Genomic DNA, 288,358 nt, shown 5'->3' with positions numbered 1-288,358 from the left:
TCCTGACCTGTGTTGCTCAAATACTTCTCACACTTCCCACCACATCCAGGTTAACATGGCATTCAAGGGTCTTCCTGGTCTGATTTGCCCCCACAGTGAGGCAGATTCTAGCTTCACACGAACAGGTTACTTACCAGGTCACTGGAGGTTGGCTGCCCCCCAGCACAGGGGTGGGTGGAAAGGGAAGTGGGGTGTTGGTCCCATCTTCCCACAGCTGGGGTGCCTTGAATCCTGGTGAAGGAGCCATGGAAATCCTAGAGGTGACCTCCCGGTCAGAGCAGGTGAAGAACACATGGGCAAATGCTAATAACACAAAGTATCTGATGGGAGGGTGGTCAGGATGGGAGCCCGAGGAGAGAATGAAAGTTGATGTCTATGGAGAGCTGACTGTCAGGTGCTATGTGTATGTGTGTGTTTCACATTATAAATTCCTTCGGTGCTCACACACTCCTGTGAGTGAGGGCCATTTGTGGTTTTGCTTCATAGGGGAGGAAGAGGAGGTATGGTCAATGTCCCATGAGGTGTGCACTCTCATCCTCACTATTGTAACTCCTGGGCAAACCAAGGCACAGAGAGATTTAGTGCCTTGCCTGGGAGGAAAACCTGGACTTGAATCCACAAGTCCGGCATTCTGGGCCCCTAACTGCTGCCCTGTAACTTCCCTGGGTGTCCAGGGGTCTTGTCAAGGGATCCCCTCCAAGGGTTATGCCATAACTGAGATGCCCTCATTCCTATCCTCCACATCCACTGTCTTGATTGCCCTCAGTCTCTCCAGAATGACCTCTTTCCTCTCCTGCCCAGCTCAAGCCTTACTGTTTTGCGCATCTCTTCACAGGTGTCCCCTAATCTATCAGTGCTTCTTGTTGGTAAGTGCTAGAACACAGCCTGAGCAAAGTACTCCCTAGCTGTCCCTTGTCCACAACAGCATCTCCCAAACCGCAGTCATTTCTCTAGTCAAAGTTATGATTTTTTGGTGTGTACTTGAACCACCTATGTATTTAACCTTATTTTTCAAATCAACTCCTTACTTAAATAAATATATTTATGTAAAAAGGAAATGCCATTTGCTCTCCCATAAATAGAAAAGGAATGTTTTTCTTTTTTAAGAAGCTTGTTTGTTTGTTTATTGAGAGAGAGAGAGAGAGAGAGAGAGAGCACGTGTGCGCATGTGCATTTGAGAGAGAGAGTGCGCGTGCACACATGCAGGAGAGCAAGCAGAAGGACAGAGAGAGGAGGAAAGACAGAATCCCATGCCCAGTGAGGAGCATGACGCTGGGCTCGATCTCATGACTGTGAGATCATGACCTGAGCTGAAATCAAGAGTTGGATGCTTAACTGACTGAGCCACCCAGGTGCCCCCCAAAACCAGTGTTTTTCTAATAGAATAAAATTAATAGAAAACTATTAAAACTCAGAAGACTCATCTAAGGACCACCTGTAATCAGGAACTTTTCTTCCCAGCACCATTTGAAATCCTACATAATTATTTATGTGACACACTGAACACAGCCTTTCCAGGTTGAGTAGAGACAAGAGAAAATGGGCATGTGATGATGAGAAAAATAGTGAACAGGGAAAAAGAAATGCACAAACACAAAGGAAGAAGATCCCTCTGAAAACGATCTGCTTCAGGACCAGATGAAGACATCAGAGGTCTTCTTATGAGCTGCAGCTTGGATAGGGATCCTCCAGTCCATGGCCTCCTGCCCAATTACCAGCAGCTTCTCCAAGAACTTGTTAATTTGAATTTCGATCCTAGTTTTCAATGGGCAGTCTTTTTATTTGCTTCCTTCTTAGTTGGTTCTCATTTTAGATGTCAATGCCATTCTAGCAGGGGTCTCTTCCGTTTTTATTTTTCATAGCTACTAAATGCATATTCACTGTCTGGGTGAATGCAGTGAGCTTCATTTTTTCCAATGTTGGTGAAAATTTGGAAGGGTTTCAGTTGAAGCTGCTAGACAGAGTCCATTTCTAAAGAAAAGATCTGTTTGCGTTTATTGACACAGAAGTTAAAATTTGTTTTCAAATCCATTTACCTTTCCCCTTATTGTTTTAATCTTTGGTTTCATGTGTATTAAGTTCTCCCTTACCCCTAAGATTACATAAATATTCACTGAAATATGCTTCTAGTGTTTTTATGGTTTCATTTTACATTTCAATCTGTAATCCATCTAGAACAAGAAACAGGAATCTAACTTTATTTAATTTCAAGGGGTTGGCCATTTGCCCACACTGTTTATTGAAAAAAAATCCAAGCTTTTCCACTGATTTGAAAGGTCGCATGTATTTCATGTTTATATAACTTCAGGCTGATTCTACTCTTTTCCATTCCGTTCTTGCATCAGGAATCCAATGTTAAAAGATTTTATCTTTCATATCTGTTAATCCCATTCCTCCGCTAGCTTGTTTTCCTTTTCAAATGTTTCTTGCTGGAAAACGGACCTTTTCTATAAAACAGTGTTATGCTTTTCTATCCAGGGACACGTCATATCTCTCCATTGACTAAATAAGTTGTATTTCTCAGGAAAGAGTTGGAGTCTCCTGTCCTGTGTCTGTTTCCTTGTTTATCTTATTCCTAAGATCCCTAATTTCTCGTTGAATTGTGAATGGGATCTTTTTTCAATATATTTTGTTACAGTTATTTTGGGGACTTTGGTAAGCCACAAGGTTTTGTATATTTGTTTTGTAACTGGCCACTGAACTAAATTCTCTTTTCAGTTGGAATAGCATTTTCCCCCCTATGGCTTCTTTGCACATTTTTGCTTCTGGATCCTTCTGCAGCAGTAGCCCAAGGCAATAAACGTGACTCCTGCGCCACTCTGGGGGGACGGTTGGCCCTCCCACCTGGCCCTCAGCTCCAGCTCAGGGAAGAGGCACTTTAACCCTCCACGAGCACCCAGGGATTCCGTCTCCAAGCAAAATATTTTTTTCCATAAAGGAGCTTCTTTTACGTCAGTTGGTATTTTGGTCAGGAATTACAGAATGTACTTCGCAACGAGTTCAAAACACACTGCTTTTTAAAACCAGGCCTTTTCCAACAAGATCAACAACAAATGTGTTACTTTTCTCACACCTTGGACATGTAGGAAAATGTGTGCTCAGGGAGCTGGCCAGGAGCCCGCCTGGGGAAAGTGCCAGGCTGGATGAATGCTATGGGGCAGGGGCTTGGCTTGTCCTTGTTTGCCGGACTCTGAATAGCTGCTAAGAGTCCCTCCAAATCCTGTTGGGCACCCTAGTCCTTAGTGTGCAAGCCAGGGAGCTGGCAGCTGTCCCCTGGAGGCCAGGCCTCGGCAGTACAGAGCTGTGTGGGTTTACTGACTGAATGCACCACTGTGTCTGGTTCCCAGCATCTCCCATCCACCTCAGCAACAAGAGAAAGGTGCCACTCTCCCCTTTTGAGGAAGAGGAACTGTGGCTTCATGTCACACGTTGAAAGTAACTCGCTCCAGGACTCACGGATGTTCAGGGGCAGAACCCGGATTTGAACACAGTTTAAATCAGCACTTCTCAAATGTTTTGGTCTCGGGACTCCCTTAACGCAATTAATCCACGAAAAATTACTGGAGACCTTGAAGAGCATTTTTTAGAAAAGGTGAGTTATACCTGTGGTTATTTAATATCTCTGAAATTCGAACTGAGAGACTTGGAAAGCAGCAGAATATACAGCACGCATCTATCTCACTGGCTGTCAGAGCTATAGGACGGCATTTCACCTCATGCCCGAAGACACTGCTGTGCGCTCAGGGGAGGACAAGAGAGGGGAATGTCTTAGTCTTATCATAAGTATGGCTGTTGTGTGGAAGACCCCTTGAAGCGTCTCAGGGCCCCAAGGCTCTCTGCACCACGCTCTGTACTGCTGAGAATTGGGCGCTACATCAGGGTGACTGGAAATTTTGCTCTGGAAGGATGGGTCTCAATGAACTCATTATGATAAGGAATGGGGCGAGGGAGGATGAAGAAGGCAGTAGGGAGCAGAGGAGCTAACATAGCTTCGTCGAGGGATTCCTGTCACTGCCTCCAGTGACCCCATGACGGAGACACCAGGGCCACCATTGTTTCCTGAGGCTGAGTGAAGTAAAGTCACATAGCAAATGGATGGGTGTAGGCACAATAAGACTGATCAGACAGAGGGACCTGCTAGAATGGCTTTCGGTGATCAGCCCAGGCCTTGCTAGCCCAGGAGAGGCCCTCACCTGGTACTTTGGCCTGATCCGTGGTTGACTGAGCACAACTGTTGGGCCCAGCCTTCCTCCACCAATCATCAAACTCAGTGCTATGCAGGCTAATCCCCAGGGGCAGTAAGAACTGATGACTGAACAGATACAGAACAGTGGACTGAATGAAGGACCGTAGTGGACAAGTGGTCACTCTGTTCTCTGGCTTCGGAAGGTAGGCTTCTGCCATCTACCATCCATCTGGTGGCCGGATGACTGTGGCCCACCCAGTGGCCCCAACCCATACAGATGCTGTTCCCTCTGCCAGACCTGCCTGACTAGAAAATCCCTCAACTACCCTGGTCCCCCAGCTCCTCACACTGTCCCCAGAGACACAGAGCAAAGCCTGTACCCTCTCTGGCCCCAACTGTGGCCAGGACCAGCAGGATCTCGAATTAACTCCTCTTTCCTCTGTGTCATCCCTGCTCAGCTCTGGGACACAGCCATAGCTGTCCCGGCAGCATCGTGGCACCACCTATCCAAGGTTGTGTTGGTTGGTGTATGTTGGTTGACCCCTCAAGACCCCCTCCCTTTCTCCACCCTACCTGCCTCCCTGCTCATCCGGGAGCCAAATCAGATTCTGTTCCTCCTGTTCTGTCCTCATTGCTACTGCCTCAAGTGGGCCAAGGACTAATCTTCCCACAGGTCAGAATGCCCCACCAGCTGGACCCTAGTCTGGCCTAGCACAGGTGGGACTTGGGCTCCTGTCCTTAGGGAAGGCACGGCTCAGTGGGGGAGGCGACATCCTCCTGGGAGCAGCAAACAGGACAGCACTGCAGGGCTAAGAGGAGGGGCAGGGGCACAGGGCGCTTTGGAGGAGGGCAGGATTCAGCTGAGGGAGACATACATGCGTGTCAAGTGAGCGAGAGCGCACTGTGAATGGGCAAGGTCTCTTGCGAAGGCAATTGCTACTGTTGTAAGAGGGCAGGAGAGGTCCTGGGCAGGGGAAAATGAACAGCACATGCCCTTTCATCTCTCTGAGCCTCAGTTTCCACATCTGTAAAATGGAAGTGACAATAAAGCCTACCCATTAGGGGACCCGAGGTGGGGGCGGGTAGGGGGTGCTTCCTGTACTTCTGCAGCCCAAGGGTAGTCTGACCATCTCTGACCCTCATTGGCCGTGGGGGCCTGCTGCATCAAGGAGCCTTTTCTGGCCACAACCATAAAGGCCGCCTGTGAGAGGGAGCGAGGGAGCGGCTTCAGGCTTCCTGAGTGCTCTGACCGCACCCCAGGCCTCTGCAGAGGGGAAACACAGGCTGCCTGGCGGGCTGCTCAGTAAACAGCTCACGTGCGCCCTGCGTCTCAGGGCCCGGCCTAGGCCAGGGCGAGGAAACTCACAGCCCCCAGCGGCAAGAAGCTCTATTTCTTCTTCCTTTTTAATCACTAACCCTCCGCCTTTGTCCTCCCTCCTCTCGCTTGCTTGCGGGAATGTTATGAATGGAATGTACGAATTCCAGCCTGTGCGCTGCGCGCCCAGGAATGCGGTCACAGCGACCTACCCCCAACCCCCAACGGGGGGCGGGGCGCTTGGCCCAGAATCTGGCTCAGCCCGGATCGTCCCCAGCGGACCCAACATTGTCACCAACCCTCAGAGCCACACGGCAGGACTTGCGGACCTGCTCTCTGCAGTTGAGTCCGAACGGTGGCCCAGGGAAAGGCCAGAGGGGCCTGGAGCACACTCACCCCACCAGGACACCATGCAGGCACAGTGACGCCTCCACCCAGAGAACGTGTGCCCCGGCACTCACAGCAGAATGTGTGTGTGTGTGTGTGTGTGTGTGTGTGTGTGTGTGTGTTCGCGCATGTGCACTCACAGCAGAATGTGCATACACACCAGAGTGCACGCTTGCTGAGGGGTATGCGTGGCCTTTATGCGCATGCACGGAAATGCTTCAGATGGAGACTACACATGGTGGCACACACGCCCACCTGTGCTCCTCACAGGCAGCTATACACAGCAGAAGACGTACCTACGTGCACTCACATGCCAGATACTTGCACACACGTGCATTCCCCCTGCACATACACACTGAAGTGGTGCACATGCAGAACCTAACAGGTCGTACACACACATCCAAGGGGCACATGCATCCATAGCACAGCATGCACACGCCGCAGAACATGTACACACTGAGACCTCCACACTTGGAGGAAGGACCCCAGCTCAGCAGTCTCAGCAGACAGGCAGAGGGCCCTGAGGTCCTGGATGCAGCCCCCTGATCTGGAGAGACACCTTGATTTTTCTCTCTGGCTCAGTCCCCTCCCTGCTTGGCCTGGCCTCTTGGCACCGAAGCCTCCTGGGAAAAGCTACACAAGGTGGGTATGGAGGGCAAGGGGCAGGTGCTGCGTTCTCAGGGGATACGCTCACTCAGGCCCTTGTGTTTGTGCCTTTGTGTTTATGTTAAGCCAGATGTGAGGGCCTAAGGAGTGGAAGCTGTTGGCTGGAAGACTGGATTGCTAGTAGGGGACCGTAAGTCTGGCCCTTCCCACCACAGCTCCTTGCTATGGTGGCTGACAGTCAACCCCCATGTCAGAGCCAGCACATCAGCAGGCATGTCCCTGCTGGACACCGTGTTCTCCCACAAGATATCAGGTAAACAAATTTTCCAGCCCCTGGGAACTGGGCATCCTGCCACACTTTTCATCCATCCATCCATCCATCCATCCATTCAGGAATCATTTGCCTAAGTGCCTATGACATGCCAGTGGGCATGGGACACCAGTCAATCAGGACACCCTAGTCCCTGTCCCCCATCCTTTGCAGACTTCCAGCTCACGGATACTCTTTGTTTGGTCTTGTTATAATCTTAAAACTTTTGAATTCCTATACAAATCCAGATTTCTGTCTTTTTTGGGAAAATGGGAATCTCTGAGGTTAGCTGCCGAGCTGTCCCCTTCCGACAGGCCTGGGTGATGCAACTTGTCCCTCCTTCCGCCCCAGCCCACCTCTGCCTCTTGCCAGCCTGTGATTCATCTGGGGCTGCTGCTTGACCAACAGGCTTTAGTGCTGGGCCCACAGGGTATTTGTGGCAGGGGTCCAGCCCAGGCAGGGACAACCCCAGCTGGAGGGACAGGATGAACTCCTCTAATTCAGAATTCTGGGCATGTGTGTTTTAAGTGTGAAGGAGGCAATGTATGTGAGTGTTTGGAGAAAGGCCAATGGGAATCGAGACTGCATAAACTGTGTGGATTCTTCATAAATGAACGTAGCTTAAAATATCTCAAATGCTGACTTCAAGTGAAGCCAAGGGAAGAAAGTGCTCAATTCTATTCACAATGCATGCCCCCCACCCCAAAGAAGACATTGCAAACTGTCTGATAGGCTCCAATATTATGTCTGTGTGTGGGGGGGGTGGGGGGTGGGAGACGTCCATTCCTAGAGAGCTCACCCAGGACGGAACCCGGAAGCCACTTCCCTGTTTTGATAGCACATTCCAGCATTTCTGAATTGCATTTTCACATCATCTTTTGCTTTCATATGTGGACAGGTAGTTGCAGGCTAAGCTCCGAGACCAAGGGAGTGTGATTGCAGACACTCGTTCCTCAGGCCCCAAGCCATTTGCAGCCACGAGAAAGCTAGACTTCTCACCACCAGTATCTGCACTGGCATCCCTGAATGCCATTCTTCATTTGTTTTAATAACGAGGACCAAGTACAACAAGACCTTTGGATAATTGCACAACTGTGGTGCCGACAGGGGACGCTGCTGGATGGGCCGCTGGGATCCTGCTTTCCAAAGACGGTTGAGCTTTTCTCTCAACGCTCAGGGTCTGGATCCTCACACTCTGGGATGACAGGGACCCCCTTGGAAGGAGGACTCCCTTGTGAAGTATGGCATGTCCTGCATCCCCAACTCTCTATGGGTTCATTTCCCCTCCCCGCCCATCCCATGAGATTGGCCACCTGCCCCCCCTTCCTGAAGGTGCTGGGTAGCCAGGTTGAGGCCTGAGTCATCCCCATACACATTCCAGGCTCCTGGTGTTCTTGACCCTAGAGCCGGTGGGGGGGGGGGGGGCGGGATGAACACAGGTGTAACCAGGATCCTGCCAACTTTTTCTAGACACACACGGAGATGGACAGACACCCAGGAAAGGATCAGGGGTTCCCTGAACTGACTGCGATTTTGGGGTTACCTTAAAAATGAGAAATGAGAGAGATTAATTAGAGCAATGACTTCTGTTTAAAATGGCCTGTGCACCTTTATGGCTTGAAATTCATTCTGACCACATGGAGTTTAAGTCTCTAGTTTTTAAAGAACTCGTCTCACTGTTGAATAGGATCATCTGGCTTTTGTTATCTTGCTGATTTTGCTTTCCTCCATTATTTCACTTCTCGTTTAGGCCTGGGAAGACCTCAGCGCCTCCCCCGAGGAACCCTCGTGTGGCTCTGAGGCTGAAGTAGCAGGTCCTGGATTTGGGGGAGTTCAGCTTCGGGGCCACAGAGCACGTGCTGCCCAGGTGGGACAGTGCACATGCTGGTCCTGCAGACCTTTGGTGACATGGGCAGTGGGGGGCAGGGAGGGGGGATGGCTAGATGGAAGCCAGGAGGATGAGGCAGCCAAGTGATTGATGGAGGCCCAAGAGAGGGCTCGGGCATTTCAGGTCTTGCTCTTGGCAGAAGGGTCTCCACGGATCCCCCCACCACCCACCCCGCCATGCCTCCCATCAAAGGTGAGTTACTCAAGAGGCAGCAGAGGCCCCCGGACATGCTGAATTGTGTGTTGGCCGGACCTCTGAGCTGATGTAACCCCACTCTCTGTTGTGCAATGGATGAAAGGGCCATCAGGGAGGGGAAGGCACACAGGGGCTTTGCATCATGACACGTGGAACTGGGTCAAAATCAATGATACACACTTGAAAGGAGAGTCTGGGATGGAGAGAAAAGGAGACAGAAAGGCCGGTTTGCTGTGCAAGCCGTGCACATCTGGCAACCCAGGAGGAGAGAACAGGAATGAGGAGGGTGTGAAGCACCTGCTAAGTGCTGAAGCACCTACTAAGTGCCCTGCTCTTGTCAACAGCCCTGCAGCAGCACCAGCACAGAAACCTGGCACCCCTGTTCACGTAGTAGGTGTCCGGTCCCAGGGACCTCTGTGTCCCTCCTGGAGGCTGACTCTAGCGTGTAAAAATAGGTATGGCTCATACCAGGTCCTGAAATCCCTGACTGAGCTAGATAAACAGCGATCTGATCCGGTGGCAGAGGGACACGGGACTGTGTTGACTTGGCCAGGCCAGTTGCTCTCAAGTGTGGTGCCTTAGTTAGGTGTTTTCCATGGGACTTTAGATCAGTCTTGAGTTCGGCTCTGCCTGATCTTAGAAGTGACCCCTGGGGGCACCACTGCCGTCCCCTGGAGACGTTTCCGGCAGAACCTGGATTCCACACTCGTCTGCTGCACTCCACTGCCCTCCTCTGGTCAGGCTGTGAAGCCCATGTGCAGGTCCTGAGCACGGGTCTGTGGGACAGGACACCAGGGGAAAGAGGTGTCAAACACCCCTGTCCCCAGAATGCCCTGGGAATGGGCCTTTGATCTGTCTTGGAAAAAAGCTCTTTATCCCTCAGGGGCTGGTGCCCGGAGGTGCCCCTTACAGAACCATCTGTCGTAATTGCTACAAGATCCTTTAGGGGCCTCACAGATGCTTACCTACATTAAGTCAGATGGGGAAGCATCCTTCCCTGGGGCGGGAAGGCCCACCTCCGTCCCAGCCTTGCACCTGCTGAGCACAAGCACGGCTCAATGCCCCCACCTCCTTTCCTTTGTTCTTGTTCTGTCTTTCTCCTTCCTGAGAGGTGAAAGATCTGGATACTGGTCCCTGCTTTGCCACACCCTGTGAGACCCCAGCCAGATGGTGTGTCACTCCCAGGGCCTCGGTTTCGCCATCCATGAAATGGAGTGCTTGGCCTGGGACGTCTTTCTGCTCCCCCAGATCTGACATCATCTGGGATCCTGAGATTCAGAACAGACAGAACGCCTTCCCAGCCCTCAAGAAAGGGTGCACCAGTGGGGGCCCTTTCCCCTGAGTGGAGGCCGGGGTGGGATAACTGGGGATCTGGGTGCTCTGGCCCTCTGCTTCTTTTTGATACTTTGAAATTTCAAGATGTAGATATTTCTGTAGATTTTCCAGGTTCTGAAAGTGATGTGGACACCCGAAACTACCCCCCAGTTTCCCCAATAGTCAGAGAAATAAAAATGTAAATTGTGTCATTCATCATTCATCATAGTGACAAAAATGCAAAGGTCTGTGCATGAGCAGGGCCAGAGGCAATCAGACACCATGGGCCCTGGTCCGGAGAAACTGTGCTTGTGTGAATCTGTCCTGGGAAGGACTTGCATGAGGGATTTTGGCCGATGGTCCAAAATGATCACCTGGCATTCTCTGTAAGAGCAGAAATGGAAGGGGAGCTGTTCCCACGCAGAGAGAGGGATCTGGCTTAGGTGGCAGCTGTGGACGGATGAATCATACCTGCTGTATCTCCAGTCCCCTGTAGCTGGCTGCTTCTTTGCACCTCAAGAGCCGGGACTTTCTCACATGCCACACATTTGTTTACAGAGGTGTCTTCTGGGGAGGGGACAGGAGTGAAAGGAAAGTGTCGGTTGTCACTCTAGGAAGGGCTGCATGGTTTGGATCTGTTAGACTTTGTGGATTTATATATGCTTTCGTGATAATGTTCCTGTTGGGTTGGGAGAGGCCTGGAGGATGTGCACGAGTGTGGGCTACAGAGTGCACGTTTGTTTCAGACCTGGGCTCAAATGCTGTCTGCCACCAACTGCCATGCAACAAGGGAGCTCAGCTCCAGTCCCTGCACCTGCCATGGAGCAGATGATGCCATCCCATGGGCCTGTTATAAGATATCTGTGGATATTTCATAGAAAGGGATCATATGATATGTGACCTTATGTCTGGCTTCCTTCAGTCAGCATAATGCATCGGAGGTTCACCCGTGTTCAAGCAGGTATCGGTGTTTCCTTCCTTTGTTATGACTAGGGTATAATAAACGCTTTGTCTGGTCTTGGTCCCAGAGGATGAGCTTCTAAGACAACTTGGAATTTTCTGATGGATAGGAGCATCTTTGTCATTCTAACAAAGGGACTCATGCCCCTACATAACTGGGGGACAGGGGCTGGTCACCAGAAAGGCCACATGCATGATCAGAGGGTTGGGACTTTCAGCCCAGGGACAAGAGGCACTGGAATTTAGTTGGGTCACATGGTCAATGATTTACTTAACTTCTGGTTGGTGAGTGCATGCATGTGCCAGGAGGGTGACACACCTTCATTCTACTAGAAGCGGGCATGGAAACTCCAGGCTATCTCCCAGAATTGCCTATGCCTCTTCATTAGGCAGGTGTTCCTCATCTGTATCCTTTCTACTAAAGCATATTCAATAATCATCAATACAGATAATAATAAGTCATCTTAAAATATAGGGTTTTCCTGAGTGGGTCATTCTGGGGAATTATGGAAACTGAAAGCGTCAGAGGGAACCCTTGAATCCATAGCCAGTGTATAAGAAATGTGGGTGCTCTGGGGAACCCCTGAGACTTGCAGCTGGCATCTGAGGTAGGGGCAGTCCTGTGGACCGTGTCCTGAACCTGTGGAGTCTGATGCTACCTCTAGGCGTTAGTGTCAGAACTAAACTGTGGTACAGCCAGTTGGGTCTTTACCAGATTAAAATTCCATTGTATATATACCACAATTTGTCTGTCTACCCATCCATTGATGGACAGTTGTGCTGTTTGCATGTTTTGGCTATTGCAAATAGTGCTGCTTGAGTGGATATTTGTTTGAATGGATGATTTTGGGTGTATAACCAGAAGTGGCATTTTTGGTCATGTGGTTATTCTATGTTTAACATTTTGGGGAGCCACTATACATATTTATGCACAGAAGTTGAATTACTTTACACTCCCACCAACAATGGATGAGGCTTCCAATTTATCCACATCCTTACCTTAGTCTGTTGGGACTGATACAACAAAATACCACAGAGTGGCTGACTTATTAACAACAGAAATTTAGCGCACCTGGGCAGCTCAGTCGGTTGAGCGTCGGGTTGCGACTCAGGTCATGCTCTCATGGTTTGTGGATTCAAGCCCTGTGTCGGGCTCTGTGCTGATGGCTCAGAGTCTGAAGTCTGTTTTGGATTCTTTGTCTCCCTCTCTTTCTGCCCCTCCCCTGCTCATGCTCTGTCTCTCTCTCTCTCTCTCTCAAAAATAAACATTAAAAAAAAAAAAACACACAAATTTAATCCTCATTGTTCTGGAGTGTTAAGTCCAGGCCAGCATGATTGGGTGAGAGTCCTCTTCCTGGTCCACAGCTGGTGTCTTCTCTCTGTGTTGTCCCATGTTGGAAGAGCTAGGGATCTCTGTGGGCTCTTTTTTATAGGAACACTAATCCCATTCATGAGGGCTGCACCCTCATGACCTACAAACCTCCCAAAGGTCACGCCTCCTAACATCACCACATTAGTGGTCGGGATTTCAACATATGAATCTGGGGGCAGGACATACACATTCAGACCATAGCACTCACCAACACTTGCCCTTTTCTGTTTGTTTTTTAATTAGAGTCATCCTGTTGGGTGTGAAGTAATGTCTCATTGTGGCTTTGATTTATATTTCCCTCATCGCTAATGATATTGAGCATTGTTTTATGTGCTTATTGGCCATTGTACATCCTCCTTGGGAAAATGTCTATTCAAGTTCTTTGCCTGTTTTAAATTGGTTTGTGCTTTTATTGTTGAATTATAAAAACTTCTCTGTATATTCTTGGTAGTAGTCTCTTAACAGATACCTGATTTGCAGATATTTTCTCCCATTCTCTAGGCTGTTTTTTCTTTCTTGAGAATGTCCTTTGATGCTGCAAATTTTTTAACTTTGACAAAGTCTAATTTATCCATGTTTTTCTTTCATTGCTTGTGTTTTTGGTGTCATATCTAAGAACCTATTGTCCCTGAGTTTTCTTCTAAGAGTTTTTTTGGTTTTAGCTGCTATATTTAGGTTGTTGACAAGATTGTTTTTGATTATTCAGGGCCCCTTGCACTTCCATATGAATTTGAGAGTTGGTGTTTCCGTTTCTGCAAAAAAGGCTGTTGGAATTTGGACAGGGGTTGCATTAAATCTACAGATCACCTGAGTAGTATCGACAGCTTAGCAATGTTAAGTGTTCCCATGCAGTGAAGATCCAGTGAGATCCATGGGCTGCCATAGTGTTTATTTAGGTCATCTTTAATTTTTTTCAGCAATGCTTTCTTGTTTCAGTATACAAGTATTTCACACCCTTGGCTAAATTGATTCCTAGGTATTTTATTATTATATATGCTATTTTAAATGGATTTATTTTCTTAACTTCTTTTTCAGATTGTTCATTGCTGATGTACAGAAACACAACCTAATTTTATTTGTCTATCTTGTATATCTTCCAACTTTGCTAAATTTGCTTATTAGCTCTACTAGCTTTGTTTTTTGTTTTTTGGTTTTTGGTTTTTTTTTGTTTTGTTTTTGTTTTCTGGTGAATTCCTTAGGATTGTTCATATATAGGGTCATGTCATCTGTGAATAGTGATAGTTTTACCTTTTCCTTTACAATCTGGGTGGCTTTTATCCCTTTTTCCTGCTTAATTGCTCTGGATAAAAATTCTGGTACAGTTTTGAATAGCAGTGGTGAAATCAGGCATCTTTGTGTTGTCAGAGGGAAAGTTTCAGCCTTTCACCATTGAGTATGACATTACCTGTGGCTTTTCATAAATTCCCTTTATCATGTTGAGGAAGCTCCCTTTTATTTCTAGTTTTCTGAGTGTGTTTGTTTTATCATTAAAATGTTGGATTTTGTTAAATGCTTTTCCTTCATCTACTGAGATGATTGTGTAGTTAATTTCCCTTCATTCTATTAGCATCGTGTACTACATTGACTGATTTTTAAATCTTGACCCACCTTTGCATTTCTGGGATGTTTTAACTCTTAAATATAGTGAAATCTGTCAATCTTTTAATTTCTGAATTATAAGGTTGATATCATGCTTAGAAAAATCTTCCACTATCCTATGTATCTCAGAATATGCCTTTGCCTTACTGACACCTTCTTCTCAATAGCTGCAGAGTATATCATCACATGGATGGCACACTTTTGTGACCCAACATCCATTTGTTGGGTGCTGAAGGTGGGCATTATTGCTGCTCTGCCCAGATCTCTTTCACCAAGATATAAAATATTGTGCTTTCTAGGGGATAGCTCTGCCAGTCACCTTCTTAACTGAGTGGCCACACTAGGCATCATTCATAGTGGGACAACTTTATACTGGGTGTCTCCACTAGGATGCAATACGAAGAACATGTAATTATAAAGTGTTTTTACCCAAAGTCTTTAACCTGAACTCAATTTAATTTCCACTTTATAAGCGATTCAGCGGGATAAGTTAAATGATCTCATTAAAGAAATATCAGGCAAATCAAAATGTGGGACATTTTACAAGAAATTGACCTGGGATCTTCAAGAAGTCAATGCCATTAAAAAATAAATAAATAAAAGAAGGGCAGGATGGCTGTTCTAGACTAATAGAGACTGAAAAGTCATAACAACCAAATGCAATGAATGAATATAGATGGGCTCCTGCTTTAAGAAAAAGCTATAAAGGATATTCTTAGTATAATTGGAGAAATTTAAATAAAGACAGAATATTAAATGACATGGAATCATTGCTAATTTTATCAGATATCATAATGGCATTATGGTTTACATGACATTTTCTTTATTCTCAGGAGATGTGGACTGAAGTGTTTAGGAGTGAAGCAATGCTGTCTGCAATCTACAATGAAATGGCAGAGCATAGACCAACAGAGAACAAATATGGTAACCTTTAATAGTTGTTATCTAACTGGGAGCTATACAGATAAAGAAGTATTTAATGTAGTATTCTTTCAATCTTTCTGTATGTTTGAAGTTTTTTATAATAAAATGTTAGAAGCATAGATTTTAAATGGAAATATTCTATTCATACTGTGGTGCAACTTGATTAAAAATTTTATCAATATATCATGTAGATCTTTCCTCATCCTCTTTATTCCATTGTGTAAATGTCAACAGAGGGTTTGAATTTCAAAATTCCTAATGGAAGTTTCTAATTGCTTCTGTGCAACAAACTGTTTTGCCCCAAGGTGAGAGAAAAGGGGAGGTCCTCAGGTTGTTTCAAAGACTGACTGTTCTTTCTCCTAGTGGCATTTCAAAGAACAAAAGGGAGGAAAGAAGTAAGGGAAGTGGAAAGACTTCAATAATGTGACAAGTCTGAAGTCCTTCTTGGGTTTGTCTACAGCTAACGAATAAGGGATGAATTCTGAGTTGAGATGTTCTTTGAAGGATTTACCCACCTTGGGAGGGTTTGTGTGAGGCTTTGAGTGTAGTCCCAGCTGTCAGACATAATCTGTGCTGTCATGTCTCCTCCTGTATCACTCTGCCCTCTAGTCCTCTGTCTGGAAAATTGATTTCATTTCCATTTGAAAAAGCATATATTCATGTATTTATAATTTTCCATACATGTGTGATGGCAAGCATATTATGCAAAATATATCCACTTTCTCTATTTTTAAAAAACATTTTTGCTGGATTTCCTCTGCCCCTTCCTCTCCCATCCCCATTTTCACCCATATAGCAACCCTCCAAGAATCCATGATAACAATTTCCATGTGTACTTTCATATTTTTGCTCATGCTCAAATAAGAATCAACTGACCTAGATATAGACATATTTGTATTGTGTGCTCACATAATATGCATATATGCAATCTCCTATGGGACCCATTTTTCAAAAATGGAATCATATTATATATATTTCTTGGCATCTTTCTTCTCACTCAACTTGTGGAAATCCTTCTAAGGCAACTGGTCTACCTCTAATTCAGTATCCCTCCCCCTTTTTTTTGAGAGAGAGAGAGCCCAGGGGAGGGGCAGACAGATCCTAAGCAGGCTCCATGCTGAGCCCCAATGAGGGGCTTGATCCCAGGACCCTGAGACCATGACCTGAACCAAAATCAAGAGCTGGATGCTCACCAACTGAGCCACCCAGGCGTCCCTAATCCATATCCTTTAATGAACACATAATAGACCTTAGTGTGGCAATACTGTATGTTTTCAACTATTCTTCCATGCATAGACATTCAGATTTTTTCCAGGTTTGTTGGTTTGGGCCATTATGAATAATACTTTTTCTTCTATGGTGATCATAGATCATTTATCATATCACTATATTATCATTTATATTTTTCTAGGAAATCATTAATTTCATCTTGATTTTGAAATTTGTGCCACATATGTATATGTGTATATGTGGTTTTCACCTATAATTCTTATTTTTTAATGTTTGTTTATTTATTTTGAGAGAGAGAGAGAGAGAGGTCACAAGGAGGACATGGGAAGGGCAGAGAGAGGAGAGAGAATCCCAAGCAGTATCCACACTGTCAATGCAGAGCCTGATGCAGGGCTTGAATTCACAAACGATGAGATCATGACCTGAACTGAAATCAAGAGTTGGATGCTTAACCAACTGAGTCACTCAGGTGCTCTCACCTATAATTCTTTTAATCTTTCCTGTCTTTTCTTCTCATTTCTATTTTTATTTTGTTTTATGTTTTAATAAATTCCATTTGTTTTTTACATATTTACTTTTGATGAAATACTCATTTCCTTTGATGTCCAAAGTTGAGGACGGAGTATGTGCTAACATCATTTGTGTGCTCTGTTCCCTAAGTCCCAGAGTTGTGTTGTAAAGTGTTCCTCTTCTGATGGCTTTTTAGTCTTCACTCTTCATCCAGACCACCCTGGGTCCAAGATCATCTAGAAGTGTGCTTTCACACTTCTTATATATGTTATATGTTAAATATATTACTCTTGTTCCTCTTTTTATTAGTGGTTTTAATTTTATTTGATCTCCTTTTTTGTACACAAAGGATTCCATGATAAATCCTTATAAATATTTCATGGATATAAAAAAAATACACTAGTCTAGAGATGTAAAATTATGTGTAAACACACGCGCATAAAATCAAATTTTATTCCCCTATTTCCCTTATTTTTTTAAAATTGAAGTGCACCTCATATAACACTAAATTTGCCATTTCCAACTGCTCAATTCAGTAGCATTTATTGTGTTTAGTACGATTCTAAAACATTTTCAACACCCCCAAACAAAACCCTGTACCCACTAGCAGCCAGTTCCATTCCTCCCCCTCCCCCAACGTCCCCACCCCCAGCACTCACCCATTTATTATCTATCTCTATGGATTGACCTATATGGATATTTCATATAAATGGAATTGTATAATATGCAGCCTTTTCTGTGTGGCCTCTCGTGCTCAGCGTACTGTGTTCAAGTTTCCCCCTACGTAGCAGCAGGACACAGCACTCCATTCCTTTCAATGGCTGAGCGATACTCTACCGTGTGGATGTAACGTGATTTGCTCACCCAGTGATGGGCGTTTAAGCTGTTTCTACCTTTTGATTCTAGTGAACGGTGCTGCCATGAATATTTGTGTACAAGTATTTGTTTTGAGCCCCCATTTTCAATTTTTAAAGAATGTACCAAGGGGTGGGACGCCTGGGTGGCTCAGTCGGTTAAGTCAGTCTGACTTTGTTTGGCTCAGGTCATGATCTCACGTTTGGTGGGTTCGAGCCCCACGTTGGGCTCTGTGCTGACAGCTCAGAGCCTGGAGCCTGCTTCAGACTATGTGTCTCCCTCTCTCTCTCTGCCCCTGCCCTGATCATGCTCTCTCTCTCTTTCAAAAATAAACATAAAAAGAAAAGAATGTACCAAGGGGTAAAATTGTGGGATCACATGATAGTTCTGTGTTTAACTTTTTGAGGAACCACTCAATTGTTTTCCACAAGTAGTTGTACCATTTTGCGTTTCCATCTGCAGTTCCTGAGAGTTCCAATTTCCTTACATCCTTTCCAACACTTGTTGTTTTCTGTTTTCTTTTTCTTTTTAGTTTTTAAATTTTATTATAGCTCTCCTAGTGGGTATGAAGTGGCATTTCTTTGTGGTTTTGATTCACATGACTAATAATGAACATCGTTCTATATGCTTGTTGGTAATTTGTACATTTTCTTTGGAGAAATATCTTCTTGTGTCCTTTGTCCCCCTTTTTAAAAATTGTGCTTTTGTTGTTGAGCTAGAAGGTTTCTTTATATATTTTGGATATTAGATTCTTGTCAGATATATAATTTGCAAATACTTCCTCCCATTCTCTAAGTTGTCTTCACTTTCTTGATTATGTACTTTAGTGCATAAAATTTTCACTTACTCTTTTTACTGTAACATCTGTTCCGTTCTTAGAGAAATGTGTTGGGGGTCTTCGATTCCAATCGTGACTTTCCCAAATGAGGTTTTGTTGAGATAGTTTGGTGAGTTCAAGATTTTTATTTTAATTTTCTTTTCATTATGACTTTTTTGCTTTAAGAAGCTTATCTAGCATGTGCACACACGCATATACACATTTTGGACAGTTCATCCATATTCATTTGTATGTAGGCATGTATAAATGTGTGTAGTCAATTATTTACTATTATTTTCTCTTCTGTTCATTTCTGGTCTCTGTTTTGATTAATTCATTGTATGGCAGGAGACTGTTCCTAAGTGTTGTTCCAGATAAGTGACGTACTTCGATATTCTTTCTGAATTCTTGTGTGTGATTCTTTTTGTCTTAGCCTGTCTTCTGTTGTCTCATGTTGCAGATGAGAAGTCAGAAGCAATTTTTATTCCTTTGCATTGGTAAGAAATGGGTTTTTCCTCCTGAAAACTTATTAATATTTTTATTCATTCTTGAAATTTTGTTATCTTTCTGAGATATGCTATCAGTCCATCCTGCAATTTGATAAACACTTTTTTTTAAGTTTATTTATTTATTTCGAGAGCGAGCATGAGCGTGTGTGTCCACGGGCAGGGGAGAGACTGAGAGAGAGGAGGAAAATCCCATGAACCCCGCACTGTCAGTGCAGAGCCTGACAAAGGGCTCAATCTCACCAACTGTGAGATCATGACCTGAGCCAAAATCAAGAGTTGGAAGTTTAACCGACTGAGCCACCCAGGTGCCCTGTTGAGCACTTTTAAATCTGTGAACTCAGCCTATTCATAGCAACAGAAATCTCCCTCTACCACTTGTCACCTGGTGCCTCCTTTTCTTCCGCCCTAATGCCTTCACCCACAGTCTTGCTTTCAGTCAGGCAGAATCCCAATCATTGCTGTGACAGTATACTCGACACTCTGAAGAGATCTTTTCCCTTATATTCTATGTGACAAAATTATTTTCAGTAATAATTATAGGTAATAATCATGATTTTCCTGATCTTTCTTTAGTTTGAAAAAACAAAAAGCAGATAAAATTTCAATTAAAACATATTTCAGATTTAGTAAAATATTCCAAGTAAAACTGGAAATTGCACTTGCCAAATAAAATATTGCCTCTTGACGTTGTACTGTGTTTCATTGTTTTAAATTTTACACACAGGTAAAACTTCTAATTGGTCCCACGAAATGACATTTGAAGTAACTTGGGTTTATGAAAACTGAGTTATGATTGGTGTTTTGAATTATATGGTTTAAACCCAAGAATGCATAGTGCCACAGCAATTGGCGTCAAGAACTGCATACAGCTTGGGGCGCCTGGGTAGCTCAGCTGGTTAAGCGAGTGACTTAGGCTCAGGTCATGATCTCACAGTTTGTGAGTTCAAGCCCCGAGTCCGCTCTGTGCTGACAGCTCAGAGCCTGGAGCCTGCTTCAGATTCTGTGTCTCCCTCTCTCTCTGCCCCTCCCCTGCTTGCGCTCTGTCTCAGAAATAAATAAATATTAAAAAAAAAAAGGACTGCACACAGCTTGATATGGAACACTCCCAACGTGTTACAAACTTATGAAAAGAACGTGTGCCAAAACCAAGTGTGTGGTTGATTCTGAGGGTTTGGGGGTGGGGTCCCCTACATAGCAGAGAGGTCTCCAAGTTAACTTTCATATAAAATTCAATGCTTATTAAAAGATATGTAATAAAAACATACTATTTTGAAGCATACATATATATTATTTTTATTTTTATTTATTTATTTACTTTTTAATGTTTATTTATTTGCAAGAGAGAGACAGAGTGTGAGTGAGGGAAGCACAGAGAGAGAGGGAGACACAGAATCTGAAGCGGGCTCCAGGCTCTAAGCCGTCAGCACAGAGCCCGATGTGGAGCTCAAATTCACGAACCGCGAGATCATGACCTGAGCGTAAGTCGGGCGCTTAACCGACTGAGCTTCCAAGGCGCCCTGTAATTATTTTTAAAAATCAATAACTGGGGCGCCTGGGTGGCGCAGTCGGTTAAGCGTCCGACTTCAGCCAGGTCACGATCTCGCGGTCCGTGAGTTCGAGCCCCGTGTTGGGCTCTGGGCTGATGGCTCAGAGCCTGGAGCCTGTTTCTGATTCTGTGTCTCCCTCTCTCTCTGCCCCTCTCCCGTTCATGCTCTGTCTCTCTCTGTCCCCCCCCCCAAAAAAAATAAATAAACGTTAAAAAAAAAATTAAAAAAAAAATCAATAACTGACTTCCAGTTTCAGCTCCAACATGTAAAGAGCTTGAAAGTCATCACTGACACCCCAAAACAAGAAAAAAATGGAACAAACTGAAAATCATTGAGTTCTTTTTGAGCCATTAGACAACTGAGACTGGAAACCACCCTTTTAAAATCTGGAGAGACAAGGGGTGCCTGGGTGGCTCAGTCAGTTAAGCATCAGGCTTCAGCTCAGGTCATGATCTCATGGTTCTTGAGTTTGAGCCCCTAGTCGGGATCTGTGCTGACAGCTCAGAGCCTGGAGCCTGCTTGGGATTCTGTGTCTCCCTCTCTCTCTGCCCCTTCCCTGCTTGTGCTCTCTCAAAAATGGATAAACATTCAAAAATATTTTTTTTTTACTCTGGAGAGACAGGTGCATACAGAGTGTGATGCTAAATTCTTAACCCCAGTATCTCCGAATATGACTTTATTTGGAAGTAGAGTTATTGTGGATATCATTAAGAAGAGGTCATATTGAAATAGGGTGAGCCTTCTATCTACGATAACTGGTGTCCTTATGAAAACAGAAGAAATACGGAGACACAGACACACAGAGAGAGAAAACACCATGTGACAATGGAGGCGGAGATTGAAGCGCTGTGGCTGCCAGCCAAGGAACGTCCCCCACGAGAAGCTGAAAGGAGGCAGAGTTCTCCCCTGCAAGCAGGACGTGGCCCTGCTAGCACCTCGATATAGGACTTCTGGCCTCCAGAACTGTAACAGAATACATTTCTGTTGTTTTAAGGTGCCCAGTTTATAGTACTTTGCTGTGGCTGCCCTAGCACACTTACACACAGAGAAGCAGGGGCCGGGCCAACTTCCCTAGAGCAGAGACCACTGGAACCATGGGCTGGTATGAATACTTAAGTTAAAAAAAAATTTTTTTTAATGTTTATTTATTATTGAGAGACAGAAAGACAGAGCATGAGCATGGGAGGGGCAGAGAGAGAGGGAGACACAGAATCCAAAGCAGGCTCCAGGCTCTGAGCTGTCAGCACAGAGCCCGATCTGGGGCTCAAACTCATGAACCACGAGATCATGACCTGACTTGAAGTCGGACGCTTAACTGACTGAGCCACCCAGGTGCCCCTGAACACTTAAGTCTTTTATTTTTAAGTAATCCCTACACTCAGTGTGGGGCTTGAACTTACAACCCCGAGATCAAGAGTCACATGGTCAGGGTGCCTGTGTGGCTCAGTCAGTTAACCATGGAACTCTTGATTTAGCTCATGTCATGGTCTCACAGGTCATGAGATCAAGCCCCACATTGGGCTCTGCACTGACAGCACAGAGCCTGCTTAGGATTCTCACTGTCTCTCTCTCTCTCTCTGTCTCTCTCTCTCTCAAAATAAAGAAATAAACATTAAAAAAAAAAGAGTCTTGGGGCACCTGGGTGGCTCAGTCAATTGAGCAACCAACTTCGGCTCAGATTATGATCTTGAGGTTCGTGAGTTCAAGCCCTGCGTGGGGCTCTGTGCTGACAGCTCAGAGCCTGGAACCTGCTTCGGATTCTGTGTCTCCCTCTCTCTCTGCCCCTCCCCCACTAGTGTTCTGTCTCTCTCTCTTTCAAAAATAAAAAAAAGTTTAAAAAATTAAAAAAAAAAAAAGAGAGTCCACACTTTACCAACTGAGCCAGCCAGACGCCCAATGGTATGAACACTTAAATGGTATTCTGTTGAAATGCTGAACGGTGAGTGTGAATTAGGATGAGAATAAGAAGCTATTGGGAGTGGGACATCCTTTTTGGGAAGTCTCTACATTGTCATGAATTTTACCTGCAGGAAATCCACCACATTCTTATGGTGAAAAGCCATGAAAAGAGTCCTAAATCACCTTGAACCTTTGGCAGTGGTGGGGGTGGGGGTGGGCAAAAGTAGTCATTTAGAAACAGGCCCAGTGGATCCTCCATACCATTGGCCAAGTCTCCAGTGGAAAAGACTTTGTCAGATCCTTAACTCATATAGCCTGAAGATGGTGATCTGACTGTGGCCCCCCCTAGGCTCTCTGTGTCATCTAAGCTGGAGAGAAAACAGCACTCTTAGAAGCGTTTGTGAAGGTCATAGCCAGAGACACAGACCCACTAAGACAGCCTTAATCAGAAGATTGCAGAATGCTTTCTCTCTATCACTCCTTACCATCACGCTATCAGGCCTCCAGTATAGTATCAGTGGATTACACCTGAAAAATCTGTAGGGATCAGAGTCTTTTTAAGAAAGAGTTCTTAGGGGTGCCTGTGTGGTTCAGTCGGTTAGGCGTCTGACTTCGGTTCAGGTCATGATCTTGCAGGCCATGAGTTCAAGCCCCACATCAGGCTCTGTGCTGACAGCTCGGAGCCTGGAGCCAGCTTCAGATTCTGTGTCTCCCTCTCTCTCTGCCTCTCCCCCACTTGTGCTCTGTCTCTCAAAAATAAATAAATGTAAAAAAAAATTTTTTAAAGAAATATTAAGAGTTGAAAGAAGGGGGCCAGGGTGGCTCAGTCAGTTAAGCATCTAACTCTTGATTTCAGATCACGATTTCATGGTTTGTGAGATCGAGCCCCGCATTGGGCTCTGCACTAACCATGCAGAGCCTGCTTGGGATTCTCTGTCTCTCCCTCTCTCTGACCCCCTGCTCTTTCTCTCTCTCTTTTTCAATATAAATAAATAAACATTAAAAAAAAAAGTTGAAAAAAACCCCATCATCCTAGACTTTTGTTATCAAGTGAAATTATCTTTCAAACATAGAAAGAAATATAGACTTTGTCAGACAAATAAAAACTGAGGAAATTTATTGCCAGCAGACATGACCTGCAAGAAATGTTAAAAGAAGTTCAGGGAGAGGGTAAATGATTCAGACCAGGAGCTCTGATCTACGTAAGAGAAGGAAAGCATTGGAGAATACTGAATGAAGGTAAAGGAAAATTTGTTATTTTTCTTATTCTTCATTGATCTAAAAAATAAATGCTTGTTCAAAGTAAGACTAGTAACCATCTCTTGGGTGATTAAGGTATATGGGTAAGGAAAAGAAATGACAGTAATTTTATAAAGAGATACTGGGAACACTCTGTTATAAGGTATCTGTACTATCCAGGAAGCAATATACTGTTATTTGAAAGTAGATTTAAATTAGTTGTTAATGTATATTGCAAATTTTAGAACAGCCACTAATATTTTTTAAAGAAGTATATTTGATATGCTGAAAGAGGAGAAAATGCAATCAGATAAAAAGCTGGATTAAAACCACAGAAAGGGGGCACCTGGGTAGTTCAGTTGGTTAAGCGTCCAACTTCAGCTCAGGTCATGATCTCACCGTTTTTTGTTTTTTTTGTTTTTTTTTTTTTTTTCAACGTTTATTTATTTTTTGGGACAGAGAGAGACAGAGCATGAATGGGGGAGGGGCAGAGAGAGAGGGAGACACAGAATCAGAAACAGGGTCCAGGCTCTGAGCCATCAGCCCAGAGCCTGACGCGGGGCTCGAACTCACGGACCGCGAGATCGTGACCTGGCTGAAGTCGGACGCTTAACCGACTGCGCCACCCAGGCGCCCCAAATGATCTCACCGTTTTTGAGTTCGAGCCCTGAGTCGGAATCTGTGAGGCCAGCTCGGAGCCTGGAGCCTGCTTCGAGTTCTGTGTCTCCCTCTTGCTCCACCCCTCCCCCACTCACGCTCTGTGTGTCTGTCTCTCAAAAATGAATACACATTAAAAAAAAAATTTTAACCACAGAAAGCAGAACAAGTGAAAAATAAGAAACAGAACAAATGCAATGAATAGAAAACAGTTACAAACATGGTAGTATCAATCCAACTGTATTAATAATAACTTTAAATTCAAGCTGTTTAAATACACAAAAGGCAGAGATCATGAGTGGGTTAAGAAAACAAGATCTAACTATATGCTGACTACAGGACATTCACTTAAGTGTAAAGACACATGTAGGTTAAAAATAAAGGGTTGGGAAACGTGAAAATAGCTTATTAGGGAAACATGAAAACGTTCCTCCTCAAAAGCAATGAATTAACTGGTAAAAACTGTCAGAAGCAATGATTTAGGAACGCTGGAAACTAGTCAAAGGCTTATAGCAGCCAGGGGAATGCTTAATTGAGAAAAACCAGCTAAATCTCAGTAGAAAAAAAAAAAACCTTTGTGGCATTTTGTCTTATGCTGGTCCCATTCTGGACAAGGTGGTGGCCATGAGACAGCAGACTGCATTCACAGGACAGGTACTTAGTGCTGGATGGGGAACAGACCTTATTCTGAAAGAATCATCATTTGTTTTGCCCTGTCTGAGGACTTTCTGAAGGGGTGGTTTGAAGGGCTGGCCTTTATTTTCCTAACTTAGCTCTACCACAGCTTTCATTATTCTGTCCAAAGCATTTTTTTTAATTAAAAAAACTTCTTTTAATGTTTATTTATTTTTGACAGATAGAGAGAGAGACAGAGCTCAGGCAGGGGAGGGGCAGAGAGAGGGAGACACAGAATCCAAAGCAGGCTCCAGGCTCTGAGCTGTCAGCACAGAGCCTGACACGGGACTCAAGTTGACACCGGGCTCAAACTCAAAGAGCAGTGAGATCATGACCTGAGCTGAGGTTGGATGCCCTACGACTAAGCCACCCAGGCGCCCCTGTCAAAAGCATTTAAAGGCAAATGTCAAATCCACTGCTGTCTGAGCAAGAACAATTGGGGGAAACAATTGCTAGGGAGGAAAAGCCAGGGAATGAGACATGGTAGGGAACAAAGGCTTTGAAAAACTCCCACATATTTTAACTGAGAAGGCCGTGTGCAGGCCCAGGGTCCAGTGCACACTTGAGACCCAAGAAGGCCCTAAGCTCTGACCTCTGGCCCACCTCCAGACTGTGCAAGCCAGAAGGGAAGGCTAAGGCAAAGCTGTAAACTGCATGCTGAGTGTTGAAGGCATGCCCCAGCACACAGAATTCATCTGCAAAGACATAGAGATTTTTGACCCAGACATTTAAGGAAATTTTGTTGAATCACTAGCTATCTACCAAGCATGACCTCCATGGCCACATTAGACAAAGAATACAGACTTTGCAAAATTAGTTCAGATAAGTCAATAAGCATACAAACAACAACTACAAGAAGTAGCAACCCTGGGTATAGGGAAGAATCTGGTTTCCAGAACTGCCACATTATAATATGCAAAATCTCCAATTTTCTACAAATTCTTTAGGGTCAGCAAAATCCTAATACCAAAACCAGAAAAGACATTACAAGAACGGAAAACTACATACCAATATCTATTGTGGGCATACATGCATAAATCCTCAATGAAATATTAGCAAATCATATCCAACAATGTATAAAAAGAGTTGTATACCATGAGCAAGTGGGATTTGTTTCAGGTATGTGAGACTGGTTCAACATTGGAAAATTAATTAATATAATCAATCACATCAACAGGCTAAAGAAAAAAATCATAAAATTGTATTAGTAGATGCAGAAAAAGCACTTGACAAAATTCAATACTTGTTTATGATAAAAAAAAAAACCTCTCAGCAAACTAGGAATACAAGGACTTTATCAACTTGATAAAGAGTATCTGTAAAACCCCTACCACTAACATCATACCTAAAGGTGAGAAACTAGATGATTTACCATATCAAGAACAAGGCAAAAATGTCCCCTCTTACCACTCATATTCAACATCATACTAGAATCTTAGCTAATGTAGAAAATTCCAATGAATCAAATGAAACTCCTAGAATTCATAAGTGATTATAGCAAAGTTTCGGGATACAGGGTTTATATAAAAATTCAGTTGCTTTCCCATGTACTGGCAATGAACATTGGATTTTGAAATTAGAAACACACCATTTATATAAGCACCAAAAGCAATGAGATATTTAGGTAGAAATCTAATAAAATCAAAACAGGCTCTAGAGTTTTGTAGAGGACAACTACAAAGCTCTGATGAAAAAGAATATCTAAGAAGATCTAAATAAGTAGCAAGATATTCCATATCTATCAATAGGAAGACTCAATACTGTTAAAAATGTCAGTCTTGATAGAAGAAGGGAAGATGGCGGCGTAGGAGGACGCTGGGCTCACTGCGCGTCCTGCTGATCACTTAGATTCCACCTACAACTGCCTAAATAACCCAGAAAACCACCAGAGGATTAGCAGAACGGAGTCTCCGGAGCCAAGCGCGGACGAGAGGCCCACGGAACAGGGTAGGAAGGGCGGCCAGGCGGTGCGCGCTCCATGGACTGGCGGGAGGGAGCTGGGGCAGAGGGGTGGCTTGCCAGCCAAGCAGAGCCCCCGAGTCTGGCTGGCAAAAGCGGAGGGGCCTGATGGACTGTGTTCCGACAGCAAGCAGGACTTAGCACCTGGGAGGTCATAAGTTAACAGCTCTGCTCAGAAAGCGGGAAGGCTGGAGGACAAAGGGAGGGAGAGCTGCTGAGCCCCCGGACGACAGAGCTCAGTTTGGTGGGGATCAAAGGCGCTCGCCAGCACCATCTCCCCCGCCCATCCCCCAGCCAAAATCCCAAAGGGAACCAGGTCCTGCCAGGGAACTTGCTCGCTCCGCGCAAACACCCAACTCTGTGCTTCTGCGGAGCCAAACCTCCGGCAGCGGATCTGACTCCCTCCCGCTGCCACAGGGCCCCTCCTGAAGTGGATCACCTAAGGAGAAGCGAGCTAAGCCTGCCCTTCCTGCCCCCGTGCACCTTGCCTACCCACCCCAGCTAATACGCCAGATCCCCAGCATCACAAGCCTGGCAGTGTGCAAGCAGCCCAGACGGGCCACGCCACCCCACAGTGAATCCCGCCCCTAGGAGAGGGGAAGAGAAGGCACACACCAGTCTGACTGTGGCCCCAGCGGTGGGCTGGGGGCAGACATCAGAACTGACTGCGGCCCCGCCCACCAACTCCAGTTATACACCACAGCACAGGGGAAGTGCCCTGCAGGTCCTCACCACTCCAGGGACTATCCAAAATGACCAAGCGGAAGAATTCCCCTCAGAAGAATCTCCAGGAAATAACAACAGCTAATGAGCTGATCAAAAAGGATTTAAATAATATAACAGAAAGTGAATTTAGAATAATAGTCATAAAATTAATCGCTGGGCTTGAAAACAGTATAGAGGACAGCAGAGAATCTCTTGCTACAGAGATCAAGGGACTAAGGAACAGTCACGAGGAGCTGAAAAGCGCTTTAAACCAGATGCAAAACAAAATGGAAATGACGACAGCTCGGATTGAAGAGACAGAGGAGAGAATAGGTGAACTAGAAGATAAAGTTATGGAAAAAGAGGAAGCTGAGAGAAAGAGAGATAAAAAAATCCAGGAGTATGAGGGGAAAATTAGAGAACTAAATGATACACTAAAAAGAAATAATCTACGCATAATTGGTATCCCAGAGGAGGAAGAGAGAGGGAAAGGTGCCGAAGGGGTACTTGAAGAAATTATAGCTGAGAACTTCCCTGAACTGGGGAAGGAAAAACGCATTGAGATCCAAGAGGCACAGAGAACTCCCTTCAGACGTAACTTGAATCGATCTGCACGACGTATCATAGTGAAACTGGCAAAATACAAGGATAAAGAGAAAATTCTGAAAGCAGCAAGGGGTAAACGTGCCCTCACATATAAAGGGACACCTATAAGACTCCTGACTGATCTCTCTTTTGAAACTTGGCAGGCCAGAAAGAATTGGCACGAGATCTTCAGTGTGCTAAACAGAAAAAATATGCAGCCGAGAATCCTTTATCCAGCAAGTCTGTCATTTAGAATAGAAGGAGAGATACAGGTCTTCCCAAACAAACAAAAACTGAAGGAATTTGTCACCACTAAACCAGCCCTACAAGAGATCCTAAGGGGGACCCTGTGAGACAAAGTACCAGAGACATCGCTACAAGCATAAAACATACAGACATCACAATGACTCTAAACCCGTATCTTTCTATAATAACACTGAATGTAAATGGATGAAATGCACCAACCAAAAGACATAGGGTATCAGAATGGATAAAAAAACAAGACCCATCTATTTGCTGTCTACAAGAGACTCATTTTAGACCTGAGGACACCTTCAGATTAAGAGTGAGGGGATGGAGAACTATTTATCATGCTACTGGAAGCCAAAAGAAAGCTGGAGTAGCCATACTTATATCAGACAAACTACACTTTAAATTAAAGGCTGTAACAAGAGATGAAGAAGGGCATTATATAATAATTACAGGGTCTATCCATCAGGAAGAGCTAACAATTATAAATGTCTATGCACCGAATACCGGAGCCCCCAAATATATAAAACAATTACTCATAAACATAAACAACCTTATTGATAAGAATGTGGTAATTGCAGGGGACTTTAACACCCCACTTACAGAAATGGATAGATCATCTAGACACACGGTCAATAAAGAAACAAGGGCCCTGAATGATACATTGGATCAGATGGACTTGACAGATATATTTAGAACTCTGCATCCCAAAGCAACAGAATATACTTTCTTCTCGAGTGCACATGGAACATTCTCCAAGATAGATCATATACTGGGTCACAAAACAGCCCTTCATAAGTTTACAAGAATTGAAATGATACCATGCATACTTTCAGACCACAATGCTATGAAGCTTGAAATCAACCACAGGAAAAAGTCTGGAAAACCTCCAAAAGCATGGAGGTTAAAGAACACCCTACTAACGAATGAGTGGGTCAACCAGGCAATTAGAGAAGAAATTAAAAAATATATGGAAACAAACGAAAATGAAAATACAACAATCCAAATGCTTTGGGATGCAGCAAAGGCAGTCCTGAGAGGAAAATACATTGCAATCCAGGCCTATCTCAAGAAACAAGAAAAATCCCAAATACAAAATCTAACAGCACACCTAAAGGAAATAGAAGCAGAACAGCAAAGGCAGCCTAACCCAGCAGAAGAAGAGAAATAATAAAGATCAGAGCAGAAATAAACAATATAGAATCTAAAAAAAACTGTAGAGCAGATCAACAAAACCAAGAGTTGGTTTTTTGAAAAAATAAACAAAATTGACAAACCTCTAGCCAGGCTTCTCAAAAAGAAAAGGGAGATGACCCAAATAGATAAAATCATGAATGAAAATGGAATTATTACAACCAATCCCTCAGAGATACAAACAATTATCAGGGAATACTAGGAAAAATTATATGCCAACAAACTGGACAACCTGGAAGAAATGGACAAATTCCTAAACACCCACACTCTTCCAAAACTCAATCAGGAGGAAATAGAAAGCTTGAACAGACCCATAACCAGTGAAGAAATTGAATCGGTTATCAAAAATCTCCCAACAAATAAGAGTCCAGGACCAGATGGCTTCCCAGGGGAGTTCTACCAGACGTTTAAAGCAGAGATAATACCTATCCTTCTCAAGCTATTCCAAGAAATAGAAGGGGAAGGAAAACTTCCAGACTCATTCTATGAAGCCAGTATTACTTTGATTCCTAAACCAGACAGAGACCCAGTAAAAAAAGAGAACTACAGGCCAATATCCCTGATGAATATGGATGCAAAAATTCTCAATAAGATACTAGCAAATCGAATTCAACGGCATATAAAAAGAATTATTCACCATGACCAAGTGGGATTCATTCCTGGGCTGCAGGGCTGGTTCAACATTTGCAAATCAATCAACGTGATACCTCACATTAACAAAAAAAAAGAGAAGAACCATATGATCCTGTCAATCGATGCAGACAAGGCCTTTGACAAAATCCAGCACCCTTTCTTAATAAAAACCCTTGAGAAAGTCGGGATAGAAGGAACATACTTAAACATCATCAAAGCCATTTATGAAAAGCCCGCAGCTAACATCATCCTCAATGGGGAAAAACTGAGAGCTTTTTCCCTGACATCAGGAACACGACAGGGATGCCCACTCTCACCGCTGTTGTTTAACATAGTGCTGGAAGTTCTAGCATCAGCAATCAGACAACAAAAGGAAATCAAAGGCATCAAAATTGGCAAAGATGAAGTCAAGCTTTCGCTTTTTGCAGATGACATGATATTATACATGGAAAATCCGATAGACTCCAGCAAAAGTCTGCTAGAACTGATACATGAATTCAGCAAAGTTGCAGGATACAAAATCAATGTACAGAAATCAGTTGCATTCTTATACACTAACAATGAAGCAACAGAAAGACAAATAAAGAAACTGATCCCCCCCAAAAAAAAAACAGAAAAACGGGGCGCCTGGGTGGCGCAGTCGGTTAAGCGTCCGACTTCAGCCAGGTCACGATCTCGCGGTCCGTGAGTTCGAGCCCCGCATCAGGCTCTGGGCTGATGGCTCGGAGCCTGGAGCCTGTTTCCGATTCTGTGTCTCCCTCTCTCTCTGCCCCTCCCCTGTTCATGCTCTGTCTCTCTCTGTCCCAAAAATAAATAAACGTTGAAAAAAAAAAAAAAAAAGAAACTGATCCCATTCACAATTGCACCAAGAAGCATAAAATACCTAGGAATAAATCTAACCAAAGATGTAAAAGATCTGTATGCTGAAAACTATAGAAAGCTTATGAAGGTAATTGAAGAAGATTTAAAGAAATGGAAAGACATTCCCTGCTCATGGATTGGAAGAATAAATATTGTCAAAATGTCAATACTACCCAAAGCTATCTACACATTCAATGCAATCCCAATCCAAATTGCACCAGCATTCTTCTCGAAACTAGAACAAGCAATCCTAAAATTCATATGGAACCACAAAAGGCCCCGAATAGCCAAAGTAATTTTGAAGAAGAAGACCAAAGCAGGAGGCATCACAATCCCAGACTTTAGCCTCTACTACAAAGCTGTCATCATCAAGACAGCCTGGTATTGGCACAAAAACAGACACATAGAGCAATGGAATAGAATCGAAACCCCAGAACTAGACCCACAAACGTATGGCCAACTCATCTTTGACAAAGCAGGAAAGAACATCCAATGGAAAAAAGACAGTCTCTTTAACAAATGGTGCTGGGAGAACTGGACAGCAACATGCAGAAGGGTGAAACTAGACCACTTCCTCACACCATTCACAAAAATAAACTCAAAATGGATAAAGGACCTGAATGTGAGACAGGAAACCATCAAAACCTTAGAGGAGAAAGCAGGAAAAGACCTCTCTGACCTCAGCCGTAGCAATCTCTTACTCGACACATCCCCAAAGGCAAGGGAATTAAAAGCAAAAGTGAATTACTGGGACCTTATGAAGGTAAAAAGCTTCTGCACAGCAAAGGAAACAACCAACAAAACTAAAAGGCAACCAACGGAATGGGAAAAGATATTTGCAAATGACATATCGGACAAAGGGCTAGTATCCAAAGTCTATAAAGAGCTCACCAAACTCCACACCCGAAAAACAAATAACCCAGTGAAGAAATGGGCAGAAAACATGAATAGACACTTCTCTAAAGAAGACATCCAGATGGCCAACAGGCACATGAAAAGATGTTCAACGTCGCTCCTTATCAGGGAAATACAAATCAAAACCACACTCAGATATCACCTCACGCCAGTCAGAGTGGCCAAAATGAACAAATCAGGAGACTATAGATGCTGGCGAGGATGTGGAGAAACGGGAACCCTCTTGCACTGTTGGTGGGAATGCAAATTGGTGCAGCCGCTCTGGAGAGCAGTGTGGAGGTTCCTCAGAAAATTAAAAATAGATCTACCCTATGATCCAGCAATAGTACTGCTAGGAATTTATCCAAGGGATACAGGAGTACTGATGCATAGGGGCACTTGTACCCCAATGTTTATAGCGGCACTCTCAACAATAGCCAAATTATGGAAAGAGCCTAAATGTCCATCAACTGATGAATGGATAAAGAAATTGTGGTTTATATACACAGTGGAATACTACGTGGCAATGAGAAAAAACGAAATATGGCCTTTTGTAGCAACGTGGATGGAACTGGAGAGTGTGATGCTAAGTGAAATAAGCCATACAGAGAAAGACAGATACCATATGGTTTCACTCTTATGTGGATCCTGAGAAACTTAACAGGAACCCATGGGGGAGGGGAAGGAAAAAAAAAAAAAGGTTAGAGTGGGAGAGAGCCAAAGCATAAGAGACTGTTAAAAACTGAGAACAAACTGAGGGTTGATGGGGGGTGGGAGGGAGGGGAGGGTGGGTGATGGGTATTGAGGAGGGCATTTTTTGGGATGAGCACTGGGTGTTGTATGGAAACCAATTTGACAATAAATTTCATATATTAAAAAAAAATGTCAGTCTTTCCCAGAGTGGCTGCACCAGTTTGCATTCCCACCAACAGTGCAAAAGGGTTCCCCTTTCTCCACATCCTCACCAACATCTGTTATTTCCTGAGTTGTTAACTTTAGCTATTGTGACAGGTGTGAGGTGGTATCTCATTGTGGTTTTGATTTGGAGGTTCCTCAAAAAAGTTAAAGTTAGAACTACCCTATGACCCAGCAACTGCAGTACTGGGTATTTATCCAAAGGATACAAAAATGTTGATTCAAAGAGGCATATGCACCCCAGTGTTTATAGCAGCACTATCAATAATAGCCAAATTATGGAAAGAGCCCAAATGTCCATTGACTGATGAATGGAGAAAGAAGATGTGGTGTATACACACACACACACACACACACACACACACACACACACTGGAATACAACTCAGTGATCAACAAGAATGGAATCTTGCCATAAGCAGCAATGTGGGTGGAACTAGAGTGTATTATGCTACATAAAATAAGTCAGAGAAAGATACATATCATATGATTTCACTCATGTGTGGAATTTAAGAAACACAACAGATGATCATAGGGAAAGGGAAGAAAAAATAGGATAAAAACAGAGATGGAGGAAAACTGTAAGAGACTCCTAAATACAGAGAACAAACTGAGGGTTTCTAGAGGGGAGGTGGGTGGGGGCATGGGCTAAAGGGGTGATGGACATTAAGGAAGGCACTTGTTGGGATGAGCACTGGGTTCTACTCCTGAAACCAATACTACACTGTATGCTAACTAACTTGAATCTAAATAAATACATTTTTTAAAATGTTAATTTTCCCAACTTGATAGTATAGAGTCAGTCTTATCAATCAAAATCTCAGTAACTTAGTTTGTGGATATCAATAAGTGGACTTTAAGGTTTATATGGTGAGGCAAAGGCTCAGAATATCCAATTCAATATTGAAGAAGAACAAAGAGAACTGATATCAACCAAATTCAAGGATTCATATAAAGTTACAGTAATCAAGACTGATGTTGACTAAAGCATAGACAAAAAGATCAATGGAACAGAATAAACAACTCACAAATAGACCCACATAAATAGAGTCAACTGATCTTTGACAGAATGGTCAATATCAATAGTCACAAATCATGTTGATAGCATGTAACCTTGATATGATGTAATTAAAATAGTACTCTACCTCTTTGGTCTTCCCATAACCCCTGTCTAATCCTGAGAAAAACATCAGACAAATATCACATGAATTCCAATAAGGGAATATCTTACAAAATTCTCAATCCTCAAAATTGTTAAGATCATTAAAAGTAAGGAAAATACGAGAAACTATCACAACCAAGCCTAAGGAAACACGATGAGTAAATATAATGTAGTCTTCTGGGACAGAAAAAAGATGTTAGGTAAAAACTAAGGAAACCAGAATAAACTATGGACTTTAGTTATTAGTCGTGACTCAATAATGGTTCATAATTGTGACAAATGCACCAGACTAATATAAGATGCTAATTTTAGGGAGAGTCGTATGAGGGAGTGTTGGGAACACTGTGTAAAGTCCTCTCAATCTTTCTGTAAATCTAAACTGTTCTAAAAGAGAAACTTCATTTTTAAAAAATCAGTAACTGCAGCAAGTAAGTCTTGGATTGACAGTAGACTTTTTTTGAGGACTATTATATTGCTAATGTTAAGAATTGCCAGTGCATTGTGATAATAAAATGACTCTCTTTCTTTGAGTACGGTTGACACACAATTTCAGGTGTATAACATAGTGATTGGACAAGTTTATACATTATGTTGTGTTCAATAAATGTAGCTACCATCTTTCTTTTAATAGGTTTTTTTACATTCTCTTCAGAAAAAGCATCTGCTATTGCCTATGCTGAGGATGGAAATATCCCAGTGTCCCACTCTTGGTATGCACTGCCCCAAACCTCTTCTATTTGTTTATGGTGATTTTTGTCTTATTCAATTCCTTACTTGCTATCTTCTTGTGGTCATGTCTCTATTTGTTTAATCTTTTTTATTACTGGCATGTAAGAACTTTTTACACTAAATGCTATTAACTCTCTGTGTTAGTTTCCTTGGGTAACACAGTCCCACACACTGGGGGGCTTAGAACAATAGAAGTTTATTGTCTCAAAGTTCTAGATGCTGGAAGTCCAAGATCAAGGTGCCAGGAGGGCTGTGCTCCCTTTAAAAACTTGTAAGGGAATCCTTCCTTGCCTCTTCCTAGCTTCTAGTGGTTTGCCAGAAATCTTTAACATTCCTTGGCTTGAAGAAGCATCCTTCCATTCCTGTGTCTTCACATGTTCTTCCCTCTGTGTGCATGTCCATGTCTGTCCAAGTTTCCTTTTTAAAGGACACCAATTATACTGGATTGGGTGGGGCTAGCCCTAATGACCTCATTTTAAGTTGATTGCTTCCGTAAAGACCCTATTTCCAAATAAAGTCATATTCTGAGGTGCTGGGGTTAGGACTTCAAAAATCCCTTTTTGGGGGGCTGCACATCATCTCACCCATAACACTCTCTGATGGTCATTTCACCAGGGACTTTTTCCTCTTTTAATATGTGTGGCGCTTTTTAGCATAAAAGATTTCATATTTCCACATGGTTAAATCAGTCATATTTAATCTTTCTGACTTCTGAGAAACAGAAGACTTTCTACTCCAAGTTTTTATAACTATTATTCTATATCCTATTGAAATGATTTTATTGATGTTTTTTATTTAAAATTTAATCCATCTAGAAATTAATATGTGCATGGTACAGCAGTGTCTTTTGAATTAAACACAAACATGCACTTCTTAAGGACAGACATTAATTAGTTCTTGTCCCAATGAGTAAGAAAATGTCTCCTAACTGGCTCTTAATTAGCAAAGAACACTCCCCCTTCCATGGAATCAGTAAATCACACTATTATCCAGAGGGGTATTTAGTCTTTTGTTCTTTTCCACTTCCCTTTCAGGCTTAGCAGAGTAAGAAAGCAGCCACAGACCCCTTTCCTCTAAAGCCTGCTCCCTTAGCAACATGATGAGAGCCTTAGAAATGAACAGTCCAGAAAAGACTGGATTAAATTAGTAGCCAAGGACTGTGACTGTCCTTGGTGTCCATCTGGGAGAAAAGAAAGGATGTTATGCATTCTTACATACATACACAGACATACACCCATGTTTGCACACATATATGTTATATATATGGACAAATACTCAATTAAAAAATGAGCTCCAAAATGTAGCTGTCTTATTGCACTCTTACTGTTTTGAAATGGACAACTAATACAATAACCATTTTATCTCCTTCCTTTTCAATGCTTTTGCCTCATTTCTTTGTCTTATTTTATTGTCTAAAAATTTTTGGACAATGACAGACAGCATGGGTCTTCAATAGCACATCTGCAGTTTCTAGTGCCAAAAGTTCTAAAACCTAAAAGTTCTTTCATTTTTGTGGCAAAGTCATTGGGAAACAAAGCCTGACCTGAACTAATGCAGGTTACTCATATTCTTTATGTGCACATTTGGGCTACTGAGATAGTACTGTGCTTGATGATGGAGTGTTGCCCTGGTCCCCACTGGGCTTATACCCATTATATAGTTTATACTCAATATTGCTTTGAAAAGTATGACAAACTCTGACTGCGAGGTTGAGTCGATCCCAAGGATCTTGGTGAAAGGCTTCTGCACCTTCAGCTCACTGAACATTACTCATGTTTCCTGATTCAAATAAGGACACCTTGGGGCGCCTGGGTGGCTCAGTCGGTTGAGCGTCCGACTTCGGCTCAGGTCACGATCTCACGGTCTGTGAGTTCGAGCCCCGCGTCAGGCTCTGGGCTGATGGCTCAGAGCCTGGAGCCTGCTTCTGATTCTGTGTCTCCCTCTCTCTCTGCCCCTTCCCCGTTCATGCTCTGTCTCTCTCTGTCTCAAAAATAAATAAATGTTAAAAAAAATTAAAAAAAAAAATAAGGACACCTTTACTCATTAAACTTGACTTTGGGTGGGTGTTGGCTTGTGACAGATACTTCTAATTTAAAAGAGTTTTCCATGCCATCCATATTTACCGATCTGTGTTTTCTACCATTTCTTGGTCAATTACATTTTTAATGAAAAGATTGAATTGTATTCATACTTGAAAATGTCTTGGGACTTGTGGCTTCTGTTCTTGAGTGTAAGGAACTTGGAGGTCATCACTCTATCCTCACAAATAAAAAGCTGAACAAACTGAAGATCAACAACTCTTATTAGATCCATCAGAGATTGAGATCACAGAGCAAACTGCTGCCCCCCCAAATCAGAGAGACAGGTGGATACAGAGAATCACAAGTTACCAGAATAGAAACCCAGGTGCCCAGAGAGGAAGACTTGAACTATAATTGATGAATTGCTGGTGCTCAGTGTGGATATGCTTGAGAGTTAAAAGCTTCAGGGAGGGCCAAGTCTTAAGTGGAGGGGTCTGCATGTCTTTGTGAATTTTGCTTCACAAATATTCAGAAATATTATCAGCTTCTTACAGTGAAGATCAGAGAAAAATCTCCTTGTGCTTCTGGCAGGGGAGAAAAAAGCAACCATTTTGAAATACATCCAGAACATTAAATTCTTCTTAGTAAGGCCTGACCTTGAGGAAAACTTTACCAGGGCCTGTCTGTGTTGAAGGAGGGGAACTACTCAGCACCAGCCCTCTCTAGCTTTCCTGTCTCACTGAAGTTTTGGGGGTGGCGGGGGACGCAAAACTGTTGAGAAGTGGTAGTGATGTTCACAGCCCAGGGATGCAGACTCACTAAAAAACTGAGCTGTAATTATAGGCCTCTAAAATGCTTCCCCCCTCCCACACCACACCACCACATCATAGAGCTCCTGCACAACATCAGAGACAAAAATAAGAAGAGTGCAGAGAGTTTTAGTCTCACCTACAGCTACATCAACCAGTAAAACACAGCCTAACTCCCAGCTGGATGAACATAAAACCTTACCATGAAGTCCTGTTTATTCAATTGCTTTTTTTTTAACCCAGTGCATCATGTTTTGCCTTTCAACAAAAAAATTACAAGACATACTAAAAGACTAAAACCCAGTTTGAAGAGATGTACAAGAATCAAAAACAGACTGAGATATGGCACAGATGTTGGAATTTTGAGACCAGGAATTTAACACAACTGTGATCAAGTAGTTCAATGGAAAAAGTGGACAATATGCAAGGACAGATAGGTAATGTAGCAGAGAGATGGAAACTCTAAGAGAATTCTTCTGCCTAAAGCTATACACATTATCCCCGATTAATTGTTCGTTCTATATTATATCTGCGATTGTTTCCTTTTTCACATTACTAATATTGTATATTTGTATTCTTTTCCTCTTGTTTGTCAAACTTGCTAATAACTTTGTTCATTTTACTAATCTTTGTAAAAATAATAATCCTCAATTCTATTTCCCAGTTGTGCCTATTTACTGCTTTCTAATTAATCGGCTTCTGTTCTTATCTTTATTAATTCCCTCTCTGCTATACTTAGTTTATTTTATGGTTATCTTTCCAATTCTGTGTATGTAATTCACATTCATCTTTCTTCAGTATTTTTTACTGGCTAATACAGCACTGAGACCCTGAGTCCTGTGTGACTACCACAGTGTTGAGGCTGTGGTGTTGTAGAAGTTGGGGCTGGCAGGAATTCTCAATGCCAAGGTACAATACAGGAATGGAAAAAACAAGACAGGCAAACCAAAACTTCTGTCTTTCTGGCTCTGGCTGTTGCTTTGCCACATCTATTTTAATGCCTGGAAATATTTCATCGTGGGGATGTACTACAGTATGTTTACACAATCCCTAAATATTGGATTTAGGGTAAATTCACAGATAAATTTATTAAATATTTTTTGGGTACCATACCTTGTGTGAGGAGCTGAAGCTATAGTGATGAACAGGATAGACATATTTTCTGCTCTTATTTTACTGATAAAAACAATGCAATAGATAAATCTTGGCAGCATCCATTATTATACCTTTAGGATATGTTCCTAGATTAGACCTGCTAGGTCAACAGATTTGCCTATTTTCACAGCTTTGTGATATTCAATAAGCCAAAAATAACATATTACATTCATTAGTATTGAACAGTGTATGTCTCCTGAATGACCATTGAATACTGGCATTTTAAGAATTCTTGGCCCGTTTAAGTGATAAATTATATCACAAGGTTATTTTAATTTTGTTTACTACTAGCATTTCTTGTCCATTCTATCTTTCATGGATGGCCCACCCACATCCTGTGATTATTTTTGTATTAGTGTTTTCTCTTCTATTTATTGTTTTATATTATGTATATATATGTATATATACATGTATATACATATATATATGAAGAATACTGTACATATATTCTTTTCTGATAATTATTTTAGTAATTTTCTTTTAATTTTGTTTATGGCACTTTAAGACATATAAATATTGCTAATTTTAAATGGCCAAGTCTGTGAATTGTATATTGATTTTGGCTTTGTATTGATCCATAGAAAGGGATCTGGATCCTTGTGATTAGATAAACATTTGATAATATTTTCCTCATGCTAGTTTATTCTTCCATGCAAGGCTACATTCTTTTCAAAGGTCTTCATCCAAAATGTGGAAGCAGAATACTTATTTGACAAATCTGCTGAGGGCCACCAGTGAGGCAGGCAACAATTCTGTACTACATGGTTTCTGACTTTCCCAAGAAGAAGCCTTGGAGAGCTCGTCTGAACTTTGGTGTTCCTTTGTGGGTGGTTGGTGGTGGGGAGAGAAAGAAAGACTCTTCCAGGGTTCATTTATGATCTGGCTTTTTTCAAAACTATTTATAGCCAATTAGGGGAATCTTTGGTTTCAAGAACCTTGTGGGTGCTGCTGAGAAATAACAAAGTCTTCAGCTTAGGTGCTCACTGGGAGTGGATTTGGGGATGGTCAACTCTGCTTAGTAACTTGGAGGAAAGACTTGTTAAGGCTGGTGTCAAGAGTGAGAATCCCCCCCCCCCCCCCCCCCGGAAAACACAGTGGTGAAAAGTTGCAAACTTTTCCTCTAAGATGAGGAACAAAACAAGGATGTTCACTCTCACCACTTTTATTCATCATAGAAATGGAAGTGTTAGCCACAGCAATTAGGCAACAAAAAAAAGAAAGATATCCAAATTGGAAATGAAGAGTTCAAATTGTTACTATTTCCAGATGATATGATATTAATATAGAGAAAATGCTACAGACTCCATCAAAAAAACCTGTTAGAACCAATAAATGAATTCAGTAAGTTGTGGGATACAAAAATCAATATAAAAGTATGTTGTTTTTCTATATGCTAATAGTGAACTATCAGAAGGATAAAATAAGAAAATAATCCAGGGCACCTGGGTGGCTCAGTCAGTTGAGCATCCGACTTCAGTTCAGGTCGTGATCTTGCGGTTTGTGAGTTCAATCCCTGCATCAGGCTCTGTGCTGAGAGCTCAGAGCCTGGATCCTGCTTCAGATTCTGTGTCTCCCTCTCTCTCTTCCCCTCCCCTGCTCCCTCTCTCTCTCAAAAATAAATAAACATTATTTTTTTTTTAAAAAGAAAATAATCCTATTTAAAATAACACCGAAAAGAATAAAATATCTAATAATAAAATTTAACCAAGAACATGAAAGACCTATATATTGAAAACAAGACATATATGAAAAACATTGAAGAAAAAACAAATAATTGGAAAGATATTCCATGCTCATGGATTGGAAGTATTAATATGGTTAAAATGTCCACAATACCCAAAGCCATCTGCAGATTCAATGTAATCCCTAGCAAAATTCTAGTAGCATTTTTCACAGAAATAAAATAAATAACCCTGAAATTTGTGTGGAACTATAGAAGACTCCAAAGATCCAAAATAATTTTAAATGAACAAAACTAGAGACATCATGCTTCCTGATTTTAAGCTCTACTACATAGCTTTGGTAATCAAGACAGTATGGTACTAGAACAAAAAACAAACACATAGATCAATGGAATGAATAGAGAGCCCAGAAATAAATGGTCAATAAATTTATGACAAAGGAACCAAAAATACACAATGGGAAAGGACAGTTTCTTTGATAAGTGGCATTGAGAATATTGGAGAGTCACATACAAAAAAATAAAACCATATGCAAAAATAAACTCAAATGGATTAAAGACTTGAATGTAAGACCTGGAACCATAAAACTTTTAGAAGAAAACATGTTTTCCTTGATGTAGGTCTTGGCAACAATTTTTTTAATCTGACACCAAAAGCACAAGCAACAAAAGCAAAAATAAAGAAGCGGGACTACATCAAACTAGAAAGTACTGCACAGCAAAGGAAGCCATCAACAAAATGAAAAGTCAACCTACTAAATGGGAAAAAATATTTGAAAATTATGTATCTGACAAGGGGCTAATATCCAAAATATATTTTTAAAAAACCTCACACAATTCATTGGCAACAAAACGAAACAAGACAAAATAATCTGATTGAGTGCCTCTTCAGGCAGAATATCTGAATAAACATTTTTCCAAAGACATACAGATGGCCAACAGGCACATGAAAAGATACTCTAAATCATTAACCATCAGACAAATACAAATCAAAACAATGAGATATCACCTCATACCTGTTAGAATGGCTATTATCCAAAAGACTAGAAACAACAAGTGTCGACAAGGATGTGGAGAAAAGGGAATGCTCGTGCACTGTTAGGAATGTAAATTGGTGCAGCCACTAGAGAAAACAGTATGGAGGTTCTCAAAAGAATGAAAAATAGAACTACCCTATGATCCAGCAATTCAGCTTCTGGGTATTTATCCTAAGAAAATGAAAACACTAATTCAAAAATATACATGCACCCCAAGTTCATTGCGACATTATTTACAATAGCCATGATATGGAAAGAACATGATATGGAAGAACATCAATAGATAAATGAATAAAGAAATTGTGGTACATATACACAGTGGAATATTATTCAGTCATAAAAAAGAATGGCATCTTGTCTTTTGTGATAAAATGGATGGACCTTGAGGACAGTGTGCTAAGTGAAGTAAGTCAGACAGAGAAAGACAAATACCATATGATATCTCTTACATGTGGAATGTAAACAGAAAAAATAAAAAATAAAACCAAGATTATAGATACAGAAGGCAGATTGGTGGTTACCAAAGGTGGAAAGTAGGGAAGGGAGAAGTGTGTGAACTGGTTTTGTTTAAATAAATTTTCAAAAAGAGTGATAATCCTTGTTGATTTCTCTACAGGCCAGAATCCTGGCCCTCTGTATCTGTACCAAAGTACCCAGCGGTACTTTGTCATAGCAACTCTAACAAACTAAGGCACAAAGACTTACATGATACTTTATACCAAATAGTGTATAGTATTAACTCATTAAATCCTCTCTACAACTTTATCAGGTAGTTGCTATGAATACCCCCATCCTAGACTTGGGAAGACTGAATGCAGAGGTTTTAAATAACTTGCCCAAGGTCTCACAGCCAGTAAGTGGCAGAATCACAACCTTGATGTCTGATTCCAGAGTTACCAAACTGCCTCTCTTCCTTTGTGAGCTTGAGAACAATTGAAGAGAATGTTATAGAAATTCATTTGAGAGTCTTGGAGAATCCTGCAGTTCCTTAAACATAAGTCAACCCACATCTAGCTGTATTTTTTTTTTTGCTCTGACGTACTTTCTCAATTAGGGTTTAGTGCATTTGTTTCTGTTGAAACAAAAAATCAAAATCAATTGGCTATCAAAGATGATAGGCATTTTATTATGCTACATACCACCAGCCTTCTCATGTTAAGTAGTATTTCTGATTCATTTTTTAAAGGAATTACCTCACATTTTTTCCAGAAGTGGTCATTAAGTTTTTGCATGAAAAAATGAGAAAGATATGTAAGCTTTGACTAGATTCTTAAGGTTTTTAAAAGGGGCACATGATACAGAAACATTGATATGCAATTCGATACTACTTAAATCTTTTCCATATTTGTATAAAGTTTATCTGTGCATTTAAACTGAGTGATAGCATATTTTGTGTACTAAATTTGAATTGCTAATTATGATGGGTCTGGAGGTGAGGATAGGAAGGAAGCCTGAGGACTGTGCATAATAATAGAAGACTTTCCCTTCATATATTATATATTTATATATAACATATATAATATATATGTTATATGTATTTAATTATAAAAATATATAACATAAAATCCACCGTTTTAACCATTTTAAAGTACACAGTTCAGTGGTGTTAAGTATATCTGCATCATCATGAAATAGATTTCCAGAATTTTTTATATTACAAATCTGAAACTGTATCCATTAAACAAGGGCTGCCCTTTTCCCCAACCCAAGCCCCTGTACCCACCATTCTGCTTTCTGCTTCTATAAATATGACTACTTTAAATGCCTCATATAAGTGGAATCATACAGTATTTGTGACTGGCTTATTTCATTTAGCATAATGTCCTCAAGGTTCATCCATGTTATAGCATGTATGGTCATATTTCCTTCCTTTTTAGGGTTGAATTACATTCTATTATACATATATATCACATTTTGTTTATCCATTCCCATCAGCGGACCTTCTACTTCTTGGCTATTATGAATAGTTTTGCTATGAACATAGGTACACAAATATCTCTTCAAGACTTTGCTTTCAGTTCTTTTGAATATACCCAGAAGTAGGATTACTGGATCATATGCTAGTCTATTAAAGTTTTTTTTAAGGAAATCCCATAATATTTTCCATAACAATCGCTACTACTTTACAATTTTACTAACAGTGCACAAGGGTTCCAATTTCTCCACATCACCAATTCTTGTAATTTTCTGGGTTTTTTTTTAATAGTAACCATATTAATGGGTGTGAGGTGATAACTCATTGTGGTTTATATTTGAATTTATCTGGATTAGTGCTGTTGAGCATCTTATTTATTTATTTATTTATTTATTTATGTGGGTTTAGGGGGAGGGGAGAGAGACAGAGTACAAGCAGGGGACGGGCAGAGAGAGAGGGAGACTCAAAATCCAAAGTAGGCTCCGGGCTCAGAACTGTCAGCCCAGAGCCTGACACGGGGCTCGAACTCATGAACCACGAGATCATGACGTGAGCTGAAGTCAGACACCCAACTAACTGAGCCACCTAGGCGCCCCTGGGCATCTTCTTAAATGCTTTTTGACCATTTTGGGGTGCTTGTGTGGCTCAGTTGGCTGAACATCTGACTTTGGCTCAGGTCATGATCTCACAGTTCATCAGTTCAATCCCCACACCAGGCCCACTGCTGTCAGCCTGTCAGCACAGAGCCCACTTCAGATCCTCTGCCCCTCCTTCCTCTCCCCCACTCGTGCTCTCTCTCTCTCTCTCTCTCTCTCAAAAAAATAAATAAAAAAACATTAAAAATATATGTATTGGCCATTTATATATCATCTTTGGAAAAATATCTATTCAAGTCTTTTGCCCATTCTTACATCTGGTTATTTGATTTTCTTACAGTTATTGATTTGCAGGAGCTCTTCATATATTGTGGCTATTAGCCCTTTATAAAATATATTGAGAATATTTTCTTCCATTATGTAGGTTGCCTTTTCACTCTGTTGATTGCACCTTTGATGCACAAAAGTTTTAAAGTTTGATGTAGTCCCATTTGTCTATTTTTGTTTTTGTTGCCTGTGCTCTTAGTGTCATATCTAAGAAATCATTGCCAAGTCCAATGTCATGAAGATTTTCTATTATGTTTTCTTCTAGGAACTTTATAGTTTTAAGTCTTGCATTTAGGTCTTTAATTCATTCTGGGTTCATTTTTGTATATGGTATAACATAAGGGTTCAACTTCATTTTTTTGCATGTGGATATCCAGTTTTCCCAATTATTGTATCTCGGAGAGACTGTCTTTTCCCTGTTGAGTGGTCTTGGCTCCCTTGTTGAAGATCATTTGACCATATATGTGGGGGTTTATTTTTGGGCTCTCCGGTGATCTGTTTGTCTTTATACCAGGACCACATTGTTTTTTTGTTACTGTAACTTTGTAGTATATTTGATATCTGTAAGTTTGAGTCCTTTAATTTGTTCTTTTTCAAAATTGTTTTGTATTTTTGGAGTCCCTTGATATTCCACATAAATTTTATATTGAATATTTGTATTTCTACAAAAATGCTGTTGGGATTTTGATGGGGATTGCACTTAATCTATAGATGGCTTTGTGTATATGGACATCTTGATAATATGAAATGTTCCAATCCATAAACAGAGGCTGTCTTCCCATTTATCTGTGTCTTTAATTTATTTCAGCAGTGTTTTATAACTTCCGGTGTACAAGCCTTTCACCTCCTTGTTTAAGTTTATTCCTAAGTACTTTTATTCTTCTTTTTTTTATTTTTTAAATGTTTATTTATTTTTGAAGAGAGACAGAGTATGAGTGGGGCAGGGGCAGAGAGAGAGGGAGACACAGAATCTGAAGCAGGCTCCAGGCTCTGAGCTGTCAGCACAGAGCTGGACACAGGGCTTGAGCTCATGAACCATGAGATCATGACCTAAGCTAAAGTCAGATGCTTAACTGACTAAACTACCTAGGCGTCCCAGTACTTTATTCTTCTTGATGCTAATGGAAATGAAGTTATTTAAAAATTTTTCCTTTTTTGGATAGTTTATTGTTAGTGTATAGAAATCCTACTGATTTGGGGTGTTGACTTTAAATTCTGCAACTTTGCTGAATTCATTTATTAGTTCTAACAGGTCTGTGTGTGTGCATGTGTGTATGTAATCTCTATGGTTTTCTACTTATAAGTTCATGTCATCTGTGAACAGAGATAATTTTACTTCTTCCTTCCCAATTTGGATACCTTTTTTAGCTTTTTCTTGTCTAATTGCTCTAGCACTTGAGGTTCTTACTATGTTTATCCATTCTTATTTCAAGTTCAGTTTGCATCTTGGTGACCATTACATTGAATTCTGTATCAGGTAACTACTTATATCCATTTCATTAAAGTATTTTCTGAGGTTTTATTTCTTTCATTTGGTGTATATTCCTCTGTTTCTTCATTTTGCTTGACTGTGTTGGTTTCTATGCATTAGATGAAATAACCATCTGTCCCAGTCTTGAAAGGTTGGCCTTGTTTAAGTAAGAGATGAAACTTATTGTTTAATCTTTCCCTAGCTCTTGAATGTTTCTCAAAGCTTTGTGATTGTCTAAGGAGTCTATTTTATTTTTAATCCTTTTGTTTTAGGGTGTGCCAAGACCAGTTAGTTCCCAAAGAAGAGGATCTCAGCACCTAGATCGAGGCTGATTGGAAGCAGCAGCTTTTAAGGAGTTGCAAATATACACAGTCCTAAATATAAGGATAAGCCCCTCTGGCCCCTACATCCAGGTGATTTGAAGATGTTCTCTGGGAAACAGTTATAAAAATCAGAGTGTCTGTGTTCCTTTCTGGGAGATACTGTGAGCTGTAACAATGTAGAGGAAGAGTGCACAGATGGCTTCCCATGGATTATGTTCCCTGAGAGTACTTCCATAATTTTAGATGTGTGCCAAACCTGAAGATTGCCCCTGAAGCCAAAGCTCCAGGACTCACAAGTGGGCCACTTTCATAGAAAGACTGAGGGTGTGTTTCAGTCTGCTATCTGTGTGCCCTGATAGTGGTGGTCTGCCAAGAAATGAATTTCTAATTGTTACAGTCCCATGGGACCCAAGAATGCAAACTCTGCTGGCCTCTAGAGCCAAGTCATCAAGGGGTGGCAAGTGATCCCTGGTGGCAACCACAAAAACTGGAGCACCAGACACGTGTAGAAGCTCCTGTTTGAGGATTACTGGTGCTCTGGAGCATGGCAGAAGGATCAGGCAAAGATGGCACCCACTGGTTGGAACAAAACAAAGAGGGAGTGTAAAAATGGTACTCACTGAAAAGGGAGGGGGAAAAAACAGAAAATAAAAGAAAAAAAATTTTTAAATGGAATTAAACAGAAAAGGAAAGTGGGGGAAGATGGTGCCACTGCTTTTAGCAAGCCAGAAAGAGTAGAATGATGGTTCCCACCAGTCTCCATCCCTGGAGATGATCCCAGAAGTCCTTTTCCTCTTAAAGCAGTGATTTAAAATTAGAAAATAAGTCTGTTCACATAATGCCTATGTACTTTTCAAAGGGCTGCTTCTTCAGGGTGCCTGGGTGGCTCAGTCAGTTAAGTGTCTGACTTCGGCTCAGACCACAATCTCTTGGTTCATGAGTTTGAGCCCCACATCCAGCTCTGTGCTGACAGCTCAGTGCCTAGAGCCTGCTTCAGATTCTGTGTCTCCTTCTCTCTCTGCCCCTCCTTCACTCATACTCTGTCTCACTCTGTCTTTCAAAAATAAATAAATGTAAAAAAAAACAAACAAAAACAAAGGGCTGCTCCTGTGATATGCCATGGAGTAGGAGTAGGTGCGTATGCATGTGAGCCCTTTAAAAGCCATTCCTATACTTGAGCCACTTTGGTCCTCAAAGTCAAATGCTTAGGAGGCTTGTATCTCAGGTACTAGTCCTAAAAGTTGGGTTCCCAAAGTGGGTACGAACTCTTTATTCCTCAGGGAGAAGCTCCAGGTTTTAAGTTCTCTCTTGATTGTGGTTCACCATGGTAGTGGTGAGATTTATGACAAGATTGAGTCTCAGCCTTTCCCACCCACTTTTATGTGGTTCCCATCCTGTTTGCCTGATGTAAAGATATTGCCAGCCTTTAGGGATTTTTTTCAGAGGAAACTGTTACATATATAGGTACAGGTTTGATGTATTAGTGGGAAGAGGAGAGTTCAGGATCTTCCTACTTGGCCATCTTGAACCAGAGCCCTGAAGTCACTTTTACTATTTTTTATAGAATATTTTAAAATAATTTGAGGTGAGATTCACAAACAAAAGTTTAAATTAGTCTTTTTAAAGTGATCATTTCAGTGGCATTTAGTACCTTCACAATGCTATGCAACCACCATTTCTATTTAGCTGTAAAACATTCCTGTCCCTCCAAAGTAAAATCCTTAACAGGATTTTACAGTTTGTCCCCACTGTCCTCTTTTCTCCCAGCCCCTGGAAACCACTTATCTGCATTCTCTCTCTATGAATTTACATATTCTGGATATTTCATAAAACTGGAATAATATATTATGTGACCTTTTGTATTGGATTCTTCCACTTAACCATAATATTTTTGAGATTCATCTTTTCTGAGCATGTATCAGTACCTTTTTTTCTTTTTAATGGCTGGATAATGTTCTATTGTATGTATATATCATACTTCATTTATCCATTTATCTGCTGAATGTCATTTGGATTGCATTCCCCTTTTGGCTATTGTAAATAGTGCTGCTATAAACATTTGTGTGCAGGTATTCGTTTGAGTCCCCGCTTTCAGTTATTTTGGTTATATGCCTAGGAGTGGAATTATAGGGTCATATGGTAATTCTCTGTGAAACCTTTTGAGGAACCATCAAACTGTTCAGCATAGTAGCTGAACCTTTTTATATGCTCATTTGTCTTGTATGAAGGTTCTGATTTCTTCACATTCTTGCCAACACTTATTTTCCATTGTTTTGACTATAACTATCTTAATGTGTAAAATAGTACCTCATTGTGGCTTTGATTTGCATTTTCTTAATGATTAATGATGTCGGACATCTTTTCATGTGCTTGTTTGCCATTTGTATATCTTCTTTGGGGAAATTTCTGTGCACATTTTTGTCCATTCTTTTAGTTGGGTTGTCCTTTTGTTGTTGAGTTGTAGGAGTTCCTTATTTATTCTGTATACCAGACCCTTATTAGATATCTGATTTTCACGTATCTCTCATTGTGTAGGTTGCCTTTCTCACTTTGTTGATTTTTCTTTCAAGGCCCAAAAAGTTTTAATTTTGACCAAGTCCAATTTATCTTTTGTTTCTTTAATGGCTCATGTTTTGTTTTGTTTTATTTTCGTGTGTGTGTGTGTGTGTGTGTGTGTGTGTGTGTGTGTGTGATGTCTAAGAATCCATTGCCAAATCCAAGGTCTGAAAATTTACCCTTGTGGTTTTCTCCAAGAGTTTGATAGTTTTAGGTCTTATGTTTTGGTCTTTAATCTTGAGCTAACTTTTGAATATGATGTAAGCCAGATGTCCAACTTTGTTCTTTCACAGGTGGAAATTCAGTTGTTCCAATATTATTTGTCAGAGAGACTACATTCCCCCCAGTGAATGGACTTGGCACCCTTGTTGAAAGTCAATGACCTTAGATGTATGGAATTATTTCTTAATTCTCAATTCCATTGCATTGTATATATCTATCCTTATACTTATATACCTATCCTTATACTGGTTCCCCACTGATCTGATTACTGTTGCTTTGTAGTAAGTTTTGAAATCAGACAGTGCAAGTTCTCCAGTTTTGTTCTTCTTTTAAAAGATTGCTTCTTGTAATTCCATATGAATTTGAAGATCCTTTTTTTCATTTTTTCAAAAAGTACCTTTGGAATTTTTATAGGGATTGCATTGAATCTGCAGAAAGTATTGGGTAGTATCGATATTATAATATCAAGTCTTTTATTCCATGTGTTGGAGAAGTGGATAAAGTACACCAAAGATGGCTGATTGGACTAAGACAAACTCTGGTCTCTAGCTTAGAGACCCCTCTTCCGGTTTCTTCTTCCTTTGTTTGCTGTGTGCGCGAAAACCCCCACAAATATGGAGGTTGTCGGCTATAAATTACCCTCCCCACTTGCATTCCGGGCTCAGACCTTTGGAGAAACAGTCTCCTCTGAGCCCGCCAGTGTAAAATAAATCTCCAATCCACCAAGATCTCCAAGTGCCTCTTGATTTTTCCTCCAGCGTTCCAGCCTGGTTCTGTAACACATGAACACTAGATATTTTCCCACTTATTTAGGTCTTATTTAATTTTTTTCAGCAATGTCTTATAGTTTTTAGTGTACAAGTCTTTCAAGTCCTTTGGTAAATTTACTACTAGGTATTTTGTTCTTTTGGATACTCTGGTAAATTAAATTATTCTCTTAATTTCCTTTGTATATTGTTCATTGCTGGTTTATTGAAACTGTATATTGTTCATTGCTGGTATATCTGGTTTTTTAAATCCTGTAACTTTGCTGAATTTATTAGCTCTCACAGTTTTTTGTTTTTTGTTTTTTTTCTGTGGATTCTTTGGAATTTTCTATATGTAGAATAATGGCATCTGTAAATAGAAACTTCTTCCTTTTCAATATGGATAGCTTTTCTTTTTCTTGCATATTGCTCTGGCTAGAAGTTCCAGTACAATATTGAATAGCAGTGTTGAAAGCAGGCGTATTGGTCGGGTTTATCTGAAGAAATAGATCCATCCATATATATGGAATTGGCAATCTGCTGTCTGTAAATTAGAGACATAAGAAAGTTAGTCGTGTAATTCCAGTCAGGTCCAAGGGTCTGAGAACCTGATGGTGTAAATCCAAGTCCAAGGGCGGGAAGAGACCAAAGTTCTAGTTCAGCAGGCAAGCGGGAGGAAATGAATTCCTTGGTACTCCACTTTTTGTTTTATTTAGCTCCTCAGTGGATTGGGTGATGCCCACCAATACTGGAGAGGGCAATCTACTTTACTGAGCCCACTGATTCAAATGCTAATTTCATCTGAAAACACTCACAGACGTACCCAGAAATGATGTTTAATCTGAGCACCCTGTGGCCTAGTCAAATTGACACATACAATTAACTATCACAGCAGGCATCTTTGTCTTGTTCCTGATTTTAGGGAGGAAGCTAATGGTCTTTCACTTTGAGTATGTTTTTAGCTTTGTTTTTTTCATAAATTTCCTCTATTATGCTGAGGAAGTTCCTTTCTGTTTCCAGTTGTCTTACTATTTTTATAATGAAAGGCTGTTGGATTTTGTCAAATGCATTTTCTGCACCAATTGAGATGTTCATGTGGGATTTTCCTCCTTTATTTAATGTGGTGAATTACATTGACTGATTTTCTTACGTTGAACCATAGTTCAACATAAATCGCTCTTGGTTATGATGTGTAATCTTTTGATTATGTGCTTGGATTTGGTTTACTAGTACTTTTTAAGAAATTTTGCATTTATATTCAGAAAAGACATTGTTCTGTAACTTTCTTTTCTTGTGATGTCTTTATGCACCTTTGATGTCAAAGGAATGTTGGCTACATAGAATGAGCTTAGAGGTGTTACTTCCTCTTCAGTTTTTTGGAAGAGGTTGAGAAGGATTTAAATATTGATAGAATTCACCAGTGAAAGCATTTGGTCCTGGATTTTTCTTTGTTGGGAGGTTTTTGACTCCTGATTCCATCTTTTTACCTGGTATTTATGTTGGTTGATGTAAAATTACATGCCCAAATAAGCTATTCAATAGATCTGTGGAACCAGGAAAGGAAAATTAACACTGTGATTATGTCGTGTTTTTTCATCATCTTGTTGAACGTGAAATGGGGATTCTCTGGAGCAAGGTGTGTGTGTCTTTATCTATCAAGCTTTTGGGTTAAAAAAAATAACAACATAATGTCAACAACCCTTAACAAGGATGAAGCCACAAGGATCCCATAAAAGGAAGCTCACCTGTATATATCAGCACCTCCAATGATGTCCAATAAGCAAGGGAGGCAGCTGGCATGAAGGAGGCCTGACAGAAGCAATATAGGAGAACAGGCACTCAAGAACAGGAGCCAAGAAGGCAAGCGATAAAAATTGGGGTGGATTACCACTCATTGATAAGTGGTAAAAAATTGGGGAGGGTTTTTTGTGAGAAGTAAGTGAGATGATTCATTTTCAGAAATACCAAATAAAAACTGTGTTGTCTAGTTAACAATAGGTTAACAACCTATTGGAAATATGTACGAACCCCCCTCCCCACAGTGGAGTCCCAAACCCTTAGGCACTTCACTTCCTGGTTCTTCTTCCCCTCTTCATTTCGCAGGCTTATTTTTTTTTTTTTTTGTGGGCTTAGCAATGAGCATGCACCAAGAACTGAAGTCTCTGCATCACCTCAAAGAATGTACATTTGTTCCAGTCAGACTAGCTTTTGCATTACATGGGCATAGGCAACTTCCAGGTAAGGTTGTCACCTCTGTAGTACTCAGCCAATGGAAAATCAGGGGAGGGACTTGCATGCTAGGAGACAAATTGCCTGCTGTAACTGCCCCAAGTGTGTCTGTCCATCACACACCCACTCTTGCAAGATCATTAAAGCCTCACTTCACTGTGCTCTGAGTCTCCACATCCCTCCTTTTATTGGGTCAGTGGGCTTATTTCTCACATTTTGGAATAAACCTACCTTGTTACCAGGCTTTGACTCTAACAACTGACTTCCAGTTCTTCTCCAGATAATTCCACCCCCCCAGGGCTTGCATCTTGCCTTTGGAGCTATTTCTGTTGCATTTGTAGATTCCTTACCATTTTCCCTTTTAATTTCTTGTTATAGAAGCATGCCTACATCACTGACTAACATTACAAGTCTTTGTTTCAGATTCTTCTATCGTCAGTCACCTAAAATGTAGGGCTTTTCCCAGCTTGCTGAATTCAAGTCTTTGCTCATCTCCAACCACCTCTTGAACACTTTGACCTACTGTGTTTGACACTTGAAATGAATGTAGTGTGGTTGGTGAATGGATCTGTTACTTCACAGGTGCTGGAGATCTGTCACCAAGATAACTTTTCTAGAAAATAAGAAGAAATAATCTACTCCGTTTGGAAACTTGAAGACCATTTTTGAGGATTGAGGACATATTTTCAAGTCTTTCTATAGCCTATTTTATTTTTTTCAACGTTTATTTATCTTTGGGACAGAGAGAGACAGAGCATGAACGGGGGAGGGGCAGAGAGAGAGGGAGACACAGAATCGGAAACAGGCTCCAGGCTCTGAGCCATCAGCCCAGAGCCCGACGCGGGGCTCGAACTCACGGACCGCGAGATCGTGACCTGGCTGAAGTCGGACGCTCAACCGACTGCGCCACCCAGGCGCCCCTCTATAGCCTATTTTAAAAATTTTATTGCACTTCACAAATATCATTTAGTATGATCACTGTGCCCATTGTATAAATGAGGAAACTGAAGCAATAACTTGACAATATCTCATCATTTGCCAACAAGGGGACTGAGGCTTGAACTTGAGCAGTCTGACTCTTAACCTCTTCATCTCTTGACCACACTGTGTCCAATTATACATTTCATCATAGAGCTGGGTTCAAAAGTATTGGATCATTTTTCCAAATCGTGTCTTCTGGTAGCCCTAAAATTCTGGTCAGATTCTGCTGCCAAGAAACAAGAGTTCAAAGTAGTAAAGGAAGCAGTCCCAGAAACTTGGTAGTCCTAACTACAACCAATGGAGGTTTTCTGGCATGGGCAGTGGGCAAACATTTACACAAAATGTTGGTAACTCAAGGAAGCCTGAGAGGAAACAGCATACCAAGAAGGCTTGCTCCAAAAATGTTGGAGACCAGTGCTTCACTCTGCTGTAATATCACTCCAGGGACTACCACGATGGATTCTGTCAAATCTAGATGAGGCTTTTGGTGGTCGGATGCCAGATGTGCTACCAGGCCAAGATGAAGAAGAAGTTCAGGAGACATGAACAACTATTGTTCCTCTGTCAAGCTTCTAAACATCCTTGTATTAGTTACGATAGGCTAGGTTATGCTGTGGTAACAAACAACCCTGAAATAGCAATGGCTTCGCACAATAAAGCTGTGTTCTCCCCCACCCAGAGCCCACTGCAGGTCCAGACAGCTCTCCATGTAAGGACTGACTATTTAAACCAATTCATTGGTGGGTTTTTTTTTCAAAATTTTATTTAAATTCTAGTTTGTTAACATATAGTTAATGGTGTTTTCAGGAGTAGAATTTAGTGACTCATCACTTACATATAACACCCAGTGCTCAACATGACAAGTTGCCCTCTTTAATATCCATCACTCATTTGGCCCACCCTCCACCCACCTTCCTCCATCAACCTCCAGTTTGTTTTCTATTATAAAGAGTCTCTTATTTATTTCCCTTTATCTTTTTTCCCCTTTCCCATATATTTAACTGTTTTGTTTCTTAAATTTCATACATGAATGAAATCATGTGGTATTTGTCTTTCTCTGCCTGATTTTTTATAATTATTTATGTGCACCTTCTTTTTTTTTTAAGTTTTATTATAAGTAGGATCCACACCCAATGTGGGGCTTGAACTCACAACACTGAGATCAAGAGTTGCATGCCTTACTGACTGAGCCAGTCAGGCACCCCTTTGTCTAAGCCTCTTTCATCTTGGGACTTCATTGGGATTGCTGCAGTAGAGGGGAAGATGGACTGGAGGATCCAGCACTGGCAATGAAAAGTTTCAGCTTAGAACTGATATTCATTTCCCTCACAACCCAAGAACCAGAACTGCTCATATGGCTTCAGTTAACAACAAAGGGGGCAGGAATGGTTATGGCCAGCACCAGAAGTTTCTACCACAACTCTGATACCTGATTGTTTTGAGGAGAAAGGTGAAAGGTAAAGTATGGCATGTTTTTCTTTTCTTTTTCCTGAAGGACAACTTACTACATTAAAGTGCACAAATCTTGGGTGTACAGTGTGATGAATTTTTATATACTTGTGTAATCAACTCCCAGATCAAGAAATACAACCCTCACAGCTCCCCGGAAGGTGTCCTGGTGTCTGTTCCCAGGCAGTTGGCTCCAATCCCTTGTTCTGACCTCTAACTCTATATTGGTTTGGCCTGGTTTTGTATTTTATATAATAGCATCCATAGTTATTTGCACTTTGGTTTTTTAAATTCAATATTATACCCATGAGATTCATCCATGTTATTGCAAGTATCGGTAATGTGTTTTTTGTTGATGTGTAGTATTCCACTGTGTTCTTAAAATACCACCATTTAAGAAATCTTTCTAGAGTTTATTTCTTTTAATTTTTAAAATATTTTAAATTTACATCCAAGTTAGTTAGCATATAGCGCAATAATGATTTCAGAAATAGATTCCAGTGATTCATCCCTTATGTGTAACACCCCGTGCTCATCCCAACAAGTGTCTTCCTTAATGCCACTTACCCATTTAGCCCATCCCCCCGACACCCCCTCCAGCAAAACCTCAGTTTGTTTTCTATATTTAAGAGTCTCTTATGTTTTGTTCCCCTCCTTGTTTTTATATCATTTTTGCTTCCCTTCCCTTTTGTCCATCTGTTTTGTACCTTAAATTCTTCATATGAGTGAAGTCATATGACATTTGTCTTTCTCTAATTTTGCTTAGCATAATACCCTCCAGTTCCATCCACGTTTTTGCAAATGGCAAGATTTCATTCTTTTTAATTGCTGAGTAATACTCCATTGTATATATATATACATCACATCTTCTTTATCCATTCATCTGTCAATGAACATTTGGATTCTTTCTTGGAACTTTGGCTAATGTTGATAGTGCTGTTATAAACATTGGGGTGCATGTGCCCCTTTGAAATAGCATACCTGTATCCCTTGGATAAATACCTAGTAGTGCAATTGCTGGGTCGTAGGATAGTTCTATTTTTGACTTTTTGAGGAACCTCCATATTGTTTTCCAGAGTGGCTGCACCAGTTTGCATTCCCATCAGCAGCACAAAAGAGATCCTCTTTCTCCTCATTCTTGCCAACATCTGTTGTTGCTGAGTTGTTAATGTTAGCCTTTCTGACAGGTGTGAGGTGTTATCTCATTGTGGTTTTGATTTGTATTTCCCTGATGATGAGTGATGTTGAGTAGTTTTTCATGTGTCAGTTGGCCCTCTGGATGTCTTCTTTGGAGAAGTGTCTATTCATGTCTCTTGCCCATTTTTTCACTGGATCATTTGGTTTTTGGGTGTTGAGTTTGATAAATTCTTTATAGATTTTGGATACTAACCCTTTATCTGATACGTTGTTTGAAAATATCTTCTCCCATTCCTTCGGTTGCCTTTTAGTTTTTCTAATTGTTTCCTGTTTTGTTAAAGATTAGTTGGCCATATGTTTGTGGGTCCATTTCTGGGTTCTGTATTCTGTTCCAGTGATCTGTCTGCTTTTGTGCAATTTCCATATTGTCTTGATGATTACAACTTTGTAATACATCTTAAAGTCTGGGATTGTGATGCCTCCAGCTTTGGTTTTCTTTTTCAGGATTGCTTTGGCTATTCAGGGTCTTTTCTGGTTCCATACACATTTTAGGATTGTTTGTTCTAGTTCTGTGAAGAATGCCAGGTTGTTTTTATAGGGATTGCATTGAATATGTAGATTCGTTCGGGTAGTATCAACATTTTAACAATATTTGTTCTTCCAATCCGTGAGCATGGAATATTTTTCCATTTTTTTGTTTCTTCAGTTTCTTTCATAAGATTTCTATAGTTTTCAGTGTATGGAGTTTTCACCTCATTGGTTAGGTTTATTCCTGGGTATTTTATGGTTTTGGGGGCAATTGTAAATGGGATCGGTTCCTTGATTTCACTTTCTGTCGCTTTATTATTGGTGTATAGGAATGCAACCGATTTCTTTGCATTAATTTTATATCTTGCAACTTTGCTGTATTCATGGATCAGTTCTAGCAGTTTTTTGATGGGATCTTTTGGTTTTTCCATATAGAATATCATGTCGTCTGTGAAGAGTGAAAGTTTGACTTCCTCCTTGCTGATTTGGATGCCTTTTATTCCTTTGTGTTGTCTGATTGCTGAGGCTAGGATTTCCAATACTATTTTGAATAACAGTGGTGAGAGTGGACCCCTGACCTTAGGTCGTGTTCCTAACCTTAGGGGGAAAGGTCTCAGTTTTCCTCCATTGAGGATGATATTAGCGGTGGGTCTTTCATATATGGCTTTTATGATCTTGAGGTATGATCTTTCCATCCCTACTTTCTTGAGGGTTTTTTATCGAGAAAGGTGGCTGTATTTTATCAAATGCTTTCTCTGCATCTATTGAGAAGGATCATGTGGTTCTTGTCCTTTCTTTTATTGATGTGATGTATCACATTGATTGTTTTGCAGATGTTGAACCAGCCCTGCATCCCAGGTATAAATCCCACTTGGTCGTGGTGAATAATTTTTTTAATGTATTGTTGGATCCAGTTGGCTAGTATCTTTTTTAGTATGTTGCATTCATGTTTATCAGGGAAATTGGTGTATAGTTCTCCTTTTTAGTGGGGTCTTTGTCTGGTTTTGGAATCATGGTAATGCTGGCTTCATAGAAGGAGTTTGGAAGTTTTCCTTCCATTTCTATTTTTTGGAACAGCTTCAAAAGGATTGGTGTTAACTCTTCTTTATTTTTAAAAAAATTTTTCAAAAACTTATTTACTTTTGAGAGAGAGAGCCAGCGAGCATGGATTGGGGAGGGGAAGAGAAAGAAAGGGAGACACAGAATCTGAGACAGGCTCCAGACTCTGAGCTGTCATCACAGAGCCTGATGCGGGGCTTGAACTCGGGAACAGTGAGATCATGACCTAGGCTGAAGTCAGACTCTTAACCAACTGAGCCACCCAGGTGTCCCTGTTAACTCTTCTTTAAATGTTTGGTAGAATTCCCCTGGAAAGCCATTTGTTTCTGCATTCTTGTTTTTGAGGAGAATTTTGATTACTAATTCAATTTCTTTACTGGTTAGGGGTCTGTTAAATTTTTCTATTTCTTCTTGTTTCAGTTTTGGTAGTTTATATGTTTCTCGGAAATTTGTCCAATTCTTCCAGATTGCCCAATTTATTGGCATATAATTTCTCATAATATTATCTTATTATTGTTTGTACTTCTGCAGTGTTGGTTGTGATCTCTCCTCTTTCATTCTTGATTTTATTTATTTGGGTCCTTTTTGATCAAACTGGTTAGGGGTTTATCAATTTTATTAATTCTTTTTAAAAAATTTTTAATGTTTATTTATTATTGAGGGACAGAGAGAGACAGACCATGAGCAGGGGAAGGGCAGAGAGAAAGGGAGGCAGAATCTGAAGCAGGCTCCAGGCTCTGAGCTGTCAGCACAGAGCCCGATGTGGGGTTTGAACTCATGAACTGCGAGATCATGACCTGAGCTGAAGTTGGATGCTTAACCTACTGAGCCACCCAGGCACCCCCAATTTTATTAATTCTTTCAAAGAACCAGCTTCTGGTTCCATTGATCTGTTGTGTTGTTGTTGTTGTTTTGATAGCATTGATTTCTACTCTAATCTTTATTATTTCCCTTCTTTTGCTGGTTTTGGGTGTTATTTGCTGTTGTTTTTCCAGCTCTTTAAGGTGTAAGGTTATGTTGTGTATCTGAGACCCTTCTTCCTTCTTTAGGAAGGCCTGGATTGCTGTATACTTTCCTCTTATGACCGCCTTTGCTGTGTCCCAGAGGTTTTGGGCTGTGGTATTATTTTCATTGGCTTCCATGTACTTTCTAATTTCCTCTTTAACATCTTGGTTAGCCCATTTATTCTTTAGTAAGATGTTCTTTGGTCTCCAAGTATTTGTTGTTTTTCCAAATTTTTTCTTGTGGTTGATTTTGAGTTTCATAGTGTTGTGGTCTGATAATATGCATGGTATCATCTTGATCTTTTTGTACTTGGTGAGGGCTGATTTTTGTCCCAGTATGTGATCTATTCTGGGACACATACTGTCCCAGTATGTTTCATGTGCACTCAAGAAGAATGTGTATTCTGCTGTTTTAGGATGAAATGTTCTGAATATATCTAAGTTGATCCAGTCCAGTGTGTCATTCAAAGCCATTGTTTATTGATTTTCTGCTTAGATGATCTGTCCATTGTTGTAAGTGGGGTGTTGAAGTCCCCTACTATTATGGTCTTATTGTCAATGAGTTTCTTTATGTTTGTGATTAATTGATTTATATATTTGGGCTATTTCACATTAGGGGCATAAGTGGTTACAATTGTTAGGTCTTCTTGGTGGATAGACCCCTTAATTATGATATAATGCCCTTCTTCATCTCTTGTTACAGTCTTTATTTTAAAATCTAGATTGTCTGATATAAATATGGCCACTCCAGCTTTCTTTTGACGACCATTAGTGTTGCCTGCAGAGTTGGAGTTTCTGGTGGTGTTCTCTGGTCCTTTCTAGTCTTTGTTGCCTTTGGTCTTTTTTGTTTTGTTTAATCTTTCTCCCCTCAGAGAGTTCCCCTTAAAATTTTTTGCAGGGCTGGTTTAGTGGTCATGAATTCCTTTCATTTTTGTTTGTCTGGGAAACTCTTTATTTCTCCTTCTATTTTAAATGACAGACTGCTGGATAAAGAATTCTTGGCTGCTTATTTTTCTGATTTAGCACATTGACTATATCCTGCCACTCCTTTCTGGCCTGCCAAGTTTCTGTGGATAGGTTTGCTGCAAACCTCATCTGTCTTCCCTTGTAGGTTAAGGACTTTTGTCCCTTGCTGCTGTCATGTTCTTTCTTTGTCTGTGTATTTGTGAATTTGATTGTGATATTCCTTGTTGATGGTCAGTTTTTGTTGAATCTAATGGGAGTCCTCTGTTCTTCCTGGATTTTGTTGTCTGTGTCTTTCCCCAGGTTAGGAAAGTTTTCTGCTATAATTTGTCCACATAAGCCTACCTTTTTTTCTCTCTCTCTTCTGGACCCCCCTATGAATCAGGTGTTGTTCCTTTTTAATGAGTCACTGATTTCTCTAACTCTTAAATAGTGCTCTTTTGCCTTAGTCTCCCTCTTTTTTTCTGCTTCATTATTCTCCATAAGTTTGTCTTCTGTATCACTGAATCATGGCTCAAACTCATCCATCCTTGCCACCATGGCATTCTTTCGAGATTGCAGCTCAGTTATAACTTTTTTTTATTTCATCCTGACTAGCTTTTACTTCTTTTATCTCCGCAGAAAGGGATTCTATGCTTTTTTCAATCTCAGCTAATATTCTTATTATTGTGATTCTAAATTTTGGTTCAGACAACTTGCTTGTATCCGTGTTGATTAAGTCCCTGGCTGTCATTTCTTTCTGTCCTTTCTTTTGGGGTGAATTCTTTCATTTTGTCATTTTGGAGGAAGAAAAAGAATTAATAAAATTAAAAATTAAATTAAAAAATTAAAAACAACACGAACAACCAAATAAAGGATGTGAGATCCTAGGTGTGTTTTGGTCTGGTTGTTGAAAGAAGCTTGGTAGAATAGAGAAAAACGGGGAAGAAAAGAAAAAGAAGGGGGAAAAAGTAGGAAAACATTTGAAAATTAAAAAAATGAATACGATAAAATAGAATAAAATGAAATGATGAAAGTAAAATAGAATTTAAAAATTTACAAAAATAAAAAATAGAGTAGAATAAAATTAAAGAAAAATCTTTTTTATAAAAATGGAAAATAAAAATAATTTTTTTCTCTTTCTGTATTCAAGAACAAGAAAAAAAAATTGAATAGATGGACCAGCGAACATAATGAAATACGACTGAAATTACATTGGTTCCCCTAGAAGTCCAACTATGAAGCGCTTTATAGTCCATAAACTACATAGGCCGAGAGACTTATGTTCCTCAAGAGTGCAGTTGGCGCGGTTGGGCAGGGCTTTGAGTAACTGCTCCGTTCTCCACTAGATGGCGCTGCTTAGCTTACTGCGGTGGATTGTGTGTGCGCATGCCTGGGAGGGGTGAAAATGGGGTCACCCAGCTACCTGATCCCTAGGGTCAGAACTCTGTGCTATCACTGACTGGCAATCAAGCACCCCTCCTTTGTCTCCGGGTTACATCCACTCCCTGCTTCTACACTGTCCGTGAGCAAGCCTTCAACTTGCCAGGCGGCAACTCCCTCCCAAATTTTATCTCAGATGGGGCTGTGTTTCCCAACCCCTCACATCTGAGTGCTCTGTGGCTTTGACCCGCTCAGACCCTCTGGGAGAGGAATGGTCAGTGCTGGCCGCACCCAGGAACGTTCGCGGGACTGTGCTGCTGCAGATGCCCAGAGACTGCTGCCGAGTACCAGCCCGCCCCAGGTCACACGATCATGTAGCAGCAGCGTTTCAGGGATTGTGGTAAATCACAACACACATCTGGCACCAAGCTTCAGTACCCTCCGACGTCCTTGTTCCAACATCAGCAAATGTGGCTGTTCTCCAGGGTATTTATGGTATTTAAACCTTCTCCTTTCTCCCTTTCTTATTAAGTCCCTTGTGGGTGATTCCACCTTTTCTTTTTCTCTCCATCTGCTTTTGGGTGGGGGAGTGCTTTTCCTGTACCCTCCCCCTTGTCTCTGTCCTCTCTCCATAAGCAAAACCAGCTTCCTACCCTCCACGTCTTTCTCCCCCAGTTCACCTCGCCGTGCTGATACCTGCCAAGTCCTGTGGCTCAAGTTATGCAGATTATTGTGTTAATCCTCAGATCAATTTTCTAGGTGTGCAAGATGGTTTGGCATTGATCTAGCTGCATTTCAGGGATGAGAGAAGCAGGAAATTTCCATGCTGCTCTGCCATCTCAGCCCCTGGTGAGAAGTCTTTCTAGAGTTTAAAGACATTTATGTGATTTTATGTTTGGGACTAAGAAAACAGATAAAGTTGCTGTGGATATTCTTGACTGTAACTTTTCAGGGACACGAGCACTCATTTTTGTTGGATATATACTAGGAATGGAGTTGTTGGCTCATATGGCAGGTGTTGGTTTACCTTATTAGATGCTTCCACATGACTTACAAAGTAGCTGCACCAACTTATGCTACCATCAGTGGTATATGAGAGCCCCAGTTGTTCTATGTTCTTGGCAACACTTAATATTATTTTAGCCATGTTGGTAGGTGTGCTGCACAGTATCTCATCGGGGCATTAGTTTGTATTTCCTTGATGGGTAATAATACTAAGTAACCTGTTCATATGTATCTTCTTTTGCCAAATATCTATTTCATGTGTATCCTTTTTTTGTGAAATATCTATTCAAGTCTCTTGCTAGGTTTTAATTGAGTTGTCTGTCTTTTTCTTATTTTTACAGGGATTCTTAATATTTTCTGGTCATGAGCCCTTTTTGGATAAAAGGCAGCTTTTTGAAGTTTTTTTGTTTTTTTTTTTTGTTTGTTTGTTTTTTGTTTTTTACTCTTAATGGTGTCTTTTGATGTATAGAAGTTCATTTTAATGAAGTTCAATTTTTTGACATTTTCTTTAATGTTTAGTGGTTTGAGTTATTTTGATAATATTATAGCCCAGCAAACATACTTAGCCAAGGCCTCCTTGTCCATTATCCTCAGCTCTAGGGGACACCCAATGGGACTAGCAGCAAATAGACTTTCATTTCCTTTATTCATAGCTGAGTGTGTGTCAAACTGTCACCACAACAGGGCTCTCTGTTCTCTTGGTGGAGAGGAAATGGAAATGGAAAGGAGGGAGACTGAGACCACCTTGCCTAGAGGACCCAGGTTCTGCTGGGCCTGCTGAGCCCTGTAAAGCAGGAGGCAGGAAATCAATGCAGAGGTAGCATTGGGTCTTGTCTGCAATAATTAAGGGCTGATCAATGGCTCAGGCTTAAATCCATCAAATCAGTAACTCCTTCTCCCACAGGGAGGAGTCAGGAAGGTCCATGTGGACCTTGGGGGCAAGGGGCTAAAAACCCTTTGTTGCCTTCCTTCCTAACCCACTGGGTTTTGTGGCCATACCTGTGGTCAACAAGGGGATGCTTCCCTTTAGGGCACAGTGTCTGGCCTCCATCTCTGTGCGGCTGCTCTTCTGTGCCTTTTCCCATATATACCTGCCTGGGATCATGAATGTGGATAGTCCATCTGCTTCCTTCAGCTTCAGAGTCACAACAAGACTTTTCCCCTAAGTTCCAGAAAGCAGCAATTCCACTCCTAGAAATGCACTCAAGAGAAGTGTGGGAATATATTCACTGAAAAGCAGACACTGGAATGCTTATACCAGTGCTATCCCCAATAGCCCCTGGCAGGTGCCCCTCAATGGTTTAAGTGGGTAAATAAACTGGCTTATTTACCCAGTGGAATACTATACAGTGGTGAGAATGGGCAGCATAGATTGCTCACCTGATGTTGCATGGAAGAAGCCAGACACACAGGATTATCTGCCATGTGATTGCACATGGGACATAGAGTCCCAAAGCAGGCAAAATGAACCTGTAATGCCAGAAATCAGGAAAGGGTTTTTCCTTGGAGGTGGGTGGGAGACCAGGAGGGCTCTGGGAGCTTGTAATGTTTGATTTGTTGATCTGAGTGATGGTTATGTGGGAATGTTCATGTAAGACCCATCCACTTAAGGGATGTTCGTTTTCTGTGTGCATATTGCGTGCCAAAAAGTGAAAAAAAGAAAAAGGTCTGTGCCCGGGGAAGGCCTCAGAGTGGGAGATGGTACCTCACAAAGATAAGCCTGCTAGTCCCTTCATGTCCTCTAATTATGCAAGTACTGGTGGGGGGCCCAGAGCAGATGGAGTCTTTCCAAGAACCACAAAGGCAGTTCTCCCCTCCAGTTGTCCTTAGACCCTGGAGTTACTGGGCAGGAAGGACCACATCCTGGGAGACAGCCCTTTTGAGTTCTGGACAAAATGCTTTTGGCTGCAGTTCTGGAGGCCTCTCTGGAACCATGAGCTGTATTGTCTACAGGCAGACAGGAAAGAGAGGAGAGAGCGAAGCTCAGAGTGAGGACAATGTGGTGAAGAAGTGTGTCCAGCACAGGAAAGACAGGGCTGGGAGAAGACAGGGATGTGGTTGGGAGGAGGGGGCAGCACTCTGGTCCCTCAGGCCACCCTTGACTGATGGGAGAGTGGAGACCTACCCTGGTACAGGGTAATAATCTGGGCTCTGGCAGGCGGGTGGGAGTGGCAACTGGGGGCACTGACTGAACTCCTCCCTGGAGCCAATCCCAGGTTTCCGGGCTTCTGTGTCCCCATTTGCAGCAGGACAAAGCTTGCTGTCCTTTCTTTCTCTGGGAGGGTGGCCATGAGCAGGCCTTTTGCCAAGACAGCAGGATCCTCTTACCATACAAATTAGACAAGGCAACACGGCCAAGTCCTGCTGTAAGGCCTCACAATCTCAGACCAAAGTGTGACTCCATCCTGGAAAGCTGGGGGGCTCTGTGAAGCCCCAGAGGTGTGGAAGGAAAGCTGGGGTCAGGGGTGATGGCAGGTGCCTGTGGATTCAAAGATTCCTGGTCTGTGCTGGGGGTGACTCTGTGCACCCTCGCTTTTTCTGGTTAATTCATTTTGGATCAGATAATATGTTTACATGGTTCAAAAATCTAAATGATAAAAAAAGTTTACTGCTAAAAATTTGCTCTTCTATCTGGGTCTACCCTGCTCTTCTGTGCCCCCTGTAGGCACTTGATGAGCTCTCTGTATATCTAGTGCAAGTTTATGACTATGTGAAATGCAAGCATATAGAATATATAGTTTATTCTGTACCTTTCTCATTGTTCTTTGCCTCACTTAAAAAAAATTTAGTAGCATATTCTAGAAGTCTCCCCCTATGCATGCATGGGGAACTTTTTTTTCTTTCTGAGAGCTTTGCTGTGCTCCAGCATCTTTTTAACCAGAACCCAGTTGATAGGATGTTGGCGTGCATGTGTGACATTTTGCACCAATGCAGACATGTCTGTAGGAGTCTTTCCAGCTTTTATCATCCAGACCTAATCCCACACTGACTCCCAAGGCCCATGTGGCTATGTACCAGCCCCAGCTATCTGGGATGTTGCCAGGACTGTAAGTCATGTGAGCCTGATTTCTAAGTTTTCCTATTCTGTCTGTCTCCACCTGCATAAAACTCCAGTTTAGGGAAGATTTGACATAGCCTGACCCACTTCCATGGATGGCCCCTTTGATAGGACCCAGTGTGAGACTCTGGTTCCCAAGGACCAAGCCATAGAAGGCTCAGAGTGATTCCTCCAGTCCTGTTGACCCCCAGGAGCTGTGAGGATCTTCTGAAAGTCTTAGGCAGTGAGCCCAAAGATGTGATGGGCCCTTGGCCTGGTGTGTTGCCCCCAAAGCCTCATGGATTGGAGTCTGGGAGCTGGGCTGTGAGCCAGAGGCCCAGGCCAGTGTTGAGAGAGGTGGGCTAAATGAGTTCAGGAGGTGGACCTGCCCACAGGACTACAGACCTGGGGCTCTCTGGACATGAAGGAGGATTAGCGCAGAGTACCAGTGAGCCTGAGCAAGGACATGGAAGGGAGACAAAGTGACTTCTGGCTGCCAGGCCTCCATCTGAGAATGGAACCAGAGTAGGCTCCCAGGGTCAGTCAGGATGGGCACTTGGCCTTTCCCAATGGCTTCTGGAAGGTTCGTGGCTTGAGGCAGAGCATCAGAGAAGTCCAGAGCTTACTCAGGGGTCTTCTCCATGGGACAAATGATGACATTAGAGGGACTGTGCCAACAAGAAGGGGGTAATGGACATCAGGAAGATGCATGATCTCAGATTAGTGATGATCACAGAAGTAAGGACGGTCTACTTCCTGCACTGTGCTTTGCCTTAAAGCTGAGACTGAGAATTTTGTCCCAGGCTTGTGTTGAAGCCAGGACTCCAGGCCCACATGACAGGTTAATATCCTAAGCTGGTAGGTAAGCTCTGTGTCCCAAATATGTACCTGCAACCTGAGTGTGAAGCCCATTTTCTAGTTGCACGTGAAATCCGGGTCCTAGACTCATGGTTAAGGCTATTCATTATGTCCACATTCAATAAATATTGATCAAGCCCTGTGGTAGACTGCATTATTTGCACAAAGGAGGGCTATGCTTCCCAGCCCTAATCTTAATCAGTGAGATGCAAGTAGTAGCAGAAGCTTTAATGCCATCATGTAATTTCATTATGGCTTTCTTCTCTGCCATCAGACTGGCATGGCCTGGTAGGGGCTGCCACTTTAGCCTTGATGCTGGAGCCAAGGTGACATAGAACAGAGACCCAGCTAAGCTGAGAATGACATAAATACAATTGAGGAATAAACCTTTGTTGTCCTAAGTTACTAGGATTTGGAGTCACTTGTTACTGCAGCATAACAGCTTCAGCTGGCCAATACAAGAACCGACTCTATGCCAAGCCACGCACTGTGCAGGGGGATATAGCCATGAACAGGACTGTGGGAACATGAGAGTCTGAGGAATAACTCCGGCATGACAGGAAAGATTGGGGAAAAGCAGGTTTATGGAAGAGATAAAGAGTTCTGTTTTCAGTATACTAACTGAAGTGTCTATAAGATATCCAAGTGGAATTGCCAAGTATGTGGTTGGATGTAGGAATCTGCAGCTCAGAAGAGAGCTTTGGGATATAAACTTGGGCCTTGTTGGAACCTAGATTGTCAGGAGCCAGTCACCGTCAAGAAAGCAGGTAGCTCACACAGTCTTGGGAAAACAGAAGTGTTCTGGAGAGCAACAAAAGTATTAGTAAGGGTAAGGCAGAGAGCGTAGGAAGAGTCTTGCCCTAATGCATGGAATGGGGATTCAGGCTGCATGTTTTTTAAATTAATGAAAGAGAGATCCTTGATAATTAGAAGAGTCGGGGACATCCAGGCTGGCGGCATTTAAGGTCATATCACACACACCTTAGAGCAGTATTTCCAAAACCAGGTCTGCATATCACTGGTGCTACCCAAGCTGGTGTTAGGGAAAATTAAATTATATATTATATTACATTTGTTATTTTACAGTTGTGTTATTATTTTCAGGTATCTTCTATTTTTGGTATTTGATAGTGGTTTTATGTTTTCAGTGATGACATACACATACTTTGTGAAAATATATTTAAACAAAGATATAATTTGATTTAAAGAACATTTTTAAGGGGTGCCTGGGTGGCTCAATTGGTTAAGCATCCAACTTCAGCTCAGGTCATGACCTCGAAGTTCTTGACTTTGAGCCCCATGTTGGGTTCTGTGCTGACAGCTCACAGCCTGGAGCCTGCTTCAGATTCTGTGTCTCCCTCTCTCTCTGCCTCTCCCCTGCTTGTGTTCAGTCTTTCTCTCTCAAAAATAAAATAAAAACATAAAAAATTAAAAAAAATAAAGAACATTTTAAATTATTGTACATATAGTATACCAATATGCCACAAAAACCAAGTGAGTTGGGTTAGAGAAACCCATAAAGGTAAATCACCTGACAGATGAGAAAGGATGCTCAGCAAAGTAAAATACAAAGTGAAATAACACGGCAGATCTCCCCACTAGGCAATAGTGCAGCTGGGGCTCAGACCAAGTCTGGCATGATGGGCCGCCCCTCTGAGGCCAGGAGGGGAAGGACTGGGCCCAGATCCCAGGGCTCCCCTCAGTGGCTGGTACTGCTCAGCCTTTCGGTCTCCATTGGGCCCGATCCACTGAGGGGGACATCCTCCTGGCTTGTGCCCTCCTCCTGGGCAGGATAGCCCTTAGAATTCTTCAGCAGCTCATTTTCCAATGTGGCCAACAAGCACTTTGGCCTCTCTTGGAAACGTCTCTGGCCTAACTGACTAATTATTAACAAAGAGCCAAATTGTGTACTTGAGTCCTCTAGTGGGGAGGTGAGCGGGGTGGTGGCTTAAAAGTCTGACTTCTAAGTAGGAAACCATGCCTTGGGAATCTTGACAGTTTAGGAAAGATTACAATCAGAATGGAGAAATGTATGAAAATGAAACCATGGCCAAATTGGTTTTTTTGTCAAAACGCCGAATGATAAAATTATTTCAAAAATAAGACCTGGCCAACATTTTATGAGAACCAGATGCCCGAGGGCCTTCCAAGGCCTCTCTACAGCTCAGACCCTGGACCAGGGTTGGGCAGAGGGGCCCAACAGGGAATGGGGAAGGCCTGAACCAGCAGAGAAAATCTAGTTGGTGAACAAACACCTGCCTTCTCTTGGTGGCCTGGAGATCTGGTGAGCTCGTGGCTCTTGAGTACATGAGGCAGTATCTACAGAACCCTGGCTCAGACCTAGATTGCAGTTTTCTATTTGTCATTCACTCACTGTGACATTGATTAATCATTTTCTTCTCTGCACCTCATTTTTTTCATCTGCAAAACAGGGGCAACAATCCCTGCTTCATAGGGTTGTTGTGTAAAGACAGTGGAATATTTTAGTGTCTCTGGGCCACAAGGCCTGGCATGTGTCACTCCCCAGTTTTCCAGGAGTCTTACCTCGTTGCTACCATTAACAGCTGAAACAGTATTTGGCTGATTGGAGAAAGAGTCAGATAGAAATTTGAGTAGCTCACAGAATCAAAAAATGAAAAATCAATTTCTCAGGACACGAACAAAGGCAGTTCCCACAAAAAAAAAAAAAAAAAAAAAAAAAAAACACTTGATAACACTTTTCTCAGGGAGCAGCAATAGAGACACAGTGGGTCAGTTGTTTTCCATCTTTGCATTACCCTGCTCAAGATTCAGATTCCTTGGTGAGCCTGTTTCGTTGGCTTGTGCCATGGGCCCTTGGCCAAGAAATGTTTTCACTGTTTTCTCACAATAATGGAATGCAATATGCACCTGTGTTTTCCCGAAGCAAAATTGCTGTTATTGGAAGTGAGACTGGATATGGGGAATGCAGGAGAAAGGGGTGGGGTGGAGAGGGAGTGCAACCATAAGGTCCTTCCACCAAATGTTAGACCTCTCAGCCCCATCTCCTCTTCTGACTGAGCCACTCCCTTCATCCTGTGTCTCCTGGTCCCAGGCACTCTCTGAGGAGTGTTAAAGCTAATGCAACTACTTGATAATGTTCAGTGTCAAAGACACATCTTTACATTCCCCAAATCCACTCTCTCTCTGGCTCTTCACAGCACACTTTTAAGCTGACAAGGCAGGGAATCAACCCTCCCCCTCCCCATTTTCAGAAGGCTCTGCAGAGAATCAGAAGGGAGAAGTGAGAGTGGCTGATCCCAGGTCATAAACCTGTATCACTTAATAGTAATAGTTTGTCAGTTTATTCTCTTAGGTGTTCTGTGGATATATCTGAAAATAGTAATAGTTCATTTCTTCTAATAACTAAATATTTTATTTTGTTTTTATTTCTTTACATTATGCCAAAATTTACAATAAAAATGACCACTGAAACTCCTATTTCCTAAATTTAACGAGTATGCTGATCATCTCCATTAAGCATGATGTTGGTTGATGTGTAAAGTACTTAAAATAGTATTTGGCATACAGTAAGTGCTACATAAGTGTTATAGAGTAATCATCATCATTCTTTAATATGATCACTACAAATTCTGTGCCTGTCTGCCTCACAAGCATAGGCAATATCTCCTTTACCCCTTCCTTGCCTTGGACTTGGGTGTAGCTAGAGAGTGCATTGGGTTGTAAGGCCAGATGCTTACATATATAGTATAAATTCAATGAATATGCATGCCTGAATGAATCAGTTGAAGGAGTTCTAGTAACTCTTATCTGGGATATGCTGGGCATGAACACAGTAGAACAACAGGATGGTCCTTAAAGTCTGAGGTACAGATGGCCATCATCAACTCTTTCCCCTCTGCATGCATCCAATGTGCCTTACACCAAGAGGTGGACTCTTACCTTATCCCTAGAATCTGGCCTGGCCTTAATGACTGGAAATAACTTTCTTGAACTACTGAAGCTAGGCCAATGATAGGCCTTGCAGCTTCTCTTAATGCACTAACTCTTGGAATACTCATTCTTAGAATGCTCCCTCATGAAATTGAACTGTTATTCTGTGAGAAGCCCAAGCCATATGAAGATGCCATATGTGAGTGTTCCAGTCAAGAGCCCCAGCTCAGATTCCAGGTGACAGTTAACATTAACTTCTAGCTATGTGACAGAGCCATCTTAGGTGTCCTTCCCAGCTGAACTTTCAGATGACTTGTAGCCTGAGCCAACAACTGACTATGACCACATAAGAAACCCCAAGAAAGAACTACTGAACCCAGACAATCCACAGAGCACACACTGCTCCCCCTCTCAGGATCCAGCAGCAAACCCCCAATTCATTGACCAACACCTGATGTCCACAGGGTGGAGAAGTATAGTCTTCCCTCAAAAAGGGTAGCAAGTGTTCAGGAGCAAAGTAAGAAAATAAAGGAAAGTGGCTGGATACAAGATAAACACAACTATAAGTTGCATTTGTATATACTAGCAAGTAACCCTTTATAAAGTGAGTAAGGAACCCATTCACAGTCATAGCAGCAAAAACAAAATATCTAGAAACAACAGTAATGCCTTGGATACATCTCTTTTTTGGTACAATTCCCCAGGGACACTGCAAGAGGTTTTGTAATGAGCTCATTACCAGAGATTGCATATTGGAAAATTTCCAGTGAATTTGCAAATAGGCATACTGCTTCTGCCAAATGACTAAAAGTGTTCTTCTGAACTGTTAAAATTTTACTGTGTATGTGCTGAGGTTGAGATAAAATGGTAAAGTAGGGAAGCTGGTCCTATTGGACTATAATTGAGAAATACTTTCAAGTATGTGCCAACTATAGAAAAACATGAAGTCAGCTGCAAGTGTGGGACTCATTAGGCCTGTGTGTCAGCTCCCATGAGCACAGCTGACCCTGCTGAGCCCTCTCCCTCTCTGGGTGCTCAGCCTAGATCTGGGTGGATGACCCCCCAAGAAGAGGCTAGCAGCCTTCAGGGCAGAGTTCCTGACACAAGGCTTGGCAAGTGCCTCTGATCATCCCTTCTTCCAGAAAGGGATGTTCTTTAATAAACTGTTAAATATTCTTAGATATTCTTTGATAAACCATTACATTCATAAGCAACATGGAGTAAACACCCTAAGATTCTTAACCTTTGGGGGTGAGACTGTTACTAAAGCTGCAAATCTCTCTAGAAGAAGATCCCACTGTGCATAGTACACACAAAATCCTGCATAGTACTCTAGTGGTTGCTGACTCTATGAATCTTGTCCCATAGCTACATAATGAGAAGAGCCTGTAAATTCTAGTGGTTTGTATGACAAGGGGAAGGAAGACAAAGGTGAAAGAGGAATTGTTGTCATGGAAGAAGCTTAAGCATGCCTTCATGGTGTTGGGCAATAATCAATGGAGGGTGGTGAAGTGGGAAAAAAAGTCAACTATGAAGGAAGGAGGCTCCTGAGGCTTCTGAGAGGATGGGATCTAGAGCCCCGGGAGCTGGGAAGCCCCTGGGAGATGGAGGACATCTCTCCTGTGGAACAAAAAGGAAGGAGAGAAGGAGGGAGTGATGGGGCTTCCTTGGTCTAGCCATAGCTAACCTTGTGTATACACTGGCCCTCACAGGCACAGGTTCTTAGGGATGAGTGTCAGAGTGTAGGATGCCATTGCTTCACATGCCATTTACTGAGCATTTACTGTGTGCTAAGTACTATTCTAAGACATGGTCCCTACTCTCAAGGAGTTTGGATAGGACATATAAGTGAGTAAAGTTATGTCAACAAACAGGACAATTTCAGGCACTGCTCAGTGCTGGAAGGAATGGAAAAAAAGAGGGTGGGGAAATCACTTCTAGTTAGTGCCTGGATGAAGCAAGGAGGTTGCCCAAGAGAAGAGCACCACATGGGGCAGACAGTGAGCACAAAAGCCCTGAAAGTGGTTGGGCTCTATGTCTCCAGAGACTATGAGTTCTCCTTGCTGGGTAACTCCTCCCTGACTACCATGGGCCTCATACAGAGTTGGTGCTAAGAGCCATTAATGAATAAATGAATGAAGAAAGGATGATGTGTGCTCCACGGCCCTCTGTGATCTGGGCCATGGATACACCCTGATTCTCATTTACCCCATGTGCACCCTTGTTCACTCAGAAGCTAATGAGACATACTTCTTCCCCAGAGCCTATGTTCAGTTGGCCCTTCCCATAGATGTGCCCTTCCCCCATGTGTATCTTTCCCCTGGGGCGTCCCCTTTCCCAGAAGCACATTGCTCCCTCACCTGCCTTAGGTCTCTGCTCAGCCATCACTCTATCATGAAGCTTCCCTCCACTCCCACCCTGTTTAAAAGGCAACCTCTCGGGGCACCTGGGTGGCTCAGTTGGTTAAGCGGCCGACTTCAGCTCAGGTCATGATCTCACGGTCTGTGGGTTCGAGCCCCGCGTCAGGCTCTGTGCTGACAGAGCCTGTAGCCTGTTTCAGATTCTGTGTCTCCCTCTCTCTGACCCTCCCCCATTCATGCTCTGTCTCTTTCTGTCTCAAAAATAAATAAACGTTAAAAAAATTAAAAAAAAAATAAAAGGCAACCTCTCAGTGCTCCTCTTCCTCTACATAATTTCCCCCACCTCATATACCCTGTAATCTCCATGTGTTTTTTGTTTGTTTGTTTGTTGTCCATTCCCAATCATCAGGTGTAAGCACCATGAAAGTATGGTATATTTTTAGGAACTGTTCTTTGCTGTATCCCCAGTCTGACTGTCTGACACATAGCTGGTACTCAGTGCATACTTATCAAGAGAAAGAATGGATTTTGACATATCTGTCTCCCTTCCCTGACTTTGAACTTCAGGAATGATGGAAACTTGCCTTTTTATCAGAGTCAACACACAGTGGGCACTTGTTTAAATGTTGTTTGAATTCAGTGGCCCATCTGCTGCAGCGTGGAGATACCAATAATTTCATGAAGCTTCAGAAAAACCCTTACAGGAAACTCCCTGCACCAATCGCAAAGCCTCATTCATGCTCCATTAGCAGCATTTCATTAGATGACCTCACTGGGGCTTACTCACTTTGAGCAACAAAAAATTTCACAAGTACACAGTGTCTTCTATCATGGAACTATCATGGGGAACTTAAAAATACAGGAAATTGGGAGCAGCCCTTCCTTGTCCAAACCCCCAGCAACAGGGAACCAAATGCTTTAATCAAGCTCATCGGTAAACCTAGAAGTGGAGAGATGTCTGTCTGTGATCTTAACCAGACCTGGTCTGACAAGGCAGCTTGCCAGAGGACTTGCGAGACCAGGAACACGGTGCCTATGTTCCTGTTTGTTTGCTGTGGGACTTTGTATGTGCAATACTAGTTGCTCCAACAAAGGCCATTGGGGCCCCCATCTGGAACTGAAACCAGAGCCTGCAATCCCTGTGTCTTCTTCCTTCCCTTCCTGACCCATGTTCCTGTTTCCTGGGCCAGCAGGGCCTGCCACGGGTGGCTCTCCTGGTCCTGCCTGGCCTGGCCCTTCTGCAGCCTATGAATGCCCCTTTCCCCTTCTGGTGTGTGGTTGCTTTCAGGGTCTGGAAATGGGGGCCCAGCCTGGGTGCAGGTGGGGACTCCAATTAAACCACCCAGAAGGTAGGTCCTGAGGGCACAGATTCCTGTGCCCCTAGGGTCCCAGGGAGATATCCAAGGGTCTATTAATTAGTTCACTCTAAAACTTATTGAGCACTTCCTACTGCAGGCACTGTGTTGGGTGCTGGAGATATAACAGTGAGCTGGTGAACATCTATTTCTAGACTGTGTATGGAGACTCTTTAACTGATATGCCCTCAAGTGCATGCTATTGGACAACTGAACACCTGCTCTTGCCTGCATCTCTCCTCAGTCTATTGCCATGCCTCTCCAGGGTAGCTCTCTTGGAAGCAATGGCTCCAGGACCCTACTGCTGTGTTCTGTGACTCCATCACTCCTCTCCTGGGGGACAGGGAGCTAGAGAGTTGCATGCATGCTCTCAAATCCTTCAGTCTCCAAGTGACGTTTCTGTTCCCAGCCATTGGCTAGAAGAGTGGGGCTGACTTGGGGACGTGGGAGTTGCAAATGGGGATCTGGGGGTGGTGGTGCATAGATATTTGGAGAGTAGCAAAATGTCTCAGGCACTACCTCTTCCTACAGAATAAATATTCCATAGCATGGGGGTTTGTGAGGAAGAAGGGTAGAGTTATACTCACCAGAGAAATTCTCAAAGGTGATGGGCTGCTCCCAAACAGTACCTGAGTCATCATGCCTGGGGTGCCCTGAGGAAGAGCCCAAGGAGATAGACTGTCATTAGCCTCTGAGCCATCCACTGGTATGGCCAGCATGCTGTCCACAGACCTTCTAGCCAAGTAACTCCTTTGTGTGGGGTCAGGCCCCCCACCTGACCGCATACAACTGGCTGATTCCTTTCAGCATTCCAAGACCCCATAAATAGCAGTATATGTGGGGGGTGGTGGGGAGCCCTCAGTACCCGAGTAAGGTGAGCTTGTGCTAGACCTACCTGGGGTGAATTACTCTGCCCAGCACAGACTGTGGTGGCAATCAGCTAATGAGTGGGAATTGGGTGCATTGAGACCAGCTCTGCAAAGGGAGGGGACATGGTGCTGTGAAAGGGAGAAGTCAGAGAGGACCACTGTGACCTAAGAGTTTAACAGAAAAAGAGGGCAAAGGTAGTAGGAGAGCACACTCAAGGGACTGAGAGGAACATAAATTAAGGTTGTGTAGGCAACCAGAGCGAGTGAGTTGTTGTCGTGTCCTGGACACAGGCTCATGCAAGAGTCCTTGAATTGGGAATGTGACTGGCATGTGACTGAGAGACAAGCAGGGGACAGAAAGGAGAGAAAGCAGCAGAGCAAGCTTGCTTCTGGTTGCTTGATCCCATGGAACGTTCAGCAATGCATCTCAGATTTGTCTTTCAGGGGAGGGGAATCAAGGGCTTCTTCATGGGACATGGAGAGCCCTCATGTCTGGATTGCCCACCAACCCTTAGCCAACTGTCTGGGAGCCCCCAGGTGGGAGGTGGGAGGTGTTGACAGCCTTTCCTGATTGCAATGCTGCCAGCACTCACAAAGAAACAAGAGGAGGCCACGTCCAAATGGGCAAACATTGTGATGCTTGCTTAACAGAGCACCTTCTATTTCCTACTCTGACAAATATATTTCCAGAATGATCTGGAAGGCCAGGTTTGAGTGCAAGCTCTTAGGCACTCACAGCACCCCATGCCTTCAGGGGCCCTTAGGAGAAGCTTGGAGTTGATCTGCATGGAACTGGGCCAGTTCTGTGTGGACCTTTGTTTTTACTTTCCTTTATTTTAACTTTTAAAAGAAGTTACAGAGGGTCGCCTGGGTGGCTCAGTTCATTAAGTGTCTGACTCGTGACTTCAGGGCAGGTCATGATCTCATGGTTTGTGAGATCAAGCCCAGCATTGGGCTCTGTGCTGAGTGCTGAGGGGGGAGCCTGCTTGAGATTCTCTCTCTCTCCTCTCTGTCCCTCTCCTACTCATATGTGCATGTACATGCACGCTCTCTCTCTCTCTCTCTCAAAATAAATAAACCTAAATAAATAAATAAATAAATAAATAAATAAAAGAAGTTACAGAGAACTTTGGTTGAAAGACATCCTTCAAATCCTTCTTCTCATTGGAGAACCCCTTTCACTGTTTTGGACATTGAACAGCCAGGCACCCACCTGGTGAAGGCATTCTCTGTTACTAGTATTGAACATAATTTGGCCGCTTATATTTGATAATTATGTAAGTTTACTTTGATGCATTCATTACTTTTAATTGCTGTCTCTTTATCCCAACTGTAATTAGTGAACAATACCTTAATTCTCCAATATTTTTAGAATCTTCCTTGATTACACATTGAATTGGAATGTTCTCACCATCTCGTTCCACCCCATTGTTCTGTGTGGGGTTGAATAAGCCTGCCAGAATCTTAGCCCACCTTCACAGTGCCTCCAGCGCTCCAGTGGGCATTGGGGGGCTCACAGGGTCTGTCAGGGGCATGCCCCTTCTAGGCCAGATGGGGTTGATGTGGTCTCGGCCCACTGGGCCTGGGAGAGGCCAGAACCTCTCAGAACTTTTGCATGATGGGGGGTAATGTCTTCTGTGACTGGGAGAAACACCATCTTTTCATCATACCTGTCCACTTTGTTCTGCAAAAACAAAAACTCATCTTCATGCATGTGTGTTACTATAAAGGAAATTTAGTGTAGGGAACCATGCACCCCATATCTTGTGCTGGACTGGGGCAAAACGGGGGACTACTTTGGACTCGAGGAAAGGGGAAAAAGAGGGTCTTGAGGACACCTTCTGCTTAAGGGGCTACCTCTAGGGGGGGTCTCCATTCCTATATGTGGGGTAAGGAAGCACCAAAGTTAGCCTGAATCTGCTTTTGGAGATTTTCTAGTTCCTTGGTAAAAAACAGATTCAGAGTGCCCGCCTGCCTCTCAGCATTCCTGCTGAGGAACTGGCAACCGGCAAGGCTATGAATAATTCCCTTGGTTGCTGTAGCAACAGAGATTTCCCAGAAGCATAATCGGCAAGAGTGAGGTCGGGTTTGCTTTGTTGTCCAAAGCAGGTAACAGAACAGAACAACCTGCTTCTGCTGCACGCTGGATCACATCTACCTGGTGGCCTCACCTCAGTTCCTGCCTGGACTCTGTCCTTGCCTTCCCTTCATCTTCACCTGCATGTGGCATTAGATCATTTGAAAACACTGCAACCAGTGCTTTTAAACCAAGGAGTTTCTCTACTCCAGTCAAGAAAAGGCTGGGCAAATAGCCCAGAGCTCAATGCCGTGGTCAGGGATCCTGCTCTGGCACCCCAGGCAGGCGCCCTGTCCCTCCTGGTGGACAGAGAACAATGGAATTGCAGGCACAAGCTGGGATCAGGGACAGGATGTGGGCGGTCCTTTCCAAGGACATTTGTCACATCCCACCTGACCGTGTCTCACAGACACTTGAATGGCACGGGAGGAGGGAAATCCTGTATTTTACTTTTCTTGTCCCTGTAGAAGAGAGAAGTAAGGAAGAAAGCAAGTAAGAATGAGTGTTAAGTGAGCCAGCCTAGAGTTTCTGACACAATTATTAATGCTTGTTTTTATAGAAACAATACGTGGACAGAATTAAACATTCAAATTGCACTAAAAGCATGTGACTGACAAAAATGACCAGCCCATCACACCACACCTGTCCACTTGCTGGCTCGGCTTTATGGAGGCACTCACATCCCCTTCTTCAGGGGCTAACTTTGCTCACCCTCATGGCCCAGTGCCTAGAACAGTGTCTGCCACATGGTAGGCATTTTACAAACTATGAGTTGAATACTGAGTTGATCAAGATTTCTAAATAATATGCTTATACTATTACTACTCCATGAGACATTTTTGACATGAGCTGTTGAGAGTCTGTATGACAGATAAGGATTTAGTCCTTATCTGTGACCCCCGTTTCACTCTCTGTATTTTCCCTCTCTCTCAACCTCCACCCCCTCCTCATCTCTCCACTTGGGTATAGAAAAATTTGGGTAAAACTAATAGTCTGTTATAAAATTAATAATTTGCTATGGCTATGGCTATGTAATGTTATGCACTGCAGAGGCAATAGCAGTATACTGTGGGTTTTTTTTTTCTGGTCCTACTTTTGTTATTCTTAAAGTTGGCTTTAAAAATTTGCTTCATTGTCCAGGTACAGTAGTCCCCAATTATCTGTGGTGCCACTTTCCACAGTTTCAGTCACCTCCTGCCCCGTCAATTGTGGTTCAAGAAGGTCAGTAGTAGCCTAATGCTACATCACATGTCTATGTCATTCACCTCAGTCCATCTCACCACATGGGTATTTTATCATCTCACTTCATCACAAGAACAAGAAGAGTGAGTATGGTATAGTATAGTAAGGTATTTTGAGAGGGAGAACATATTCACATATCTTTTATTATAGTACATTGTTATAACTGTTTTATTTTATTATTTGTTATTGTCAGTCTCTTGCTGTGTCTAATTTATGAATTAAAGTTAATCATAGGCATGTATGCATAGGAAAAACAAAGTATAAAGAAGATTCGGTAATATCTGTGGTTTCAGGCATCCACTGGGGGTCTTGGAGCATATCTCCCCCTAAGGGGGGAGGACTATACCAATCCTTATTTTTTGTTTTTAAAAAATGCCCTATTAGACCTGTCAAATGCATAAAGACATTCTTTCTAAGGTGCTTCATCCCAGCAGAGAACCTGTCAGTTTCTGTCCTGGCACCTCCAGCTCATGCTTGTCGTCCAGGCTGGCCTGCCCCATTGAGACCACCTTTAACCTATTTCTTGTACTGACCCCCCCCTTCTTCCTTGATGCAAATATTGCTGTTTCTTGGTTTATTCTGTTGTTTTCCTAGCTTACGTACATCAGTGGCTTCTAAAAAAGAATGTGGTGTGTGTGCACACGTGTAAATTCGGTACAGGTCTTCAAAAGTGCTCCTTCCACTCTCTCCATGTGTTTCACTTTGAAGTGGGAATAAAATATGACTGAAAGAAATTTCTCCTCCTTGTTTTGAGCACAATCTTGTTAATCTCGCATTGGGAAGATTACTATATTTGCTCCCCCATGTCTTCATGTCTGACCTGTTTGGAGCTGGTTTTCAGTATGTCCTCTTTTTCCTGGGTTCTGAGGTTGTACAGTGCTTTCCATCTTGATGTCCTGGTCCTTCCATTCCTACATAGCAGTTGACCTTACCTTCTGAGGGTGAGAGGAGGTGCCATGATCTGAGACTTTCTCAAGTGATTTATTCTTCATAGGAATCTTGTTTCAGAACATAAGAGACTTTCTTATTTCTTGGCTGATATTGATTTATTATTTGGAGCTTTTTTGGGTCCTCTTCAATGTCTCTAACTTCTTCAAGGTGTGTGTGTGCATGTGTGCATGTGTAAAAGACACAACGCAGGCAAAAGTTTAACTTTTATACTCAAAGGGCTTCTATAAATTGACAAAAAGAAGACAAAGAGAAAAAAGTAAAATGCAGGCAAATTACAGAAGAGGCATTCAGATCACCCATAAACTGTAAAAGATGATTATTTCCTGTGGTGGCCAGAGAACTGTGATCTCAAAACCACAGTAAGATTCAAGTTTCACAAGTCTGATCGGCAAAAATGAAAAAATCAGATAACATCCAGGGCTGGCAAGTCACTGCTTCCTTACACTGGGCTGTAAGGGTGGGTGAAATGTTATATTTTACAAAGGCAAATTTGGTAATATCTATGAAGGGGTGCCTGGGTGGCTCAGTCAGTTAAGCAATTTAACATTTGGAAGACTAGCCTGGGGGGCGCCTGGGGGGCGCAGTCGGTTAAGCGTCCGACTTCAGCCAGGTCACGATCTCGCGGTCCGGGAGTTCGAGCCCCGCGTCAGGCTCTGGGCTGATGGCTCAGAGCCTGGAGCCTGTTTCCGATTCTGTGTCTCCCTCTCTCTCTGCCCCTCCCCCGTTCATGCTCTGTCTCTCTCTGTCCCAAAAATAAATAAACATTGGAAAAAAAATTAAAAATATGTTATATGGAAGACTAGCCTGGAGAAGAAGTTCCGGCACAGAAGGGTATTTACTACAATGCTGTTGGCTGTTGGGAGTTGGGATTACTGAACTGGGGTGATGTGTGTCAGAATGACTGAATACTCCAGGACACACCCATGTGCATTCCGTAGCAAATGAGCCCATGTCCTTCAGCTGTGAGCTTGTGTATAAATGATGGTGCACAAACTCAGTGAAGTTGTCTGCAGATACACAGAGGAATACTAAAAGAAAACATTAAAAGTATTTCAGTTATCAAATTGTCAGAGGTAGTGTCAGTGCAGTTATTCCTTACATGGTTGTATGGTATTGTGGGATAAAGAAGTGCTCATGACAACGGGTGTCCTTGGGAACAGGATTTTCAACAGAGGAAGAAAGTGATACAGATGTGAGATCAAAGGGGTTCAATAAAGTGTTGCAAACCTAAATTTGAATGGAAAGTTTCCATATAAACTTTTGATAAATTCTATCTTGTTGAAAGTATTTCCTATGACTGTGCATATTGGGCACATATTAATTTTGTAATTTGAGGGGTACAGGTCTCTTGAGAAATAGTTAATTCCTGGTCTGAGGTAAGGGATGTACAGAATGAACCTGTCACATCCTCTCATGTCAGAAAGCAAGGAACTTTCAAACACTCTGGGATGGCACAGTTTCCACTGGCTGAGACAGGACATCTGAACAATAGGAAATAATGAAAAATAGCCAACCACAAGAATAGGAGTACAGAAAATACTCCAATTCTGTGAGGTCATAACAGTGCGTAAGAAAAATTATTGACACTATTAGAGATGCTAGGGAACCTCATAAAATGAAATAACAGATCCTGTCTATCAACTTTGGTGACAACTAACATAAATAGACACAATCAGATATCACACATCTCTTATGAAAGTAGCAACACTACTTAAGAAGTTTTCTCAAAAAAAAAAGTGTTCTCACCAACAAACACATGAACAAATCAAACCTGAGTCTAATAGGGGTGCCTGGTGGCTCAGTCAGTTAGGCGTCTGACTTAGGCTCGGGACATGATCTCGGGTTTGTGAGTTCAAGCCCCGTGTTGGGCTCTGTGCTGACAGCTCAGAACCTGGAACATGCTTCAGGTTCTGTGTCTTCCTCTCACTCTGTCCCTTTCCCACTCTCACTCTGTCTCTTTCTCTCAAAAATAAACATTAAAAATTTTATTTTTTTCAACGTTTATTTATTTTTTGGGGGGACAGAGAGAGACACAGATGAATGGGGGAGGGGCAGAGAGAGGGAGACACAGAATCGGAAACAGGCTCCAGGCTCTGAGCCATCAGCCCAGAGCCCGACGCGGGGCTCGAACCCACGGACCGCGAGATCGTGACCTGGCTGAAGTCGGACGCTTAACCGACTGCGCCACCCAGGCGCCCCAACATTAAAAATTTTAAAAACAAAACAAAACACCTGAGTCTGATAATGCTTCTAGCTCCAGCTACAGATTTACAGCAAAGGAATGCAACCCCCAAGTCCAGCAGAAAACTCTACAGGACAATCCACTCTGTTTCTTCAACAAGTAAATTGCAAAGAATTGACAGAATGGTGTTGGAGGGAGACAGAGAGAGGAAGGGAGGAATAAGGAGAAAGAGGGAGGGAGAGGTTGAAAGGACGAAGGGGGAAGGGAAGAGGGAGAGAGAGGCTGAAAAGGACTTAGAGACATATCAACAAATTGCAGCATGTGAACCTGACTCAGACCTACTAAATGTACTATATGTGACAACTGGGGGAATTTTAATACATACAGGATGTTTGATTATATCAAACAATTATTGTTAAATTTTAGGTGTGATATGATGTGGCTATTTCTTAAAAAGAATTTTATCTTTCAGAGAGACATACTGAAATATTATAAACGGCATGACATGATATCTGGGTTTTGCTTCAAAGTAAGCTAATGTTGGAGAGGAGAAAATGGGCACAAATGCACAAGATTGGCCATGAACTAATAATTTTGAAGTGGGATGATGGGAACATGAGATTTTATTACACTCTTTTCTCTATGTATATGTTTAGAATGTTTCATAATAAAAATTCAACCAAAAGGAGGTAAACACATGTAACATACATTTAATAAAAATTTCTAAAGCCAATACTTTTTTAACTATTGAATCTCCTCAAAACTAAGCCTTTTAAGAGTACTTGAAAAAGCAATACAGTAAGTAGCATTCTACAATATTTTTCTACAAATTCTGAATATATACATGCAAAAGGGTTTTTAAAAACCCATCAATGTGATGTAATGTGTTCTTGTAGCTTAAAAATTTTCTAGCAACATTGCAGATTTTAAAGCTGCTGTATTTCACTCCGATTTGAAGATGATGAGCTCTGGAAGAGCCTGTTAAGGACTAGACAATGGCCCTGTAACGATAATAAAGACACTTACACGGTATCCATAAAATTGTTTCATGGGGCAAAATTCAGTTAGATTCCCTACCTGCTCACTTCTAGGGACATCTGTAATGCATTTTTTTAATGAGAAGAAGCATTGCAGGGGAAAGGAGAACTCTCTTAGGCTGTTGGTAGGAATGCAAACTGGTATAGCCATTCTGGAAAACAGTATGGAGGTCCCTCCAAAAGTTAAAAATAGAAAACTACACTATGTATGATCCCACAATTGCACTACTAGGTATTTGCCCAAAGGATATAAAAATATAGATTTGAAGGGGTACATGCACCTCAATGTTCATAGCAGCATTATCATCAATAGCCAAGCTATGGAAAGAGCCCAAGTGTCCACCAATTGATGAATGGATACAGAAGATGTGGTATGTATGTGGAATATTACTCAGTTATAAATAACAATGAAATCTTGCCATTTGCAATGACATGGAGGGAGCTAGAGTATATTAAGTGAAATAAGTCAGTAAGAGAAAGAAAAATACTATATGATTTCACTCACATGTGGCATTTAAGGTACAAAACAGTTGAGGGAAGAAAAAAATAAAGGTAAAAACAGAGAGGGAGGCAAACCATAAGAGACTCTTAAATACAGAGAACAAACTAGAGGGTTGATGGAGGGAAGTAGGTGGGGGATGGGCTAAATAAGTGATGGGCATTAAGGAGGGCACTTATTGGGATGAGCACTAGGTGTTATATGTTTAAGTGATGAATCACTAAATTCTACTCCTGAAACCAATACTACACTATACATTAACTAACTAGAATTTAAATAAATATTTGGGGGAAAAAGAAAAGGAAGAGGCATTGCAGAGTAACAAACATAGTCACATGACTTCAATGTTGTTAAATAAATGATAGTAACATTAGGTATGTCAGGGAAGTCCAAACGGGGTGGGTGTGTGCATAGGGGGAGGGGGGAATTATTCTTTAACCACCTCCCCCCCCTTTCAAAAAATGTTTATTTTTGAAAGAGAGAGGGAGACAGAGTGTGAGCAGGGGATAGGCAGAGAGAGAGGGAGACACAGAATCTGAAGCAGGCTCCAGGCTCTGAGTTGTCAGCACAGAGCCAAATGTGGGGCTCAAACTCATGGACCATGAGATCATGACCTGGGCCAAAGTCAGATGCTTAAACAACTAAGCCACCCAGGTGCCCCTCCTTCCCTTTCATCCATAAGTCACAAACTGCTGTATAAGCCTTTTATAAGTTCCTTAGTATTTTCCCTGTTGATGAACATTTGGGTTGTGTCTTTTTCTAGGCTATCATGAATAAGACTGCTGTGAACACTGTACAAGTCTTTGTGTGGATGTGTGTTTTTCTCCTCTTGGGTAAAATATCTAGGAGTGAAATGGCTGGGTGACAGGGCACGTGATTAATTTTTAATAAAATAATTTAAATAATAAAGCTAGAAAGCTATAGCAATTAAAAAGCTTGGCTGCTGTCCCAGGAACAGGCAAACATCAATTACAGGGAATACAAAAATGGGGCTCTTTCAATTGCCAACCTCAAATGGGCCCTCACTGCCATAACCTAATGATGACACTTCCTTAGAACTATGGTCGCCTAGAACCCCTCCACTTCCAGAACCACTGATTCAAGCATCCCTCTCCTCCCATTCTCTGTCCACATGTTCTCTCACTCAGTCTTTGGCTCAGCTGCTCCAGGATGACTGTTCACTGACATAAATGAGAACTCTAGTTCACTGACATTTTTAATTTCCCCTACCCACCAGCATTTTCCTTGCCCAGCTTAGCTTCTGAAGTTCATTACTGCCCTTTGTTTTTCACTGAAATCATCTGGGCAAATTTCCAGGCTTGCATGAACCCAAAGACCTGTTTCCTTTTCCTTAAGGCCTACTTTTTGAGTAGCCTGGGGCTGCTGGCTGAGTGTCTCAAAACAATACAGATTGGTCCTATTTATGAACACTAACATCAAATAAGCTGTCAGTATTCCCCCATTGCCTGAACCAACCCACTTTCCTGTATCCCATGTCAGCAGATAGTTTCACCTTGTTCTTTACAAAGGGAAGGAAAGCTGTGAGGTGAGATCTACCATCTTATACTAACATGAAAGTCAATTCCACCATCCATCCACCCACCCACCCATCCATTCATCCATCTATCATCTATCCATTACATTTCCCTCCCTGCCTGTCTCCTTCCCTAGATTTCATCTACCATCCATCCATTCATTCATCCATCCATCCTGCCTGCCTGCCTGCCTTGTTTCCCTCTGGTTATAGTGTCATTGAAGGCCACTCCATGAATATGTTTTTGGGTGCCTTCTCTTCCCATCTTTTCAGGAAATTCAGGCACTACAAATTATCTTCTTTCTTTCTTTCTTTCTTTCTTTGTTTCTTTCTTTCTCTTTCTAAAATGTCTATTTATTTTGAGAGAGAGAGAGAATGAAAGAGAGAGAGAGAGAGAGAATGCTATCAGGGCAGGGGCAGAGAGAGAGGAAGAGAAAGAATCCAAAGCAGGATCCACACTCAGTGCAGAGACCAGTGCCGGGCTGGATCCCACGACCGTGAGATCATGACCTGAGCTGACGCCTAACCGGCTGAACTACCCAGTCGCCCCAACTCTTTCTTTCTTTTTATTCAATTTTTCCTTCTCAGCTGAATCCTTCCCCCTGGATTTTTACACTAAGTCTGTCTCATGAAAAACCTTTCCCTTGACTCCAGGTCTTTATCCATCATGCCTTGTCTCATTATCTTTCCCTTCACAGTCAAACACTTAACAAGTGCTTGTCTCCATGTCTTCACTGTACTTTCACTTCTCCTTCCCTCCATGCTGGCTCTGTCCCTGTCACCCACACAGTCCTCACTGAGGTCACCAATGATTTTCATGTTGCCAACCTAATGCATATGCTTTCTTCCTCATCCTAACCTCTCCATAGCAGTCAGTACCCTTGGCCCCCTGTGTCAGCCATGTGCCTGGTTGCTCTCAGGTCTGTTCCTTGTCTCTTTCCCCTCTGCTCCACATTACAGGTGCCCAGGCTCAGCAGCCACATTTCTCAGGCTCCCTTGCCAAGTGAATGGCTTCTGGTTCATTTGGGCATTGGGAAGCCCTTGGTGGGAGATGGGAAGAGAGTGAGCCAAAGCCAGGATATTTTCCCCTTCTCTGCTTCAGGCAACATCTCCAGGAGTAGCTGTGTCTCCTCCTTGATCCAAATCTCCTTGGGCAGCCGTGCCAGTCCCAGTTTCTGAGTGGTCCTCTTTTGTTTTTTTCCTCTGCTGAGAGACTCCAACTTCAGAGGTCTGTTATATAGAGCAGAACAGGACAAGGATTTTGAGCAACCAAGCACATGGACTGACATGGGGCCAGCAGCTTTGACTATAATGGATAGGTCATATGGGGAGAAAGTGTGTGCGTTAAGTTTGGCAACATGAAAGGCATTGGTGACCTCATCTTTCCTTTGTCCATCCATCTGGCTTTAGAGTGGTGTCAGCTTCCTGTCTGTTGCTAACCTCTGAGTTGTCTCATAATTTCTCATTTGCACTCTTAGCCCTTTTAACACTTTTGTAACCATATATTAAGTTCCTTCATTGAACTTGAATGAGCTCTCTCCTAACTGGGTGGTATCGATGAAGTTCTGGGGTGATGGTGGGGGACTTTTTTTCTGAAATTAAGATGAATGTCAGTGGAAACTGACTTAAAAAAATTAATTGTGGGGCGCCTGGGTGGCGCAGTCAGTTAAGCGTCCGACTTCGGCCAGGTCGCGATCTCGCGGTCCATGAGTTCGAGCCCCGCGTCGGGCTCTGGGCTGATGGCTCAGAGCCTGGAGCCTGTTTCCGATTCCGTGTCTCCCTCTCTCTCTGCCCCTCCCCTGTTCATGCTCTGTCTCTCTCTGTCCCAAAAATAAATAAAAGTTGAAAAAAAAAATTAAAAAAAAAATTAATTGTGGTAAAATAACATAAAATTTACCTTTGTAAGCATTTTTAGGTGCCCCCTTCAGTGGCGTTAAGTACACTGATGCTGTGCAATCCCCACCATCCATCTCCAGAACTCTTTATCTTCCCAAACTGAAATTCCATCTCCATTAAACTCTAACTCCTTATTCCCCTCCCCCAGCCCCTGCAATCACTGCCCTACTTGCTGTCTCTAGGAATCTGTTGACTCTAGAGACTTCAGATAAGTGGAATCACACAGTATTTGTCTGTTTATGTCTGGCTTAACTTGCTGCATGGTGAGTTATCTTCCTCCTTGTTCCTTAGAAACTACTCACACTCACACTTCCACCTCCACGACCCCTGCATTCATTCTTACTTTTCTCTCTAGCTGGAATCTTTCTCATCTTTTCCCTTAGTTATTCATCCCAGTCTGCCCTGGCTGTACTATCACATCATTTTCCCCACTTTCATTTCTGCTGGGTCTGCACATTCATGTCCTGTACTAGGCTACAAGCACCTGAAGGAGACTGCACCTGCCTCTCCCCCATTCTCATTCATTCTTGTGCCATGAGCTCCTGGGGCTATCTTCAGGCTAGAGCTGTCCCAGGCACTGGGATACAACTCCAAAACAACCCCAAGGTTTGATTTAACGCAGGAGTCAACAAGTTCTGCTGGAGGCTGGCAAGGTCCTCATAGGAGATGGCTGTGAACCTCCTTACCAATGGCTTAGCTCCACAGAAACATGTTTGTTTGTAATTCTGGGTCCTCAGATGGGCCCTAGTTCAAGACCTGGAGTGGTATTAAAGCTAACTCATATTTTTACCTCTATATGTGATATGGTCTGAATGCTTGTGCCCCCCCCCCATAAATTCATATGTTGATATTCCAACCCCCAAAGGAGGTAGGATTAGAAGGTGGGGCTTTGGAGGTGATCAGGTACTAAAGGTGGAGCCCCCATGGAGGGGATTAGTGCCTTTATGAAAGAGACTCCACAGAGCTCTCTGGCCCTTCCACCAGATTGCTGAGGACACAGCAAGAAGTCCCCCAAAAGAGGGCCATCACCTGATCATGTTGGCATGATCTCAGACTTCCAACCTCCAGAGCTGTGAGAAATAAATTTCTTTTGTTTATAAGCCATTTGGTTTGTGGCATTGTGTTATAGCAGCTGGACCAGACCAAGACAATATGTAGTCACAGGCTGCCCATTTTAAGAGGGAATATTGAGGAAAACCCTCCTGAGTTCTCAGCTCCCACTGGGAAGAGATTCTAAGGGATCAGACATCAAGTGACACTATGAGCAATTAACAAGTTCTAAGAGGAGTGTGGAGTGGTCTTACTTTGCCTCTGAATGGGAGGCCTCAGGAGTTCAGCAAAGGGCAGAACTGGCCCAGATTTGAAAAGAAAGTTCAGGACATACACCCTGCCTGCTTTGATTTCCAAGAGGCCATAGACCTTGGCAAGTTAATGTTTCCTTTGTAACATACACACAACACTCAGTTACTGAGTTCCCAGAAGATAAGCTGAATCATCATTACACAACAGAAAGAGAATCCATGTCTGTATCTATCTGGTCACCTATCCATGTGGCCCTGAGCCAGACTCAGTCATCTTCTAAACTGCCCCTAGATTGGAGCAGTAGCTGTATCCCCTTACACAGCACAGGACTTGCAAGCACCCAGTATCTTTGAGCCACTGGGGGACCTGCAGAAAGCTCAGGCAGAGGATCTCTCTGTTGGGACACACTCACACCCTGGTTCCTTTTCCGAGTGAGGTCCTGTGGAAGGCTTTGGGGTACACAGATGAAGTAGACCCTGTTCCTGCCCTCAAGAGTCTTAACATTTGAAAGACAGAGAGAGAAAGAGAGACAGAGAGACAAACATAAAAGAAATTATATTAGAGTGTGATCTGGGCTATGGGAATTCCCAAGGGAAGAGGGCTGGGGAGGGCTTCCCAAAAAAGATAATGCACAGACCAATCCCCAAGGCATAAGTTGGGGCTCAGAGATGAAGTGAAGGGGCATTCTTGGTACAGTGAACAGAACTGGCAGAGGTGGGCTCAGTATGACTCATTCAGACAGTATCAACCTTCAAGGTTACAGAAGAGCTGGCTTTGCCACTCTGGACTCAGGCCCCACTTCTCTCTCTAGTCTATGAAGGGATAGATATAGAAGTCACATACTGTCACTTCCATACACCTTGGGTATTTCATTTGTTTCATTTGTTAGAAGCAAGTCATTGAGTCCAGCCCAGAGTCCAGGGCTCAAGGAATGGCACTCCTCCTCTTGAATGCAAGGAGTGTCAAGAGCTTTTAAACTATCACAGTCTACCCAGTGGCCACAGGTATGACCTCTTGTATGCAAAACATATTCACCCTTCCAAACATCCCCTACCCAAAGTCCTATCCTACTGCAGAATCAGCTCAGAGCCCAGACTTTTTGTGTCTAAATCAGGCCCTGATGTGGAGGAGGCTCCTGGGGCATATTTCCTTTTAAGGAGCTCCTTGAGTACAGTCACTCTCTATCTGAAGAACTGTGGATTCAAGGGACAAGCTATCTGTGCCCCTTCCCCCCTACGCAACCCAACATACAATGGCGGGACAGGTGCAGTATGACCACCATAGACATCCTGGTTCAAAGGGGGTAGGGATGGGAGGCACACAGGCATCTCCAAGACACACACTTCTGAACCCCAGTTTGGCAAATGTTGGGAGTTCTTTGATTAGTACTCAAGCCAACTTTGGTCTGAACGTGATTCTTCCTGCTCTTGGTTCCACCCTTTGGACTCTTCAGTTTGCTCTCCAAGTTGTCCTTTTCTTCATTTTTTTAATGTTTATTAATTTTTGAGAGAGAGAGAGCATGAGTGGGGGATGGTTAGAGGGAGAGGGACAGAAAATCCGAAGAAGGCTCTGTGCTGACTGCAGTGAGCCCAATGCTCAGACTCAGGAATCACGAGATCACCACCTGAGATCACGGGTATGATGCTCAACTAACTGAGCCATCCAGGCACCCCTCCAAGTTGTCCTTTGGTTTCCCTGAAATATAGCCTATGTTTGCATCTGTGTGTTTTCTCTGGCTGCTTCTCGCCACTAGAATTTGAGAGGAGGGGGTTCCAGAAGTCTTTTTTCATGTAGTACTATCTCTGATCGTTTCAATCCAAGCTGACACTGCTTTGTCAATGTAATTCTTTTGAAAACTTTGTGTATCCTCTGTGAATCTTACTGAGCTTTATTTTTTTAGCCAACTGGCAGCCCCATGGGCATGTCTTCGAGATAAGCCCTTCTCCATCTTGGGCTTCTGCTGAATGGCAATGTCAAGTTTCTTGGAAGGTCCTATTGTTTAATGGAATACTCTGTAGCACCACATTTGACCTTTTTGAAGACTTAACAAAGAATTTTATAGCTACCCTGTGGCTTTGAGACCATCTTTTCCTAGCATGGCCCTGCATTACATCTTTACCTAAACTGTTTGTTAATTTTGGCATCATTTGGCATCTGTAGAAGCTGGAAATTTTCAAATTCAGCAAGCTCTTGTTACTTTTTATTTAACAGTCCTTCTTTTGGCTTATTTCTCTTCCCTCACATTTTCATCTGAGCAGCAAGAAGAAACCAGGAGGCACCTTCAACATTTCACCTGGAAGGCTTAGCCAGACCATCAGTTTCCTCTGGCACATTTTCCATTTCCCATGTTACTGCAGGTGGCAGTGCTGGAAACTTTCTGTGTAAACTTCCCTCCTTTCCAGCTCTGAGAGGCTAAGAGAAAAATTACCAGGTGTACTCACAACTGCAAAGAAAAGATCTTTCCCCTCCCCCCACCGTTCCCAAAACCAGCCAGGGCACGCCCGGTTGCAGTCTGACCTAAAGGCGGGAACCAATCAAGTTCTGCTGAGTGGTTTGAAATAAAGGCGGGAACCAAACAAGTTCTGCTGAGCATTCAAATTTAAATGTCAACCAATAACAGCTCTGTAACCTCAAAAAATCCCTAACTTGTTTGTGCCTGTCTATAAAAGAAGCTGTAAGATCCTTGCTCGGGGCCTCTTAGCGTCACCGGCAACGAGTGCGCGGAGGACCGGGTTCGAACCTGCAATAAACGACCCTTGCCGCTTGGCTTTGACTCTGGACTCTGGTGGTTTGTTTTCGGGGGGTCTCTTGAATTGGGGCATATCATCTGGGGGCTCGTCCGGGATCCCCCCCAAACCCACCAGACCCCAAGTCAACGGGTCGTCCCTGAGACGGATCGGTAAGTGAGCCGGCTCTGTCCGTTTCTGTTTGTCTGTTCCTTTCTGGCTCTCCCGCGCGGGATCTGTATCGGTGACTGACACGGCTCTGGTGGATGCGCTATAGGGCAGTCTGTCAGGTCCAGTAGGAGACGTCCACTGGCACCCATCTGGAGCACCTTTTTGGGCCCATCAGAATTTTTCTGTTCGGGTAGCAGACACCCGAAACACGCTAGCAATCTAAGTGTTGTGTTAAGTGTTGTGTTCTCTATTCTATAACCTTTAAGTGTTAAACTCCTTCTCTTTCACAGGTGACCTGGCCTGGCCCAGCCAGAAATCCTCATAACTTTACTGTTTCTCCTTTTAATCCTTTCCTCCACCTCCAGGATACAGATGGGCCAATCTTAAAGCACTCCTCTTTCTCTCCTCGTTGCTAACTTCAGGGATGTTAGAACCAGAGGACAGAATTTGAGTTTAGACATCCGGTGGGGAAAATTAATAACCCTCTGCCGCTCTGAATGGCCAACCTTCAGCGTTGGATGGCCAACCAAAGGAAATTTCTGCCTCCCTATAATTGCTAAGGTGAAATCAAAGATTTTTCTACCGGGTTGCGAGGGACATCCGGATCAGATTCCCTACATTCTTGTATGGCGGAGTTTAGTGGAAAATCCACCCCCTTGATTGGCTCCCTTCCTATCCTCAGGAACGTGTAAGGTCCTTGCCATGCGGCCTGCAGGTCCCCCAAAATCAAGGACGCCAGCCTCACCCTTGTATCCCATATTGCCCGATAGTCAGGACCTACTTATCCCTAGACCCTCCACCCTATCATCCCCCTCCCCTCGCACCCCAGGCCCTGCCCGCAGCAGCCGCCCCACCAGTCGCCCCGCTAGTTGCCCCCATAGGGGAACCGGGAGGACGGGAAGTGGCAGCTGCGCCAGACCCGGGAAGATGGGAAGCGGCAGCTGCGCCGGAACCAGGAGGACGGGAGGTAGCAGCCGCGCCGAGCCCCATTGAAAATGAAACCAACCGCGAGGGGCCAGCCGGCCGAACCCACGGGCGCACCCAGCGTGAGCCAAACTCTCGCCTCCCTGACTCCACTGTGGCCCTACCCCTGCGGGAAATAGGACCCCCCGATGAAACAGGCAACCCCCGACTCCAGTATTGGCCCTTTTCCACCAGTGACCTTTACAACTGGAAAACGCAGAACGCTCAATTCTCTGATAACCCTAAAGATCTAATAGCTCTTCTAGACAGTGTCATGTTCACCCACCAGCCCACCTGGGAGGACTGTCAGCAGCTCCTCTGCATCCTGTTCACCACAGAGGAGCGAGAGAGGATCCAATTAGAAGCAAGAAAGCTGGTTCCCGGAGATGACGGTCGGCCGACATCTAACCCTGACCTCATTAATGCGGCTTTCCCCTTAACCAGGCCTCCACAGGACGAATGGGACTACAACACGGCAGAAGGTAGGGGAAGGCTACTCATTTATCGCCAGACTCTAATGGCGGGTCTCCGGGATGCAGCTCGCAAGCCCACAAATTTGGCTAAGGTATATTCAGTGGTACAGGGAAAAGCAGAGAGTCCAGCTGCTTACTTAGAGAGATTAATGGAAACCTTTAGGCAGTTTACCTCCATGGATCCAGAAGTCCCTGAGAACCAGGCTGCTGTTGATATGTCCTTTGTAAATCAAGCAGCTCCCGACATTAAAAGGAAACTCCAAAGGCTAGAGGATTTAGAAGGTAAACAGATCCAGGATCTACTCTGTATAGCACAACGGGTCTACAACAACAGGGACGCCCCAGAAGAGAGACAGATCAAAGCCACAGAGAAAATGACTAAAGTCCTGGCCGCTATAGTCCAGAAAGAACAGCCACCCCCAGAAGGCATTCAAACAATGCGCCCTCCAAGGCGACACTTAAAGATCAATGCGCCTATTGTAAAGAGAAAGGCCATTGGATACGAGAATGCCCCAGGAAGAAACAACCCCACCCCAGCCAAAAGCAATGGCAACCTAAAATAGCCCCCATACTGCTTACCCAAGATACAGAAGAGGGAGGACAGGGTTCGGATCATCCCCTCCCCGAACCTAGGGTAACATTGCAAGTGGAGGGGACCCTGGTCCAGTTCCTAGTTGATACCAGGGCACAGCACTCAGTTCTGGTCAAGCCCCATGGAAAAGTATCTGAAAAATCATCCTGGGTACAAGGGGCCACCGGACAAAACACCGGTTAGCAAAACATCGCCCAACCCTATTTATAGAAGTTAAGCCCGGGACGGACCCCGTCCGCATGCGCCAATACCCTATGCCCACGGAAGCCAAAGATGGCATCACACCGCACATCCGCTGCCTCCTTGACTTCGGGGTCCTAGGCACCTGCCACTCAGCATGGACTACCCCCCTGCTGCCCATGCGCAAACCCAATAGCGGGGAATACAGACCAGTGCAGGACCTGAGAGAAGTCAATAAGCGGGTGATGGACATACATCCAACCGTTCCTAACCCCTATACTCTCCTGAGCACCCTCAGCCCAGAAAAACAATGGTATACTGTTCTGGATCTAAAAGATGCTTTTTTCAGCCTACCACTAACGCCTGAAAGTCAAGAGCTATTTGCATTCGAGTGGACAGATCCAGACAGGGGCATAAATGGCCAGCTCACTTGGACCAGACTGCCACAAGGAATCAAGAACTCTCCGACCCTGTTCAACGAGGCTCTACACGAAGATTTAAGTGAGTACAGACAACAACACCCTAATATAACTCTCCTACAGTATGTTGATGATCTTTTAATAGCTGCCGAGACACCCGAAACCTGCATCCAGGGAACCGAAGTTCTCCTGGGAACTCTGGGAACCTTAGGCTACCGCACCTCAGCAAAGAAGGCTCAAATCTGCAAGTCAGAGGTAACTTACCTGGGTTACTTACTGAGAGGGGGGCAACGCTGGCTAACGGATGCCCGGAAGGAGACTGTCCTTCGTATTCCCAGACCGCAGACACCACGACAGGTGAGGGAATTCCTAGGGTCGGCTGGGTTCTGCAGACTATGGATACCAGGGTTTGCTGAATTAGCAAAACCTTTATACCAGGCAACAAAAGATCAACAGCCCTTTAGTTGGATGGAAGAAGCCGAACAGGCCTTCCAACAAATCAAAACTGCCCTGCTATCAGCACCTGCCCTGGGACTCCCCGATGTCTCCAAACCCTTCCACCTATATGTAGATGAAAACCGGGGCATAGCCAAGGCGGTGCTAACCCAGCATTTGGGCCCTTGGCGCAGGCCAGTAGCCTATCTGTCTAAAAAGCTAGATCCAGTGGCCGCCGGATGGCCACCCTGTCTCCGGACGACTGCAGCCACTGCCCTAATGGTAAAGGACGCTGATAAGCTGACCATGGGCCAAGAGCTACAAGTCACCACCCCGCATGCCATCGAGGGCATCCTCAAGCAGCCGCCTGACCGATGGCTAAGCAATGCCCGACTCACTCATTACCAGGGACTGCTGTTGAACCCCCTCAGGGTCGTCTTCACCCCCCCAACGGCCCTGAATCCAGCATCACTGCTGCCAGACCCAGACATGGGAACCCCACTTCATGACTGCGCCGACATACTGGCTCAAGTTTATGGGGTCTGGGAAGACTTGCAGGATCAGCCATTATCGGACGCAGATGCCATCTGGTTTACCGACGGAAGCAGCTTCGTTCACCAAGGACAAAGGTATGCGGGGGCGGCCGTGACTTCAGAGACCGAGGTGGTGTGGGCAGAAGCTCTACCCCCTGGAACCTCAGCCCAGAAGGCTGAGCTAATAGCCTTAACCCAGGCCCTAAAGTTAGGAAGAGACCGCAAGCTAACCGTGTACACTGATAGCCAATATGCCTTCGCCACCGCTCATGTACATGGGGTGATATACAGAGAACGGGGGCTCCTCACAGCTGACGGGAAAGACATCAGAAATAAAGAAGAGATTCTAGCCCTGCTAGCAGTCTTATGGGAACCCAAAAAGCTAGCAATTGTGCATTGCCCAGGACACCAGAAGACAACCGACCCAATTTCCCGGGGCAACAATTTGGCCGATCAGACTGCAAAAAACATAGCTCGGCCCCCAGCGCAATTGCTGACCCTACAGCTGCCAGACCCCGGACCCCAGGAATTGCCCCCCAGCCCTGAGTATTCAGAAAGCGACATTCAATGGATGAGTAAACTTCCTATGACCCGAATCAAAGATGGCTGGTGGAGAGACTCTAAAAGCAGCATTATACTCCCAGATAAACTAGGATGGCAAGTTCTAGAGCGGATCCATCGCAGCACCCACTTAGGTTCCCGGCGAATGTTGGACTTACTGAGACAGACTGGACTAAAAATCAGAAATGTCTCTGATAAGGTCGATCAAGTAGTCACTAAATGTACAGTGTGCCAACTCAACAATGCGAGTAGCAATCCTCAGACAACAGGGGTAAGACAAAGAGGGAGCAGACCGGGGACCTATTGGGAAGTAGATTTCACTGAGGTAAAACCAGGAAAATATGGGTATAAGTATTTGCTAGTTTTTGTAGATACCTTTTCAGGATGGACTGAAGCCTTTCCAACCAAGAATGAAACGGCACAGATTGTAGCCAAAAAGATCCTAGAAGAAATCCTGCCCAGGTATGGTTTTCCAGTAATGATAGGGTCAGACAATGGACCTGCATTCGTCTCTAAGGTAAGTCAGGGACTGGCTTCCATACTTGGGGCTGACTGGAAATTACATTGTGCATACCGACCCCAAAGCTCAGGACAGGTAGAGAGAATGAACAGAACCTTAAAGGAGACCCTAACCAAATTGACCATGGAGACTGGCGCTAATTGGGTGGTCCTTCTTCCCTACGCTCTGTTCAGGGTGCGTAATTCCCCATACAAACTGGGACTCACACCCTATGAGATAATACATGGTGGACCACCCCCCATCATCCCTAACCTAAAAGATAACCTTATCAAAGCTGAGAACGATAATAGTCTTGAATTCTTGTTCTCCCTACAAGCCTTGCAGAGGGTCCATGAAGATGTATGGCCCAAATTAAAAGAACTCTATGAGACTGGACCCCCACCTATTCCACATCAATTCCGGCCAGGGGATTGGGTCCTCGTCAAACGTCATCGACAGGGAACTCTGGAGCCCAGGTGGAAAGGACGCTTCCAGGTCATCCTGACAACGCCTACTGCCATCAAAGTAGATGGAATCGCCACCTGGATCCATTTCGCCCACGCCAAACCAGTGGACCCGTTCTCAGACCTCATCGGACCTTCAAAGACAACCTGGACTGTTGATCGGACTAAGGACAATCCTTTAAAATTGACCCTACGCTGCCAACGGACTGAGCTGTAACTATGGTACTTACCCTTCTCTTGATTGTTCTGCAAATTCTGTCTGTAAATTCAAACTCCCATGACCCCTATGATTTGACATGGGAAATTACTAACTTAGAGACTCATGAAGTCTACAACAAAACCCTAGGAACTGCCCCATTAAATACCTGGTGGCCAGATTTATATTTTAATTTAGAAAAAAATAGTCCATTAAAAGAAATGGAAGGAGGTAAATGGAGGCAACTGCAAAGGAGGGTATCAATAAGTAGAAGTGGATTTTATGCATGTCCGGGATTTAGGACGGGGGTGATAAAGCACACATGTGGAGGGTTTGAGAACCTCTATTGCGCAGCCTGGAGTTGTGTCACCTCCAATGATGGGGAATGGAAGTGGGAAGTAAAACCCCAATTTATTGAAAGGTCCTATGTCCAACCATGTACCTGCACCAGGTATGATGAAAACCGTAACCTTATTCGTGTGAGATTTACAGAGGAGGGAAAAAAGGACAGGCGGTGGGTCTTAGGACTCACTTGGGGACTCTACTTATATCAATATCCCCTCTTTGGGACTGCCATTCAAATAAAATTAAAAGTCTCCCCTCGTGTACAACCGGTAGGGCCAAATCAGGTATTAAAAAAAAAATAAGAAAAAAAAGAGACTAGTCTATCCCAGAAGGTATAGACTCCCTATGGAAATTGCTAACAGCAGCGTATGAGGCCTTAAACCGATCGGACCCTGAGGCAACAAGGGCCTGCTGGCTATGTTATGATATAAAACCCCCCTTATACGAAGCCGTAGGACTAGCTGCCCCTTTTTCACAGTCAGATGAAGATTCGCCAGCAGCTTGCAAGTGGAATCGAAAGGGCCCCCGCCTCACACTACAAGCGGTCACTGGCAATGGGACTTGTATAGGAAAGGTCCCCTCTAGCCATATTCAGCTCTGTGCCCAGACTAGTCGCCCTATAGGTGAATCTAAATGGATGATTCCAGCTCCTGACAGCTGGTGGATTTGTTCTAAGACAGGACTTACCCCATGTGTTAGCAGGGATGTTTTTAATTTGTCACCCGAATATTGTATCATGATATTAATATTTCCAAGGGTTATTTACCACCGAGAAAATGTTATATATGACCTGTGGACAGAAGGGACAGAAGCAAGAGAGTCAATAAGAACAAAATGGGAACCCTTTACGGCCACAACCTTGGCCACCTTATTTGGCCTCGGTGCCATAGGGGCAGGAACAGGGATCTCATCACTAGCCATTCAGCACCGAGGGTTCAATAGCCTAAGGACAGCCATTGATGAGGATATAGCCAGACTTGAGGACTCAATCTCGCACCTCGAAAAATCTCTGACCTCCCTTTCTGAAGTGGTCCTACAGAACCGAAGGGGGCTAGATCTAGTCTTCCTCCAACAGGGAGGTTTATATGCAGCCTTAAGAGAAGAATGTTGTTTTTATGCTGACCACACCGGAGTAGTCCGAGAGTCCATGGCTAAAGTTAGAGAAGGCCTGGCCAAACGGAAGCGTGAACAAGAACAACAACAAGGATGGTTTGAGTCTTGGTTCAATCAGTCCCCATGGCTAGCCACCCTGCTTTCTGCTCTAGCTGGGCCCCTTATACTCCTCCTTCTCCTCCTCACCCTCGGGCCTTATATTATTAATAAACTAGTTGCCTTTATCAAAGACCGAGTTAACACGATCCAACTGATGGTCCTTAGGACCCAATACCAACCCATCATTACCGAAACATTTGAGTCAGACACATAAGATCCAAGATTGGCTCTTGAGGCATGAAAGAGAGGGGGGAATGAGAGGCTAAGAGAAAAATTACCAGGTGTACTCACAACTGCAAAGAAAAGATCTTTCCCCTCCCCCCCGCCGTTCCGAAACCAGCCAGGGCACGCCCGGTTGCAGTCTGACCTAAAGGCGGGAACCAATCAAGTTCTGCTGAGTGGTTTGAAATAAAGGCGGGAACCAAACAAGTTCTGCTGAGCGTTCAAATTTAAATGTCAACCAATAACAGCTCTGTAACCTCAAAAAATCCCTAACTTGTTTGTGCCTGTCTATAAAAGAAGCTGTAAGATCCTTGCTCGGGGCCTCTTAGCGTCACCGGCAACGAGTGCGCGGAGGACCGGGTTCGAACCTGCAATAAACGACCCTTGCCGCTTGGCTTTGACTCTGGACTCTGGTGGTTTGTTTTCGGGGGTCTCTCAAATCGGGGCATGTCAGCTCCATACACTGCTAAAGCTATGGGCTCTTCTCTGATTTCCTGACACTTTTTAGGGTGTCCAATCTCAAAGCCATTTATTCAGGAGTTCCTGTCACCTATGGTCTGTCTTCTCTATTCTAGCCTCAAAGTTCTGCTCATGCTACTTTCCCATTCCAGGCTCCTGACATCCAGTCATTAATTCCACAAATTTTATTAATCCTCTTCTATACACAAGGCACTAGGTGTTGGGGAATTCCTAGTCTTTACCCTCGTGTTCTGTTGGAGAGACATGTCACTCAAATAATCCCAGAAGCCGTGATAAAACTGCAACGGAGGGGGGTGCATGAAGGAAAATCAGTGGCCCTCTGTGGTCACACAGTGAGGGGATCTGTCCTAGTGAGTGCGTGGCTGGGGAAAGCTTCCCTGAGGATGTGACATGTACATAGGGAGTGGGGTTCCCTTGAGAAAGAAGATGAAAAGCACATGGTGAGCTCATTAGTCAAGATGGTCAGTGTATATGAGGGACAGGAAGGAGAACTGGAGGCAGGAGCGGAAAGAACAGGAGGACCCTTCCTGAGAATCGCCTAAGGGGCTCAATAGGGACAGGTCACCTCAATCCTGGGTCTTCATCCAGGCAGGTGAGCATTAAGCCATTTGACAAACATTTAACATCTACTTTGTGCTAGCACTGTGTCCTGGGGATACAACGGTGAATGCATCACACAAGTTTCCTGCCCTCAAAGAGTTGTAGTAGCAGGAGAGACAGATTAATAAGCAAATAATGAACTAGAAAATGTCACATGTACAGTAAGTGTTGTGAAGGAAATAAAACAGGGTGAAGTGATGGGGACTGGCTGAGAGACTTCCTTAGGTTGTGTGACTTGGAAAAGCTTCTCTAAGGCTCTGCATCAGATATTGGATATATCAGGTACTATGTGAAGACAGGAGGAGGGGTGCCTCTGTAGTGTTTGAGAGAGGAATATTGTGGCAGAGGCCCTGAGGCTGGAGCATGCTTGAGGTGTCCAGGCACTGAGTAGAGGTCCAGGTAACTGGAGCTCAGGTAGAGACAGCCTCAGAAGTGAGGCTGGGAAGCAGAGTCCAGCGGCAGGAGTGGAAGGAAGGACATTCTTGGCAGCTTGGTCAGGATACACTGGACATAGGCTCACAGTCAGGAAACAATGTGCAGATTTATCTTCCTCTATTCATTTGTGCAGACTTACTTTGGCCCAGAGTGGAACAGATAACCCTGCCTGAGACAGGCTTGGTCAGGTGGGGAGCTAGAGGAGGGGTCAGCGGCACCCAGACTGGGTGGAAGGGAGCAAGGAGAAGAGGAGTAGCCTAGGCCGAAGCCTGGGGCTGTAGAAGGCAGGAAGGGCACAGGCAGAAACCCCAATATTCATCTGGACACACTGTCACTGTCTCCTGCAGGCGACTGCAAGTTTGCAGAGGGCGAGGATCTTGTTTGGCTCAGCTCGGTGGATGGCACACGGTAGGAACTTGGCACATGATTCTTGGATGAATGAATGAGTGAGCGGGTGAGAGAGTGAAATGATCTGGTTGGCGAGTTTCCTCCTACCAACTCAGCCTTGCAGCAATGCCTAACCAGGAAGAGCCTGCGCCTTTTCAGAGCCCTGTGAATTCTGAAGGGTCTATCACAAGTCTTTTCGCCTATAAATGCAAGCAAGCCCAGAGAGGGTGAGTGACACACCCTGGCCACTGTCACACAGCCATTGAGAGCTCTCCCCACCCCTGCCCAGGGTGACTTTATGCCCGCCCCGCGCCCCCGCCCCTCTCGCCTCCGCCCGGCGCCCCTCCCTTCCCTGGCTCTGGCCTTGCTCGAGGCCCTGGGACTGGCAGAGGCGGGTCCCACCTCTCCGCCGCCCTGGGCCGGCCTGGGCCAGCCCCTTGTCCCCCGACCGACGCTTTCAGAGGTCTCTTCTGGCCCGCGACTCCTGCGCCTCCTCCCGCGCTTGGTGAGTGCCCCTGAGCCCCGACGCTGCGAGGGAGGGAGCCTGTCCCAACTCGCGACTCCAGGGACTCTGAGCTGAGGTCCCTCAACTGGGCTCCCGGTGGACGCAGGAGCCTCGCCGCAGGGACGCCGGGTCTGGAGTCCGGATCCGCGATTCCCCCTGGGGCAGGTGAGCCTCCAGTCTAGCTAGGGGTCCTCAGGCTAAAGGACCATGGTATGGGGGCGGGGCTCGCCGAAGGTGGGGCCGGACCCGGCGAACAGGGTGCTTTACCGAGCCAGCACAGCCCAGTGAGTGGACGTTATCTGACCAGCTCACAGAAGAGAAAACTGAGGCTCCGAGAGAGAAAGGGACAAGCCGAAGGTGACTGGGCCGGTCCGTGGTGGAGGGGCAGTCTGCCTCCGGGGCTAAGTCCCTCACCCCATTATCGGGTGTGGAAAAGATCCCCCCTGATTGGCCAAATCTGGGGGCCGTGCACAAGGACCTCTTGTGATTGGAGAGCTCCCCTGGTGTAGCGGGGCACTGACCCCTGGGCCCCAGCTTGACCCCAACCCCGGGTTCCCAGGGTCGCGCTACTTGGAACCCAGCGCCCCCCCCCCCCGCCCCCCGCACCTGTGCAGTCCCCTCATTTGTCACCTTCCTAGAAAAGGCACCTTTTCAATCAGGTGCAGATGGAGACAGAATTTAGTATTCTCACACACTGGGTTAAGAGTATGGGCTTGGCGTCAAGTGACTGTTTTCTCCCCACTCCCTCACTTTTCAGTGACCTTGGGCAAGTTTCTGGAACTCTGACTCCGTTTCTTTGGCTAAAATTGGGGTGGGGGGGATAAATACTAACAGTACATTACCTGCTAAGATTGTTTCAGGATGGCATGAGTTTATGCACTAAGGCCCTAGGCCCTCTGTGAATGTTGGCACTCTCCCCCCTGTGAAGATCAACCTTCACGACAATGTTGGGAGACAATCCTGTGACATTTTGGAGACAAGAATTTAAGCCTTAGAGATGCAAATGATTCGCTAAGGTTGAATACAGGTCTACAGGCTCGGGTGGTCTAGGGGGCCTGCCCGTGTGCCCAGGATAGTGAGAAAGACAGCGGATGAAACATGAACCCCCGCGGACCCTGGCTGTGGAACCGACAAGCATCTGCCCTGCCAGTGGCCGAATGGAACAGATTGACTGCAGGAGAGGAATCAGCTCCCCCCCACCCCCGCCGTCATCCCCAAAGGGCAGCTGGTGGAAGAGGATGCCTTGTGGCTGTGCCCTGCAACTTGGCTGAGCCTCTGCCCTCTCCTAGAGCTGCATTCTTTTGTGGGTCCCCAGACCAAAGCAGGAAAACAGATGGCCCAGAGCTGCTGTCCCTGCCCTGGGCTGCCCCTCTTGAGCAGGATCTGATAGCTGGGTCCTGGGGAGCCAGGTCTGGGCTGGGTGCTTGGGGTGGGAGGCCTGGGAGGCCCTGACAGCTCTACAGCTGTACCCACGCACTGCCGGGAACAGGGGCGCATGCCCCTGCCAACTCAGGAAGGAGGTGGAGGCTTGCAGGCTGCCCACTCAGCCAGCCCAGCTGCAGCAGCCCACGTGGGGCTCTGTACTCCCTTCCCCGGCTCCACCCTCCGCCCCCTGTGCTTCCTGATCTTTCTGCTGGCCAAAGGTCAAGATTGGCTGAGGCCCCTCCCAGCGCACCTGTCCCTGCCACACTCAGCTTCCCTGGACTGTGGCCACAGCCTTCCTGGTGGCTACCCTGACCCTGCCTCCCTGCTTCCAAAGGGATCTTGTTTGTATTGCTTTCTTTTCCCACAAGTAATACGTGCTCAGTATAGAAAAAGCCAGAACATTCAGGTAAGAAAAAGATAATTAATGATAATTATTGAAAATACCCTAAATCCAAAAAACTCTTCTCAGTAACTTTTAACATTTCTGTGGGAATCCTCCCAGGTTTTTACACTGCAGGTGCACAAACATACACACACCCACAGCACTTTTAAAAATTACAGTGGTTTGTCACCTGTGGGGGTGTTTTGACCTACATATTCCAGGTAGTGAAACAGCGTGTTGCCACTTCTAACTGCGCTGGGTTTACCCAGTGTGAATGTATCATAATTTTACAACACCCATGCCTCTATCTGCTCATCCAAATAGAATTTAGAAGTGAAAATGCTGAGTCAGAATTTTCTAGGATTTTGGTATTTATTGCCAAATTTTCCTCCAGAGAATTGGTACGAATTTGTTGTCCCATTAGTGCTACAGGAGCGCAGCTGTTTTCTCATAATCTAGACAACAGCTGATATTTATATTGCTTAAGCCCCTTCCAATTTTAAAGGAGAAAAATAGTCCCTTGTTTTATTATGCATGAATTATTTGATTAATTGCAATTTGAACATTTTTATTTATCTATTGGCTCTAATTTTTTTTCTTTTGGCAAATTGCTTTCAGACACATGTAAAATCTTCCTGTATGAAAAGCCATCACATACTTTCTTGTATATTTCTTCTTTAGTGTCAAGTTTCTAAGCCCCATACTTACTGGTATTTTCTTACACTTTGATGTTTTCTTCTTGTATTTGATTTTTTTAATACTTATTTTAATCCAATTGACCTGTATTTTGAAGTAAGATGTGAACGATACACCTAGATTTATTTATTTGTTTGTTTAAATTAGTTTTTAGAACAGTTTTAAGTTTATAGAAAAATTGAGCAGAGTACAAAGAGCTCCCATATAGTCCCTCAGCCCCTGCCCCCTCCACTGTCACTTATTAGTAACACCTTGCATTATTAACATTAGCCTGGTACATTTGTTACTCTTGATGAGTGGATACTGATACAACATTCTTTTTGTTTTTGTTTACTTTTACTTTTTTTATTTTTTTAATGTTTATGTATTTTTGAGAGAGAATCAGAGAGAGACAGAGGTGAGTGGGGGGGGGGGGGGGCAGAGAGAGAGGGAGACACAGAATCCAAAGCAGGCCCCAGGCTCTGAGCTGTCAGCACAGAGCCCATCACGGGGCTCAAACAAATGGACTGTGAGATCATGTTGCACACTTAACTGACCGAACCACCCAGAGACCCCCTGATACAATATTCTTAATTAAAGTCTATAGCTTACATCACTCTTTGTGTTGTATATTTAATGGGTTTTGACAAATGTATAAGGACCTGCATGACATGACAGTAGATAACTGTAAAAAAAAATCTCCTGTGTTCCACCTGTTCATCCCTTTCTCCCCTTCCCCAAACCGTGTCAAACACTGATTCCCCCCAACCCCCACCCCATCTTCTTAGTTTTAAGACTCTCATAGTTAGAATAATACAGTATGTAGCCTTTTAAGACTGGCTTCTTTCACTTAGCAATATGCATTTATATTTCCACTGTATCTTTTCATGGCTTAATGGCTCATTTCTTCTTAGCATGGAATAAAAGCCCATTGTCCAGATGTACCACAGTTTATTTATCCATTCACCTACTGAAGAACATCTTGGTTGCTTCCAAGTTTAGGTAGTTATGAATAATGATGCTATAAACATCTGTGTGCAGGTTTTTGTGTGGACCTAAATTGCCAACTAATTTTGGTAAATACCGTGGAGTATGATTGCTGAATTTTATGGAGAGAATGTGTTTAGTTTTGTAAGAAACTGCAAAACAATTTTTTAAGGTGACTACCATTTTGCATTCCCACCCGCAATGAATGAGAGTTCCTATCGCTCCCCATCTTCGCCAGCATTTTCGTTGGTGGTGTTTTGGATTTTAGTCATTCTAATAGATTTGCAGTGGTATCTCATTATTGTTTTAATTTGCAATCCTTAGTGATATATGATGTCGAGCATCTTTTCAAATACTCATTTCCCGTCAGTATATCTTCTTTGCTGAGGCATCTGCTTAGGTCTTTCCCCCATTTTTTTAGTTGAGTTGCTTTCTTATTGTTGAGTTTTAAGAATTTTTTGTATATTTTGGATACTAGTCCTTTATCAGATGTGTGTTTTGTAAATTTTTCTCCCTATCTGTGGCTTGCCTTTTGAAGAGCAGAAGTTTTCAGTTCTAATAAAGTTCAGTTTATTACTTTTTTTCTTCCATGGTTTTGTTGTATTTAAAAAGACCCAAGGCCATCTGGAATTTCTTCTATGTTATATTCTGTGAGTTTTATAGTTTTATCTAAATGTAGATTTTACATTGGAGCACCTGGGTGGCTTAGTCGGTTGAGTGTCCCACTTTGGCTCAAGTCATGATCTCACAACTGGTGAGTTCGAGCCCCTCATGGAGCTCACTGCTGTCAGCACAGAGCCCACTTCAGATCTGTCCCTCTCTCTCTGCCCCTTCCCCACTTGTGCTTTCTCTCTCTCTCAAAAAAAAATAAATCTTTAAAAGAAAATGTAGATATTACATTTAGGTCTGTGATTGTTTTTTGAGGTTTTTTGTTGTTGTTTTTGTTTGTTTGTTTGTTTTTGCATGTGGAAATAGTTCGAGAATAATGTGTTGAACAGTCTATCCTTTCTCTACTGAATTGCCTTTACTGCTTTGTCAAAGATCAGTTGACTGTTTTTGTGTGAGTCTGTTTCTGGGTTCTCTATTCTGTCTATTGATATATTTGTCTACTCTTTTGCCAGTATCACCCTGTCTTGATTTCTGTAGCTTCATAGTAAATCTTGAGGTTGGATAGTGTCAGTATTTTGACTTTGCTCCTCTCCTTCAATATTGTGTTGGATAATTCAGGTCTTTTGCCTTTAGTATAAATTTTAGAATCAGTTTGTTGATATCTGCAAAATAACTTGCTAGGATTTTCATTGAGATTGTGTTGAATCCAAAGATCAAATTGGAAAGAACTGATATCTTGACAATATTGAGTTTCCTATCCATGTATGTGCAATATCTCCATTTATTTAGGTTTTATTGGATTTCCTTCATTAGTCTTGTGGTTTTCCTTATATTGCTCTTTTACATATTTTGTTATATTTACACATAAATAATTTCAGTTTTGGGTGATAATATAAATGGTATTGTGTTTTTAAAATTTTTTTTAATGTTTGTTTATTTTTGAGAGAGAGAGAGAGAGAGAGAGAGAGAGAGAGCAAGCCTGGGAGGGGCGGAGAGAGAGGGAGACACAGAATCTGAAGCAGGCTCCAGACTCTGAGCCATCAGCACAGAGCCCAACATGGGACTCAAACTCAACAACCATGAGATTCTTTGACCTGAGCTGAAGTCGGATGCTTAACTGACTGAGCCACCCAGGCACCCCTGTTTTTAATTTCAAACCCCAATTGTTTATTGACGGCATATTGACTTTTGCATATTAACATTCTCTCTTGTAATCTTCTGATAATCATTAATTAGTTCCAAGAGTTTTTTGCTGATTTTTGGAGATTTTCTACTTGGACAATTATGTCATCTGTGAACAGTTTATTTCCCCCTTTCCAATCTGTATACCTTTTATCTCCTTTTCTTGTGTTACTGCCTTGCTAGAATTTCCAGTAGGGTGTTGAATAGAAGTAATGAAAGGGAACACCCTTGACTTGTTCCTGATCTTAGTGGGAAAGTTTCTAGTTTCTCACCATTAAGTATGATGTTAGAGGGGCATCTGAGTGGCTCAGTTGGTTAAGCATCTGACTCTTGATCTCAACTCAGGTCTTGTTCCCAGGGTGGTTAATTCAAGCCCCACATTGGGCTCCATGCTGAGTGTGGAGCCTACTTAAAAAAAATGTGATGTTATAATTTTTGAGGTTTTTTTTTGTAAATGTTCTTTATCAAGTTAACTTCCTCTCTATACCTACTTTGCTGAGAATCTTTATCATGAATCGTTGTTGGATTTTGTCAAATTGTTCTTTTAAAAACCTTTTTTGATTGATTTATTGTGTAATTTACATCCAAGTTAGTTACCTTCAGGAGTAGATTCCTTAATGCCCCCTACCCATTTACCCATCCCCCCTCCCACAACCCCTCCAGCAACCCTGTTTGTTCTCTATATTTAAGAGTCTTTTATGTTTTATTCTCCTCCCTGTTTTTATATTTTTTTGCTTCCTTTGCCTTAACTTCATCTCTTTTGTATCTTAAATTCTTCATATGAATGAAGTCATATATTTATCTTTCTCTGACTAATTTTGCTTAGCATAATACCCTCCAGTTCCATCCATGTAGTTGCAAATGGCAAGATTTCATTCTTTTTGATTGCTGAGTAATACTCCATTGTATATATATACCACATCTTCTTTATCCATTCATCCATTGATGGACATTTGGACTCTTTCCATACTTTGCCTATTGTCAAAAGCACTGCTATAAACATTGGGGTGCATATGCCCCTTTGAAACAGCATACCTGTATCCCGTGGATAAATACCTAGTAGTGCAATTGCTGGGTCATAGGATAGTTCTGTTTTTAATTTTTGGAGGAACCTCCATATTGTTTTCCAGAGTGGCTGCACCAGTTTGCATTCCCATCAGCAGTGCAAAAGAAATCCTCTTTCTCTGCATACTTGCCAACATCTGTTGTTGCCTGAGTTGTTAATGTTAGCCTTTCTGACAGGTGTGAGGTGTTATCTCATTGTGGTTTTGATTTGTATTTCCCTGATGATGAGTGATGTTGAGTAGTTTTTCATGTGTCAGTTGGCCATCTGGATGTCTTCTTTGGAGAAGTGTCTATTCATGTCTCTTGCCCATTTTTTCACTGGATCATTTGGTTTTTGGGTGTTGAGTTTGATAAGTTCTTTATAGATTTTGGATACTAACCCTTTATCTGATATGTTGTTTGCAAATATCTTCTCCCATTCCTTCGGTTGCCTTTTAGTTTTGCTGATTGTTTCCTTCACTGTGCAGAAGAGTCCCAATAGTTCATTTTTGCTTTTGTTTCCCTTGCCTCTGGAGACATGTTGAGTAAGAAGTTGCTGTGGCCAAGGTCAAAGAGGTTTTTGCCTGCTTTCTCCCCTATGATTTTGATGGCTTTCTGTCTTATGCTTAGGTCGTTCATCCATTTTGAGTTTATTTTTGTGTATGGTGTAAGAAAGTGGTCCAGGTTCATTTTTCTGCATGTTGCTGTCCAGTTTTCCCAGCACCACTTGTTGAAGAGACTGTCTTTATTCCATTGGATATTCTTTCCTGTTTTGTCAAAGATTAGTTGGCCTTGTGTTTGTGGGTCCATTTCTGGGTTCTTTATTCTGTTCTGGTGATCTGAGTATCTGTTTTGTGCAATATCCAAACTGTTTTGATGATTACAGCTTTGTAATATGTCTTGAAGTCTGGGAGTGTGATGCCTCCAGCTTCGGTTTTCTTTTTCAAGATTTTTTTGACTATTCAGGGTCTTTTCTGGTTCTGTACAAATTTTAGGATTATTTGTTCTAGCTCTGTGAAGAATGCTGGTGTTATTTTGGTAGGCATTGCGTTGAATATGTAGATTGCTTTGGGTAGTATCCACATTTTAACAATATTTGTTCTTCCAATCCAAGAGCATGCAACATTTTCCACTTTTTGTGTCTTCTTCAATTTCTTTCATAAGCTTTCTATAGTTTTCAGTGCATGGATTTTTCATTTCTTTGCTTATGTTTATTCCTAGGTATTTTATAGTTTTTGATGCAACTGTAAATGGGATCGATTCTTTGATTTCTCTTTCTCTGGCTTCATTATTGGTGTATAGTAATGCAACTGATTTCTGTGTGTTGATTTTATATCCTGCAGCTTTGCTGAATTCATGGATCAGTTCTAGCAGTTTTTTGATTGGATCTTTTGGGTTTTCCATATAGAGTATCATGTCATCTGCGAAGAGCGAAAGTTTGACTTCCTTCTGGCTTATTTGGCTGCCTTTTATTCCTTTGTGTTGTCTGATTGCTGAGGCTAACACTTCCAATACTATGTTGGACAACAGTGGCAAGAGTGGACATCCCTGTCATGTTCCTGACCTTAAGGGGGAAAGCTCTCAGTCTTTTCCCATTGCAAATGATATTAGCAGTGGGTCTTTCGTATATGGCTTTTATGATCTTGAGGTATGATCCTTCCATCCCTACTTTCTTGAGGGTTTTTAATCAAGAAAGGATGCTGTATTTTGTCAAATGCTTTCTCTGCATCTATTGAAAGGATCATGTGGTTCTTGTCCTTTCTTTTACTGATGTGATGTATCACATTGATTGTTTTGCAGATGTTGAGCCAGCCCTGCATCCCAGGTATAAATCCAACTTGGTCTTGGTGAATAATTCTTTTATATTGTTAGATCCAGTTGACTAGTATCTTGTTGAGGATTTTTGCATCCATGCTCATCAGGGAAATTGATCTGTAGTTCTTTTTATTGGGGTCTTTGTCTGGTTTTGGAGTCAAGGTGATGCTGGCTTCATAGAAAGAGTTTGGAAGTTTTCCTTCCATTTCTACTTTTTGGAACAGCTGGAAGAGAATAGGTGTTAACTCTTTAAATGTTTGGTAGAATTCCCCCGTAAAGCCATCCAGCCCTGGACTCTTGTTTTTTGGAAGTCAAATTGTTTTTCTGCATCAATTTATGTGTTCCTATGATTTTCCTTTTTTTTTTTTTTTTCCTGTTGGTGTGATCTATTACACTAATTGATTTTTAAATGTTAAACCTGGAATACCACTAGTATAAATCCCACTTGACTGTGATGTATAACTCTTTCTTTACATTGTTAAAGATTTTAATATCTATGTTCATGAAAGATACTGACCTATAGTTTTCCTTTCTTGTAATGTGTTTGTTTTTTGCATTAGGGTAATGTTGGCCTGATACATTGAGTTAGGAAGTATTCCGTTTTTGTTTTCTGAAATTGTAACAGAATTGATAAAATTTCTTTCTTAGATGTTTGGTGGAATTCACCAGTGAATCTGGTGGTTTCTGTTTTGGAAAGGTATTAATTATTGATCCAATGCCTTTAATAAATAGGACTATTTATATTATATCTGTTTTTCCTTGTATAAGTTTGGTAAATTGTGCTTTTCAAGAAGTGTTCCATTTCATCTAGGTTATCACATTTAAGGGTATAGAGATATTCATAATCCTCTATTATTCTTTTAATGACTATGGGATTAGTAGTGATGGCCCTTCTTTCATTTTTGAAACTAGACATTTGGGGGTTTTTTTTCGTTAATCTAACTAGAGGCTTATCAATTTTATTCATCTTTTATAAAAAACTTTTGATTTTGTTATTGTCTCTATTTGTTTTCAATTTTATTGATCTCTGCTCTAAATTTAAATTTTTTTTTTGATGTTTGCTTATTTTTGAGGGATAGAGGGAGAGACAGAGCATGAGTTGGGGAGGGGTAGAGAGAGAGGGAGACACAGAATCTAAAGCAGACTCCAGTCTCTGAGCTGTCAGCACAGAGCCTGACACGGGGCTCAAACTCATGGACCATGAGATCATGACCAGAGCTGAAGTCAGACGCCCAACCTACTGAGCTACCCAGGTGCCCCTGTGTTCTAAATTTTGTTATTTCCTTTCTTTTGCTTATTTTGATTTAATTTTCTCTTCTTTTTCTAGTTTCCTAACTTATTTTATTGATTTTGGATATTTTTCCTTTAATAATATATGTACTTAATGCTATAAATTTTCCTCTATATACTGCTTTAGCTGCACTTCACAAATTTTAGTAAGTTATATTTTAATTTTCATTTCAATTCAAAATATTTTAAAATTTCTCTTGATAGTTTTTCTTCCACCCATGTGTTGTCCAAAGTGTATTATTTATTCTCTACAAATCTTTCTGTTGGCTTTCCCAGATATCTTTCCAGTATTGATTTTTAGTAATTCTACTGTGGTCTGAGAGCATATTTTGCATGATTTGTACTCTTTTAAGTTTGTTATGGTGTGTCTTGGTGATTATTTTATGTAAGCTCGAGGTGAATGTGTATTTTGCTGTTGTTAGATGAAGTATTTTATAAATGCCTGTTAGTTCCAGCTAATTGATGGTGCTGTTCAGTTAACCTATGACCTTACTGATTTCCTACTTGACCAATCTCTCGGTTATTAGGTATTGATAAAGAGGTGTCAAAGTTTCCAACTAAACTAGTGGATTTGTCTATTTATTCTTGCAATTCTATCAGTTTTGCTTCACATATTTTGATTCTCCGTTTTTAGGTACATACACATTGAGAATTATTATATATTCTTAAGGAATTGAGCCCTTTATCATTATGTAGTGCCCCTTTTTCTTCTTAATAATTTTCCTTGCTCTGAAGTCTGCTTTGCCTGAAGTTAACAGATCTATTCCATTTTTTTTTTTTTTTTTGATTAGTGTTAGTAGGGTATATCTTCCTCTATCCCTTTAGTTTTGATCTGTGTTTTTACATTTAAAGTGGGTTTATTGTACACATCATAATTGGGTCCTGATGGCTTATCCACTCTGATAGTCTCTGTGTTTTAATTGGTATACTTAGACCATTGATGTTTAAAGTGATTATTGATATAGTTCATAGATTAGATGAATATAGATATTCTTATATAACACATTTATAACTGTTTTTCCTTGTTCTTTGTGTATTTACTTTTATTTTATAGTCTTCCACTATTTTTCTGACTTGTCAGGTTTTCACTGAGCTTTTTATGATTCCATTTTCTCTTCTCTCTTAATGTATTAATTGTAGCTTTTTTGCTTTTTTTAGTTTGCCCCTAGTGTTTGCAGTATACATTTACAACTATCCAAGGCCACTTGTAGAGAAATATACTGTTTTGTGGGTAGTGCAAGTACTTTATACCAAAGTATTCTTTTTTTTTTAATGTTTTTTAATGTTTATTTATTATTGACAAGGAGAGACAGAGCATGAGTGGGGGAGGGGCAGAGAGAGAGGGAGACACAGCATCTGAAACAGGCTCCAGGCTCTGAGCTGTCAGCACAGAGCCCATCGTGGGGCTTGAACTCACGGACAGCGAGATCATGACCTGAGCCGAAGTCGGACGCTCAACCAACTGAGCCACCCAGGTGCCCCTATACCAAAGTATTCTTGATTCCTCTCTCCCATACCTTATCATCATTGCTGTAATTCATTTCACTTATCCACAAACTATAATCACTGAACACATTGCTGCTATAAATAGAGCAATATACATAGGGTTGCATATATCTTTTTGAGTTGGTGTTTTTGTTTTCTTCAGATAAATACCCAGAAGTGGAACTGCTGAATGATACAGTTGGTCTATTTTTAATTTTTTGAGACACCACCGTACTGTTTTCTATAGTGGACCTATTTACACCTATTTACATTCCTACCAATGGTGTGCAAGGGTTCTCTTTTTTCCTATGTTCTTGCCAGCACTTCCTATGTCTTGTCTTGATAATAACCATTTTAACATGTGTGAGGTGATATCTCATTATGGTTTAGATTTATATTTCCCTGATAATTAGTGATGTTGAGCATCTTTTCAAGTACCTATGGCCTCTGTATGTCTTCTTTGGGAAAATGTCTATTCAGATCTGCCCAATTGTTATTTCTTTTTCTTTTTTCCTTTTAACATTTTTAGTTAGTTGATTTGTAGTTAGTTAATATACCCTGTGATATTGGATTCAGTAGAATTCAGTGATTCATAACTTACATACAACACCCAGTGCTCATCACAAAAACTGCCCTCCTCAATACCCATCACCCATCTAGTGCATCCCCTACCTACCTCCCTCCATCAACCCTCAGTTTATTCTCTATTGTTAAGAGTTTCTTATGGTTTGTTTCTCTCTCTTTTTTTCTTCCCTCCCTTTCCATATATTTTGTTTCTTAATCCCACATATAAATGAAATCGTATGGTATTTGTCTTTCTCTGATTGACTCCTTTTGCTTAGCATAATACACTCTAGCTTCATCCATGTTGTTGCAAATGGCAAGATTTCATCCTTAAACAAAAAAAATTTTTTTACATTTATTTATTTTTGAGACACAGAGTGAGACAGAGCAGGAGAGGGGGAGGGGCGGAGAGAGAGGGAGACACAGAATCTGAAGCAGGCTCCAGGCCATGAGCAAGCATTCAGCACAGAGCCTGACATGGGGCTCCAACCCATGAACCATAAGATCATGACCTGAGTTGAAGTCAGACACTTCATGGACTGAGCCACCCAGGAGCCCCAAGATTTCATTCTTTTTGATGGCTGATCTATATCTGTATCTATATCTATACCTATATCTATACCTATATCTATATCTATATCTATATCTATATCTATCTATATCTATCTATCTATCTATCTATCTATCTATCTATCTCCACCCCCCTCCCACATCTTCTTTTTCTATTAATTAATCATGGACACTTGGGCTCTCTCCATAGTTTCTGTTGTTGATAACGCTGCTATAAACATTGGGGTGCATGTACCTCTTTGAATCTGTATTTTTGTATCTTTGGGGTAAATACCTAGTTGTCCAATTACTGGATCATAGGGTAGTTTTATTTTTAACTTTTTTTTAATTATTTTTTTATTTTTTCAATATATGAAATTTATTGTCAAATTGGTTTCCATACAACACCCAGCGCTCATCCCAAAAGGTGCCCTCCTCAATACCCATCACCCACCCTCCCCTCCCCCCACCCCCCATCAACCCTCAGTTTGTTCTCAGTTTTTAAGAGTCTCTAATGCTTTGGCTCTCTCCTACTCTAACCTCTTTTTTTTTTTCCTTCCCCTCCCCCATGGGTTTCTGTTAAGTTTCTCAGGATCCACATAAGAGTGAAACCATATGATATCTGTCTTTCTCTGTATGGCTTATTTCACTTAGCATAACACTCTCCAGTTCCATCCACATTGCTACAAAGGGCCATATTTCGTTCTTTCTCATTGCCACGTAGTACTCCATTGTGTATATAAACCACAATTTCTTTATCCATTCATCAGTTGATGGACATTTAGGCTCTTTCCATAATTTGGCTATTGTTGAGAGTGCTCTATAAACATTGGGGTACAAGTGCCCCTATGCATCAGTACTCCTGTATCCCTTGGGTAAATTCCTAGCAGTGCTATTGCTGGATCATAGGCTAGGTCTATTTTTAATTTTTTGAGGAAAGTCCACACTGGTTTCCAGAGTGGCTGCACCAATTTGCATTCCCACCAACAGTGCAAGAGGGTTCCCGTTTCTCCACATCCTCTCCAGCATCTATAGTCTCCTGATTTGTTCATTTTGGCCACTCTGACTGGCGTGAGGTGATATCTGAGTGTGGTTTTGATTTGTATTTCCCTGATGAGGAGCGACATTGAGCATCTTTTCATGTGCCTGTTGGCCATCCGGATGTCTTCTTTAGAGAAGTGTCTATTCATGTTTTCTGCCCATTTCTTCACTGGATTATTTGTTTTTTGGGTGTGGAGTTTGGTGAGTTCTTTATAGATTTTGGATACTAGCCCTTTGTCCAATATGTCATTTGCAAATATCTTTTCCCATTCCTCGGTTGGCTTTTAGTTTTGTTGATTGTTTCCTTTGCAGTGCAGAAGCATTTTATCTTCATAGGGTCCCAGTAGTTCATTTTTGCTTTTAATTCCCTTGCCTTTGGGGATGTGTCAAGTAAGAGATTGCTACAGGTGAGGTCAGAGAGGTCTTTTCCTGCTTTCTCCTCTAGGGTTTTTTTTTTTTTTAAATTTTTTTTTCAACGTTTATTTATTTTTGGGACAGAGAGACAGAGCATGAACGGGGGAGGGCCAGAGAGAGAGGGAAACACAGAATCGGAAACAGGCTCCAGGCTCTGAGCCATCAGCCCAGAGCCCGACGCGGGGCTCGAACTCACGGACCGCGAGATCGTGACCTGGCTGAAGTCGGACGCTTAACCGACTGCGCCACCCAGGCGCCCCTGTTGGGAGATTTTTGATAACTGATTCAATTTCTTCGCTAGTTATGGGTCTGTTCAAGCTTTCTATTTCCTCCTGATTTAGTTTTGGAAGGGTGTGGGTGTTTAGGAATTTGTCCATTTCTTCCAGGTTGTCCAGTTTGTTGGCATATAATTTTTCATAGTATTCCCTGATAATTGTTTGTATCTCTGAGGGATTACTTGTCATAATTCCATTTTCATTCATGATTTTATCTATTTGGGTCATCTCCCTTTTCCTTTGAGAAGCGTGGCTAGAGATTTATCAATTTTGTTATGTTTTCAAAAAACCAACTCTTGGTTTCGTTGATCTGCTCTACAGTGTTTTAAATTCTCTGTTGTTTATTTCTGCTCTGATCTTTATTATTTCTCTTCTTCTGCTGGTTTTGGGGTGTCTTTGCTGTTCTGCTTCTGTTCCTTTAGGTGTGCTGTTAGATTTTGTATTTGGGATTTTTCTTGTTTCTTGAGATAGGCCTGGATTGCAATGTATTTTCCTCTCAGGACTGCCTTCGCTGCATCCCAAAGCGGTTGGATTGTTGTCTTTTCATTTTCGTTTGTTTCCATATATTTTTTAATTTCTTCTCTAATTGCCTGGTTGACCCACTCATTCTTTAGTAGGGTGTTCTTTAACCTCCATGCTTTTGGAGGTTTTCCAGACTTTCCTGTGGTTGATTTCAAGCTTCATAGTATTGTGGTCTGAAAGTATACATGGTATGATTTCAATTCTTGTATACTTATGAAGGGCTGTTTGGTGACCCAGTATGTAATCTATCTCAGAGAATGTTCCACGTGCACTCGAGAAGAAAGTATATTCTGTTGCTTTGGGATGCAGAGTTCTAAATATATCTGTCAAGTCCATCTGATCCAATGTATCATTCAGGGCCCTTGTTTCTTTATTGACCATGTGTCTAGATGATCTATCCATTTCTGTAAGTGGAATGTTAAAGTCCCCTGCAATTACCACATTCTTATCAATAAGGTTGCTTATGTTTATGAGTGATTGTTTTATATATTTGGGGGCTCCCGTATTCAGTGCATAGACATTTATAATTGTTAGCTCTTCCTGATGGATAGACCTCGTAATTATTATATAATGCCCTTCTTCATCTCTTGTTACAGCCTTTAATTTAAAGTCTAATTTGTCTGATATAAGTATGGCTACTCCAGCTTTCTTTTGACTTTTAGTAGTATGATAAATAGTTCTCCATCCCCTCACTCTCAATCTGAAGGTGTCCTCAGGTCTAAAATGAGTCTCTTGTAGACAGCAAATAGATGGGTGTTGTTTTTTTACCCATTCTGATACCCTATGTCTTTTGGTTGGTGTATTTAGTCCATTTACATTCAGTGTTATTATAGAAAGATATGGGTTTAGAGTCATTGTGATACCTGTAGGTTTCATGCTTGTAGTTGTGTCTGGTACTTTGTGGTCCTTGCAACATTTCACTTACAGAATCCCCCTTAGGATCTTTTGTAGGGCTGCTTTAGTGGTGACGAATTCCTTCAGTTTTTGTTTGTTTGGGGAAACCTTTATCTCTCTTTGTATTCTGAATGACAGACTTGCTGGATAAAGGATTCTTGGCTGCATATTTTTTTTCTGTTCATCACGTTGATTATTTCCTGGCTTTCCTTTCTGGCCTGCCAAGTTTCAGTAGATTTGTCTGCTACTACACTTATGTGTCTACCTTTGTATGTTAAGGTCCCTTTATCCTATGATATGTCATGCAGAAGATCAATTCAAGTTACCTTCTGAAGGGAGTTCTCTGTGCCACTGGATTTCAATGCCTGTTTCCTCCCCCAAATCAGGGAAGTTCTCAGCTGTGATTTGTTCAAGTACACCTTATCCCCCTTTCTCTCTCTCTTCTTCTTCTGGATTCCTATGACATGGATATTGTTCCGTTTGATTGCATCACTTAGTTCTCTAATTCTCCCCTCATACTCCTGGATCGTTTTATCTCTCTTTTACTCAGCTTCCTCTTTTTCCATAATTTTATCTTCTATTTCACCTATTCTCTCCTCTGCCTCTTAAATCCGTGCTATGGCCACCTCCATTTTATTTTGTACCTCATTTATAGCATTTTTAAAAATTCATCATGACTATTTCTTAGTCCCTTGATCTCTGTAGCAATAGATTCTCTGCTGTCCTGTATGCTTTTTTCAAGCCCAGTGATTAAGTTTATGACTATTATTCTAAATTGTTGTTCTGTTATATTGCTTATATTGGTTTTGATCAATTCGTTAGCTGTCACTACCTCCTAGAGTTTCTTTTGAGGAGAATTCTTCCGTTTTGTCATTTTAGCTAGTTTTCTGCCCCTGATGCATTTTAAAAGCTTGTGTGCTCTGCACTTGTGAGCACTGCTATATTAATGGAGGGTCATACACTGTCTAGGGTGTGGCCCTTCAGGAGGTGTTTTTTCAGGGATCGTCACTTACTGTTATTGTGACTTTGGTTATTTTATTACCCTACTCGTAGTAATATTTTATACACTCGACCAGGTATGCTTTGATTTGTTCCTTGGAGTAGCCCTGTAAAGGAAAACAGATAGACAAATAGGAGACAAAAACATGCAAACACACAAATAACAAAAAACAAACAAATAAACAAAAATAAAAACCTCAAGACTTAAAAAAAAATAAAATCCCCCAAACACCGACTATAAGTAATGAAAGGGTTTAGGCAGTGCTGATGGAAGAACATATACAGAGAAACAAATGCAACTGGAGGGGTGGGGTGAGGAATAAACATTGATTTGGCAGAGAGACAAAAAGGCTGAATTCTGAGAGAGAGAAAGAGAGAGAGAAAGGAAAATAAAGAAGGAGGTGGGGAAAACGAAACAAAGATAAAATTATTCAGAGAAACTATATGGCTTGATTTATTCCAGAGAGAGAGAAAGGAGTATAAAGAAGGAGGTGTAGAACATGTATCAAGACAATTGATTAAATATGCCTGTTCAGACAGACCAGTAACCAGAGTCACCAGCCCAGGGGAGGGAAGAGATAAGGAGGAGAAATGGGGGTGGGGGGAGAGTATATCTATATATCCAGAATGGACCTAGAGTTAATCCAGGCAATGCTGCATCGCTTGTCAGGTGTAGCTGTTTGCAGGATCTGTGCCATTCCGGTAGATATGCAGTTACCCAGTACAAGGGGGTGTGGTTTGGCGTTTTCTGGACCCACCTCCACTATGGGCCCTGGGAGTTATCCCTGAGGCCCCACCTTGGTGGTGGTGATGATGGTGGTGTTGGTGGTGGTGGTGAGCCGGGGGGGGGGGGGGGATGGTGATGTCCCAGTCTCTTTTGCACAGAGCCAGACCCAGTGGACTCTGTTTGAGTCGTCCTCACTATGCCACGGGTGCAGTCAGCGGTGGTCCTTCTTGCTCCACCAACTCCCTTGACGCTGCTCTTGGCTAGGACTCAAAGTCCCACCCCATGTGCTCTGGTGCTGGGGAAGCACCTCTCAGTGCAGCAATATGTGGTCCCAGCTGGCTGTGTCTGTGCCGCCACACTACAGGGAGGACTGACTTCTCCTATTGTGAACTGAGAGCTGCTGCCCCTCGCCGCCAGCCCCCGAGGTGGTGGACGCAGGCAGGCTTTGTCTTTTCCCACAGCACTCCAGGGAAACAGCTGCCTTATCCTCCTGCAGACTGTGCCCAAGGGGGGGGGGGTGGACTCAGGCAGGTTCTGTGGTATCATGCAGCCCTCCAGGGAGGGAACCACTATCTCCAGCTGTGCACTGAGCCTCTGACCTACCACCTCACCCAGGCCTGGCTCCCCACCTCCCCAGGTGTGTGAACAGGGAGCCGGCCCCAGTCCGGAGAAAGCCCAGCAGTTAGAGATTGCATCCTTCTCAGTCTCAGTCTGAGGGCTTTCTCCTGTCCAGCAATGGTCCTACACTTCCCTAGCCACTCTTTCTCTTCCCTTTGTCTCTCCGCAGAAGGGGGTCCCTCCCCTCCATGCCCACATAGCCTTTTATTAATCTCCTCCAGTTCTCAGTTACCCACCTATCTTTTTTCCAGCTTTCCAATTTTCTTCCTAGTAGATTCAGTCTCTTTTCCTCCCAGGCTCTGGTGTTCAAAGTCCTTTGGCTTCTACACTTCTTTGTTTGAGAGACGCAGGACGTATGGATCCCCCTACTTCTCTGCCGTGTTTGGTTTCAGGTCTTACATTCAAATTGTTATAATCCATTTTGAGTTGAATTTTGTGTACGGTGTAAGACAATGGTCTAGCCATCATTTTTTTTGCATGTGGTTGTCCAGTTTTTACCCATATCATTTATTGAAGAGACTGTCCTTTCCCCACTGTATATTCTTGGCTCTTTTGTTGTAAATACATTGACCATATATGTGTGGGTTTATTTCTTGGTTATCTGTTTTCTTCTATTGATCTATGTGACTGTTTTTGTGCAAATACCATGCTCCTTTCACAACTATACCTGTGTAATATAGTTCGATATCAGGGAGTGTGATGCCTCCAGTTTTGTCCTTTTTTCTCAAGATTGCTTGGGCTATTGGGGCATCTGAGTGGCTCCATTGGTACGTGTCTGACTTCAGCTCAGGTCATGATATCATTTGTGAGTTTGAGCCCTACATTTTGCTTTCTGCTATCAGTGCAGAGCCAGCCTCAGATCCTGTCCTCCTCTCTTGCACCAGTTTGCATTCCTACCAGCAGTGCAAAAGAGATCTTCTTTCTCTACATCCTTGCCAACATCTGTCGTTGCCTAAGTTGTTAATGCTAACCATTCTGACAGGGATGAGTTGGCATCTCCTTGTGGTTTTGATATGTATTTCCCTGGTGATAAGTGCTGTTGAGCATATTTTCATGTGTCAGTTGGCCATCTGGATGTCTTCTTGGGTGAAGTGTCTATTCATGTCTTTTGCCCATTTCTTCACTGGATTATTTGTTTTTTGGATGTTGAGTTTGATAAGTTCTCTATAGATTTTGGATACTAACCCTTTATCTGATATGGCACTTGCAAATATCTTCTCCCATTCCTTCGGTTGCCTTTTAGTTTTGCTGATGGTTTCCTTCACTGTGCAGAAGCTTTTTATTTTGATGAGGTCCCAATAGTTTATTTTTGCTTTTGTTTCCCTTGCCTCCAGAGATGTGAGTAAGAAGTTGCTGCAGCTGAAGTCAAAGAGGTTTTTGCCTCTTTTCTCCTCTAGGATTTTGGTGGCTTCCTGTCTTACATTTAAGCCTTTCATTGTTTTAAGTTATTTTTGTGTATGGTGTAAGAAAGTGGTCCAGGTTCATTTTTCTGCATATCGCTGTCCAGGTTTCCCGGCACCATTTGCTGAAAAGACTGCCTTTATTCCACTGGATATTCTTTCCTGCTTTGTGAAAGATTGGTTGGCCATACATTTGTGGGTCCATTTCTGGGTTCTCTATTCTGTCCCATTGATCTGAGTGTCTATTTTTGTGCCAGTACCATACTGTCTTGATGGTTACAGCTTTGTAGTATAGCCTGAAGTCTGGGATTGTCATGCCTCCATCTTCAGTTTTCTTTTTCAAGATTGCTTTGGCTATTTGGGGTCTTTTCTGGTTTCATGCAAATTTTAGGATTGTGTATTCTAGGTCTGTGAAGAATGCTGGTGTTATCATGCTAGGGATTGCAATTTTTTAATTAATTTTTTTTTTGTGGAGTCTTTAGGGCTTTTTATATATAATATTGTGTCAGCTACAGATAGTGAGTTTTAGTTCTTCCATTTCAATTTAGATGGACGTTCTTTTTTTTTTTTTTTTACCATTTATTCAGTTTTGCTATGAAACTGGAAGTCAACCACACGAAAAAATTTACATAAGATAGAAGTAACAATCAACACCACAGAAATACAAACAATTATAAGAGAATATTATGAAAAACTATATGCGGGACACCTGGGTGGCTCAGTCAGTTAAACATCTGACTTTGGCTCAGGTCATGATCTCACGGTTTATGAGTTTGAGCCCTGCGTCGGGCTCTGTGCTGACCGCTCAGAGCCTGGAGCCTGCTTCAGATTCTGTGTCTCCTGTCGCTGCCCCTCCCCTGCTCATGCTCTGTCTCTCTCTGTCTCTCAATAATAAATAAACATTAAAAATTTTTTTTTAATCTTAAAAAAAAAAAGAAAAACTATATGCCAACTAATTGGACAACCTAGAAAAAATAGGTAAGTTTCTAGAAACATAAACTACCAAAACTGAAACAGGAATAAATAGAAAACAACAGACTGATAAACAGCAAAGAAATTAAATCAGTAATAAAAAACTCCCAACAAACTAGAGTCCAGGGCCAGATGGCTTCACAGGTGAACTCTACTAAACATTTAAAGAAAAACTCTACCAAATGTTCTTCTCAAACTATTCCAAAAAATAGCAATGAAAGTAAACTTCCAAACTCGTTCTATGAGGCCAGCATTACCTGAATACCAAAATCAGATAAAGACTCCACTAAAAAAGAGAACTACAGGCCAATATCCCTGGTGAACATAGATGCAAAACTTCTCAACAAAATACTAGCAAATCAAATCCATAAATACATTAAACTCATTCACCACGATCAAGTGGGATTTATTGTTGGGTTGCAAGGGTGGTTCAGAATTCACAAATCAATCAACATGATACACGACAGTAATAAAGGAAAGGATAAAAACCGAAAGATCATTTCAATATAGACAGAAAAAGCATTTGACAGAGTACCACATCCATCCTTGATAAAAACTATCAACAAAGTAGGGATAGATGCAACATACCCCAACATCATAAAAGCCATATAAAAAAAGCCCACAACTAATATCATCCTCAATGGGGAAAAATGGAGAGCTTTTCCTCTAAGAAGAAAACAATGTCCACTCTCACCATGGTTATTTAACATAGTACTAGAAGTCCTAGTCACAGCAATAAGACATCAAAGAGATAAAAGGCATCTGGGGGTGCCTGGGTGGCTCAGTCGGTTAAGCGGCCGACTTCAGCCCAGGTCATGATCTCACAGTCCGTGAGTTCAAGCCCTGCGTCGGGCTCTGTGCTGACGGCTCAGAGCCTGGAGCCTGCTTCGGATTCTGTGTCTCCCTCCCTCTCTGCCCCTCCCCTGCTCCTGCTCTGTCTCTCTCTGTCTCAAAAATAAATTAAAAAAAAAAACATTAAAAAAAAGGCATCTGAATTAGCAGGGAAGAAGTCAAACTTTCACTATTTGCAGACAAGATGATACTCCACATAAAAAAAACCCAAACACTCCACCAAAAGTTGCTATAACTAATTCAAAAATTCAGTAAAGTTGCAGGATACAAAATCAACAGAGAAATCTGTTGCATTTTTTACATCAATAATGAGGCTGCAGAAAGTGAAATTCAGGAATCAATCCCATTCACAATTACACCAAAAACAATAAGACATTTAGGAATAAATCTAACCAAAGAGGTAAAAGATCTGTATTTTGAAAACTATAAAACACTGATGGAAGAAATTGAAGATGATATAAAGAAATGGAAAGACATTCCTTGCTCATGGATTAGAAGAAAAAATATTGTTAACAATATCTATACTACCCAGGGACACCTGGGTGGCTCAGTTGGTTGAGCATCCGACTTCAGCTCTGGTCATGATCACATGGTTTGTGAGTTCGAGCCCCATGTCGGGCTCTGTGCTAACAGCTCAGGGCCTGGAGCCTACTTTGGATTCTGTGTCTCCCTCTCTCTCTGCTCCTCCCTTGCTCACACTCTGTCTCTCTCTTAAAAATAAAGATTAAAAAAAATTAAAAAAAATCTATACTATCCAAAGCAGTCTACACATTTAATGCAACCCCGATCAAAATACCAACGGTATTTTTCATGGAGGTAGAACAAACCATTGTAAAGTTTGTATAGAGCAACAAAAGACCCCAAATAACTAAAAGCAGCCTTGAAGAAGAAGGGAAAGCTGTAGGCATCATAATTCCAGGCTTCAACTTCTATTACAAAGGTATTGTGATGAAGACAGTATGGTACTGGTACAAACATAGGCACATAGATCCATGGAACAGAATAGAAAACACAAAGGGATACATGCACCATGATATTTATAGCAACATTATCAACAGCAGCCAAATTATGGAAGCAGCCCAAATGTCCATTGACTGATGAATGGATAAAGAAGATGTGGTATATATATGTATACACACACACACACACACACACACACACCAGAATATTACTCAGCCATAAAAGAAAATGAAATCTTATATAAAATCAGTGCACAGAAATCGGTTGCATTCTTATACACCAACAATGAAGTCACAGAAAGAGAAATCAAGGAATCGATCCCATTTACAGTTGCACCAAAACCCATAAAATACCTAGGAAGAAATCTAACCAAAGAGGTGAAAAATCTATACACTGAAAACTCTAGAAAGCTTATGAAAGAAATTGAAGAAGACACCAAAAAATGGAAAAAGATTCCATGCTCCTGGATAGGAAGAACAAATATTGTTAAATGTCAATACTACCCAAAGCAATCTACATATTCAATGCAGTCCCTATCAAAATAACACCAGCATTCTTCACAGAGCTAGAGCAAATAATCCCAAAATATGTATGGAACCAGAAAAGACCCCAAATAGCCAAAGCAATCTTGAAAAAGAAAACCAAAGAAGGAGGCATCACAATCCCAGACTTCAGGCTATACCACAAAGTTGTAATCATCAAGACAGTATGGTACTGGCACAAGAACAGACGCTCAGATCAATGGAACAGAATAGAGAACCCAGAAACGGACCCACAAACGTATGGCCAACTAATCTTTGACAAAGCAGGAAAGAATATCCAATGGAATAAAGACAGTCTCTTCAGCAAGTGGTGCTGGGAAAACTGGACAGCGACATGCAGAAGAGTGAACCTGGACCACTTTCTCACACCATACACAAAAACTCAAAATGGTTAAAAGACTTCATTGTAAGAAAGGAAGCCATCAAAATCCTCGAGAAAAAAGCAGGCAAAAACCTCTTTGATCTTGGCCACAGCAACTTCTTACTCAACACGCCTCCAGAGGCAAGGGAAACAAAAGCAAAAATGAACTACTGGGACCTCATCAAAACAAAAAGCTTCTACACAGCAAAGGAAACAATCAACAAAACTAAAATGCAACCGACAGAATGGGAGAAGATATTTGCAAATGACATATCAGATAAAGGGTTAGTATCCAAAATCTACAGAGAACTTATCAAACTCAACACCCAAAAAACAAATAATCCAGTGAAGAAATGGGCAAAAGACATGAATAGACACTTCTCCAAAGAAGACATCCAGATGGCCACTGACACATGAAAAACTACTCAACATCACTCATCATCAGGGAAATACAGATCAAAACCACAATGAGATACCACCTCACACCTGTCAGAATGGCTAACATTAACAACTCAGGCAACAACAGATGTTGGCAAGGATGCAGAGAAAGAGGATCTCTTTTGCATTGTTGGTGGCAATGCATGCTGGTGCAGCCACTCTGGAAAACAGTATGGAGGTTCCTCAAAAAATTAAAAATAGAACGACCCTACGACCCAGCAATTGCACTACTAGGCATTTATCCACGGGATACAGGTGTGCTGTTTTGAAGGGACACATGCACCCTCATGTTTATAGCAGCACTATCAACAATAGCCAAAGTATGGAAAGAGCCCAAATGTCCATCGATGAATGAATGGATAAAGAAGATTTGGTGTATATATACACAATGGAGTATTATTCAGCAATCAAAAAGAATGAAATCTTGCCATTTGCAACTACATGGATGGACCTGGAGGGTATTATGCTAAGTGAAATTATTCTGTCAGAGAAAGACAAATATCATATGACTTCACTCATATGAGCACTTTAAGAGACAAAACAGATGAATATAAGGGAAGGGAAACAAAAATAGTACAAAAACAGGGAGGGGGACAAAACAGAAGAGACTCATAAATATGGAGAACAAACTGCGGGTTACTGGAGGGGTGGTGGGAGGGGTGATGGGCTAAATGGGTAAGGGGCACTAAGGAATCTACTCTGGAAATCATTGTTTCACTATATACTAACTAGTTTGGACGTAAATTTTAAAAAATAAAAAATTGAATTAAATTATATATCCATAAAAAGAGAGAGAGAGAGAGAGAATGAAATCTTGCCATTTGCAGTGACCTGCTTAGAGCTAGAGGGTATTATGCTAAGCAAAATAAGTCAGTATTGTGGTCCAGGTTCATTCTTCTGCGTGTCGCTGTCCAGTTTTCCCAGCACCACTTGCTGAAGAGACTGTCTTTATTCCATTGGATATTCTTTCCTGCTTTGTCAAAGATTAGTTGGCCATACGTTTGTGGGTCCATTTCTGGGTTCTCTATTCTGTTCCATTGATCTGAGTGTCTGTTCTTGTGCCAGTACCATACTGTCTTGATGATTACAACTTTGTGGTATAGCCTGAAGTCTGGGATTGTGATGCCTCCTTCTTTGGTTTTCTTTTTCAAGATTGCTTTGGCTATTTGGGGTCTTTTCTGGTTCCATACATATTTTGGGATTATTTGCTCTAGCTCTGTGAAGAATGCTGGTGTTATTTTGATAGGGACTGCATTGAATATGTAGATTGCTTTGGGTAGTATTGACATTTAACAATATTTGTTCTTCCTATCCAGGAGCATGGAATCTTTTTCCATTTTTTGGTATCTTCTTCAATTTCTTTCATAAGCTTTCTAGAGTTTTCAGTGTATAGATTTTTTACCTCTTTGGTTAGATTTCTTCCTAGGTATTTTATGGGTTTTGGTGCAACTGTAAATGGGATCGATTCCTTGATTTCTCTTTCTGTGACTTCATTGTTGGTATATAGGAATGCAACTGATTTTTGTGCATTGATTTTATATCCTGCAACTTTGCTGAATTCATGAATCAATTCTAGCAGTTTTTTGGTGGAATCTTTTTGGTTTGCCATATAGAGTATTATGTCATTTGTGAAGAGTGAAAATTTGACCTCCTCCTGGCCGATTTGGATGCCTTTTATTCCTTTGTGTTGTCTGATTGCAGAGGCTAAGACTTCCAATACTATGTTGAATAACAGTGTTGAGAGTGGACATCCTTGTCTTGTTCTTGTCCTTAGGGGGAAAGTTGTCAGTGTTTCCCTATTGAGGATGATATTAGTGTTGGGTCGTTCATATGTGGCTTTTATGATCTCGAGGTATGCTCCTTCTATCCCTACTTTCTTGAGGGTTTTTATCAAGAAAGGATGCCGTATTTTGTCAAGTGCTTTCCCAGCATCTATTGAGAGGATCATATGGTTCTTGTCCTTTCTTTTATTGATGTGATGAATCATGTTAATTGTTTTGCAGGTATTCAACCAGCCCTGCATCCCAGGTATAAATTTCACTTGATCGTGGTGAACAATTTTTTTAATGTAATAATTTGGAGCTGTTTGGCTAATATCTTGTTGAGGATTTTTGCATCTATGTTCATCAGGGAACTTGGTCTATAGTTTTCCTTTTTAGTGGGGTCTCTGTCTGGTTTTGGAATCAAGGTAATGCTGGCTTCATAGAATGAGTTTGGAAGTTTTCCTTCCATTTCTATTTTTTGGAGCAGCTTCAAGAGAATAGGTGTTAACTCTTCCTTAAATGTTTGGTAGTATTCCCCTGGAAAGCCATCTGGCCCTGGACTCTTGTTTTTTGGCAGATTTTTGATTACTAATTCTATTTCCTTACTTGTTATGGGTCTGTTCTAATTTTCTATTTCTTTCTGTTTCAGTTTTTGTAGTGTATATGTTTCTAGGAATTTGTCCATTTCTTCCATATTGCCCATTTTATTGGCATATAATTGGTCATAATATTCTTTTATTATTGTCTTTATTTCTGCTGTGTTGATTGTGATCTCTCCTCTTTCATTCTTTATTTTATCTGGGTCCTTTCCTTTTTCTTTTTGATCAGACTGGCTAGTGGTTTATCAATTTTGTTAATTCTTTCAAAGAAGCAACTTCTGGTTTCATTGATCTGTTCTACTGTGGTTTTTTTTTTTTTTTTTTTTTTTTTTTTGGTTTCAATATCATTAATTTCTGCTCTAATCTTTATTATTTCCTGTCTTCTGCTGGTTTTGGGTTTTATTTGCTGTTCTTTTTCCACTTCCTTAAGGTGTAAGGTTAGGTTGTGTATCTGAGATCTTTCTTCCTTCCTTAGAAAGGCCTGGATTGCTATACACTTTCCTGTTATGACTGCCTTTGCTGCGTCCCAGAGGTTTTGGGTTGTGGTGTTATCATTTTCATTGACTTCCATATACTTTTTAATTTCCTTTTTAACTGTTTGGTTAGCCCATTCATTCTTTAGTAGGATGTTCTTCAGTCTGCAAGTATTTGTTACCTTTCCAAATTTTTTCTTGTGGTTGATTTCGAGTTTTGTAGCATTGTGGTCTGAAAATATGCACGGTATGATCTCGATCTTTTTGTACTTAATTAGGGCTGATTTGTGTCCCAGTATATGGTCTATTCTGGAGAATGTTCCATGTGCACTGGAGAAGAATGTATATTCTGCTGCTTTAGGATGAAATGTTCTGAATATATCTGTTAAGTCCATCTGGTCCAGTGTGTCATTCACAGCCATTGTTTCCTTGTTGATTTTTTGATTTGATGATCTATTGCGGTGAATGGGGTGTTGAAGCCTCCTACTATTATGGTATTACTATCGGTGACTTTCTTTATGTTTGTGATTAATTGATGTATATATTTGGATGCTCTCACATTTGGTGCATAAATGTTTACAATTGTTAGGTCTTCTTGGTGGATGGACCCCTTGATTATGATATAATGCCCTTCTGCATCTCTTGATACAGTCTATTTTAAAGTCTAGATTGTCTGATATAAGTATGGCTACTCTGGCTTTCTTTTGTTGACCATTAGCATGATAGATGGTTCTCCATCCCCTTATTTTCAATATGAAGGTGTCTTTAGGTCTAAAGTGGGTCTCTTGTAAACAGCATATAGATGGATCTTGTTCTTATCCATTCTGTTACTCTCTGTCTTTTAATTGGAGCATTGAGTCCATTGACATTTAGAGTGAGTACTGACTCTATGATATGAATTTATTGCCATTATGATGCTTGTAGAGTTGGAGTTTCTGGTGGTGTTCTCTGGTCCTTTTTAATCTTTGTTGCTCTTGAGATACATATATATCTTTTCTCCCCTCAGAGAGTCCCCCTTAAAATTTCTTGCAGGGCTGGTTTAGTGGTCACAAACTCCTTTAATTTTTGTTTGTCTGGGAAACTTTTTATCTCTCCATTTTGAATGACAGCCTTGCTGGATAAAGAATTCTTGGCTGCATATTTTTCTGATTCAGCACACTGAATATATCCCGCCACTCCTTTCTGGCCTGCCAAGTTTCTGTGGATAGGTCTGCTGCAAACCTGATCTGCCTTCCCTTGTAGGTTAGGGACTTTTTTTTCCCTTGCTGCTTTCATGATTCTCTCCTTACCTGAGTATTTTGTGAATTTGACTATGATATGCCTTGTTGATGGTCAGGTTTTGTTGAATCTAATGGGGGTCCTCTGTGCTTCCTGGATTTTGATGTCTGTGTCTTTCCCCAGGTTAGGAAAGTTTTCTGCTATGATTTGCTTACATAACCCTTCTACCCCTATTTCTCTCTCTTCCTCTTCTAGGACCCCTATGATTCTGATGTTGTTCCTTTTTAATGAGTCACTGATTTCTCTAATTCTTAAATCATGCTCTTTTGCCTTAGTCTCCCTCTTTTTTTCTGCTTCACTATTCTCTATAAGTTTGTCCTCTATATCACTGATTCTCTTTTCTGCCTCGTCCATCCTTGCCGCCGCTGCATCCATCCATGATTGCAGCTCAGTTATAGCATTTTTAATTTCATTCTGGCTATTTTTTACATCTTTTATCCCTGCATAAAGGGATTCTAATCTATTTTCAACTCCAGCTAGTATTCTTATTATCATGATTCTAAATTCTGGTTCAGACATCTTGCTTATATATGTGTTGGTTAAATCCCTGGCTGTCGTTTCTTCGTGCTCTTTCTTTTGGGGTGAATTCCTTTGTTTTGTCATTTTGAAGGGAGAAAAGGAATTAATGAGGTAGAAAAATTAAAATTAAAAAAATTAAAATTAAAAAATTAACCCCCCCACACACACACAAATCGAATAAATGATGCTAGATCCTAGGTGTGTTTTGGTCTGGGTGTTGAAAGTGGTTTGACAGATTAGAGAAAAAAGGGGAGGAAAAAGGAAAAAAAAGGAAATCGTTTGAGAATTTCAAAAAATGAATACACTGAAGTAGACTAAAATGAGATGATGGAAGTAAAATAAAATTTGAAAAAATATACACAGAAGTAAAGAATATAGTAGAAAAAATTAAAGAAATATTTTATTAAAAATTAAAAATAAAAATGAATTTTTTCTTTTTCTATATTCAAGAGAAAGAAAAGAAACAAAAAAAAGAAAGAAGAAAAAGGAAAATAAAGGAAAAAAGGAAATCATTTGAAAATTTGAAAAAGTGAATACACTGTAGTAGACTAAAACAAAATGATGGAAGTAAAATAGAATTTGAAAAAATTTACATAAAGGCCAAAAATATAGTAAAAAATTAAAGAAAAATATTTTTAACAGAAATTGAAGGTAAAAATGAAGTTTTTCTCTTTCTGCTTTCAAGAAAAAGAAAAGAAACAAAAAAGAGTAAAAAAGGAAAAAGAAAAAAAGCAATTGTTGGAAAATTTGAAAAGATCAATACACTGAAGTAGACTAAAATAAAATGGAAGTAAAATAGAATTTGAAAAAACTTACACAAAAGTAAAAAATATAGTAATAAAAGTTAAAAAAATATTTTTAATAAAAATTGAAAATTAAAATGAATTTTTTCTCTTTCTGTATCCAAGAAAAAGAAGTGTAAAAGAGAAAAAAAAGAAAGAAAATTGAATAGATGGACCTGCTAACAGATTGACATAGGACTGAAATTACTTTCTTTTCCCCTAAAAGTCAGTCTATGTAGTGCTTTATAGTCCATAAACTAAACCGGCGGTGAGACTTGTGTTCCTGAAGAGTGAAGTTAGCCCAGGTGGGCAGGGCTCAGTGTAACGGCTCCGATTTCCACTAGATGGTGCTGGTAGCCTACTGGGATGGATTGTTGTGGAGCTCGTAGGTGTGTATGCGCATGGGCAGGGGTGGTGAAAATGCCTCCACCCAGCTACCCAGTCTGTTCTCCCAGATCAGCAATCACGCACCTGCCCTCTGTCTTCAGTTTTCATCCACTCCCTGCTTTTTCACTCTTTGTGACCAGGCCCCAGGCACTACCTCTCTCCTGAGTTTTGTCTCAGATGCAGCTGCTTTCCCCAGCCCCTTACTTCCAAAAGACTGCGGCTTTGACCTGTCTTGCCCCTCTGCAGAAGGGTCTCACCAATCAATGGCCAAATGCTGGTTGCACCCAGGAACACCTGCTGGACCCTTCTGCTGCTGGTGCCCCGACACTGCGGCCAGGTGCCAGCCCACCCCAGAAAAAGTTCATGAGATAGTGTAGCAGCAGCATTTCAGGGATTATGGAAGATCACAACACACATCTGGCACTAGGCTTCACTCTTAATGACCTTGTTCCAGCACCAGCGAATGTGGCCATTTTCTGGGGTCTGCTGGGACCAGGTGGCTTCAACAGTCTCTACCAAATGTCTTTCCAGCAGTGGAACTGCTTTTCCCCATGTGGCCCAAGATCCTCCCTGACCCCACTCTGTTCCTGGGGATTTGTCCTTCCCTCCAGAGCACTGCCAGATATCGAGCTGCAGAGTTGCAGACTTTACACTCCCCTTTTTACAGTCTTAATGGAATTTAAACCCTCTCCTTTCTCCTTTCTCCCTTTTTAGTTTAGTCCCTGCAGCTGTTTCCAATTTTCCACTTTATCTCCAGCTGCTTTTGGGGAGGGGTGCTTTTCCCATATTCTCTCCCCACTCCCCAGTCTCCATCCTCTCTCCGCTAGCAAAAGCACCTCCCTTCCTGCACCTCTTGCTCCCCAAGTCCACTTCTCTGTGCCACATACCTGCTGAATTCTGTGGTTCAGGTTGTGCAGATTGTTGTGTTAATCCTCCAGTCAGTTTTCTAAGTGTGTAGGATGGTTTAGTGTTGGTCTGGCTGTATTTCATGGACGCGAGACACACAAAAAACTTCCATGCTGTCTGCCATCTTGGCTCCTCCTCCATCCATAATTTCTTTATCCATTCATCAGTTGATGGACATTTAGGCTCTTTCCATAATTTGGCTATTGTTGAAAGTGCTGCTATAAACAATATGCTTAAACCTTGAAAACATTATGCTAAGTGGAATAAGCCAGGTACATGATTTCACTTACATGTGATACCATGTATGGGCAAATTTACAGAGACAGAAAGTAGATTGGAGGCCAACAGGGGCTACTGGTGGCTAATGGAAAGTTACTGCTTAATGAACATAGAGTTTCTGTTTGGGGTGATGAAATAGTTGTGATACTTACACAATACTGTGAATGTAAAAGAGTTCTGAACTGCACATTTAGAAATTATTAAAATGGCAAATTCTCTATTACATATTTTTTTACCATTATTACAAAACTTTTTAAGGTATAATAAACACAAAGATAGACAAACTGACAATGGAACAGAATACAGGCCCAGAGATAGATTTACTCATATATAGTACTGGAAAAATATCTCTGGACTTCCACTTCCTGCTATACACAAAAAATTCTAGAAGAATTGCATGCAATGAAATATAAAACGTGGGGCGCCTGGGTGGCGCAGTCGGTTAAGCGTCCGACTTCAGCCAGGTCACGATCTCGCGGTCCGTGAGTTCGAGCCCCGCGTCGGGCTCTGGGCTGATGGCTCAGAGCCTGGAGCCTGTTTCCGATTCTGTGTGTCTCTCTCTCTCTGCCCCTCCCCCGTTCATGCTCTGTCTCTCTCTGTCCCAAAAATAAATAAACATTGAAAAAAAAAATTTTTTTTAAATAAAAAAAAAAAAAAGAAATATAAAACGTAAAACAATAAAGTTTTTTCTAATACCTCTCTTTTTAAAATTAACACTTTATTTTTTAGAGCAGTTTAAAGTTTGCAACAAAATTAAAGGGAAGGTACAGAGATTTCTTACATCTCCACTGCCTTCTGCCACACACAACACCCCCCCATCCCAACATCCCCCACCAGAGTGATACATTTGTTACAGTTGATGAACCTATGCTCACACAGTGTCACCCAGAGTCCATAGTGTACATTGGGGTTTACTCTTGGTGTTGCATGTTATATGGGTTTGGACAAAAGCATAATACACGTACTCATCATTATGGGATCACACGGTGTTTCTGCTTCCCTGAACATCCTGTGCTCCACCAGTTCATCCCTTTCCTCTTCTCCAACTCCTGGTAGCCACTGATTTTTATTGTGTCCAATAAAAATTGGGGTTTTGCCTTTTCCAGAATATCATAAAGTTAGAGTCCTACATTATGTGGCCTTTTAAGAGTGACTTTTTTTCATTTGATAATATGCATTTAAGATTCCTCCATGTCTTTTCATGACTTGATAGCTCGTTTCTTTTCAGTCCTATTGTCTGAATGTCCCACAGTTTATTAATCCATTCACCTACAGGAAGACACTTTGGTTGCTTCCAAGTTTTGGAAATCATGAATAAAGTTGCTATACATATCTATGTGCAGGTTTTCGTGTGTATGTAAGTTTACAACTCCTTTTGTAAAGACCAAAGAGTGTGGTTGCTAGATCATATGGTAATGGTATGTTTAGTTTTGTGAGAAACTGCCAAAATGCCTTCCAAAGTGACTGTCATTTTGCATTCCATCAGCAATGTGCAAGAGTGCATCCATTGTTTACTTCACAAATCGTTCCTTCGATGTTGTATCTAAAACTCACTGTATAACCAAGGTGATGAAATTTTCTTCTGTGTTACCTTCTAGGAGTCAGAATTTTGCATTTCACATTTAGGTCTGTGATGTATTTTGAGTTAATATTTGAAAAGGGTGTAAGGTCTGTGCCTGGATTCACATTTTTGCATGTGGATGTCCAGTTGTGCCAGCCACATTTGTTGAAAAGCTCTCTTTCCTCCATTGAGTATACTTTGCTCCTTTGTCAAACAATAAAGATTTTAGAAGACAGAGAGAACTTCCTCATGAACTGGCAGTAGGCAACAATTTCTTAAGTAGAATACAAAACCCACTAATCATAAAGGGAAATTTTGGTAAAGTGTACTATGTGAAGTTTAAGAACCTGTGTTCAGGGACGCCTGGGTGACTCAGTCAGTTAAGCGTCTGACTTCGGCTCTGGTCATGATCTTGCAGTTTGTGGGTTTGAACCCCATGTCAGGCTCCGTGCTGACAGCTCAGAGCCTGGAGCCTGCTTCAGATTCTGTGTCTCCCTATCTCTCTGCCCCTGCCCTGTTCTCTCTCTCTCTTTCTCTCAAAAATGAATACATATTTAAACAATTAAAAAATATATATCTCAGAGGACTCAACTCTCAGTGTTCCATGCCAACTTGGGAAGTTTCGAGGAGGAATCCCTAATTCTCCAATCTCCATGCAACTCACCTACTGTGGCATTAAAATCCATCCCTTGCAGAACTTTCTCCTCTGGTCCCTTTCACAGTAGCGACTCCCTGCAGCGTCCTGATACTCAGGGAGCCCCAGAGATAACCCCAAGTGGTTGAGGAGGGCAGGGTGGCCAAGGTGCTGTGCAGCTGCCCACTTGGACTAGGGTTGGCTCTCCGAGGCCAGTGAGCCCTGTCTAATGCCGCAGTCTTATTCCATCCCCAGAACCTTCTGACAGATCCCTGCTGCCATGAAGATCGCCGTGATTGGGCAGAGCCTGTTTGGCCAGGAAGTTTACTGTCACCTGCGGAAGGAGGGACATGAGGTCGTGGGCGTTTTCACTGTCCCAGACAAGGATGGAAAGGCGGATCCCCTGGGTGAGTGCGTGGCCCAAGAGCAGGGAAAGGGGGTGCCCGGGCAGGCAGCTAGCAATGGGTGGTGGGTGGGAACAGAAGATTGCAGGGTCTTGTGTTGTTTGTGGGCATCCCTGGCTGGAGGCAGCTGTACATACTCCACCTTGAATCCTGCTCAGGCACCAACTGGCTGCTGGGATTTTCTGGAACAAAGTAAAAGTCCCTTCCCCACCTGATCATGGGGTGGGGGTTGTGTCCTGGAGAAGGGCCATGGAGAAGCCTGGCCTGCTCCCAGGGCCCTGCTCTCTGACTATTCCAGGCTTCTCTGACCCCAGCATCAGGCTCTGAAAGGGCTGCTAGGTGTGAGACACTGCAGGACAGTGTTCTCAGATATGAATGTGCACCATATCCCCATCACTGGGAGTGCCTGTTATGCCCAGTCCTGAGCCTTGCCCTGGGAGTTTGTTTAGAGAGAAGGGTGGGGTCTGAGAATCTGCATTTCTAACAAGTTCCCAGGTGAGGCTGAGCCTCTGGCTCTTGGAGGAGCACTGTTTGACAATCACTAGCCTCTGGGCTGGGAACATCAGCAGCACAGCAGGAACCCAGGGGAGGAAGGAGGGGTGCTCAGCTCAAATGAAAAGACCCTCCAGGGACATTCATAAGTCCTTCTTGGGCCAGATGGATGCAGAATATAAAGTGGGGCTTAAAAATGGAAGGCCAGATTGGGAAAGGAGCCTTGTGGGGCTGGCCAGGCACAGAGGTATGGTTCATAGAAATAATCTCTCTAGACTGAAAAGCATAGGCAGACCCCTGGAACCAGCTCCAGAATCATCATGATGCTAGCCAGTGCACACTCTTGGACTTGACCCCAGTGTGATCTGTGATACAACCTGAACTCACCACAAAATGAACCCTGATACCAGCCACTAAGTGACCACTGATACCAGTCTATGAGTCTGGACCCAGATGGAGCCTGGGTGGGGCTGCTTCTTGACCCTGACCTTGGATGTCTTGCAGAAGTATTCCTTGGTCATAGTGTGGACAGCTTTTGCAAGCACAGTCCAGTCGGCTCACTTTGATCCCACATTCCCTCAACGTCCCCAAATGCAGGGCAGAGGCAGAGGGGGCTACAGAGTGGGTCAGGTCTAGTCGGGGACCAGTTATCAGGATGGATGTTCTAATGGAGAACCCAGGATGGGGATGTGTTCATTACGTGCTGAAGAGGGGCAGGCAAAAGGGAACTCCAAGCTATCAGGGTAGTGAATGCAGCTGGCAGCTGCCACCTCCCAGGCTGGGGAAGTAGAAGGAAGCTGTGGCTTCTAAATCTCGGAAGCTTGGGGCTGGAATTCAGACCCATGAGGACTGCATGGTGCTCCTAGGTGCTGGTAACTGGGCAGGTGCAGGTGGGGGTGCTTGCAAGCTGAGACCCAGACTTTGGAAGGCAGACATGATGGGAGGAAAGTGTACATTTGGGTAATTCTGCAGATGTTGGGAAAACGGCAAATTAATCCAGCTGCTCCTCTGGGAAAGCACTGCTGCAGCTGGGGTTAAGAAGTGAGGTGGCATGGTTGGGTGGGGCTCTCAGGACAGGAACCTGACAGAAAGGAGCAAACCCCACCTCCCTCACTTTCCCCTTCCCCTCAACCTTTTAGTGTCCCTCCATTACCCCTTATTGGCAGTGCTTGACAGGGAGTATTTGACGAAGCAGGAATGCAGTTTGTAGGGTCCCAGCTGCCATCCCAGAAAGTGGTTGAAGGGTGGAGGACAGAAGCTTGGGGACAGCATGGTGAGGCTTTGGGAGGGGTGAGGAGAAGAGCTGAGCCTTCAGGGGTCAGACAGGAACCTGGGAGAGCAGGGAGCTCAGATGCCTTGGTGGTCAGCAGAAGTGAGTCCAGGCAGAGCAGCCACTGCAACCTTGCCCTTGGCCAGTGCTGTCCCCTTGGTTGTGTTCCCTCTGTGCTGCCCAGTGGAGTCCCGCTGGGCAATGGGGAAGGGCAGGAGGGACAGGCTGGGAAAGAAGATGTAGGAGTCACTTTGCTGGGAAGGCAGTGGTGGCTGTGGGTGGATGGGTGCAGGGAGGGGCCGGTTTCTCACCTGCTGTTCCACAGGCCTGGAGGCCGAGAAGGATGGAGTGCCAGTGTTCAAGTTCCCCCGCTGGCGGGTGAAAGGACAGGCTCTACCCGACGTGGTGGCGAAATACCAGGCTTTGGGTGCTGAGCTCAACGTCCTGCCCTTCTGCAGCCAGTTCATCCCCATGGAGGTCATCAATGCCCCCTGTCACGGCTCCATCATCTACCACCCAAGTCTGCTCCCCCGGCACCGAGGGGCCTCGGCCATCAACTGGTGAGAAAGAGTGAAAACACCCCCATCTGCCAAAAAGTCATCCTCCCCTAGCCCACAACTTTGCTCTGGGGCCACAAAACAGGCATCATGCAGGGGCCCCTCCTGTGCTGCCAGATGGCATCCACATGGCTGACTGGTGAGATGTTCTCAGGAGTGCCAAGAGTGCCAGAGAGAATCAGGGACAGACCTTGCTAAGTGCTCTGGGTTCCTACAGTCAACTGTGAAGTACACACATCAGTGGTCCCACCCTGGCAGGCAGAGTCACTGGAACAGAATGGGTTAAGGGACTTGCCCAAGGGTACCAACCCAGGCAGTGTGGCCAGAGGCCTGCTTGAACCCACACCCACTGCCAGTACACAGCAGCATCCTACTTGGAAAGGGATAGAGATGGAGTAAAAGGTCATCTGAACAAGATGGTTTGACATGGTAAGTGCTAAGGGGACAAATGGAACCATGTGACTGATGGTGCAGTTTAGCTGGGTGATCAGCAAGGGGAGGCATCTGAGCTGGGAAGAGTGGGGGTTTGTAGCCAGACTGAGATTCAGGCTCACCGACCTCAGGGTCAGGCTCCCTGACCTCCTTGGTTATGTCTCTTCATTTCTTAGACCTTAGTTTCCTTATCTGTAAAAGGGGCATAAAATGCCTGTGATACCTGTTGGGGTATTATGTCACATCAAGCATATAGGGCTTTTACCACAACACCTAGCAGGTGCTAGGTGCTCCCGGATTGCCCCCTAGACTCAGGCTTTAAAACTTGTGCTCTCTAGGACCCTTATTCATGGAGACAAGAAAGGGGGTTTTACCATCTTCTGGGCAGATGACGGTCTGGACACTGGGGACCTTCTTCTCCAGAAGGAGTGTGAGATCCTCCCGGATGACACCGTGAGCACTCTATACAACCGCTTCCTCTTTCCTGAAGGCATCAAAGGGATGGTAAGGGCTGGGAAACAGCCATGCCATATGTGGGCCTCCCCTTACTGGTATCCAGGCCCAGCCTGCCCCCCAGCCTCTTTCCCCAGTTCCAGGATTCTAGAGGGAGAGAGCTCTCAAAGAGGCAGGATTAGGACATACAATGTATTGTTGTTAGGCAAGACTCTTGCTTACAACTGACCGAACCCAATTCGGAAAGCTTATCCACAAAGGGAACATTTTTTGGCTCATTTAATATAGAAGACAAAAGACAAGGATGGTGCCAAGCATGGCTGAGTCCAGAGGTAGAAGCCATGTCTTAGGATTCTGTATCTTTGCCTTCCTTCTGATGCTACTTTTCTCTCTTTGATGAGCTTCATCTTCAGGTGGGCTGCCCTCAAATGAGAGGAAAAGTAGTCACTGATGGCTCGAGGCTTTTGCCTCTGGATTCCAAAGGAAGAAAAACCCTCTTTCTCACAAAATTCCTGAATGAAAAATCAGAGAAGCCCAACTGTAGTCATATAGGTTAAGTTGTCTGCAGGAGACAGGGTTCTGTTATCAGAGCAAGACAGACAAGAAGGACTGATGTCAGACACAATTGTGGTTGGTACAGCAGGCAGGCCCCATGGGACCTGACCCCTTAGGGACAGGTGTGTCTGTGTGGCTGCTGGTGGTGGAGCCAAAGGAAGCCATCCAGAGTTGACCAAAAGGCAGAGACACACACGAACTTCTGGTTGGTTCCAGCAGCAGTCAGGAGTCAAAGAGGAGGCTATCTCAGAGAGGAGAACGTTCCCTGTTTGGGAGTAGCGATAAGCAGAGCAATGACGTGAGAGTGCTCACTGCTGCCCAGATGTCAGCCATCTTTTATTTTTCGTGTATGTCAAACAGATGCCTCTTGTATTCCCTCCCATGGAGTCCACCTGCTCACAAAAATAATGAATAAAGTAGACTTGCTGGAGATTTGATAGGAGAGACAGAGAAGGGGCTTATCTGACATATCCCACAGGAAACAACTTTAGTGGTTTAGAGCTGCGCCATCCAATATGACACCTGCTAGTCACATGCACCTATTAAATTCATTAAATTGAATTCTAATTAAAAATTGAGGTCCTCAGTTCCCATAGCTACCTTTCAAATCCCCAGTACAGGAACTACACTGGCTGATGGCCACTGTATTGGACAGTTCTGACACAGAACATGTCCCTCATCCAGAAAGTTCTTCTGGTCAGTCCTGCTTTAGATGTTTCTGACATTCTCATCACTTCTTGGTTTGGGTATCTCTGGGGGTCCCCCCAGGACCCCCTCAGGATGGGCCTAGGCTCCTTGTCTCTCCTGCCTACTTCCCTGATTCCTTCTTCTACAATCTCCCCTTTTCCTTCACAGAAAAACAGCTTCCTGCTTAATCTCAGACCTCCAAACACTACATGGGGCTCAGAATCCATTCCCCTTAACAGACAGGGAAGGTTTTAGATGAAAATATAGGAATTGTGTTTGTTACATCTGTATAGGGCTTTGTAGTTTATATAATCTAAGTTCTCAGAAGGTATAAGATCTTCTATATAATCTTCTAAAACTGTGTTTGGTAGAGATGGCAGGGTTTTGTATTCCTCCTTCAGAATGGAATTAGATTCAGACTAACTGTACCCATTCCTATCAGGGATATTCCTTGGGTACCCATGGAGTACCTGGCATGGGGCCAGGCAAGTCTGGTCAGTGTGGGGCTGAGTCCAGGTTCATGGTGAACCCAGGGCCTGGGAGTGAGGGGAGGGTTGTAATGCTGGGGATGCTAACTGACCTGGTCTCCCCAGGTGCAGGCTGTGAGGCTGATCGCCGAAGGCAAAGCCCCCAGACTCCCCCAGCCTGAGGAAGGAGCCACCTACGAGGGCATTCAGAAGAAGGAAACAGCCAAGGTGAGTGCAGAGCCCTGCCCACCCCAAAGGCTCCCCATGCATGTGCTGGGGTGCAGAGGGTGTCCCAGGGAAGCTGGGGTTTAGGCTGACTAGCCAAGCTATAATTGTTTAAGGCCTGAAGAGAGAGCAGCCCACGCAGGAGAAGTGTGAGCAAAGTTCCTGTGACACCTGGACAGGCAGGCAACAGGGTGTGTTCTGGGTTGTTCTCTGTTCCCCTTTAGGAAGAATGGACAGGCAGGGTCTCCAGGGAGAAGAGCTGAGGTGGGGCAGTGTGTAAAACATCAGCCACAGTGCTGGAAGTCTCTAAGATGAGATCCGAGAAGTAATTCAGTTTCTCAGAGCTACTGCAGCTTTGGGCATGGGGAAGCTTATGGGCTGTACCTCTGATCAGGGCTTATGGGGTGCATAGGGGTCTATGTGAGCCCTACAAGTGAGGAGAAGCTGTTGGGGGGCCTATGGGATGAGCCTGCACTCTGCTGGGGAGTCTGTGTCAGGCCTTGGCCACCTTAACTGAGTGTTATCTTCCCCAATCATGCTCCTAAAGTTTACACAACCAGTGAAAGGCTGGGGTCAGAGAGCACCCAGAGCTGGGGTACCAGAGATCGGCCTGTTCCAGCTCAGGGACTCAGACCAGTGCCCAACAGGAAGCCAGATGTCCCAGCTCATTCCCCAGGGCTCCACTCAGTCAGGGTTCATCAGGGTGCAGGACAGGTTGGGGAGGGTGGGAAGTGGGAGGTTGGAGAGTGGTGGGGAAGGGAAGGAGAGAACAGGTGTATTGTCTGGATGGCCAAGGAGTGGGGAAGAGACTGGCTGAGCACACACGTCCTGCCCAACAGATCAACTGGGAGCAGTCAGCAGAGGCGATTCATAACTGGATCCGAGGGAACGACAAGGTGCCAGGCGCCTGGACAGAGGCCTGTGGGCAGGTGTGTTTGTACTTGGCTAGGACTGGGTTGGATACACTCGTGTGCCCTGCTATCAAATATGTCTGAACTGGCTGTCAAAGAGTCACTGCCTAGACCCCCAAACCCACCCAAGTGCCCCCAGTCACCTCAGTCCCTCTCCTAGGACCATTAGATCTGTCCACCATCTGGTGGCTAAAGGATAAAGTTCCAGCACAGCTCAAGGCCTCTGGATCCCTGCAACAGCTCTGGGTTCAAGCTATGGTGGTTGTAAAATATTTTGACTCCCACCCATGGGCTTGCAGAGATCCCAAGTCCAGCTGTGACTTTGACTTGGTCCCAGTGGGGCGGAGTACCATGCTCAGGCTAGGGCTTGGGCATTGGGCAGTCCATATACTGCAGATGGTGAGCCCTGGCACTCACAAGCTCTCAAGAGGTATGGGGATTTGGCAGGACCGTCATTGGGAACAATCTGCTCCCCACAGAGGGCAGTCTTGTTCTCCACAAAGCCTCAGACTGTCCAAACCCCTGACTGCTGACCAACTCCCCAGACTCCATCCATGAGTCTCTCTGCTCCCCCCATCACCACAAGATTCTATGCAATGTGACCAGTGCTTAGTGGCATCCCCAGGGTACTCTGTGATGCCTTGGGCAGATTTTCTCCTAGTGTCTCTCCACCTGAGGTCTGAGGCCAGCGGCCAATACATAGGATCCTAGGGGCACATAGAACTTGAGGGCTCCCTGAGGACTCTGAGGCTCTTCCAGGTCTTGTTTGTGCTACTGGAGGCAGAGTCCTAAGGGTTGCCTAGGACTAGTCTTGTGTTGTGGCTGCCCTAGCTGCCTCTCTCCTCCCCCTAGCCATGCCCAGCTCCCTTTCATCCCTTTAGCCCTGTTCGACCTTGCCTGGAATGCCAGCAGTGGGGGCCTCTTTCATCTACCATCTTTTGGTTTTCCTGTCCTCAACAGAAGCTGACTTTCTTCAACTCAACGCTAAACACTGCAGGCCTGGTGCCCGAGGGAGAAGCCTTGCCTATCCCAGGAGCCCATCAGCCGGGGATAGTCACCAAAGCGGGACTCATCCTTTTCGGGAATGATGACAGAATGGTAATGGTTCTGCTATGGGTCACATGTCTGTACTTTAGGCTCCAGGCGACACACACATGTCCAGGTGCTCAGCCCTGGCAGTTAGACCCCAGGCTACTCTGGAGAAATCATGGGAAAGTGAGACTGTAGGCTCCAGGAAAACCCCTGGAAAACCCCTTGCTTGCACCCAACCCACTTCCCTGTTCAGGGAAGGCTGGCCCCTTGCTCTTTGTGACCAGGCCCCCCAGCCAGAGTTGGGTGCCCTGTGAGGGTATCAGAATCAGGGAGAGGCTCTGTGCTGGGAGCCCTGAATTTGCAGCCTCCTTTCAGTCCAGCAGAGTGTCCAGGTGCCACTGGGTGTGGTGACTGAATCTCTGTGCCTCAGTTTCCTTCTTTCTGAACAGGGACATCATCGTGAGAACCCCTGGAACCATTCCAGGCACACAACATGCCCTGACTCATGTTAGCAGACTCCACGACTCTGAGTAACAGCTACTATTTATGCAGTGCCTTCTGTGTGCCTTGACACTATTTTAAAACAATTTAGATCTATTAAATTTGATTTTCCCAACAACTATATGAGATATGTATTATATTATACCCATTTGACAGCAGAGAAAACTGAAGCAAAGAGGTTTAAATAACCCTCCCAACATCACCAAGTTAATTTGTGGCAGAGTGGGGATTCAAGCCTTAAAATTCTGGCTCTGATCCCCAGGTTAATACTCCCTCTGTACAGTGGTTGGGCAGGTCTGGACTTTAAGATACTGGGGGCAGGGAAAGAGTACAAGCAGGGGTCTCCAAACACTGTGGAGATTTCAACAAATCTCATGGATATGGAATCATTGGCTGCATCAGTGTGTATAGACCAGATAGAATGTGGAACAGCTTTGCTGGGGATGGATGCGAGCTCACTCTGGGTGCCTATCTTGCTGTGTCTTGACATTGGAGGGCCTGAGGATGCCTTTAATGTCTGCAATGTATAGTGAGTGGGTGTTTTAGGTATTCATGATGGATACATGCAGTTGAAAGATGCTATCTGTCTTGGGTCAAGTTCCTTTGAAGCAGTGTCTGAGACAGGAGTTCTTGTGCATGTGACTTATTGAGGGAGTACTCTTGGAAAATATCATACAATGTAGGGCTAAACTGGGGCAGAGGACAGTGCTAAGCAAAGATATAAGGGTTCTGGAGTCTGCCATCTTCTGTCTGATCCCAGGCACTGCAGTGTGAATTGCATCTGCTGATTATGCCCCTGCATACTCACATCGCTAAGTCCTCAGTTTCTGCTGCCCCTGGAGAAGGAGGGTGGCAATGAGGCATCAGCCCTGGGCCTCTCTATGCATGGCTGCACTTATCCACCAAAAGCCATGGAGGAGGAAGGTACATGTAGACTGCTAACGACCTATACCGCAGCAGCTGGAGGATGGGAACACGGGCTAGGAGGAGCTCTGGATAGGGGGCAACAACTGTGCCCTCTGTGATGTCCACAGGGACAGCAAAGCAAAGGAAGTAGCCTTGGCAGAACCCTTGGTTGAAGTATCTTTCAGGAACTTTTAGCTGGGTCTAGCTGGGCTTTAGCTCACAGAAAGCTCCAGAATATCTTCAAAAGTCAAGAGGGTGGAGGCCAAGCAGGGAATCTGGCTTCAGTTATGTCAGGGCATATAGAGAGTGTACCGTTCTTACAATTTTTTTTTTAATTTTTAATATTTATTTATTTATTTATTTATTTATTTATTATATATAATTTATTGTCAAATTGGTTTCCATACAACACCCAGTGCTCATCCCAACTAAAAAATTTTTTTAACGTTTATTTATTTTTGAGAGAGAGACAGACAGACAGAGTGTGAGTGGGGGAGAGCAGAGAGAGAAGGAGACACAGAATCTGAAGCAGGCTCCAGGCTCTGAGCTGTCAGCACAGAGCCCGACACAGTGCTCCAGCTCACAAACCATGAGATCATGACCTGAACTGAAGTCGGACGCGTAACATACTGAGCCACCCAGGCGCCCCTACCATTCTTGTAAACCACTCTTGTCAAACACAGACATCCGTGTCTGCTCCTTTTCCCACCTCTGCCCCCTAGGGGGCATCTGATGATCTTCACCAGAGCTTTCCATGGGGTTTCTAGGAGCTGGGCTACTGGGTGATAACTTTTCTTTTTTTTTTTTTAATGTTTGTTTATTTTTGAGAGAGAGAGAGAGAGCGCGCGCACAAGTAGGGAAGGGGCAGAGAGAGAGAGGGGGAGACACAGAATCTGAAGCAGGCTCCAGGCTCCAAGCTGTCAGCTCAGAGTCCAATGTGGGGCCCAAACTCACAAATCATAAGATCATGACCTGAGCTGGAGTTGGATGCTTAACTGACTGAGCCACCCAGGCGCCCCTAGTTGTTTTCTTGATTCATATTCCGAGTAGTGCTTGAATTACTTTTGTCTAATAAGTAGGCATTTTTATGGAAATAATAAAATCATTACACTTAAAAAGAAGTGAGAAGGGGGGTGGGTGACGGAGAAGTGAGCTCTACAGTTTCCTCTGTGTTCCTGGAAGAACAGTGTCTCCACTGTGAACGTCCCTCCTCATTAATCTTGTACCTTTCTTGTGGTGAGGGTTGGAGACGAAGTGTGTGGGGAGCCCAGCACAGTGCTCCGTGTGGAATTGCTCTCTTCCCTGCCATGCAGACAACCACAGGTACTGTGAAGCCTTCTTTTTGCAGCTTCTGGTGAAGAACATCCAGCTGGAGGATGGCAGGATGATCCCAGCCTCACGCTTCTTCAGCGGAGCAGACAGCAGTGTCCTTGAGCTGACAGAGGCAGAACTGGTCATGGCAGAGACTGTGCAGGTAAAAGCCCCCTTCAGGGATTCTGTCTGGTTTTGCAGGTTGTGCACTGCATCTGTGTTTTTTGACTCACACTCCCTGGAGTTGGATGTGCACACCCTCTGTAGATGTATGTGCTGACCCTGGGCACCGTGTTGGTTCTATCATGTCTTGGGACTTTCTGATGCCCCCTTGCTCTTTTCCTCTGTCACTGGGACACTGGGATTTGGCCAACTGGGTCTGACTCTTCTAGGGACTCACTGTCAAGAGTGGACAGATGAAGAAGCCCCTGGAATAGGTGGAAAAGGTTGGTGCCAAATCCATGGCCCTTTGATGAGAATGTGTGCAGTGTAACCTTCCAGAAAAGCTCCCTGAGAGGGAGCCTCTTGCACTGTGACCAGCCCGGGTGTCATAGTCAGGCAGACCTGGACTCCAGTACAGCAGTCATGGATGATGCAGGAGAGCACTTCACTCTCTGAGACTCAGTCCCTTCCACTGCAAGCCCAGTCAGTGGTCACCTCCCAGACTTGTTCCTGGTCCTTCCTGCTCCCTCTGCCCACTTCCTTCTCCCTGGAGGGCATAGTATGGATGGTATTTAACCTTTATGAATGAAGGCTGTGGATGAATTTTCGAGCATTCACTTGTTCAACCATGTAATCAATGACTTAAGAAATACATATGAGCTCCTATCAAATGCTGAGTGCTAAGCCAGCACTTCTCATGAAGTGTCCCTTTCCATGGGGAAAACAGCCAATGAACAGCCCAACAAATGAACAGATAATTTCAGGCCAAGAGTGAAATAACAGGTTGATGGGAACAAGGTCCTTGGAGGCTGGGGGACAACTTTAGAAGGAATAACCAGGGCAGGCTTCCTTGGGCAGGAGAAGGGGAGGGTTTGACCTGAGACCTGAGTGGAGAGAATTCTGGGGGAAGGAGGGCTGGATGAGAGGACATGGGCCAGTCAGCAGCCACAGTGGTGACTGTGGGTGTTGATGACAAGTGCTAAAGACAGTACCCAGCAGGGAAGGGACACGAGAAGCTTACTCTGCTCCAGAGGGCACCAAGCACTTCCTCAGTAGAAAGCTGAACTTTCTGAATGTCTGTAAAGAGAGACAGACAGAGAGAGAGAGAGAGAGAGAGAGAGAGAGAGAGAGAGAAGCCTGTTCATTCAAAAATATTTTGGAGGAGCTGCTCTGGCCCCAGCCCTGTACTTGCCCTGGAGTTACAGGGCCAGCCGGACAAACTAGCCTTCTGGGGCTTACAGCCGAGTGGCCCTTGGGGTGAGGTAAGGTTGTGTGTGTGTAGAGCTAGGCCTGAGTCAAAAGCTGTTGTGACTGTGTCCTTCATCTGTGCACTTGAATAAACTGCATATCCATGGGTGTTGTGAGTGGTAGAGGAGAGAACACACATGGAAACGGGTAGTTTAACAGCACCTATAAGGACCTCAGTAAACATGGGCAGGGAGCCTAAGGGTCATCAAAAGAAGCACGTGCTTGCAGAGTGTGTACACTGTGCAGCAGTGTTCCAATCACTTCAGGAACAGTAGTATGTTTAATTACTGTAACAACTATGAAGTAGGTGTTTCTATTACTTTCAGCTCCCAGCAGAGGAGCCTGAGGCCCAAGGTGGGGTCACAAGAGATGAGCGCAGGCCTAGGCATGGAGCCCAGCTGGTGGGCCTGAATTCCTGGCCTCCACCACTATCATGCTATGCCGCATGGCCTCTTGGTCATCCTTGGCATCATTATTATTACACCTGTTGGTCCTAGCTGGACTGGCTCTTTCAGAATGCATGGTCTGGAGGTGACTGGGGTGGAGCAGAAATGGCTGGGGAGGAGAGGCCAGTGTGGGCCTCTGGTGTTGGTGGAGAGAGCCTAGCAACGGAACAAAATTTGCATTGTTGTGGTCTTTCTGTACATCAGGTACTCTGCCTGCCTCGTGTGAGGAATCCCCCACAGCCATTATCAGATCCTTTCACAGATGAGGAAACAGAGGCACTGAGAGACTCTCTGCATCTCCATGGCTTGTCAGGAGCCAAGCTAGGGTGTGAACAGGCCATGTGGGTTTAGGGTCCACTGCCTTTCAGAGGTTCCACACACATCTGATGAGGGCTGGTGCATCCCATAGGCATCATGCTGGTGTCCACATACCAGCAGGTGACCTGTGGCCCCAGGCCACCTGAGTCTGAAGAGCAGGCAGAGCAGTCAGTGAAGGGTTCAGGGAAGAGGGGCCATGGCAGTTGGTCCTGGAGGATGCTTAGGATTTAAACATGAGCTGGAGGTCCAGAGAAGGACCTCACTGGTAGGCAAGGGCCCAGGCAGAGGTGTGGAGGACAGGCAGTAGTCAAGTGGGGACAGGGAATGGCTTAGCATGGCTGCTGATGGTCACAATGAGGATGGGAAGAGCAAAACCATGACACCTTTCAAAGAACAAAAGAAGGAACCAGGGAGAGGTTGGGCCAGGTCCTAATTGGGCCTGACCACTTCCGTCTGGCCCAGTGACCAGCCAAACACTGTCTGAAGCTCGGGCAGAGTGTGAGGCATCTTGATGCTCCTGTCCTCATAGGCCTGACTGGGAGCTCACCCACAGAACAATTGTCCCATCCTGATCCACTGGACGGCCTTCTTAGAATTCTGGATGGTGTTGCTCATTCACACTGGCCTTTCCACACTCACCCACAAGGCTGGCTGGTGGGCACTGCTGACTTTTGCAGGCTGTGGGACAGATGGGCACAGAACCAGCTAGCCTGTGTGTGAGAAAAAGACCCAGGCCTCCTGAACCCCATCAAAGTACCTTGTTTTCACCCTCAGAACTCCCACCCACTTTTCTTTCCTTTCTACACTGCAACACACCCAAACACCAGGATCACTCTGGGAACCTCACCCGGATGAGAGCACCAAGGTGAGGCTGGGTGTGAAGGGGGCTGGGGAGCAGCTGGTGCACAGCCAAGCCCTGAGCTCTGTATGTATACTCTTCCTGCTGCACTGAAATGGTGTAGGGATCCCAAAGGAGCTGAGGACAGCTGAGCTCCCTGGGCTCCTACTTCCCCAAGGACACAGTCACTCCAGGAGCCTGGGAGCAGCAGCACCATGGAGTGGACAGAGCCCAGTCTGGCAGCAGGTGGGACAAGCCCACAGCAGGGGCTGCTCTCACCCAGAAGACACATGCCCCTGGTTCCCCAGGGAGCCCTGTTCTCACCATGCCTGTTTTTCAGAGTGCCTGGAAACGGATTCTCCCCAGTGTCCTTGAGGTGGAAGACTCCACTGATTTCTTCAAGTCAGGGGCTGCATCAGTGGATGTTGTGAGGTAAGGCTGGGATTGGAGAGGTCTGGCTCTGGGTGTCAATGGCCGTGTCACAAGCAATGCCAAGACTCAGTAGCAGGAAACAACCATCATTTCTTATGCTTTGGATCATTCAGGTCAGGGATTCATAAAAGACCTGCATGTGCAGGCCTCAGGGGATCATCTTGAATGGCAGTGGGTGAGTGGGCTGGTAGCAGCTGGAAGAGACAGGCAGGGATATCTTCCTCCAAGCTAGTCTCTCTCTGTCATGCCTGGTGCATGGGCCTGGAGGGCTGGTGGCTGCTGAGGTGTTACTGCCAACCAGGTACCTATGTGTTGAGGCCCCAAAGTGGCTGCTTTGGGATTTGGACTTGTAAATGGTGGCTTGTGGCTCTGAGAGTGCTGATGCCAGGAAACAAGGTAGATGTGGACCCAGCCTGGGGGACACATGACATCAATGCCACTGACCTGATTGTTTTCAGCAGTCACAGGCCTGACCAGATTTGAGGGCAAGGGCTGGGCACTGAGACCCAGGCCTCAGTGGGAGGAGGATCAAAGACTGTGTGACTCTGTTTTAAAACTGCTACAAGCCCCAACCCCCTCCAGTGAAAGCCAAGGTGTGTAGGGAAAGAAAATGGGCAGCTAGAGATCACCACAGAGTAGGTTACCCATTCTTCAACCTCATATGTATTGTCCTGCTTTCCATTTAACAGCAGTAAGTTCTAATTTGTATAAAGGGACGAATGTGGATATGGTAGAACATCTTTGTTTGCAAGCAACAGTAACTTAGTTCAGTCTGGTTTAAACAAAAAAGAACAACCAAGTCAAATGTTCCATGGTAGCTTTCTTTAGGCAGGGCTGGTTACTCCAAACACTCAAATTACATCGTTAACATTGTCATTGTCTGTTGCTTCATTTCGGGGGAGGATTTCTCCTCATAGTGACACATTGCCTGCACAGTAGTTCTGTTCTAATTTCTTGTGTTATCAGCATTCCCAGTGAAAAGGTGGTTGTTCTCATGGCAGTCTCCACATAAGTCCTAGACTTGAATTTGATAGGAGCTGGTGGAGTCATGTGCCCCAATAAGAACCAATCGCTGGCCAGGAGCAGGCATGCTCTGATTGGCCAAAGCTGGGTCATGTGCCTACCTCCAGCATCAAGGGTTGAAAGGACTACATTCAACCCACATCTCTGGAAAGGGAGGAGAAAGTTGTTTCCTTGGAAAGTGTCAGTGCTATTGGTAGAGGCAGGAGAAGTGGGTGCTGTGAAGGCAGAAGCAGAGATGTATACCACATGTGGGGAGAGGATTCTTGTACTTGAAGAAGGTGCAAAGGAAACTCTGTGGAGCTCACTCAAGTAGAGAAAAATTCACATGGGAAATTAAGCAAAGCTGTGATATTGATAAGGTGTGCAGGAGAATGTCAGAGAAACACTCAACAGCCCTTTGCATTTTGGTTCCCTCGGTAGGGCTGTAGAGTGAGCAGTGCTGATCAGAGGAGGCACTGATAAGGAAAGGGACCCAGGATGAAAAAGGATGTGTGAACTCTAGTCCCCCTGAACACAAGGGAAGACTTACATGTTTCCAAGACCTTTGGAAAAAAACAGGGAGGAGACTAACCTCTGCACTCTGGGGTGAGCCAAGAATGCAGCTGCTGTCTGACCCAATTGAAAAGTCCACCCAAGGCTGAATTGAGTAATGCCCAGTCATCCTGACAACAGGCCTCTCCTTTATTTTAAAATTGTTTTTAAAAAACATCATGTAAATAGTATTTGAGAAGGAGTTGCATGCCATCCACCTAGGGAAGGTTTTGGGGAGGGTTTGATTCAGAAGAGCAACTATGAGATAATGAGAATTAGGGGTACATATTTTACCTGTTAATTTTTGCAGTGTATCAAAGCTTCCCAAAACATAGTGGCTTAAAACACCACTACTTTTTAGGGTCGTGGTTCTGTGGGTCAACAGTTTGGGCTGGGCTCAGTTGATTTGGGCCAGACTGATGTCGGCTGGACTCACGTATTTTCAGTCAGTTACCAGGTCAGCTGGAGGGCTGGCTGGTCCAGGATGGCCAGTGCCATCAGAGGTCCAGTGCAGGTTTGTTCATATGGTCATGGTAGGGGCCTAGGAAGCAGAAGGTTCAAGTGAGCACATCATATCCACTACATGTATCAGCCAAATCAAGTCATGGAGTTGACCCTATTAAGGAAATGGACACCATCTCCCAATGGCAGGTGCTGCAGTCACATCTCAAGGCTGGGACTACAGAAGGGGGGTGGGGAGTCTTGTGGACAGTTTTTCAACCTACCACACATATAAAAGCTGAATTGAGCCTCTGTGCTTGGAAACCTTGGGCACTACAGGTGTCTTATACCTCACTCTGACTTGTGTGGGTGGTGAGTATGAATTATAAAATCAATGGTTTTTATTATGCTCAGAAGAAGAATCAGACATCTGAGAAAATGATGTCCTGAGGACAACCCAGGGCTGTCTAGAGCTTCTGAGCTGAGGTTGATGGAGGATGAAGATAAAGCTGACTTTTTGTTTTGAGAATACTTCAGACCATATATCCTTTTGTTTTTATTATGATAAAAAACATATGAATTCTACATTCTTAACAAATTAAAAAAATTTTTTAAATGCTTATTTATATTTGAAAGAGATTGAGACAGAGACAGAGCTTGGTCAGGGGAGGGGAAGAGAGACAGACACAGAATCCAAATCAGGCTCCAGACTGTGAGCTGTCAGCACAGACCCGATGTGGGGCTCAAACTCACCAGCAGTGAGTTCATGACCTGAACCAAATTCGGACGCTTAACGGACTGAGCCACCTAGGCACCCCACAATTTTTTTTTTGATAAGAGCTGAGGGAGGAGACAGACTGATAATCAGCCAAAGAGTCGTTTTTTTTTAAATATGAAATTTATTGTCACATTGGTTTCCATACAACACCCAGTGCTCATCCCAAAAGGTGCCCTCCTCAGTGCTCATCACCACTTTCACCTCCTTTCCACCCCCGAAAACCCTCAGTTTATTCTAAGTTCTTAAGAGTCTCTGATGGTTTGCCTCCTTCCCTCTCTATAACTTTTTCCCCTTCCCCTCCCCCATGGTCTTCTGTTAAGTTTCTCAGGATCCACATAGGAGTGAAAACATATGGTATCTTTCTCTGTATGACTTACTTCACTTAGCATAACACTCTCCAGTTCCATCCACGTTGCTACAAAAGGCCATATTTCATTCTTTCTCGTTGCCAAGTAGTATTCCATTGTGTATATATGAACCACATTTTCTTTATCCATTCGTCAGTTGGACATTTAGGCTCTTTCCATAATTTGACTATTGTTGAAAGTGCTGCTGTAAACATTGGGGTACAAGTGCCCCTATGCATCAGTGCTACTGCATCCCTTGGGTAAATTCCTAGCAGTGCTATTGCTGGGTCATAGGGTAGATCTATTTTTAATTTTTTGAGGAACTTCCACACTGCTTTCCAGAGTGGCTGCATCAGTTTGCAATCTCACCAACAGTGCAAGAGGGTTCCCGTTTCTCCACATCCTCTCCAGCATCTATAGTCTCCTGATTTGTTCATTTTAGCCACTTTGATTGGGGGGACGTGGTATCTCAGTGTGGTTTTGATTTGTATTTCCCTAATGAGGAGTGACATTGAGCATCTTTTCATGTGCCTGTTGGCCATCTGGATGTCTTCTTTAGAGAAGTGTCTATTCATGTCCTCTGCCCATTTCTTCACTGGATTATTTGTTTTTCGGGTGTGGAGTTTGGTGAGCTCTTTATAGATTTTGGATACTAGCTCTTGTCCGATATGTCATTTGCAAATATCTTTTCCCATTTCTTGGTTGGCTTTTAGTCTTGTTGATTGTTTCCTTTGCAGTGCAGAAGCGTTTTATCTTCATGAGGTCCCAATAGTTCACTTTTGCTTTTAATTCCCTTGCCTTTGGAGATGTGTCGAGTAAGAAATTACCGCAGCTGAGGTCAGAGAGGTTTTTTCCTGCTTTCTCCTCTAGGGTTTTGATGGTTTCCTGTCTCACATTCAGCTCCTTCATCCATTTTGAGTTTATTTTTGTGAATGATGTAAGACAGTAGTCTAGTTTCATTCTTCTGCATGTGGCTGTCCAGTTCTCCCAGTAACACTTGTTAAAGAGACTGTATTTTTTTCCCTTGGATATTCTTTCCTGCTTTGTCAAAGATTAGTTGGCCATACTTTTGTGGGTCCAATTCTGGAGTCTGTCTTCTGTTCCATTGGTCTATGTGTCTGTTTTTGTGCCAATACCATGCTGTCTTGATGATGACAGCTTTGTAGTAGAGGCTAAAGTCTGGGATTGTGATGCTTCCCACTTTGGTCCTCTTCTTCAATATTACTTTGGCTCTTCGGGGCCTTTTGTGGTTCTATACAATTTTTAGGATGGCTTGTTCTAGGTTTGAGAAGAATGCTGGTGCAATTTTGATTGGGATTGCATTGAATGTGTAGATTGCTTTGGGTAGCATTGACATTTTAACAATGTATTCTTCCAATCCATGAGCGCAGAATGTTTTTCCATTTCTTTGTATCTTCTTCAATTTCCTTCATAAGCTTTCTATAGTTTTCAGCATACAGATCTTTTACATCTTTGGTTAGGTTTATTCCTAGGTAGTTTGTGATTCCTGGTGCAGTTGTGAATGGGATAAGTTTCTTTTATTCTCTTTCTGTTGCTTCATTGTTAGTGTATAAGAATGCAACTGATTTCTGTACATTAATTTTGTGTCCTGCGACTTTGCTGAATTCATGTATCAGTTCTAGAAGACTTTTGGTGGAGCCTATTGGGTTTTCCATGTATAATATCATGTCATCTGCAAAAAGTGAAAGCTTGAGTTCATCCATGCCAATTTTGATGCCTTTGATTTCCTTTTGTTGTCTGATTGCTGATGCTAGAACTTCCAACACTATGTTAAACAACAGCAGTGAGAGTGGACATCCCTGTCGTGTTCCTGATCTCAGGGAAAAAGCTCTCAGTTTTTCCCCATTGAGGATGATATTAGCTGTGGGCTTTTCATAAATGGCTTTTATGATGTTTAAGTATGTTCCTTCTAACCTGACTTTCTCGACAGTCTTTATTAAGAAAGGATGCTGAATTTTGTCAAATGCTTTTTTCTGCATCGATTGACAGGATCATATAGTTGTTATCTTTTCTTTTATTAATGTGATGTATCACATTGATTGATTTGCAAATATTGAACCAGCCCTGCAGCCCAGGAATGAATCCCACTTGATCATGGTGAATAATTCTTTTTTTACACTGTTGAATTCGATTTGCTAGTATTTTGTTGAGAATTTTTGCATCCATATTCATCAGGGATATTGACCTGTAGTTCTCTTTTTTTGCTGGGTCTTTGTCTGGTTTGGGAATCAAAGTAATGCTGGCTTCATAGAATGAGTCTGGAAGTTTTCTTTCCCTTTCTATTTTTGGGAACAGCTTGAGAAGGATAGGTATTATTTCTGCTTTAAATGTCTGGCAGAATCCCCCAGAGAAGCCATCTGGTCTTAGACTCTTATTTATTGGGAGATTTGTGATAACTGATTCAATTTCTTCGCTGGTTATGGGTCTGTTCAAATATTCTGTTTCTTCCTGTTTGAGTTTTGGAAGTGTGTGGGTGCTTAGGAATTTGTCCATTTCTTCCAGGTTGTCCAGTTTGTTGGCATATAATTTTTCATAGTATTCCCTGATAATTGCTTGTATTTCTGAGGGATTGGTTGTTATAATTCCATTTTCCTTCATGACTTTATCTATTTGTGTCTTCTCCCTTTTCTTTTTGAGAGGCCTGGCTAGAGGTTTATCAATTTTGTTTATTTTTTCAAAAGCCCGACTCTTGGTTTCATTGATTTGCTCTACAGTTTTTTTAGATTCTCTGTAGTTTGGGGCGCCTGGGTGGCGCAGTCTGTTAAGCGTCCGACTTCAGCTCAGGTCACGATCTCGTGGTCCGTGAGTTCGAGCCCCGCGTCGGGCTCTGGGCTGATGGCTCAGAGCCTGGAGCCTGCTTCTGATTCTGTGTCTCCCTCTCTCTCTGCCCCTCCCCCGTTCACACTCTGTCTCTCCCTGTCTCAAAAATAAATAAACGTTAAAAAAAATAAAAAATAGATTCTCTGTAGTTTATTTCTGTTCTGATCTTTATTATTTCTCTTATTCTGCTGGTTTTGGGGTGTCTATGCTATTCTGCTTCTAGTTCCTTTAGGTATGCTGTTAGATTTTGTATTTGGGATTTTTCTTGTTTGTTGAGATAGGCCTGGATTGCAATGTATTTTCCTCTCCAGACTGCTTTCGCTGCATCCCAAAGCGTTTGGATTGTTGTCTTTTCATTTTCATTTGTTTCCATATAGTTTTTAATTTCTTCTCTAAATTCCTGGTTGACCATTCTTTCTTTCTTTCTTTCTTTTTTGAACTCTCGAGGGTTTTTATTAAGAAACGTTGCTGAATTTTGTCAAGGGCCTTTTCTGCATCGATTGACAGGATCATATGGTTCTTATCTTTTCTTTTATTAACGTGATGTGTCACATTGATTGATTTGCGAATGTTGAACCAGCCCTGCAGCCCAGGAATGAATCCCACTTGATCATGGTGAATAATTCTTTTTATATGCCATTGAATTCGATTTGCTAGTATCTTATTGAGAATTTTTGCATCCATATTCATGAAGGATATTGGCCTGTAGTTCCCTTTTTTTTTACTGGGTCTCTGTCTGGTTTAGGAATCAAAGTAATACTGACTTCATAGAATGAGTCTGGAAGTTTTCCTTCCCTTTCTATTTTTTGGAATAGCTTGAGAAGGATAGGTATTATCTCTGCTTTAAATGTCTGGTAGAACTCCCCTGGGAAGCCATCTGGTCCTGGACTCTTATTTGTTGGGAGATTTTTGATGACTGATTCAATTTCTTTGCTGGTTATGGGTCTGTTCAAGCTTTCTATTTCCTCCTGATATAGTCTTGGAAGCGTGTGGGTGTTTAGGAATTTGTCCATTTCTTCCAGGTTGTCCAGTTTGTTGGCATATAATTTTTCATAGTATTCCCTGATCATTGCTTGTATCTCTGAGGGATTGGTTGTCATAATTCCATTTTCATTCATGATTTCATCTATTTGGGTCATCTCCCTTTTCTTTCTGAGAAGCCTGGCTAGAGATTTATCAATTTTGTTTATGTTTTCAAAAAACCAACTCTTGGTTTCGTTGATCTGCTCTACAGTTTTTTTAGATCCTATATTGTTTATTTCTGCTCTGATCTTTATTATTTCTCTTCTTCTGCTGGGTTTAGGCTATCTTTGCTGTTCTCCTTCTATTTCCTTTAGGTGTGCTGTTAGATTTTGTATTTGGGATTTTTCTGGTTTCTTGAGATAGGCCTGGATTGCAATGTATTTTCCTCTCAGGACTGCCTTCGCTGCATCCCAAAGTGGTTGGATTGTTGTCTTTTCATTTTTGTTTGTTTCCATTTTTTCAAAATTTCTTCTCTAATTGCCTGGTTGACCCACTCATTCGTTAGTAGGGCGTTCTTTAACCTCCATGTTTTTGGAGGTTTTCCAGACTTTTTCCTGTGGTTGATTTCAAGCTGCATAGCATTGTGGTCTGAAAGTGTGCATGGTATGATTTCAATTCTTGTATACTTATGAAGGGCTGTTTGGTGACCCAGTATGTGATCTATCTTGGAGAATGTTCCATGTGCACTCGAGAAGAAAGTATATTCTGTTGCTTTGGGATGCAGAGTTCTAAATATATCTGTCAAGTCCATCTGATCCAATGTGTCATTCAGGGCCCTTGTTTCTTTATTGACCGTGTGTCTAGATGATCTATCCATTTCTGTAAGTGGAGTGTTAAAGTCCCCTGCAATTACCACATTCTTATCAATAAGGTTGCTTATGTTTATGAGTAATTGTTTTATATATTTGGGGGCTCCGGTATTCGGCGCATAGACATTTATAATTGTTAGCTCTTCCTGATGGATAGACCCTGTGATTATTATATTATGCCCTTCTTCATCTCTTGTTACAGCCTTTAATTTAAAGTCTAGTTTGTCTGGTATAAGTATGGCTACTCCAGCTTTCTTTTGACTTCCAGTGGAATGATAAATAGTTCTCCATCCCCTCACTCTCAATCTGAAGGTGTCCTCAGGTCTAAAATGAGTCTCTTGTAGACAGCAAATAGATGGGTCTTGTTTTTTTACCCATTCTGATACCCTATGTCTTTTGGTTGGTGCATTTAGTCCATTTACATTCAGTGTTATTATAGAAAGATATGGGTTAGAGTCATTGTGATATCTGTAGGTTTCATGCTTGTAGCGATGTCTCTGGTACTTTGTCTCACAGGGTCCCCCTTAAGATCTCTTGTAGGGCTGGTTTAGTGGTGACGAATTCCTTCAGTTTTTGTTTGTTTGGGAAGACCTTTATCTCTCCTTCTATTCTAAATGACAGACTTGCTGGATAAAGGATTCTCGGCTGCATATTTTTCCTGTTCATCACATTGAAGATCTCCTGCCATTCCTTTCTGGCCTGGCAAGTTTCAGTAGAGAGATCAGTCAGGAGTCTTATAGGTCTCCCTTTATATGTTAGAGCACGTTTATCTCTAGCTGCTTTCAGAATTTTCTCTTTATCCTTGTATTTTGCCAGTTTCACTATGATATGTTGTGCAGATCAATTCAAGTTACGTCTGAACGAGTTCTCTGTGCCTCTTGGATTTCAATGCCTGTTTCCTTCCCCACATCAGGGAAGTTCTCAGCTCTTATTTCTTCAAGTACACCTTCAGCACCTTCCTTTGTCTCTTCCTCCTCTGGAATACCAATTATGAGTATATTATTTCTCTTTAGTGCATCACTTTGTTCTCTAATTTTCCCCTCATACTCCTGGATTTTTTTTATCTCTTTTTTCCTTAGCTTCTTCTTTTTCCATAATTTTATCTTCTAGTTCATGTATTCTCTCCTCTGCCTCTTAAATAGAGCTGTGGTTGTCTCCATTTTATTTTGCAGCTCATTGATAGCATTTTTTAGCTCCTCCTGGCTGTTCCTTAGTCCCTTGATCTCTGTAGCAATAGATTCTCTGCTGTCCTTTATACTGTTTTCAAGCCCAGCGATTAATTTTATGACTATTATTCTAAATTCACTTTCTGTTATATTGTTTAAATCGTTTTTGATCAGTTCGTTAGCTGTTGTTATTTCCTGGGCGATTTTGAGGGGAATTCTTCCGTTTCGTCATTTTGGATAGTCCCTGGAATGGTGAGGACCTTCGGGGCACTTCCCCTGTGCTGTCCTGAATAACTTGCGTTGGTGGGCGGGGCGCAGTCAGACCTGATGTCTGCTCCCAGCCCACTGCTGGGGCCATAGTCAGACTGGTGTGTGCCTTCTCTTCCCCTCTCTTAGAGGCAGGATTCACTGTGGGGTGGCATGGCCCATCTGGGCTACTTGCACACTGCCAGACTTGTGGGGTGGGGATCTGGCCTATTAGCTGGGGTGGATCAGCATGGTGCACGGGGGCAGGAGGGGCAGGCTCAGCTCGCTTCTTCTTCCGTGATCTGCTTCGGGAGGGGCCCTGTGGGTGTGGGAGGGAGTCAGACCCGCCTCTGGAGGGGTGGATCCGCAGAAGCACAGCGTTGGGGGCGCGGTGCAAGCAAGTTCCCTGGCAGGAACTCGTTCCCTTTGGGATTTTGGCTGAGGGATGGGCGAGTGAGATGGTGCTGGTGAGCGCCTTTGTTCCCCGCCAAGCTGAACTCTGTCCTCCAGGGCTCAACAACTCTCCCTCCTGTTGTCCTCCAGCCCTCCCATTCTCTGAGAAGAGCTGTTAGCTTATAACCTTCCAGATGTCAAGTCCCACTTGCTGTCTGAACACACTCCGTCCGACCCCTCTGCTTTTGCCAGCCAGACTCGGGGGCTCTGCTTGGCCGGCGGGCCGCCCCTCTGCCCCGGTTCCCTCCTGCCAGTCCGTGTAGCGCGCACTGCCTCACCGCCCTTCCTACCCTCTTCTGTGGCCTCTCGTCTGTGCTTGGCTCTGGAGACTCCATTCTGCTAGTCTTCTGATGGTTTTCTGGGTTATTTAGGCAGGTGTAGGTGGAATCTAAGTGATCAGCAGGACGTGCGGTGAGCCCAGCGTCCTCCTACGCCACCATCTTCCCTCGATGTCTTGTGATTCTATTTCTTCTGTTTTGTTAATGTTTGCTTTATAAATTTAAGTGGCCTGATGTTGAATTCATATATATTTATAATTATTATATCTTCCTGGTGAATTGGGCCTTCTATCATTATATCATGTCCCTCCTTTTCTCTTGTGATAGTTTTTGCCTTAAAATTGATTCTGTTAATACAAGTATAGCCACCTTTGCTCTCCTTTAGTTACCATTTTCACAGACTACCTTTTTTCCATTCTTTCACTTTCAGCCTATGTGTGTCCTTGAACATGAAGTGAGTCTTCTAGACAGCATATTGTTGTATCTTGTTTTATCTTTTTTTAAAATCCATTCAGCCACTCTATCTTTTGATTAGGAAGTTTAATCCATTTTCACTTGAGGTAATTATTGATAGAGAAGGACTACTATTACCATTTTCATTAATTTTTTTTAATGTTTCTTTATTTTTGAGAAAGAGAGACAGAGCATGAGTGGGGGAGGGGCAGAGAGAAAGAGGGAGACACAGAATCTGAAGCAGCTCCAGGCTCTGAGCTGTCAGCACATAGCCCAATGTGGGGCTTGAACCCACAAGCTGTGAGATCATGATCTGAGCTGAAGTCGGACACTTAACTGACTGAGCCACCCAGGCGCTCCTACTATTACCATTTTTAAGAATTGATTTATGTCTTGTAGCTCTTTTGTCTCTTTTGTCCTCTCTTCTTGTGTTTTATTGATTTTTTTTTTTTTTTGTAGCGAAATGCTTTGATTTTTCTCATTTTCTTTTGTGTATCTTCCATAAGTATTTTCTTTGGTTACCATGGGGTTTATATAAAACATTCTATTTTAAGCTGATAACAACTTAAGTTTAATTTTATACAAAAATTCCACTATTTTACCTCTCCCCCTCACACTTCGTTATTGATATTATAACTTACATCTTTTTATATTGTGTCCATTAACATATAGTTTTAAAACATTATTTTGTCCTTTAATTTCTGTTCCAGAATTTAAAGTTGTTTATGTACTGTTACAGTATTACAGTGTTCTGTATTTGTCCATATACTTACCTTTACCAGTGAGCTTTATATCTCCATATGCTTTCATGTTGTTCTTTAGCATCTTTTAACTTAACCTGGAAGGACTCCCTTTAGCATTTCTTGTAACGAAGGTATCTTGGTGATGCACTTCCTTAGCTTTTGTTTTTTAGGGAAATGTCTCTTCTTAATGTTTAAAGGACAGTTTTTGTGGATTTAGTATTCTTGGTTGGCAGTTTCTTTTTCTTTTAGTACTTTGAAAGAAATACTCCTTGCTGTCCTGTAATGTTCTTGCTAGAAATCTACTGAGACTGTTATGGAGGTCCCCTTATATGTAACAAATTGCTTTTTTATTTCTGCTTTCCAAATTTTCTCTTTGGATTTGACTTTTGACAATTTGATTATAATGCTTTGTGTGGACTTCATTTAGTTCATCTTTTTTTTTAATTTATTTTTAGAATGTACATCCAAATTAGTTGGCATATAGTGCAAAAGTGATTTCAGGAATAGAATCCTTAATGCCCCTTACCCATTTAGCCCATCCCTCCTCTCACAACTCCTCCAGTAACCCTCTGTTCTCCATATTTAAGAGTCTCTTATGTTTTGTCTCCCTTCCTGTTTTTATATTATTTTTGTTTCCCTTCCCTTATGTTCATCTGTTTTGTATCTTAAAGCCCCCATATGAGGGAAGTCATATGATATTTGTTTTTCTCTGACTAATTTCACTTATCATAATATCCTCTACTTCCCTCCATGTAGTTGCAAATGGTTAAGATTTCATTCTTTTTGATTGCCAAGTAATACTCCATTGTGTATATATACCACATCTTCTTTATCCATTCATCCATTGATGGACATTTGGGCTCTCTCCATACTTTGGCTCTTATTGGTAGTCCATTTAGTTCATCTTATTTGGAAATTATTTGGATTTAAATATGTCTGAATCTTTCCCTAGATTTGGGACATTTCTGGCCATTATTATTATTTTTTAAATGTTTATTTAGACAGAGGGAGACAAAGCATGAACAGGGGAGGGATAGAGAGAGAGGAAGACACAGAATCTAAAGCAGGCTCCAGGCTCTGAGCTGTCAGCACAGAGTCAGATGTGGGGCTTGAACTCGTCAACAACAAAATCATGACCTGAGCTGAATTTGGACACTCAACCGACAGAGCCACCCAGGCATCACTGGCCATTATTTTTTAAAAAATAACCTTTCTTCCCTTTTTCTCTTTCTTCTGAAATTCTCATAATGTATATATTGGTCCATTGATGGTCTCCCATAAGCCTTTTAGTCTTTCTTCTCCCTTTTTATAATTTTTCTTTTTGCTTCACAGGCTTGATCATTTCAGATGACCTGTCTACAAGTTCACAGATTCTTTCTTCTGCTTGATCCAGTCTTTTGTTGAACGCTTCTGGTGAATTGTTCACTTTAGTCATTGCATTCTTCAGCCCCCAAATTTCTGCTTGGTTCTTTTTTTATATTTTCTATCTCCTTGCAGAATTCTCATTTTATTCATATATCATCTTCCTGAGTTTGTTGAGCATCTTTATGATGGTTATTGTGAATTCATTGTCAGGTAATTCATACATCTGTTTCTTCAGGGCCAATTTATGGAGTTTTATTTTATTCCTTTGATGGGGTGATTTCTTCATGTTTCTTGTAACTTTGGGTTTGTATTTGTGCATTTGAAAAAATAACCACCCCTCCAAGTCTTTACAGACTGACTTTGTACAGGGAAAGATCTTTACCCATAAGCCTGGCAAGAGATCCTGGAAGCCTCTCAAACATTTTCTGTGGATGTATCTTCTTTGGACTTGTATATGTAAATTTCTAATTTGAGGAACTTGCTGGGTGTTTCTTGGTTTGTTTGTTCAGGAGCTCATAATCTTTTGCTCCCTCTGGTGTCTGTCTGTTGTATCACAAGTTCTATGAAGTAGAATGATGCCCAGCTCTTTTTTTGTTCCTAACAGACTTCAGGCATCTAGAGTATTTTGGGTCCTGTCACTACCCTAAGTCAGACTAGACAGAGACCAGCCCATTGATTAACCCCCCAAAGTTAGAATACTGGATGCATATTCCACATTCCACTCTTCTCATCCCCCTTGAGGGAGGAGAGGCTGCTGAGCTGTGTTAGCCTTTGGCTCCTGTACCATGGATCCTCTGGAGCAGCAGCACATCGCCCAGATGTTTTGTTTTCCAATGGTTGCCAGGCACCTGGAATATGCCAGGTCCCATCAGTACTCTGAGACTGGTAAGACAGAAACCAGACCCTTGAGCAGCTCTCCTGAAAGATCAGAACATTGGACATGTGGTCCATGCTTGTCTTTCCCTCCCCAGTAAGAAGCTGGGAGCTTGGAATTTCCTCCCAATCACATAGTGCTGTACCAGGGGACAGACAGTATGGCAAGAGGGTGGCACAAATTTCCTAATGGCTTCAATGCAGCTGGTTTTACACTTGTCAGAGGTATAGGAGCCTTTTAACTGGTTTTCTCTGGATTTCTCACAAAGGGGATCGGCTCATGTATTACTGAGTTAGTGTTTCTTTGGGAGGAAGAAAGATCTGGGTCTTTCTATTCTGTCATTTTCTTGATGTTACTTCAAGAGCATTAAGAACTCTGATTCTTTACCTTTGATTCTGCTTCCAACTTTTCCATCCACACACAGATCCTCTTGTTGGGGACAGAAACCCAACTAATGAGCCAGATTCTCCTGATGCTCAACTAATGACCTTATTCTCCTGAACTATCTGAGTTTGGTCTGTGATTCTGGGATGGAATACTGGGAAATATCCTAATTCAAAAATAAGAAGAAGGGACAGGATGAGGCAGAGGAGGAGGAGAAAGAGAGGAAAGAGGACAGAGAAGAGAAAGAGGAAAAGAAAGAGAAGAATGAAAAGGAGACAAAGCATTTTATTCAATTTGTGGACCAAGGAGCTTGTGGGACTCTTTGTCATGCTTCTTAAATACAGCATTAAGAACGGAAGCAATAACAACAACAGAAAAGACAAGAACAACACAACAAAAAATCAGAAGCAACAAACTTAAGCTCTTCCTCATTTCTTCTTTGAGCAGTGTCTCTAGGCAGGCAGCTTAGGAGATATCAGAGACCCAGTGTGTTAGCCAAGGTCCCACAGGACACAGATGGCACAATATAGATGGACAATTTAAGAGAGTTTAATGAGGGGTCTATATACAAGTGTTGGGACAGGGAGGATCAATAAAGAATGTCATGGCACCTTGAGACTCACAAGAGTTGGGAGGCTGAGCCTACAGAGGCAAGAAGAAGGAACCTGGCAGTTTGCAGCTTTAGAGAGGGTTTCATGATAGGAGCTGTGACCATTGGAATAGAAACACAGTCCTCCCAACCTGTGGGCCAGCAGTGAGGAAGCAAGAGGATAAATACTGTAATCTCTTTCTTCTTAACCTCCAGTCTCCTACCAAAATCTTCTATTGGCCAAATAAAACCAGAGGTCCAAAGGTGAGTGACTTTACAGTATAAATGACTTTAATATAGTCCACGAAATCTAGCCTGCTAGGACACAAGATAGAGGAGAATGAAAAGGGATTCTGGAGAAGTAGAGGGAAAACACACATCTCACTGTGAGAGCTGGACTGCAACAGGCTTATGAAAAAAAAATACCTTGGCGTTCTTACATCCAAAATGCAGAATTAAGAATTAAAGATCCACCACAGAATGAATAATACTACCGAAAGCATATACAATAATAGATACCAGCATCTGCCCAAAGCTCACTTGTGTGTTCTTGGCTCTGTCCTTTACACTAGGCTATTCAACACTGCTACTTATGTGTGCTGTATAGCCAACTGATACCTCTTAGGAATGCAGTAAAGCTGGGAGGATGGGAACACACTGGCTGAAAAATCAGGGTGTAAAGGCCCTTTGTGGAGCTGGACTCTTGTCCCCTTGCAACCAGATGAAATATATCAAAAACAAATGTAAGGTCCTCTTTGGAGCTCAGAAAACTCAAATACCTGCTAGAAGTGGAGGATGAAGGTTGTGGCTCAGAATTTGTGTTAATGAGAACCACAATGTGAGGTCATGTATTCATTAGTGGCATCAACAAATTGAGCACTTAGTAGGCATTGTGCTGGAGTTATGATTTTAGTAGGGGACAAAACAGATATAATTCCAAGACTGTAAGTGCTTTGGGGAAGACAAAGTAAACAGACAATTAAAATTACACTAGTCTCTCATTCAAGTACTAACCAGGCCTGACCCTGCTTATCTTCCAAGATCATATAAGATCAGATGTGATCAAGGTGGTATGCACCGCCTGGGTTCCATTTTCAGTAACAGCTCCTGTGGAAGTGCAGAGTATATTGGGGAAGCCATCCCTCATCATCCCTTTCTCCCCAAGGCTGACCAAGGTGGCCAAGCTTTTTTTTTCAGGAAGTCCACTCTCCCATTCATGACTACAGTGTTGGAGTCCCCAGAATTCTCAGAATCTCCTCAGGCTACCAGTAGCATAATGATGTGTGACTTGGCTCTGGAAACCATTAGGAAGCAGCTGTGTGGCCAGCTTGGCAATGCCTACACTGGGCTCCAGTCCTGAGTGGCCACCACCAGCCACCAGGCTTCAGGAAGCACATGGCTCATCAGAGCCCCTTTGCCTCCCTCCCTTCAGATAGGCAGGCTGCAGCAAGCAAAAGCAGTTGGGATCTTTTATATCGAAACAGCAAAACACCAAAAAGGAAGTTGAGAGAACCCCACTCTTTACTATCCAAGCCACACACAAGCCTTCCTGACATTCTGTAAGCATGTGTGCCTTGTACCAAGTGGAAAATAAACTCTAAGTAGACAGTAAATAATAATAATAATAATAAATAAAAGTAATAAAACTGCATTTAACTATTATTTATGAATTGTCCCATTTACTCATCACAAAGTAGTAGAGGACTATTATTTTTCATAAACTTTTTATTTTATAATAGTTTTAGATTTCCAAAACTTTGTGAAGATAATACAGAGCATTCCCACATACTCCATATCTAGTCACCTCATTATTAACATCCTTCATTAGTATGGTACATTTGTCACAATCAGTGATCCAATATTGCTACATTATTGATCATTAAAATTCATCTACTTTATTCAGATTTCCTTATTTTTCTGTGTAATGTCTCTGTGTACTGTCCCAGTACCCCATTGGGACGCTGCATTACATTTAGTCATTAGGTCTCCTCTAGACTGTGATAATTTCTCAGACTTGCTTTGATTTCGATGATGTTAACAATTTTTAGGAATACTGGTCAGGTATTTTGTAATCTGCCCCTCAGTGGGACTCCTATGATTCAGGTGTTATTCCTTTTTAATAAATGAGTTCTCTAATTCTTGTACCACGCTCTTTCCCTTAGTTTCCGTCTTTTTTTCTGTTTCATTCTCCATAATTTTGTCTTCTATATCACTGATTCACTGTTCTGCTTCGTCCAACCTTGCTGCTGTGGCATCCATTCAAAATTGTATCTTGTGGGGCACTTGGGTGGCTCAGTTGGTTGAGCGTCCAACTTCAGCTCAGGTCATGATCTCACAGTTCTTTGGATTCTCTGTCTCCCTCTCTCTATGCCCCTCCCCTGCCCTGGCTCTCTCTCTCTCTCTCTCTCTCTCTCTCTCTCTCTGCAAAAAATAAACATTGAAAAAAATTTTTTAATTAAAAAAAAAGATTGCATCTCAGCTATAGCATCTTTTATTTCATCCTGATTAGATTTTACTTCTTTTATCTCCACAGAAAGGGATTCTATGCTTTTTTCAACCCCTGCTAGTATTCTTGCTATGATGGTTCTAAATTCTACTTCAGACATCTTGCTTGTATCTGTGTTGATTTAAAACCCTGACTGTCAATTCTTCCTGTTCTTGGGGGGGGGGGGGGGAGGGTGAATTCGAATTCCTTTGTTTTGTCATTTGGATAAATAAAAATAATTTATAAAATAAAGATTAAAAACTAAGAAATTAAAACAACAGAAAAAATTTAAAAAGGAGTTAGATCCTAGGTGTGTTTGGTCTGATTGTTGAAAGGAGTTTGGTAGGATAGAAAAGAAAGGGAAAGAAAAGAAAAAAATGTAATAAAAACTTTAAAAACTTTAAAAATTATCTGCAATAAAATAGAATTAAATGAAATAAAGAAAGCGAAATAGAATAAATTTACAAAAAAGTAGCAAAAAGAATTAAATTTTTTTTTAATTTTTTTTTTTAACGTTTATTTATTTTTGGGACAGAGAGAGACAGAGCATGAACGGGGGAGGGGCAGAGAGAGAGGGAGACACAGACTCGGAAACAGGCTCCAGGCTCTGAGCCATCAGCCCAGAGCCTGATGCGGGGCTCGAACTCACGGACACGCGAGATCGTGACCTGGCTGAAGTCGGACGCTTAACCGACTGCGCCACCCAGGCGCCCCTAAATTTTTTTCAAAAAAGAAAAATAAAGACAAAATTTTCTCTTTCTCTATACAAGAAAAGAAAGGAGAAAAAGAGGAATAAAAAACAACTTAAACAAAAGCAAAAAAAACCCCAAAAAACCCTGAATAGATGAACCAGCAAACAGAATGAAAGCTGAATGGAATTACATCCAGTTTCCCCAGAACTGAAACTATGAAGCACACGATAGTTCATACACTAAGCAGGTGGAGAGACGTGGTGGTCCTCTAGGGTGTGTGCGTGGTGGGTGCAGCTGAGCAGGGCTTGGTGTTACAGCTCTGTTCTCCACTAGATGGTGCTGCTTAGCTTCCTGGGGTGGATGGCTCTGGTGTGTGAGCATGTGTATGAGCCTGTGGGAGAGGTGAAAATGGTGTCACCCAGTTTTCTAGTTTCTGGCACAGGAACTCTGCTCTCACTGACCTGCAATCAAGCACCCCTCTTTTTGTCTTAGGCTTCTGTCCATGCCCCACTTCTACAATGTCCATGTTCAAGCCATCAACCTGTGAGGCAGCACCTCCCTCCCAAATTTTATCTCAGATGAGGCTATGTTTCCAAATCCATCATTTCTGAGAACCCTGCAGCTTGGACCCAGTCTGACCCTCTGGGGGAGGGTCTTGCTAAGCAATGGCTGAGTGCTGGCTTGCCCATGAAAAAGTTCGTGGGATCACACAGCAGCAAAGGTTTGGAGATTATGGTAAATCACAATACACAGCTGGTGCCAGGTTTTACCACACTCTGGTGTCTTTGTTCTAATATCAGCAAATGTGGCTGTTCTCCGGGGTCTGCTGGGACCTTTGCCTATGGAGAGTCAATATGGCTTCTACAAAATGACCTCCATGCAGGGGAAGGGCTTTTCCCCATGTGGTCCATGGGCCCCTTGGACCTCGCAGCCTGCTTCTGGGGACTCACCTTGTTTCCTCACCAGAACACCACTGGGTATTGAGCTCCAGAATTTCCGACTCTGCACTCCCCTATTTATAGAGTCCTAATGGTATTGAAACCCTCTTGTTTCTCACTGTCAGTGGTTTTGGGAAACAGATTCTTATTCAGTCCCTTGTGACTGTTTCCACTCTTTTTCTTTCTCTCCAGCACTTTGGCAGTACTCTCCCATTATACCACACTCTCCCCCCACCCTTCTCTGTCTTCTCTCTGCAGAAACAGCTCCCTACCCTCCATGGCTTCTCTCTCTCCCAGTTCACCTCTCTGGAGTGTGTACCTGCTGAATTCTGAGGCTCAAGTTATGCAGATTGTTGTGTTAATCCTCAGATCAATTTCCTAGGTGTGCAAAATGATTTGGAGCTGATCTAGCTGCATTTCAGAAGCTGAGAACTTCCATGGTGCTCAGCCATCTTGACCCCCTTTAAAACTGTCCTTCAGTGGAGATTTATCTGATGTTTTCCCTCATAATTAGTAAGGGGTATGGGTCTGGGGAAATACAGAGATAAAGTGGCATTTTCCTCACATATAAAGGGAGCATGCTATCAACATGATGTATCACTGTTGATGTTGACCATAATCACCTGGCTGAGTTCATACTTGTCGGGTGTCTGTATTGTGAACTTACTCTTTTCCTCCCATTTCCTTATTGTATTCTTTGGAAGGAAGCTACTATATGCAGCCCGTGTTCAAGGCTCCTGAAAACAAGAGTATTTACCTAAATTATTTAAAATTCTGCTGCATGGAGAGTTGTCTCTCTTCCCCCATTTATTTATTTATTTATTCAGTCATTTATTTATAACAGTATGGAGTTAGAGATATTTTTCTTATACTTGGGTTAAATCCAATACTAATTTATTTATTTTTTCCTCAGATTGTTTAAGCTTTGTCTATTGAAAACTCTTTCATTTGTATCTTATATACATTTGACATACCCCCATCCTTTTACAAACTCTTCCTTACTTTGTGGCACTACAAGATGTTCTTGTATATTCCCTGCCACAGCCCTGGAATCAAGCATTTCTCCTAGGATTCTTGTTTCCTTTTATTGGAGAATGGAATTAGAAACCAAGATATGGGTGCTAAGTGTGCTCATTTTCACTCGTGTGCTATTGCTTCTTGGCTCTCCCAGCTGACAGAGCAGAAAATATATCTATACCTATCATTCTCGCTATATATGCATGTATAGCTACATATCTATATTTATGTATCTGTATTCCCCCCCTCTATATCTAGTATATATCTGTGTCTATAAACATGAGGGTGTCAGGGTCTCCAAGACAAAGCAAGTAATGTCAACAAATTTCCTCAATTTTTGTTTTTCTGAGAAAGTCTTTCTTTTTCTTTCACTTAAAAACATTTTTTAAAGTTTATTTATTTTGAGAGGGAGAGAGAGCAAGAGCAGGTAAGAAGCAGAGAGGGAGAGAGAGAATCGCAAAGCAGGCTCCACACTGGCAGTAGAGAGCCCATTGTGGGGCTCAGTCTTGCCAACCATGAGATCCTGACCTGAGCCAAGAGTCAGACGCTTAACTGACTGAGCCACCCAAGTGCCCCTTATTTCACTTTTTAAGAATAATTTTGCTGCCAGGGTGCCTGGTGACTCAGTTAAGCGCCCAAATCTTGATTTTGGTTCAGATTATGATTTCATGGTTTCATGAGACTGAGCCCCACATCCAGCTTTGCATCGATAGTACAGAGCCTGCTTAGGATTCTCTCTCTCCCTCTCTCTCTCTGCCTCTCCCCTGCTCATGCATGTGTACTCTTTCTAAATAAATAAATAAATAAATAAATAAATAAATAAATAAATATTTAAAAAACAAAAGAATAATCTTGCTGGATACAGAATTCTATGTTGACTTCTTCTTTTAATACTCTAGATAGTTCACTCCATTCTCTTCTTACTGGCATGGTTTCTGGAGAGAAGCCCAATGTAAATATCATTCTTGTTCTTCTGTAAGACTCTCATTCCTCTGATTTCTTACAAGATTTTTTCTTTATCTTTGATTTTCTACAGTTTGAATAGGGTGTGCTTATGTAGATATATAGTTTTTTTTTAAAAAAAATACTATTTTGTGTTCTTTGAGCTTCCTGTATCTGTGATTTAATGTCTCTCTAGTTTTGGAAAATTCTCAGCAATTATTACTTCAAACATTTCTTTGATTCCTTTCTCACTTTTCCTTCCAATATTCCAATTATGTTTACATTATTTCTTTAGTAATTGTCTCACAGTTTTGGACATTCTGCTCTTTTGCATTCCTTCTTCTTTTTGCGTTTTGGTTTTAGAAGTTCCTATTGACTTGTCTTCACACTTACTGATTCTTTTCTTCCTTGTGTTCAATCTACTGGTGAACCCCTCAAAGGCATTCCTCATTTATTACTGTGCTTATTTCTAGCATTTCCTTTTAATTCTTTCTTAAAGTCTCCATATCTCTGCTTACATTACTACTCCTTTCTTACATGTTGTCCACTTTTCCCATTAAAGCCCTTATCATATTGAGCATATTTATCTTTAACTCCCCAGTATAATAATTCCCAAATCTCTGCCATATTTGAGTCTGGGTCTCATCCTTTCTTGGTCCCTTCTGACTGCTTATTTTTACTTTTAGTATGCCTTGTAATTTTCTGTTGAAAGGTGGACATACTATATTGAGTAATGGAAACGAGTAGATAGGCCTTTACTGTGAGGTTTTATGTTTACCTGGTTAGGGGTTAGGCTGTGTTATAGTTGTAGGTGTCAAAGAATAAAACTTCTAGCATCTTTGTGTGTTCTCTCTTGTCTTTGGGTTTTCCTAGAGACTAAAGAGAATCTGCTTTCTTTTCACAACAACCCCCTATTATTTTGCAAGAGCACTCTTGATACAGAGTTAAGATGTGGTATGAAAGGAAGCCTTAGATAGTTGTATGATTAGGTCTCAGTCTTTTAGTGAGTCTGTCTCCCTATGATATGACCTTCACAAGTATCTTTCAGTCTTTCTCTACTCTGGTGTTGCAGGAAAGGTAGGGAGGGCCAGAGGTGGGTATTACCCTTCCCTCAGGTTGGTTAACTTCTAATAAAACAGTTTCTCTTGAGGGTAGGCCTTGTTAAGAGCGGAATGCTGTGGGGGTATTTCAAAATGACTACTTCCCCCTCCTCCTGCCAGAAGCACTAAGGGATTTGCCTCCGATCTTCCCCTGAGAACCTGATGTGTGACTCCTAGAGGTAAAACTCACAAAATCATGGGGTCCCTCATAAGACCAGACCCCCAAGAATTTTTAATTCTCAACTAGTTCTCTATTTAGTTTTATTTATTTCTCAACAATTTTAATTCTCAATTAGTTCACATGATGCTTCCAGAAATTTTAAAGTGTTCCCATCAGCAGCTTCTACTTGTACATTTCTGCTCAAGCAAGCTGTGTTTTTCTGCCTCTCCAGTGTTGGGGGCAGCAGTCTGCCCTGTGACCTCAATTCTCTTGTGGATCTAAGAAGAGTTTTGATTTACAGTTTTTTCTTCTTGTGAGAATGGGAGTGAGGACCTCCAAACTCTTTACATGCTGGACTGAAATCTGGAAGGCTAGCAATCAATCGCCTCTAGATCATGAAAACAACATGGCTTATGCTCAGCACTTGCCTTGCTTTGGGGAGTCCTTTTGGTAAGTGCAAGGCATTGGGTGTCTAGATGGCTAGCGTTAAGGAAATACCTTAGGTGCTGATTCTCTGGAGACACGGTGTAAAGACCTGTATTGTCATAATTCATTGCTGGAAGAAATAAGCATGTCCTTTGTGACTCCACTGGGAGACAGTCCTTGGCACTTTGCATCTGGCTTCCTCCTGGCTTTGATCATATGCCTTCTTTTGCTAGTTTTCCCTTATTTCCTTTCCTTGTAATAAATCTAGTGAGAAGTATGATTACATAGTGAGTTCTGTGAGCTGTCTTGGTGGATCAGTGGGACTGGGTGTGAAAAAAACAAAACAAAACAAAACATAGGAAAACAAACATGTTGGGATTTTAATAGAAGTGTCATTGAAACTGAAGATCACTTTGGGTAGTGATTCATCTGAACAATATTAAATCTTCTAATTCATGAAAATGGAGATTTTTTTCATTTTATTCAGGCCCTTTAAAATTTCTTTCTTATAGTTCTCAGTGCACAACTCTGTTTTCTCCTGAGTTACTTTATTGCTATTATATTCCTCTTGATGCTATTATAAATGAAATTGTTTCCTTAATTTCTTTTTTGTAGTGTTAAGTGCTAATGTATAGAAATGCAACTGATTTTCATGTATTGCTTTTATACCCTGCAACATTGCTGAGTTTGCTTATTGGCTCCAATAATATGTCAAGTTTTTTTAAAAAAATTATAATATGTCAGGGGTTTGTTTTTTTTGGTGTGAAATCTTTGCAAGTGTGTGTTCTGATAAAACTTTATTTATAAAAACAGGCTGAGGCTAACTGATTTCTGCTTTAAACCAAAAACCTGGGGGTAATTTGCTGTGACCATGCACAGAGACACTGAGGACGCAACCCAGTTGTGCTTATTATGTGAGCAAATAAGTCCTTTCTTCCTCCTTTACTGCCTTTTCTTGCTTCATAGCTTAAAAGCAGTTTTATTAATTTTCCTTTATTAAAAAAAATGTAAATATTTAAGGTATACAATAGTATGCTCTGATATATATAGTGAAATGATCATTACAATCAAACTAATTAACATATCCATCTCACATAGTCACTTTTATTTTTTGGCAGTGAGAGCATCTGAGAATTACTTTTTTCTTTAATTTTTTAAAACATTTATTTATTTTTGAGAGACAGAAAGAAACAGAGCATTGAGCAGGAGAGGGGTAGAGGGAGAGAGAGAGATGAACCCAAAGCAGGCTCTAGGCTCTGAGCTGTCAGCACAGAACCTGACATGTGACTTGAACCCACAAACTGTGAGATCATGACCTGAGCTGAAGTTGGACACTTAACCAACTGAGCCACCCAGGGGCCCCTGAGAGCTACTCTTTTACCAAATTTCTAGTACAGAGTACAATATTATTAACTATAGTCAACTTGATGTACATTATATCTCTAGAACTTGTTCACCCTGTATAACTGAAACCTTGCCCCCTTGACCATAAGGTAAACCATCCTTGCAACTGTGAATTCCACTTATTCACAGTGAATTCAGCTTACTAGTATTTTGTTGAGGATTTTTGCATTTTTATTCATAAGGAATATTGGCCTGAAATTTCCTTTTCTTGTAGTGTCTTTTTCTGGCTTTGGTATCAGAGTATTTTTGGCCTCATCAAATTAGTCAGGAAGTGTTCCTTCTTCAATCCTTCTGGGGGGGGGGATGGTTTTGAGAAGGATTGGTGAAGCCATTCAGCCCTGGGCTTTCTTTGTTGGGTGGTTTTGTGATTATTGATTTAATTTCTTTAGTAGTTACGGGTCTATTCAGATTTTCTACTTCATGAGTTAGTTTATGTAGATTGCATGTTTCTAGCAATTTGTCCATTTAATCTAGGTAATCAATTTTTTTTTGCTGTATAATGTATCACAGTATTCTCTTATCCTTTTTATTTCTGTAAAATTGGCATAAGCACTTTCATTTCTGATTCTGGTAATTTAAGTCTTTTTCTATTTTTCTTTTTCTTGGTCAGTCAGATTCATCAATTTTGTTGATTTTTGATTTTCTGTATTGTCCTTTTATTCTCTAGTTTATCTATATCTGCTCTAATCTTTATTATTTCCTTCCTTCTACTTGCTTTGAGTTTAGGTTACTCTTTTAAAAAATTCCTTAAGATGTACAATTAAGATATTGACTTGAGATCTTTTTCTTTTTTTTTTTTTTTTTTCAACGTTTATTTATTTTTGGGACAGAGAGAGACAGAGCATGAACGGGGGAGGGGCAGAGAGAGAGGGAGACACAGACTCGGAAACAGGCTCCAGGCTCTGAGCCATCAGCCCAGAGCCTGACGCGGGGCTCGAACCCATGGACCGCGAGATCGTGACCTGGCTGAAGTCGGACGCTTAACCGACTGCGCCACCCAGGCGCCCCGAGATCTTTTTCAATGTATGCATTTACAGTTACAGATTTCTGTCTGTACTACCTTTGTTACAATCCATAAGTTTTGGCATGTTGTGTTTTTGTTTTTCTTTGACTAAAGGTATTTTCATTTTCTTTGTGATTTCTTCTTTCACCCATTGGTTGTTTAAGGGCATGCCATTCAATTTCCACATATTTGTAAATTTTCCAATTTTTCTTCTGCTACTGATTTCTAGTTGCATTCCACTGTGATCAGAAAAGATGTTTTATGAGATTTAAATCTTTTAAAATTTATTAAGACTTATTGTGTATCCTGGGGAACCTGGTGGTTCAGTTGGTTAGGCATCCCACTTTGGCTCAGGTCATGATCTCTCAGTTGGTGGGTTTGAGCACCACACCGGGCTCTGTGCTGACAGCTCAGAGCCTGGAGCCTTCTTCAGATACTGTGTTTCCCTCTCTCTGTACCCCTCCCCTGTTTCACTCTGTCTCACTCTCTCTCTCTCTCACACACACACACACACAAATAAACATTAAGGGAAAAAACAACAAAAAGACTTATTGTGTAGCCTAACAAATAGTTTATCCTGGAGAATATCCCATGTGTACTTGAGAAGAATGTGCATTCTGCCCTTCTTGGGTAGAGTATTCTGTATATGTCCGTTCTGTATGTGTATAATTGGTTTATAGTGTCGTTTAATTATTGAAAGATGGGCAGTTTAGTCTCCAACTACTATTATAGAAAATTCTATTTTTCCTTTCTGTTTTTGCTATATATATTTCGGGGGCTGTGTTGTTGGTGCCTGTATGTTTATAATTGTTATATTCTCTTGCTGTGTTGAACCTTTTATTAATAGTCTCTGTTTCACATAACCCGTTTTTATATACAGTCTATTTTTTTCTGACAGTAATATAGCAACCCAGCTGCCTTTTGGTTAGTCTTTGCATGAGATACCTTTTCCATCTTTTTGCTTTGAATTTTTTGTGTGTACTTACATCTAAAGTGAATATCTAGCAGCATCTGGATGGATGATGTATTTTATCCAACTTTTCAATGTATGTTTTTAATAGGAGAGTTATTTTCATTTAACCAGATTACTGATAAAGAAGGATTTACTTCTCTTTACCTATTTGTTTTGGGTATGTCTTTTATGCTTTTTGTTTCTCAGTTTTCTTATTACTGCCCTCCCTTTTCTGGGTAGTGTGCCACTTTGATTCCCTTTTTAACAGTTATTTCTTAATTACCTTAGAGATTACAATTAACATATTACAGTGTAATTTAAATAATATCAACTTAGTTTCAATAGTATATACTCTAATCCTATATATCTCTGTTCCTACCCCAACTATTATTGTCACAGATGACATCTCTATGCACTGCATAGCCATTAATATTGACTTAAAATGATTGTGTTCTGCATTTGGCTATTATATAGGAAAAAGAGAGAAGTTGCAAACCATACCAAAAGTACAGTAATACTGGCTTTCATATTTACCCATGTGGTTACCTTTACCAGTGTTCTTTACTTTTTTCTTATTACTTTGAGTTACTCTTCAGTGTCCTTTCATTTCAGCCTGAAAGGTTCTCTTTAGTGTTTCTTTTTTAAATTAACTTTTTAAAAGTTTTTTAAAATTTATTTGGTTATTTTTTTAACAGGAAGTTTAAAAAAATTTTTTTTAATATGAAAAAATATGGAACGCTTCACAAATTTGCGTGTCATCCTTGCACAGGGGCCATGCTAATCTTCTCTGTATCATTCCAATTTTAGGATATGTGCTGCTGAAGCGAGCACTAAAATTTATTTTTGAGAGAAAGTGAGAGTGGGGGAGGGACAGAGAGAGAGAGGGAAAGAGAGAATCCCAAGCAGGCTCCACACTGTCAATGCAGAGCCCGACGTGGTCTCAAATCCACAAGCCATGAGATCCCGACCTGAGCCGAAGTTGGCGCTCAACTGACTGAGCCACTCAGGCTCCCCAAGGGAAATCAACTTTTAATTTTAGGGAAGATCCTTTGTAAGTGATGAGTTCGTTTTCTCTTACTATTTTCCAAATTCCTTATTTGTCTTTGGGTTTCAACAAATTGACTGTAATGTGTTGTGGCATAAATCTCTTTGAGTTTATCCTCCTTGGAATTGATGGATGTATATATTCATGTGTTTCCTCAGACTTGAGAACTTTTGGGACATTATTTCTTCAAATATTTTTGCAGCCCTTCCTATCTCTCTTCTTTGGAACTCCTAAAATGAGAATGTTGATGAGTTTGATGGTGTCCCACAGACTCTACTCATTTTTATTCATTCTTTTTTCCTTCTTTTCTTCATACTGGATAATTTCAAGTTCAGCAATCCTTTCTTCTGTTTGGTCAAATCTGATTTGAACTTCCCTAGTGAGTTTTTTATTTTAGTTATTGTATTCGTCAGCTTGAGAATTTGTTTGGTTTATTATTAAAATTTCTATGTCTTTATTGATATTCTCATTTTTTCTTACATCATTTTCCTTATTCCCTTTACTGTTTCTCCAGGGTTTCCTTTAAATCATTGTACATCTTTAAGATAGTTGATTAAATATCTTTGACTAATAATTCTAATATCTGGTTTTACTAAGGATGATTGCTTCCAAATTCTTTTATTTTTACTGCAAATCAGCTATATTTGCCTGTTTCTTTGTATGTTTTACTATTTTTTGTTCAAAACTGGACATTTTGAGTGTTATGTTGTATAATTCTGAGAATGTATCCTCTCAGTCCTCAGTAATTGCTAAGTCTTGCTTGTGGAGGGTTTCATTTATCCGTTTGTGATTTTTCCCAACTTTTTTTCTTTTGTAAAGTGTGTATTCCTCATTGTATGTAGTAATTGAAGTTTCTGTTTTGTTATCTCTGTGATCAGCCAGTGGCCTAGCAAGGATTTTCTTAAATGTCTGACTCCCAAAAGAGGGGGGAAAGTACTGTCTTTTAAAATCTCCTGGAAGTTGCTTCAGCCTTTGGGGGTTAAAACTGCAGCTGCCAGTCTTTGTGCTGGCCCCTCAGTGATCAAAAGGAACATCAGCACTCAGAACATACAATCTACATGTAGGGAGGAGAAGGTCCTTACTGCCCACCCTGGCTCCAGAAAGCTGCACCAGGAACAAGTTCAGCTTCCCCCACTGCCTCCTACAGGAGGGATGGGGAGTAACGCCTCATGAAATGCTGAAATTTGCTGACATTTACCAACCTATTCATCATCTTCTTCCCTGGGTGTTGCAAATGTTTGACTGACTCTAGAGTTCCAGAATATTTGATTCAGACAATTCTGCCAGCTTAGGAGCTGTTTAGGTGGAGGAATGGATCTTTGGAGCTTCTTACTCTACCGTTTTCTGTCTATATGTAGGTTTTTATTTCTCTTGAGTAAATATCTGAGAGTAAAATGGGAAGAATATGTTTAATTTTTAAGAAACTGCCAAACTGCTCTCCAGCATGGTTTCCAAAGTACCATTTTAAACAATCCCACTAGCAGTGTATGAGAGCTCAGTTGCTCTGCATCTTTCCCAGTGATATGTATGGTCAGACTTTAATTTTAGATATTCTGGTAAGTGTGTAGACATATCCCATTGTCATTTTAATTTGCATTTCCCTAATGATGGGAAATTGTGATGTTGAACATACTTTCATATGCTTTTTTCCATCTGCATTTCTTCTTTGGTGAAGCATCTGTTCAATCTTTTGCCCATTTTTACTTGGATTGTTTCTTTTTTTGTTAGTATTGAAATATGAGAGTTCTTTATATATTCTGAATGAAAGTCCTTTATCAGATATTATTTGGAAATATGTTCCCCCAATCTGTGGTTTGCCTTTTCATTATTTTTATTTATTTATTTTTTTTAGAGAGTGAGAAAGCAGGGGAGAGAGGCAGAGGGGGAGAAAGAGAGACAGAGGATCTTAAGCAGGCTCCACACTCAGTGCAGAGCTCGATGTGGGGTTCTATGCCACGGCCCTGGGATCATGACCTGAGCTGAAATCAAGAGTTGGACGCTTAACTGCCTGAGCTGCCCAGGCGCCCCAACCTTTTCATTATTTTAACGTATCTTTCAGTGACTATTATTAATCTCTTATTGATTATTATCAACATGTAGATTGTCTCATTTGCTTATCAGAAAATAGTAGAAGAAGTATTATTCCAGTTTTGCTGGTGAAGAAACTAAGGCTCAGAGGAGTTTTCCACTTGTGCAAGGTCACATATTAGTAAGTGGTGGAGACACAACTTGAAACTAGGGCCTTCTGAATCCATGGATTGGGCTCTTAGCCCCAGTTCTAGCTTAACACCCACACTTTGGCTATTAATATGAAGTTCCCTTCTGGGTAAATGTTTGGCACCATAACCTCTGCCACTAGAATGAGGCAGGTCTGCCCAGCCTCTTTCCATGATCCCGCTTTTCCATCTTCTTTTCTCCAGACTGGTTGAGGAAGTGAAGGAGCTGTGTGATGGACTGGAATTAGAAAATGAAGATGTTTACATGGCAACCACCTTTGGGGACTTCATCCAACTATTAGTGAAGAAGCTACGAGGGGACAACAAAGAGAGCGAGTGCATCATTGACTATGTGAGTCCTGGGCCCCTCCACGTGGGCTTGGCTCTGCAGACTTCTCAAACACTCACATCCGTGGATCCACAATGACACATGGGGAAAACCTGGACATCCCAGAAACCAGGGCACTCAAGAGCCTAGCTTCAGTGTCCCAAACTCTCCCTGGTAACCCTGATAGCCTGAGGCTGCCAGTCCAATTAGCCCAGTGCAACAGAGGAAATTGTCTATGGGACAAATTCCGACCCCCAAAGATATGAGAGTAAGATATTAAGAAGTGGCTTTTACAGAGTACTTCTCACCCTTTTTCTCCTTTGGTGGTTTTTCCCAGTAGTTGTCTCCTTGCTGCTGTGGCCCTGGCCCCTACCAGATCACCCTTCCAGGACTCTAGTTCTGCTGGGGGACCCTAGACCCTAGTTCTGGGACCACCACTTCCTCCATTTGTCCTTCTAATCTAGTAATGGCAGGCGCTTGCTGCTGTTATCAATCTCTGGGTTGACTCATGACCTCTCAGCTCTTTCATCACCTGTGCAACCAACTGCATGCATTAAATTCCTTTTGTTGAAATGCCAAAAGAGAGAGAAGAAGGGATGGAGGGAGGAAGCTAGACAGGAAGAGAGGGAGAGAAAGAGACAGAGAATGAGGAATTGGGAACTTTTTCCCAATAAGGGAAACAAGTGATCCTATACATTCAATTTGTATATATGGAAGTGTAATGATGTAATTACAAATTTATTTTTAAATTTTTAAATGTTTTATTCATTTTTGAGAGAGAGAAAGAGTGTGTGTGTGTGTGTGTGTGTGTGTGTATGTGTAAGTGGTGAGGGACAGAGAGGCAGGGGGCAGAGTATCTGAAGTGGGCTCTGTGTTGACCATAGAGAGCCCAATGCAGGGCTTGAACTCATGAATCTTGAGATCACCCAAGCACCCCTCCTAGCTTATTTTTAAAAGAAACTCTTGAAAAATCATCCTGAGGTGTATTGGTAGGCTACGAGCTCCCACAGGAATTATCATTGGGATAGTTTGGAACAATAGCTGATGAAGAAAGTGTAGGCAGCCAGGATGGATACCAGGTTGGCCTTAGGATTGCAGACAGATGACTGATGAACAGATTTCAGGAGAAGAATGGTGTCCCAGAGGATGCCATTTGGGATGGAATTTCAGGTCTACAGGGAAGTGAGCGATGGGGTTGGTGTCATGTCTGGTGACTCATAAGTGTCTGTCTGCCAACTGGCACTTCCTACTTGCAGAGGCCTAGCAACCAGCCTGAGATCACACAGCAGGTAAATGGCAGGACAGGGGTTGCAGGCCAAGCAGCCTGACCTCAGATTCTGTGCTCTTCATCACTTCTTATTGTTCAGCTGCCACCACTGCCCACATAATAGCTCCCTGAGCCAAGGAAGGCAGCAGAACTGGATTTGGCTAGAGACCTGAGAAGGCCAAGGGGCCTTGAGCCCTGGCCCCTTGGCTATCTGTGTGTGTGTGCATGAGTGTGCACAAGTGTGCATGAGTGCACACGCATGTGTGTGCATGAATGGTTATCTATCCATCTCTGAGTGTTTCCTATGTCCTTCTGTGGGTCCGTATCTGCCACTGACGCACATTGTGAAGGATCCACACTGCAGTGAATCCCTGTAAAACTTCCTTTCCCAGGTGGAAAAGGCGGTGAACAAGCTCACCCTCCGAATGCCCCACCAACTCTTCATTGGGGGACTGTTTGTGGATGCTGAGGGTGCCAAGACCTATGAGACCATCAACCCAACAGACGGAAGTGTGAGTGCAGGTTTAGCACCCCCTTCTGCTCTCCTTCCACCTGCCCCCTCCTTGGCCTTTTCTTCTCTCTCATCTACTCCCTCACCTGGTGTCTGGGGACCCCTGCTTAGGGGGCCTCTATTCGCACACAGAATGGTTGTAGTCAGTTTCCAGCCCTCCCTACAGGAATGGCCCAGAGGGGAGCTAGACCAGGAAGGCAGGAGGATTCCAAAGGTCTGGAGCCTGCTTCAGAGATGGACCAGAGCTAAAATCCCCCATGGAAGAAATGAAGCCATTCCCTCCCCCTCCACGCATCAACAACAACCTCAGCATGGGCCTTACCCTCTTGAATATGTGTACACCCCACTGTTGGGAATTCTTCCTTGAATCTCATGTTTGTCAGACTTTCTTGACTGTGACCCTTTTATGTCATGACCCAGTATGTGCATATTGTATTCTCACATACACACCTACCTGAAACAACACTTACTCCTACAGGTGTATACTCGGTTTTCCATTCTGCCCTACCTATGGCATCCCTCAGGGCCTGTGGAAAGCACATAGCACACTTAACTGGGTCACTGGAAGGGAGTTTAAAGAAAATAATTGACAAAGGGGTGGACTGGCTGTGGGGACACAAACAAGGGGATACAGTACCCTCGGGCAGAAACATGAGCTGTTACCACCTTGAGGCCTATTTGGGGAATCCCAGAAAGGAAGCTGTCTGGACAGGGTTGCCTGGGTGCTGGGCCCTTGGGCAGGGAGGGTGTACCATGCCTTTGGTAACAAGAAGGGTGCTGGCCTTGCACCTCCCACTTCTCTCTCCTCCTGGCTTTCCTTTGGCCATGCCCAGGTGTCAGGAGGTGTGGGAACCTGCACTATAGTGCAAGTGGGCACTGTCAGGACACAGAGCAAGGATGGGGGACAGGAATGGTCCTGTCACCTTCAACATCTAGACTATTTCACTTAAGAAATAGACTTTCTGCCTAGAACTTACCAAATTAATGGGCTTCTGCTCTTGGTTTGACAATGCTAAGCTGATCCTCAGCCTCATAGCTGCAGCCTGAGTCTGTTACTCTATTTGGGCTCAGTGGGCAAATGAAAAGAAGGGTCTTGGTATGTAGAAACACAAGCAAACCTCTTTGAAGGTCCCTAGCTTTCCTCATTGTGCACACCCTTCCATGGCCCTCCTGTTTGCCTACTGTCCCCACTGAACCCTCCCAGGTAGCCAGGGGAGCGGTGGCATGGGGCATCTGTGTACGCGGAGTCCAGGGAGGGCTTCATGGCTCTGCTCCACCATAGGTCATCTGCCAGGTGTCCCTGGCCCAGGTTAGCGATGTTGACAAGGCAGTGGCTGCCGCTAAGGATGCCTTTGAGAATGGATTGTGGGGGAAGATCAGTGCACGGGATCGAGGCCGGCTCCTGTACAGGTGAGAACCCCACAAACTCCTGTCAGCTACTTCACCTTATGTTTGGGTTGGAACTGCATGCTTGGGTATTGCCAGGAGGAAGTTGGGGTCCCAAACAGGTTGTGTGACCAAGGCCTGAGACTCAGAAAAGCTTCTCAGAGGAAGTGACTTGAGATGCAGGAAGAATTTCACCAGACACAAGTAGCCTTAAGGGAAAAATGTCCTCAGTGGAGGGAACAGTGTGATTGAAGATAAGGAGGCACAAAAGTGAAAGTGCTGATAAGATGGGAGTGGCAAACTGGCAAAGTTAACAGATGGTCCTGGGCAGTCTCAGACATGTACAACACTTCTCTGAGTGGACTGGACCAGAGGAGGGATCACAGCTACTTTATGCAGAAGCCAGCAAGGGAAGGATGGGGTCTGTTCTTCCTGCTGGTCCTTGCTCAGATCTCCCTGACTGCTGGAATCTCACATTTTCCTTTTTTTTCTAAAACCAGGGAAGAAGGGGCTCTCTCCCCTTAGCTTCATCAGAAGTATTAGGGAAGGATGTAGAGTTTACCCACTTATGACCATGGGGTGGGAGTGTGGCCTGGAAGAGAGATACTACTCCCCTAGAAATAGGTGGTCCCAATGGGGGAAGAGCAGTTGCCCCTCCAAAGAAGTGGGGTGATGGTTACAGAAGGGAGGGTGCTGCACAGATGAACTAAGCAGTGTCGAAAAGCCTAGTGAACAAGCCAGTTTCAGGAACCTGACTTTTATGCTCTGGGTCCTGGGGAAGCTGTCAGGCATAGAGTCTGGTCATGATGTGGTCCAAATGTACTTGTCATCTGGTGGGAGAGAGGCCCCATCTTGGCCTTGCGGTCAGAATGTCATTTTCTTTCCTATTCAGAGGCCAGAAACACCAGGACAGCCTCCAGCACAGGAAACCAGAGAGAGGGGCCTGTCTAGTTTCCAAATGGAATAGAGATGGTAAGGGTTGGGGCAGGCAAGGGTGCACCCAGCCTGCTCTAACTCAAGTTAGTTTCAAGACCCCTTGAAGAGCCTATCAATTTTAGGAAGCCATTGCCTAGTGACCTAGTGACCCCAGATTAGGCAAAACTGAAACATGCAAGCCCAGGCTGGTGATGCTGAGAGAGGAGCCTTCTGGCCCTGAAGCAGACTCCAGAGGTAGATGTTTGCTGACCCAAGAGTGTTTCCCTTGAGCAGTTCTGCTGCCATCTAGTGGCATGTGTCATAATAACACCACCAGCAACATGATAGCGAAGGGTTGGGTGCCTGAACAGCTCTAAGTAGAGACCTGGACTGCTTTGACAGACATCTCAAGCCCAGACCTGAGAACTCCTAGGAACCTGGTCCTGCCTCATGCAACCTCCCAGTCCCCGTGGTGGAGGTTCACCCATTGCTGGCTCAGCAGCCCCTGGTTCAATGAGGAAAATAGACCACCATGGATACATATTATGGAATGCAGAATACATTATAGGGTTCAGACATTATGCAATTGTGGGAGAAGCTGGGAAGAAAGATCTAGAAAAGAGAGTTAAAGAAAGTCACTAGACGGGCCCCAAGAACCACTGAGGGACAAGATAGAGCCTCTCAGGAACCTAGAGAGCCAGTGTCCCCAGCTGCCAGAGAGGGACCACCAAGAGCTGGTGGCAGAGTCTGTAGGAAGCTGTCACCTTTTGTTCGGACACTTCCTTAGGTCCACAAACAAGAATCTGGTGGTGGACCAGGCTGCTGGGAGTGAGGCTGAGCCTTGTGGCACCCCACACTTGCCTTTCCTCATGGCTGTCCTGAGGACCTCTGGGGTGACTTTGGTTGCTTCACTGCCTTCCCCGCCCCTGGTACTTTCTGGGGACAGGATGCTGGAGGCAGAGGTACAGCTCAGCAAAGTTGACAGTGAACAATCCCACTCAGTTCTCGCTGAGCTTTCCAAATGGCATGCTCAGGTGATAGTTACTTTAGGGTTTTATGACATGGCCACATCACATGCAGGTGACCTTGTCTGGTAGAATTGGAGGGGCTTGGGGCTGATCAAGGGAAAAGAGAGGACTATGAGAAGTAGAAACACAATACAAGCTTCAGGAGGCATCACTCCCATAGTGGGAGACCCTCCAGAGACTATAGTGGGGGGTCTCTACTCAGAATGGGAAGAGTGCAAAGCAACTCTTGGAGGTTGGGGGATCAGAGGGGGGCCGCTCTGATGCAGGCTCCCATGTCCTGGCAATGTTGCTCAGCAGCAGAGCAGGGATCTTTGGGTCAGAGGGCTGGGGAGGCAATAGCTGTAAGTGCATAGTCCATCTCTCCAATAATAGCTGTCAAGTGGGATTCCCAGGGGACGTAAAGCAAGACTTTAAATAGCTAAAAGTCTGCTTGTTTGGGCTATGTTTAAAATAATTGGATACCTAAATATGTATCCAGCAAGCTTTTAAGCTGACAGGTCTCACCCTGCAGTGAAGAACCTAGGGGCCAATACACAGAGACCACCTTTGGCTTATTTATTTTTTTTAAGTTTTTTAATGTTTATTTTTGAGAGAGAGAAAGAGACAAGCAAGGGAGGTGCAGAGAGAGAGGGAGACAGAATCTGAAGCAGGCTCCAGGCTCTGAACTGTCAGCACAGAGCCCAACGTGGGGCTTGAACTTGCAAACCTCGAGATCATGACCTGAACCAAAGTTGGATGCTTAACCAACTGAGCCACCCAGGTGCCCCTGGCTTATTTATAATATAGATTTATACCTGTGACACATCTCTTCTTCTAGTTGATAGAACCCTAGTCTTTGAAATGCCACAACATGGTGTTTCATTATTTGGTCTATAATCCTTCTCAAAAAGTTATTTACACCTTTGCTGTTCTTAACTAGAGAAGTACCTGGGTGTGTCACTGTGTCTGAAGTAACCATGTGGCTATGCCACTAAATTGCTCATGTCTGTTCAGCCCACAGTTTCACTCACAAGCCTTATGCTACATACTGACTGTGTGCCCAGTGGGTGTAGGAGGTCCAGTAGGGAGCAGGAGACCAAATCCTGTCCCAGGCCTCAGGGAGAGGCAAATAGTCCTGGAATACTCAACTAAGTGAATAACTGTAACAGTCATGCAAGGTTTGAAGAAAGGTAGAGGTTGCTATCAGGACGTTGGAGGGATATGTTATTAGTGTAGAGAGGGCAGGAATTAGGGTTGGCTTCCCAGGGAGAGTGTGTACTTGGGGTGTTTAGGCCATGCCATGGCTGAATGCAGAGAGGAGCTGGTCAGCAGTCTTTTGTCCCAGACTTATCTCTGGGCCAGAGCTCCCCCATGTACAAGTTTGAGAGCCACTCTGGGTCTGTGGCCTCCACCTTCCTCTGGGCACCCTCTTCCCTGGGCACTCTGCTTTTGGGGCTCCTTTATATCAGAGAAGGGGGCACGGTCCTAATTCCCAGGCTGCCCATAGCAGCACACCCACCAGGGCAACTGGATTTCAGAGAGCTAACAAGGAGAGCTGTGTAGATGAACCTTCCCTTGAATCTCTCCCATCATCTCCCCTCCCCCTTCCCACAGATACCATCCTTGGGGGCATACTCCACTGGATCAGCTGGTGCTTGAAGCTGGACATGCTTTCCCCTCATCAAGGTTGTCCAGAGACAGGGTGACCTTTTTGGATGGTGACCTCCTTACTGCAGAGGCAGAGGGACTGCTTTTGCAGAATCATGTGTGTTATTATAAAGCAGTTAATGCATCCATATTTTATGAAGGAAGAAAGGAAAAGAGAGGAGAGGAGAGAGGGACAGGAGGGCATCATCCTCATACCCATCCAGCAAAGTAAACCTTACTGTCCCATCTCACAGATCAGAAAACTGAGGTCAGCACATCTGAGTGTGACAGAGCTGGGAGTGCAGGGCAGAGGCACTAGTTCATTGAAGAAGGGCCTTGAAAGAATAAGCAAGGCTGGTCCTGACCTGAGCCCATCTCCCTCCCCTTCTCCACCCCTTGCCCAGGTTGGCAGACCTCATGGAACAGCACCAAGAAGAGCTGGCCACCATCGAGGCTCTGGATGCAGGCGCTGTCTACACACTGGCCCTGAAGACCCACGTGGGCATGTCCATCCAGACCTTCCGCTACTTTGCTGGCTGGTGTGACAAAATTCAGGTGGGGCTGAGGCTCTTACCCACCAAGTGAGAGCTCACACAGGCAAGCTGGGCTCAGCAGGAAACTCTAGGGCAGTGTGTTAGCCTACATACTGCATAAAAAATGACCCAGTTTATTGGTTTAAAACAACCCATCAGCTTACATTTCTGCAGATGGGAAGTTCAGGCAGGCTTGGCTGGGTTCCATGCTAGGATTTCACAAGATCAGTGTCTAGGCTGGGCTTTATCTGGAGCTCTGGGGAGACCCTGCCTGCAGGCCTGTTCAGGTGTTGGCAGAACTCAACTCCTGTTGTTGCAGGACCGAAGGTCCAGGTCCTTGCCAGCTTCTGGCCGAGGCTACTGCAGGCCTCACTCTGGCCCTTGCCACCACCCACCCCCCCTTGCCTTTCTCAGGCTTGGCATCCCTCTCTCTTAAACTGGATAAAACTCTGCCTTTATGGAGGTTCCTGAGGTCATGCTGGGGCCATCTGCATCATCTCCCTATCCTCAGGTCAACTGTGCCATTCCACATCTTTGCAGAAGGGGTAGCTCACCATCTCCTGGATCCCAGGGATCAGGATGTGACCTTGGAAGCCATTTCCAGTGGTTTGCCCACCAGAGGCAGGGATGGGTCAATCCTTCCCCAGAGATATCCATTACCAACAGGTTCATTGGGGTCTCTGCCAGAAATGGGCTCCACGCCTCCTATCCTCTCCATGGGGCTGAGAGGTGCAGGTATGATGGCAAGCCCAACTTCTGCTCCTCCTTCTACTGTTGCATCACTGTTGGTTGGAGCTGGTCCCCACCTGGGGCCTCCTGGGCCGGCACAGTCTCTAGAGACAACTTGGCCCCCCACCTCCTCCCTTGTCTGCCCCAGTGTCAAAGCCAGAGGCCTTACCTGTACCAGGACCAGTTTCTTGTCTGAGGATTCTGCCAGTCTCAGTGCAGGAGGCACCTTGCCCCTGATGGCTGCCTGCTCCACCTGTACCTGAAGTCCTCAGATACCCCTGTTGTACATAATCTGGAAGGTTTGTGTCTCTTGCCTGTCTCAGTCATGGGGGTTTCAGGATGCAGACAAGACCCTGTTCCTTTCTGAGCCCCAAGCACAGTCTGGCTGCCCAGGGGGAAGGGGGAAGGAAACAATGGAGCCCCCTATCAGTGACTCCCCTTGTTTGTTCCAGGGCTCCACCATCCCCATCAACCAAGCCAGACCAAACCGCAACCTGACCTTGACCAGGAAGGAGCCTATTGGGTGAGTCACAGCGTTGGGCGAAGACTCGCCACACGTTAGGCACTTTTCGCGCAATTTGTAGTGTGAGCACTCATCCCCTTTTTACACATCTATCGAATGCTATTTATTCACTAATTACTACATGCCATACATTTCAGGTGCTGGATATACAACAATGATCGAAACTGATGAGAATGCCTGTCCTCAGGGGACTTATATTCTAGCAAATAAAACAGCTTTCACGTCTAAAGTAGCTGCTCTGTGCCAAGCACTGTTTCAGTGGCCTTATAAGTATAATTTTACTTAATCCCCACAATAGCCCTGTATCAGTCAGGGTCATAGTGGGAAACAGAGGGTACACCTGAAAAATTTTATCTGCAAAGAGTATAATAATGAATATGCATAAAAATTAAGAACTACACAGAACCAAGGAGCAGGGTAAAAATAATAGAGAAATAGACAAGGATAGGAACCAGTGCTCAACAGGAGACAGACACCTGCCCAATCAACATAGAAAAGACTAGGAATTGGGGAAATTATGTTAAAACCAGACGTGAGGGGCCTTGCCTCACCATCAGATGGTCCAAAGGCCTAGGGAGAGAGAAGCCTCCTCACACTGCCTTTTGGGGTGGGGGGGACGGGCAAAGGATCCACCTTTGTGAAAGGCAACGTGGCAGTGCCTATTCAGTCCCCAAATGTACCCCATCACAGGCATAACTATGGTGGCTCACTGACACAGGTGCACAAGGAGACAAGACCAAGAGCACTCACAGCAGCTGTGCTGGGGCCTTGACAACAAAACCCTGCACAACCCATGCTAAACACTGCAGCCTCCTAACCAGGGCATGGCTTGTGGCTGTGTGAAGGCATGGGACAGAGCTATGGGGACCATGAAGAACAGCTCCAGGAGAAACTTGTTTGAGGGAATCACACTGATGAATGCCCTCTAAATCATCAAATGTGCACCAGAGGCCCAGAGTGGTCAGCACCCAACAGGCATTCCCACCTACCCTGTGCCCCTTACAAGCGTGGGGCCTCTGGGATCCACCAGCAGGGACCTCACATCCCTGTGGATGGTAGTCAAGGGCACTCAGCTTCCTTGGGAATGTGGGGGTGTGTCAGAAGGAGAATGTGTTCAGATGTCATTTGCATCGACAGAAATGAGTACAGATGAACACACCAGGTCCTGAAGGACAGGCCTGCTGGTGAGGGTGACCCCTGTCAGGACAGTGGGCTATGGGTGCAGGAAAACCCTGTCCTGTAGCCCCCAGAGAGGGGGCAGCCTGGGAGGGAAGTGGCACTGAGGGCAGGGGTTCCCACCCAGCCTTTCCCCCAGAGGACACAATAAGTAGACGGTGCCCCAGGATAGGCCCCCACAACAAGGAACTCCCCTGCCCAGGTGTCAGAGTGTAGAGTGAGAGCCCTGTATAGCCCATGTGCTTGGAGCCCCTTACTTGGGCACAGGCCTGAGAAGGGCTGGGCAGGGGGACCAGGGCCCACCTGGCTGCCAGTCACAGGAATTTGCATGGTCACTGCTCTTCCAGATGCCTCCCGAGGAGTCTGTCCCCATCAGACTGAGGAGGACACTAATGCAGAGCCTCCCAGGGAGTTGGGGGACTGGGAAAGTTGTCCCTATATGGGCGGGTTTATGGGTCTGCTAGAGCTGCCATAACAAAGTACTGAAACTAAGAGACTCAAGCAGCACACATCTGTTGCCTCAGCATTCTGGGGCTGGAAGTTCCAGATTCAGGTGTCAGAGTGTTGGTTTCTTCTGAGGGTATGAGGGAGAATCTGCTCCAGGCATCTCCCCCAGCTTCTGGTGGCTTACTGGCAGTCTTGGGTGTTCCCCAATCTCTGCCCTCATGTTCACTTGGTGTCCTCCTTGTGCATGTCTGTCTGTTCACATGGCTCTGTTTTTTGAAGGACATCAGTCCTATTGGGTTAGGTACACACCCTATTTCAGTATGACCTCATCTTACCTAATTACATCTGGGATGGCCCAATTTCCAAATAAGGACGTTCTGGAGTTAGGATTTCAACTGCGAGTTTTGGGGAGTACACTTCAGCCATGACAGTGGGACTTCCTGACGTCCATTCTCCTTTGGAGCCCCCACAACAACCCTGATGACCTCACCCTCTTCCCTGGACAACTCACCGTGCTCCCTCCACCTTCTCATCCTGTTGGGTCTGCTGGGTGTACATGGGGTGGGGAGTGGCTCTCCAAACCCCTGAGTGCACCCTGTTGTTCCCAGGATGGTGTGCTGGTCCCCAGATTGTCCTGACCTCAGCCTTCACACACGCTCTTCCCCTTCCTGGGTTCAGCTAAGTCCTCTTTTGGGAAACATTCTGTGGTGATGATGATCATGAATATGATGAAGAAAACAAGTTAGGTAGCCTGAGCAGTTCTGTGTGGACCGGCTCATTAATTGTCGACACTGATGAAGACAATGCCCTGGGTTTTACAGGAGTCAGGGGAATGCAGGGCCTCATGCCTGCTGGGACCACATGTGTCATCATTAGGCCCCCCAGGACCATGAGGGGCTTCCCTTTGATGGAGTTTCTGCTCACCCAGAGGCTTTCTCTGGGACCAAGGGGCACACTGATGTTGGGTACCATCTCTTAATACAAAGCAGACAAGCCTTATTAGGCCTCCTCAGCTGACTGCTTCCTTCTCTCCATGGAACTTCACCCTGGCCTCACACCCAAGAGGACCGTCACTGACTTCCTCCTGTCCCACTCGTGTGATCCCACTTCTCTTCCATACTCTCTTTGCCCACCTGGGTGGTCCCTGGCCTTCTCCCTGGCCCTGCCTTCTGTCAACTCCTGCACTGCCTGGTGTCCTGCACTACTGGACTATCCTTAGACAGGTCTGACAGTTCCGATGAGAAACCATGTTCCCTAGCATTTTGCCATGCCAGGAAGAGGGGCTATTGCCACGCTGGACATACTGCCCCATCAGGGGCTGGAAGGCCAGGGGTGAGCTCTCTCAGGGGGACCTTGGGCACCATATCAAGATGCTTGGAGTGGAACGGGTGTCAGGCTTGGGGAGAGGAAGCAGTTGGCAGGTGCAGTCTGGCACCCAGGCTGAGTGGAGAGACGAAGATACACTTCTTTGTACCATAGGGTCTGTGGCATCGTCATCCCCTGGAACTACCCCCTGATGATGCTCTCCTGGAAGACGGCTGCCTGCCTGGCTGCTGGGAACACAGTGGTGATCAAGCCTGCCCAGGTGGGTCTGGGTGTGTTCCAGGTGGGGCCTATGGGCTGTAGAGGATGAAACAGGTGCCCTGTTGGGCCCTTTGACCACCTGGGACTGGTTCCTCCTCAAGGGAGGAAAGGAACTACTGATGAGGGCTGGCCTTCTGTGGGCCTGGCTCACAGCAGCAGAGGCAGCAGGCAGCAAGGGTCAATGTGGGCTGTAGGCAGAGTCTGTTCATTCGACCATGGGGTGGCTGAGTCAGGTTAGCCGTGTGTGTACCTGCAGCTGCTTGGTGAGCAGAGTTATTTTCCCACAGATACCAGCCCTCTGGATTTGGGGGAGCAGAAACCCTATTTGGTCCCTTGTCCAGGCCCCATGCTCTGAGACAGCTTTGGTCGCTTATTTGGCTTCAGAGACTGAAAGTCCTGGAGGGAGCAAAGGAGTGGTGGGATTTGTGCACCTGCACCCTTCCCCCCCCAACCAGCCCTTCACACAGAAGCTGCACAGGTCAAGGTCACTCAGGCAGGCTGGAAGGGCCTGAGCAGGGTCCCCTGGGGATGAGGAACCCCTTGCACGAGCCTCAGCTTCTTCACCTGTATACTGAAAGTAACAGCCTGTCCCCTGCCTGCCCCCAGGGGTGTTAGGAACTGAAGGCAAGATGCTCCATCATGTGGCTCTGGACAGCGTGCCCAGGTTTCCTGGCTACTTTGGGGAAACTTGGCTCCAAGAAAGTTATAATTTAAAACCCAACAATAGCGACAGCTAGCATTTACAGTATTCACCCTGAGGCAGCATTTTAGTCCATAACAAATTACATGAAAATTAAAAATTTGCACACATTTCCTTGTTTGAGCATGACAACAACCTTCTGAGATGACCCATAACCTCTCACATTACTGGGGGCTTGTTGTGAACAGATCCAGGCAATTGTCCCTGGAAGACCCGGTAACAGGCCTGTGCCCTCCCAGCTCCAGCACCCCACAGATTTGGAGGCTCAGCCTAAGGCCAAGTGGTAGGTGGGACACAACCCAAACTTTACAAGGAAAATTACCTGGGCCAGAAGAGGAACCACTGCTAGCCTAGCAGGCCAGGGGAGAGGAATGGCCTCCAGCCACGACATGGTAATTAGAATCTCGCACCCACCAGGGAGTTCTGGGCACTGCCTGGCACTGAGGTGCTTCCAGGCAGTCCTGGGACACTGCACTCTTTGAGTGAAGAAGGTATGAATGTTCATGAAGGGGCCAGGCCTGGCCACAAGGCTGGGGCCTGCCAGGAGAAGGCACTAGAAGACACAGGAGGTAGCAGGCCTTACTCCCCACTTTCCACTGAAGCTCTGGGGGAAGCTGGCTGTGTTGGCAGTACCCACTTTGATGGGGCTTACCCTGGAGGGTCCTCCTGCCATGACTGCTCCTCCCTGCTTGCTACCTTGGCTGCTGGGAAAGGAAGGCCGAGCCCCACTTCCTGGTCCTTCCTGACCCAGTCTTCTTCCCTCCCTCCCCAGGTGACTCCACTCACAGCCTTGAAGTTTGCAGAGTTGACCTTGAAGGCTGGCATTCCCAAGGGCGTGGTCAATATCCTCCCTGGGTCTGGTAAGAGATGTGGACAGGGGCATCTGGAGGTGACAGGGCTCCAGGAAATCAGAGATGCACTTGGTCAGAACAGGGCTTGCTGCATGATGTGCTCTAGTAGGGAAGAGTGATTGCTGGCCCAGTGATCCAGTGGGGGTGGCTAGCCTGTTGGGGGGATGGCTGTCTCCCACCGTGGGAGGGACCCAGACCTGGAAGGGTTCTAGCTTTCAAATGTTTCCCCAAATGTTTTCCATTTTTTGTGTGTTGTATATACATGCTCTGGAATAAATTACATATCTTGGGAATTATTATATTTAAGAGACTTTATCTGTAGAACATTCTAGACTTAGAGCATTTAGGGAGGTATTACATGAATTACTTGTTTAGTTTCTTCTGTGGTTAGTGGTCTAGTTTATTGGAAATGTCATCCTTCTGGCACACACTTAAAATACATTGGCATAGAGTTGTATTAATAATTTCTTATAATTAATTCCTTTTTTGATTCTCCCTTTGATTGTTATAATATCCCCTTATACTTTTCACTTTTTCTTTCTCTTTTAAAATTGATTATATTTGTGAAAAGTTCTTGTTCCTGTACTTCCCTCAAAAAACAAACAAAATAGCTCTTGAATTTCCTTACCCATCCCATTACTATTCTGTCATTTTTTTCTGCTTTTATCATTTTTATTTTCTTCTCTGTCCTCCTGTGTGCTTTTTTTTGGTAACTATTTGAGTTGAAAGTTTAATTCATTTATTTTTTTTTGTCATTTAAAGGAAAGCATTTAAATAGAACTTTGGCAATACCTCATACTTTTTTTTATTAATATTTTCATTATTATAAATGTCCCTATTTATTTCCTTAATAGTTTTTGTCTTAAAGTTTGCTTCATCTGATATTAGCATAACTACTCTAGCTTTCATGTGGTTCTTGTCTGCATGATGTATTTTTTTCATCCCTTTACTTGCAACATATTTATATCTGATGTCTCCTTGGACAGCATATATGTGGATCTTGTTTTGATCCATTGTGACAGTTTGCCTTTCTGACTGGATTGTTTAATCCATTCACATGTACTGTGATTACTGACATAGTGGATTTGTGTCTGCCATGTTACTTTTTGCTTTCTGTGTTTCCTGTCTTTTGTTTCTATTTCTCTTTTATGGCTTTCTTTACATTAGTGAATATTTTCTAGTGTAACATTTTAATTCTTTTAATGATTTTTTTCACAATAGAAATTTTAGTTATTTTCCTAGTTGGTTTCTCTAGGATTTTATCAGAAAATACTTCAGATTTATGCTAATTTAATTCCAGGAAAATATACAAATACTATTCCTAATAGCTCTATTACATCTGTGCTGTTATACCACATATTTTTGTGCACACATCACATTGATATACATTACAAACCCAATAGTATGCTGCTATAATTTTATATAATTTTATGTCTATGAGAGAAGTTAAAGAGAAAGGGGAGCAAATATATAATTACGTAGTTTGCTATATTAACCTTATTTACATTTCTGGTTCTTTTCATTTGTTCCTCTTGTTCAGTTACTCTGGTATCTCTTCCTTACTCCTTTTCAGTTTTGCTCCCACCTACCTCTTTTCTGCTATTATTGTCAAATATATTTTATTTATATTTGTTGTAAATCCAACAATACAATTATATACACATTGTTTTTATACAATTGCTTTTTAAATCGGTTAAGAAAAGAAAGAAAATATACATTTAAGCTGTTTTTTATAATTATATAATTACCTTTCCTGGTGGTCTCTGATGGATTACTGTCTGAGTCACTTGCTTTCAGCTTGAAGAACTTCCTTCAGTATTGCTCACAAGGTGGGTCTGCTAGCAACAAATTATCAAAGTTTTTGTTTATCTGGACATGCCTTTATTTTTTGTTTTTATTTTTTGAAAGATAACTTTGCTGAATATGAGATTCTTGGTTGACAGTTTTGTTCTTTCAGTGTTTGGAATGTATCATCCCACTACCTTCTGGCCTCTGTTGTTTCTGATGAACAATCAGTTGGTTCTGTTAATCTTATTGGGGTTCCTTTATAAATGATTAATCATTTTTCTCTTGATACTCCCAAAATTTTCTTCTGTATTTGTTTTTCACTATTTTTACTAAGATGTGTTTGAGAGTGGATCTCCTTATGGCTATTCTACATTAAGCTTCATGGATTGAGCTATTTACTGAACTTCATGGATTTTTAGACTAATGTTTTTCTATCAAATTTGGGAAGTATTCAGCTGTTATTTATTTTAACATTTTTCTCTGCTCCTTTCTGTTTTTCTCTCTTTCTGTAACTCCCATTATGCATATGTTGGTGTGTTTAATGGTAACCCATTCCTTTCTGAGGCTCTTTTCATTTAAAGAAATTATTTTTCTCATTTTTAGATTGCATAATGTCTAGCTTAAAGTTCACTGATTCTTTCTTCTGCCAGTTCAAACCTACTGTTGAGCCACTCTACTGATACTTTTATTTCAGTTACTGTACTTTGTAATTCAAGAATTTCTAGCTGGTTCTTAAAAATTTTATTATTGGGGGAGGGGCCAACATGGTGGAGAAGTAGGGGGAATCCATACTTCCCACGTCTCTCAAACAAAGAAGTGTAGAAGCCGAAGGACTTTGAAAACACCAGAGCCTGGGAGGAAAATAGACTGAAACTACAATGAAGAAAATGGGAAAGCTGGAAAAAAGATAGATGGGCATGGAGGGGAGGGACCCCCTTCTGTGCAGAGACAAAGGGAAGAGAAAGAGTGGCTAGGGAAGTGCAGGACTGTATCTAGACAGGAGAAAGACCTCGGACTGAGACTGAGAAGGATTCGATCTCTAATTATGGGGCTTTCTTCCAACTGGAGCCAGCTCCCTGCTCTCGCATCTGGGGAGGAGGGGAGCCAGGCCTGGGTGCTGTGGTAGGTCAGAGGCTGAGTCCACAGTTGGAAAAAGTGGTTCCCTCCCTAGAGGGTTGTGTGATAATACAGAACCTGCCTGCGTCCACCACCCCTGGGCACAGTGGCTGGGCCAAGCATGCGGTCTACAGGAGGAAAAAGTGGCCATCTCCCTGGAATGCTGTGGGAAAAGACAAAGGCTGCCTGCGTCCGCCACCCTGGGGGGTTCCCGGTGAGGGCAGCAGCTCTCAGTCTGCAGTAGGAGAAGGTGGTCCTCCCTGAAATGCGGTGGCAGAGACAAAGCCAGCTGGGACCACATATCAGACCACACTGAAAGGCACTTCCCCAGTGCCAGAGTGCATGGAGCGGGACTTTGCATGCTAGCCAAGTGCAGGGTCAGGGGAGTTGGTGGAGCGAGAAGGACCACCCCATCTGCACTCTTGTCACAGTGAAGACAACTCGAACTGACTCCATGGGGTCCAGCTCCATGGAGAAGAGACTGGGGCATCACCATTTCCCCCCCACACCAACACCACCACCAAGGCTGGGCCTCAGGGATCACTCCCGGGGTCCTTAGTGGAGGTGGGTCCCGATTACACAAAACCACACCCCTTTGCACTGGGTAACTGTGTATTCACTGGAGCTGCACGGATCCTACAGACAGCTACTCCCAACAAGCAATGCATTACCTGGATTAACTCTAGGTCCACTCTGCATATATAGATATATTCTCCTCCCCCACCATTTCTCTTCCTTATCTCTTCCCTCCCCTAGGCTGGTTACTCTGGTTATTGGTCTGTCTAAACAGACATATTTAATCCATTGTCTTGATACATGTTCTACACCTGCTTCTTTACACTCCCTTCTCCCTCTCTGGAATAATCAAGCCATAAGTTTCTCTGTCTGGGTAACTTTATCCTCGTTTTGTTTTCCTTGCCTCATTCTTTATTTTCCCTTCTCTCTGGATTAAGCCTTTTAGTCTCTCTGCCTAATCAATGTTTATTCCTCCCCCCCCACTCCTGTTGTTTCTCCCTTTGTATGTGCTCTTCCATCAGCACCACCTCCATCCTCTCCTTTACTTGTAGTTGGTGTTTTGGGTTTTTTTTCTTTTTTGTCTTTAGTTTTTTGTTTTTGTTTATTTGTTTGTTTGTGTTATTTGTTTGTGTGTTTGCATGTTTTTGTCTCCTGTTTGTCTATCTGTTTTCCTTTACAGGGCTACTCCAAGGAACAAATCAAAGCACACCTGGTGGAGGGTCCATATTATCACTATGAATAGGGTACTAAAACAACAAAAGTCACAACAACAGAGAGCAAGTAACAATCCCCAAAAAAACTCCTGAAGTGCCAGGCCCTGGACAGTGTATAACCGTCATTTAATATAGCAGTGCTGTCAGGTGTAGAGCACACAAGCTTTTAAAATACATCAGGGGCAGAAAACTAGCCAAAATGACGACATGGAAGAATGCTCCTCAAAAGAAACTCCAGGAAGTAGTGACAGCTAACGAATTGATCAAAGCCGATTTAAGCAATACAATGGAACAAGGATTTAGAATAATAGTCATAAGCTTAATCACTGGGCTTGATAAGACAGCAGAGAATCTATTGCTACAGAGATTAAGGGACTAAAAAATAGTCATGATGATTTTAAAAATGCTATAAATGGGGTGCAAAATAAAATGGAGACAGCCATTGTGCAGATTGAAGAGGCAGAGGGGAGAATAGGTGAATTAGAAGATAAAATTATGGAAAAGATGAAGCTGAGAAAAAGAGATAAAAACCCCGGGAGTACGAGGAGAGAATTAGAGAACTAAGTGATGCAATCACATGGAACAATATCCATATCATAGGAATTCCAGAAGAAGAATAAGAGAGAGAAAGGGGCTGAAGGTGTACTTGAACATATCATAGCTGAGAACTTCCCTGATCTGGGGAAGGAAACAGGCATTGAAATCCAAGAGACACAGAGAACTCCCTTCAGACATCACTTGAATTGGTCTTCTGCATGACATATCATAGTGAAACTGGAAAAACACAAGGATAAAGAGAGAATTCTGAAAGCAGCCAGGGATAAACGGGCCCTAACAGGTAAAGGTAGACACATAAGGGTAGTAGCAGACTTATCTAATGAAACTTGGCAGGCCAGAAAGGAATGACAGGAAATCTTCAATGTGATGAACAGGAAAAATATGCAGCCAAGAATCCTTTATCCAGCAAGTCTGTCATTCAGAATAGAAGGAGGGATAAAGTTTTTTCCCAAACAAACAAAAACTGAAGGAATTCATCACCACTAAAGCAGCCCTACAAGAGATCCTAGGGGGGATTCTGTAAGTGAAATGTTGCAAGGACCACAAAGTACCAGAGACACCACTACAAGCATGAAGCCTACCAACATCACAGTGACTCTAAACCCATATCTTTCTATAATAACACTGAATGTAAATGGACTAAATGCTCCAACCAAAAGACATAGGGTATCAGAATGGATAAAAAAAAAAAACCCCACAAGACCTATCTATTTGCTGTCTACAAGAGACTCATTTTAGACCTGAGGACACCTTCAGATTGAAAGTGAGGGGATGGAGAACTATATTACACTACTGGAAGTCAAAAGAAAGCTGGAGTGGCCATACTTAGAAGAAGTAGACTTCAAATTAAAGGTTGTAACAAGAGATGAAGAAAGGCATTATATAATAATTACACGGTCTATCCATCAGGAAGAGCTAACAATTATAAATGTCTATGCACCGAATTCGGTAGCACCCAAATATATAAAACAATTAATCACAAACATAAGCAACCTTATTGATAAGAATGTGGTAATTGAAGGAGACTTTAATACTCCACTTACAACAATGGATAGAACATCTAGACAGAGAATCAATAAAGAAACAAGGACCTTGAATGATATATTGGACCATATGGACTTGACAGATATATTTAGAACTCTGCATCCCAAAGCAGCAGAATATACTTTCTTCCCGATTGCACATGGAACATTCTCCAAGATAGATGGCATACTGGGTCACAAAACAGCCCTTACCAAGTATAAAAGAATTGAGATCATTCCATGCACACTTTCAGACCACAATGCTATGAAACTTGAAATCGACCACAGGAAAGAGTCTGGAAAACCTCCAAAGCATGGAGGTTAAAGAACACCCTACTAAAGAAAGAATGGGTCAACCAGGAAATTAGAGAAGAAATTAAAAATTATATGGAAACAAATGAAAATGAAAAGACAACAATCCAAACACTTTGGGATGCAGTGAAGGCAATCCTGAGAGGAAAATACATTGCAATCCAGGCCTATCTCAACAAACAAGAAAAATCCCAAATACAAAATCTAACAGCACACCTAAAGGAACTAGAAGCAGAACAGCAAAGACACCCCAAACCCAGCAGACAAAGAGAGATAATAAAGATCAGAGCAGAAATAAACAAGAATCTAAAAAACAGTAGAGCAGATCAATGAAACCAAGAGTTAGTTTTTGAAAAAATAAACAAAATTGATAAACCTGTGCCAGGCCTCTCGAAAAGAAATGGAAGAGGACCCATATAGATAAAGTCGTGAAGGAAAATGGAATTATTACAACCAATCCCTCAGAAATACAAGCAATTATCAGGGAATACTATGAAAAATTATATGCCAACAAACTGGACAACCTGGAAGAAATGGACAAATTCCTAAGCACCCACACTCTTCCAAAACTCAAACAGGAAGAAATAGAATATTTGAACAGACCCATAACCAGCGAAGAAATTGAATCAGTTATCACAAATCTCCCAATAAATAAGAGTCTAAGACCAGATGGCTTCTCTGGGGGATTCTGCCAGACATTTAAAGCAGAAATAATACCTATCCTTCTCAAGCTGTTCCCAAAAATAGAAAGGGAAAGAAAACTTCTAGACTCATTCTATGAAGCCAGCATTACTTTGATTCCCAAACCAGACAAAGACCCAGCAAAAAAAGAGAACTACAGGTCAATATCCCTGATGAATATGGATGCAAAAATTCTCAACAAAATACTAGCAAATCGAATTCAACAGTGTAAAAAAAGAATTATTCACCATGATCAAGTGGGATTCATTCCTGGGCTGCAGGGCTGGTTCAATATTTGCAAATCAATCAATGTGATACATCACATTAATAAAAGAAAAGATAACAACTATATGATCCTGTCAATCGATGCAGAAAAAAGCATTTGACAAAATTCAGCATCCTTTCTTAATAAAGACTGTCGAGAAAGTCAGGTTAGAAGGAACATACTTAAACATCATAAAAGCCATTTATGAAAAGCCCACAGCTAATATCATCCTCAATAGGGAAAAAACTGAGAGCTTTTTCCCTGAGATCAGGAACACGACAGGGATGTCCACTCTCACCGCTGTTGTTTAACATAGTGTTGGAAGTTCTAGCATCAGCAATCAGACAACAAAAGGAAATCAAAGGCATCAAAATTGGCATGGATGAACTCAAGCTTTCACTTTTTGCAGATGACATGATATTATACATGGAAAACCCGATAGACTCCACCAAGAGTCTGCTAGAACTGATACGTGAATTCAGCAAAGTCGCAGAACACAAAATTAATGTACAGAAATCAGTTGCATTCTTATACACTAACAATGAAGCAACAGAAAGAGAATAAAAGAAACTTATCCCATTCACAACTGCACCAAGAATCACAAACTACCTAGGAATAAACCTAACCAAAGATGTAAAAGATCTGTATGCTGAAAACTATAGAAAGCTTATGAAGGAAATTGAAGAAGATACAAAGAAATGGAAAAACATTCTGCGCTCATGGATTGGAAGAATACATTGTTAAAATGTCAATGCTACCCAAAGCAATCTACACATTCAATGCAATCCCAATCAAAATTGCACCAGCATTCTTCTCAAACCTAGAACAAGCCATCCTAAAAATTGTATAGAACCACAAAAGGCCCCGAAGAGCCAAAGTAATATTGAAGAAGAGGACCAAAGTGGGAAGCATCACAATCCCAGACTTTAGCCTCTACTACAAAGCTGTCATCATCAAGACAGCATGGTATTGGCACAAAAGCAGACACATAGACCAATGGAACAGAAGACAGACTCCAGAATTGGACCCACAAAAGTATGGCCAACTAATCTTTGACAAAGCAGGAAAGAATATCCAAGGGTAAAAAGACAGTCTCTTTAACAAGTGGTGCTGGGAGAACTGGACAGCCACATGCAGAAGGTTGAAACTAGACCACTTTCTCACACCATTCACAAAAATAAACTCAAAATGGATGAAGGAGCTGAATGTGAGACAGGAAACCATCAAAACCCTAGAGGAGAAAGCAGGAAAAAACCTCTCTGACCTCAGCTGTGGCAATTTCTTACTCGACACATCTCCAAAGGCAAGGGAATTAAAAGCAAAAGTGAACTATTGGGACCTCATGAAGATAAAACGCTTCTGCACTGCAAAGGAAACAATCAACAAAACTAAAAGCCAACCGAGGAATGGGAAAAGATATTTGCAAATGACATATCGGACAAAGGGTTAGTATCCAAAATCTATAAAGAACTCAACAAACTCCACACCTGAAAAACAATCCAGTGAAGAAATGGGCAGAGGACATGAATAGACACTTCTCTAAAGAAGACATCCAGATGGCCAACAGGCACATGAAAAGATGCTCAATGTCACTCCTCATCAGGGAAATACAAATCAAAACCATACTGAGATACCACGTCCCCCCAATCAGAGTGGCTAAAATGAACAAATCAGGAGACTATTGATGCTGGAGAGGATGTGGAGAAATGGGAACCCTCTTGCACTGTTGGTGGGAATGCAAACTGGTGCAGTCACTCTAGAAAACAGTGTGGAGGTTCCTCAAAAAATTAAAAATAGATCTACCCTATGATCCAGCAATAGCACTGCTAGGAATTTACCCAAGGGATGCAGTAGCACTGATGCATAGGGGCACTTGTACCCCTTTCAGCAGCACTTTCAACAATAGTCAAATTATGGAAAGAGCCTAAATGTCCACCAACTGATGAATGGATAAAGAAAATGTGGTTTATATATACAATGGGATACTACTTGGCAATGAGAAAGAATGAAATATGGCCTTTTGTAACAATGTGGATGGAACTGGAGACTGTTATGCTAAGTGAAGTAAGTCATACAGAGAAAGACAGATACCATGTTTTCACTCTTATGTGGATCCTAAGAAACTTCACAGAAGACCATGGGGGAGGGAAGCGGGAACAAAATTTACAGAGAGGGAAGGTGGCAAACCATAAGAGACTCTTAAATACTGAGAACAAACTGAAGGTTGATGGGGGGTGGGGGAGAGGGAAAATGGATGATGGACATTGAGGAGGGCACCTGTTGGGATGAGCACTGGGTGTTGTATGGAAACCGATTTGACAATAAATTACATATAAAAAAATTTTGTTATTGATATTGTCTACTTGATGAAGACAAGTGTGGTCTTTATGCATGGTTTCCTTTAGTTCTTTGAACATATATATAATGGCTGCTTTGACATCTTTGTCTGTTGAGTATGACGTCTGGGCCCTCTCAGCTTCTATTGCCTGCTTATTTTTCTCTATCCTGTGATAGGTTATGCTTTCCTATTTCTTTGCATGCATCATAGCTGTGTTAAAAGCTGGCACAATTTAGGTAATATCCTCTTCTTCCCTTTGCAAAGTTTGTTTTCATTATTTGCTTGTTTATGTCTTTAATGACTTGGCCAGGCTATTTGAGTGAAGTCTATTTGCCCTGTGGTGTGTAGCCAGTGATGGCACTCGTCAGGGACACAGCCTTGAGCATGGGATGATAGCAGTTTTAGCAGGGCTCTCTATGACTCTCTTTTCCCCTGTTCTCTGTGTTGCTATCTGCCCTTTTGGTGTCATATTCAGCAGTTCAGCTCCACTAACTAGTCTGGTTGCTCTATTGTTTTCAACAATGGCCTGGGACATCAATTGCTCCATGATAGGATCCAATTAAATTTGGACCCCTTTGCAGGGGTAGTTTTTGAGGCCAGACTTTGAGGTTTGTTTCTACCCAGAGGGCTCTCCCCTGGTTCTCTCTGGTAAACTAACTGACCTATGGCTTACCTTAATGCTGTCATAGAGCTATCAGCCTTCTCTTAAGGGCTCATCCCCAAAATCTCCGTTGTTTTTGAGAATGCCCTTAAAATTCAACCTCACCACACAGTTTCCAATAAAGTCAGTATTTTTTAGAAGCTCTCAGTTCTTACAGAAATCTTCTCCCCCTGCCCCAAATCTCTGAACCTCTGGCACAAGTGATGGGTCCTATGAGGGAGCTGGAATTAGGCAGATGAGGCCCCCTGGTCTCAGCCTGCCACACCTGGGTTAGAGCCTTCTCTTTATGAGTAGGGACTAGGTGGAAGCCATAGTCAGCAAGAATTTAGCCTTTAAAACACAGAGTTGGGGGCGCCTGGATGCCTCAGTTGTTTATGCATCCAACTTCAGTTCAGGTCATGATCTCACGGTCTGTGGGTTCAAGCCCCGCATAGGACTCTGTGCTGACAGCTCAGAGCTTGGATCCTGGAACCTGCTTCATGTTCTGTGTCTCCCTCTCTCTCTGCCTGCCCCTCCCCTGCTCATGCTCTGTTTCTCTCTCTGTCTCGCAAAAATAAATTTTAAAAAATGTAAAAAAAAATTAAAAGAGTTGGAGGAGGTGAAAAATGGTGAGATGTCATATCCCTGGAGTGGGAAATGGAGGAGAGGAACCCTGCCTTCGTGGCCACACCTGTCTGGGGTAGAGTTTCCATCACCTGGAGGGAGAGAATGGTTCATGGCTTGGTTACCACAGACTCTCACTGTTCTTACTGAGATTTAGTAGATTTACTTGAATAAATGTTTCTTCATTTGCTTAAATGGAAGTTTAGGAAAATTTTCAGAGACTGTATATGGTTTTGTTTTTTTGTTTTTTTTTTTGTTTTGTTTTGTTTTGTTTTTTTTTGTAAATCATTTTCACCAGTTATTGTTATTTCCCTGGGAATTGTCATACTAGTCTTCAGCAGTGACTCCAACCTCATGCTTTTTGATTTATTGTGTTCATATTTTTATTATTCTTAAATAACATACAACTGTAGCTTTGATATCTTCTTTGACTCAGTAATACTTTAAAAAATCCAATTGTTTTTTCTTTCTAAAATTCTGTTTCTATGTTTCTAGTTTTATTATGTCATGATCAGAGAATATGGCCTTTGCCTGTTTGTTAGTGCTGCCATAACAAAATACCACAAACTAGGTAGCTTAAGCAACAGAATCATACGGATCAAGTAGACTAGAAATCAGAGAGGAAGGTGTCACTAAGGCGATGCTCCCTCTAATGGCTCTAGAGATGATCCTTCTTTGCCTTTTCCTAGCTTTAGAAGCATCACTGATTTCTGCTCTGATCTCGACATGGTACTTTGTCTCTATGTGTGTCTGTATTCAAGTCTCCCTCCCACTTTTTTTTTAAGATTTATTTATTTATTTGGAGATAAGAGAGAGAGAGAGAGAGAGAGAGAGAGCCAGCAGGGGAGGAACAGAAACAAAGGGAGAGAGAATCCCAAGCAGGCTCCACACAGCACAGAGGCCGATGTGGGGCTCACACCCACAAATCATGAGATCACGCCCTGAATAGTAACCAAAAGTCATATGCTCAACTGGCTGAGCCACCCAGGCACTTCTCAAATTGTGTCAGAGGATACCATTGACCTAATAAATCCATTACTGGGTTAAGGCCAACCCTAAGGATGTTATTTTAACTAATTACATCTGTAACAACCCTATTCCCAAATAAAGTCACATTCTGAGGATATCAGCATATGAATGGGGGAAGACACAACCCAACCCACAATAGCCTGTAAACATTCTGCTTTCTAAAATGGAGAATTTCTGGGGCACCTGGCTGGCTCACTCAGTGGAGTGAGCGACTCTTGGTCTCAGGGTTGTGAGTTCAAGCCTCACATTTGGTGTAGATATTACTTAAAAACAAAATCTTTAAAATAGAAATTTTATTTTTTTTTGATGTCCTTTTTTAAAACGTTTATTTATTTTTGAGAGAAATATCTCAAGCAGGGGAGGGGCAGAGAGAGAGAGAGAGAGACAGACAGACAGACACAGACACAGAATCCGAGGCAGTCTCCAGACTCTGAGCTGTCAGCACAGAGCCCAATGCAGGGCTCGAACCAACAAGTTGTGAGATCATGACCTAAGCCAAAGTCAGACATTTAATTGACTGAACCACCCAGGTGACCCTAAAATGGAGAATTTCTTTGTGATCTGATATATGACACATTCTTGTGAATATTTCTTGAACAGCCTGAAACAGTGATGATGATGATGATGATGATGATGATGATGATATACACTTTATTTTTCAGAGCAGTTTAAGGTTTACAGAAAAAATGGAGTAAAAAGTACAGAGAGTTCCCATATACCTCATATCCCCACGTGTGTACAGCCTCCCTCACTATCGACATCGCACAACATAGTGGTACATTTGTTACAATTGACAAACTTACACTGACACATCATTATCACCCAAAGTCCATAGTTTTCATCAGGATTCACGCTTGGTGTTGTACATTCTATGACTAATGTGTTATGACATGCCTCCACCATTGTGGTATCATATGGAATAGTGTCACTGCCCTAGGACTTCCCTGTGCTTCACCTACTTTGCCTCCCTTCCTCCAACCCCTGGCAATCTTTCACTGTCTCCATAGCTATGCCTTTTCCAGTACATCATATAGTCAGACTCATATAGTATACAGTCTTTTCAGAGTGGCTTCTTTCACTTAGTAATATGTATTTAAGTTTCTTCCACATCTTCTCATGGCTTGATAGCTCATTTCTTTTTGGTGCTGAATAATATTCCATTGTCTGGATGTGCCACAGATTATTTATCTATTCACCTACTGAAGGACATCTCAGTATCTTCCATGTTTTGGTAGCTATGCATAAAGCTGCCATAAACATCTATGTGTAGTGTTTTCTGTAGACATAAGCCTTCAACTCACTTGGTAAATACCAAGGACTGTGATTGGTGGATCATATGCTAAGGTTATGTTTACTTTTGTAAGAAATGACCAAACTGCCTCACAAAGCAATTGACCCACTTTGCATTCCTACCAGTAATGAATGAGAGTTCCTCTTTCTCCACATCCTCTCTAGCATTTGGTGCTGTCAGTGTATTGGATTTTGGCCATTCTAATAATTGTGTAGTTGTGTCTCATTGTTGTTTTAATTTGCAATCCCTAATGACATATATTGAGCATCTCTACATATACTTATCTGCCATCAGTATATCTTCTTGATGTGGTGTGTGTACAGACACTGCCTGTGCAATTTTTTCATTGGGTGGTTTACTTTCTTAGTGTTGATTCTTTTTTTGAGATCTTTGTATATATATTTTTTAATGTTTATTTATTTTTGAGAGAGAGAGACAGAGAGAGAGGGAGACACAGAATCTGAGGCAGGCTTCAGGTTCTGAGCTGTCAGGACAGAGCCTGATGTGAGCTCAAAACTCATAACCATGAGATCATGACCTGAGCCAAAGTTGGACACTCAACCAACTGAACCACACAGGCGCCTCGAGATCTTTGTATATTTTGGATAGCAGTCCTTTATCAGATGTGTCTTTTGCAAATATTTTCTTTCCCAAACAGTTATTTTCTTTTTAACAAGAATTGTGGAATGGAATTAGTTTCTTAACTATATGTAGAGGATGAGAGTGTCTCACTTCAAACCAACTGAACCAGAATCTTCACAGGTGCACCTGGGCACATGCAGTTTTACAAGCTCAGAGGCAGGGGAGCCATGGAAATGAAGGGGTGACTGGGTGGAGGAGACCAGGAATAGGCAGTTGATAAGGTGGGGAGGGAAGTATCAAGACTGACTCCCAGTTCTTGGCTTGAACAACTGGTTGCAAAGAGAGGTTGTTTACTGAAATGGAGAACCTGGAGAAGGAACACGTCTGGGGAAAGATTAAGAGTTCAGTGTCAAATATGTTGAATATGAGAGGCTGCAAGGCATCCAAGTGGAGATACTGAGCAGTCAGAGGAATCATAAATGGATCCAGATCGCAGGCAGATTTAGAGGATGATGTGTCTGAAGATGGCATTTGAAGAGGCGAGCCAGGGTGAAGAGGAGACAGTGTGCGTTGAAGAAAGGAGAAGATGGCCTTATTTTAACTTACCTCTTTAAAGACCCTGTCTCCAACACAGTCAGATCTGAGGTACTAGAGGTTGACATAATGAATTTTTAGGGCATGCAATTCTGCCCACAGCAGAGAGGGAATAAGCCCCGGGCATGGAGGGTACTAAGTACTTGGGGTGCACAGCCCAGAGGCCTGGCCTAAAGAGGCACGTGTGAGGGGTGGCAGAGCTTGTACCTTACCCTCAGCACCTGCTGGCTGCCCTGACTCCCTCACTGACTCCAACCTGCAGGCTCGCTGGTTGGCCAGAGACTCTCAGACCATCCCGATGTGCGGAAAATTGGGTTCACAGGTTCCACAGAGGTGGGAAAACACATCATGAAAAGGTAGGTGTTGGGGGTACCCCTAGTCACAGTGTGAAGATGTGGACAGTGCTGTGTGTGAGCTTGAGGCAGGTCCGGGCCGAGTGTCTGAGTTTCTGACCAGCCCCTGTGGAGGCCAGTGCAGCTGCTCCACGGAGCACACTCAGACCTGGGGCTGCTGGAGGCTCCATGCGATTTGGGGCCCTGAGCATGCATGGCCACTTGGGACAGAGCTGCTCTGAATTGAGATGGGCTTCAAGTGTCAAAGGCCCCCTGGATTTTGAAAACTTAGTGCCCAAAGTAGCTCATTAATAACTTTATATTGATGGCAGTTTGAAATAATTTATGAATTGGGTTAAATAAAATACATTTAAATTAATTTCATTGGTTTCTTCTTAGTGTTTCTTTTAAAACTAAAAGGAATTTACTTTTGTTTTTTAGTGGTTAGTAAAAAAAAAAATTCTCTTACATTTGTGGCTGGTCTTTGAGGCTTTTGTTCTATTCTGTTGGACAGCCCTGTTCTAGAACATCCTTTTGTCTCTTTTTCCCGGGACTTGCCTCAAACCACCTGGGTTTCTATGCCCTGGATCTGTTAATAATTCATGATAGGACCAGGGCCAAGCCCTGACCCTCCGGGCCTCAATTTCCCCACCAGTTGAGTTTGCATGCTCCGAGGTGCTGGTTTGTGCAAACAACAAGCTTGGGGCTACAGACAGGGCTGGACTGCAGCACAGTACCTCATAGCCCTGGCTGTCCCAAGACAAACACTGGATGCCCCAGCACGACCCCACTGAAGCTGAATTCTGGGGATGGGTTTCAGGCATGTGTACTTGAGTAATAGTTACAAATAGAGAGGAGCTGGAATTTCTGTTGGACATAGTGATGCCTTTCTCTGAGGTCACATGACCACCCACCACTGCCTGTGCTATAAGACTCGTGTGTGAGACCTTCCAGAGCAGTCCAACTACGACATGACAATTACACGGGAGAAAGGCTTCTCTTGTGTTAAAACACCACCTTATTGTAGCCCCCAGTGCAGAGCAGTGTTCTTTTTCCCTGGGACACTTCTGTAGCCCATGACCCTGCTCTCCAGGGGCCTCTCTGTGCCCCCACAAGATGGGGTTCTCACCCCTTGGCCCCACACATGCTCTCTGTGGGACAGGGTGCATCCTGGGCCCTGGTGCCTTCCTTAAGTGGGCACCATGTTTATGAGGATCACAGCAGCTTTACATGGCATCCTTTTCTGGGCCAGGAGCCACAGCCAATGTGGCTAGTAGAGTGTATCTTTAGGGTCAGTGGAGGCTGACATCACAGCCTGTGAATGGGTCCAGGAAGAGCAACTCTGAAGTGTTTTGAGTGCAGCAGAGCAAGCCTCAGCATTGAAGAGAGGGAGGCTGGTGGTGGTGCAGGACTGATAGTTGGGGTGCAGATGGATGGATGCGGGAGTGGGGGCAGGGGCTAACTGCAAGTAGTCACAGCAGTTGATTTACAAGTAAATCAGCTGGTCTTCCCAATGCTGTGTAGACAATAGTCCTATGTAAGCACATATGTGCTAGGGTGAGTGAGGGCTCAGTAAATGTCAGCTCTGAGGACTTCAGGGCAGGAGGGCTTGGGTGGGTGTCCTGTGGCTTGGGGACTGCCATCATCTGAGGACATTCCAAGAATACCCTGAGGCTGGCACCTGAGATGAGAGCCTTCTTCCCGGGTAAGTCCTGAGTGAGGAGACCCCCCCACCACTCCCACCCTGTGCCATGCTTGTGTTTCACTGGCCCACTCCTGTGAGCGTCCCTTTGAGGACAGTATCAGTAAGTCCACTTTGTGCCCACTGATATAGCATGCGAAGGACCCCCAACTTCTCTCTGTTTACACCTGTCACTAAACATCCAAAGGGACCAAAGGCCCTATGGCACTGTAACCACCCCAATGGGGGATTGGTTCTGTGTTTGGTTTATTCATTGGATAAACACAGCTGCATGACAAGACACATGCCTGTCCACCCTGGTGGGGCTTATTCTCTGACGGGCAGGGTCAGACACAAATACTCCACACAGCAAAGCACATCAGGCACAGAGCTCAGGAGCATCCAATTTATAGGGAGCAACCAGGGCAGGCACCCCAGCAAGGGGACATTGGAGCAGAGGCCAGAAGGAAGTGATGAACCAAGTTCAAGGATATGTGAAGCAGGAAGGGTCCTGAGGGGGCTGTGAGAGCAAAGACCCCACTGTGGGCATAGCCTGGGTGTGGAGGAGGAGGAAGGCAGTGGTGTGGAGAGAGGAGTGAGGCAGGGAGAGCAGATGAGTGTGGGAGTGGGGAGAAGCCCCCTCTGACCCTCTTCTTGCTCTTTGAGTACAGCATGCTTTGGAGCTTCCCTCGGCTCCTCCACCTGGAGCCCCTGTGTCCCCATCTCCCAGGGACTCAGCCCTACCAACCTATGTCCCTTTCAGCTGCGCCCTGAGTAACGTGAAGAAGGTCTCCCTGGAGCTGGGCGGGAAGTCGCCCCTCATCATCTTTGCTGACTGTGACCTCAGCAAGGCTGTGCAGATGGTGAGGGCCGGCCTGAGGGGGGTGGGGGTGGACATGGGGTGCCCATCGCTGATTCCACAAACTCACAAAATTGGCCTAGACTGGCAGGAAGGGGCCTAGGGGACAAAGAATTCCATATGCCTTCCAGAAAAACAAACTTCCCGAGAAGTTTCATAACTGTCAGGATTTGAAATCAGCTTCACCAAATGGGAAATGTTAGCCATGTTCCCATCTGTTCTGGTCAGCATGAAAACCTTTCCTTTTTGCTATGTCTGTTTGCCCAGTTCCACCACTGACTCATTGGGCAGCCTCAGGCAAGTTACTTAACTTTTCTGGCCCTTGCATTCTCACCTGTATCATGGGGAGAATACACCTATGGTTGTTACAGCGATTCAACATGCTAGTAAGTCTGAAGGGCTTAGAAGATGTAGCAGGTGCTGTGTGTCAGTTGTCCTTATGTTCGTATTGTCACTCATTGTTATGCCTCAGTCCCCCTCTCCACACTTTGGGAGCAAGCCAGTAAGGCCATGTTCAACCATGTGCCCAAATATGCCCCCTTCTGTCTAAGTCTCAAGGTGTCTTGAAGCACAATGTGACACCCAGCATGGACAGGAAAGAGAGTACAGCCTCAGGGAAGCTGAGGGAGACAAGTACATCAGCCCAAGGGTCTTGACCCTGGTGCCAAGGCCACTGCTGCAGGGCCAGCAGCCCAGGCCATGTCATTGGGCAGTGCAATCCCAGCTGCCATGAGAGCTGAGCTTGACCCAGAGCAGTCAGGCTCACCCTCCTCCCCTGGCCCCCCACATAGGACTCCCCAGGTCCAAAATACAGGCTCCCTTGAGCCACTGAGGACAGTCATTCTGGACCCCTGCCAGGAGTTCTCTCAGGCCTGAGCTGGCACCTTGTCCCTCAAAGACATGGGGCTGCTGCCTGCTCCAAGCTAACAGACCCTCCAGGCCCAGCCCCAAGAGGGTGAGTTCTGACCCCTCCTGTATCACCCCAGGGAGCATGCCTGTATACAGGGTCTCCAGGCTCACTCCCCGACTCCCACTTGTGCTCCACTCTCTGCAGTGTGGACACAGGTGTCCCCAGGGGATGGGACTCATCTCTCCTCTTGAGGTGACTGAGGAATGAGTGGAGCCTGTATGCCCAGCACTGGCTGGGTCTGGCCCACCATCCCATCAAAGGTCAAGACATACACATTCTTCCCCTTCCTTATAGGAAGGGGGTACCTGGGGCCGATGGGACGTGGGGGGATGGTGCCTTGGGAGAGGTTGTAAGCCAGCATCTTTATCCGTTCTCTGAAGGGGATGAGCTCTGTCTTCTTCAACAAAGGTGAGAACTGCATTGCGGCGGGCCGGCTCTTCATAGAGGACTCGATCCACGACCACTTTGTGCAGAAGGTGGTAAGTTATGCTGAAGAGTCCTCACCAGGAAGACTTGGGCTGCAGGGGGTTGGGGACAGGGAGACAGGGCTGGGCCAGGTGAGTCGGGCACTGTTCATCTGAGCAAGGAAACCCTCAGGCAAAGCCATATCATTTTTACTGGTTTTTATTGTTTCAGCAAGAAATAGCAACCCTGCAGCTCACACTGGCATAACCAGAAAGGGCCTGTGCTAGGGCACGTCTGCAGCAGTGAAGCCTGAGCCAGGAATTCAGGTGCATGTGGCTTACTAAGGATGAGCTCTCAGGTGAAGACTAAGAGGTGAGAGGGACTAGGAGAGGACAGAGACAGGACATGGTCTCAAGTGACATCCAGCCCTAGCCTGACCCACACATAGGAACTCTGGAGCAAGAAGGACAGCTCTTAGGTGTACCCCTGGGTCAAGGGGCCAGGCTTTTATCCCCTCTCAACAGTTGTTGGCTGTGAGTGTCCATGGACTAGAGGAGTTCTCCCTGGGACCTGGGACCATCAGCAACCACTTCTCATGGCTGCTGTGGGATGGGTGCCCACAGGGGCATGGCGCTGATAGCATAGAACCAGAGGGAAAGTCACCCTGTCCCCACTGACTCTGTTAGAAAAGGCTGTGGGGGAGGATGTTGGTTGGCATGACTAGGGTCCCAGGTCCATCTCTGGTCCATTTAGTGATTGCAGGACCCACAGGGCTCTGGTTGGCTCAGCTTCAGCCAAGAGCCCTTCCCCACATCCTGGAAAGGAGAGTCTGATCACAGTGGGTAAGGGAGGGGATGCTGGAACACAACACCTGTGTGCAGATTTAAACACACTGTATGAAGCCAGGAAAAAAGAGAGAGCAGGACTGAGACAAGGCAGGACAGGTGTTCAGAAGGAGTTCTGGAGAAGGTCTTTTGTTTTAGAGAGAGAGAGAGTGCATGTGCACTTCAGTGGGGGAGGCACAGACAGAGAGAGAGAGAATCCCAAGCAGGCTCCATGCTGTCAGTGTAAAGCCCAACATGGGGCTCGATCCCACAAACAGCGAGATCACTACCTGGTTCGAAACTGAAAGTTGGACACTTAACCCACTGAATCACCCAGGTGTCCCTGGAGAGGGTCTTGCATAATGGGTAAAAATATGAAAGGCAGGGAGGAAAGGAGCAGACCTTCTAGAAAAGGGAGTGTAACAGCTTTTTCCATGTCATAAGCTAGTCCCCAAACTTAGTGGCTTTGGTAAATGCTGTTCATGCAGTCATAGTCCTGTGGGTTGGCACCGTGGGCACCAACCCAGTTTCACCTGAGGTTGGCTCGTGCATCTGCGGCCGGCAGGAGCACTGGTGGCTGCACTGGGGAGGCTCATCTTTGTCCTTGTGTTGCTTCCTCTCACAGTGTGTGCTCGGGCACATGTGGGGCCAGTGGCAGGATTCCCAAGAGTGAGAGCAGGAGTTGAGAGCCCTCTTGGATCTCTCAAAGGTTGCTCATGCCACATTCTACATGCCAAAGCAAGTCACAGGCCACCCCAGTTTCAAAGGGTGGGAAACCAGCTCCACCCCGATGGGAAGTGCATACAGTGGGTGTATAACCCACTGTAGTTTGGGAGCTGGGCAGCCTGGTTGAGCAAGTCCTTCGCTGTGACACGCCCAGCACAGGAATAGCTGAACCTGGGACACGGATGGGGAATCATGATGGAGGGGGCGGCTCACTGAGTGGATGTGGTTATGGGGAGTACAACCCTTCTGGAGTCTGCAAGAGAGTTATGGAACCCCCGCAGGATGAGGTCAGGGGTCAGAATCCCAGGATAACTGTCAGGATCATCTCAGTTCCCAAATATAGCAAGGGAGATGTGCACTCAGGACACTCAGCACTGTTGCTCTTGGAATCCTAGGGAGATTGGGTGGAGGGTGGCCAAGTGAGAGCAGAGAAGGGGAGCAAAGCAGGAGATGGGGACCCCCTTCAGCACAGAGAAGAGGTTCTTGGTGAAAGGGCAGAGGGTGTTCCTCAGGGACTTGAGTGTCTGCTGCATCTGATTAGGCCTGTCTGGAGTGTGTGCGCAGAGCCTGAATGGAGGGGTGAGACAGCCCTCGCCTCAGAGGTAGAGGAGATGACCAGTCAGGCCTGACCTTGATGCAGCCACAAGGAGGGTGTAGATGACCTTGTTTGATTTTAGGAAACCAAGGAAGGAGCCTGGAGAGAGAAAAATGGAAGGGGTGGATCCTAGCCTGGAGCCCAGAAGTTCTGATGTCTACATCCCACTGGTTATGCCACCTGAGTTCTTTTCCATAGCACAGCATCCCATACTCAGAGGCTTTTATGACTCTCTGCATTCAGCCCCAGAATCCAGCAGACACCATCTGGCACATCCTTTGTGGAGACCCAGACCTGCGTCTCCAGGCAGCAAAGACTTTTGTGTTGGCTGAGGCAACAGGGAAGGCTTCCTGGAAGGAGGAGGCCCTGAAGCTGGGCCCTGAAGCAGGCAGAAGTGGGAGCAGGAGTGGGTGAACTCAAGGCCCAGGCCCCTCTGCTCTACTCTTACCACCGGGGCATTGCAGCAGGACTGGTGTTCCCTGGCCCCATCCCCATCCCCATCCCATGTTCTGGAATCCCCAGACAAATGTTCTTTCAGCTTCTTGGCCTGTGAAGCTGGGCACAGGACCAGTGTAGAGACACACTCTGTTGACACCACCCCCAACCCCATGTCTGGCCCTCACCCATATCCCTGGACACCTCTGTTTTCCCAGCTCATCTGATGCTACGCTCAGGTCTCCTTGCACATAGGATACATCTTGGGTTTCAGCTTGGAAGGCATGTTTGGAACCAGAATATGGAACATCCTGAGGGTGTGTGGAATTTCTTCAGGGGCCAGTGGCTGGAGGCCAAATGCAAAAATGTCAGTGGGTCAGGTTTGGAGCATTGCCAGGAACTTGGGCACCTGAGCAAGACCTGACTGGGAGAACTTTCCACAGGTAGAAGAGGTGAAGAGGATGAAGATCGGTAACCCTTTAGACCGGGACACCAACCATGGGCCGCAGAACCACCAAGCCCACCTACGGAAGCTAATAGAGTACTGCCAGCGTGGCATGGAGGAAGGGGCCACGTTGGTCTGTGGTGGGAGTCAAGTCCCTCGGCCAGGTCAGTCAGAGCACTCCACTTGGGTGAACTGAAAGGCCAGTAGCATGGCCTCTGGTTTCCTGTCTACTTCTAATTGGAGGTATGTGAAGGCCATGGTTAGGCTCCCAGGCCTCAGGGCCCATCTGTGACACTGGATGCCATGGCCTTGGCTATCTGGACACCTGCCAGACCAGGCGTGGTGCTGGCAAGGTGAAGACAGCAAAGCTGAAATCCAGTCAGTGCTGGTTTAATGTGTATCATAGTGGACTTTAATTTGCCATACACCTCTGTGCATCCTTGAAATTCTCTCTTCCTATGGATTCCATGGCACTGGCTTTCATGGCTTTCTATCTTTGGCATTACTTCTCAGTGGCCACTCTTCACTGAACCTCCCTCACCACCTGTCCCTTAAATGGAGGTATGCTCAAGTCTCTCCTGAGCTTGGAGTGTTGCTTATGGCAGACACTTTCCCTGGAGGATCTCACCCCCTGCAGTGGCTCGTACCCTCCCAAATATCTGTCTCCAAGCTCCTCCTCATCCAGAAATCCTGCCCACCTGGACACCTCCACCTTTATGTCCACGGCCCCTTTGAACTGAATGGGTACCGAATCCGTCACATCTGAGTTCCCCCAGCCCCAACCTGACCCAGGCATACACCTGCCTGTCTGGAATCTTCCATCTTATCAAGTCACTGCAGCCAGAGGAGCAGGAGCTGCAGCATGGACTATTTGAACTGCTTCCTTGTTAGACTGCCTGCTACATGGGGAAAGACACTGTGTCTGTCTCTGTCTACACCATTAGGTCCTTCATGCCAGCACTGAGACTCATATGAAACCTGAGTTAATTTCATGGAATGAAGGAGGGAAGGAAACAATGAATGTTAGACTCCTCTCTTTTCTTGACCCCCTACTCTAAATTAACTGCCTGATTCTCTTAAATTAAAAATCTTTCTTGCCTGCCCTGCATCCCTCCTACCATCCTGCCAACTCTCCACAGCTTGTCCTGCCTGGACCATCATGTCTGCTTCCTGAGGAACCTCTTGAGCCATGCTAACCCTTCACTCATGTAGCTGCCAGAAGTCTGCTTATATCTTCCCCAACATTGGAGCAATTTCTACAGGGACCCATCCCCCTGCAGTGACAAGCTCAATCTCCTCACTTCATACACAGGGTCTTCCATGATCTGTTTCTAACTTGCTCGCCCATGACACATGCTCCAGCCATTTTTTATTCTCTCTGAATACATCTCACCTTTTCTTGCTCCCTGTGCATTTGCTGCTCCTCTGATGAGCAACCAGCTCCCGTTTCACCACCTGGTGAATTCACCAACCAGCTCAAATAACAGCCAGACCCAGACCATATGTGCTCCTGTGTCACAGCTGCTCCCTGGCATCTTCTACAGTGACAATTGTATAGCCACTGACTGCCACTCTCTGCAGAGTTCAGAGGCTGATTGGAGAGAGTGGACTGAAGGCATGGTTTGCAGAACAGTGAGGGGAGGGAGTGCATTACCTCGAAACCAGGAACAGTGGGGAGCCACCATCACCACCCCCTGGCCTGAGGGCCAAGAGGAGGACATAGAATTCCTGGTATCTGGTGAGGGGTAGAGCTATGGGGTACAAACTCTACTAGAAGCCAGAAGATGAGGGAGCATGGGCATACAGTCCCCCTCATGGGGCCCAGAAGGGCAGAGAAGAGTATGAAGGAACAGGAAAGGGACAGAGCCTGGCCAGCCCAGAGCCTCCAGCACCTGATGGGCAACAGTTCGTTTGCAGATTGAGTGAATACAGGCCACACCACATGAGCCAATATGTGTTCATACCTAACTTTTAAAAAAAGTATTTATTTATTTTTGAGAAAGAGAGAGAGGGAGAGAGAGACAGTGTGAGTGGGGGAGGGGCAGAGAGAGAGGAGACATGGAATCCGAAGCAGGCTCCAGGCTCTGAGCTGTCAGCACAGAGCCTGACACGCGGCTCGAATTCACGAACCACGACATCATGACCTGAGCCAAAGTTGGATGCCTAACCGACTGAGCCACCTAGGCACCCCTCATACCTAACTTTGGTTTTAAAAATTGTAATTAATGTTACAATATAATTTACAAATGTGTGAAAAATATGGAATATTTTATTTAAGCTACTTTTAAAATTTTTTTTTAATTTTTTTTAACGTTTATTTATTTTTGAGACAGAGAGAGACAGAGCATGAACGGGGGAGGGTCAGAGACAGATGGAGACACAGAATCTGAAACAGGCTCCAGGCTCTGAGCGGTCAGCACAGAGTCCGACGCGGGGCTCGAACTCACGGATCGTGAGATCGTGACCTGAGCCGAAGTCAGCCGCTTAACCGACTGAGCCACCCAGGCGCCCCTTAAGTTACTTTTAAAGTTAATTTCTTTTTGTTTTTCTAAAAACCAGAAAGAGAAAATTTCATGTCTCTCAATTTTCCCTAGTGAGGCTAAATGAAATCTCAGTCAGGTAGGGTCTCAGGGCCCCTGCACTCTGTTTCTAGAGGAGAAATAGAGGAAGCATTTCTGCGATCAGAGGTGGTTCCACCTAGAACCAGGGCCTGTAGGGGCAGCAGTCTGGATGGGAGTAGGTGGTGGACATGTGTTGACAGGAGAGCAGGAGGCACTTGCCTCTGTGCCTGGGGCATCAGCACCCACACTGAGGTGTCTGGAAGGAGATGGGAAGCAGTTCTGGGAGATCCTGTCTATCAGAACTCGTGTCCGACCTCCCCCTACTCAACCTACTCCACAGGGACTGATGGAGAGCCACCTGAAGGGCTATACTAGGTACAGAATCGCTGTTCTATCACAGACCAACACTGAGCATTAGCCTCATTTTCCTCAGCAACGTTTAGTTGAAAGAGTTGTGATAATCCCATGGACTCATATTCCTGAGGTAGGAAAGGCACCCACAGCATGTGGTCTTCACCACACAGGTGTCACAAATTGCAGTGCCAGAGTGGGAATGTGTGCATGGTGGCCAACAGGACCAGGTCTGGCCTGGGAGAGGACCACCCACCTACACACCACGGACCTCTGTCTCCCCCTTAGGTTTCTTCTTCGAGCCAACTGTTTTCACGGATGTGGAGGACCACATGTTCATAGCCAAGGAGGAGTCCTTTGGGCCCATCATGATCATCTCTCGGTTTGCTGATGGGTAGTGTGCCCTGCTTATGTCTCTTGAGAACCGGATCCTCTTCCATGCTTTACTGGGTTCTTCCCTTGAGCTTTGTGGGTGGCGGGTGTGGCCAGGAGAATTCAGGTGGGGTGGAGGCTAAGGATGAAGCCTAGCCTAGTCTTCCCAGTCCTTGTCAACCACTGAAGTTAGGAGAGTCCCAGGAGGTCCAGGAGGGCTGGGTCCAACTGAGAGCATCCACTTCATCTCTCTGATGCCTCTCACAGCCTGCTGGTCCTGTTCCCATTATCCACTGCTGTGTAAGAAACCATACCAAACCCCAGTGGCTTGGAATAACAAGTTACTTATTTCACTTGTGAATCTTCAATTTGGTCAACATTCAATGGGACTGGCCATCTCTACCTCCATGTCAGGGCCTCCCCTTAGGCTTTCTGTGGCATGGCAGTTGCTGCTTGGCACCTCACTCACCCAAAGAGGGCCAGTGGAAGATGTAAGCCTCCTCAAGAACCATCAGTCAGCCTCAGGCATCCCGGAACTTCACTTTCCCCTCTCCTATTGGTCCAGCAAGTCATCGAGGCCAGGAGAGGAATAGGGACCGGCCATAATTGCTTTACCACAGGTTCTTTTCCTGACTATTATTTTTCAAAGTAGCACCTCTGAGCAGATTCTAGAATGGCACCTCATCCTCAATACACCATACTTCCAGCTGTCAAAAAATTATCAAAATTATCTTCACATGCTGTGTTAGAATGAGACACTTTTCTGCCATCTACCAAGCAAATATTGTGCTGAATCTTCAAGCCTATAATGTCTGTGGTGGGGATGCCCCCAGGGCAGCTCCATGAGGAATGCCTGACAGGTGTTCCTTTCCATGTGGGTGTGGCTTGAGCCTGTCCCACTTTCTGGGCTCCTATCCCCTGGTCTATAAAGTGAGGGGTTCACCCATGATGACCAGAATGGTCTGACTTTACTCTGCTTCCTCCCTGTCATTCTTTCCTCTTCTCTCAGCTGCCCTATCTCCTCCATACTTGCTGTCGGCCCAGCATGATTTCTCAGAGGGTCCTGCATGATGGGAAGCTTGGAGTAGGTGGCACCTCCCCTCGGAGGAGGGGGGTAGGTCTCCCTGCATCCCATGCCTCAGGTGGCCCCATGACCCTCTTCACAGAGTTCTTCCTGGGTTTTCCCCGCAGTGACGTGGACACCGTGCTGTCTCGGGCCAATGCGACAGAATTTGGCCTGGCTTCTGGCGTCTTCACCAGGGACATCAACAAGGCCCTGTATGTTAGCGACAAGCTGGAGGCAGGCACCGTGTTTGTCAACACATACAACAAGACCGACGTGGCCGCTCCCTTCGGAGGGTTCAAGCAGTCCGGCTTTGGCAAAGACCTTGGTAACCTAATTCTGAACACCTGTAAGGCCTCTTGGCCCCCACCCGCCCAGTCCTGGGGGCCAGGGGTGTAGCACTGACAAGATGGCTGCCAGTGCTCACCTCTTACCAAGAGGGGACAGGCGATAATTCAGGTGGTATGCAAGATCCTGCTAGAAAGTGAGGACTGGAGGAAGCAGACAAGACAGAGTGATCTGGCCAGGGAGACTGGGAAGGTGGCTTTAGGGGGGACCAGGGTGGGCCTTTCCCAGGAGGAGGTGCCTGCACTGAGACACCAGTGTCTGGAAGAGGCAGAATAAAGACCTGAGGGTGTGTGCTCCTGGAAGAGGGGATAGCAGGTCTTGAGAGACCAGCTTTGGTCTTGGAGCTGCAGAGAAGGGCCTCAGTTCAGGGACAGGAAGGCCGGAGGAGAAGAGGCTAGGGAGGCTGGCAGGGGCCAGAGAGCAGTGTCCTGGTGGCCATGGTCAGAGCTTCATCCACAGAAATAGGGGAAGCCATGGAGGCTGAGTATGGAGGCCTATGGGGCGGTGTGAGTCCCCAGTGTAGAGACAATGTCACCCAAGCGAGTAGCCACATACAACCTGCCTGGCCTGACAGGAGAAGTGGAGATCTGGTCTGGCACTCCTCTTTCCCTGGGCTGTTGCATGATTTAGGATGAGTGCCACTCTCCCCATCCTGGCACTATGGAATCTAGCAGTTGAAGACCGGTTCCAGTTGGGGATTCTACCTCTGAGGCCCAGCCGTGGTGAGGGGGGCAAGGCGTGGGAGAGCAGCTGTCTCCCAACACTCCATCCCTGAACCCAGCTCAGGATCCTCAGGGAGGTGGTTGCTATTTTGTTTTCTCTCCCACCCCTCCATCCATCCTTCACATGCTGTGGGAACCCCCAAAGGTGCTGGTTAAAGGGACCTCAACAACACCCCCCAAAGCCTGGTACCACACTGTGCACACAGAGGTGGGGCTCGCTCACATGCATGTGCACAGGTGTGATGTTGGACAGTCCTGCTCCATTTGTCCTTGTCTGCCACCTCTTCCCACCTCCTCTTCTTGGTGTCCTCCATGGAAATATGCAAGGGCTATTGTCATCCAGGAGACTGTGCATGCCAAGTCCCCAGGGTCTAATCTCTGGCACTTAAGGCTATGCCCCCCCGAGCTCCTCAAGCTCATCCTCTCTGCTGCCACCTCATCCCCAGTGTTCTGTGCACATAAACCAGGCATCCCCAATGGCCCATTGAGTCTGAGCCAAGAGAACTCAGCAGGCCCTGTCTGGTGAAGTGTGGCTCCTGGAGCTAACCTTAGTGGGTGGGGGAGATGTCAGGCAACCACAGACCCAACATACTGGTCATGGGGCCAGACATACAGCTGCAGAACACAGCCAGCTTCTGGGTGCCTGTGAGTTCCCTTTCCTAGTAACGGCATGACCTGGAATTAGCTGGGGGGGCAGCAGTGGGAACAGGCACCTCTGGTTAGTAAGGGCCCCAAAAGAGCCTCTTGGCTGCCCTCTGGCTGATGGGACTGCCATCCCTCGAGAGGAGGTAGTCAGAGGAGGGAAGTTTCTGGAACATTTGCCCCAGATTGGTCTGTATTCTGATGCCTGTGGTGGAATCCTCACCTCCCCCTATCCACCCAACTGATTCCTGACCCCCCAGGGCCTCAGCTTCTCATCTGTAACTGGGGCTGAGCCTAAGCTGACCCCACATGGTTGCTGCATGGATCTGTGTGACAACAGGGGTGCAGTGCTCAGAACAGTGTCAGGCCTGCTGTAGGGGCTGCTGTGAGGATGTTTCCCAATGGCACATGGTGTCTTGCAGGAGAGGAGGCCCTGAACGAGTACCTGCGGGTCAAGACAGTTACTTTTGAGTACTGAAGAAAGATGTCCTGAGAGAATGCCCCACTCTCTACGATGTGTCCTCGCCCTGCACAACCGGGCCTGCCCTCTCAAGGGGAGGCCTAGGCTGCTCCCCCAGAAGTCTCATGCTCTCACCCCCTCCCGAGTGCACAGCACCCCACTTGAGACACTGTTGGAAACCTTCCTGTCCACACTCTCTGTCCCTGCTGGGACAGCCCCACCCTTGCCCAATCACAGTGCCCTTTGTTTGGGTGAGAAATTGGCCCCAAGGCGAATAAAGGTTCTGACCAGTGGCAGCAGGACTTCCGTGTCTCTCCACTCCCTCTGTGGGTACCCCTGGTGACCCTGCAAGTCCTGGCACTCGAGTGGCATTGCCCAAGGAAGGTGTCCTGGGGAGAGGTGCAGGAGTAAAAAATGTTCATCAGCTTCAGCCTGAGAAGATGGATGCTGAGATGAAGCTAGGAGTGTGAGATATTTGTGGCGTGATCCCTGGGAAATGCAGAGCAGAGGAAGAAGGATGGGCAGCAGAAGCGTCGTGCCGGGATGCAGCTGTCTCCCTGTGTTGCAGCAGCCTCCCTGGATGGGACAGGCCCTGCCCTGCCTGCCCAGCCCTCCACTTTGTTCACTCTTTCTCCTGTCACCCCGCAGGGCTCTGGGGCCCTCCCTTCTGCACTCCCACTCCTGAGGGCACAAACATTCACTTACCTGCTGTTGCCCCAGTTTACCCCACATGGCACTCTGCTCGGCATCCCACCCCTCCACCCCTACCCGGCTCTGCCCCTCTGAAGTTCCCCTCCTCCCCCTGCAAGTCCTGGCCATGCTGGGAGTGTCCTGACCCAGCCTCTGCTCATCTGGGAGCATCTTCAGTCCTCCTCCTTTAGCCAAATCTGTCCCCCAGGACCTATGAAATCTGTCTCCCTCCCGCAATGGGAGGTCCCTATGCCTGGCTACCTTCCATGATGGCTTCTCTTCCTTTCAGGACACACTTTTACAGAAGGCCCGTCCAGACTACCCTGGTAACAGTGAGTGGTAATAGTAGTGAGAAGCAGTAGTTCACTGAGTACTAACTGGAGGCATGGAGGTTCCAGGCCCTCACTATGTATTTATCTCATTTAATCCTTCCATTAGCCCAACTGCTTTTGTCCCCATTTATAAACAAGGAAATTGAGGCAGAGACATTTACTTGCCCAAGGTTACAAGACCACTTGAAATTGCATTCCCTCTAGTTTCTGAGTGAGAAGGACTCTGAAGCCCTTTCTGCCTACAGAGCAATTCACCCCTCTGAGAGCCCCTCAGTATTGAGTTCCTGACTCCCTCCATTGCTGGGGGTCACGCCCACTTGGATTTGCTCTTTGACAGGCCTTAGCTGCTGTGGTCTGGGGGGAGCAAGCTAATCTACTGGCTACTGCCCCCATCTTGGGGTGGGGGTCCTCTACTTTCCCATGTCCGCTGTAGCCCAAGCAGGAAGTGGGCTCTTCTATCAACCCCCCATCTACCACTGCCAGGAGGCTGTAACTTCTCATAAGGGCTTCTTAGAGGGTCATGAAGAACTGACAACTCTTACTCCATGAGCCAACTCAGAACCCCGAAGCCCAGACCCATAGCCTTGAAGTGTAGGCCCCATGGGAGGCCCTTGTACCCATTTCCCACCTGGCTGCTTGCAGCAGGGCCAGCTCACCCCACCACCAGAACTGTGGTCTCAATGCTCGTGCCCACAGAAGGGAAGAAATGTGTTGTTCACCTCAGCCTAGGCCTCTTGGACCCTGTTTCCTCCCTGGGAATTGATCGTGATGATTGATGGCAGAGAACCACTTCTCTGAGAGAAGACCTTCTCCCCCACCTGCTTATTTTAAGTTCATTTATTTATTTTGAGAGAGGGGGCATGAGTGTGTGAGTGGGGAAGGGGCAGAGAGAGAGGGATCTTAAACAGAGACAGAGAACCCTAAGCAGGCTACACGCAGAGCCCAATGTAGGTTTCCATCCCACAAATTGTTGGATCATGAGCTAAAATCAAGAGTCAGATGTTCAACTGGTCTAGCCATTTAGGCATGCTGAGAAGAATTTTCCTGTCCCAAAGGGGTGCAGATCTGCCTTAACACACATCCAACAAGATGAGTCCCTTATCTTCCCTTTTCCCAGGTCCCCTTTGTTTCACCTCAAACAGCCCCAGGGCCAAGGAGGTCCAACTAATGCAGCCAGAAGCCTGCCCAGTGTCTGGCGGGGTCAGCCATGTCTTCCCTGCAAACAGCTCTTCACAGTAGAAGAGCAGGAAATATTTGGAGCGCAGGCTGATCCAAACCCAAATTGAGCCCAGAAACCTTCTTCTCCCCTCTTTAGACACACACACAGAGCTTGGTTTCAGCCAGGTCGCCCCACTACACTTCCATCTTGACACCTCTGGTTTGAATGTGCACAGCTGGGCTCCTACCTTTCTACCTTCTCCTCTCTTCAAGAATTCTTCTGAAACTATAAGGTAAGTACTTGAGAAAAACTACCCTGCTTTCCCTTCCTATGTACTTCTTTCCTATTGTGTCTCCTTTACATTTACATAGAACACTTCACTTCTGATGCTTCTGGTCACCAAATGTGGGGGGGGGTGGTTTCCCACATCAAGCAATTCTCTGTGACACCAGCTGCGTGTCCTACAATTTAACTCAACTGTCGACACTATCCATCACAGACAGTGTCAGATCCCACAGGTTAAGAGCTCAACTCCAAAATACTGTTCCAACCTACTTTAGATGTCAGTCACAAGTAGTAGGTGTCCAGGTTACCCACAACTTGTATCTGATTTGGCTATAAATTGGAGGTTCCCATGAGTCCCACTTTGAGTTACATTAATTTTCTAGAGCAGCTCACAGAACTCGGGAAACACATTTGCCACTTTAATAAGGATATGATAAAGGATACAGATGAATAGCCAGATGAAGAGATGCATAGGGTGAGGTCTGGGAGGGTCCTGAGCATGGGAGTTTCTGTATCTGTGGAGTTGGGGTGAGCCACAGTCCCCTCTCACACACAGTGTGGATGTCTTTACCGGGACTGGAAGCTCTCCAAAACCCATACTGCTGGGATTTTTATGGCCACTTCCTCACATAGTCATGACTCATCGTTAACTCCATTTATAGCCACTCTCCTCTCTCTGGAGATTGGTTTGGTGGGGCAGGAGGGGGTGAAAATGCCAAGTTTCTAATCATGGCTTGGTCTCTTTGGTGATTGGCTGCCATCTGGGAGCCCACCCAGAGTCACCTCAATAGAATAAAAGATGCTCCTATGCCCTTCTCACTTGGGCAATTACAAGGGTTTGAGGAGCACTGTGTCAGGGTCAGAGACAAATATTAGCATTCTTATCACTTAGGAAATTACAAGGGTGTCAGGAGCTCTGTGCCAGGAACCATGGGCAGAGACAAGTACACATTTTCTATTATCTCACAGTAAGAATGGTAAGACTATCAGTTTATGCATTTCCATTCCTTTATCCCCTTCTTTCTTGAGTTCTAGAACCCCAAAGTTTGCATGGGTCCATGGCTGACCTGAAGAAAGACAGAGTTCCCAACCTCCTTTGCAGTTAGGTCTTGGTCATAGAACCAAGTCCAGTGGACAGAATGTGAGTAGAAGTGCTCACTCCAGAGACGTGCCCCTTAAAGCAGGGAGTCATGCTGTTGCTCTCCCTCTTTTCCTTCCCTTGGACTGGCTGGAAGCAGACCCAGGAAAGAGGGTGGTGGGCATTTTCAGACCATGCGGATATGGCACTACCTTTGGAGGGGGACGGAGCAGCACACAGTGGCAGACATCTGAATCCCCAACATCATGGAAGTGAATATGATCCAAGGTGACCTGCCAGCAGTCATTGGTACATGGGAGAAATAAACTTGTCTTTTTGTAATTTTAAATGCATTTATCTTTCCATGTTAAAGGCATTTAAGAAATATAATGAACAAAATGAAAATATGCATGTGTGAATAGGGCCAAGGAGGAACACAGCACAAAGATAAAATCAGGAGTGTGGTTAGTATCAAAACTGTGTTCTGTGAAATTTTATACCATTCTAAAGTTGGAGCACAATTTAGCTCAGAGCTTTCTAGCTGACAAGAGTGTGAGGAAACCTAATCTGTGGCCTAATTCACAGTGTCCATGTGACAGAAGAAACAAACTAGTTTTTCTGGAGTACAGAAAGAAATCCATCTTTTATGTCCTGAAAATAATATGTTTTCTCATGTGATGACCACTTCCTTATACTATTTTATAATAGGGCGTTACGCTGCAGATGGCTGTTTCTTATGACCTTCCCCAAGGTAGCTGAGCACATGATGACTTACTGGAGGCACAAGCGACCCCGCTGGTAGCATGAAACACTACATATTCGTCCAACTACAGTGGGGTGGGGTGGGGAGGAGGACAGACCTTGGAGCCCACTGTAGCATTCTGTTGATCTGTCTTGATCCAAACATGATGAGCCAGAGGAAATGGAATTCACCAGAAGCCATTTCAGGCAGTGCCTTCTGTCATGCAGAAAAAATGTTCTGACTAGGTAAAAAGGGGCTGGTGGGGATTTTCAGGATCAGAAAATGGCCACAGGCTTGCTCTATGTAGTACAGGGAAGAAAATTTTTGAAGTGTGTGTAGGAATGAGGTGGCGAAGGAAGGAGATAGACTTGGCAGGCAGGGGGAAAGGCAGGGAAGGTGATCCCTTGGTGGCCAAGGCAAAACGTCTTTGAGATATATCAGGGAATAGGTGGTGGAAATTCCTTTCCCTTCTCCCTCCAAGGTCAACAATTCCTCACTATTCCTGTGCTTTCCTGTGAACTTGCTCCTCTTGGGGAAACCCCAAAGAAGAGATGGTCTGTGTGCCCAAGGGGATACAGGCAGAGCAGAGTGCAAGAGCAAAGAGCGTTCCAGAGAACATCTGGTTATATGAGTGCAAACTTAGGCACAAGGTTGTGTTGCATATCCATTGGTAATCCTCCAAAAGTGCCACTTCTCCCAAGGGAATGTGTAAGGTGCATTGGGCAGTGAGTCCCTGGCAGGCACTATAACCACAACCCTAGTGTTGTGGGGTCCACTGAGCTGGACCAAGGAGTGAAGTGTCCTTATAAACTGCGTTTCAAATGGGTAAAGGAGTTTAACAATAAATATATTAAGGGCATGAGGACACGCATCTCTCTACAAAGAGTATCACATTGAAAGCTTTCCTTCTGTCTAGTAAACAGTCTTGCCCAGAATACCCATGTGAAACCAATTCACTTGGAAACACAGTCTTGGTACATAGTAAACATTTGATAAGTACCTAGGAATTAATGACTTGGTAAACGTGTCTCATCCTGGCCTTACATGAGTTACTGAACTTGCTCTGGGCTTCAATACCCTCATCTGTAAAACCTCACAGTGTTTTGAAAATAGCCTAACACTCAGTGAGGACAAGATAAATGTTACCTTCCATATGATTCATGGAGTGGATTAAATCAATTGCAAGGTCTAGGTTATATTAAACTTGTATTTGTTCATTGAACAAGTGTTGAGTTCTAACTGAAAACAATGAAGGCAGAACACACAGCTTGTTTACTTCACTATTCCCAGTGCTTAGGACAGGCTTCATGTATAATAGGTGCTCAATAAATGTTGATTGACCAAATGAATAAATCTGTATGCTGATCATTCTAAATTCTCACTGCATTGGGTTATCTTGTGGAAAAAAAGATACATGACTACAATTCTTTTAAGAGGTAGTAAAGAACCTGACCAGATTTGTTCACTTTTGGAAAAACATGGAAGATCCAACAAGGAGTTACTTCTGTATCATTGATGATTGGCTAGCTTCACAACTCAATGAACTTGTTTCTTACTTATGCTCTGTGTCCATCATGGATGGTCAGGGACTCTGTTCCAGGGCTCCTTGGTCTAAGACATTGACATGTGCCATGGCCAAGGGGGAAACACCCTGGTGAGTCTGTGTCAGCACTTAGATGCTCTCCACTGAAAGTGACACATCACTTCTGCTCCTAACCAACTGGCTCAGGCTAGCCACAGTGACCCATCCAACCCAGGGAACAGGAAGTTCAGTCTCCATGTGTCCAGAAGTGGGAAAACTGAGGATCAGTGGGCAGGATGAATCACTACCTCCAACAAGGCTCTCAGCTCAGACAAGGAAAGTTGTTTCTTTATTAAGAAATAGATAATTTTCATATCTATGTTCCAGTGCATAGGAAAAGATGAAAGTTGTATCATTCTTTCTGTAGAACTATCATGTCTCTAGTGTCCAAATATGACAACGACAGCATAAAACCAAATGAATAGAACAATCATAAAAATGGCGACATAGTTAATGTTTGCAATAACATGCTCATAAATTGAATTCATCTCTATAGAGAGAATAATTTCATTATAATCAAACTCTAGCATCCTAGGAATACAAGGATGGCTGAAAGGAAAATAGAATCCCCTCCACTGACAATGAAAGGGCATTTTCATGTACCTGTGTTCAAATCTACAGTCTGCCACTTAATAACTCTGACTTTGGAGAAGTATATAACCTCTCCAATCCTTAGTTTTTCACATCTGTAGAGTGCAATCTTCACCATCCTTACTTCCCAGGGTAATTGTGAGGCTAAGACAATGAATATGAAGTGTTATTCAGCACCTGCTTGTGTGTGATGTCAGTGCTCAGTGCCAGCTGATTCTATTACTATTATTATTATCATGGCATTGAGTCAATAGCTGGTTCAGAACTTATGTATCTCTTTACTCCACAAATATATATTGAGCACCTATTATGTGCCACTTTCCAAGAGGAAGTTTCTGCCCTCATGAAGCGTACATTCTAGTGGGCAAAAACCGAGGAAACCAACAAGCAAATGAGTCTAGTGTATACCATGGAGAAAAAAAATATGGAGAAAAAATACACTAGTGAGAGAATTGCAAATGCTGTCTGTGGGCGAGGGTGGGATGGGTGAGGCACTATTTGTCCAGGGTGCTCAGGAAAGATCCTTCTGGTAAGGTGGGATCTGAGCAGAAATCCACAGGAAATGGGAATGAGGTAGGACACCATTCAATATGTGGTGCTGTTCCATCAGGAAATGGAGTTTAGGGGCACCCGGCTGGCTCAGTCAGTTGGGCACCCAACTTCAGCTCAGGTCATGATCACACAGTTTGTGAGTTCAAGCCCCGAGTCAGGTTCTGTGTTAACAGCTCAGAGCCCAGAGCCTGCTTCAGATTCTGTGTCTCCCTCTTGCTCTGCCCCTCCCATGCTCATGCTCTGTCTCTCAATAATAAATAAATGTTAAATTTTTTTTTATTTTAAGGATATGCAGCTTTCAGTCCCTCTCTGCTTGGAGCTACCTCCCACCCTATGAACAAGCTTGAGCCAGACTGGTAGAGATTAAGAGACACGTGGCCCAGCATTGGTCTGCATCTTACAGGTGAGGAGGCAGGCTTTCCTTAGGCTCTTGTGTCTGGTGAGTGGCTGACTTCTAGTCTTTTCCCCTTTGCCACCTGCTCTTCAAAGTGAAGTCAGCGAAACTTGTGGGACTATTTTTACTGGCAGATGCAGTGAAATTAGCCCCCTTCTGGGGCCCTGAGGCTTCTTCCCAGTAGCCCAGGGGTTGTTTTTGAGGTTCCTATAACCCTTGAGGTGTCAGCAGCTGAGTGTGCTATCCTCCTTCGTGGGGCTATTCCCTCCTGCGTCCCCAGGCTGTCAGGGGCCTGGATGTGAGCCCAGTTGCTGTGACATTCCTACCCGGAGGAAAAACCAGCAGCTTCACTGAGGCCCACCTGAGTCCATGCCCCTACTGGGGCACTGTAAGTCTGCTTGCATGAATTTCAACAAAGACAATAACGTCCCTGGCTGTTAAGCCATTTTGGGGGTGGAGAAGACTCCTAGGGTCTGCTGTAGGGAGGTTTTCTAACAGAGGCATGATCATCCCTCACATTGTAAGTCCAGCACTGCCAGACTCTCTCTAGGGGCAAGTCTCAGTTTCCTCATTGGAAAATGGGAATGGTAATGTCTGTTCTGCCTGCCCCCAGGTCTGTCACAATGATTCAATGATATCATGGATGTAAGCATGTGTTGGAAAGTCCTAGTAAAGCGCAAGGTACTGTTTCCATTATAGCATGAACAGTGTTTTTAAGTTTTTAAATTTACTTTGAGAGAGGGGGAGTGAGAGCATGAACAGGGGAGGGGCAGAAGGAGAGGAAGAGAGAATGACTCCCAAGCAGGTTCTGTGCTGTCAGTGTAGAGCCCAACGTGGGGCTCAAACTCACAAACCATGAAATGATGACCTGAGCCAAAATCAAGAGTTGAACGCTTAACTGACTGAGCATAAATATTTTTGTTCATGTTTATGCAAATTACAAGAGGGTTTTGAGTAGTGGTGCTGTCTTCCTTCCTGGCAGCTCTCGACACAAGGGTGGTGGTCCGGGCCTAGGGCAGAGAGAACTGCTGCAGTCCTGTCCCACTTTGAGGCCCATGTGCTTCACCCTGCTGTCACTGAGTCATGGGGTCATGGATTTGGCAGGACCAACAATAACAATAGCTCACTTCTCCATGTGTGTATGAAGCCCAGGAATGGCCTTTGGGTGTGGGTGGGCAGGCTGGGGTGGAGGGCAACTAAATCAGCCCTGGATTATTCAGCATGCCAAGCAGGGGTGGTGAGGGGCAGGCCCTGATTTTAAGATATCTTCCTCACCAGACAACAGATTTCTTACTTGGAATTTTATAGATTCCTGTGTAAATTTGATTATAAATCAAAGAGCAGCTAATTCAGTCAGTAGTCATCTTTGAGCCAGAACACTAGATGAATCGGAGCCTCCCCCTATTTATAAAGCACTTCATTCTCTTGTTCCCTTGTGTGAGAGAGGCAGCTTGGTTGATGGAATGGAAAATGTCATCTTTAGATTTAATTGGAATGGAGTTTGAATTCTGGCTATGCCTCTCAGGTCTGTGACCTCCAGCAAGTGGAGGAACTCTTTAGGACCTCAGTTTCCTCATCCATAAAAAACGTAGGAAATATTCCCCTCACAGGCTTGATAGAGAGGTCAGCACTGATTTGCAGATAGCAATCTGCACCTGGAGTAAGTGGCTGGCAGGCACCCTTTGCCCTCCATCATTGCACCTTTTTATTTATTCTGCAATCAGCAAATGTCTTTCCAGTGCTGCAGATGTCCCTGCCACTGCCCCACTCAGGTTCCCCCTCCAGCCCCGGGCATACCTGCCTGACTTCTTAATGTGGGCCCGCAGTGATTCCCAGGAAGGCCTTCTCTGCCTGTAGGAGCCACTTGGCCCACCTTGCCTGACAGTCCATCAGGCCTGAAGGACCGGGGCACTATTGTCCCCTGGAAGTAGTCCTCATGTAAAGTTGGGTGGGAATTAGGATTTGTACACCCTTCAGGGGCAATATCTCCAAGGCTCCCAGAGTTCCAGGCAGGACTGAGCTCCAGATGCCCATGGAGGTAACTTGCTTGGTTATGAAACTTCATTGGCTGCCCTCCTTTCCCTGCTTCACCTCCCTCCTCTCCCACCAACGTTTTCTGGGGTCAGCTCCCAGATAAACTCCTTGCACTTGAATCCTCATCTCAAGGCCACTTCTGGGGGCTGGGAGTGGGGGCAACCTAAAGCAAGTGTCTACTATGTACTAGTGGAGATGTTCAGAGATGAACAGGGTCTCTTCCCTTGGGGAATCCACAGTCTGAGCGGCAAAAATATCCCACCTAATATAGCACAATGACATAGTTAAGAGGTGTTGGGGGATTCCAAGGAAAGAGGCTGAGGGGCATGTGCTTGACACTTCCCAGGGGAGGACAAGCCTGAGCAGAGGCTAAGGGAGTCATTGCAGAGGGCAACCACTGCAGGGCAGGACCAGGTAGGAGGCTGACCTTGCTGCAAGGTGTGGTCTCTGAAAGGATGGCTGAGTGGCAGCACAGGTGTTGGTGGGATTGTGGAAAGAAGGTGAGGTTCCTAAACTCCAAAGTGATTTGTAGTACCTATAGTATGTCTTTGTGGGGTCAGTCTGTGAGGCCGGGCGATGGCCCTCCAGTCTGGGCAGTGGGGCAGTCAGGGCTTGGCCAGCCCATCATCTGGGCCTCTGAGACTGTGGGGGACAGTGCAGTGGTGGAGCAGGGGGCTGGGAAGGATTTGAACTGGGCTGCTGCCTCCAGGCTGAAGGCTATTTGGGGAAGACAAGGACTGGTTGGGAACGAAGGATGCTCTGCTGAGGCAGAGCAACAGCAGGAAACTGGAACAGGCATGAGAAAGCTGTGGGCAGGGTAAGGCCCTCCTTGTGCCCCAAGCCTGCTACAACGGTCCATCCATGTGCCTAGAATCACCCCTGCTTGTGATTTGTCCTGTTAGAACATTAATAGTAACAGTAAACATAGTAGCAGGAAACATGAATTGAACCCTTGCTACATGTGAGGCACTAGATGTGAGGACTTTACATGGATTGCTTCCTGTCGTCCTCAACCTTTTGAGGTAGGTACTAACATTAACTCTACTTTACAGATGAGAAAACTGAGGTTCACATCTTTCCTAAGCTCAGCTTGTGAAATTTTTTTTAAACTTAAAAAATGTTTATTTATTTTTGAGAGAGAGAGAGAGAGCAGGGCAGGGGCAGAGAGAGAGTTAGACACAGAATCCAAAGCAGGCTCCAGGCTCCAAGCTGTCAGCACAGAGCCTGATGTGGGGCTCGAAGTCAGGAATCATGAGATCATGACCTGAGCTGAAGTCAGCCGCTTAACCGACTTAGCCACCCAAGAGCCCCTTAAACTTTTCAAAAAATGTTTGTTTACTTTTGAGAGAGGGGAGGGGGAATGAGCAGGGGAGGGGCAGAGAGAGGGCAAGACAGAGAATCCCAAGCAGTCTCTGCCTTGTCAGCACAGAGCCTGATGAGAGGCTCAAACTCACGATTGTGAGATCATGACCTGAGCCAAAGTTGGAAGCTCAAACGACTGAGCCACCCAGGTGCCCCTCATTTAACCTTTATAACATCCTTATAGGTATTATCCTCAAGTACGGTCACATTGCGAGTTAGGACTTTAATATACAAATTCAGGGTAGGGAACAACACAACTCGGTCCATAATATCTGCCAACATTTTATCATTTACAAATGTCTTTTGTGTCTATATATCTTAAATTTCCATCCCAGGACTACAGTTTTGGTGTAGTATCTCTTTGTAAAGCTACTCACTGCCAAAAGTTCAGCCAGGCCTGTGGACTCCTAAGGCAGCACTCTGGGCACTTCTAGATGCCTGTTAGTGAGGGGGAAAGAATGGGGCATGAGCTAGTTTGCAGGATTTGGTGCACACTGCCGGCCGCTTACCAAGGCCCTGAAGAATGGGTCCTGTGTCCGGGTATTGCAATTGTCCTTTGGAACTTGGCTGGGGCTGCCCCCTTTGCAAGAGTGCTACATTCTCCCTGTGGTTTCTTTACTACTGAAGTCAACTGTTAGTTGCCATTTATCCTCATGCTTTTGATGGTTTATTTTTCTTGCATTAGAGGTAAGTAGAAAATAAAATGTTTCTTATACTCATAAGTATATTGACACAAGATAAGCCCACCTTAAAATTTACAGGGCAAGATTACAAACGGGGGCCCACAGGGGCACCTGGGTGGATCAGTTAAGCATCTGGCTTCGGCTCAGGTTCCTGGGTTCAAGCCCCACATCGGACTCCATGCTGACAGCTCAGAGCCTGGAGCCTGCTTTACATTCTGTGTCTCCCTCTCTCTCTGCCCCTCTCCTGCTCATGCTCTGTCTCTCAAAAATAAAAGTAAAAAAAAAAAAAACACACAAATGGGGGCCCCACAAACCATATGTTTACATATGCAAGGAAAACATAGCTGTAAAATAGAGTCTATTCTGTTTTCTGGCCTTGACAAATGTACTTCCATAGCAACTTGGGAGGTCAGGTTCAAATGTAGAATTCTTGGATTCTTGTATAAAGACACAGGTCATGCCCCACAACTGGTTCATTCTCTGGGGCACTGATCTGAGTATATATCCTAGCAGTGGGCTTGGAGCCATTCAGAATTCCCAGGACTGGGAGCTGGAGCATTGTCTGGAAAGTTTAGGGCAGGATTACTGGCTACCAGTAGACATGAATCCTCTTTCCTTGGGGAGGGCAGGAGGTGCCAGAGGATGGCTGGCCCCCGGAAGCCTAGGTGGGTAAGGAGGTGTGCAGGCAGTACCCAACCCAGATATAGGACAGGACACCTGCTGAAAATCAGGGTGTCTGTAAACCTATCTTTGTGTTTAACATACAGATTTGTCTTTTGCTGAAATAATATAGCATAGGACTAAATCTTGTTAAATATCTAGCATTCACATGCCCTTGTGTTTCCATTCCTTTTGGACTTTCGTCTGGTTCCACTGATGTTCTGGCTCTGTGGTCATGAACAGGTTTCTTGCAAAAACCATGAGGATGAACTTTGCCTGAGGCTGTGTCCCCCCAAAATCTTTCATCCCTCTTTAGATGTTGGTCAGAAGAGGCCAACAGTTAAGACTGTTTTGAGTCAATTAGGAAAAATAGAACTGGACTGGGTATTGCTAACTTTGTTGGGTGTGATACTGGTATTATTGAGGATGTTTGAAAAAAAAAAAACCTTAATGATTGGAGAAACATGCTCAAGAATTTAAAGGTGAAATATGTCTGCCAGAATGCTTTAAAACTACTCCAGGAAAAAAAAAAGTGTGTGTGTAGGGGGAGGGATATAGATGGGGGAAAAAAGGGGCAAGATGCAGACCATGATGGAAGCTGGCCTATTGGTTTGTGGGACCATTTTATTATTCTACTTTTGGCGTGAGTGAACATTTCTCATAATAAAGAAGTTAAAAAACAAGAACAAAACGCTGTCCTGGAGAGCTGATGGAGCTCTGGCTGCAGGCGAAGCAGCTGTTCCTTAAGAATGGCCAGTCTTGGGGCGCCTGGGTGGCGCAGTCGGTTAAGCGTCCGACTTCAGCCAGGTCACGATCTCACGGTCCGTGAGTTCGAGCCCCGCGTCGGGCTCTGGGCTGATGGCTCAGAGCCTGGAGCCTGTTTCCGATTCTGTGTCTCCCTCTCTCTCTGCCCCTCCCCCGTTCATGCTCTGTCTCTCTCTGTCCCAAAAATAAATAAACGTTGAAAAAAAAAATTAAAAAAAAAAAAAAAAGAATGGCCAGTCTTCACACACCCTTTACAGACGGGATCCTCAAGCCCCCTTTCCTCCTGGGTGGTTTTACAGCCCTAGACTCGGTTTCCTTCTTTGTAAACCAGGCCTCAGCACACGACTTCCCCCTAAGGGCTGTTTCGAGCATTAACTGCAGCAAAGGAGCAGAGGAGCTTGGCACGCTCAGGAAACAATCGGGTTTACAGCCCAGAAAGACTTCTGGCTCCACGTGTCCCCACCACAAAGGCCAAGCTCCAGGGTCCCGGGGGCAGAGTCTGCGTGGCCCTGACTTCTGGCGCGCTCTGGGTTGAGCAGCGAGACCTTGGAGCTGGGGACACCCCCTCCCCACCTCCCCTGGGGCCCTGGGCGACAGGGCCCCGCCTCCAGGTAGCCCCGCCCAGTCCCCCGCCCCGTCACGCTTTCGCCGGGTCCTGAAACCGCCAGGCAAGTTGGCCTGAAGATCTGGCGTTCCCTGTTTCCTCATCGAGCCCTCCTCTTGGCCCGCGCGCCTTCTGCTCGCCTCCTGCACGCTGCTGCCCGGGAGGGGATCGGGTAAGCGTGGCGCTGCGCCCCAAGCGGGCCTGGGCAGGGGTGCGGGAAGTCTGGGGTAAAGCGGCGATGGAGTCCAAAGGGGGCGGTCTGGGTGGGTGGACATGTCACACTGAGGAGGCCCGGCCCTGGGGAAGCGCTGGGGTTGGGGCGCGGAGTGGGGGATGAGCAGTAGAGGGAGTAAACCCAGGGCCTTTGGAGGGGGACCTCGGGACGCGGTGGGGCACACCTGGAAAGTCCGGGGCCTGGGCAACGCAGAAGAGGACGTGAACCCAGAGCTGGGGGAGTCCGGTGGGACGCCAGGGGCCTGCAAATAGGCGAAAGTAAGGGAAAACGGGAAGGGGAAAGAGAAAGTGGTCCCAGAGGGGCCTCGGGCAGAGGGGGCGCCTGGGGAGGTATCCAGGTAAGGGCCCAGGGTCCGTCATCCAGGACCTGGGATGGAGGGAGACAAACCCAGGGCCCAAGGCGGGTTTGGTGTCCGGGGGAGGGGGGGGGGCAGGGGGGAGGGGAATCCAGACTGAGGGTTGGGCAAGTCTTCAGGTATTTCTGAGGCTCTCTCTCCCGCATAGCCAGTATCTTGGCTTACTAGGCCTGCTGTCCCCCCACCTACGTATCAGAAACTACCCAGGTGGGTATTCCAGCTGATTCTGATGCAGCTATAATTTAAGAGGCACTGGTCTGAAACATTAGAGCTTTGAGGGATTTGAAGTGGGAGAACCAGCCATGTGTCCTGTGATGCAAGTGCATTATTACATTTAATCTTCACAGCCTTGTGAAGTTGGTGCTCTTGTCCCCATTTAACAGACTAGGCACAGAAATTTCACTTTTCCAAGGACCAGTATCTAGGAAGAGGAAGAGCTGGGATTCAGACTCTCAAGGTAGGCTCCAGGGTGCTCCCACTGAACCAGGTCTCCTGTAAAGTCCAGAGGTAGTTTGGCCTCACAGCAGGTAGTGGGCAGCTGAATGGAGCTGATCGGTTCCAGCATTTTGGCTGTGCAGTGAAGAGTTAGGACTGGCCTTGTCTCTTGCCTTGGGGTGAGCACTAGTTTGTATGAGGTACTGGTGACCAGGTCTCAGACCTGATGTGTTGGCCCCAGGGTGCCCAAAGGCCCTAGATTCAAGGCCAGCTTCTCCCTGACTCACGGGGAGGCTGCGCATCAGTGTCCTCCTCAGTCTGATGGGTACAGACTCCCCAGGAGGCATCTGCAAGAGCAATGACCTTACAGATTCCTGTGACTGGCAGCCAGGTGGGCCCAGGTCCCCCTGCCCAGCCCTTCTCAAGGCCTGCGCCCGAGGAAGGGGCTCCAAGCACACGGGCTGTGCAGGGCTCTCACTCCACACTCTGACACCTTGGCAGGGTAGTTCTTTGTTGTGGGGGCCTGTCCTGGGGCACCGCCTCCATATTGTGTCCTCTGGGGGAAAGGCTGGGTGGGAACCTCTGCCCTGGAGTCAGTGCCACCCCCCCAGGTCTCCCCCTCTCTGGGGGCTACAGGACAGGGTTTTCCTGCGTCCACAGCCCACTCTCCCGACAGAGGCCGCCTTCACCAGCAGGCCTGTCCTTCAGGACCTGGTGTGTTCATCTGTACTCATTTCTGTCGATGCAAATGACATCTGAACACATTCTCCTTCTGACACACCCCCACGTTCTCAAGGAAGCTGAGTGCCCTTGACTACCATCCACAGGGTTGTGAGGTCCCTGCTGGGGGATCACGGAGGCCCCACACTGTAAGGGGCACAGGGTAGGTGGGAATGCCTGATGGGTGCTGACCACACTGGGCCTCTGGTGCACATTTGATGAGTTTAGAGGGCATTCTTCAGTGTGCTTCCCTCACACAAGTTTCTTCTGGAACTGTTCTGTGTGGTCCCCATAGCTCTGCCCTACACCTTGAGAGGAGGCCTCTTTCTTAGCAGTCAGGGAACCCTTCAGTTTAGCTCGGCTGCTGGCACTTGCCTCCTGGTGCCTACCTGGTTTCTTGGCGTATTTAGAAACTCATTTGTATTCTGTCTGAATCCAACCACCATGAGTGAGTCATCCAGAGGGTTTCACTCATTTTGGGAGGAGAGAACGAAGCTTTGTGGTTCATGCGTCTCTAATTGTCTAGTGTTTGTAAACGCTTTTGGGCCTCTTTATTTTTTTTAATGTTTATTTTTGAGAGAGAGAGACAGATGGAGCATGAGCAGGGGAGGGGCAAAGAGGGAGGGAGACACAGAATGTGAAGCAGGCTCCAGGCTCTGAGCCTTCAGCACAGAGCCTGACATGGGGCTTGAACTCATAGCTGTGAGACCATGACCTGAGCCAAAGTCAGACACTTAGCATACTGAGCTACCCAGGCTCCCCATTGGGCCTCTTTTTAATTGGTTATCTTGTCTGATCTGTGCCCTTCAGCCGGTGAGCCTTCCCGCTCCCTGGTTATCCTGTGACTGTGGTGATGGGTGATTTCTCCTGCCCTTCCTCTGGTTCCTGCTTTTCCCAGTGCTGTCTTGACTTTTCCCCTCCTTCCTGTTTACATGTGTGAGTCTTCCTGAAGTGAAGCAGTTGTGATTAAGTTGTCAAAAGCAGCTGACTAAAGTCAACAAAGGAAGGATTCTCTGGTAGGCTGTATCTCACCCTTTGCTGACTTTAATTAGTGAATGATTTTGTCTGCTGATTTATTTTGTTCATTATTAGCTTTATACATTTTGTATTAATTTAACTTTTCTGTTTTAATATCATAATGAACTCATGGTCCTTTGCAGACTCAACTTGTGAAGTGGTAACTATACTATATTATTATTAGATGCTGAAGTTGTCACCGATTGACAGTGGTAGTCTGTTTACAATTTTGTTCCTTTGTCATTTTAGTCCCTCCTCTGACACCTTTGAAAGCATCTTATTTTCTAGCAACCCCAGAGGGTTCCAGAGCCGTCTCATCTTTTCTCCTGCCCCAAGTTATGGGATTCATTGTCCTCCAAGAGTCCTGTTTTGAGTATTAGACATGAAAATCTGAGTGCAGAGATACATGGCCCCCAGGCTAGGGGGACATGTTGTTGCTTTGGACTACTTTTAGAAGTGTCAGAGCCAGAAAATACATCTTGTTTTAAGGTAGAGTTCACATGGACTTCCAGCGGTTTGATGCTCTGTACCCAACTATCTTTGAAGTACATAGTGTCACAGGTAGCTAAGATTTTTCTCCCACATTGGCAGTCCTAAGCTCAGCACCATCTCTCACCCCCAGAGGAGGGCAGCTAAACTGTAAATGAAATCACAGAGCTGGAACATTGTCAGTTATCTTTTGATGCATAACAAAGTACTGCCAAACCTAGGGACTTAAACAGACAGTGATTTATCGTTTCTCAATGTTCTGTGGATTGCTGGGGTGTATCTTTGGCTTCACGGGGGTCATCTGGCATCACTCAGGGGCCCTGATCCCTTTTTAGTGGGGGAAGCAACAGAGTTGTCTTTTGAAAACATAAACAGTCACTCTGAGGAGGAAGCATGTACTCCTTGCTCTGCCTGTAAGACCTTACGTGACCGGCTGCCTTGTCCTCCTTTCCTGCCATCCTCTTGTATCTACATACCCCAGACTTGTTGGCCTCTTTACCTTTCCTTCCTTGGAAGCACCAAATTTGCCCTACCTCAGTGCCTCTGTACTCACTGTTGTCTGCTTGCAGGGTTCCTCTCCTAGATCTTTGCACAGTTGGCTTTTTTTTTTTTAAGTTTTATTTATGTATTTTTTAGTAATCACCACACCCAGTGTGGGGCTCAAACTTGCAACCCCGAGATCAAGAGCTGGATGCTTTTCTGACTGAGCCAGCCAGGCACCCCTGCACAGGGGAAATTTTTTTATACTTAGGGTTCATTAAAATGTCACCCTCTCTTCTTGAGTCTTTGATCCTCCATCCACACCCTACCCTACACTTTCCCAGGATAGTCCCTGTCAATTCACAGTATTTAATTTATCTTGTTCACTTACTTGTTCTCTTGTTTATTTCTGTCTCTGCCTCTAGAATACAGAATTTCCTGAGAGCAGGACTTTATCTGTCTTGCTTTCCACTGCATTCTTGGTGCCTAGAAAACTCCTTGCATAAAAGGAAGGAAGAAAACATTTGTTGAATGGATGATAAATCATTCATGCAACTAAAGAGGAGAGGGATGAATAGGTGGAGCACAGAGGATTTTTAGGGGAGTGTAACTACTGTGTGTGATATAATGATGGATGCATGTCATTCTACATTTGCCCAAACCCATCGACTATACAACACAGGAGTGACCCCTACTGTAAACTGGACTTGGGGTGATCATGATGTGCCAGTGTGGGTTCATCAGTTGTAACATGCTCCTGTCTCGTGTGGGATGTTGGGGGCAGGGGTATATGGGAACTCTGTGTACATTCCTCTCAATTTCTCTGTGAACCTAAGACTGCTCTAAAAAATAAAGGTGTTTTTTTCTTTTTTTAAATAGTGCACATCCATTGGAAAGAATTCTGAACAATATAGACGTACATATAAAGTCCAAAGGATTACATCCATACCTTCTGTACCCCAAGCCCTTTCTGTTTATATCCACACCTCTTGTGTTGACTGGCTGGGTGGCTGTGTTGCCTTTCATGGGAAGGATGAGATTGAGAGGTGGAATGAGGATACTGGGAGCTCTGTGTTAGACCGAGGTGCCTGAGATGCCTTTCAGACCACTGAGTGGGAAGTTGGCTCTCCGTGTCTGGATCCTGGGCTGAGGGCCGAGCTGGGAGATGTGATTGGGAGGTAGTAGCAGCATATCATTGTTCCTTCAGGCTATGGGACTGGGGGAGGTCCACACACAGGCTGTAGACAGAAAACAAGTGAGGAGAGTCTGGAGTGTCAGCGTTAGAGATCAGAGGAAGAAGACACACCAGGAAAAGAGACAGGACACCCGTGGAGTAGGACAAAATGAGGCATGCATGGAAACCTGGGAAGGGCTGCCAGATAAAACACAGAATTTGAGAGAAACAGTGACTCACTTTTCAGCATAAGTATGTCCCATTTCACCTGCGAAATCTGACAACCCTAAGCTGGAAGAAGGCATCTCAGCCTTTCCACAGTGATGCTACAGGCCAGGAATGCCCGCTGGGCCTATACTACTTGTGATGATTCCCCAACGGGTTCCCCTCCTGGAGCCATTGTTGAAGCTGGATCAGCCCTTGTGGTTCTTGTTATATTGTAGGAAGAGCCTCAGCAAAATCATCAGGGAACTTTGGAGAACAAGATTTATTACTCACAGGTCCTGGCAGGTCCATGGCATGTGTGAGGGCCACACAGCCACACAGTATAGTCTCAGGTGGAGAGGGAGGGAGGATGCATGGGCCTGGGGCTCTGCATTTGTTGGGATGAGATAATTAGGGTTTCATGGGTTCACTGATTATCAGATGGCTTAAAACATGAGAACAAGAAGTAGGATAAGGGAAGGGAGAAGCAGAGTCACTCAAGCAGTCAGTGATCTAGATTACCCAGGACTTGCTAAAAGGGGAGCTTTATGGGTGTGGGTGACCTTGTGGGGTTGGTTTGCTAGGAGCTGGCTGCCTTTGACATGGATGCCTCAGCAGTCAAAGGCTTCTTGACATGCACACACTAGCAGCCCCAGGAGAAACAAAATCAGTCCCAGCACAATTAACCTAGACTTTATTGTAGAGTGCTGAACACAGGAAAGCTCCAGAAGAGCCTTTTAACAAGGGGTAGGTGGGCAGAATGTTTTAAGGGCTTTAGGGGAAAGGTATTTGTCAGAGTTCCTGTAGATGTTGCAGGAAGGGGTCAGCACCAGTGCGGCTATTTTCAGAAATGAGAGCAGGGCATCATACTTGATAGCAGCTCTTCTGTGCAGGATGGACTAAACTTTATCAGGAAAGAGGAGAAGGGATGAAAAGGAGCAGGGGCTAAAGTCACATGCAGGAGGGGTGGGGGGGACACCACAGTGGGCAAGTCTCAAGTCCTTGAGTCTCTCATGCCCTAGTGAATCTGTATGGAACCAGACTAGAACGCTGGCGGAAAAACCTGGCACACAGGAGGGCCAGCGGTAGTAAATCTGGCCATGGGAGACTAATCTCTTGGTGGAACTTAGCCAGGGTTTCCTTGAGGGTGCGATTCATCCGCTCTACTTTCCCTGAGCTCTGGGGTTGGTAAGCAGTGCACAGTTTCCAGGTAACATTGAGGGATTTTGTTAGGGTTTGTATAATGTCTGCCACAAATGCAGGCCCATTATCACTGTGTATGGTTAAGGGTAGACCAAACCAAGGCACAATCTCCTGTAGAAGAGCTTTGGCCACCTTGTGACTTCCTTCCATTCTGGTCTGGAATGCTTCGACCCATCCCAAATATGTGCAGATTATTATAAGAAGGTACCTGAAACCTTTATTTGGTTGTATGTCAGTAAAGTCCACCTCTAAGTCTTTGAAAGGGGTGGCCCCTATCCATCACGTGCCAGGCAGGGGCCGTGGGGACAGACGAAGCATTGTTTTTGGCACACGTTCCACCTTGTTCACTGACAGCTCGGCATAATGCTGGCAGCTGGCTGACAGAGTTGTTCTTTTGGAGGAGGGCCTCTAGTGCAGTTTTTCCTAGGTGTGTGAGTTGGTGATGTTCCTTCACTAGGTGATTTCCCACAGAAAACAAAGGGGACAAAGATGTGTCCATTTGGCATGACCCACCATCCGTCTTTGCTTAGTGTGCCCCCTTCTGTCGAGGCCCAACTTATTTCTTCTTTGGTATACAGGGGAGGGGAGACTTCTCTCTGGGGTGCAAGAGTCATAGTGTAGGCAAGAGCTTCACCCGGGTCACCACAGGTGGCCGCTCAGGCTGTTTTGTCAGCTGGGTGACTTCCTTGAGTTATGGGGTTGTCTCCTTTCTGATGTCCCTTATGGTGTAGGATGGCTACCTTGTCTGGCAGCCGGGTGGCCTCAAGAAGCTTTAGTATTTCTTCCTTGCTTTGGATCATTTTCCCTGCAGCGGTAAGGAGGCCTCTTTCCTTATAGCCGGCCCCATGCACCTGCACAGTGGCGAAGGCATCAGCTTCATGGAAATCAGTGTAGATGTTAACTTGTTTACCTTTGCTAAGGATGAGGAACCGGGTTAAGGCGTACAGTTCAGCTTGTTGTGCTGACCATCCTTCCGGCAAGGCCTTGGCTTCCAGAACGTCGGTGGTTGTGGTTACCGCATATCCTGCTCTTCGGCTGCCCTCTTGTAAATAGCTGCTCCCATCGCTGAACAGGTGATCTCTGGGCTTGTTATAACCTGGTCTTGGAGGTCCGAGCGGCTGGTGTAGACTTCATCCACTACTTTGGAACAGTCATGGTCGGGTTCTCTCTCCTCCGTGGGAAGGAAGGTGGCCAGGTTGATGTTCTTACTGTTTCAAGAGTGACCCCTGGGTTTTCATAGAGAAGGCCTTGGTATTGTGTCAGCTGAGAATTGGAGAGGAAACGATATCCTTGAGTGCTTGTGAGGGACACGACCGCGTGTGGAACCTTAACATTAAGTGTTTGTCCCAGTGTGAGTTTGTCTGCCTCCTTGATGAGCAGGACTGTGGCTGCCAGCGCTCTGAGGCACGGTGGCCATCCTGCAGCCACGGGATCAAGTTTTTTTGACAGGTAGGCTACTGGCCATTGCCAAGGCCCCATGCCCTGAGTGAGCACTCCAAGGGATGTTTATTCCTTTTCATGCACGAAGAGGATAAAGGGCCTTTCTGTGTCAGGCAAACTCAGGGCTGGGGCTCATCCCAGAGCCAACTTTATTTCTGTGAAAGTGGTCCTTGCTTCCTCAGTCCATGCAAGGGGCTCCTGGTCTGGCCCTCCCAACAGGTCATAGAGGGGCCTCGCTATGGCTGAGGATGCAGGGATCCAAATGCGACAGAACCCCGCGGCCCCTAAAAATTCATGCAAGCCTAGTTTTGTTTGGGGCTGTGGCGGTGTGGTGATAACGTCCTTCCTTTCCAGTCCTAGTTCTCTTTTTCCTTTTGTGAGGAGGAAGCCTAAGTAGCGGACCTGCTGCTGACAAATCTGTGCCTTTTTCCAAGAGGCCCGGTACCCCAAGTAGGATAGGAGCTGCAGGAGGGCCTTGGTACCTTTCATACAGTTGTCTTGAGTGTTGCTGGCAAGGAGGAGGTGGTCTACGTATTGGAGGAGGACACACCCTGTGGTTTCCCTCAGAACGTGGGCGAGGTCTGCAGCTAGTGCTTCCCCAAAAAGAGTGGGCGAGTTCTTGAAACCTTGGGGAAGTTGTGTCTATCCAGGTCAGCTGCATCTGGCACCCTGTAACGGGCTCAGTCCACTGAAAGGCAAACAATGGTTGACTTTGAGGAGCCAGGTGGAGGCAGAAGAAAGCATCCTTCAGGTCGAGGCATGTAAACCATGTGGCTGACCCCGGAATTTGGCTGAGGAGAGTATATGGGTTCGGAACCACTGGGTGTAAGGAAACAGTCACTTTGTTAATGGCCCTCAGATCCTGTACTGGTCGGTCTCCTCCTCCTGGCTTCTTGACTGGCAAGAGCAGGGTATTCCAAGCCAACTGGCACTCAATTCGAATACCTGCTTCTCTGAGCTTGGTCAGGTGCTCTTGTATAACCCATTCTAGTCTTGAGTGGGAGGGGGTACTGCCTTTGTCTCTGAGGTTGGGCTCCAGGGATCAGGTCACCAATGATGGGGGCCCGATTCCAAGCTAGTCCAGGTGGGTTATCTTCAACCCATATGGAGGGGAATGTGAGCCTGAATTCTGAGGGGTTACAGAATAAGGCCTGGGTTTTAGAATAGTCTCCATTCTTCTTCACTTGGCAGGGTAATCGCCAAGACCAGGGTTTCCTTCTGCCTTGGGTTTAATGGGAGGTGAGTGCATCCAGTGGGTTCAAAAGTCATCTGGGCCCCAAGTGTGGAGAGCAGATCCTGGCCCAGGAGAGGACTTGAGCAGTCAGGTAAGTAGAGGAACTCATGCCAGACCTTGTGACCCCCCCAAGTCCACATTGTCGAGCTTGACAGAAGAGCTGCTGTATCACCCATGTCCCAGTAGCCCCAAGTATGGCTGCTGCCTTTTGGCTTAAGAGTGCCACAGGGGAAGTAACAACAGAGTGTTCAGCCCCAGGGTCAACCATGAAAGTTATTGTTCAGCCCCCTACCTTCATTTCGACCGTGGGCTCATGGGGGCCAAGAGAGAAAGAGCCCGGCCCCCTCAGTCCGATTCTACCCTGGCCAGACCAACGAGGTTCTCACCTCGAGGTTCCTCCCAATATTGGCTGGGTTTTGAGGGTCCCTTCTGATTCGGACATTCATTCTCCTAGTGTCCCTTCTCTTTGCAGTATGCACATTGGTCCCTTGCTAAGGGGGCTCTGGGCTTCCGCCCTTTTGGTGGTTGGGGTCTTCCCACCTTCGCAGCGTCTGTTCCTTTTTGTTCTGCTGCGAGAAGGGTGGCTTCTTAGTCTTCTCTCCGCTTCTCTTTCAGCTGTGACTTCTCTGTTCATGAAAACCTTATTGGCGACCTCTATCAACTGAGTGATATTCATCCCGGCAAAGCCCTCCAACTTCTGGAGTTTTCTTCTGATATCTGGGGAAGCCTGTGCCCCAAAGGAGGTATTTACCAGCTGTTGACTTTCTGGTGCCTTGGGGTCAAATGGGGTGTATACATGGCATGCTTTATATAATCTTTCATAGTAGTCTCTGGGAGACTCCCCAGGGTGCTGTGTGACTGGGTTTGATGTTTGAGTCATGTTCATGGGCTTTTTGGCTCCAACTAGGACTCCCCAAAGGAGGGCTTCCTGGTATCATCAGATGTGAACCTGTCCCTCTTCTGTGGTGAAATCCCATGTTGGGTGTTCTTCACGCATGGCAGCTTGAGCCCAGACAGCAGGGTCATTGATCCCCGGCGGTGCGTGATCTTCTAGGTAGTGTTGTGTTTCCCTCCTCCTCCTCCTCCTCTTCCTCCTCTTCCTCCTCATCCTCCTTCTTCTTTCTTCTTTCTTCTTTCTTCTGTATTAAACAGAGTACGGAGTAACTGTGACAATATTCCCAAGTCCGTTGGCGGGTCTGGAAGAGGGACTCCAAGTCAGCCATTGCTTGAGGCTTTTCAGAGTATGATGGAGTGTTGTGTTTCCAATTGAGGACGTCGGTTGTAGAGAAAGGTTGATAATACATCATGGAATGGCTGGGCTGGATGGTTCCGTCCTCATTCTTTCAGGCTCTCTCATCTCCCTTACAGGCATTTGGAGAGCATTAGGTCTGGGTCTGGGGCAGAGTTTGGCTACTGGCCCCTGTTGGGGAGGATTCTCCGGGTGTGAGAGGGGCAGGGAGATGGGTGGCGCCAACTGTGGTGGCGGCAGCGGCAGCGGCAGCAGCGGTGGCGCCCATTGCTTGGCGGCGACTTTGGCAGCAGCAGCGAGAGCAGCCAGTGGCCTCAGTGGAAAGACAGATGGGGGAGGAGTTTCAGGCTCAGGGGGAGCAGGGAGGGAGCTTGATGAGTCATAAGGAGGTGGAAAGACAATATCTTCCTTTGTGTCTCCTTTGAATCTTAGAGGAGTGGCAGGTTGCTTCATTGGCTCCCTGGGTGAGCCTCCGGATAAAGTGGCTAAAACCTGTGCCTGGTTCTGTTTGCTAACGATGAATCGCACCCAAGGCGGGGGGTTTGGGGCAATTTCAAGCCAAGGAGTCGATGTATGGAAACTGATCAGAGTGGCCTGGGTTCCCAGTGACTATTAGCCCGACCCACTGCACCATTTGAGCATCTAATGTCCCTTCTGGGGGCCATCCTACATTGAATATGGGCCATTCTAGTTCACAAAAGGTCCTTAACTTCCTGGGTGTCATTTTCACCCCATAATCACCTGAAAATCCCTTTTTAAAATTTTTGAGCATGACCTCTAAAAGCAGAGGCTTACTCTGTTTTGATCCCATTATTAATTCCTATCTCGTGTTCAGTGTCACAAACACAGACAAATGAGATGACCTTCAGATGAGAGGGCCAATCAGATACTCCTCTGGTCATGTTCCTGAGGGAAACGTTAGGTGAGGTTTGGCTGTAGCAGACTCAGCTTTGTGACTTGTGATCAGAATCTGATCCAATACTGCCCCAGACCTTATACTCTCACCACGACACAGGAGAGCCCATTCAGACTCCGTAGACTTTTGGGGACCTTAAGGGTGCCTGTCCATGGAGCCACAAACTCGAACTCGGCTGGCAAGCCTGGCCAAGCCACTCATTCTCCTTCTCTGTCTCTCTGTCTCTCTGTCTCTCTGTCTCTCTCTCTCTCTCTCTCTCTCTCTCTCTCTCTCTCACACACACACACACACACACACACACACACACACCAGAGTCTATTACATTGCCTCCCACAAAATTTTCTACCTGTGAGACCTATTAAGGCCTCCGGAGATTGATCACGTCCCTCTTCCAGGCACTTGGGTGGGCCTGACTTCTTTGGGGCCCCAGCCTTACTGGTTCCGATGTTGGGTCCATGCCCTCACCTACCAGTTGTCTTCGAGTCCAGCGGGAACAAGGGAGCGGGGCCAGCCCGAGGCAACCGAGAAGGAGACTGCCGAAATTCAGGCAGGGCACACCTTCTCCCTTGCAATCCCTCGCTTTGTCACCGCCTCGCCATTCTCCCAAACAGGTGGCAACAATGGGCCAGTGTGGTTGGGTTTCCTGATCAGGGAACCAAGTGTGTTACGGAACCAGGCTGGAACACTGGCAGAAAAACCAAGCGGCACTCGGAGATCTTGGTGCATTGGAGATTTATTTAACACCAGCGGGTTCAGAGGAGACTGTCTCTCCAAAGATCTGAGCACCGAATGCAAGTGGGGAGAGTAATTTATAGTTGTCAGCTTCCATATCTGTGGGTGGGGGTTTTGGCTCACACAGCAAACAAAGGAAGAAGAACCAAGAGGAGGGGGTCTTGAAGCTAGAGACCGGAGTCTGTTTTAGCTCCGTCGGCCATCTTTGGCATACTTTATTCACTTGTCCAACATTCCCCCCTTTGGTGCCCTTTAAAAAACTTTTAGTAGGCATCATCTTTCAGTTTTACAGGTTGGTGCTCTCGGAAGACTAAGATACGTGCAGTCGTTTGGCGAGCAACAGTGTTTTCAATAAAACGTACCACAGCATTCAGTATACAGGGGCCAATGGATCCAAGTAAAATTATGGAGAGGAGGGGCCCCACCAGAGCAGGAAGCCAGGATGCCCAATCCGTGAGGTCCCATCCTTTCCATTGATTGATAGTTTCCTGTGGCCTATGTTGAATTCTTTCCTTGAGCTCCTTAACCTTTGTTGTAACTATTCCTGACTGGTTTACATGATAGCAACATCCCTCCCCTGGAAAGATGCAAGTCCTTCCTTTTTCTGAAGTAAGGAGGTCAAGGGCTCGCCTGTTTTGGAGGGTCAGTGCCACCAGAGAGTTTATTTGGCTCTGTAAGGTTACCAGAGAATCTGCCACCCATTCGATGTCTTCACTTAGCTCTTCAGATAGTCTATGGTATAGTCCTATGGATGAACCTATGCCCCCTCTTCCAGTTCCTATTCCTGTCGCAATTCCTGTGCCTATCAGAACGGGTAGCAGGACTGCCCATTTAGCCCAGTACTTGGGGCTACAGGCTAAGAGCTGATCTTCAGTGTATACAGATACTTCTGGGGTTGGGAAGACGGAATAACAAAGCTGAGTCCAGTTGGGCTCTAGGCATCAGTAGGCCGATTTAGAACACAGATGGACCACCCCAGGGGTTGAACATAGGGTTGCATTTCTCTTTAAGGTTATATTTCTGCCACATAGAGAGGTACCATTCATACCTTCAGGGACTGTACAGATTAGATTGTCGGCATTTGAAATAGATGCCAGTGGCCAGGGGTCCAATTAAGACAGAGGTGTTGGTTTTGAGATTTTCAGGAGCTTCCCAGGTCAAAGGGATGGGAGTGGCTAAGTTAAGCCCTCCAGCTGAGGGGGCAAGCACATCCAGCAGATTTGTATGTGATTATCTATTTTATGGAGGACTTGTAGAGTAGTGTTGGCCTAACGCTGGAGTGGGGAATTGGTAAGCATCTGACTGAGGGCTGAAAAGTTCACACCTTGGTAGGCTGCCAGGGGAGTGGCCACCTTTATGGCTTGCATTCCCCTATCCTTTATAACTGTTTGAAGGGCCCTGTCTTGAACCCCTCCCCCATCTGAGATTCCCCCATTGAGGAAGGTAAGTGTAGCAAGCTCACTTCCCTCTCCAGAGGCCCTTGTTGTGACATGGGTTCCTGACATTTCAGGTTATCTCTATGATCCAATACTTAGTCCTTGGGACACCGGACGACTGACAGTGCGTGTTTTTCCCCTGTAGTGATCTTTGTGGAGGCAGGTGAAGGTGCTGGATGCCCTTGCCCCCCTTATTGTCATATAACAATCCTGGGGGCAAAGTGGGTAAGTGGCAGTTGTGAGGGTGAGAGAGGTTATCCTAGCATACAGGCAATACTTACTAGTCCTCCCATCCAGAGGAGGTATGCAAGGCCCAGAATGCATCTTTTTGTCCCATGTCCAGCTTGTTGGTGCAGTCTCTATCAGCCCAATGGTAAGAAGTAAGATCAGGGCTATGACACCGGTAAGGGGCAAGGGCTGGCAGAGTTGTATCCAAACCCCCGGGCTAGGTTCACGCATTGATTCCTCAAGCTTCTGCCATGCACAGGCCAGCCAGCTTCTGGGGTGTGGCTGGAGCAGGGCTGGAGGTCTCAAGGGCCAGTTTCCCTTTTGAGGGTCAGTTTTAGTGGGTTGACTGGATCTGGATCACTTCGCCAGGTTGTGGGTTCTTCTGAGTTGTCCTTCTTAGCTCTGGAGTGATGGACCCATGGGGGGTGATACCTGAAACTCAATCCTCTATTTGGTTGTATGTCTGTAAAGTCTATCTCCAAGTTTTGGAAAGGGTGGATTTCTGGTAACTGTCAGATCAGGTTTAGGGAAGATATGATTTGCATATTTAGGGATCCATCCTGTTTTCCAGTTGTGTAAATAATCATATGCCTATGGGGTGTTATTTTTATCCCCATAGAATAACAAGCACAGAAAATTTCCTATACATGAAATAGTTTGACAATTTTCTGACGTTTACCTCAAGTTGTTTAGGCAAAAACCAAACATTTAAAGGTGATCATGACTAGAATTTAACATTCTTAACAGTGCATTGTTGAAACAGTTGTTCTCTAAAGACACACACACCCCCTTCCCTTTCCAGAGATAGCTAAATAGAGACCAATGCATCTGTAGAACAAATCCAGTCTTAACAAATCTGACCTAATTATTTACATAAGCTCAGCAAGAATAGCGATTGGTCATGAGGATCTTGTAAATTTTCTTTGTTGGAGCTTTTTATAACCAATCTCTGGGTTGAATTTTTAGTAGCCTATCCAGGCCAGGAGCCAAGCCAAATACTTGCCATCAGACAGGCCTGCAATACCTGTAGAATTGGGCAAATTCCTCTTTGTGAGGTCCCCAAGATATCCTGAGTTTCCTGCACCTGCCAGGAAGTGGCCGTCTTTACCTACCTGTTGAGGCTGCTGGGAACTCAGCAAGCAAGGCACCAGGCCAACATTTCCAAGGGGCATTATGGCTCCATGTTTTATAAAGCCAACCCTAATTCCTTAAAGCTGTCTGGTCATATCTGAGTTTATGAATGTCATCCTCAAATATGACATTCCAGTGAAGCCTTGGTAAAATAACCAGTATTTCCAATGGTGACCTGTTGCATGATGAACAGATTATTATTGAACTTATGCAAAAAAGTGTAATTCCCATGAAAGAAAGAATACTCACTGAGAGTTTTGAATTTCAGGGGAGTTATGTAGAGAAAAAGATAAATGCTTCAGTTTACAAATGCATACTTTATGACATTTTTGTATATCATAGATATCTTAAGAGAAAGTTTCCTTAATCTGGGAGATGAGATATTAGAGAACCAACAATATGTTCAACAAGAATCATAAAACTAAATTTCCTCAGTTCATTTAATCCCATGTTCCTAATTCTTGTTCAATTTGAATGCAGCTTTTTAGTTCTGGAAATTCTTACCCATTTTAGTATTAATTTTAAGATGTCAGATACCTGTATTTATCCACAAAGTCCTTTGAATAAATCTCCTTGAAGAAGATATACGTTTTGTGAGAGAATAAGAACAATTATAAATGACAAAATCTCAGAAATAGAAATCGTTAAAGATTTGATGAGAGTTCATTATGATGCAATTGACAAAGAAATGTGGTTATTTCTGTGACACATAACATCTCAAGTAATCAGAATATTGTTGACCTTATATCAAAACATTAAAACTTTAGGAATTGCATATATTTGGGCAGTTACTGCATTTACCTGTGCAATACAACCTAAGGTTTACCATTGTATGACAGTGCTTTTCCGTAATTTAGCATCCCAAATAAAAGGGCCTAATTGGTCAAGAAGACTTCATTTACCATTTAAATCCTGAGAAGTTTGTTAAAACCCCAGAAGTCATAAATGCATTCTAAATAGGATTAAAGATCATTACAAATCTTACAATTTTATTTATTCAACCAAAGTGGCAATAAAAGATCTCAAAGGTCAATATATAGCATTATACAGTTGTTATCAAAACCTAGGTCCTTTAACATTGAGAAGTTTTAACTAAGTAATCAAAGACCTGATAGAGAGGAGACCTAAAACTTTGATTTTCCTGGAGGATAAACCTTTTTTTGCGTTGTCTTATCAAGAGCAGATGAACAATTCAAGAAAACTTTGTCATTTTAGCAGAAAGAAAAGCAGAATTTCAACCTTATACCAGTATACTTTTAAAATTCCATTCATATCAACCTTCTACAACTTTCTTTTGCTTCCAAATTTTGTCCCAAAGCCATTTCCTTCCAAATAACCAGTCTCATTTAGGACAAAATTACTTTCTTCTACCCTCAACAAAACTGTATTTCCATTCCTTATATCTTTCTTATATACCTCCTATTTTCCTACATACAGTGTTGTTTTCTTGATTTTCATCAGTATTAAGTACATTCAGCAGAATTTTAACTCTTAGGAAACCTTAGTCTCCAGTGGAGGACTTAGTAACCAATTGAGAAGTGTTTACATCAGAATTTTTTTAGATGGTAAATTCATGAACCAATTAAGTACAAAGCATGTTTTCCAATAGGTCCAAATAGCCTTAATATCTCAGCAATAAGAAGTTTAAAACACAAACCTATGTTCAGTAATCAATGCTTTAGCATTCCATCCTATTTGGAAAGTTTCAGGTTACCAAGGTCCTTGAAAGTTATCTTAACAATTACCCATGAAAACTTTGAGACAGTCAAAATTAACTATCATTAACAAATTGCAAAAGATAACATGAGCTTATTTGAACTTTGCCAATAACTTTAAAGGCAGGTCCAATAAACTTAAATTAGTTTAAACATCGCATATGTTTCACCTGCGTCCACCTAAAAGTCAATCAATTTTTCCCCATTGTCAGTTTTCATTTGGGGTGCCAGTGGAGATATCTGAACTGGGTGGTCCAAGGGGGGGTGCACTTTGCTCCTTGACTTGGAGGGTGGGAGGAGGAACCAATGGTGCCTGAGACACTGGGGATGGTATAGGACCACACCCAAGTTGGTGCAGAAACATGAGGGGGAGGGGAAAGCAGAAGCAGCAACTGCTTGGGAATATTTCTTAAAATCCCTGTCCCGAGACAGACTAACCACAGTTGGCTCTAATTATAGCCATTAACCTGGGAAATGAGGAGAATCCCTCACATCTATTAAGCAGAGGAACAGGGAGAGTCAGTATCCCCGTTTAGTCTTGTTCTATCTTGGCTAGACCAATAAGTTCCCCTTCTGGAGGTTCCTCCTGATTTTGGATTGGGTTTTGGGACTTTCCCTGGTTGGGACACGTATTCTTTTTAATGTCCTTTCCCCTTGCAGTAGGTTCATATTTATGGCCGCCTCAACCCCCTGCTCTGATCCCCCAGAGAGCCTCCTGACACTGGCAGATGTGGACCGGCATCTGGAGAGCGCCTGCACCTGGGCAAATTTGCAATCTGGCTAGTGGTCCTTGTGGAGGAGGGTTCTATGGCCCAGAAGGGGAGGAGAAATGGGAAGAGTTTCAAGCTCAGGGGAGGGGGAGGGAACCTAATGAGTCATGAAGAGGCAGAACATTAGGGGAGCAGTGGGTCACTTCTTTGGCTCCCTGGGTGAATCTTCAGATAAAGCAGCTAAAACCTTTGCCTGGCTCTCCTTGCTCCATCCTGACCCCACAATGCTCTCATGAGGCAGAGTCCCAAAGACAGAGGGACAGGGGCGCCCCCTCCAATGAGGAGACCAGCCAGATGCCTGCCTGGCCGTGTCCCTAAGGAACCCAGGCGATGCTCAGCCCCACAGATCCTGGCCCCTGGGGACCCCAAGGGCGCCCGCCTGTGGAGCCACAGAATCTAACTCAGCAGGCAAGCTAGACTGAGTCGCACATACACACATACACACCAGAGGTTATTACATTCCCTCCCACAGAATCCCTACCTGTGAGACTTCTGAAGTCTTGGGGAGTGATCATATCCCCCTTCTACTCTTGCAAGTGGGCTTGATTAGATTGGTCCTCAGACTTACCAGTTCCGACGTCAGGTCCAGGTCCTCACCTGCCAAGTCTCCTCAAGTCCAGTGGGAATGGCAGAGTGAGGGCCGGCCCAAGGCAACTGAGAAGGAGACTGACAAAATTCAGGCAGGGCATGCACTCTTCCTTGCGATCCTTCATTCCATCACCACCTCGCCATTCTCCCAAACTGGTGGCAACAGTGGGCCAGTGCGGTTGGGTTTCCCTGTCAGGGAACCAAGTATGTTACAGAACCAGGCTGGAATGCTGGTGGAAAAACCAAGTGGCACTCGGAGATCGTGGTGGATTGGAGATTTATTTAACACTGGCGGGCTCAGAGGAGATCATTTCTCCAAAGATCTGAGACCCGAATGCAAGTGGGAAGGGTAATTTATAGTTATCAGCCTCCATACTGGGGGGGGGGGTGTTATTTGGGCACAGCAAACAAAGGAAGAAGAAACCGGAGGAGGGGTCTCTAAGGTAGAGACCAGAGCTTGTTTTTGCTCCATCAGCCATCTTTGGTGTACTTTATCCACTTCTCCAACACTATCAAGGATGGCATGAGAAATTACATAAAAATTATATCTGTGCTAAAAATAGGGTTGGAAGGATGTTTACATTTTATTAAATAAAACTACCCAGGATCTAGGACATTGATTTAAAAAAATTGTGTGTGTGTGTGTACACACTGGAAGAATATACATTGGATTTAGCATTAATTATTTTGGGGCAGTAACATTGTCAGTGATTTAACCTCCCTTATTTGTACCTTTTTGTGTTTTTTGAATTATATTTCTTATGAACATACTACTTTTTTGTTAAAAAAAAACCAATCACGTTGTATTTATTTTTGAAAGGAGAGTACTTTGGGATGGTCCTTCAGGAGTAGAATAGATGGATTGTGGTTCTACAATTCAGCTTAGCTGAATGCAAGAATTTTCATGTCAGGTAAAAGACACCAGACCTGGAAAGAATACGTGGACTGTGACTTTATTGATCTAAATTGCAAAGCAAGCAAAACACTGTTGTTTAGGGCTGTACTCTTAGTTGGTAACACTAAATAAGGATGAAACAGAAAGTGAGGAGTGATCCTCTCCAGAGTTTGTACAGTCGCCCCGGTGATAAGGAATAAGGGTTATTGTTAGGGGCTCAGAGATTTTGGGAAGCTGCTAGTGTTCTGCTTCTTGGCCTTATTCCATAAGTAATTCATGAATTTTTTATTGAGATACAAATCACATGCCACAAAATTCGCCCCTTCGAAATGTATAATTCAGGAGAACAGAAGATTCATGTTCACACAAAGATCTGCATATAATAGCAAAAAAGTAAAAAAAAAAAAAAGTTCAATTGTCCATCACCTGATGAATGGATAAACCAAATATGTTCTGTCCATACAGTGGAATATTTTTTGGCCATAAAAAGAAATGAGGTATTCATATAACAACATCGGTGAACCTTGAAAACATTATGCTAAGTGGTGTCTTATGTTTGTTTTTTAAAATTTGTTTTATTTATTTTTAAATTTAATTTTTTAAAATTTACATCCAAGTTAGCACATGGTGGAACAATTATTTCAGGAGTAGATTCCTTAATGCCCCTTACCCATTTAGCCCATCCCCCCTCCCCCCTCCCCCCTCCCACAACCCCTCCAGTAACCCTCTGTTTGTTCTCCATATTTAAGAGTCCCTTATGTTTTGTCCCCCTCCCTGTTTTTTTTTTTAATTTTTTTTTAACGTTTATTTATTTTTGAGACAGAGAGAGACAGAGCATGAACAGGGGAGGGGCAGAGAGAGAGGGAGACACAGAATCTGAAACAGGCTCCAGGCTCTGAGCTGTCAGCACAGAGCCCGACGCGGGGCTCGAACTCACGGACCGTGAGATCATGACCTGAGCTGAAGTCGGACGCTTAACCGACTGAGCCACCCAGGCGCTCCTCCCCCTCCCTGTTTTTATATTATTTTTGCTTCCCTTCCCTTGTGTTCATCTGTTCTGTGTCTTAAAGTCCTCATATTAGTGAAGTCATATGATATTTCTCTTTCTCTAATTTCGCTTAGCATAATATCCTCTAATTCCATCCATGTAGTTGCAAATGGCAAGATTTCATTCTTTTTTATTTCTGAGTAATACTCCATTGTGTGTGTGTGTGTGTATGTGTGTATATATATATACCACATCTTCTTTATCCACTCATCCATCGATGGACATTTTGGCTCTTTCCATACTTTGGCTATTGTTGATGGTGCTGCTGTAAACATTGGCGTACATGTGCCCCTTTGAAACAGCATACCTGTAACCCTTGGATAAATACCTAGCGGTGCAATTGCTGGGTCATAGGGTAGTTCTGTTTTTAATTTTTTGAGGAACCTTCATAGTGTTTTCCTGAGTGGCTTCAGCAGTTTGCATTCCCATCCACAGTGCAAAAGAGATCCTCTTTCTCTGCATCCTTGTCAACATCTTTTGTTGCCTGAGTTGTTAATGTTAGCCATTCTGACAGATGTGAGGTGGTATCTCATTGTGGTTTTGATCTGTATTTCCCTGATGATGAGTGATGTTGAGCATTTTTTCATATGTCAGTTGGCCATCTGTATATCTTCTTTGGAGAAGTGTCTATTCGTGTCTTCTGCCCATTTCTTCATGGGATTATTTGTTTTTTGGGTGTTGAGTTTGAGCAGTTCTTTATAGATTTTGGATACTAGCCCTTTATCTGATAATGGCACTTGCAAATATCTTCTCCCATTCCATCAGTTGCCTTTTAGTTTTGCTGATTATTTCCTTCACTGTGCAGAAGCTTCTTATTTTGATGAGGTCCCAGTAGTTCATTTTTGCTTTTGTTTCTCTTGCCTCTGGAGATGTGTTGAGGAAGAAGTTGCTGTGGCCAAGATCAATGAGGTTTTTGCCCACTTTCTCCTCTAGGATTTTGATGGCTTCTTGTCTTATGCTTAGGTCTTTCATCCATTTTGAGTTTATTTTTGTATATGGTGTAAGAAAGTGGTCCAGGTTCATTTTTCTGCATGTGGCTGTCCAGTTTTCCCAGCACCACTTGCTGAAGAGACTGTCTTTATTCCATTGGATATTCTTTCCTGCTTTGTCAAAGATTAGTTGACCATATGTTGGTAGGTACATTTCTGGATTCTCTATTCTGTTTCATTGATCTGAGTCTATTTTTGAGCCATCTTATGTGCTTTTGACTTGCATTTTTCTAACAACTGATGTTGAGCATCTTTTAATGTGCTTATTGTCCATTCAACTCCTTTGCCAGTTTTTAAATTGGATTTATTGTTGAGTTATAAGTGTTCTTGATATAGCAGGATACTAGACCCTTTTCAGATTATATGGCAAATATTATCTCTGTTTCTATGGGTTGTCTTTTCACTTTATTAGTAGTGTCCCACAAAACTTAGATTTTGATAACATCCAATATATTTAATTTTTCTTTAGTTGCTTTTACTTTAGATATTGTGTCTAAGAAACCATTACCTAATCCAAAGTCACTAAAACTTATACCTATATTTTCTTCTAAGTGTTTTGTAGCTTTTAGCTGTTAGGTTTAGGGCTTTGGACCATTTTGTGTTAGTTTTTGTATATGGTTTGAGGTAGGTGTCTAAACACATGATTTTGCATGTGGATATCCAGTTATTTTGGCACCATTGTTGAAGAGACTTTTCTCTTCCCATTAAATAGCCTTGGCATCCTGGCTGAAAATCAATTGAACACAGGTACATGGATTTATTTATGGATTCTCAACTCTATTTCACTGATCTATATTTTGATTCTTATACCAGTACTATACTGTCTTGATTATTGTAGCTTTATAGTGAGTTTTGAAATCAGGAAGTGTATTCATTTTGTCAAGATTGTTTAAAATTCTGGCTCTCGCATTTCCACATGGATTTTAGGATTAGCTTGTCATTTTCTGTGAAGAAGATCAGTGTAATTTTGATAGGAATTGCACTGGATTTGTAGATCAGTTTGAGAAATATCACCATCTTAACAATATAAGTCATTCAGTCCATGAGCACATGTTATCTTTTCATTTTGTTAGGTTGTTAAAAATTCCTTTCAACAGTGCTTTATAGTTTTCAGGGTAAAAGTTTTTACACATTTTTGTTACTTTTATCCTTAAGTATTTAATTCTTTTTGGTGCTATGGCAGATGCAATTGTTTTCTTAGTTTATTAGATTGTTCATTGCTAGTGTATTGATCCTGTATCCTACAGCCTTGCTGAACTTATTAGCTGTGTGTGTGTGTGTGTGTGTGTGTGTGTGTGTATTCCTTAGAATGTTCTATGTATGAGATATTGTCATCTGTAAACGGAGTCAGTTTTATTTCTTCCATTCCAGTTGGAATGACTTTTATTTCATTTTTTGCCTAATTGTGCTGGTTAGGACTTCAAATACAATGCAATAGGATAGGAGTGGCAAAGGCCTAAAGTTAAGGGGGATGATTTCAAACTTTCACCATTAAGTTTGTCAACAGTGGGTTTCTTGTAGATAGCCTTTATCAGATTGAAATAATTCCCTTAAATTCCTAGTGATTTTTTTTAGTATTTTTATCGTGAAACAGTGTTGGATATTGCTGAATGCTTTTTCTGATCTATTGAGTGCATCATGTTTTTTTTCCCCCTCCATTCTATTAATATGGTGTAATACATTGATTTTCACGTATTGAACCAACTTTGCATTCCTGGGATAAATCCCACTTGGTCATCATATAAGCCTTTGTATATGCCGCATAAATCAGTTTGTTAGTATTTTGTTGATGGTTTTTGTGTATGTATGCATAAGGCTCTTATATTGGTCTGTAGTTTTCTTAAGTTATCTTTGTCTGAGTTTGGTATCAGGCAAAACAGTTCTCAGAACAACTTGGGAAGTGTTCCCATGTCATCAGTTTCTTTGGGAGTGTATAAAGGATGGTGTTAATTCTTTTTTAAATGCTTGGTAAACTTCACCAGTGAAGCCATCTGGTCTTGGACTTTGTGGGAAATTTTTTGTATTGCTAATTTGATCTTTTAATTGTTATGGGTCTTTTAAATTTTTTATTTCTTCTTGAATTTGTTAGTGTGTTTCTAGGAAATCGTCCATTTCATCTAGATTTTCTAATGTGTTGCATACAATTGTTCATAGTATTCCTTCATAATTATTTTCATATTTGTCAGGTGAATGTGATAACCACGACACTACAGAAACAATTATTTTTATATTTGTAAGTTTGGAAGTAGTGTTCCCTCTTAAGTATTTACACCCTCTGTCTTTCTTGGTCAGTTTAGCTACAGGTTTGTGTATTTTTTTCAATCTTTCCAGAGACCCAACTGTTGGTTTTGTTGATTTTCTATATGGTTTTTCCATTCTCTATTCCATTTATTACCACTCTAATTTTTATTGCTTCCTACCCTCTACTTTTTTTGTGTTGGTTTAGTCTTCTTTTTCATTTTTCTTAAGATGAAAGATCAATTTAATAATATAAGCTTTTCTCTTTTATTTTTGGCTTTTTCATATATAAATTTGAAACACTTTATTTCCAGCATCCCGTAAGTTTTGGTATGTTATATTTGCATTTTAATTCTCCTCAAATAATTTTATGATTCCCTTATGATTTCTTCTTTGACCCATTAATTATTTGGGTGTGTTGTTTACACAAATTTGTGGATTTTCTGAATTTTCTTTTGTTATTTATTTGTAATTTTATTATATTTTTTTTTAAGAGGACATTTTTAATTTTTTTTTCAACGTTTTTTATTTATTTTTGAGACAGAGAGAGACAGAGCATGAACGGGGGAGGGGCAGAGAGAGAGGGAGACACAGAATCGGAAACAGGCTCCAGGCTCCGAGCCATCAGCCCAGAGCCTGACGCGGGGCTCGAACTCACGGACCGCGAGATCGTGACCTGGCTGAAGTCGGACGCTTAACCGACTGCGCCACCCAGGCGCCCCTTTTATTACATTTTGTATGTTTTTTCTATGATGTGTGGTTTATCCTAATGAATGTTCTGTATACATTGATAAGAATGTGTATTCTGCTGTTGTTGGGTGGAATGGTGTATAGATGTATGATCTAATTTGTTTATAGTGTTCAAGTCTTCCCTTTTTTGTCCATCTTCTAATTGTTCAGTAGATTATTGAAAGTAGAGTGTTGAAGTCTTCTATTATTGAATTGTATTTCTCTCCCTTCAATTCTGTCAGGTTTTGCCTCATGTACTTTGGGGCTATATTGTTAGGTGTGTATAATTAGTATGTTTTTTGATAATATTGACCCATTTACCATTATCAAATGCCCTTCTTTATCTGTAATAACAATTTTGTTTTAATGTCTATTTTGCCTGATGCTAGGAAAGTCATTCCCACACTCCCCCCTACCTTTTTTTTTTGGTTACTCTTTGCCTGGTATGTCTTTTAAAGCCTTTTTACTTTCAACCTATCCATTTATGTTTAGTATAATTACGGATAAGATAGGATTTCTATCTGCCATTTTGCCATTTGTTTCTATATCTTATGGTTTCTGTTCCTCTATCCTTCATTACTATCTTCTTTTGTATTAGATGTATATTTTCTAGTGTATTATTTTTATTCCATTGTTATTTTTAAAATATATATTTTTTAGTTATTTTCTTAGTGATTGCTTTGAGGATTACAATTCCCACCTTAGATAACATTGCAATTTAAATTAATAGCAACTTGGGGCGCCTGGGTGGCTCAGTCGGTTGAGCGACCGGCTTCGGCTCAGGTCATGATCTCATGGTTTGTGAGTTTGAGCCCCGTGTCAGGCTCTGTGCTGCCAGCTCAGAGCCTGGAGCCTGGAGCCTGCTTCTGATTCTGTGTCTCCCTCTCTCTCTGACCCTCCCCCACTCATGCTCTGTCTCTCTCTGCCTCAGAAATAAACATTAAAAAATTTTTAAATTAATAGCAACTTAATGTTACTAATATATGAAACTTTGTTCCTATATAGCTCTGTGCTCTCCTTTGTGCTCCTCCTGTCATACAAATTACATTTTTATATATTCTGTACCCATATATAGTGATTTATAATTACTGAGTTATGCAGTTGTCTTTAAATTGGATAAGAGAAAAAGGAGTTACTAACAACAGTGCATTTATACTTTCTTTTCTTTGGCTATTAAAAATTTTTTTTAATGTTTATTTTTGAGAGATAGAGAGAGACAGAGCATGATTGGGGAAGGGGCAGAGAGAGGGAGACACAATCTGAAGCAAGCTCCAGGCTCTGAGTTGTCAGCACAGAGCCTGATGCAGGGCTTGAACTCACGAGCCGTGAGATCATGACCTGAGCTGCAGTCAGATGCTCAACTGACTGAACCACTCAGGTACCCCTATACTTTTTTTTTTTAATTTGCCTATGTAGTTACCTTTGCCTAGTACTCTTTATATGAATTTAAAGTACTATCTAGGTCCTTTCATTTCAGCCTCTTGGTCTTGGTCTTTCCTGTAGGGCAGGTGCACACCAGTGGCACATTCTCTGGATTTTTGTTCATCTGGGAATCTCTTAATTTGTCCTTCATTTTTTTTTTTTTTAATTTTTTTTTCAACGTTTATTTATTTTTGGGACAGAGAGAGACAGAGCATGAACGGGGGAGGGGCAGAGAGAGAGGGAGACACAGAATCGGAAGCTGGCTCCAGGCTCCGAGCCATCAGCCCAGAGCCCGTCGCGGGGCTCGAACTCACGGACCGCGAGATCGTGACCTGGCTGAAGTCGGACGCTTAACCGACTGCGCCACCCAGGCGCCCCTGTCCTTCATTTTTGAAGGATCCTTTTTCTGCTTATCAGAACTCTTGGTTGAAGTTCTTATTCCTTCAGCACTTGGAACATGTCATCCCACTGCCTCTGGCCTCCATGGATTCCAATGAAAAGTATGCTGTTAATCTTCCTGAGGAGTCCTTGTGCAAGAAGAGTCACCTCCCTGCTTTCAAGATTCTGTCTCTATCTTTGACTTTTGGCAGATTGATAATGATGTGTCTTGTGGTGGATCTCTTGTAATTTGTGTTCTTGTATTCTTGTGATTTGTTGAGCTTCTTGAATATGGAAGTTTGATCATAATTGGAAAGCTTTCACACATTATGTCTTCACACACAATATTATTTTGGACTCCTTTATTCTTTCATCCCTTTCTGAGACTCCTGTTATATATGCAGGCATGCTTGATGCTGTCCCATGGGCCCTGAGGACTTATTCATTTTTCTTCATTCTGTTTTGTTTCTTTTCTTCAGATTGGATGGTTTCTGTTGACTTAGCTTTCAGTTCAGTGATTCTTTATTCTCCCTGCTTAGATCAGCCATTGCACTCCTCTAGGTCCATTTTATTTTATAACTCCAGAATTTTGAGTTAGTTCTTCTTTAAAATAGTTATGTCCTCCTTGATATTCTCCATTTTGGTTAGACTTCGTTTTTTTGTACTTTATTTAGTTCTTCAGGGATGGTTTAAGTTCTTTGAACATATTTAAAATAGCTGATTTCAGGTTTTCGTCTAGTTAGTCAATATTTGGGCTTCCTCAGCATATTTTTTATTAATTGCTTTTTCCCTATGCATATGTCATAGTATCATGTTTTCTTGCATGCCTATTTTTTGTTGAAAACTGGACGCTTAAAATTCTATAAGGTGACGACTCTGGAAATAAGGTTCTCCCCCTTCTCAGGGATTCTTGTTATTGCTGCTTTCTGTAGCTGTTGTTGGTTTAGCGACTTTTCTAAGTGACTTCTTTGGTTTCTATTCTGTGTTGTACTTCGCCCCTGAGGACTCTGCTCTGTGGTAAGGCAATTCTTGGATAGAGATTTCCTTGAATGCCATGTGTGGAAGTGATGAGTCCCCCAGTCTTTGCCTGGAGGCTCTGTGTGCCTGTTGGGGCACACCTTCAGTACATAGTGCTGTCATTCACTGCCCTGCCTTAGACTTCATGGTGTGCTTATGCAGAGCCTCCAGATCAGCTGCGGGGTTACAGTTTCAAGCTTTCTCAGCTATTTCCTGAGCATATGCCCAGATCACTATGAGTGGCCTTCTAGATTCCCAGGAATTTTTAGGAACTTTTCAAAATTTAGGCATCTCATTCCCCAGCTTTTCCTTTTAGGCTTTTGGTTTGCATATTATTTACCTCAGCTATTACCCACTGCTTTAGGCAGTTGTGAAGTGCCTGTGATTGTTTTCCACAAATGTCCCCCAGGGAAAAGGCTTTTTACACGAAGTTAATTTTATAAGTCAGGTGAGGGGCGCCTGGGTGGCTAAGTTGGTTAAGCTGCTGACCTGGGCTCAGGTCATGATCTCGCTCATGGGTTCGAGCCCAGTGTCAAGTGCTGTGCTGACATCTCGGAGCCTGGAGCCTGCTTCAGATTCTGTCTCCCTCTCTCTGTCCCTCCCCCCATTCGTACTCTGTCTCTGAAAAATAAATGTTAAAAATTAAAAAAAAATAAGTCAGGTGAAATACAGATAGACTGTAAGTGACATTTTCCGGTGAACCACCTGATAGGTCAAATGATGACAGTTCTTTGAGAATGAGGCTTTGAAGGAGCTCCAGCCCATTCTGCTCTCTCCAGGATATTGGTTTTTAAGGGTGCTGCAGAGCCACAGAGCAGGGGTGGGACTGAGGCACAGTAAAAACATCACAAACACCATGGATACTACAATGTGGCTGTTCTTGCTGAGGATTCAGCATTTTTTTATTGAGTAAATACTCCTGCATTGCTCCAAGCCTTTGGTGAATTTCCAGAGTTCTGAAAAGTGGGTTCTGACATTTTTTGCCAGCTATCTTGTTCTTCTCTGGAGGAAAGAATTTTCAGAGTTCCCTATACCACCAGTTTTGCTGACTCTAATTCATAAATATTTAGCGCTCTCTTCTTTGATATGTTATTTTTCTCAAACCTGTGCATATTAAATAAAAACTGTTTGAATTGAGGTTGCAGAAGACCGTGTGGAGCAGTCCCTGAGCAAGGGACTATTTTTATTAATATAATTTACTGTCAAATTGGTTTCTATACAACACCCAGTGCTCATCCCAACACATGAAGGGGCTATTGATTGGGTAGAATGATGCCAGCCTCTGCTGGACAGAAGGGCCTGAGGGCTTAAAGGGTGTCAGCTGTATGGCAGTCAGGAACTGCTGATCAGCCATTGTTGCTTTGTGTCTCCCAGGTTAAGGCTGCCAGGGGTTCAGCTCTGCTCACATGGATGGGACAGAGATCTGACAGCAGAGGCCAGAGGACCTGGCTCTGCCACACGCCTTCAGCCCTCAAGACTGGAGCCTCAGATGATGGACCTATGAGTGTGTCTGAGAGCCACAGGGTGGTCCCTGAACCACTGGGGTCTGAGTTCAGCAGAGAGACTGCCTTGTCCCTTGGCCTTCAGGTGATGGTGCCCTTCATGTTTGCAGGACCGGGACTATCCAGGGCTGGTGTGCTTTTGAACTATTTCCAGGTAAGAGGGAAATAAATGGGAATGGTGGTGTCAGGGGCACTGTTGAATACCATCCCTGAAGAGTAGGCCTCTACACTTTGCATCCAGCTTGAGGGACAAGGGACAGGACGTCCTCTTCTTAAATACCATTTTTCTACAAATTGAGTAAGATTCTTTTAGTTACTGGTGACAGGGACTAAATTTAACCCAGGTTAAGCTTAAAAAAGACAATTTATTAGCTCATATAATTGAAATATGTAAGGGGTTAGGTTTCAGGCATGGCATGATCCAGGTGCTTAAATGATTAACAGGATGCTGGCTTTTTCTCTGTCACTCATCTATCATTTATTTTCAGGTAGGATTCTATACCTAGAGGGGAAGATGGCCCTTGGCATTTAATTTCAACTTATTACATGCGTTCTTAGAAAAAAGAGAGATTTCTTTGTCAATGTCCACATCAGCCTCTAAAAATTGATCCTAATGTCAGGTCTACTCCTGTTCCAGTTCCTGTTCCCTGAGGGAGAACATTCTCTGTTTGGCTCACCTAACTTACATTGTCATCACTCTTGGAGGGGAGGCAGGGCACCTTGATTTGCAGCCCTACCAGAATTCCACAGAGTGAGGAACTGGGAGTTACCTATAAGACAAAGAAGTTGCCAGTGTACCCTGACTTTCCTGTTCTTCTACTGTCATTACTTTCATTGGTGTGGTCTTCAGAGGTTCTTCCTGGAAAGGCATAGTCCCTAAGAATATTCTAATTCATAACTGGCTAGATCTGTCCTATTAGTTAGCAGTCAGCAGAGAACAAAGGCTTTCTAGAGTGAGGCAGGCTGGGAGAAGCAGGGCTGATGTGTGTGACAGTTCCTGGCCTGTGCCACACTCAGTGCTCCACGGTGTCTGTGCCTGGTAACCTAGGCCCTGCCCCTCATGAATTTAAGTCCCAGTTCTACTACTTAGCAGTAAGTCTGGTGATTTAAATTTTTTTTAAGTATTTTTTAAGTTGATTTATTTATTTTGAGTGTGAGAAACAGCAAGTGTGGGAGAGGCGGGGGGGGGGGGAGAGAATCCCAAGCAGGCTCCACACTGTCAGTGTAGAGTCCAATGTGGGGCTCAAACCCATGAACCATGAGATCATGACCTGAGCTGAAATCAAGAGTTGGATGCTTAACTGACTGAGCCAACTGTCCCTAAATTTTTTTTAATGCTTTTTTTTTTTCATTTTAGGGAGAGAGTGTGAGCAGGGGAGGGGCAGAAAGAGGGAGACACAGAATCCAAAGCAGTCTCCAGGCTCTGAGCTGTCAGCACAGAGCCTGTTGTGGGGCTCAAACTCGCGCACCACAAGATCATGACCTGAGCTGAAGTCGGACGCTTAACAGACTGAGCCACCCAGCCGCCCCTAAATTCTTTTTAAACCAACACTAAAATCAAGAGATTTCATGTAAAAGTCTGAATTTCTGTTTTCTGTTGAAAACTTGGCAACTCTCACAGCATTGGCCCCACTTCCTCTCATGGCACAGTGGGTGGTTGCAGCTGCCTCTAGGTGGCCACGTTCTCTGGTTTGCCACAGTCCCCACCATCCCACTGCATTCCGTCACCTGCTTGGCCCTGCCCCAGTCTGGAGTTCTCAAAGACCCTTCCAGTACCCAGCTGTCTAGTTCCTCATGATGTCACAGCACCAGTGACCACCAGCTCACTCCCAGAATCCACCTGGACCTTGCCCGGCCCCAGGATGGCTGTCTCTTAAACCAGAGCCCCTATCCCAGTCTGATTCAGTCCCTGCCTGCAAGTTTGGTCTCTCTCTGCCCTCCAGACCCCAGTCCTCTCCTTTTTCTTGGTGACCTAGTCCACATCTTTCGTGACATGGTCAGTCAGCACTGTGGTAGCCTCAAGAGCACCTCAGTGTCCCAGCCTCTTTGCCGCCCTACTTACTTCAGGTGCTGTTCCCTGCAGTCCATTCTCAATGCCACTGATTTGCAAGATGCCTATTTTATTGAGTGTTCTCAGTATGGTGTCACTGAGGCATGTAACCTCTATACACACACACATACCTCACACTTCTATATTTGTATATACATCCATATATATCAACCCCCTAAGCATACACATATTCGTTTAGAATGTACACACACAGGCTTATAAATTATATAGGGAGAGGCAGTACAATAGTGAAATGAATTGCTTGAGAGCACAGAGTCTAGAGCTAGTCTCACTGGGTTTGAGTCCAACCTTTGTCACTTACACAAGTTGTTCTTTTTCCCCCTGTTTTCTAATCTGTAAATTAGAATTGAGAGGACCTGGAAAGATGGCAGCTTAGGAGGACACTGGGCTCACCTCGTCCTGCTGATCACTTAGATTCCACCCGCATCTGCCTAATAACCCAGAAAACCACCAGAAGACTGGCAGAATGGACTCTCCGGAGCCAAGTGTAGACAAGAGGCCCGTGGAAGAGGGTAGGAAGGGTGGAGAGGCAGTGCCTGCTACACGGACTGGTGGGAGGGAGCCGAGGTCGTGGAGGGGCAGCCTGCTGGGCAAGGCAGAGCCCCTTGCAAAAGCAGAGGGGCCAGACTCCATGGGTTCTGACAGCCAGCGGGACTTAACATCTGGAATGTTAAAAGTAAACAGCTCTGCTCTTGGAGAGCAGGGAGGGCAAGAAGACGCTGGGAGGGAGAGTTGTTGAGCCCCGGAAGACAGAGTTCAGCTCAGTGGGGGAACAAAGGTGCTGGCAAGCGCCATCTCCCTCTCCCATCCCCCAGCCAAAATTCCAAAGGGAGCCGGTTACCATCACCGAACTTGCTTGCACCACGCAAACGCCCAATGCTGTGCTTCTGTGGATCCATCCCTCCAATGGGTCTGCCTCCCTCCCGGTGCTGCAGCGCCCCTCCTGCAAGCGACCACTGATGGTAAAGTGAGCTAAGCCTGCCACTCCCACCCCTGTGCACGTTGCGGATCAAACCCAGCTAATATGCCAGATTCCATCCAAGCAACACCACAAGCCTGGCAGTGTGCAAGTAGCCCAGACAGGGGCCACACCACTCCACAGTTAGTCCTGCCCCTGGGGGAGGGGAAGATAAGGTACACACCAGTCTGACTGTGGCCCCGGTGGTGGGCTGGGGACAGACATCGGGTCTGACTGTGGCCTGCCCACCAACACAAGTAACTCCAGACAGCACAGGGGAAGTGTCCTGCAGTTTGGAGCCACTGGAGGAACTACCCAAAATGACAAAATGGAAGAATTCTCCTCAAAAGAAACTCCAGGAAGTAGTGACAGCTAACAAATTGATCAAAAATGATTTAAGCAATATAACAGAACAAGAATTTAGAATAATAGTCATAAAATTAATTGCTGGGCTTGAAGAAAGCATAGAGGACAGCAGAGAATCTATCACTACAGAGATCAAGAGACTAAGAAATAGTCATGAGGAGTTAAAAATGGTATAAATGAGGTGCAAAATAAAATGTAGCTGGCCATAGCATGGATTGAAGAGGCAGAGGAGAGAATAGGTGAATTAGAAGATAAAATTATGGAAAAAGAGGAAGCTGAGAAAAAGACAGATAAAAAAATCCAGGAGTATGAGGGGAGAATGAGAGAACTAAGTGATGTAATCAAATCGAAAAATATCCATATCATACAAATTCCAGAAGAAGAAGACAGAAAGCGGCTGAAGGTGTACTTGAACAAATCATAGCTGAGAACTTCCCTGATCTGGGGAAGGAAAAAGGCATTGAAATCCAAGAAGCACAGAGAACTCCCTTCAGACGTAACTTGAATCGATATTCTGCACAACATATCATAGTGAAACCGGCAAAATACAAGGATAAAGAGACAATTCTGAAAGCAGATAGGGATAAACAGGCTGTAACTTACAAAGGTAGACACATAAGAGTAGTGGCAGACCTATCTACTGAAACTTAGGCCAGAAAGGAATGGCAGGAAATCTTCAATGTGATGAACAGAAAAAAATATGCAGCCAAGAATCCTTTATCCAGCAAGTCTGTCATTCAGAAAAGAAGAAGAGATAAATGTTTTCCCAAACAAACAAAAACTTAAGGAATTCATCACCACTAAACCAGCCCTACAAGAGATCCTAAGGGGGAGTACCAGAGACATCACTACAAGCATGAAACATATAGACATCACAATAACTCTAAACCCATATCTTTCAATAATAACAGTGAATGTAAATGGACTAAATGCTCTAACCAAAAGACATAAGGTATCAGAATTGATAAAAAACAAACAAACAAACAAGACCCATCTATTTGCTGTCTACAAGAGACTCATTTTACCTGAGGACACCTGCAGATTGAAAGTGAGGGGATGGAGAACTATCTATCATGCTACTGGAAGTCAAAAGAAAGCTGGAGTAGCCATACTTATATCAGACAAACTAGACTTTAAGTTAAAGGCTGTAACAAGAGATTAAGAAGGGCATTATATAATAATTACAGGGCCTATCCATCAGGAAGAGCTAACAATTATAAATGTCCACGTGCCGAATACGGGAGCCCCCAAATATATAAAATAATTAGTCACAAACATAAGCAACCTTATTGATAATTGCAGGGGACTTTAATACCCCACTTACAATAATACATAGATCATCTAGACAGAATAAAGAAACAAGGGCCCTGAACAATACATTGAATCAGATGGACTTGACAGATATATTTAGAACACTGCATCCCAAAGCAACAGAATATACTTCTCGATTGCACATGGAACATTCTCCAAGATAGATCACATACTGGGTCACAAAACAGCCCTTACTAAGTATAAAAGAATTGAGATCATACCATGCACACTTTCAGACCACAAGGCTATGAAACTTGAAATCAACCACAGGAAAAAGTCTGGAAAACCTCCAAATGCATGGAGGTTAAAGGACATCCTACTAAATAACGAATGGGTCAACCAGACAATTAGAGAAGAAATTTAAAAATATATGGAAACAAATGAAAATGAAACCACAACAATCCAAACCCTTTGGGATGCAGCAAAGGCAGTCCTGAGAGGAAAATACATTGCAATCCAGGCCTTTCTCAAGAAACACGAAAAATCCCAAATAAGAAATCTAACAGCGCACCTAAAAGAACTAGAAGCAGAACAGCAAAGAAACTGCAAACCCAGAAGAAGAGAAATAATAAAGATCAGAGCACAAATAAACAATATAGAATTCAAAACAAAACAAAACAAAAACCCCACAGGAACAGATCAATGAAACTGAGTTGGTTTTTGAAAAAATAAACAAAATTGATAAACCTCTAGCCAGGCTTCTCAGAGAGAAAAGAGAGAGGATCCAAATAGATAAAATCACAAATAAAAAATGGATTTATTACAACCAATCCCTCAGAAATACAACCAATTATCAGGGAATACTATGAAAAACTATATATCAACAAACTGGACAAACTGGAAGAAATGGACAAATTCCTAAACACCCACACCACGCACTACCGAAACTCAAACAGGAAGAAATAGAAAATGAACAGACCCATAACTAGTGAAGAAATTGAATCAGTTATCAAAAATCTTCCAACAAATAAGAGTCCTGGACCAGATGGCTTCCCAGAGGAATTCTACAAGACATTTAAAGCAAAGTTAATACCTATCCTTCTCAAGCTATTCCAAAAAATAGAAATGGAAGGAAAATGTCTACACTCCATGTAAAAAGCCAGCATTACTATGATACCCAAATACCAGACAGAGACCCAACAAAAAAGGAGAACTACAGGCCAATGACCCTGATGAACATGGATGCAAAAATGTTCAACAAGATACCAGGAAATAAAATTCAATAGCATATAAAAAGAATTATTCATCATGATCAAGTGGGATTCATTCCTGGGCTGCAGGGCTGGTACAATATTCACAAATCATTCAATGTGATATATCACATTAATAAAAGAAAAGAACCATATGATCCTGTCAATCGATGCAGAAAAAGCATTTGACAAAATACAGCATCCTTTCTTAATAAAGACCCTCGAGAAAATCAGGACAGAAGGAACATACTGAAACATCTTAAAAGCCACTTATGAAAAGCCCACAGTTAATATCATCCTTCATGTGGAAAAACAGAGCTTTCCCCTGAGATCAGGAACACGACAGGAAAGGCCACTCTCACTGCTATTGTTTAACATAGTGTTGGAAGTCCTAGGATCAACAGACAACAAAATGAAATAAAACGCATCAAAATTGGCAAAGAAGAAGTCAAGCTTTCACTTTTTGCATACGACATGATGCTCTACATGGAAAACCCGACAGACTCCACTAAAAGTCTGCTAGAACTGATCCATGAATTCAGCAAAGTCTCAGGGTACAAAAGCAATGTCCAGATATCAGTGCATTTTTATACACCAATAATGAAGCAACAGAAAGAGAAATAAAGAAACTGATCCCATTTACAATTGTACCAAGAACCATAAAATACCTAGGAATAAACCTAAACAAAGATGTAAAAGATCTGTATGTGGAAAACTATAGAAAGCTTATGAAGGAAATTGAAAAAGACACAAAGAAATGGAAAAACATTCCATGCTCACAGGTTGGAAGAATAAACATTGTTAAAATGCCAATACTACCCAAAGCAATCTACACATTCAATGCAATCCCAATCAATATTTCACAGGCTCTCTCCTCAAGGCTGGAAAAAACACTCCTAAAATTTGTGTGGAACCACAAAAGCCCCTAAATAGCCGAAGTAATATTGAAGAAGAAAACCGGAGTGGGAGACATCACAATCCCAGACTTTAGCCTGTACTATAAAGCTGTAATCACCAAGACAGTATGGTATTGGCAAAAAGCAGACACATAGACCAATGGAATAGAGACCCCAGAATTGGACCCACAAATGTATGGCCAACTAAGATTTGACAAAGCAAGGAAGAGTATCCAATGGGAAAAAAAGTACCTTCAACAAATGTTGCTGGGAAAACCGGACAGCAATATGCAGAAGAATGAAACTAAACCACTTTCTTACACCATACACAAAAATAAACTCAAAATGGATGAAAGACCTGAATGTGAGACAGGAAACCATCAAAATCCTAGAGGAGAAAGCAGACAACAACTCTATGACCTCAGCCACAGCGATTTCTTCACACATCTTCAAAGGCAAGGGAATTAAAAGCAAAATGAACTATTGGGACCTCATCAAGATAAAAAGCTTCTGCACTGCGAAGGAAAGAATCAATGAAACTAAAAGGCAACCAAGGGAATGGGAAAAGGTATTTGCAAATGACATATCAGACAAAGGGCTAGTATCCAAAATCTATAAAAAAAACCAAACACCACACCCAAAAAATAATCCAGTGAAGAAATGGGTAGAAATGTGTGGCCAACCAAAACACTAGTTTATTTGAAGGTTCCCAGGGAGAACGCTTGTAGATAGGCTATGCCAGTGGTTAGGGGCAGATCCCACCTCCCATGTGCGACAAGAGAAAGGGAAGGCAGCTACCTATTTCCTAGATTTGACCAATGCCCTTTTGAAATGCAGGACCATGACTCACCTCATGGTGATTCCGATCCCTTTCCTGCTTCTCTAACTTTTTCTCAGTTCACACACCAAGACCAGCGTTCTGTCCCATACCAACTAAGGTCCAAGGATCGGAGTGAAGAACCAGGCCTTTCCTGAGTCAATGTAGAGCTCTCAGAGTCAGATTCCTGACAGGACAGCTAGCACGTCTGTCCCTGAGCCCTCGATGCATAGCAGGCCACACTATCGTGGGAATGGGTAGACACATGAACCCCAGACCCTAATTGACTGAGATACCCTCGTTTGGAAGAAAAGACAGTGAATATGCACAGTGAACCGATCAGCACACAAAAAGCCTTTTGAATCAATGGTGCACCATAGCCTCGTTCAACCCTATTGATCATCACAGGAAAGCATATTCTTCATGACTGAGAATAACTGCTGCCCCTATCTCCTGACATGATGTGCAAAAGGACAAGAGAAGCCAAAGATTCCCTCTATTTCTTTTTTTTAATATATGAAATTTATTGTCAAATTGGTTTCCATACAACACCCAGTGCTCATCCCAAAAGGTGCCCTCCTCAATACCCATCATCCACCCTCCCCACCCTCCCACCTCCCATCAACCCTCAGTTTGTTCTCAGTTTTTAACAGTCTCTTATGCTTTGGCTCTCTCCCACTCTAACCTCTTTTTTTTTTTTCCTTCCCCTCCCCATGGGTTTCTGTTAAGTTTCTCAGGATCCACATAAGAGTGAAACCATATGGTATCTGTCTTTCTCTGTATGGCTTATTTCACTTAGCATCACACTCTCCAGTTCCATCCACGTTGCTACAAAAGGCCATATTTCATTTTTTCTCATTGCCACGTAGTACTCCATTGTGTATATAAGCCACAATTTCTTTATCCATTCATCAGTTGGTGGACATTTAGGCTCTTTCCATAATTTGGCTATTGTTGAGAGTGCCGCTATAAACATTGGGGTACAAGTGCCCCTATGCATCAGTACTCCTGTATCCCTTGGGTAAATTCCTAGCAGTGCTATTGCTGGGTCATAGGGTAGGTCTATTTTTAATTTTCTGAGGAACCTCCACACTGCTTTCCAGAGCGGCTGCACCAATTTGCATTCCCACCAACAGTGCAAGAGGGTTCCCGTTTCTCCACATCCTCTCCAGCATCTATAGTCTCCTGATTTGTTCATTTTGGCCACTCTGACTGGCGTGAGGTGATACTTGGGTGTGGTTTTGATTTGTATTTCCCTGATAAGGAGCGACGTTGAACATCTTTTCATGTGCCTGTTGGCCATCTGGATGTCTTCTTTAGAGAAGTGTCTATTCATGTTTTCTGCCCATTTCTTCACTGGGTTATTTGTTTTTCGGGTGTGGAGTTTGGTGAGCTCTTTATAGACTTTGGATACTAGCCCTTTGTCCGATATGACATTTGCAAATATCTTTTCCCATTCCGTTGGTTGCCTTTTAGTTTTGTTGGTTGTTTCCTTTGCTGTGCGGAAGCTTTTTACCTTCATAAGGTCCCAGTAATTCACTTTTGCTTTTAATTCCCTTGCCTTTGGGGATGTGTCGAGTAAGAGATTGCTATGGCTGAGGTCAGAGAGGTCTTTTCCTGCTTTCTCCTCTAAGGTTTTGATGGTTTCCTGTCTCACATTCAGGTCCTTTATCCATTTTGAGTTTATTTTTGTGAATGGTGTCAGGAAGTGGTCTAGTTTCAACCTTCTGCATGTGGCTGTCCAGTTCTCCCAGCACCATTTGTTAAAGAGACTGTCTTTTTCCATTGGCTGTTCTTTCCTGCTTTGTCAAAGATGAGTTGGCCATACGTTTGTGGGTCTAGTTCTGGGGTTTCGATTCTATTCCATTGCTCTATGTGTCTGTTTTTGTGCCAATACCAGGCTGTCTTGATGATGACAGCTTTGTAGTAGAGGCTAAAGTCTGGGATTGTGATGCCTCCTGCTTTGGTCTTCTTCTTCAAAATTACTTTGGCTATTCGGGGCCTTTTGTGGTTCCATATGAATTTTAGGATTGCTTGTTCTAGTTTCGAGAAGAATGCTGGTGCAATTTGGATTGGGATTGCATTGAATGTGTAGATAGCTTTGGGTAGTGTTGACATTTTTGACAATGTTTAGTCTTCCAATCCATGAGCAGGGAATGTCTTTCCATTTCTTTAAATCTTCTTCAATTACCTTCATAAGTTTTCTATAGTTTTCAGCATAAAGATCTTTTACATCTTTGGTTAGATTTATTCCTAGGTATTTTATGCTTCTTGGTGCAATTGTGAATGGGATCAGTTTCTTTATTTGTCTTTCTGTTGCTTCATTGTTAGTGTATAAGAATGCAACTGATTTCTGTACATTGATTTTGTATCCTGCAACTTTGCTGAATTCATGTATCAGTTCTAGCAGACTTTTGGTGGAGTCTATCGGATTTTCCATGTATAATATCATGTCATCTGCGAAAAGCGAAAGCTTGACTTCATCTTTGCCAATTTGGATGCCTTTGATTTCCTTTTGTTGTCTGATTGCTGATGCTAGAACTTCCAACACTACGTTAAACAATAGCGGTGAGAGTGGACATCCCTGTCGTGTTCCTGATCTCAGGGAGAAAGCTCTCACTCTTTCCCCGTTGAGGATGATGTTAGCTGTGGGCTTTTCATAAATGGCTTTTATGATGTTTAAGTATGTTCCTTCTATCCCGACTTTCTCAAGGGTTTTTATTAAGAAAGGGTGCTGGATTTTGTCAAAGGCCTTGTCTGCATCGATTGACAGGATCATATGGTTCTTCTCTTTTTTTTGGTTAATGTGATGTATCACGTCGATTGATTTGCAAATGTTGAACCAGCCCTGCAGCCCAGGAATGAATCCCACTTGGTCATGGTGAATAATTCTTTTTATATGCCGTTGAATTCGATTTGCTAGTATCTTATTGAGAATTTTTGCATCCATATTCATCAGGGATATTGGCCTGTAGTTCTCTTTTTTTACTGGGTCTCTGTCTGGTTTAGGAATCAAAGTAATACTGGCTTCATAGAATGAGTCTGGAAGTTTTCCTTCCCCTTCTATTTCTTGGAATAGCTTGAGAAGGATAGGTATTATCTCTGCTTTAAACGTCTGGTAGAACTCCCCTGGGAAGCCATCTGGTGCTGGACTCTTATTTGTTGGGAGATTTTTGATAACCGATTCAATTTCTTTGCTGGTTATGGGTCTGTTCAAGCTTTCTATTTCCTCCTGATTGAGTTTTGGAAGAGTGTGGGTGTTCAGGAATTTGTCCATTTCTTCCAGGTTGTCCAATTTGTTGGCATATAATTTTTCCTAGTATTCCCTGATAATTGTTTGTATCTCTGAGGGATTGGTTGTAATAATTCCATTTTCATTCATGATTTTATCTATTTGGGTCATCTCCCTTTTCTTTTTGAGAAGCCTGGCTAGAGGTTTGTCAATTTTGTTTATGTTTTCAAAAAACCAACTCTTGGTTTCGTTGATCTGCTCTACAGTTTTTTTAGATTCTATATTGTTTATTTCTGCTCTTATCTTTATTTTTTCTCTTCTTCTGCTGGGTATAGGCTGCCTTTGCTGTTCTGCTTCTATTTCCGTTAGGTGTGCTGTTAGATTTTGTATTTGGGATTTTTCTTGTTTCTTGAGATAGGCCTGGATTGACATGTATTTTCCTCTCAGGACTGCCTTCGCTGCGTCCCAAAGCGTTTGCATTGTTGTATTTTCATTTTCGTTTGTTTCCATATATTTTTTAATTTCTTCTCTAATTGCCTGGTTGACCCGCTCATTCGTTAGTAGGGTGTTCTTTAACCTCCATGCTTTTGGAGGTTTTCCAGACTTTTTCCTGTGGTTGATTTCAAGCTGCATAGCATTGTGGTCTGAAAGTATGCCTGGTATAATTTCAATTCTTGTAAACTTATGAAGGGCTGTTTTGTGACCCAGTATATGATCTATCTTGGAGAATGTTCCATGTGCACTCGAGAAGAAAGTATATTCTGTTGCTTTGGGATGCAGAGTTCTAAATATATCTGTCAAGTCCATCTGATCCAATGTGTCATTCAGGGCCCTTGTTTCTTTATTGACCGTGTGTCTAGATGATCTATCCATTTCTGTAAGTGGGGTGTTAAAGTCCCCTGCAATTACCACATTCTTATCAATAAGGTTGCTTATGTTTATGAGTAATTGTTTTATATATTTGGGGGCTCCGGTATTCGGCGCATAGACATTTATAATTGTTAGCTCTTCCTGATGGATAGACCCTGTATTTTATTATATAATGCCCTTCTTCGTCTCTTGTTACAGCCTTTAATTTAAAGTGTAGTTTGTCTGATATAAGTATGGCTACTCCAGCTTTCTTTCGGCTTCCAGTAGCATGATAAATAGTTCTCCATCCCCTCACTCTCAATGTAAAGGTGTCCTCAGGTCTAAAATGAGTCTCTTGTAGACAGCAAATAGATGGGTCTTGTTTTTTTATCCATTCTGATACCCTATGTCTTTTGGTTGGTGCATTTCATCCATTTACATTCAGTGTTATTATAGAAAGATACGGGTTTAGAGTCATTGTGATGTCTGTATGTTTTATGCTTGTAGCGATGTCTCTGGTACTTTGTCTCACAGGGTCCCCCTTAGGATCTCTTGTAGGGCTGGTTTAGTGGTGACAAATTCCTTCAGTTTTTGTTTGTTTGGGAAGACCTTTATCTCTCCTTCTATTCTAAATGACAGACTTGCTGGATAAAGGATTCTCAGCTGCATATTTTTTCTGTTTAGCACACTGAAGATCTCGTGCCAATTCTTTCTGGCCTGCCAAGTTTCAAAAGAGAGATCAGTCACGAGTCTTATAGGTGTCCCTTTATATGTGAGGGCACGTTTACCCCTTGCTGCTTTCAGAATTTTCTCTTTATCCTTGTATTTTGCCAATTTCACTGTGATACGTCGTGCAGAAGATCGATTCAAGTTACGTCTGAAGGGAGTTTTCTGTGCCTCTTGGATTTCAATGCCTTGTTCCTTCCCCAGTTCAGGGAAGTTCTCAGCTATAATTTCTTCAAGTACCCCTTCAGCACCTTTCCCTCTCTCTTCCTCCTCTGGAATACCAAGTATGCGTATATTATTTCTTTTTAGTGTATCACTTAGCTCTCTAATTTTCCCCTCAGACCCCTGGATTTTTTTATCTCTCTTTCTCTCAGCTTCCTCTTTTTCCATAACTTTATCTTCTAGTTCACCTATTCTCTCCTCTGCCTCTTCAATCCAAGCTGTCGTCATTTCCATTTTGTTTTGCGTTTCGTTTAAAGCGCTTTTCAGCTCCTCGTGACTGTTCCTTAGTCCCTTGATCTCTGTAGCAAGAGATTCTCTGCTGTCCTCTATACTGTTTTCAAGCCCAGCGATTAATTTTATGACTATTATTCTAAATTCACTTTCTGTTATATTATTTAAATCCTTTTTGATCAGTTCATTAGCTGTTGTTATTTCCTGGAGATTCTTCTGAGGGGAATTCTTCCGCATGGTCATTTTGGATAGTCCCTGGCGTGGTGAGGACCTGCAGGGCACTTCCCCTGTGCTGTGGTGTATAACTAACTGGAGTTGGTGGGCGGGGCCGCAGTCCGACCTGATGTCTGCCCCCAGCCCACCGCTGGGGCCACAGTCAGACTGGTGTGTGCCTTCTCTTCCCCTCTCCTAGGGGCGGGATTCACTGTGGGGTGTTGTGGCCCGTCTGGGCTGCTTGCACACTGCCAGGCTTGTGATGCTGGGGATCTGGCGTATTAGCTGGGGTGGGTAGGCAAGGTGCACGGGGGCAGGAGGGGCAGGCTTAGCTCGCTTCTCCTTAGGTGATCCACTTCAGGAGGGGCCCTGTGGCAGCGGGAGGGAGTCAGATCCGCTGCCGGAGGTTTGGCTCCGCAGAAGCACAGAGTTGGGTGTTTGCGCAGAGCGAGCAAGTTCCCTGGCAGGAACTGGTTCCCTTTGGGATTTTGTCTGGGGGATGGGCGGGGGAGATGGCGCTGGCGAACGCCTTTGATCCCCACCAAACTGAGCTCTGTCGTCCGGGGGCTCAGCAGCTCTCCCTCCCTTTGTCCTCCAGCCTTCCCGCTTTCCGAGCAGAGCTGTTAACTTATGACCTCCCAGACGCTAAGTCGCGCTTGCTGTCGGAACACAGTCCGTCAGACCCCTCCGCTTTTGCCAGCCAGACTTGGGGGCTCTGCTTGGCCGGCGAGCCGCCCCTCCGCCCCGGCTCCCTCCCGCCAGTCCGTGGAGCGCGCACCGCCTCGCCGTCCTTCCTACCCTCTTCCGTGGGCCTCTCATCTGCGCTTGGCTCCGGAGACTCCGTTCTGCTAATCCTCTGGCGGTTTTCTGGGTTATTTAGGCAGGTGTAGGTGGAATCTAAGTGATCAGCAGGACGCGCGGTGAGCCCAGCGTCCTCCTACGCCGCCATCTTCCCTCTCTCCTCGCCAAAATAATTTCTCCAGAGTAATTAACAGGTGTTATCTACCCAAGGAATGGAACAAATAGGAAGTTCAGGTTCTAAGGAGCTGCCTTCTTTGTGCCATTGGCCCCACGCTAGCTCTTTATTAATTGCACCACCTGGGATGCTGATAGCGAACTGAGCTTTGGAACATTTCAGGCCTGGCATGGAATGCAGTTTTTACACAAGCTGCACTGACGCAGCGGTGAGATACCGGGGAGAGAGCTTCCCTCTATTTCTTATGAGATAATGTGGGTCTCTTGCTCACAGGGCTCCAAGGGGCATCCTTTGAGGTACTCCTTTAGCCAACCCAACAAGGGTTCTTCTGATGCCTTAGCGAGCCAGCGTGCTTATATATTGTGCTGATCACACTGTTCTAAACATTACCCGATCTCCTTTAATGAAGAACTCTGGCCCTCGGTGTACCAAGTTTCATGGCATTGCTTTCTTCTCCACCACGGTTCCTCTTGGGATCCCCACTGTTGCATCCACACGACTCCTGAAACAGAATGCTACGGGCGCCAGTGACAGTCACAACAAAGTTTATTACAATGAGAGGCAAGGCCGACCGATCGGGACCAACACTCTTGATAAGAGTGTGGCCTCGAACAGCCGGGGTACAGAGTTTTTATAACCGATCATATCGTTTTATCATCACCTGGGAACAGAACAAAGAAACAGTTTTCAGATGAGTTAGAAACAGTTGCCTAATGAGGTGTTTACTTTAGAATTTCTGCCTCTAAGTTGCAACCAGTGGATCTCCTTGACCCTGCCTCTGATGCTCTTTTCTTTGAACTTTTGTTTCCTTAATTGGTGAAGCCTAATTTACAAAAGTATGAGGCGTAATTTATAAGAGTAAAACAAGGCTGTTATCTCTTAACCTTCAATGTCAACACAAAGCTGTTATTTTTCAAGCTAAGCATTAGCCCTACACTACAATTTAACCCTTACACCCACAAATTCAGTTGCCCGGAGTCATAGCACTGGCTCCCAAATGTGCAATGTGGACTAGCCCTTGTGTCTGTGGGACAGGTTGAGTAAAAAGGGGCCCTGGCATTTTGGTTTCAGGATTCCGTGGACATCCAGAGCCCTGGGCCATTCGAAGGGGTCCAGTTGAGAACTGTTTCTGTGGAGGCTGAGCCACATGTAATTGAGGGAAGCTGGCCTCGATGCCCATAGAAAATTAAGTTTAACATGCCCTTGCAAATGGATCACATTCCCATTGGATGGAAATGGTGAACGTACATTGGTCTACTGGAGCCATTCCCTTTCCTTCCTGTCATTCTGACTCAGTCTGTGTTCACCCTTCTGAGCCATGGAGCTGGCACTGACACAGGGGGCACCAAAGGATGAGGTTTTGTTGCCCACTCAGTCCCTCGCTCAGTGACAGCCATGAGCAAGGCATATCTGAAAGGAGAATAGCCCTCCAATTCCTGGGCTTGGTGATTGGCTGTTTGTAGCAAGGGGTGGGGGAGGCTGGCCAGCTTGCCTCATTGTTCTGCCTGATGGAGGGGCCTTCCTTCTGAAAAGCAGACAGTTAACACAGGAGCAGGAGTCTCCAGAAGCTGGTCAGCACAAGAAGAGCCCTTTACAGGAAGAGGGCCCCAAATGCCCCTTTCCACACTTTGGAGGAAGACCTGGGAGCCTTTGACTACAGCACTGTCACCGCTTACTCCATTCAATGATTGGAAATGTGAGAAAAGCAAAGTCCAGGACTCTCTAGGTCCTTCTGAAGGAAGAACGCAGGCCTGTTGCTCCCATGGTCCGAGATGCGGACGCTAGATGGCGATGTTGCCTAAGGCTTCTAGTGTTTCTTCTTTTTCCCATAGCCAGGTTGCCAGGAGCTGGTGCTGGACCCTTCTCCACATAATTCCCCTTTCAATCTCTGAAGATCTCTGACCCTCCTTATCCACCGTAATACATCTTTGCTCTCTTGTAGAAACAAGGTTCTTCCCACAATCTGTTCAGAGTCAGTGTCTCATGGTCGTATCCTCTGCCTTCCACCCGGAGTCTGACTCAGTCCTTGAGACTGTGAGAGAGATTTTGGCCACAGGGCTCCATCTTCACTAATTCATTAGATTCCAGAAGTATGTGGCCCTCGACAGGCCCAGGAATTTTTAGTTGCCCAGTAACGGATGTTTGTGTGAAGACTGTGCCAGAGATTTGGGCAGGGAGCTGGCCTCCTTTTTGCCAAGGGCCAATGAAGGAAGATACCTTCTTTCCAAGTGGGTCTCAATTACCACCAAAAATGTCAGACTTGGGGCACCACTTGGGTCCATTTCCTTCCCCTATCTTTATTTCTGACTTTATTTCCCCTTTAAAAGCCACAGAGCCATCAGTCACTCAGCTGGCACCCCTGGGTAGGCATCAAATTCCCACTCTGCTTCTGTGCTCAGGGAGAGCCCTCAGGCTCTGATCTGACAAAGGAAAGATGGCCTTCAGACCCTGAGTGCTGGTTGCTTGGCTTGCTGGGGTATGGGAGGTGAGGGGGAGCCATCTTCCTCCCTGAGCTGGGTGATTGATTTGCCTTCATTCCAGGAAGCACACAGTTTGTACATGGGCAGTATGGACCAGGCCATGGTCAGTACAGGAAGAGTCTTTTCCAGCAATAGGGAACCAAGTCCTTGTTCCAGACTCCTGAGCAAGAGCCAGTAGAACCCAATAGCGACACCTCCAGTACTGCTGCCTCCATCAACTGCTACAAAAAGTTGGAGGGACAGACATAGCCAGAAATCTCTGGCTCCAATAGAATGAATGGAGGTTTCTTATTGACAGGGCTTTCAGTGTGCCCTTTCAGAGGGTGCCCTTTTCCTAAGCCCATGGGCATTTCTATTTCCAGATACAAGCAGCTTGATAGGAGACTGTGCTGGGTACTTCATTCTCAGCATTCTCCAAATCTCAAGTGTGATGAAGAACTCAGAATCTGTGTCTCCATTTCCACCACTTAGCATTTTTCGTCCAAAGGGTTTCTGCATGGACTTTATGCAGAGCCAGTGTCTTAGAGTAAGTAATATCCTTTTCTCTCAGCTTGGGACTTTGGCGGTGTCCTTTGGGTGGTGATATAGGTCTTCCTTTGTGGCCACCCCCACACCTAATGTGTGTAGAGATACCCAGGGAGAGTGCTTGAGGGTAGTCGAAGCCAGTGGTTAGGGGAGGATCCTGCCTCCTGTGTGGGAGAAGAAGAAGGGATGATAGACATGTGCCCCTCTTTGATTTGACCCATGCCCATTGGGTTGCAGAATGTGGACTCAACTTCCTATCCCATTGCTGCTTTTCTCACCTGGTCGCAGTCACCCACCAAGACCGAGGGGCTGCCCTGTCCACAACCAAATTCCAAGGATTGGAGGTGAGTTTCCAGTATTTCCTGAGTCAAGAGAGGGCTCTCAGAGTCTGATGTCCCAGAGGTCAGCTGACACTCTGCCCCATAGCTCTTGTTGCTGAGCAGGGTATTATAGCAAGAGTAAGGAATTGCTCTTCCTTGGCAACAAGGTTCTCCCTGGAATCTTGTCAGAGTCAGTGTCTCAGAGTTATGTCTCTTCTTATTCAGTGAGGAGTCTGGTACAATCCTGGTGAGTATGTGAGGGGTTTGGCCACAGGGGCCGTGGGCATTGGGTTTCAGACTTTGTGGACATCACCAGGCCTAGGGTATCTAGCACTGCAGGTGCCCAGTGGAGAACGCTTGTGTGTAGGCAAGCCCGAGGTTTGAGGAAGGGAGCTGACCTCCTGTCTGGATCGAGATTGAATTCAGAAAGAGATCTCTTTCCACTCCCTTTGGAGATGTGGAACTTTGGCACTGCTGGCTCGCACTCATCCCCATGCCATCGCTGCTTTTCTAGCTAGGTCTCTGTTCACATTCCAGGAACATGGGGCTGTCACTTACACAGCCATGGCTGTATGAATGTTGCCAGTTTCCCAGTCAGTTGCTGAGGAAATTGAAGATTCTGGGTCTAATATCCCAAAGAAAACCTGGCCCTCCCATCCCAGAGCCCATGGTGCTGATTAGCTGGCTAGGGAATGCACGAGCACGGGTAGCCAGTTGGCCTCCCTCCCCTCACAAATGGCGACCCCTTCCTTTGGAAGGACAGCAGGTTTTCGTGTGGGCGGGATGCTCCACGATCTGGTCAGTACAGAAAGTATCTTTGGATGGACTACCGCACCAAGTCCCACTTCCAAATACTTGCTCATCTGCCAGGAGCACAACGCTGCTACAGCTGTATCACTGCTGCCCCTCTGGACTGATGGCAAGGGCAGGACACCCACACAGAGCCAGGTCTTTCCCTCTGATGCTGAAGGAAGAATCTGGGCAGGCTTCTTGCGGTCAGGGCTTCCGGGTGGAACTTACAGATGGCACCATTTGCCAAAGCCTGCAGATGTTTCTCATTCCCGAGGTGTCAGTCAGCGAGCTGGGGAAGTTGGTGCTAGTCACGTCACTCTCCACTTGATCTCATTCTTATCCCTGATGCAGAACTCTGGCCCTTCCTCTATCCATTTTCACCCCTTTGCTCTGTTTTCACTCTGAGCCCTCCCTGGGCTCCATTCCATGTAGGTGTCTTAGAGTCATACCCTGGGCCCCCAACTGGGGATTGGGGTCCATTCCCTGTGACTGTGGCACATGTTTGACCAAAGGGCCCTTGGCTCTTCAGCAGGATAGTCCTTCCTGTATGATGGTTTGTCTCTGCGTAAGACACTCAGGACTCACAGTTCTGGCCAAGTAGGCCTGTAGTTTTGTGTTTGTTTTTGTTTTGCCACAGGGACAGACCCTCAGACCCTCTCAGGCTTTCAAGCATCTTGAAAAGACAAGAATAAGTGTAAAATGGGAAGCTGTTGCAATATGTGAAGGACACTCAGGGCAAGATCGATTTATTGCAAACCAGTGCAACCTTCATATGTGAACAGGCAAGGCAACCTTGGTCTAGTATCTCCCTCTGCATTTCTTCCAGGCATATTGCACACTGGCCAACATCTTGAGTCAGTTTATCCTCATTATGGGTTATTCCTGGCTTGTTCAACACGTCACATCATGCATAGCCCTTTCATGTGAGGGTACACGTGTGGGAGCACATTAGTCCTCCAACGTGGAATGGGAGAAGTGGACTGGTATGGAAGCAAAGACCAGGTGCTGCCCTCGTGGGTTCCACCCTATCTGCCAGTCCCTGCCTGCTGCCATTGTTTTGGGGGCTCTTGTCAACCTCGTCCTGCCAGCCAGATCTGTCACCCTTGCTGCTGTTGAGTATGCTGAAGGAGGACAGGGCTGCACAGGACAATACCATGGTTGCCACACCATGACCACAGGGTGGCTTTGCAGGGCCACTGAAGCAGCTATGGCACCGCCTAATACACAGGGCTGTTCATGCCTTGGCATCTGACCTAGAAACCTCCTTGTGGTCGTGCCCTGCACCCAGCACTGCCTGTGATCCTGCTGGCCCTTCTGCCCCAGCTGGAAGGAAGGTAAATCCATGTCTGAGTAAGTGCAAGTGCTGCCATTAGCAGTGGGTGGGCTGCTTTGCTTGGTGCCCACCTTCCATATGCACAGGCTTCTGTGAAAAGCTATCCCTGGGCACCGGCTGAGTAAGTGACTTCTAAGTCTCAATGGGGACAATGTTAGACCTAGGGCCAAGGCAAGGGAGTGGCCATAAGGAGGGCCAAAGATCAATATTGCCAGTGGCAATAGGATCGATCTGGTAAGGGGCTATGCAACTTCACGTCCCCTCAACTAAGAAAGGAGGCCAGCTCCTTTCCCAGCCCTCTGGCCCAGTTGAATTGCAAACATTCCCTTCTGGGCCCTTCCGGTGCCCTAGGCCTCTGAATGCCCTGCATGGTTTTGACACCCACCTGCCAGGGGCCCTGTGGCCAAACCTGCAGAGTCACAAGCACTGGACTAGGATCCCCAACAGAATGCCGAGGATATTCTGCTGAGAGACGACATGCAATGGACCCCAGAGAGGACCTGGTTTGGAAACAGAGCAAAAGGGTGAAAATGGATCCATGGAGGGCCAGAGTTCTTCATTAGGGATGAGAATGGGATGATGTGGAGAATGAAGTGACTAGTGCCATTTTCTAGCAAGCTGGCTGTCTCAGGAAGAAGCAACACCAGTGGCCTTTGGTGAAGGGAGGCCCCCTACAGGCTACACCTGGGAGGCCTGTCAGCAAGGGGGCTGCAGTCTTCCCTCAGAAAGAGACGGAAAGCCCTGCCTTTGGGTGTGTTTCTTGCCCTTTCCCACTAGTAGACAGGGGCGGCAGGGACTCAGCTGTGCCTGATGATCAAGTGGTTAGACCCCAGCCTGGTGCAGTATTCCTTTCAAAGTCCCTTTGTGCCCTGACCAGGACCTGGAGCACGGTGCACATGCACGAATCATCTACTCCGCAGGATGAAGGCACCTCTGTCAGCCAGGGGAAGGAGGCCAGCTGGCTACCCATCCCTGCAATGACTCCAGCTGACTAAGCACCAAGCCCCCAGCAACAGAGAGGCCTGTTTTCCTCTGGGATTCCAGACACTGAGAGCTGTCCATTGGCTCAGGAACTGACTGGGCATGCCACACCAATGTGTGCACCCGGGCTGTGCACCTGACACAGCCCGATGGATCCTGGAATCTTCCTGTTGAAACACAGGACATTCTTCTGAGGCTCTTGCTCCTCATGGCTCCCAGGTAGCCCCAATTTGAACAGAGAGCAATCAAATGCAAATGGGCACTGGGAGGACTAAAGTTCTTCCTTACAGAACAGAATGGGCTAAAGTTAGAATTAAGTGCCTACTCTGGTCTCCTGGCAGGCTAGCTGTCCGGGGTGTAAGAGGCACTTGAGGGCTGGTGTCAAAGGAAACCTCCATGGGCTACACCTGAGAGTGATATTCTGCAGTAGCTGTGTACTCTTCCCTCAGAAACAGAGGGAAAAGGGGTTTGGGTGGTTTCTCCTGTCCTTCCCATCAGGGAATAGATGCAGCATTGATTCAGAGCCAGGGCTTCCCGTTGCCAGCAGGTGATCAAGTGTTTGCAACCTGGACCTGATGTAGTAGATCTTGAAAGGGCCCTCCCTTTCTGTGCTGACCAGGTCCCGAGGCCTAATGTGCATATGGGAGTCATCGGTGACACAGAATGAAGGCATCTCTGCACTTCACTGCACTCACCAGAGCTGGCCATGTACCAAGCACTCAGGGACAAGAAGGTCATCCTTCCTCTGATATAAAGGTACTGTTTGCTCTTACGGAGCACAGGACCGGAGCACAGGAAGTTTAGCACCAATCTTTGGGCTCTGCTTGTGTGAAGTTGAGTGGAAGCCCAGTTGTCCCTGAATGTGACCCAAGAATTAGAAAACAGCAAATTGGTGGGGATGGCTACAAGGGAGGCCAAGGCTCTACATTACACATGAGACTTAGGTTATGCTGCTGTGCACATCTATCTTCTTTCTCCCAGCTGCATGTGTAAGGCCAGTCCCTCCCTAAACCTCTGGGACCGCCTCCACGCATCCAGCCATACACAGCTTGGCACCTTCCTATGCCCTAGGCCTCATTGTGCACAGAGTTCTAACGGGATATTAGAAGGTGTCCTGTTGCCAGTTTATTCAGAGTCCCCAGGACTCAGCCAGAGCCCCCAGTTTAAAGTGGAGGATATTGCTCTGAGACACGGACTCTGAATGGACTCCAGCGAGACCCTATTTTGAAAAAAAAAAAAAGAGCAAAATGATGGAAATAAATACACAGAGAGCAAAAATGCTTCATTATAAATGAAAGCAGGATGAAGCTGAGAAGGGAGTGCCTAGCACAATCTCCCAAGAACCTAAGTGTTGTCTGTAGTAAGAAACACCTGTGGGCTGGGGCAAAGCGAACCATCCATTGCCTACACCTGGGTGCCCGGTTGGCACGAAGCCTACACTTTTCGTTCAGAAAGAGAAGGAAGGCTTCTTACCTGGGCTCCTTTGTATGCCCTACCCCTGAGGGCAAGGAAAGAGCAGTGATTCAGTGGTAGCAGGTCCGAGATCCCATTGAGGCTCTAGGTTTTGTAACCAAGTCACGCTCCAGTATTCCCTGTGAGGGCTTTTTTTTTTTTTTTTTTTTTTTTTTGAATTTAATCATCCTGCAGTCCACTGTGCATGCCTGACCCATCTGCCTTAGAGAATGAAGATATTTCAGTCAGACAGGGGAGGGAGGCAAGCTCCATCACAGAGATTACCAGGGCCAGTCAAGCAACAAGGGCTCATGGACAAGAGGGTCATTGTTCCCTGGGATAAAGTAACTGATTGCCTCACATAGCACAGGCCCAGAGTGGTAGTTCATCAGAAACCCTGGATGTTGGCTGTGTGGCTGACAGACCAATTCCTCCTGTTTGTCACCCATGACCTAGTTATGAAAACAGAAAATGGATGGGGATGGCTATAAGGAAGGCCAAGCTTCCTGAGGAGGTTAGGATAAAGCTGGAAATGAAATGTTTAACATAGTTTCTCCTTCAACCAGAAATAAGGCCAGCTCCCTCCCAAACCCTGGCATTTCCTACACATGGACACTCTGCTGGGCACCTCCAAGGGCGCTATGCCTCCCATTGTCCACACACTTCTGAAAGGCACATAATGAGGGGTCCTGTGTCCCAACTATGCCAGAGACATCAGGACTTTGCCAGATTCCCCAACTTAAAGGAAAGGATATTTCTCTGAGACACTGGCTCTGAATTGCACCCAGGGAGAAACGACTTTGCAAACAGTAAAAAGTATTCATTGAAATGGAAATATGGAAGGCAAAAGTGCTTCATTATTGGTGAGAATGATCACAGAGTAGAATGAAGTGTCTAGAAGGACAATTTCCTAGCAAAGTCCTGTCTAAGGAGTAAGAAACTCCTGTGGCCAGAGACAAACTAAATCTCTAAAGGGAAACCTCCTGAAAGCCCATTCTGCAAGAGGTCTCCATATTTCCTTCGGAAAGGGAGGGAAAGCTTCTGGCTTTAGCTGTGTTTCCTGTCCTTCCCTACAGGGGATAGAAGCAGCAGAGATTTGGGGGTAGTAGGTCCATGTCCCAGGCTTTTGCTCAAGTGTTTAGAACCATTCCTGTGGCCCATTAAGTTTTGAATTGCCACTGTATGCACTGACTAGGTGTTGGAACATACCTCATATGCATGGAATATGTGCTGTTTAGAATCTGAGACCAGGCACTAAGTGCTCTCTGACAGCATGGCAATCTCTCCTGTGTGTTGTCAGAAGAGTAAAAGGGGGTACCTAGGTGACTCAGTCGCTTAATCCTCTGGCTCTTGGTTTTGGCTCATGTCATGATCTCACAGTTTGTGAGTTCGAGTCCCATGTTGGGCTTTGTGCTGACAAATCAGAGTCTGGAGCCTACTTCAGATTCTGTGTGTGTCTCTCAGCCCTTCCCCCTACTTGCACGCTCTCTCTCTCTCTCTCAAAATTAAATATTTAAAGAATATGAAAGAGAAAAAGTTGGGGCTCTTGCGTGGTTCAGTTGGTTAAGCATCAGATTATCACTAAGGTCATGATCTCATGGTTTGCAATCTCGACCCCCACATCAGGTTCTCTTTGTCAGCATGGAGCCTGCTTGGGATCATCTGTCACTCTTTCTCTACCCCTCCTTGCCTGCAGACACACTATCTCTCTTTCTCTCTCAAAAATAAAAATAAACACAAAATAAAGAGGAAAAGGGACAGTGTTCCTATGAGAGACGAGAATGGGATAAGTCTGAGGGTGAAATGACTAGTACAATCTCCTGGCAACCTGACTGTCTCAGCAATAAGAAACACTTGTGTGTTAGGGCAAAGGGAAACCCCCACTGTTTAAAGTGGGAGCCCACATGGCAAGATGCCTATATTCTTACTTGAAAAAGAGAAAGAAAGCTTTGGGATTTCATTTTTCCCTTCCCATCCTATCAGTGGATAGAGGCAGCAGTGATTCAAGGGTAGTTGGTTTGTGCTCAAGTGTTTAGAACTGGGCTGTGGGGCAGGAGTTCTTGAATGGTCTCTTTCTGTGCTAAGCAGGTCCTCAAGAATACTGCCCAGGGGTGAACCAACTGCTCTTCAGAGTGAAAGCATCTTTAACAGCCATAAAAGGAGACAGGTTGGTTAACCATCATTTCTTTTATTAACCAGCCAAACTCCAAGTACTCCCGGGAAGGCAATCTTTCCTTTGGGATATCAAAAACTGATTGCTCTTGGTTAACACAGACCAGAGTCAGAGCTCATTAGGAATGGCTGGGCACTCACTATGTGAGGGACAGCCCCATTGCCCTTGTCAGGGACTCAAGACATACTTATCGATACAGCCAGGGAATTGGAATAGCTACACACAGGGCCAAAAGTTTTCATTTCAGCTGAGAATGGGATAAAGCTGAGAATGAACTATCTAGCTCCATGTTCCTCTTGTCCCAGAAGTGAAGAGAGCTCCCTCCTGACACCTCTGACCCTGACTACACACCAGCATTCCTGCTGGGCACCTTGAAATGCCCTGGGCTTATCTTTGTCCACAGAGTACCGAGAGGCCATTTTTGAGGGACCCTGTGGCCCAGCATATCCCAGAGTGACAAGAACTTGGCCAGACTCCCTAGTTCAAAGTAGAGGAAATGGCTCTGAGACACTTTGCCTCAAGGGACAACAGGGAGAACTGAGCCTGAAAAAGCAACAGGGTGGAGGAGAATACACAGAAGTCCAAAGTTCTTTATCAACAGAAGAGAATGGGTTATATCAAAAACTGAAGTGACTAGCACAATCTCCTGGCAAGATGGTTGTCTCAGGAGTAAGAATACTGTGTAGGCTAGGACAAAGGGAAACCTCCTGCATTGTTCCTTCAGAAGGAGAGGGAAAGTTTCTGGCATTGATTTTTTTTTTCCCCTGACCTCTGAGGCAGTCATGCTACACAGTTACCAGTTTCTGGCTTGTGGCTGACCCTCAAGTATTTGGAAAAGTGGCTCTGTTGCACTGGTCCTCAAATGGGCTATTTCTGCACATTCTTCAGGTCCTGAAGAATACTGCAAATGGGTGAACTGTCTGTGCTTCAGATGAAGGCATCTGTAGCAGCCAACGGTTGGAGTTCTGCTGTCTAACTATTACCATGACAACTCCAGGCTTTCAAGCACCAAGTCATCAGTGACTGTGGTCAGTGCATCCTTTTGTGTATCAGAAATTGAATGCTTTCAGTTAGAATGGGAGCAGGGTGAAAACTTTCCACCAATCCCTGGTTTGTCGCTGAGTTATTGACAGACTCACTGTGCCTAGGGGGGACCAAGATATAATTTGACAAAGCACAGAGGACGGGGCACCTGGGTGGCTCAGTCGGTTAAATGGCTGACTCTTGATTTCAGCTCAGGTCATGATTTCATGGTTGTGAGGCCTAGCCCCACATAGGCTTTGTGCTCACAGTGTGGAGCCTGCTTTGGATCCTCTGTGTCCCTCTTTTTGCCCCCACCCCACTCATGCTCTCTCTCTCCCTGTGTTTCTCTTTCATCAAAAATGAGAAATGTTTAAAAACAAGTTTCAAAAAAAGAAAGAAAATCAGTGACGGAAATATGGAGGGCCAAAGTTCTTCCTTTCCTATGAGAAAGGGATCAAGCAGAGAATAGAATGACTAGTATAATCTATTTGAAGCTGGCTGTCTTCAGAATAGGAAGCACATCTGCACTGGGGAAAGGTAAAAACACCACTGGTTTTACCTGGAAGCTAGTCCAGAGGAAACCTTCATCTGGAATTCAAGTGAGAATGGGGTACAACTAAACATGCAATGTATGGCTCAGTGTTTTCTTGTTGCAGAAGGAGGACTGGTTTTCTCCTAACTCCTCTCAACCTGCCTACAGGCAAACATTCCATGCTGGGCCCCTCAAATGCACTAGGTTTCCTGATGTATGTATGGTTATAAAACACATGTGGTGCGAGGCCCCATAGCCCAAAGTATCCCAGAGTCCAGAGAACTTGACCCAAGCCCTCAGTTAAAATGAGCCAGAATTGGTTTTAAAATCTGGCCCCAAACGCCTACCAGAGGAAACCTAGTTTGAAAAAAAGACCAAAAATGGACATGGATACACAGAGGCCCAAAGTTCTTTCTTACAGAGGAGAATTGGATAAAGCAAAGAATAAAGTGACTAACATAATCTCAAGTGTAAGACACACCAATGGTTTGGGCCCACGGAAATGTCCATTGACTACACCTGATGCCCCTATCGCAAGAAATGTTCATCCACAAGGTTGGTAAGCCAGGGATTCTTCTGGCCATTGCCCTTTCTCCTGCCCTTCCCATCAAGTATAGATGCAATATTCCTTCAGTGATTCAAGGTCAGTCTCCCTTCGGACCTTCAAGTGTTTGGAACCAGGCTCTGGTGGAGGAGTCTTTGCCTGGGCTCTTTCTGCACTGACCCATGTCTGGGAGCAAACTGCCCATCTGAGAGCCTTCTGCTTTTCAGAATGAAGGCAGCTCAAGGAGCCCGGTGAGTCACACAATCAGGGCAAACATTCCCATGCCACCTGCAGCCTGTCAAGCACTACACTTTCAGTCCAAGGAGAGCAATATTCTCTTTGTGATGTCAGAAACTGATTGTTCTTGGTTTAGCGCAGGCAGTGACGGGGAGCTCTCAATTAATCCTTGGGTGCTTTTTTATGTGAATGACAGCTCCATCTCTCCTGAGTGTGACCCAAATCCTCCTTAGAAAATCCTCAAAGGGGGGGTGGCACCAGGGTGGCTCAGTCGGTTAAGCGTCCGACTTCGGCTCAGGTCATGATCTTGCGGTCTGTAAGTTCAAGCCCCGCGTTGGGCTCTGTGCTGACAGCTCAGAGCTTGGAGCCTGCTTCAGATTCTGTGTCTCCCTCTGTCTCTGCCCTTCCCCCACTCATGCTCTGTCTCTGTCTCTGTCTCTGTCCCTCTCTCTCTCTGTCAAAAATAAACATTAAAAAAAAAATCCTCAAGGGGATGGGAAATTATGGGGGTCCAGAGTTCTTTATTTTCGGAGAGATATAGGATATAACAGAGAATGCGGTACCTAGCTTCTTTTCCCCTTTCTGCAGAACTGAGGCTGGCTCCATCCCCCTCCTCTGTCCCTGTCTACATGCAAATATTCTGTCCTCTGCTGCTTCCAATGCCCTATGTCTTTGTGGCCAGTGGTAAGGCTGAAAGGCAAGCCCTGTGGGTGGGCCCATGTTGCCCAACTTTTCTCCAAGTTGGGAGGACGTGGCCCGACACCCCACCTGACAAGAGACAACATGGCTTTTACATTCTGGCCCTGAATTCCCACAGTGAATGCCTAGGTAGAAAAAGTGCCAGGGGATGAGAATGGAGACATTGATGGCCCAAGTTCTTCCCTGCAGATGAGGACAGCATAATGCTGAGAGTGAAATGAGTAGCTAAGCTCCTTCTGGCCGCACAAGGGAGTCCATCTCCCTCCCAGCTCCTCTGGACTTGGCCTATGGGCAGAAATTCTGTTCCGGGCACCTTGCAGTACCCTAGGCCTCCTTTTGTCAATAGAGTTAGGAAAGGCAGGACTCAAGGGGCCCCATTGCTCAAGCTATCCCTGAGGAAGTAGAGCTCAACACGACTGTCCAGTTAAAAGCAGAAGAGATCTCTCTTGGACACTGGCTGGGCATGTCTCACAGGGAAGACCTAGTTTGAAAAAGGGAAAAATGATAGGAATGGATAGAGTGCCAAATTTCTCCTTATCAAATGAGAATGGAATAAATCTGAGAATGAAGTGACCATTACACTCTTTTGGCAAGCTGGCTGTCTTGGGAATGAGAAACACCTCTTGGCTGGGGCAAAGGAATTCTCCATTGGCTACCCTGGCAACTGAAAGAGCGGACCTACGCCGGCCGACTCCATCTTGTTCTGTGTCCTCCATCTTGAGTGACTATGTCCCTGACATGGCCCCCTTTCCAGGAAAATCGCAGAAACCTCAGACCACGCCTCCTCCCCTTGAGTAACCTCCCGCTCACCCGTTCAAACTTCCCGATCAAAACACGCCCGGCAACCTGTGTAACGGGACTCCGACCCTTTCCCAGCCAATCGGCTGAGGCCAGGACCCTTCACCAGCCAATCGGCTAAGGCCACAGCCATTACCTCACCAACTGCCCCTAGACCCCTATAAAACCTTTGTGCTTTTGAAACTCCGCTGGCTCTCTCTGGCATCTCACCGCTGTGTGGGTGCAGGTAGGGGATTGAGCTCGAGCTAGCTCGAATAAAGGCTCTTTGCTTTTGCATCGGACTCGGCTCCCTGGTGGTCTTTGGGGATCACGAATTCTGGGCATAACAGCAACCACTTTTGCAAGAATTCTTCCTCTGGGATGTCAGAAAGGGATGAGAAGCCTCTGGCACTGAGTGAATTTCTTACTCTGACCTAGAGTGGAGAGTGACCAGTGGTTTTGGTGTAATGGGTTTTGACACTTATGTTTTTAGAATCAGGCTCTGTGGAAGTATTCCTTCAACAAGCAATGCCCTGGCCACTTCTGGAAGCTAAATGCCCATCTGGGAACCATTTGCTTTTCCATATGAAGACATCTCAAGCAGTCAGAGGAGAGAGGCAACCTGGGCAACCACCAATACCAAGCCCCACAAGGTCAGTCATAGGTAGTTAATCATTATTTGGGGATATCAGAAACTGATTGCTCTAGGCTAGCATAGGAATGCAGTGGGAGCTGGCCACCAACCCCTGGGCATTCGCTGTGTGAGTGAAAGCCCTAACACATTTCAATGTGACTCAAGACCTCCTTAGAAAAACAGCTAGGGGATCAGAGTGGATACATGATGGACCAAAGTCTTCATTTCCGCAGAGAATAGGATAAAACTGAGAGGAAACTGACATTCCCTGTTGCTCTTCTGCCCACAGTTGATGATGCTTCTTCCCAATTCTCTGGCTTTACCTATACACCAACATTTTGTCTGGCACCTTCAAGTGCCCTATGTCTTTTTCTTGTGAAAACATTTCTAAAAGGCAAGTCCCAAGGGGCTTTTTGCCCAACCTATGCCAGAGTCAGGATGACTTGGCCAGTCTCCCCAATTAAAATGAGGGGACATTGCTCTTAGGTCTGGCCTTGAATTCCCCATAGTGGGGACTTACTTCAAAAAAGCAAGGGGATGGGAGTGGGTACCCAGAAAGCCAAAGATCTTCATTTCACATGAGAATAGGATAATTCTGGGAAGAAAGAGAATAGCACAGTCTGCTACCAAGCTCGCTGTTTTCTGAAGGAACAAACACATGTGGGCTGGGTAAATGGGAATCATCCATCTGCTTCATGAGGGAGCAGAAGGAAAGCTGAGGGCCAAACACAAGCTAGCATTACCTGACCACCCCCACGTAGGATATGTGTGACATTCCTCAGGCACTCCTGGCTGCCCAAGGGCGAAGAAAATGACAGAAAACAAATGGAGACTCCATCAATGGACAAGTATCTTAGTAAATCACAAGAAAAAGGCAGAGGCATTGTGAGACCCAAGGAATTTAGCAAAAATCCCCTACCCCTGGACAAGCAGCGCAAGACTGACTCCATTTTGTGCTACACCCACCATCTCATGTATAAACCCCCACATGACCTACTTATTGCTTAAGACAATCCCCCACCCTAGTCAAGCCGGTGAGCACACTCTTACTGGAAACCGGCTCATACAGGAATGCGGAAACCCTAACCGCCAAAGAATGTAAACCCCGCCTTTTGCCCCCCAAACTTGCGCGCCAATTCTGACCAGAGTGATAGGCTAGTTCAAACAGTTACTATAGAGTAAATTGTAATTCATTTGGCCACCTGCGTGTGGACTGACATGACTGTGCAACTTTCTGTGTGTGTTACAATCTCATTGGCCACTGGCCCCTATAAAACTGCTACGCCTCTTAACCTAGGGGTCCAAGTCCCTGCTCCGCTGTGTCGGGTATACTTGGGCCCAAGCTCGAGCTTGCAAATAAACCCTCGTGCGTTTGCATCGGTATCGGCTCCTTGGTGGTCTCTCGGATTTGAAATCAGGGGCATTACAGCATAATCTCCAGAAACCTATAGACTCAGTTTTCTAGAGCCCCAACATCACCCTGCCCTCCATAGTGATGTGAGTAACAAAGGAAAGAAGGAAATGGCATAAAAAACTGAATTTCCTGGGGTGCCTGGGTGGCTGAGTCTCTTAAAGCCTCAGACTTTAACTTAGGTCAGGATCTCAGTTTCTGTGAGGTCCACAGGGGCTCTACTGACAGCTCAGAGTCTGGAGCCTGCTTCAGATTCTTTGTCTCCCTCTCTCTCTCTGCCCCTCTCAGGGGCGCAAATTCTCTCTTCTCTCTCTCTTTCCATCTTTCTCTCTCAAAAGATACGTAAACATTAAAAAAAAAATAAACTCTTCATTTCCTTGTTGCCTTCAGCCTATTCACAAATACTTGAGGCTGGTAGAGTCAAATGTTTCTCCAGGGATTCCCTTCTGTCTTAACGTCAATGTTCTGCTAGAGGGAAAAACCATTTTAGCTTGACAATAGCTAGGCCTCCAGCAATCTGTGAGTCATTAGCATATGAAAGTCTCCTTGTAAACTTGACATTTGACTTTACCTTGCCCAAGCCCTTGGTATATAAATAAGCTTTCTTCACATTAGTAATGACAAAAATAACTAAATCAGAAGAAACACACTGAGGGCCAAAGTTGTTCACTCAGGTTAAAATGGAATGAAGCTGTGACTGCTGACATGAGCACCATTTCCTAGGCAAGCTTGCTATCCTGAGAATAAGAAGGAAACACCTGGGGGGCTGGGATGAAAGGAAGCACCAGTCACAAGAACACTGCATGGTGACCTAGATAGGGCAGAAAGTCTTTTGGATCTTGCCTTACTCTTCCATTCAGTAGGTGGGGGCACTTGTGAATTTTGGCTTCTTTGTGCTGGCTGGCAGCCATGTCTGTGGAATTAGGTGGTGGTCCGAGAGTCCTTGAACGGACTCTCTTCCCTGACCACCTGGGGAAGAACAATGCTCATGCTCCAACTTTGGTCTTCTCAGAATGTAGTGTAATAGGTCAACTTATGAGATATCAGAAAGCGTATTGTATATAAATTTGGCTTAAACTCACCTTTCATGAATAATTGAGATAAAAGGCTTGTGTAGTTCCCGATTAGGGTTATCAGAAATTACTAACCGCCCTATCTCGCTTCTGGGACCTCATCTGCTAAATAGATAACTTAGGATGCAAACGCTCCCCCACCCCCTCTACCAAGATCTGGCCTAGGCAAGACCAACACGTAAAAAGTCACGTTCTCGCTGCCCTACAACATCTCAGGTGTCTAACTATGATTGGCCATTGTAAACCCTCTTAGGACAAAGAACTTTAAATTGATAGGTTCCCGCCAAAGCTAACGTCTGTGTGTCACAGTATAATTGGCTACCATGAAATGCTGTAAATTGTAATTGGTTAACCAAATAATGACGTATTCTGACTTGCTAAAATCCATATAAGCTCACTGCTACCTTTGTTCGGGACCAATCTCTGCACTTTTCTCAAGATCAGGAGATCAGGTTTGGCCCGGCCGTGAATAAAAGCTTGCCTCACTTCTATTCGCCGTCTGGTGGTTTTTTCGACACACCCTGTTTCAGCAGGAACCTCACAGGGATAAGTGGAATCAGGGTAACCAACACCCCTCAGGCCAACAGAAGCCTGCCAAGCACACAGGTCTCAGTAAAGGAGGGCAATATGTCCTTAGTAAGTGATCCTCATGTGTTAGCTGGTTGTGAATGCTGGGCACTCTCTGAGACAAAGCCACATATTTCCTGACTCTGACCTCTGATCCCCATCTCCCCTTGCACACAAGTGAGGATGGCTCCCTCCCAGTAACACTTACCCCTTTCCAAGACTTCTGTGTCTTCTGTTGCCAAGATAGGTCTCACAGGTGAGCCAGTGGAGAACCCATTGCTCCTGTTATCCTGGATTTAGGGAAACTCAGCAGGACTCCATAA

The 288,358-nt window shown here is 44.2% G+C and overlaps 1 protein-coding gene, 2 long non-coding RNA genes and 1 other non-coding gene across 10 annotated transcripts; 2 read left to right on the top strand and 2 right to left on the bottom strand.

Annotated features, from left to right (window-relative positions):
• Positions 1 to 66,534: 66,534 nt before the first annotated feature.
• Positions 66,535 to 74,057, bottom strand: LOC147583428 (uncharacterized). Its single transcript, XR_015248193.1, has 3 exons — positions 73,873 to 74,057; positions 73,565 to 73,630; positions 66,535 to 66,750 (listed from the first exon to the last, which is right to left on the bottom strand). It is a non-coding gene; the product is annotated as an uncharacterized LOC147583428 (long non-coding RNA).
• A 24,756-nt stretch (positions 74,058 to 98,813) lies between these two features.
• ALDH1L1 (aldehyde dehydrogenase 1 family member L1) lies at positions 98,814 to 215,244 on the top strand. 5 transcript variants are annotated; one of them, XM_086697251.1, is made up of 23 exons: positions 98,814 to 98,964; positions 131,423 to 131,574; positions 133,659 to 133,893; positions 134,661 to 134,826; positions 136,611 to 136,712; positions 137,549 to 137,638; positions 138,581 to 138,718; positions 141,408 to 141,533; positions 144,723 to 144,814; positions 173,743 to 173,890; positions 175,526 to 175,645; positions 176,927 to 177,054; positions 181,004 to 181,154; positions 182,314 to 182,384; positions 185,487 to 185,592; positions 187,064 to 187,151; positions 201,474 to 201,567; positions 203,988 to 204,087; positions 205,374 to 205,472; positions 208,422 to 208,587; positions 211,624 to 211,729; positions 212,899 to 213,098; positions 214,905 to 215,244. In XM_086697251.1, the coding sequence occupies exons 2-23, from the start codon at positions 131,448 to 131,450 to the stop codon at positions 214,958 to 214,960; spliced, it is 2,709 nt and encodes a 902-aa protein (XP_086553377.1). In that variant the 5' UTR covers positions 98,814 to 98,964; positions 131,423 to 131,447; the 3' UTR covers positions 214,961 to 215,244. The 5 variants fall into 5 exon arrangements, with proteins under 5 accessions (XP_086553377.1, XP_086553380.1, XP_086553379.1 ...); XM_086697254.1 differs by having other exon boundaries at positions 98,817 to 99,129; positions 134,661 to 134,775; XM_086697253.1 differs by having other exon boundaries at positions 98,817 to 99,129; positions 211,624 to 211,717.
• LOC112859512 (U6 spliceosomal RNA) lies at positions 171,002 to 171,108 on the bottom strand. Its single transcript, XR_003223522.1, has one exon. It is a non-coding gene; the product is annotated as a U6 spliceosomal RNA (small nuclear RNA).
• A 12,838-nt stretch (positions 215,245 to 228,082) lies between the features above and the next one.
• LOC147583427 (uncharacterized) lies at positions 228,083 to 285,233 on the top strand. 3 transcript variants are annotated; one of them, XR_015248192.1, is made up of 7 exons: positions 228,083 to 228,627; positions 237,399 to 237,532; positions 238,057 to 238,184; positions 256,297 to 256,578; positions 280,454 to 280,532; positions 281,427 to 281,566; positions 284,850 to 285,233. It is a non-coding gene; the product is annotated as an uncharacterized LOC147583427 (long non-coding RNA). The 3 variants fall into 3 exon arrangements; XR_015248190.1 differs by lacking the exon at positions 284,850 to 285,233 and having other exon boundaries at positions 281,427 to 283,329; XR_015248191.1 differs by lacking the exons at positions 280,454 to 280,532; positions 281,427 to 281,566; positions 284,850 to 285,233 and adding an exon at positions 258,840 to 261,753.
• The last annotated feature ends 3,125 nt before the right edge of the window (positions 285,234 to 288,358 follow it).

The sequence above is a fragment of the Puma concolor genome, chromosome A2 (genome assembly GCF_028749965.1).
Source record: "Puma concolor isolate L17-30 chromosome A2, mPumCon1.1.hap2, whole genome shotgun sequence".
Lineage (NCBI taxonomy): Eukaryota > Metazoa > Chordata > Mammalia > Carnivora > Felidae > Puma > Puma concolor.
This window is presented reverse-complemented; position numbering and strand designations above follow the sequence as displayed.

Excerpts from the sequence above, each read along its gene's own strand:
- ALDH1L1 (XM_086697251.1), top strand. The coding sequence starts at position 131,448 with ATGAAGATCGCCGTGATTGGGCAGAGCCTGTTTGGCCAGGAAGTTTAC. Across the intron at positions 173,891-175,525 it reads GCGAGTGCATCATTGACTAT|GTGGAAAAGGCGGTGAACAA; the intron begins GTGAGTCCTGGG and ends TTCCTTTCCCAG. Across the intron at positions 205,473-208,421 it reads ACCACTTTGTGCAGAAGGTG|GTAGAAGAGGTGAAGAGGAT; the intron begins GTAAGTTATGCT and ends AACTTTCCACAG.